This window comes from Hermetia illucens, chromosome 2 (assembly GCF_905115235.1).
Source record: "Hermetia illucens chromosome 2, iHerIll2.2.curated.20191125, whole genome shotgun sequence".
Taxonomy (NCBI): Eukaryota; Metazoa; Arthropoda; class Insecta; order Diptera; family Stratiomyidae; genus Hermetia; species Hermetia illucens.
Window position 1 is genome coordinate 148,529,225 of NC_051850.1, and position 288,358 is coordinate 148,817,582.

At 41.9% G+C, this 288,358-nt stretch overlaps 13 protein-coding genes and 1 pseudogene across 17 annotated transcripts; 7 read left to right on the plus strand and 7 right to left on the minus strand.

The window, feature by feature from the left end:
- Window positions 1–3,756: 3,756 nt before the first annotated feature.
- On the minus strand, window positions 3,757–13,265 carry LOC119648265 (ribosome biogenesis regulatory protein homolog). Its single transcript, XM_038049917.1, has 4 exons — window positions 13,043–13,265; window positions 12,727–12,979; window positions 4,026–4,519; window positions 3,757–3,962 (listed from the first exon to the last, which is right to left on the minus strand). Exons 1-4 carry the CDS (start codon window positions 13,189–13,191, stop codon window positions 3,806–3,808), a joined length of 1,053 nt encoding a protein of 350 aa, XP_037905845.1. The 5' UTR covers window positions 13,192–13,265; the 3' UTR covers window positions 3,757–3,805.
- A 2,630-nt stretch (window positions 13,266–15,895) lies between these two features.
- On the minus strand, window positions 15,896–17,500 carry LOC119649582 (peroxisome biogenesis factor 2). Its single transcript, XM_038051786.1, has 4 exons — window positions 17,126–17,500; window positions 16,990–17,067; window positions 16,362–16,790; window positions 15,896–16,306 (listed from the first exon to the last, which is right to left on the minus strand). The coding sequence occupies exons 1-4, from the start codon at window positions 17,162–17,164 to the stop codon at window positions 16,010–16,012; spliced, it is 843 nt and encodes a 280-aa protein (XP_037907714.1). The 5' UTR covers window positions 17,165–17,500; the 3' UTR covers window positions 15,896–16,009.
- Window positions 17,501–18,435, plus strand: LOC119649583 (chromatin modification-related protein MEAF6). The gene is made up of 4 exons (XM_038051787.1): window positions 17,501–17,650; window positions 17,750–17,963; window positions 18,046–18,186; window positions 18,252–18,435. Exons 1-4 carry the CDS (start codon window positions 17,501–17,503, stop codon window positions 18,380–18,382), a joined length of 636 nt encoding a protein of 211 aa, XP_037907715.1. The 3' UTR covers window positions 18,383–18,435.
- A 12,872-nt stretch (window positions 18,436–31,307) lies between these two features.
- LOC119647451 lies at window positions 31,308–56,366 on the minus strand. Of its 2 annotated transcripts, none has more exons than XM_038048380.1 (6): window positions 55,982–56,366; window positions 55,334–55,924; window positions 35,099–35,204; window positions 34,893–35,037; window positions 34,710–34,835; window positions 31,308–34,651 (listed from the first exon to the last, which is right to left on the minus strand). In XM_038048380.1, the coding sequence occupies exons 2-6, from the start codon at window positions 55,532–55,534 to the stop codon at window positions 32,431–32,433; spliced, it is 2,799 nt and encodes a 932-aa protein (XP_037904308.1). In that variant the 5' UTR covers window positions 55,535–55,924; window positions 55,982–56,366; the 3' UTR covers window positions 31,308–32,430. The 2 variants fall into 2 exon arrangements, with proteins under 2 accessions (XP_037904308.1, XP_037904307.1); XM_038048379.1 differs by lacking the exons at window positions 55,334–55,924; window positions 55,982–56,366 and adding exons at window positions 47,853–47,958; window positions 55,005–55,314.
- Window positions 56,367–64,495: 8,129 nt separating this feature from the next.
- On the plus strand, window positions 64,496–66,773 carry LOC119649568 (trafficking protein particle complex subunit 3-like). Of its 2 annotated transcripts, XM_038051770.1 has the most exons (3): window positions 64,535–64,725; window positions 66,147–66,557; window positions 66,619–66,773. In XM_038051770.1, exons 1-3 carry the CDS (start codon window positions 64,687–64,689, stop codon window positions 66,703–66,705), a joined length of 537 nt encoding a protein of 178 aa, XP_037907698.1. In that variant the 5' UTR covers window positions 64,535–64,686; the 3' UTR covers window positions 66,706–66,773. The 2 variants fall into 2 exon arrangements, with proteins under 2 accessions (XP_037907696.1, XP_037907698.1); XM_038051768.1 differs by lacking the exons at window positions 66,147–66,557; window positions 66,619–66,773 and adding an exon at window positions 64,903–66,057 and having other exon boundaries at window positions 64,496–64,725.
- Window positions 66,774–74,726: 7,953 nt separating this feature from the next.
- Window positions 74,727–87,698, plus strand: LOC119647630 (akirin). 3 transcript variants are annotated; one of them, XM_038048685.1, is made up of 5 exons: window positions 74,727–75,131; window positions 75,573–75,847; window positions 75,912–76,111; window positions 86,144–86,300; window positions 86,396–87,698. In XM_038048685.1, exons 2-5 carry the CDS (start codon window positions 75,622–75,624, stop codon window positions 86,404–86,406), a joined length of 594 nt encoding a protein of 197 aa, XP_037904613.1. In that variant the 5' UTR covers window positions 74,727–75,131; window positions 75,573–75,621; the 3' UTR covers window positions 86,407–87,698. The 3 variants fall into 3 exon arrangements, 2 of the variants coding, with proteins under 2 accessions (XP_037904613.1, XP_037904614.1); XM_038048686.1 differs by lacking the exon at window positions 74,727–75,131 and adding an exon at window positions 75,177–75,514; XR_005248912.1 differs by lacking the exon at window positions 74,727–75,131 and having other exon boundaries at window positions 75,622–75,847; window positions 86,396–86,859; window positions 86,917–87,698.
- Window positions 87,699–90,575: 2,877 nt separating this feature from the next.
- On the minus strand, window positions 90,576–92,511 carry LOC119648587 (annotated as a pseudogene).
- Window positions 92,512–97,201: 4,690 nt separating this feature from the next.
- Window positions 97,202–140,507, plus strand: LOC119648890 (spore wall protein 2). Its single transcript, XM_038050787.1, has 4 exons — window positions 97,202–97,515; window positions 117,604–117,972; window positions 125,381–126,811; window positions 139,513–140,507. Exons 1-4 carry the CDS (start codon window positions 97,471–97,473, stop codon window positions 139,597–139,599), a joined length of 1,932 nt encoding a protein of 643 aa, XP_037906715.1. The 5' UTR covers window positions 97,202–97,470; the 3' UTR covers window positions 139,600–140,507.
- LOC119648891 lies at window positions 111,920–112,876 on the minus strand. Its single transcript, XM_038050788.1, has 2 exons — window positions 112,444–112,876; window positions 111,920–112,383 (listed from the first exon to the last, which is right to left on the minus strand). Exons 1-2 carry the CDS (start codon window positions 112,560–112,562, stop codon window positions 112,104–112,106), a joined length of 399 nt encoding a protein of 132 aa, XP_037906716.1. The 5' UTR covers window positions 112,563–112,876; the 3' UTR covers window positions 111,920–112,103.
- A 3,366-nt stretch (window positions 140,508–143,873) lies between the features above and the next one.
- On the minus strand, window positions 143,874–153,954 carry LOC119648194 (translocation protein SEC63 homolog). The gene is made up of 7 exons (XM_038049785.1): window positions 153,831–153,954; window positions 152,783–153,492; window positions 152,493–152,721; window positions 152,141–152,431; window positions 146,036–146,162; window positions 145,294–145,910; window positions 143,874–145,164 (listed from the first exon to the last, which is right to left on the minus strand). The coding sequence occupies exons 1-7, from the start codon at window positions 153,952–153,954 to the stop codon at window positions 144,992–144,994; spliced, it is 2,271 nt and encodes a 756-aa protein (XP_037905713.1). The 3' UTR covers window positions 143,874–144,991.
- Window positions 153,955–160,178: 6,224 nt separating this feature from the next.
- Window positions 160,179–161,417, plus strand: LOC119648339 (ADP,ATP carrier protein 1-like). The gene is made up of 2 exons (XM_038050034.1): window positions 160,179–161,007; window positions 161,068–161,417. Exons 1-2 carry the CDS (start codon window positions 160,315–160,317, stop codon window positions 161,314–161,316), a joined length of 942 nt encoding a protein of 313 aa, XP_037905962.1. The 5' UTR covers window positions 160,179–160,314; the 3' UTR covers window positions 161,317–161,417.
- A 5,450-nt stretch (window positions 161,418–166,867) lies between these two features.
- LOC119648457 (uncharacterized protein CG1161) lies at window positions 166,868–175,264 on the minus strand. Its single transcript, XM_038050214.1, has 5 exons — window positions 175,105–175,264; window positions 174,917–175,041; window positions 167,709–167,823; window positions 167,524–167,649; window positions 166,868–167,209 (listed from the first exon to the last, which is right to left on the minus strand). Exons 1-5 carry the CDS (start codon window positions 175,159–175,161, stop codon window positions 167,045–167,047), a joined length of 588 nt encoding a protein of 195 aa, XP_037906142.1. The 5' UTR covers window positions 175,162–175,264; the 3' UTR covers window positions 166,868–167,044.
- Window positions 175,265–175,353: 89 nt separating this feature from the next.
- Window positions 175,354–191,674, plus strand: LOC119648456 (GDP-mannose 4,6 dehydratase). The gene is made up of 3 exons (XM_038050213.1): window positions 175,354–175,594; window positions 181,579–182,014; window positions 189,799–191,674. Exons 1-3 carry the CDS (start codon window positions 175,502–175,504, stop codon window positions 190,383–190,385), a joined length of 1,116 nt encoding a protein of 371 aa, XP_037906141.1. The 5' UTR covers window positions 175,354–175,501; the 3' UTR covers window positions 190,386–191,674.
- A 58,233-nt stretch (window positions 191,675–249,907) lies between these two features.
- LOC119649451 (fork head domain-containing protein FD2) lies at window positions 249,908–264,355 on the plus strand. Its single transcript, XM_038051606.1, has 3 exons — window positions 249,908–250,279; window positions 250,362–250,611; window positions 263,884–264,355. Exons 1-3 carry the CDS (start codon window positions 249,993–249,995, stop codon window positions 264,274–264,276), a joined length of 930 nt encoding a protein of 309 aa, XP_037907534.1. The 5' UTR covers window positions 249,908–249,992; the 3' UTR covers window positions 264,277–264,355.
- Window positions 264,356–288,358: the final 24,003 nt, after the last annotated feature.

Sequence of the window (288,358 nt, forward strand, 5' to 3'; positions counted from 1 at the left end):
CGGGCACATCCGACAGGTGGAACTGGTCCAAATGTAGGCAATGATTGTGGAAGTGAAAGATGAACAAATTCTTTAGTTGAAATCCTTCCTGATCTCTCTTGGCGACAGGGCCTGCGACAGACCAACCAAGAAAATGCATCCAATCTCTTTAGAAACAACATGATCGGATGAAGTAACAATCCTCGGGAAAATGACTCCGTCGACGCGGAAGGACGGGTCCCGGTCCTGTCGAGAAATGAGTAAGGGTTCTTGACGCATGGACGGCGTCAGGGCGTAAGTTAATCCGAGCATAACAAATACGTATCTGCACATTAAATATTGGCACCCTAACTGGAAACACCGAGGAACTCGCAAGGATTCTTCGGAAAAGGCGAAAGAAACCCGATGGTCTGTGATATGCTATAAACTATAAAATGAACAATATTTGGCAGGGTGACACATAAGATAACCCATTAAGAAAAATGGATGCAGCAGTAAAGTTTAATTAGAATCAGTACTCTCATGCTAGTCGACTTACGTGATGCAATCCAGTTCCCATTGCAATGAAAATTAAAGGATACTTTAAAGGCAACTGTGCTTAATATTTTATTATTAAGTCAGGTTTAAGTAACGTATGACATACGTAAAGTTGTAGAGCGAAATCAAAATCGGTAGTGTAGTCTTAAATCCCTAATGTTTTCTATAAAAAAAACGTGTATTAATAAAGAATCCAGTTACATGGGCCTAGGGTCAGGAGTACGATCAGACCCGAGTCTGCGAGGAACTCATCCCAAGTGACTCTTGTCGCGAAGATTCCCCCAGATGAGCTGGTATCATATTCCAGGAGAATTCCTGGAAATGGGCTCTCAGCTCGGTTATTTGCTGTTGGTCCCGCTCCTTGTAGGCTCAAGCATGGAGCTCCGCTGTAGTTAGTTGTTTGCCGCGTGTTAGGTAAGCCTCATATCTACTAGTATGAATGATGAGCCTGCACTCAGTGTAAGTCAGTACCACGATGCTAGCCACGTTGAGGCCCTGATGGTAGTCCCCAAATCAATCCGAGTCCGAAGAAGACTGGGGATTATACTTACACGTCAGGTACTCACATAAAACGCCACAAGACCTTCGTTCCAATTTACCCCACAAGCTCAATCGAGAAAGTAGTCTATATATGCCAGGTCTACCATCCTAAAATTGTAGATTCCATTGCATGAGCTCAAGGTTGATCCGAAGGGTGTTGATGTGGTCAGTGCAGGAAGATCCAGAACCGAGAACGGCCTCTTGTCGATCAAATTTTCGAAGTATTCTTTGATGTTTGAGTAACACAAATTAATAGATTATTGAAAGCGTCGGCAAATTTATAAGAATGCGGGCATTTCTTGACTTAGGGAAGTGCGACTTACATCATTTCGTCTTCACAACGCCTGAATAATGCAGGGACACTTCTCGATTGAAGACATTTGTTTCAATTCATAACGCAAATATGTATTTCAGGCACAAGATGCAACATAGCAAGTCGGAAACCGGAAACTTGTGGCGTTGACTATAAAAAATAATTTTGTTAATACTAAGATTTCGACCAAACTTTCCAGTATTGTCCTCAATATTCCTGCAAAATTTTGTACTCCTAGGATGAGAGAAAGTTCATAGTAAATTTGCAAAATATCGTGGTACACTGTTATTAACTTTATTTTGAGCAGATATCAGGATGGAGAGGGGACAAGCGTTTTGAGGTCTAGGGGTCATATAAGGAAATCACTGCGATTTTTGTTAGGTTTTTTCGGATGGGTACTTTTTGTGAGTAGATCTTTTTTAATTTTTTTTATTTTACACAAACCCTTGAGGGGGTCATCCCGTGTGAAGGCCGTTCTTTCGCTTCTTTCGGAATTTTTTTATGACGAACTGGATAAAGGTACAAATACGAATTTTCGACCATATATTTATTGATGTCTTGAGCATGCGTAGTAATTTTTGCAGCACGATAGTATGGTTCGTTATTGGAGCAATTTATACACCCATCTCCAAAAAAAAGATGTTTTTCCGCTATCGCGTTAGAGGGCGTTGTGATCATCTTAAAGAAAAAATGTACACGGCATTGTAGCGTGCGGACTTAACCACTGTCCGCAAACTAGGATTATTGAAAAATATTGAAAACTAAATTTTTGATGCCGTGTTAAACTTTTTTTTGTGAATTTTGGTGTTTTTTCATGACTTCTTTACTAAATAAAAAAAAAACTACTGAATGAATCGCAATTGTCCTAGTTTGCGGACCGTAGAAATATGTTCTGAATAAGTCCTGAAAATTTCAAAGAATTTCGTTGGAGAGATTTTGGGCTATGGTGGCAGCCGATTTTCAACATGCAGTTTCGAGAAAAAAGCATTTAAAAAGTAGAATGTGATTTTCAACGATAAAATCTTAACTGACCGTTCATTTGCTATACCTAGTCTGTAAACCTTAGGCTTCTTGAAGAACACATGTAAAGCCTTGGCTTCAATTCTTATGATTTTAGCGAAGTCATTCGAACGTCATTTGGACCGATAAATAGGCGCTTTATTACGGCAATCGACGTAAACCTGGCAAGCGACATTTTACTTGTTTAACATTGTAATTTCCGAACAACTCCGAATATCAAAAAATCACTGCCCATATTTTCTACACTATATCTAGATACAATTGATGTAAAAAAAGTCGATTCCTCGGATCCGACACATGGGATGACCCCCTTGGGCCCTTGGAACCTTCGAAATTATTCATTGAATGGTTAAAAACTGAATTTTGTGTATTTATCCTGAATTACTGGTCATGCTATAACGATTCTCATTGAATCTTGCTATTTCGTCTAAAATCTAAGATTTATTCCACAGCAACATCAAGTTTAAGTTGCTCTACGCTCTCCGTCGAATTAGGGCGCAGTTCATGAGGTTCAAACTATTTTTCAAAAATAACTGCCTCCGACGGGATGCAGAACACTTCGGCGTATAGCAGATATTGTTGAACAGGTTGACTACAGCAATGGTTACACTACACATATAAAGGGCGATAAGTCTAATATTGGCTGTGTCATATGTATACCATACCCCCTATAAAAGCAAAGTCGACAATTAAAGAGGATTGTAGGCATACTGAAGCGAGAAATAATGAAGGTAGGGATTTCGGGACGTGTAGAAACTAGTAACGAAAGAATTGGATTCTTTTACGTGTGAACATGTCACTTCTTATACATTAAACGAAAATATTCTAGAACTAATATAAAAAATTAAATGAAAAAAATATCTGTTCTAATTCAAACACGGTTTTCTCTAAGCGCCCAACTTTTTTATATGAATAATTCAACAATTTTTTTTCTGTTTAAACAATTGCAAATCTAGCCTCACTTGTTAAATAACGTTATTTGCACTAAACTTCCTTGAGAGTTCTCACACTTGTATTGTATTGTTTACTTTTGGAATGAAAAAAGAAATAATATTTATCTCTAATCGATTTTTTATGATAGAAACTGATCAGTTTCGAAGAGAAGGCAGTCTGGACTTAAATGCCCACATTTCTTACAAGCACTTCCAAGCTCAACAACAATTCAAATCAGATACCACACTTTAACCGATCAGTTCTTATATTACACTCTTTGAGATAAGATTTAGTATACTTTTCCCAAACTATCTCATAGCTAAACGGTGAAAGCAATCATTTGAACTCCTTTTGCAGTAATATACAACCTGCCCATAAATCAGTTACAAAACTAGCTCAAGAACAATAATACTTGACGAAAAGAAATGCAAGAATATTGTAACATAGAATTTATTAATTAAAACATAACTTAAACTAGTAAGGCTAACGTCTTTTCCTGCCAGATCCTCCCTTTTTAACAGCTCTTTGTCCCATTCCACCCTTAGGTTTTTTACCAGACTTCGGGGCTCCACCCCGCCCTTTTCTGCCACCTTTCTTGGACTTTTTCTTCCCGCCGCCACCAGCCTGTTCCTGATCCCGTCTGTAAAAGAAATGTTCACTTTTCTAGCAGCTGCCTAAATGTAAATCAGAAAATAGAACTTACTCTATCCTATCGTCACGTTTCTGTAGCGAAATAGCCCTCTCAACATCAATTTTAGGTTTTTTATTCAAAATGCTTTTGATTAATGCCAAATTTTCTTCCTTCTCGGACTCGCCGCCGATATGTGAAGCTTTCCGTTTGGTTCCGGGGATAAGTTCTTTGACACCTATTCCACGCGCCTGCTTTTCATTTGGAAGTTTTTCTTGGAATTTTCCAACTGATGCTGTGGAGGCTTTTGCTACCGTTGCAACTGTACGCAATGTTTTCGAGTCGGCCACTTCTGGGCCGAGGTAACCAGCACGTGGTGCGTCAATCTTTTTCGCGCGGACAATATTTTTCATTCGTTGTATTTCATTCTTAGCGACTTTCTCGTTACGTACATCGATCTTCTTCTGGAACATGTCTTCCATTGGATCAACATTTTTAGGTACTTCAAGCACCCATTCTTTCTGTTTTTCGGCATCTGCTTTTCGGTAGCCATATGTGGGGACCCATTTCTGTAAAAAAGGAATTTCACAATAAGTTTAAGAATGTGAAAATAGAAATGAAGTTTCTTTAAAGAAAATAAATTAAAATCTAAACTACATATTCAGGAAACTGTGACTAAATTCGAATGAAGAAGAATAAAATAACGCTAAGTTAGGAAAATTAGAATAACCGTAGTTCCAAGCATTCAATCCACAAAAAAAAACAGTTCTGATGCATCTTCTGGTGGATCTTGTTTGATTTTTCCACATCCGAGGGCGCCCCCTAAAAACAGAGATCGTACAGATTCTCCGTTGAAGAGAACCCTTTCCAGGTATTATCGTTTTTAAGGTTTTGTGTAAAACAAAGCCTTATTAAAATCGATTCACTGTCAATCGATCCGTCTGTCTGTCTGTCACACGCATTTCTTCTCCAAGACGGCTAAACTGATCCGAACGAAATTTAGTGGACAGATGGAAACTATGAAATCCCACGCATACAGCGTGATTAACATACATGCAAAGGGGGGATTTAAAATTTTCTTCACCCGATATAGTCGTCTAAAGTATCAAATGAAAGGCCTCGATTAGTACCTCCCGAAACTGATATTAGTTTTGGCGTGAATTGCAAAGTGCGCGAGTAATGGATTAAAATGTACGCATTTAAAGTGAGATAGGACTCATTTTCGGAAACTATCCAACCCAAAAATCCGCAAAAAATCAGGAAAGTGCGCTTAGATGAAATCTAGGTCTCACAATATGTCCCATTCCGATATCTGCTCAAATAAACTTACTAATAGTATAGTACCAACTTTTAGAAATTGACTGAAAAACTCCTCTTAATTTAATTCTAGCAGTACTTAATTCGCACCGACTTAGAGAACAGTATCGTGCATACACATGCCATCATTTCATGAACTATTAGTGTCAAAGTTTTATAACAATTCAAACTTATCAATTTCGTGCGAATTTACCTGAGCCATACAAATAAGCTGCTGACATCATAATTAACGAGAATAATTGATATACGAATAGAATATTAAAACTCCATTCATGAAGAATATATTTCTCCCCAGCCCTTTTTAAGGTTTTGTGTACACATGTGGGTCATGTGGGGTCATGTGGGATATCAAATGAAAGGTCTCGGTTAGTACTTTCCGGATCCGGTCTTAGTTTTGACATTCGTTAGAAAGGTGGGGAGTGCGGGGGGTTGAAATTATTTATCCCTTAAAGGGGCTATTCTCAGAAACTATCGAACCGAAAAATCTGAAAAATATCAGGATGCTGCCACTATATGGTGCCTGGGCTCCGAATGCCTTCCATACTGATATCTGTACAAATAAAGTTAATAATAGTATGTAATAGTACATTATTATAATTGTTAGTAATTGGCTGCAAAACCCCCCTTAAGTTCATGCTAGCATCACAATTTTGCAACAATATAGGGTATAACATAGAACATAATCTCACCAAGTTTGGTGGAAATCACACTATTACTAACAAAGTTATAATACGTAAAAGTTGTAGCTTCTTTGCAAATTCAAGACTATGAATGTCAATATCATCCGAAAGTGGATATGCTCACATAAAGTATGCATATATTACGTGCTACGTACTAAGAAATACACAAAACCGTTCGTACCTGAAGCGTCAAGCCTCCGGTTTCCCGACTTGTTATTATTAAAACGCAAGACGACTGCTTATAAAATAGCATTGGCTGCCAAATAGCTGTACCCTACGGACTCCAGGTGACAGTCTAAGGAGAGTTAGAATGTCATAGTAACGGCCACAGGAGTCTTACAAAGATTTTTGTCTTTCGACAGGAACGCAAATTGGCACATCCGGTAATATGAATCCTACTGGCCTCAAAACAGCCTTGGCAATGGATAGCATAACGCTCTGTTGAGCTAATTTGCCAGTCTCTTTATTTTCAATAATGATCGAGTGTACTGACACATCATGCATCTGCCCACAATAAACTATATTGTTTTGATATTTATATAAAGGCTACACATATTCCATGCAGTGCTGCAAAATTTATGAAAGAAAAGGAGTATATCATCGATACCAAAGTGAAGAATGGCTTTGCATCATCGATTATTGAAAGTCTCATGAGGGAAAAGCGAAATACGGGCTGACATACTGACATCCCTTGTCAATAACTCGGAAAGGAAAAGAAAAATAGGGGTCAGACTCTGCGGCTTCGTCGAAGATTAAAAAAAATCATAAAAGGATTGAACATCGACATGATCCCCCCCAAGGACCGCAAATTAAGGAACGAATCTAGCGGAATATATAAAGTGCAGTGTCCAGAGTGCCGGAAGAGCTATATAGGACAAACGAAAAGGCTGGTTTCGGTACGCTGGGGAGAGTACGAGAGAGAAGCGGAAACGGCCAGGAGGAAGAAAAGAAGAACGCAATCCTGATATCCATGACTGCACGGCATGTCATAGAGGAAGGGCACATCATCACATAGGATAGTGTATATGTCATCAAGGAATGCGCGAATAGTAGGAAGTTAGACGCGCTTAGCGATCTTACAGGAACATATAAAACCACGACAAGAGCAACGTGCAACCGAAACTGGTCGGGAATGGTTTCGACGATTCAAGGAGGGTGATTTTAGCGTGGATGACACGCCCCGTCCTGGACAACTGAAAAAATCGAAGACGAAGAACTGGATGCATTACTCGATGAAGATGCGAGTCAAACGCAAGATGAGCTTGCAAAATCATTGGGAGTGACACAGCAAGCAATTTCAGTAGAATTAGAATCCATGGGATTGATCCACAAGCAAGAAAACTGGGTACCTTTTCAACTTAAACCAACAGATGTGGAAAGACGAAATTGATATAGACTGCAGTTGATTTGTTTAAGCCGAGCGTTACGAGAAAAAATAGCCGGAATATGAGGAAAGACACGACAAAGTCATTCTTTTGCATGTTAACGCTCGGCCTCATGTCGCTAACGTCGTGAAAAAATATTTACAAACTCTTAAATATTCTACCGCACCCGCCGTATTCGCCAGACATTGCTCCTTCCGATTACTGGCGGACCGAATTAATTTGTACTCCCAATATATACAAAGGAAGGGCACAATTGTCGCCCAAAATACATATATACAAACAGATAACATATCCCGTTCTAGGAATAAATCAGCGGTTTTTATTTATTTTGATGTTAAATGCTTGGCACTTAGAGTTAGTATTAGGTAAACTCCGGCATCTACCGAGATTGTGATAACTCGGAAATAATAACGACAGCACAGTGCCAATAATTATGCATCATGCCGAGAAGTGACCTCAAATTGAGCAGATATTTATAATTGAAATGTTAAACGAAAATAACTTAAATAAACAATTAACACGCAAACAAATAATCCGCCCATCTGTACTCTAAGCTAGTAGCGCAAATATAAAAAAAAATCAGATATGCCAAAATATCGCTCTCAGAAAAATGTCGAGTCCTCTGGTATATAAGAAGTTCGAATATAGAAAAGAGCGAAATTTACCCAAGCTTAAGAGCCTAAACCTGAATAAATTGGGTGAAACGCCAAAGCCCACTTTGCGATATCCACTAATTGAGGTATAGCAGGTCAAACACGCCAAAGTACCATCGTTGTCGATTCCGGAAGACTTCCACTCATTGTCTGCTGTTCTGCGCCATGCGTTTCTGAGATAACCTGCTAGTCGGCCTTTCTGGGATAGTGGATTATTGCCGTCTCTTAATGCGTAATCTATCCAACGGCCCGTGTGCCGACGAAATGAATGATAATGGAGGTCACTTTATATGTTCTACTCCCATATAACAACAGTGGTTTGAAACAGTCTCAACTTGATGTTGATGTTGATATACATAGTTGCATTTCCGTATTTTAAACAAAGCAGTGAAAGCGGATCTAGATGCTGCTAATGAATCGAGTGGAATCAAATTGGGTGACACCGCCCAAGATCCACAAATCGGCGGAAAAGCAAACAGATGTCATCAGCGTACTCGATGTGTTTAAGCAAAAATGACACAGTAAACTGAAACCCTCCAAGATTTCCGGACAAGGCAGCACGGAGAATGTTACCGATAGCAAGGAGAAATCATATCAGCGACAGAATACAACCTTCCACTTTGGACTGAAAATTCCTCCAAAATTTAACAGTGCATCGAAAAAGTGGATAACGTGCCGGAATTGCGCATCTACAATTAATAAAATTGTATCCTATCGTAGACGACATTGTTTTAATCTGTAAGGGCAAATATGAAGATACCTTATGTGATAGAATCCAAACTGGACTAAGGGTTACTAGTGCCTGGTGCAGGAAGGTGGGACTGCGGATCAACACAGCCAAAGCCAGGAAAGAACCGAACTCAGCACACAAGCCAGGGAATTACATAAGCACCAACGGCTGCCTTGCGTATGTATCAGTGGGACAATGAGGACATGCCCAACGGCGTCTCTGGAGGTCCTTCTGGGATTAAACCCTCTCCATCTGCACATACAGATGCAGGCAAGAAGGGCAATATTCAGGATGGTCGGGAGTATCAGTGAGGCGGGGAGCTGCCTAAACTGAAGGAAGATTGATATTTATTCTAGGTGGTATCGCGAATTACTGATACCAAGGGATAACATGACAACGAGGTTTCACTTCGATAAGAAGTTTGAAACACGTTGGAGTAACAAGGCAAACTGGGAGAGCGTGGCTGCGACATACGGCTTAAACCAGTAACTGATTACTTGGTACACTGACGGATCCCTCACAGCAGAGTGAGCGGGTGCCGGTGTCATTGGTCCAAGGTAAATGTACTTCGAGCCAATGGACAGGTACGCTAACATATTCCAGGCGGAAATATACGTCATAAAGAGATGTGCCTCCTTTAATCTCCAAAGGAACTACAGGGGGCAGAACATAGCTATTCTCATCGATAGCCAAGCAGCGATCAAGGAAATTAGGTCCAACCAAGTGAACTCTAAACTGGTATGGGAATGCCTTGAGAAACTGAATACACTCGGCTCGTCCAACAAGGTCTGGATACTTTGGGTTCCAGGCCATGCTGGGTTGGAAAGCAACGAGGCAGCGGACGAACTAGCCAAGAAGGGAACAGGGATGCCTTTACACGAGCCAGAACCGTTCTGTGGAATCGGCAACGGTTTCATGGCTATGAATCTACGAAATAAAGAAGAACGGTTGAGGGAACTATACTATACAGGCCTACCAGTGATGGAACAGTACAGGGTGCTTATTGGGGGATACAAACCCATGAGCACAAAGGATTGCTTAAACCTCACCAAAAAGAACCTCCGAATCATAGCAGGAATTCTCACTGGTCACTGTCTGCTGAACTATCACACTGCCTGCAGGTTTTGTGAGAAGTGTGACGAAATCTCTATACACGTCCTGGGACAGTGGCCGGCACTTGTGCAAAATAGGTCGAGGCATTTGCGAGAATACTTAATGCCAGATGCAAAGTTGAAAGATCTGGAAGTAGGGGATATACTAAAGTTCCTCACGGTTATAGACTTACTTGAGATACTATGATCAATAGGTACACTATAACCAGTAAAAGGGGCACAATAGATCCTTAAGGACGCGGCGCGACTTTCCCTTAACAGAATAATTATAATAATCCTATCGTAGGAAAAAGGAACTATATATTCTTTATATCATAAATTTGAACACTATAAAGCACATCTTTCCCGCTATCGCAAAAATTCTCGAAATCGGTTAAGAACAGGTAAAGTAGGGACCTAAACTCCGCACCATATTCCAATATGATCCGAAGGATGATGTGATTTGTGCAGGATCCAGAGAGCAAACCAGCCTCTTCTCTATAGATCAAGCTTTCGAGGTGTTCCTTGATACATTCCCAGCTTTATTTTGGCTATTATCAGTAGTCTGGCAGGCTTGAGACGTTCCTTCGGAACGTAACCGACGAACTAAACAGCACTCGAGAAAGTAATATTTTTAGTGGCAGAGCAACGCTCAGGTCTAATATTCAAGACGTCTGTCGCCAGCTAGATAGCTTTCCCATTGTCGAACGACATCTAGATCATAGAAGCAATCAGTATTGAGCTTGGGGATGTAAATCTCTCCAGCCTTGTGAGAAGCAGCTGGCAAGCTCTGTACTTGACAATGTGCCGCCGATGATGAGGCGGCGGAAGCTGCAGAATTTCACAAATCTCTTACCATCATAGTTTCGGCCTTCAAGACCACATTTTTCCATCACCTTGCGAAGCATGATATCACTACATGGCATTTATAATAATAATAATCGTTGGCGCAATAATCCATATTGGATCAGGGCTTTAAAGTGTGTTAGAGCACTTCATTCAAGACCGTAACGGTACACTATAGTACACTGTAGGAGGCAATGTGGGCAGCATTTCGCTCGCCCGAGATTATTACCCTGATTTGACTCAGATACTCATTCACAGCTGAGTCGACTGGCATCCGACGTGAAATCACGATACAAATCCCACTGCCACCAGTGAGATTTGAACCGCGACCTTTCGTACGACCGTCTTGGGCTCTAACCACTCAGCTATCTGGACACTGAAAGGAAGGAAAAGGAAATATGTTGCATAAAAGCAAATAAATTTCTGGCGCGACCTTCTTGTCAGCCAAATTGGGATATGGATTATTACTCTTGCTTAAAGTAGAACCTATCCACTATCACTTCCGTCTTCTCATTAACACGTCCACTGGTCGCCGATGAAGTTCTTCGTTCGGAATTGTATCAGCCAGAGTATGTCAATTTCAGGGCTCAAATAAGTATTGGCGAAGAATTAGAGATTTCGAATAATAGTGGAAGTCACTTTCTGTGTCCTACTCCCATATAACAGCACAGAAAGGACATTAGCAAGAAACAGTCTCAACTTGATCTTGATGTTAATACAGTTGCAATTGCAGATTCTGCCAAAACCTAGCGCTGTTAATTAGTTGAGTGACATGAAATGCCACGACGCCGAAGAGCAAGCAGATGCCATTGGCGTAGTTGAGGTGTTTGAAGAAAAATGCCTGGAGAATATTACCGATAGCAAGAGGAAATGATATCAGCGACAGAATAAAGCCCCCCCCCTGTACCGAAAAGTGGATATCTTATGTCGCAGTTGCGCATCTATAATTAATAAAATTGTATCCTGTCGTTGGAAAAAACAACTAAAGATTTTTAATCCTTATACCGGAAATTTGACCACGATGCAGTACATTTTTTCCCGTTATAGGGAAGTGGGGACTCCAAAATGATGCGAAGGATGTTGATGTGATCCGTGCAGAAGAAAGGGAAAGAGAAAATCAGCATGCTCTCCATTGATCAAACTTTCAAGGTATTTCTTGCGTTATTTTAATTATTATCAGCAGTCAGACAGGGAGATTTTGTGACGCTCCTTGGGAACGTGGCGGACGAACTAAATAGCTCCCGAGAGAGGTGTATTTTTAAACGGCGGAACAATGCTCAGGTCGACTATTCAAAGCATCTGTCGTCCAATCAGCTAAATAACTTCTCCCATATTAAACTTAGAATGCGAACTTCTCCAGCCCTGCGGGAAGCAGCGGGCGTATCCGCAAGCGAAAGTAAGCCACCATTAGATGATGATCCCTTTCGAGGCTGATGCATGGCGCCTCTCTTATTATGCACATTCAAAAGATTGCTGCAAAGTCTACTACTGATCCCAAAGTGGTCAATTTGACGGCTCATAAGTCGCTGGTGACCTTATGGCAAACTCTGTGCTCGACAATGTGCCGCCAATGACCATGCGGTGGAACCTCTTACCATTATAGTTGCGGCCTTCAAGACCCCATTTTTCCATCACGTTTCTAAGCACGATATCACAACCTACATGGCATTTACCAAATCACCTATCAAGATCGCTATATCACCCTCTGCTGGACAACATTCTATGGCTCACAGAAAGCCTCCTCATCTGTATCAGGAGTCTCTGTTGGTGTGTAAAACTATTCTGTTGGAATGCCCCTCATCCTGGGCGCGGAACTCCGCAGTTAATATCTTGTCCAAAACCGGTTCCCAAGTAATAAGGCATGCCTTGCAATTGCCGTAGGTATTAATCCGACACCGAATTCGCGTCTACTTCCGCCTGCTTTTCCGGGTTACAATACTACAGTTCCTTTGATGGAACCGATCTCAGGCTGCAAGCGCAAGAAGTGCTCCTACTTTTGATTTACCGGCAAAAGTCATTAAATATACTGGCGATCGCCCAAGAAAATTGCGTCTAGTACTAATCAGTTACTTACATCCAGAACTTCATCAAACTTCTTCTTGTCCTTCTTCTTCTTCTTAATTCCCTTTTCCTTCGCAAACTTTTCCCACTTTGTCAGGGCTCGCGGACCGGGAACTTTTCTTATTCGAGGTAGAACTGTTGTCGGGGCAGGCAATTTCGCTACAATACATTCATCCACACGTTCCGTCGGCAATTCCCAGATTTCATTAATTAATAACTGTACATTATCACGTGTCAACTCGCGGAGGTAGTCTTCTTTATTTTCCCTTTGGAGTATACATAATAATAAGACAATAAACTTATGAAAAATCGTGTTTTACGGAACTTACTTTAGAACTTTTTCATCGAGATCGTTGGGATCCGAGCACAGCATCATACCTACATCATTGCGCACTTCAAGATGTTTTTCTACAATGATAGGTTTGTAACGCTCTAAATCACGTTTCTGTTTTTCCAAAACTTCTTGAACTACGTCCATTATTTATGTTAAACCCTCGCTAAAGCTGACTGAGTACACGACCATTCGGCAAATGAAAACACACGTGCAGTGGAATGTCAAAATCAGTTATGATATGAAGTTAGGGACACATTTGAGATTCCAATTGATAACAGTTTGAAAAGCACTGAAAAGGTACAAGCTGAAAAAAATATGAACCAAGGCATCATTTGCGAGCAAGATGCCAGCCAGACACTCGATCGGTTTTACTATTATTATTATTCTGTTAAGGGAAAGTCGCATCGCGTCCTTAAAAAACTATTGTGCCCCTTTTACTGGTTATAGTGTACCTAGTCATCATAGTATCTCAAGCAAGCCTATAACCGTCGAGAATTTCAGTATGTCCCCTACTTCCAGATCTTTCCACTTTGCATCTTGTATTAAGTGTTCCCCCAGATGCAGAAGTTCCGGACACTGTCCCACGGCGTGCGTAGAGGTTTCGTCACACTCCTCACAAAACCTGGAGGCAGTGCCCGTAGATGTCCCTAGCTTCCCTAGTTGATAGTTCAGCCGACAGTGACCACTGACAATTCCCATTATGATCGATGTATCAACGAACGTCTCAAATCGAAAATTTACCGCAATGTCGTCCCTCCTGTCGCTCTCTATTGTTCTGAGTGTTAGCCGACTATAAAAGACAATGAACGACGTCTTATGGTAATGGAGATGAGGATGTTAAGTTGGACTAGTGGCGTGACACGTTTTGATTACATCCGAAATGAGGATATCCGCGATCATTATGGGTTTGCACCGATCGTGCAAAAATTGCGAGAGAGGCGTCTTCAATGGTATGGCCACGCAATTCGTACTAACGAGAATTCACTTGCCAAGATTGGTCTGAACGTCGAGTTCGATGGTAAACGACCAAAAGGTAGGCCGAAACAACGATGGCTCGATACGCTGGATGGGGATTTGCACCCAGATCAGGCATTCGATAATGCCAAATGGCGAGGTTTGAGCAATCCTTTGTGCGCATGGGTTCGTATCCCCCAATAAGCACCCTGGACTGCTCCAGTATAGTTCTCTCAACCGTTCCTCTTCATTTCATAGATTCATAGCCATGAAACCTTTCCACAAAAAGCGTGTAAAGGCGTCCCTGCTCCCTTCTTGGCTATTTCGTCCGTTGCTTCGTTGCCTTCCAACCCAGCATGGCCTGGAACCCAAAGTATCGAGACTTTGTTGGATGAGCCGAGTGTATTCAGTCTCTCAAGGCATTTCCATACCAGTTTAGAGTTCACCTGGTTGGACCTAAGTGCCTTGATCGCTGCTTGGCTATCGGTGAGAATAACAATGTTCCGCCCTCTGTAGTTCCTTTAGAGATTAAAGGAGGCACATCTGCCTATGGCGTATATTTTTGCGTGGAATCTGCTTGTGTACCTGCCCATTTGCTCGAAGTACATTTTCATTGGGCCAATGACACCGGCACCCGCTCCCGCTGCTGTGAGGGATCCGTCAGTGTACCAAGTAATCCGTTGCTAGTTTAAGCCGTATGTCACAGTTTGCCTTGTTACTCCAACGTGGTTCAGTCTTCTTATCGAAGTGAAACCTCGTTGTCATGTTATCCCTTGGTATCAGTAATTCGGGATACCGCCTAAAAAGAATATCAATCTTCCTTCGGTTTAGACAGCTCCCCGCCTCCCTGATACTCCCTACCATCCTGAGTATTGCCCTCCTTACCTGCATCTGTATGTGCAGATGGAGAGGGGTTAATCCCAGAAGGACCTCCAGGGACGCCGTTGGGCAAGTCCTCATTGCCCCACTGATACACACGCAAGCCAGTCTTTGGAGCCTATGTAATTCCCTGGTTTGTGTGTTGAGTTGGGTTCTTTTTGCCCAGATAACCGCTCCGTAGGTAATCATTGGCCTTACTATTGCAGTATATAGCCAAAGTAGTATTTTCGGGTTGTAACCCCATGTTTTTCCTGCTATGGATCTACAAGTCATCAGAGCCCTCGTGGCTTTCCGACATGTGTCTTCGAGAGTAATTTTTGGTCTAGCGTAATTCCCAAATATTTGACCTCTGTTTCTCGCTTCACCTCCATATTATGTAATGTTATGGCTCTCAGTTGATCAAGCTTACGCCTCCTAGTGAATGGTACTATGGTGGTTTTGGCTGGATTGATCCGCAGTTCCACCTTCCTGCACCAGGCACTAGTAACCCTTAGTTCAGTTTGGATTCTATCACATAGGGTATCTTCATGTTTACCCCTACAGATTAAAACAATGTCGTCCGCGTAATCCTGGACTTGTAATCCAGTATTTGTTAGCACGTCCAGAAGTTCGTCCACTACCATACTCCACATAAGCGGCATAGTACCTCGCTCTGTGGACAACCTTGAGCAGTGTACATGATAATAGAATTTGTACATGTTTGTACTTCTATTTGCCTGCTTTCTAACATTTTGCCCAACCAGAATGCCAGGGTGTTTCCCACTCCCTTGCGGCTCAGGGCAACTTGTATCTCTGTGTGCGATGTGTTGTCGAATGCTCCTTCGATATCCAAAAACGCACGAGGTGCTATTCCTTTTGTTTCTATGGCATCCCGTAGTACCTCTGTCCACTGATACAGAGCAGTTTCAGTTGACCGCCCTGCCCGGGAAGCGTGTTGCCAGTGATGTAAGGGATTACGCTTTAAAACGTTTTTTTACCAAGGAATTCTCTTAAATTAAAACAACTGCAAAAACAATTTTTTTTTTCAAACATTTATTTTAAAATCGACCCTAACTCAGTTCCATGCACAATACACAGAATGTTATCTAAATCCTACACAAAATAAAGCTAAATGCTATTACATTTCTCCCTAATCCGCTACAGGAAGCCGCATAATTTTAACAGCCGATGCCCCACATAGTGGACATAAAAACCCTTGATCCGCCATAATATTACCCTCTAAACAGTAATAACAAAATATGTGTCCACATCCAATATGATGTGGAAGCGTTGGACGATCCTCGCAGTAAGCACAGACCGTGTGGACATCCATTACGGGTGCCACACTTTTCGAACTCACATGTTCTGCGTGCTTGCTGAAGAAACCTTTTACATTCCGTTGCACTTTTTTGTAATTAATGAGGGGCAACATAACCATAAGCAATTCCTGAAAGGATAAGCAGCTATAGCGACTGCGATGACTTTTTTATCTTAGAGATTACCATGAACCCGTTCCATATCAATTCCCTTGTGATGTGACTGTACCCGACGTCGCGCCTACGACTACTGTGCAATGTTATGTAGTCCAATCCTAGCAAGAAATCAATCAGTGTTGGTTTCTTCCCAGACTTTAGGAAACGGAAGAAATTTACGACCGACAAGATAAGCAAAGTATTTTCGGTCCATGACAAAATGGTATTGACCCATTCTTTTCCGGCCAGCCGTTGTTCCGCATTATCTTTTGCATATTTCGGAAGCACAGTCAAGAGAAAGTGAAGACAAAGCCGCGACCGTGTTAGTTCGTCTTTGTCGTAGCAAATTAGAAGAAGTTGTTGTCCAAATGATGCGAACTGCTTTCCGATGGATCCTAGCCAAACTGCCGACTGCAGAAGCAGCTCAAACTCGGGCTGGAATCGAGCTAGGATTGTAGGCTGCAAGAATTGATATGAATATTAGCCAACGCCGGAGTTTGCACTGACAAAAGAAATGCAGAGAATTAAAGACTATTCTCATCCTCTTATCTCTCCACATTCTATTATCTTTAAATATTGCTTGCCGGCTGAAATACCATCAAAGTGCAAGGCCGCTGCCTCCACCGGTCAAAGGTTACTTATTCAACTATATAATTACCGATAAACTTTGGATTGTTGAAAACAATTGTTCCCTAAGTATCTTAAGGATATCCTTATCAAACTGGATTGCATCGAACTGAAATTAAAAGGAATTTAATACTTCTTTACCGACTTGCATTCAGGATGGGATCAACCTGATTAACTCGAGCAACATAACTACTTTTGCTAGTCATTCTACAAAAACAATTTTTTGGAATGTTGTGTATGCGAATCTCTACTAAAGATCACTTTATTTGCTGAAACTTTCCAACTAGCAAGCCATATTTTTAGACGGAAAGAAAGCAAGTTCTAACTAAATAAAAATAAATAAATACCGAATGACATTTTCCCACTGTTGCCAATCGTTAAAATATCAATGCTTGTAGAAGTTTTGAGCGAAGTGGTGCTGTCCTTTGACATTTTTAAATTCACTCAAATCGCCTGGCGAACACAGAAAAGGCGATTTATAATTAAATGAATGTGAAACGACTAATGTTTAATACATAAAACTGTCAAGTAAACGCATCACAATGAGTTCCCCATCAGTAAAACAAACAAATGATAACACAACCATGAAGCAAAGAAAAACCAAAACAAACAACATGGCTGCGAAGTCGTCAAATTTAGATACAACTCGATCGGAATTGGCGGAACTTATTAAGCGAAAGGCGGAAATTTCAGTAAGTTTTCCCGTTTTCAACTGCTGCATTTCTATTTGTTTGTCAAGTATCAACATTATTTGATTTCGATGAAACGCGTTTATTCTCTTCCGACCACAGGAGCAACTGGCAAATTTAGAAAGGCAAATCTATGCATTCGAGGGCTCATATTTAGAAGACACCCAGCTCTACGGAAACATAATTCGGGGATGGGACCGATATTTGACATCAAACAAGAGCACAAACTCCAAGGCCGACAAAAGAAATCGAAAGTTCAAGGAGGCTGAGCGTTTGTTTTCCAAGTCGAGTATAACTTCGATGGCGATATGCAATCGTGAGTATGAAGACTTCCCGAAATGCTAACTCCAATTCGAACAGCTGCATCATGCAGTATTCAACTTCCGTATCATTTACAGCTGATCGTAACAGCGAATCAGAGTCCATAACTAACGAAGACTCCAGTGATAATCAGATTGGACCCCTATCGAACCACAACACAACGACAGCACACGATGGTGCGACGTCAATAAAAAGTGCGGGAAAAGATGACAAAGATGGTAAACGAATATTTTTGCATTTAAGAAGTGAAAGTATGTGCTGACTTTGCTTCCCATTATTTCAGACAGGCCAGGGACACCTGCGAATGATACGAACAAGAATTCAGCGACGCCCAGCAATAGTGCGAAACATAAGCTGAACAGCAGTTCGGCGAAGAAGGGTGGGAATATAAGCAAAAAGATAAGACATCGTTGAACATAATGTTGTATTTTGGTTTGTAGAATAAAAATGTGTTTTAGGAATTTGTAGTTAAACTTGAATTATTCGCTAGATGGGATGGAATGGGGGATTTTTCAATGCACTATGTGCGAAAGGGATGGGGAAGAGTTAGAAAGATTCACCTGTTTTCCCAATGCGGAGTAGAAATACTAGCATATAACTAATTTGCACTTGACATTCATGGATACAAGACCAATCGAGCCGTTTTTTTATGATTGAAGCTAGGTAGAAGAAAGGGACACTTGTGTTGAGCTGGTAAAATTCTTTCCCAAGGACGAAAGCTCGTATCTTCCTCCGTTCCTCTACATCCTCACGTCGGTTCCTGGTTGCATATAGAGTGCTGGAGAAAAAACGAGCTCAACATTTTTAAAGATGCTTTCAATTTTTGACGAAAGGTGTCATAAAGTAACTATTTTCATTATTGCCATTTTCAACAATTTTCCCAAAGTAATTAGCAAATTTATAGTTGATTTAGTGAAAAAAAATTGCTCAAATTTATTTTCTTGGTTATTTCCGGATTTTATCTAATACCAGCACTAAGTGCCAAGCATTTAGGCTTGCACGATACTACCTACTTAAAAACTAAAGGGGCGCTGGCTGGTAGGGTTGGCCGTTGGTAGGTTAATGGGAGAATTCGTCGAGAACTCCCCGCAACATCGAGCACGTTTGTAGAATGGTGTACTTCTGCATGGTTTGACCCAGACTGTGCTTAAGTCCCAGGACATCAAGGGAAGCCGTGAGGGATTTAGGTACAATACCTGTAGCTGACAATATTATGGGAACTACAACCACCCGCTCGAGACGCGCAAATTTCTTTGATTTCCGGAGCCAATGGCTCATAGTTCACCTTCTTTTCCACGTATTTTCGTTCAATGTTGCTATTATGGGGAATAGCAACATCAACAATATACGCGGAGCGACCCGTCTTGTCAACTGACAGTACGTCAGGCTTGTTGTGTGGAGTATGGCGATCAGTCAAAACTTGCCGGTCCCAATACATGCTGCAAGTAGAACTATCAAGTACTCACTACGGCTCATATCGGTAAACCGGACATGGTGATCAGCCCATGCTTGTATGCAAGGTTTTGATGGATAACCTTACATACAGCTTTATGCCTGGTGATGTATTGCACCGGTGCCATAACAGTACAGCCAGAAATGAGATGGTCCAACGTCTCTAACGCCGAACCACACATTCTGCACCGATCGTTCTCCACCCATTCCTTCATGATGAGCTTTTTATAAGCTCGGGTGGCGGCCACGCCGTCCTGAATGGCACACATGAACCCCTCCGTCTCAGCAAAAAACTCCCCAGCACACAGCCAGCTGTTCGACAAATGACTGCCAGAGAGAATTCACGTGTTGTTGTGCATTGCCTTCGACTTCCATTCATCGATCCACTCTTGGTCCGACTTCACCATACTCAGAGGATTGAAAGATCGATCCTTCAAGTTAACTGGAGTCAGGCCACAGTCTGCCTTATAGACAGCCGCATGCAAGGGACTCGCCTACTCTTTGCTGTAAAAATAAGCGCGTAGCGAGTCGACTTGGCGATGATGTTGTGCCGCCATGTGAACCACGCCCCTACCTCCGATGTCACGAGGCAGGTTCATCCGCTCCACGACAGACTTTGGATGATGCATTCGGAATTTGGACATAGTTGTCCATATCCGCCGCTGGACGTTTTCCAAATCGGTCTTCGTCCACGGCAATATTTCGAATGCATAAGCCAGTGAGGGGATAGCGAATACATTCAACGCGCTTATTTTGTTCTTCCCCGAGAGATGCGATTTCAGCACCAGCTTTACAGGTCGCAGTAATTCGGACAGCAGAGCATCCTTCAGATCACCAACTCGAGCATGGGTTCCTTGCTGAATTCCTAGGTACTTGTAGAAGTCTGTCTCGGTCATAGCTTCGATGTAGAGGTCACCAATGCTATGGCCGGCATGCGGCTCGTTATGACCTTTGCGGATGGCTTGGATTCGACACTTGTCTAATCCAAACTCCATTCGAATATCACAGCTGAACATGTCTATTATTCGCAACAGACTTCTAAGATGATTGTCAGTACCAGCATACAGCTTGATGTCGACAAAGTACATCAAGTGTGTCAGTTCGCACTTAGCACGTAGGCCATCATTTATTGCAAAACTATGCCCTCTAGCATCATTCAGTAGCCATAAAAGGGGGTTCAGTCCCATACAAAACCAAAGGGGACTCAACGAATCCTTCTGGAAGATGCCCCTCCGTATATGGATGGGCTCTGAGGTATTAGCACCTTCAGATGTACGCACCGATAAGCTGGTATCCCACCCTTCCATGACTGTTGCCAAAAACTTGATTAATTTCGGATCAATGCGATACAGATGTAGGATATCGATTTGCCAGGTATGCGGGACGCTATCAAAAGCCTTGGCATAATTGATATAGCAACTAAAGAGGTTTGTTTGGCCTCTAGTTGCTTGTCCTACAACTACCGAGTCGATAATGAGTTGCTCTTTGCAACCCCTTGACCCAACTGCTCCTCGGACAGAATGTTGTTGGTCTCGAGGTGGACGTGATGAATTTGTAGAGAGTTGGTAAACAAGTAATCGGTGTTTGCGGAGTCCTGCACCGTGTCCTTCTTAGGGATAAGGTAGGTAATCCCCGCAGTGAGAAAGGGTGGAAATTCCTCCGGCCGACTCATGATCTCATTTATACGTACGCTGGTAAATTTAGTTTTTTGTGGATGATTCATTGCGTTGTTAGAAAATAATTGCCCGAGAAGGTGAAGCCCTTTGTCATTATAGCAAGCAGAGAGTAGTTGCTAAGGAATTCAGCATCTCGAAGTCCGATTCCGTAACACGAACCCCCTTGCAAGAAAAAAGAGTACCGGGCATCCGAGAAAATCAACTAAGACCCATGTCCGTCTGCTTGTTCATATTGTGTGAAAAGATTCGTTTAAAAAGGCGTTCTCATGTCGTAAATTGGACCAATAACCCGTGGAAGTAGAAATATTTTGCGCTAGACAATCAAAATGTTTTTTTGTCTTATTTATGTTCCATGCAGCATGCAAAACCGATTGAGCTCGACCCACTCACAAGGCATTAACATCGCCAAGAAATCGTTACACATGATTATGATTCGCGAAAGAGTTTGTTGAATGGAATGCCAAAGGATGTACCGTCGTATCTTATGATTCATCTAATCAAAATTTATATTTTTTTCAACAGAAGGAATTCGTTCGACTACCTTCTGGAAAACGTTAAAACATCAAACACCAAGAACTCTCGGCCAAACATGATGGCGGATGATGGTACCGGCTTTTTTTTTTGTGTTGTGATACAGTTGGCCTAATTTTTAAGTTTGTAAGTCTAATTACTGGTGCCAAATACTGTAATTTATTATCAGGATCTATGCTATCTCATTCTCGTGACAAATTGGATGATTGGATTTTTATACATGACAATAATACAAGACTTTCAACTAAGATGACGAAAAGTTGGCTGTCCGACAACCATGTAAACACTCTTCAATGGCCCGCCCCTGACTTGAATCCCATCGAACATTTTTCGAAAATCGTTGACAAAAAGATTAGGGATCGTAATCTCGCAAAAACATCACCGTCGATGAGTAAAAGGAGGCAAGCCATAAAATGGTTCTGATGTTGTGGCTTGTTGACGCCAAGCTTCAGCACTGTCGCGCGGTTGTTACTGCGAAGCGCTATATGGCAATTTATTCAACGTTTAATTCACATACTTGCTTTTTTAAGCTTTTGTGTAAAACAAAATCTTATTGAAATCGGTATGTGCCTGTCCGTCTGTCTGTCACACACACTTTTTTCAGAAATTGCTGCTCCGATTGACACCATATTTGATGGGAACTGTGAACTCCCACGAGTACAGTCAGTTACATCGTTCCACTTGGAATTTAAGCAGGGCTCCATAGATGCAAAAGGGGGGTGTACATTTTTTTCACCGAAAAAAGTCATGTGGAGTATCAAATGAAAGGTCTCGACTAGTACTTTTCAAAGCTGGCTTCACCTCGTTTAATGCACAAGGAGGGACGCCGGTGGTTGAACGGTAATTTCTTTCACGGACCCATTCTTAGAACTTACACAACGGAAAAATCATTGCCACTTTACAGTGCTTAGGCTCCGAAATACCCTACATACCGATATCTGTTCAAATCAAATTAATAATACTACGTTACTATAATTTTTAGTAATTGATTGCAAATTCATAACATAAGTTCATCCTAGAATCATGGAATTTTGTAGTAATATAAGCTACACTATAAAGTATGATCCTACCAAGTGTGATGGAAATTGAACTAAGTACACAAAGCGTCCTGGTTTTCTGACGTATGACGTTGAAAAATCGTATTTTAGAAGCCGAGCAAGTTTTTTTCCGCTCAAAATATTAACGGCTAGAATGAAAGTGGGTGCTTTATGGCATTTTTATTTTAAAAATTGAAATTACACATCACAAAATCATGTATAAAACATGTATTATAAAAATTAAAATTACGTTGGTATTGAACGGAAAACATCATTAAAAAATTTGAGCATGTTTTCCGGCACTGTAAATGAGATTTCCTACCCAATTTTCTTTACGTACTTATTTAGAGAGCAGTGTTTAATAACAAACGCTACCGGAGCTCTTATGTCCTCCTTGTTAACCCCCAAAATACCAACTGCGTTTAGCGTAACCCTGCCGAATTTTGAAAGCAATATTTTCGAAAAAGTCATTACTGGGTTAATATGTAGGTAAAAAGGTGCTGACTTAACTGGGCTGGCGTCGACCAAGAGAAGAAAGTTATCTCGCAAACGTAAAATTTTGGCGAAATTAATCGTGAAGGTGCGCCTGCAAATATTGAAACTCCATTGAAGTATTCCGACGACATGTGATTGTTCGTTTCTTTGCTGGGGCCCTTTGACCACTTTAACCGACCCTGCGTTTGGAACCGTGAAACTTCCGCCCCGAGTGCCGCGATCGAGAGGGAAAATCCATGATGGATCACATCGTCAATCGATGCTTACACTGTCTCAAGAGGTACGGCCTTTGGGGCTCCCACGCTACCCTGGCATCCTCAGGTCATACATAACATTGGAGGATGCCCCTTTATGAATTTGTGAGTCTCGGGTATTTTTAAGGGGAAGAGGGAGTCATCAGACTAAAGTTTTTATATCGAATTTGCTCGAAAAAATATCATATAAAATAAAAATTGGATTGGACCAAATAGAAAAAATAAAATAACGAAAAGTCTCAGTAAAAGTTGTTTGCAGTTACAATAAGAACAATTCGGGAAACCAGAAGCTGGACGCTTCAGGTATGAAAAGTTTTGTGTACTTCTTTTATAAAAACATTTGTCGTATTAGTGCCTTGCACGTAATGTATATGCACCTGTTATATCAGAATATCCACTTTTGGGTGCTGCTGATATTCAAAATATTAGGATTTGTTAGTATATCATCGCCTATATTACTGTATTTCATGAGTCTAGGATGGATCTACGGGAGGTCTTGTCCAATACAAATTATTAGTGAAAAAATATCCTTTAATTAAATCAATCAATTATTTTCATTTTAAAAGAACATATTATCGAAAATAAGAAAATTGCACTAGTATCGTCAACGAGTGCATTTAAAAGAAATATTTGATCTCTGCCCGTAAGATACCGCTGGCGCCAAAGGCATATAATTGAAAATCAGACTATAAAAGCTGAACAAACCTGGAAAAATACGAATTCAGCGAGAAGTGGTTTGTTGTGTTTTCCGTGTTCTGACTACATGTCTTAAAACTAACCTCTAGCCTAATTGGTTCAATGGCAAGAAAATTAATTGCAATATTCATGTTCCATTTGATAGTAACATGGCTGAGCCTTAAACATATCAAGTTTATTGTTTAAGAGATGTAAGCAGAAGAATATGTTTTGGTTTTTTTTTATTTATTAAAATTAGAATAAAGATTATAAGTATACTACTACAAAAAAGAAGTTCACCACGGAAATTTTAGTCAAATTCGAGCCTATGCACTTACCTTACCTCTGAAAATCCTGGTATCAACAACAGTAAAGATATAATAAAAATAAATTAAATTTTATTGCATAACAAAGTAAATACATTCGTTACAAAAAAAATACAACAAAAAAATATCAACAAATATATAGATGAACAAAATTTATTTAGCTCTGAATACGATCGTAAACTCATTTTGTTCCTAAATCGGTCCATATTGCTTATTGGTGATCAAACGTTGTACTCAAAAACTTCTCAATTTTGTTGTGAGTTGCCCATTAAGGGGTGCGAATAATTCATCAAACGACCAACTTTTGTAAGCGGATACTTCCCCAAAATTATGACAATCGTTTTATCTAGTTGACCAAAGATTTAATATATCCTACGTTCAATCATAACAGCAATAGCATTTTAGTAGTAGTAAGGATATGGCTAAGTACAATGCGTTACGTACTCAAGTCGAAGTGGGTTATTTGCTTAAATGGTTGCTTTGTTTAAAATGACTAGGTCTGAAACATAAGGCAAACATTGACAAAGAATATCATTTACTTACATCTAAATAAAAATCTTTCGGTAAATTTATTCGTGCTTTGTTTTAGATTCATTTTATGTGAGCGGCAAGTCTCAGGGTAGTGGGAGCTTATTTTGTTCACCTCATTTCCGAAATTTTATTGAATATTGTATATGGGTAAATGTAGTGGGTAAGCTTAGTTTGTGCCTAAAGCTGTACAAAGTTACTAAGTCTATTCAAGAACACAGTACGAAGCTTGCTATGTTTATGCTTTATTCTAGATAAAAGTTATTATTATTAAACTTTCTATATTTTCTGCATAGGTATATTTATTTTCTTGATAGATGCAGTGATTTAGTCGGATGCATATGCATCGATTGAAAAGTACATTAAATTATCGATTTTTATAGATTTCAGCCCAGAACTGATGTGATACATAAATGGTGGCACCGGAGATAAGGATTTATGCTTGTTGCGATTCAGTCTGTTGTATACGAAGTCTGTCCGAAAAGTATTCTAGCTGCTTTTATATCTTTGTGCCAGAGTGTTCAACAGCCCCTTGACATGAGCGTTAAGAGCAAACCCTCGCGAACATATCGGTTGCCCGAAAATATCTACAGGACCTTTAGTGCATGCCCAGTGTAAAAGATCAGATCTACAAATTTGCACCAAGTTTGCTTCAAACTCGGAAAAATTATTTCGAAAACTATGCAAATATGAAATGAAGAAGGAATTGAGTAGCTCCCGGAAAATAGAAATTTTTATAAGAGGAGAAAAAATTATGTTTTTATTGTTAAAAATTACAAACACCAGGCGATAACTACTTTAATGGTATCGTATCCATTCAGGAATTTAATTTCAGCATTTTGTTGAGGCTAAAATAACGTCAAAATCACACCGAATTCATATGAAAACAACCTATGCGAACAACGACATTAGAAAACCAATGGAAATGCAATGAGAGACGCCGTATCACAGAAGAAAATAGCATTTTGAAGCATATGGAACGCATCTAGAACTGGCGAAAGAAGCGAAATTGAGTGCGCACCTTTAGAAAAATCCTAAAGAAGATACATAGGGCATTCACATATGAAATTACGGAAAGCATATAGAAGAAAATGAGTTCTTTTTAGATAGCACATTATCGAATTACATAGTAAATAAATCATCTGAGAATTCACTACCAAAGAATTGGTAGTTGTAACCAACGGCTTAGGGTATGCGCTGTTCTATACACCAACATCGAAGCAGGAGTAAAAAGATAAAATCCAAAGTGGTATATCGAGAAGTATTTGCAATACAAAAGAGCGGTGACCAAAATTCGATCAGGAAAAACTACAAATAGTCCGCCAATTTGGAGAAAAGCCAGTATATTATCTCAAATCTTACAAAGGAAATAAAGTCATTATAATGGATAAAATCGAATACGACGATGCCATATCTACGAATTTGATTAAAGGAGACTTTTTCGAAAAGCGAAAGGACCCCATGCTTCATTCTATAAAACGCATAGACCGAGCCCTAAAGAAGTGAATACTATCTACAAATGCATCAACAAATTAAAATCCCCGCTACGGAGGATTAGATATCGACCGAAGAGACACATGGGGAGTAGTGATGAGAGATAATCGCTGACGCTGATACGGAAGAAGAAATCATTTCCCCGGACAGGGGTCCCACGGATATTAGTTTTGGCATAATTCCAGATGAAGACATCCAAACTTGTTTTACAGCACTGTCCGTCAAGTCCATCAAGAGAACGAACAGGCGTGTCAGAAAGACAAAAGAATTCAACACTCCATATTTCCACATCCGCGACCCCCCAAACAATTGTCCACTAGGAACTCAAGCCCTCTCCTGCACAATTGAAAGTATATCCTCCCAAAAAACCTACAATACAGTTTAAGGATGTATTCTACGAAGCTTTTATGGAAAAAATTTCCCGGTCCTAGTGGACTGACTGGTTTTCATGGATTTGAAAAATGTATCTGGGCGGAATCAATTTCCTTTAACTGGAATTGAAAGTATAATCGGCGTTTAAATGGTTGCTTTCGCGCAACCGAAAGTTTTGGTTCTGCCGGAACTGCAAATCACTTCCTTTTGAATATTAAATCAATGCACTACTCCTTATGTTTTTTATTTCCCAACATTTTCTCCTATAGATTTGGCATCATCAAAGGCGTGTCTCTATCCTTCTCATAGGAGGAGATACGAAAAGATGCGAAATTGTCTATCCCAATGGGGAAGGTTATAAGATCGAAGCACCGAGACCCTGGAAAACCAAATAGTCAGATAAGGTGTTATGCAAGGGGTAACAACAAAATTAACGTTCATTGGCTCTGAGCTGCCAGCATTAATTGTGTATGTACCAAAAAGATTAAACACAGGCGGTGAAACTAGTATAAAAAGCAGAACAAAATATGAATCATCCGGTTTGAGGCCATGTTAAGATTTTAGTGCGTTCTACGCATCTGTTTATGTATTGTGTGTCGTATTCCCATAGCACTTCTATGTGTGCGAATCCATGTAACAAGGCAACCAGTTACAAACCTTGCCATATTATTCAGATCGCCGCCGTCTACGATTGATTTTGGCACCAAGCTGGAAAATTTGTATTACAAATGCAGCCACATGCACTAACACCATGACACAAATGAGAACTAATACCAATGAAGATGCAATTGCGAGCTTGACTGCCAACCGGGTGTTATTTTTTTTGTCCCGTAAAAATTCAAAGCTTGCTGCAGTTTCACCTCCTGCGTGTAGTCTTCTTGGTATGTACACACCAAAATAACCGTGGACTACTATCTCCCCAAGCCCAAGCAGTACCTTAATATAATATTGCGAAATGGTTAATCCGGGAACTTGTGGGACAAAGAGATTCACCCAGCACGCCGTTAGCGCCACGACCAAACTGACTACTAAGCTATTATACATCGTCATCATCAACGGCGCAACAATCGATCCGGTCTAGGCTTGCCTTAGTAAGAAACTCCAGACGTCCTAGTTTTGCATCGAAGTTCACCAATGTCCCCAAAAGCTGTCTGGCGTCCTGGTACCACGTCTTCTTGATCTACTATAGATAGACTTTCCAGCTTAAGTGCCCCGCCCACCATAACCTATTAATCGGTCAGAGGGTCGTGGTGTCGCTCATAAATTTAGTGGTTATATAGGATACCGAACTATTACTTAGTTATAGAATGCCATAAACAAGGAAGGAGATGTTAATATCTTTTGACGTTAAAGCACGATACACCGGTTGAACGTGTGATCTACCAACAAGTCTGGTTCAACAACAGAGCGTTAGACTGGAGTCACCACTCCTAACTGAAGTATTGATGACATATAATGGATAATCTGACAATAAGGTTGAGATATAGGGATTGGACAAAATAATATGAATACTATTCAATGGAGCACAGTCCATGTAAATACTGCGACCGGATGTCATGCGCGGCTGACGTAGATGACATCGTGGAGTTTATATTTCAGTATAGTAGACGGCTATATCACGCGAGCGATAAAATGCGCGATCTCTTGAAAGAGAGCGAATCATTGGCGCTCGATAGCGTGAGCGTATGTGATGGCATCCATGATAATGGCAGAATACTAAAACAAGAGGAAACATCATTAGCGAAGAGGACCAAAGCTAACATTAAAAAGGATTGTATCCAGACACAGAATACAAAACTACCATGGCAAAACATTAACCTGAGTAATATTGTGCCAGCAAAGTCTGCACGGCCGAAGATCCATAAAGCTGGGGGTTGAAATTGCACAACACAAAGGTGTGTACCTCGTACTTGAGGTAGCACATCGACACTAAAGGATTGGAAGAATGCGGTATGGTTCACATTGTTTCCGGCTAAAAGCGGGGGTTATATATGGAGAACTCCAAAGAAACTTGGGGTGCCCTTATGAATTGTAAAAATATCGAGATATTCCGCTGATCCTCTAGTTGTCATCATTGGCTGGATGATTGCGAATGAATATCTCGACATTCTGAATGATGGAGTCCTTACTAGCATATTGCTGCCAAACACCGCTGTCTCCCAAGATGATGAACCATCCATACACACAGCCAAAAAGATTCGGTCTTGGTTCGAGAAGCATCAGAACATCGTCAAACTTCTCCTCTGGCCAGCATAATCGCCAGACCTCAACATTATTGAAGTTTGGATTTCTAGAGTAGAGACTCAGGAGCAGGATTCCGAATATAATATCATTGAAACAATTGGAGTATGCTTTGGGACACCATTCCTTTGTAAATTATTCAGACAGTCTAGGAATCTACTCTGCGAAAAATTACAGCTGTTCTGCAAGCAAGTGGTGGTATAACTCTGCATTAGTAAATGAATGAATATGATTATCAGGTGTTTATATTATTTTGTTCAACCCCTGTCGATGACATATTTATAGTCTAGAAGGATAAGGTTCCGAACACTTTAACGGGGATCAATAATGAGCACCAAAAAATCCAAATTACTATGGAAACGAAAGGAAATGGTTCACTACCATTTTTGGACCTGCCCGCTGAATTCATCAAATCAGGCGGCGCATGGACCATGAAAGCCATCTATAGTTTGATTTCCTGAATCTTGGGTCAAGAACGTAAAAATATATGATATATCCACAAAAAAGTGACAAGTTGACATCCGGTTTCAGGTAGGTAGATTAACAATTGACCAGGTATTTGCGGTCAAACATGAGTTAGAAAAATGCTGGGAATTCCACATTGACGTCTATCAAATATTCGTTGACTTCAAGCAGGCATATCACAGTATTGACCGAAATGTATTGTACATAGTAATGATAAACAAAACGACAATATCCCACACAACAGCGCAGGTCAGATCAACAATACGCTGACAGATGTGTTTCAGACAATCGTGGGATTAAAACAAAGAAATATGCGTGCATCTTTACTGTTCAATTTGGCACTGGATCAGATTATATTAAGTCCTGCCAAATCGTCGCATATGCGGACAATATAGACTTCATAGCGATAATAAGAGACATGGACGCTAATACAAACTTCCGAAAAACTACTCAATTCTTCCGAGAGGAGAGTCCTGAGGAGAACAATGGGAGCTAAACAAGAGGACGACCAATGGCGAATCAGATACAACCATGAGTTTTGCCAAGTTTAACGACCCTGAAGTCTCCGATTTAATCAAACTTTGGAAGTAACAATGGGCTGGTCAAGTTCGGATACATAAAAGGGCATTCAAAAGTAGAAAACCCTCAAAGCGCTACGCAGATTCTGTTGATGAAGACAACGCATCCCTGCTCGGATTTTGACATGGGGGACCCTATCGATGGGATCAACATGGCTGGAGGAAGGAACGACGATTTTGGGCGCACTATAAATAACAACGGCAAATTTGAATCCGAAGTATACGGTAACCCAAAGAACAATAGCAGCGACTCAATAGTGCATAGGCTCTGCATATATCCTAATCAAAGCAGGTTTTTATAGGGGAAAGGTACATTATCGAGATATTTGGGAAGAATACATACAGGAGAAAACCAGAGCAAATATGGAGTCTGTAAACCGGAAGCTAGACGCTTCAGGTATGAAAGGTTTTGTGTATTTCTTTTATAAAGAGATTTGAGTGTGCATTTGTCCCATTATCATGTATCACGTAAAATATGCATATATTACGTGAAAATAGCCACTTTCAAGTGATATTGACATTCATAGTCTTGAATTTGCAGAGGAGCGACAGCTTTGACCTAGTATAACTTCGTTAGTAATAGTGCGATTTTCACTAAATTTGGCAGGATCTCTATATGTAGCCTACATTGCTGCAAAATTTTGTGATTCTAGGGTGAACCTAAGGGGGGTTTTCCTGTCAATTACTAAAAATTATAGTAATGTACTATTATTAACTTTATTTGAACAGGTATCTGTATGGAGGGTATTTTGGAGCCTAGGCACCATATAGTGGCAGCCCCCAGATTTTTTTCAGATTTTTCGGTTTGGTAGTTTCTGAGAATGGGTTCGTTAAAAAAATGACCACTTTAAACCCCCCCGCCCTCTCCACCTTTTCAATAAAAGTCAAAACTAAGATCGGCTTCGAAAAGTACTAATCGAGACCTTTAATTTGATATCCCACATGGCTATATTTGATGCAAAAAAAAAATTTACACCCCCCTTTTGCATGTATAAATGGATGTAACTCACTATATGCGTGAGCGTTCACAATTCCCACCTTTCTACCAAATTTGGTGTCAATCGCTATAACCATCTCCGAGAAAAATGCGTGTGACGGACAGACAGACAGACAGACAGTAAACCGATTTTAATAAGGTTTTGTGTTTACACAAAAACTTAAAAAGCAAGCATAAGAGATGAAACAAAATGGATAAGCATAGTCCAACAAGTTCCATGTTATTAAAAACATTTATGGAAAAATTTTACATAAAAATACTCAGTTGCAGATGATGCGTATGCAAACTAAGTTGCAGTAACTGCTAATTTATATAGGACAGACAAAACGACTCATTATGACGTTTCAAGAGTACCCAAAACAAGGATATGGTGAAAGACGACAGTCCAATACGGTTAGATCAGCAGTGACAGGTAGGTAGGTAGGTATCAGTGCCCGCTCTGAGGAGCCCAATTAGCGCTTTGGTTCGCCGTTATGATGCCACAAACTCCTAAGACCGTGTCTGTTGCTATGGAAGCAGGGAGGCAAAGTCCAGCCGGCTCGGATCTTCAGAGTCAGCCCGTAAAATTCATGAAAGAAAGCAGCTCTCCCACCCTGCAGCCCACGTTTCCCGGCCAATAATTTATTAGCTAAAGCACTGACGAATGGACTGCGAAGCTCCCGAAATACGTGTATATGAGCAAATAAAACAAATTGTAGGAGGGGAAAAAGTTACGTTTTTTATCATGAAGATATTAAAAGATTATTATTGGCAATGAATCCTGGGTTCAGCCTTTACAGTCGAACCTTCTGAAACACGACCGAAGAAAAACCACGGAACAATGCTGATTGTTTTTTTTTTTAAATATGAAGGCATTGTGCATCACAAATATGAACCGAGGGACCAGACTATTAATAAGGAATATTACATCGAAATTATAAAACAATTGGGTTCCCTTCCCTATTACTTTTAGTTAGTTCCAAATTTGAAAAAAAATACCGCTCAAAAGACACAGGTTCGATGGTAAATTCCAAAAACTCAATTTCAGGACTGCTTTAGGAAGTGGATACACCACCAGCCCGATGAGGTAGAATAATGCTAGCACGCTACGAGATATGCATGTTGGATACTTTTTGGACAGACCCCGTACTTTTGAATATTAAATAATTTTTAATTGGAGGTAAGCTTATCTTGTTTGTTGACTTGAAGGTTCTTTTCTATGTAGACCAAGGCACCATTTATGACGAATTATGCCTTCTGCTTCACACCAAAAAGCACACTATCTGAATAATACTAAATTGTGTGCATCCGAAGTTGAAAACATACAGCAAGAATTCCGGTATTCAGTTGCAACCTAAACAATCAAGCAACACCCCCGGCTCCGGAGCACCGAATCAAATTGATGCTTCTTCTGGTCAGCACATTTTTCAAAGCCTCTAACGTTTTTAAGCAAATCACAACGCAACAACCGTTTGCAACACCCTCCATGGGACTTTTGCACGTACACGCACCGCCACTTCGTTTTGTTGTTGATTTCGCTGAACTATTGCTAACTGCAGGACCGCAACTTCGATGTACATGAGGTTCCCTCTCTCTTTTAGGTGGTTCAGCTGGAGTTTTACAGCAAGGAGACTCTGTTGAGGATACTATGTTTTCTAACAAAGCGGCCACGTCATCGATTTTTCGTTCGGCTGAGCTTTTCGGAGGAATTTCTGCTTCCGAATTGCAACAGGTGACTTCCTCTATTTGACCGCAACATACAGGCGATGATACCCGCTCTTGCGTGGGCATATTACAAGAACAAGAGCTTGTGACTTTCTTTGGTGTTGGAGATGCCCTCTTTTTACAGCACGAAGAAGAAGTTGATCGTTGCACTTTCCGTGGAGGGACTTTGAATGGTTGATTCTTCTGTTGTTGGATTTTAGACTTTGTGCATGGATTACTTTGATTGCAGCCACCCACACAACCCATTTCCTTGTCGCACTTGCAATTCGTACATCGACATATGTCTGCTTCTGCTGTAATATCTTTTAATGTTTTAGGAGAATTTTGTTGTCCAGAAACAGCACTCGAGCTTCTCGCGGGTGTGCTTACATTCGGAACGATTTGCTTTTCAGCAAGGGGAGTGGGGCCTCTTGCAGTTGGTGTTTCGCTCTGTCCATTTTGTACAGTGTGTTGACAGTTTTTATGGGCATTATCGATTGTCAGAAGCAATTCATTCAGCAATGACTCTGTTTCTATGTCCTGTGATCCTGCGGTATATCCGGTTCCCTCGTTCAATAAATCATCAATGTTTGCATCGTCGTTGTTGAATACTTCATTCGTGCTAACTCCTTGCAAAATTGACTGCGAAGATGATGGACTGGACCCTAAGGAAGCAAATATATCGTAGTAACTTTGTCTAAATTCATTCTCAATTGATTCATTAGTTGTTTCTTGTACCGGGAAATTTTGAGTAACGTCTACATTTGCTGGAACGGGGTTAGGAGAAATATAGTCATTTTCAGGAGTGCCCGTATTCGCTTGTAAATTGACAAATGTTGTGATTTCAGTTGGAAGTGCAACACAGGCGGGGGTCACTGGAGCAGTGGGAATCAACGGCTTTGAAGCCAACACTGCTACATCGAACCATGGTGTTGGAATTTCAACTTCTGATGCCATAGCCAGTTGTAGTGCTTGCGAAGTTTCTGGCAATTGCGTTTGTCGTTCAACTATCATTGGCTCCAAAGGCATGATCGGAGGGTTGTAAGTCGCAGTGGGCGGCAGATGATTGGTTAATGGGTTTTCTACACATTCCGCGGATTGTTGCCCGTTGTTTACATTCATAATATTTGCGGCCGTGGCAGTTATGTTGCTAATATTGAGGTAGTTTACATTCTCTGCGTTGATGGCATTTAGAATCAAATTAGAAGGCACATTTGCAGCTTGATCAACGGAGGGAAGATTTGCCTGGAACGTGTGTGTTGTTTCGCTCAATTGAGTTTCAACGATCATTGGTTGTAAATTCATCGAAGTTTCGTAAGCAATATTATCTTCTGATTGAACAAAATCCATTGGTTCTTGCTTCATGTTAGTAACTTTTAGAGCTTCTGTTGTGGGCGATATCTCACTAGGATTCATAAAGCTTTCATCTGCCAAATGACTGTTTATGAAACTTTCTGTTCCTGTAATGTTATTCAAGCCTGCAAACGCGGACTTTCCATCCTCTTGTTTTATGATAACGGCAGAGTCGTTGTTTTCCGAAAAAATCAAGCTGCTAACGTCGATTTTTTCTGAGGATAGTTGGTCACTTTTGTATGAATCTTCTGTTTCTGTACTAATATCATCCGCTTTTAAATCTTTCGTATCATTGCTATTTTCACTTTCGCTTTGAGAGAAGCTTCCTTGGGCCGATTGTTTGTTCTTTCTGCTTGATTGTTTGAAGTGTGTTTTCGTGTGTGATTTTAAACTATGCGACGTGCTGAAAGCTTTAAGACAGCTGTTTTCCTGACACGGATAAGGACGTTCACCGGTATGAGTCCTTGTATGAGTTTTTAGATGATGTGATGCTGTAAATGCTTTTCCACAACCATCTTGGCGACACCTAAAGGTTAAACGTGATAAGACAAAAATTCTGGTAGAAAATATCTTCCTGATCTTACTTATAAGGACGCTCTTGAGTGTGGGTGCGCGTGTGCTTTTTCAAGTCGCTGAGGGTTGTGAAGAATTTTTGGCATTCACTGCAATTGAACGTTTCCCCATTATGGAGTCTCAAATGAGCACGCAATCTACAAAATGAGATTGTTAGATTAGCAATCAACTTTCAGTAGATATAAGATAAATACCTGTATCGCGTATTAAAAGCCTTTCCACATACGGCGCACTCATAGGGTTTCACTTTCGTATGTACCCGAATGTGTATTTTCAAACTGTAGGACGTTAGAAATGCTTTGCCACACCCGTCCTCCGTGCACTTAAATCGATATTCACCTGGAATATATTAAGTATTGTTTACGTCACCTGAATTCACTGATCAAACAAATTGTACTACCTCTGTGTGTCTTCAGATGCGTTCGCAGGTTCCCAATGGTACTGTAACTTCGTGTGCAATTTTCGTAATTGCATCTGTACCGCGCCAGTATCTGCGGCTCTCCACCCTATTGAAATTGTTTCGTGAACTATTGAGTTAATAATGCACACTTTTGGAATTGAAGCAATTCACTCTCATCAAAGTTACTCTAAATTTCACAAGTTTATGTTAAATTGCACACACTCATGCTCGCATCTCACAACGCCTACAAAAGTTTTTTTTGGTTTGCTGTGAATATGTTTGCTAGTGAAAATGTACAGATCAACAAATATTCCCGCGTCACATCTGTTAATCACGATGTTATCCCTCAATTAAAGGATATCGGGATACTTCGGCAGCCTCTTCTCGATGTTATTCTCTTTAAACCATCCTTATTCAAATATATTATTTGGTTTCTACACCAAGGACACGTTCGCAACTGATTTTATTATTCACTGCAGCTATTTATGGTTTGCAGTTGAATGTAATCTTATCAGTTCGAATTTGGACAGAATGTCTTTGTGAATTATCTGAGTCTAGATTTGATATGATTGTCTATTGATATTTCTTCATTGAGGAAGCTAAATTCATGTGTTTTTAAACATTTTTAGCGAGTTATTTTAATGTACTTAAATTGGTGTTAAGCCTGCTAATTGGCTACTAAACGATTTGTTTATTCTGTCGTAGTGTTGCGGCTAACTATGGAACCGAAATGGAATGGCAATTTATACCTAATTATCCTTCCATTAAATAGTATGATAAGTACAATGACACCTTAAACAAGCATCTTACTAAGTGCCTTGGGCTTTTCTAGCGGGCCCACCAGAGCTGCCTCGGAAATAACGAGAAATGGCAAAAATTCTTTTATGTAATGGCATAGGTGAACTTCACCTGACCAAAAGAGAAAGAAGAGTATGCTTAGTATTAGTACGCGGTAAAGCGGTGGAATTTGCAAGTCCTCTCCAGAAGGGGACACATCAACATCTGCAGTCTACAAGGAACTTGATGATTTAGAGCCAAGGGTTTCGAAGTAGGCCATTAACGCAGCAAAACAATACACTTTTCTACTTTGGAAGCTCACAAATTCAAAGTGGCGCGAAGACAGGACACCTAAAAGCCAGAAAGACGATTTCTGGCAAATCTTTGATATATAAATGTACAACATAGCTGTCGACGAGTATGTTTGCGACCTCAATGGTCATATCAAGGAATCCACAAAGGTAACGGCATCGGAATGAGGAATTCGACATCGCAAAAAATAAGATGAAGTGATCTTACTAACTCTTCACACACCACCTGAAAAACGTTATCATTGATTTGGTCACAAATATATTTGGTCCCTGTTACAATCGAAGTCGGAACGAAGCAATGCTGAATTCTCAAAGAATGAAGGCACGCGCATACACCTATGACGAATTCTATCGAGTGGAGAAGCGACTTTACAGACAGGAAAAAGAAGCCTGGGTGAACCAACAAGTCTGTGAACTCGAGAAATACAGGGTGTTACTCCACCAAATGTGGAAGTTTTGCCAACAAGTCAGCAGGATGAAGCCTTATGTTATACACGTCGATGCTCATTCTGTCCAGACAAAGAGGAACATTTGATTTTCGACCGTATGGATATATTGAAGCGATGAGTTGAGTTCCTTGATGAACTGTTCAACAACCAAAATGTCGATGAGTTAGAGGTCCAGTGAACTGAAGACGGCGGACAAATGCTATTATCATCAAGTGTGAAAGAAACAGTCCGTGCAATCGGTCGGCTTAAAAATCATGGATGGAATTGCAGCCGAACTGATTATATGGAGATGACCAACTACACCAAGTGGTTCATCAACTGATGCTCAAAGTTCAGGACAGCGAGTCAATACTTGATGGCTGGCAACGAGGGATTATCTGGCCTATACACAAAAAGGGGATATCATGCAGTGCACTAATTATAGAGACCATCTATTAGATATTCTCTGCCTCTTCTTGTTAGGCGGGATAGTCCCCATTCACTCAGAATGTCCTGGAAACGTTTCCCTGGAAAAACTGATCTGTGGTACGGATGTGAATGTGAGAGGCACCATCTTCTTCAACTCCACCCAACTACTCGCCTATGCTGACGATATTAACATTAATGGAAACCACAATCCGAAATTTACAAAATGCATTCATCCAGAACGAGCAGGCGGCGCGAGATTTTAGCCTGCTCATTAATGAGGGCAAAGCGAAGTACATGGTAGCAAAGTCAGCACTAGAAACCAAAGAAACAACAGCATCGAGGATTTGGATTCTTAGCAAGAAAAATTGCGAACTACTAGCCGCGTTCGTGAGAAGAATCCTTTGAACAATTTTTGGCCCCTGTACTCTGCGATCGAAACCGACCAAGCCAAAAAACAAACAACTTTTGAAAGTATTGGGCACATGCCAAATAAAAGAGGGATCCCTGCACTAAACAAAATAAGCGAATTGCTTCACAAAGTAGCGCAGCTCACCATGAAGTAAATCGTGTGTTCAGGACAACTCATTCCCAAACAAAAAATTTTATTTTCCGGCTCAATAGGTTGCAGTTGGTGAGCCACTAATTTCGTATTGATGGTAATGATCCGGTCCAGAAAATCTTTGAAGACAATATCTATGGTAAAAAAAGAAGACGTGGCAAGCCCGGTTACGACGCCAGGGTTTACAATGACGGTATCCAAATGAAGGCTCGCAAGAAATAATACCTGTATCACAAATTCCTCGATAAACGAACGTTGGCGTGATAAACTCATAAAAATGTTCAAACTATCTTTCGATTTAGCTATTATCTCGTACCAGGGAAATTTTAGAGCGTATCCTTGACATAGACATTCACAATTCTTTGAAACCTTAGTGAACCAAGTTTATTTATTTATTTGATTCAAATGTACAGTAAACAGAGAATCTTCAAACAAACCAAATTATGAAGGCAAAGAACAAAGTTGCAAGCGGTTATATCCACATAACATTCTTGACCCGGGAACGTAAAAGCAGGACAAGAGCTCCGCAGAAGGCATCTTGAAAACGTTAGCGGTGCGTATGCCATCTAAAAAGTCTCGGAAATGAATCTTGGAGATCAAACAACTGTTGATTAACGAAAGGCATTGTTTATAAAGGACGCATGCATTAGTTAGAGATCTGCGGTGTTGAAGAGACGACATATTGAGAAACGTAAGAGAGAGAATATAAGTCAAAAAGGAAAGATTCTGTTAAGGGATTCAATTCCATGATATTCGCAATAATGGTAAGGACATCATGCTACTGAGCATACTCGAGAGTATTGCGGACGAAGGAGTTATGCAGAATGACTGATGAATGTATAGCTCTTAACTGCGGGGTAGGGAGTAGAACTAGTTCTATCGATGGACCTGTTTAGAAAAAGCTCGATTCTTCGTAGATCCCCACGCTTACGAGCAGAAACGGAAACAGTGGAGAGTATAGCCTATCTACCTGAGCGACGTAAAATGCAGTGATCAATTGGGGCTGCCTTTATCGAACTGGGTAACAAAATCATGGAGCTTTGCGGATTTATCAAGGAACCCTCGAATGTTCATCAGAATATAAAAGCCCTAATAATTCGCATTAGGTTTCAAACACAAGTCCCACGATGAAAAAATGACGCCCATTCAAAACACGAGAGAGGAGCGGTTGAAGGATACAACAGAGCAGCAAACCCCCGAGGGAGAGAAGGGCTCAACTCCCAAAAAAGTGGGGCAAGTAAGGAGGATGACTGAAACTACCAGGGAAAATCACGTAGGCGCATTTCCCGGGAAAAGGAGTGGACCCCCACATCTTTTTTCTTCAGCCTTTGTCCCCTTCACAAGCGGGGTCGGCTCGTCGTGATCGGCTTCGCCATTTGGCTCTATCGAATGCCTGATCTGGGTGCAATCTCGAGGCTTTCAAATCCCCATCTAGTGTATCAAGCCACCGTTGCCTTTTCGTCGTTTACCATCGACTTCGATGTTCAGACCAATCTTGGCAAGTGAATTCTGGTTGGCACGAATTGCGTGACCATACTCTCGCAACTTTTCTACGATCGGTGCAACCCCATAACGATCATGGATATCCTCATTTCGGATATGATCTAAACGTGTGACGCAACTAGTCCAACGTAGCATCTTCGTCTCCATTACCGCAAGACGCCGTTCATTGTCTTTTATAGTCGGCCAACACTCAGAACCATAGAGAGCGACTGGACGGACGACATTGTGGTCAATTTTAAATTTGAGACGTTCTTTGATGTGGACCCCCACATAGAGGATATAAAAGCCTGGAGAAGATGGCGTGCGTATGACCAATCGAAACAATGCAGGAAATATGGAGCGGAGAACCATATCAACAAAGACCATGGCGCTAGCCGAAATTGTACACTGTGCATAGGTAGGGAGGGTTTGGACCATTTGCACATTGTAAGCAACAGTAGCTGCACGGATACAGGAAAAGATTCAACGCAAATCGAAAATTATATTGATACAAAACAAACTAAAATTGACAAATGGCACATGATTGAAATCACGGTTGTAGCATTTGGATCAAGGATAAAATGGGTCAAGTAGCGCTGTCGACTTGCATTGAATACGCCTTCCAAGGAATAATGGAGCACCCAGAGGTAGGATTCATCAGAGTGAAAATGGAAGGAATCCACCTATACAGCTGCTATGCTCGCCAGCGTTACACTTGCCAATTATAAGCAAATGTTGAGTTCTGGCATGGGACGCCAGAATACGTGGGCTGAAAGTCATAGCAGGAGATTTTAATACGTAGGCTCTTGAAACGGGCAGTCGGACAACGAATGTAAGAGGTCGTGTTCTGCTTGAAGCCTTCATGGAGCTAGACGTGGTACTCGAAAATCTTCGGACTTAACGCTTTCAGCGGAAAGACCTAAGATCTACAATTGACCCGACATATGTGAGAGCGGCTTTAGTCAGAGCAGTTGGTTGGCAAGTTATTGAGGACTATATCCGCAACAACCACCAATTAATTTGCATGGATTTCAATGGCGAATCGAACTCTTAAAAATGCCAGGTAGGTTGCATGGGTGGACGCTGAAATTTTTCGAATAGGTCACGATCTCTGGAGCACTCGAGCCCGACATATCCCTGAATGGTATGGCCATAGAAAAAAGTTTCGCAGACTAATGGGTGGTGGATGCATGCGATGATACTATACCCAGAGGGCGACTGCTCCTTACTAAGCAACCGAAATACTGGTCGAACAATGAATTCACAAATTTTTGAGACGCAGCGATACAGCACAGGCAACTGTAGGACCGCTTAAAAGACGCGAATCACAAAAGAAACTGGTTCAAACAGTTGTGCGAAGATGCGTGGGTGAAAAAAGTTATTGCCAATCTCTCCACCAACATAGCGGAAGGCAGACGTAGTCCAGGTAAACGAATGCGAGTTCCCTCGATTTACTGAGGTGGAGCTCCGGGAATACGTTGGAGGATCAGTGACAAAAGGACGCAAGTTTAGATAGCATCCTAATAGAACTTTGAAACTGACAGTGAATACGAGGCCCAATCTTTTCACTTACACTTTGGTGGCGTGCCCTGCCCAGTGGAAAAGCAAAAGTTTTAGTTGTTTCCCAAACCGATCTTCAGATGGCGAACCAGCATCATATCGGTCGACTTACCTGTTGGATACAATCAGAAAGATGATGCAGTCATCTACAACTGATTATTACCCATCGTCAAAAGCGGCAAAGGCTTGCCGGAACGCCAGCATGGGCAGGTAACTTCCGTTTACCGGCTGATGGTAGTAATGGCGGTGGCGGACATGATCTCAGTCAACATTCTAGCGAAAAAAGGAGTGTTTTGTATCATGCAAAACCTATAGAGTAGCACACAGAACAGGGAGATATGGCGTGGTCACATTCGCATAGTCTCTGACAATGCAGATAGCATGAGTCTTCGAAGAGCATTAGGGAGTGACTTGACTCACTGCTACCATGCGGTATCAGCACCGTTTCATACCGGAGGATGCAAAGCATATGATGTTTCACTGCCGAAGGTTTGCGATGTGAAGAAGAAACTTGAACCAAGCGCTGGGAAGGAGCGCAAACCCGGATAATATAGTTGCAGACCCACAACTGTAAAAATTCAAAATGAGCTACTGGAGAAAGTAAGGAGGGCAGTTCAAAGTAATACCTAAATGATAGTCCCGCAGAGCTAGGGCTGGAGAGACCGACGGAGGTTTTTGTTGGAAGAGAATCCCATACGCGCTTGCTGTAGCTCAGATGCTCGCGTGGCTGATCTGTACTTCTTCTTGCCGTGAATACTATTACACAAAACAATCAATGTGTAGTGCCCTGCACACTGTGGTAAGCAAATGATCCAAACAAGCCGACCTCACAACGAAACAGGGCAAGAATAAAATCAATGGTTACAGTTATAGTTTTGAAACCCAAATTTTGAGGCGTTGTGTTCCAGGGCAGTTCATTTCTAGGAGGTTACCCTGATTGCGACATAGGTGTTCTTTTCTAACTGAGTCGATGTTCAACATCCTACAATACAAACCTCTCTGCTCCCAGATAGTTTTGAACAGAAGCATTCTGTTGTGAAAGCCTGGTGTTGTAACCATTGAACCTTTTGGGAACAATTAAGCATCATTTCGGTATTTACAAATTTTATTGACAAAGGATTAAGAAAATATTTCTATTTGGAAATCAGATTTTTTTATAACGAAAGATTTTAGAGAATGCCCGTTGTTTTTGACTTATAGCTTTTCATTGGAGGGATAGCAATATACAAGAATACATATAAAGGTATAGCAAGTAAAAGCAAATAATTTCCTATTCCCATGGTTTATTAAATATGTTTGCTACCCTCCCCTCTTTCGGGTAATGAGTTTCATTACCACTGCTCAAAACGTGTTTAATGGTATCTATTATACTTGTATGTCTGTGGGTGATAACGCATATAGTTAGCACGATAGCATATTGAGCACAGTACATCCAATCTCCTACAGGCGCTTACGACAATGGTTATCAGTTTGATCCAGAAGGTAGCAGTATATACGATACTATCGACGGTTGAGGGGCCACACAATGCATACTTTAATATACCAATTAAACCTTGAAAATTACCAATGAGCGAGTATATATCCAATGAGAAATTAGTGATGGAAGATTATTTCGACCAATTTGATAATACTCTGATTTTTTTTTTAATTCTTAACGATGAAGATATTGCGTTTTAACAATTGAAAATCACGTACAAAATATTTATCACTCATCACAATCCTCCCTTCACGTGCTGAAGTAAAAATTGTTTCTGTTTTTCTCTGAACCGAAAATAAAGTGTTGAAGTAGAAATAAAATTTTGATTTCATACTAAATATCTCTTGATTTTGCAGGTACTTTATTTCAGAAATTAGATGTCTTATTTCTGAATTAAGGGGGAGTCGCGCTGAAAAAGGACATATCTGGCTTCCGGTATACTGTTTCTAAGAGATAAACGTTGGAAAAAGGATGGCCCGAAATAGAGGCACTTCAGCAGAAGTCTGTATATCAATCAAGTAATTTGAAGAGGGCCCGCATGATTTGCAAAGTTTGATGAAAGTTCCTACATAGAGTCCAATTTTACCAATTTCATGAATATTTCCAAAATTATGCAGCCCATAAACATCGATTGGTAATAAACACCGTACCGAGGGGCATAAAGAGCAATTCAGGCTTTAAAAAGTTCGTTCTTTACCGAGAACTATTCAGGATATCCCGTTGATGATGTTAGAAATTTTAATGATGGGTTGCACCACTTGGTATAGGAAAATTCTTCCATGAAACAGCCACTCTGTTTTTTACCGTTACAGAGTTGTAGCGTTTTTCGTGAATAGTGTCAAAAAACTTCCCCTAATCAACAAAATCGCAATTTTCAACTCCCCCATTTATTCAATCCCATATTTGATAACATTTTCGCAAATTACATAAAGTTTTGTATAAATGGATATTTTGATAACAGCAAAGATCATCGTCAAACTTGAAGAAGATTTGAAAATCGATTTTGCATCCAAATTTCAAAACGCTATATTATAAACGTTTGAAGATACAAACCAACAATGTTGGCAAAAGTTGCCCGGTTATGTTAGCTTTCAAATGACATATAAAAATGATGGGCTTATTTATGGGACATTTACGAATATTACGCAGTAAATGGGAGAAAGTATGGTGTTATAGTTGTAGAAAAAACTTAAAGGGGTCTGCCAAAGATTTCCAAAATGTGATAGACACTATATACAGCAACCATTTTTTTCAAATTTTTCGATAGACACGGACTCGTGGTAGACAATGGTTCCAACGTCAAATAAGACAATAAACATGAAACTCCGCCTTTTTGTCTCCGTAACGTTAAGATTAAGATCAATTTCACAAATTTCTTGGCACCGGCGCATTCGCATGCCCTGTTGCTCATCAATATTTTCAGGACCAATTTCATGAACACCTTTTCCATGTTCAAATTTTCGGTTGTAAAAGAATAAACGACTTTTTTCATTTCCTATCAGTCATGACTCCAGGAATGATTCGGAAAGTGAAGGCAAGAATTGAGGAAATTCACGTCAAAGTGGCGGGAAAATGATTGCCAAGATGAACATATCAGCACGAAGAGTGCAATGTATCTCACAAAAGTAGCTCAGATTCAAAACTTTCAAATTACAAAAAACCCACAATCTCACAAATCAACCTTTACGGTCGTAGACCAGAGACATTTGAAAAAGATTGAGCTTTGTCTGACAAAACGCGTTCTCAAGAAAAAATGAATGACAAATCGGGAAACCGGAAGCTAGACGCTTCAGGTATGAAAGGTTTTGTGTATATCTTTTATAAAGGGATTTCAGTGTCCATTTGCCCCATTAGTATGTAGCACGTAATATATGCATATATTATGTGAAAATATCCACTTTCAAGTGATATTGACATTCAAAGTCTTGAATTTGCAAAGAAGCGACAACTTTGACCTATTATAATTTTAGTAGTAATAGTGCGACTTTCACTAAATTTGGTAGGATCATGTTCTACGCTGTAGCCTATATTGCTGCAAAATTGTGATTCTAGGATGAACTTAAGGGGGGTTTTCCAGTCAATTGCTAAAAATTATAGTAATGTACTATTATTAACCTTATTTGAACAGGTGGCGGTATGAAGGATATTTCAAAGCCAAGGCACCATATAGTGGCACCCTCCTGATTTTTTTCAGATTTTTCGGTTGGATAGTTTCTGAGAATGGGTCCGTTAAAGAAATGATCACTTTCAGTCCCCCGCACTCCCCACCTTTCCAACAAATGTCAGCATCGAAAACTAGTAACCGAGACCTTTAATTTGATATGTGGGGTATTTGATAAAAAAAATTTACACCCCCCTTTTGCATAGATGGGGACTCCCCTTAAATTCGACGTAAAAGGATGTAACTCACTATATGCGTGAGGGTTCACAGTTAATACCTTTCTACCAAATTTCTACCACGATCCGAATAGTAGTTCGAAATGTGGCGGGTGTATCAAAACCACTTTGTGTCTCTGTTGTTGATCATCTGGGAAGTCTAATAGCAAAAATTATCGCTTCATGCACCACGGTTTCAGATTGAATCTGAATAAAACTGAGTTTTTGACGACCGATCCCATGGAACGGACACAATCACTGTCAGCGGCAACGACCTACCCAGAACTGAGCGATTTAAACATCCCGGGTCAATGCTAACAGCCAATGGAGAACTGCATTATGAAATAGCTTCACGCATTAACGCAACCTGGATAAAGTGGAGCTCCACAACTGGGGTTCTTTGTGATCGACGTATCAACGAACGTCTTAAATCTTAAATTTACCGCAATGTCGTCCGTCCTGTCGCTTTCTGTGGTTTTGAATGTTGGCCGACTATAAAAGACAATGATCAGCGTCTTGCGGTAATGGAGACGAAGGTGTTGCGTTGGACTAGTGACGTAACACGTTTTGATCACATCCAAAATGAGGATATCTACGATCAATATGGAGATGCAATGATCGTTGAAAAACTGCGAGAGAGGCGTCTTCGATGGTATGGTCACATAATTCGCGCTAACAGGAATCCACTCGCCAAGATTGGTCTGAACATCGAAGTCGATGGTAAGCGACCAAAAGGACGGCCGAAACAACGGTTGCCTCATACGCTGGATGGAGATTTAAAAACCTCGCGCTTGTACCCAGATTAGGCATTTGATAGAACAAAATGGCAAAACCGATCACGAGGAGCCGACCCCGGTTGTGAACGGGACAAAGGTTGAAGAAAAAAACGAAGAAACTACAATGAGGAACATGATATCCCATTATATTTTTACATGGTGCTTAAGCTGGGGCCTTATTCGTCCAATAATACAAAGATTTCCAATGCAGAAAATCTTGCTCCTAAGCCTTAAACATTTCCTAGAAACCTAGAGAAAGAATGCACAGGAAGCCGAAATGAAACCAGATTGGATTTTGTAATGACATGCTGAGATTGGTGATCTTGAGGGACCGGAGGGAAAGGGAAGAACTATTCCAAAAACCTAACAATTTGGCGAAATTTACCGTGAAGGGCAGCGCGCAAATATTGAAGTTTCCCCGAATTATTCCGTCGGCACGCATTTTTTTGCCTATTTATTTATTAAATTTAACGGACAACAAACAGCAAACTCCAATTACTTATTGTCCTCAGGAGGAGAAAGCAAAAATCTTATCCTACGCTTAAAGCTACTTAAAGTAGAGAAGTTAAAGGGACCAAGCTGTTGTGTGTTGTAATTTCGGCAAAGTCTAGAAATCAGGGAATAGAAGTAGACTTCGAGCTTTGCGAAAGGCACGTTGATAATGTATGCGCTACGTGTGTTATAAGACGCAGGACGGCAGGTGATGTCGTTAGCGGCAGAGCAGTCCATCAGACCCGAGGAAAGTTTAAAAAATGTGCATAGATCCAGATAGGATCTACCCTGTTGTAGGAAGAGAAGGTTCAGAAAGCGGAGGCGGGTGGGATAGTCCACACGAGCGAAGCTTTTCTAAAGAAAAGTGAACGGATGAATTTACGTTGCACATTTTCAAGGACAAGACAATAACAGTTACGGGAGGGTGACCAGATCACGGAGCAGTATTCGAGGGTATTCCTCACGAGGGAATTGAAGAAAGCTAAGGAGGATTGGATGGAAGCAAAATCACAGGAGGAGCGAAGTATAAAACCTGACAATTTTGCTGCTCGATTGGTGACTTCGAGGCAATGGGTGTCAAAGCGGAGCTTATTGCCGAAAGTAACTCCGAGGTCTTGAGTGGAATTTAAGCAGGATAAGGAATGTCTGTTAAAATAGTAGGAGAGAGAAATGGGTGAGGATTTTAAGGAGTAGCACATAGAGTGACACTTTCTGACGTTTAGGGTTAAACCATTAGTCGAGTACCAACGAACCAAAGTTTGTTTATTTGCTAGGAGGGAGGGGGGCTCCTTTGAACATTTCAGTTCGTCGCGTGTCATTTTACAAACCTGCACGTGCTCTTAAACCGATGCGTGGGTCCGCATTGCGACCTAAAACACGACCGTGCATGTGCAGCCTTGAAGCTCCGAGTGGTGCGAACTCCAATTAAATTCCACGACCAATCACATCCTCAATCAATGCTTCTCCTGCACCAGGAGTTCATGAGGCGCGGCCTTTGGGGTCGCCACCCCGTCTTGGCATCTTCAAGCCATTATATTGGAGGAGTCTTTACAGTTTATAGTCGAGAAAAAGTTTAATTTTAATACACTAGTTGGATGGAGTTATTATTCCCACAACTACTGACAGAAGAAAGTCAATGTACTGCACTTGATTCGTATTACTAACCGTGGGATTATACTTCAACTTGTATATGAAGTTATAATCACTTTCTGCTAATATTTCGACGTCCTCTCGATCTCAATATCCTAGCCTTTCAATTGTTACGCATGAACTTTGTCAATTGATTGTAGTTATCTTGACACCGCTGCTTGTATTCTGTCGTAGATATCCAATAAAATTGTCCAATCACGCAGAGAACTTTGTTGATTAATTTTTGTATACAAGCAAAATTATCGCATCTGCTAGAATTTATTTGAAGAAAAAAAAGTGGTAGATGTGTACCAACTTCATTTGAAGTTAAAATTAGATGATTTGAAATAAAAGATAAAAAGAAGGAAGACGCTGGTACAATCCACAGAGTGAATGACGAAATAACGTTATTGAAAGCAAAGCTTCCTGGCGCTATTCAAAAGAAGAGATGACATCAAATGTTCATCAAAATTTCTTATTTCATGAATTTCTAATCTAGACCAATAAATTGGACACATCTAATGACCTAGAAAACAAAATGCTAGAATCCAGCTCTTGATTTATATTGAAAAGCCATCCACATACGAGTAACTGCCAAATATTCAAATAGGAAGCAAAAACTCTTACATTTTCTAATAGACATTATTACCCTTTTTAGCATATTTACAGCACTTTTTGCTTGGCAATAAGCGTCTCAAGCCTCGGCAGAATCTAATGAACTTATTCTAGCAAATAGACTTAAACTAGGTTGAAATAAATTACAGATTCAATAATGCAATAAATCTATGCAAATACGTAGAGTTAATCAAGCGGCCAAGACAGAGCGATCTTGCAGCAAAATTCTATTCTTCTATTAATAGCGAAGAAAAATACATGAATCAAAATTTAGTTGCATTTATAAATGGAATCACAGTAAATTAATACAAATTGACAAAAATAAGATAAACAAACGGGAGTACCTCAACTGAGACGGTAGCATGTGAAGGTTCGCCTTCACTTTTTTGTAAGGCATCTGGTCGGATACATAGGGAAATCTCATCGGGCGTTTTCTTTAATTCGATGTAACTAGAAAAATTGTTTGTTGGAATCGTTTATGAATTATTTGAATAAAATATGTTCTTTTAGTGATACTGTTGTTTAGTTTGCGTTCGATCGGAGAATTCTAATTTTGCGCACTCTAAGCAGAAGCTGCTTAAATATGAAGCTATCATTCAGAGAAAAGGAAGTATTTGCCAACTATATCTAGGAGATTTGTAGGATATACTATAGAAGTGGACAATTGCAACGCAATAATTCCACATCTATTTTTTTAGCGAGAAAAGGAATATAGTACAATGTATAGTATTTATATAAAAGATAAAAACGTTTTTTCGAAGTTGACTTATACACGATTTCCATTAATTATGACTCCCACCTTCGAGTGCATACCATAAAATGTAGAGCTGATACTCTCTTATTCTATAAATAGGACACCTAGTAGCGCACAAATGATTAATATAAGTTTCCACAGAGTCAAGAAAGTTGCAGGAGGAAATTTCGACTAAATCTTGTATCAATATTGACGTTTTATCAACAATGCAACATGATATGGGGCTTTGTTAGCTTCGAATTCAATATAATTCTGGGTCTAGATCAGTTTTCGAAACGTCTTTGATAAATAGACGGGGACTAAGTGCCAAACTTTACTTTTCATGGCATGTTTTATATGGGTGGAGAAACATCACAGAAATATAGAAAAAACTTAACAAGACAGTTAATACCGACGACGAAGCAGATTGGGGACGAATGATAACGCATACAACATACCAGGAGAGATTGATCATCAAGTTGTTCTTGACAAATAACCTGATGACATTAAGGCGAGAAAACAAGGACGGACAAGAACGTCAGCTGCCGGGAGCCAGCGAAGTACCGGAAGTCCCTTGGAGTCCTGTTCAAGAACCAGTATCAGGCCGTCCATATTCTAAACAAAACTGCAAAGAATAAAGAGGATGGCACTGTTGACAACCGGGACTGAAAAGAAGTCGTTAAATACTAGGCGATTGTTAAGTAAGTACAGACTTCAAACGAAACCGATCTCAAAATGAGAGCGATTAGAGCATAAGGCCGTCATTTGGATCGTCGGGGTTCAAATCTCACTGGTAACAGTGGAATTTGTATCATGATTTGAAGTCGTATTCCAGTCGCCGCAGTTGTGAATGAGTACCTGAGTTAAATCAGAGTAATAATCTGACCACATTGCCTCCTATAGCGTCTTGTAATCCTGTAGGGTACCATTACGGTCTTGAATGAAGTGTTCTAACATACTTCAAGGCCCTGATCCAATTGGATTGTTGCGCCAACGATTATTATTGTTAAAAGAGCCAGAGCAGAGTTTGCACGGGCTCGGAAGCCAAGCAATTTTTGAAAAATAGCAGTAACGGCTGGCCGACGGAGCATGCAAGCCAGGCCAGGAGTCACATAGCGTGATAATGGCGAATGGTAACGGCCCTGGCGGCAAACTGGCGTCAGACATGTAAGTAGACCAACATTGAGGTCAGGTTGTTAAAAAGCGTCTCTTGAACGTCAAGGAGTAAAGGGAGATATGTCCCCTGTTTTCATTTCTGCCCGTGGGTATCACATAATGCTATCTCGTTTTCTGAATTTGTACGCCACAGCCTGGAGAGGCGTGAAAAGTTCTTGATTATCCCCTATGAAGAGATTCCCACGACACCCATAGCTGGTTGCCGTAGATCCGCATGGAAAAAAGAAGCTCATTATCAAGACCCCTGGATCGCCATGGACGACTGGGTTGTGATCATAGAGGAGGCACTGTAAGAGCCAAACTATAAAGTAACACAGGATGACAATTTGGACCCAGTCGTCGCCGCTAACGAGTAGGAAATGAAGATCGTCGATCTGACGGAAACTGACGGTCTCCCTGGGGTAACATCGACACGTTCCAGCACTCAGCACTGAATGTATGCATCCCTGGTTTGTCTTACTCTAACGTACAGTTCTATTGTGAAGTGGCCGATGTTGAGCAAAAAATATGACACAACCAAGCTTAATATGATTCAAAGAACCGCATGCGCAGGTGCTACTGGAGCTCTACAGTCCTGCCGGATTGATGCTCTCAATGTGCCATTACGCCTTCTTTCACTAGGCCTACATTTGACGTGTTGTCACATTCCGGATGCCGGGCAGTAAACAAACTACCTCTTGAATTCTAGGAATTTTCAATAGAATACGCCCGGCTTTCCAGCCGGGAAATACCGACGAAGTATTGCGAGATTATGTCACCATATCCCTTATGGATGGATCAAAGATGGTTTGTGAAGTTGAGAGGGAGTATTCTCGGATATGAGGAGCGTAGCCGAGTCGCATGGGCTTCCATAATGTGCCGAGAGTGAAAGCATGTCGATTCCTGGGACATGATCCAAGCCTCAAGCATAATATTGTCATTCTGACCAAGCGGCAATTAAGGCTTTGTACTCAGCAGCAACATTCTCCACGCTGGTGGGGCAATGCAGAGACATAATGAACAGTCTGGGCGACACGCTCAAAATCACCCTCCTCTTATTTCCCGATCATGGGAACATAAAGGGGAATGAGCGAGCCGACAGACTAACCAGACGAGACTCTACTCTTCAAAATTCCTCGGTGGGCGCAGCTGGTGACTGTCCTATCTTTCGTAAATCCCACGGGCTGGCTCTGAAGATCTGAGCCGACTAGAATCTGCTCCCGCTGTTGTCACCACAATAGTCACGGCCTTAGGAATTTATAGCACCAAAATGGCACACCACAGCGCCAATTAGGCTCCTCGAAGCGGTCACTGATACCTACTACTACTACTACTACCTACTACTGATACTACTGGGATACTCTGTTAGAATGTAATATTAGATTCCACGGTACGACTACGGAAGAATATATCCACACAACAAAATTCCATCATGGGAAAGTTCAATATTGAGCTAGTTATACTTGCTTCTACTTATGCTCCGAAAAATGTACTACGCTGAACCCGTTGAACATATATAAGATAAAGAATACCTAAGAGGTTGTCGAAAGAACAAGCGCAAGGTGGTTGTCCACCAAGAAGACCACGGATGTAATAGGAAAGCTTGATTAATGAATATACTCGAAGTGATGCATCAAAGACGTCTGGAGTCAAATTGGCTTGTAGCGTCATCGAAGAGCTATTTATGGCGTCAAATCAAAACAAAGTTGGTGGCGACCCTTATCAGGAAAAACAATATTGTTAACATGAAATCTCGCACATTGAATTGTCGAATGATAATCAATGTCAAGGTGAACACAAAAGGCCTAGACAACGGTTAGCACATTATTAACAACCCATCTAATCGCACTGTTTTTGTCGCTAGACTCTGTTCAGAGGTTCACAGAGAAGCAGCTCTAGAAACATTTTAAAGATAATATTAGATTCCACTATAGCCAAAAAATATTAGATCTCAAAATAAATTGCTCCGCAGTGCTACTCTCCACACAACATTTAACGATAACTTCACATAAAAAAGGGATACTAATGGAAACGATTTTAATATATGTGGGAATCACATCATACTGCCGCGGCGCCCTTTCAGATTCCTACCCCTATCAATGAAAAAAACCTTTTCCCATTGTTCTCCATTTGAAGAATATTTACTCGAGACTTCTTTGTATTGCCAAATGCCCAAGTGGTGTTTTAACACGATTTTGAAGCATTCAATGAGGAATCGTGATCGAATGGTATTTTTACCATAGCTCATAGCTTTCGTCTGCAACTCTGGTAGACATTCGCAAAGGCGATATGGAAGCTAGAGTGGTGCTCCCATCCGTAGCTCACGTCCGACCGGGACACAGGACCCACACGGTTTTATTGAATGTAGGGACGGAGGAGTGAGAGAAGAAGTATGATATATTTCTACCATACTCTTGAATCAACCCTGCCGTTGCTGGCAGTGAAGAATATTTCTGCTCTGTTATATATGTAGTTTGGCATAAACCCCTGTGCGGGGTTTAGCACGGCAACTACAAATTCCCCGACGACTGAGAAACGTGCACCCTCCCTCCACTGCACTTCACCACACCGTAAAGTAGTTCTAGGGTGATCTACTCGCCGGCCATCACAGGATAGTAAGTTTTATTGGAAGACGTAACTAGCAGTGGAACAATCATCTTGTCTCAATATGCAATTCATGCATTACCCCTTCCACCTCCTCATCAATAGGTCCATAGCAAAAAGATTTGAATTTGTATGGTGGAAGAAAAGAATTGCGCATGTTCGACCTTCTTCAATCACTTACACGTGCAGAATTTCGCGTATTTTTCTTCTGATGTAAGTGCCCTATATGTGATGCAGTGCATTGGTGCGCGAGCATGCGGCAATCATCTAAGCGCCATCAACACCCCGACACAACAATACATAAACCACAAGGGTCACACGCCAGTTAGCCTCGGAGGGCCTAGCGGGGAATAAATGCATGACATTCCGTGTCGCTAGAAATTCGATTTACTCCTCCTGAAGGTAGTTTTCTTGGTCTATAGGTATCTGTCTCGTACCTCAGCGAAGTTCTTCATTCGACATTGCGTCGGGCCAAAGTATACCGATGCTGCGACGGAAATAGTTGTTAAGGAAGATTTGGAGTTTCCGAGTGACAGTGGAGGAAGAGAACGTTGGTGCCGACCAGCCTCAACTTAATATGATGGTTGGGATAGTTTCATTTCAAAACTTCGGATAAAACAGCAAAGGCGGATTCAGGCTACCTACCTAACAGACTGAAAATCTTGCCATTTTTGTGTATTTTCGGTGCTTCTTCTGGTATAAAAAATAATTGCCTAGCGACGGAAAAGGTGTTTATAATTGTGAAAAACTTGGTCTTACTGATGTTTAGCTTCAATTTAATTCTGCTTGTCTCTTTTTCCAAATCCAATGCCATTTGTTTTACCAAGGTCCATGAGTGTAATATAATGGTCCAACACCAGATTCGCATCTACTACCAGTAGGATTTTTAGATTGCACGGTGCCGCAAGAGGGAGAGGAGTACTATCCAGAGCCCCACCATCTCACTTCGCTTAGACCCAGTATATCCAGCTTACATCGCCGGAATCTTGGAAGTTGGAGAAAGCGAGCAGACAAGAAGCAGTCAATACTGTTGTTGAGGAGAGTGTGCACATTCCAGAAGCTAATCATAAAGCAGTATACACCCGTGCACTGAAGAAGGGAACAAGTTGTTCCTGAAATATCGATATTTACTTAATAAAATAATCACTATTAGCGACGGAGACGATGTTACGTTTTAATTTCGTTAATCATAAAGCGTTTGTGTTAGCCTCGATAACAAGAAGATACGAACTTTGCAAATTGCTAGCCCATAAATTTATATCCCTTTACTTCGTTTTCAATTTCCTCACAGTTCTTTTATCCCGATGTATACAGCTTCACAACTGGAAGTAATTTGTTAAATTCTCTTCTGCCGATTCCATCTGTAATCCTAATATGCCACAGTATAGATTTTCCAACGCTTCTTCTTCATCCTAACCGAGTGGGAACCTTGGCTGAGATTCTTGGTGCATTTTATTTTCGCTTCTGGATAGGATGGTAAAAGGCACTTTTCAGATGTTAAGTACCGATTGTAGATTATCTGGTTGGCAAATACAGATTGCGCGATCCGTTAATATCTTGTCAAGCCCCTCTTTTGTCATCGAGACTGGAGGCCTTACTGAGACACTGGTCAATGTATGTTGGTGTTTTATATACTTTGTGCCCAATTCATTCGTTAACTTTTTTTTCCTGTATTAACAAATCCAGAAAGGCGATAAGGATGTTTGTTGCTATTTCCGTGATGAATTTATTGAATTTACACGGCTAAGAAATTTATTTAGTTCTTAGGGACCATAACTCCATACGGCAGGCGTGTGTTGCAGTCAACAGCGCAACCCAGCAGCTTCTTGGATGTATTTCCAACTGTTTTTGTTCTAATTTTCCCATGGAAAAATTCGCAATAGGCAATGCCGGAATAAAATTTCTTGACAAACTAATAGCTTAATGACTAATAAGGTCACAGGACTTTTGCGTTATTGATTTTGTATTCCGTTACTTAACCGAGGAGAGTTTCTAATATGGAAATAGAGTACCATGTGTTCACGATTCTCCCACGTGGTTGATTCTGTGGATTAGATTATCTACGAGGGTTGTGTTCGGACTGCCTACGATAGGAATGTGAGAAAATAGCGATTTAAACTCTTCTCTACCGCCATTACACTATCCTGAAGGTACGAAGTATAGCCGGCGTTTCGATATTTTCCCGAAATATAATACTGTACTATAAAAGCAGAATAAATTTCTCGCCAACCTGGAAGATAGACTACGACGTCTGCATCTATATAGGAGATGGTAGGATCCACCCGAAAATAGGTGACTGCATACACATTTCTGATTATATCCAGTATAATAATCTCCACCTACAGTCCTGGTACCACCTACAGATATAGAAACTCCTAGAATCAATCAATGGTCTACCTGCATCCCTTCTAAGTCATTTTACTGAACATATGGTCTAAATGCGAAAGACAACACGATTCTATTTTAAACTTCAACACTCATACGTTCATGACACATTTTGTTGGAAAGAAACATTACATGGTCCGCTAATGAGTACTATTCTCAATAATCAGTGAGATAATTGTAATAAATAGTGGCAAATACCTCTACCGCGATTAGTACAACCACTGCCTGTTATGATATTATTGCGAGAGTAAGGATAATCGGCGAAAAGCAAGCCAAAAATAGCCAAACTGAAAATCGCTCCAACATCTAGCATTGAGTTTTCTTCAAATATAAAAACATTTTATTAATTTCTATTAATAGCATGCGAGCACAAAACTAAGTGTAGAATGGGAAAAAACAAATGTTCTGAGTGGCAGTTCATGTACTGACTTTATGCACAATCAAAACACAGAATTAGAATAAATAGAGTTTGGTCATAAAAAGGGATAGCGATTAGAGAGCGCTTGGCTCGCAGCAAATGAAAAAGGAGTTCGGAATCAGGCGGCGCAATGCACAATTGAGAACTGTGGGTTAATTCTCTTATGTATGAGGGGGTGGAGAATCACACTTGATGAAATACCTGTACTGGTCGTCCGGAATCGGATCGAATTTCCCACTGAAATCGTCTGACAAAGTGTTACAGAAGGGCATGACCGGTTGCAGTGTAACGTAATTATTGTAAAACTCCTGGAAATTATCTTGTGGAGATGTTGCTGGTGGCGTTGTTTGTAATGATGGTAATGACGGTGATGATGATGATGATGAGGGTGGAGTTGATGTCGATGAGGGGTAGTGGAACGGAGACATGTCCGGCTCAATCACTCGCGCAAACGTGTAGTCGATCATCGGAGACGACGATGCACTTCCATTTGCACTTACATTCCCTATATAGCTCACAATTGCACTTACATTTGAACTGCTCGATGAATTGGTTAGCGCCAGGCCGGAATCACTTTCGGATGCAGTAGTCCCGACTACCTCACTGTCCGTTCCGCTGCAATTCGACGACTGCGATGGCGACAATATTGTACTTATCAGGGAAGTGATTCCATTTGCTTCATGTGCTCGTGCAAGTAATGGTTTGTTCAGAATTGAGTATTCCAGAGACATGGTAATTGTCGGGTTGCGAAAAATGTGAAATCGCTTCGCGGATTGGGTTCAATTGGAACGCGACTAGCGAACTTCCCGGATAAATTTTAACTTTTCGGTAAGATAAATTTTGGATGTGCCAATGTCACCGAAGTGGAAAAATAATACCGTCACGCATACACATCGGAATTTTCGACGTACAAATCAATCTCGGACACACCGACTGTGGCGGCGAGAGTCGAGCAAAAAACAGACACCCTCCAGCCGTGCGATTGCACCCCGTTTCCCATGTGATGAGAATGGAAGCAGCTCGAGAATCAGTTGTCTCTGCTTTACCGGAATACACTCTTTTCGCTGTTGGATGTGTTTCGGCGGACCAGTGAAGTTCTCTCAATCTAGCTCACAAAACCCCTACGAAATGGAAGATTTCAGCGTAGAAATGCTTGTTTATTTGTTATCTTATCTCACTTCGGTGCTCAGAGTCAGCATCTGAAGGGAATCCCACTGCGCATACTCCCACGACTCCGCCACTCACGAACAATGTAAGTGAGCCGAAAGACGTATCTGACGAATCTTCCTGGTGAATTAATGATGTGACCAAAAACGATTAAAGTCCGCTGTGCACGTAATAAATGCCGTTGCACTATATACACCTTTGCGTTGCACAGCCCCGAGGTTATGGTTAAGGGCACTGGATGCTAATGGAGTGGACGATGGGACCAAATTACACGATCAACTTGGGAAGCTCGAATAGGAGGCGTCGCGGTTATAGAAGGCATTCAGATATCTGTGTACTTTAGATAATTTCCGAGAATCTGACAGTAGTTCTACCCCACAATCATTTAGTCCATTGTTTTGATTAAGTGGCAGGGGTGCCAACGATTGCGAGCGAGAATCTACTATAATTATCTTATTTGAAATGGGAAATGCGGTTTATTGTCATTCACGTTTGTATTCTTTTACCGATGATTATGTGCACCAACGTTAAGGTTTCTGAAATGCCGATTGGGTATGCAAGTTCTTACTCCTCTCCTGCAGTTATATCGAAGCAAATTATTTTGTTTTATTGTTTGTACTGACCAAAATTATTGAGTTATCTGCATTTACCTGACTAGATCTTGAGAAAATGTATATTTTTGCCAAAACCAAACATTATTGCTATAAAATATTAATTAATTAAAAAATTTGTATGTTGTGCCAATACTATCACAACGTGCTTAAATATGGGAGCAAAAAAATGGGGTGTATTCTGTAGGAAATCTAACTCAACGTTTATGCATAAGTTATAAAAGTCTCATGAGAAAAGAGGTGGATTTTCACAAATGTTATTCGTAAAAATATTAAAGAAAATTTGTTGTTTTGCATCGAATTGACACTCAGACACTGAGAAATTCCAAAAATCTACATTTGGGTACCTCGCGGTTTCTATAATAAATAAGTTCAATAAAAAGATTATCTAGTTTGAACCGGGAACATTTTCAACCCCATGCTTGAGGAAAGTAAGGAGTTCATAGCAGGAGAGGGTCCTCTCGCATTAATCCCGATGAAAATTCATGGCAGTCACCCTACCCCCTCTTAAAAAGGTATGGCCCCTTAGCGGTTTTTAAGGTTTTGTGTAAACACAAAACCTTATTCAAATCGTTTTACTGTCTGTCTGTCTGTCCGTCACACGCTTTATTCTCTCTCTTTTATATCAAATTAACGGGTCTCGGTTAGTGCTTTCCGAAGCCGGTCTTAGTTTTGATATTTGTTGGAAAGGTGGGGATTGCGGGGAGTTGAAAGTGATCATTTCTTTAACAAACCCATTCTCAGAAACTACCCAACCGAAAAATCTAAAAAAAATCAAGAGGCTGCCACTATATGGTGCCTAAGCTCCGAAATACCCTCCATACCGATACCCGTTCAAATAAAGTTAATAATAGAGCATTACTATAATTTTTAGCAATTGACAGGAAAACCCCCATTAGGTTCACCCTAGAATCACGAAATTTTGCAGTAATGTAAGCTACAGCATAGAGCATGATGAGCTGCCAAATTTGGTAAAAATCGCACTATTACTAACTAATAACTAATTACTAAGTCAAAGCTGTCCCTTCTGTGAAAATTCAAGACTTTGAATGACAATATCACTTGAAAGTGGATATTTTCACATTATATATGCATATATTATGTTCTACATACTAATGGGACAAATGCACACTCAAATCTCTTTATAAAAGAAATATACAAAACCTTTCATACCTGAGGCGTCTAGCTTCCGTTGTGGTATGATGAATTAATATGTGATGATGACGGCATATAGGTTACAGAGTGCACGAAATTCACAAAAAATGGCAAAGTTTTACACCCTATAACTTTCTTAATAATAGTTTGATTTTCTTCAAACTTGACCAACTTGTGCATTATATTCTTCGTTACATCCATGCCAATTTTATGAATCTGAGAAGAAAATGTGGAAATATATGATACTATTATTAACTTTATTTGTGCAGATATCGGAACCGGATGTATTTTGAGGCCTAGATTTCGTAGAGATGTGATGATGTGACACTGTGATTTTTTTCGGTTGGATAGGACTCACTCCCCTACGTTTCACCCAATAGCAAATATGGAACCAGTTTCGAAAAGTATTAACTGAGCCCTTTAATTTGATACCCCACATGGCCACATTTTATGGAAAAAAATTTTGCACCCCTCCATTCACATGTATTGAGAGCCCTCCCTTAAACTTAACGCAAAATGGTGCTACTTGGTACATGTAAAGGGAACAACAGATCACACACTCTTACCAATTTTCGTGACAATCGGTCCAGCCTTTTCCGAATAAATCGGCTGTGACAGACAGACAGACATCGACTCGATTCTAATAAGGTTTTGTTTCACACAAAACCTTAAAAAGGATAGAGAGGGTATGTTAGAGGAGATAAAAGGTCCCCGTCTCTAATTCCGTTAAAAAATTGTGGCGTTCTCCACCTTTAAACTAGTTGGAAAACCGGAAGCTTTACGCTTCAGGTATAAAAGCTTTTGTGTTTGCCTATGTGAGGAGCATAACGCAGTTCTGCATTGACTGATAGCATTGATTCGAGATATTTAAATCTCTCAGTTCTGGGAATGGCAGCAACCTGCCCAGAACTGAGCGAGTTATGCTATCAGCCAATGGAGAACTGCGTTATGAAATTGCTTCACGCATTAACAGAACCTGGATGAAGTGGCATTCCACAACTAGTGTTTTTTTGTGATCGACGTATCAGCGCACGTCTCAAATCTAAAATTTACTGCAATGTCGTTCGTCTGCCGTTCTTTATAGTTCTGAGTGTTGGCCGACTATAGAAGACAATGAACGGCGTCTTGCGTGATCGACGTATCAACGAACGTCTCAAATCTTAAATTTACCGCAATGTCGTCCGTCCTGTCGCTCTCTGTGGTTTTGAGTGTTGGCCGACTATAAAAGACAGTGATCAGCGTCTTGCGATAATGGAGACGAAGGTGTTGCATTGAACTGGTGACGTGACACGTTTTGATCACGTCTGAAATGAGGATATCCGCGATCGATAGGGGGTTTCACCGATCGTGGAAAAACGGCGAGTGAGGCGTTTTCAATGGTGTGGTCACGTAATTCACGCTAACGAGAATTCACTTACCAATATTGGTCTGAACATCAAAGTCAATGGTAAGCAACCATAAAGCCGGCCTAAACAACGGTGGCTTGATACGCTGGATGGGGATTTAAAGGACTCGCGATTACATCCTGATCAGCCATTTGATAAAAGAAAATGACGAAACCGATCATGACGAGTTGACCCCTCTTGTGGCTGAAGAAAAAGAAAAAGATGTGACGAGCAACGAGTGTACGACAGCTCCGTGTCACATAGCCAAAAAATCCATTGCCCTCTATTTTTTAGAAAGATTTTTAGAAGATTTAAATAAATCATTTGATGGAAACCCCTGTATTGATAATAGTCAATCTCATACGTTTCACACTCTGAGTTTAATATTATTAGCAAATGCCAAGCATGTAACCTACATCAAATATAAAAAAAAGGCTGGGCAGAATTAGATTCTTCTTGAATGGAATTTTAATATTTCATTCGAATGTCAATTATTCTTGTTAATTATGACGTCATCATCTTATTTGTATGGCTTAGGATGCTGTCAATTCGCGCGAAATCGACAAGTTTGAACTGCTATAACTTTCACAGTAATAGTTGGATTTTCATGAAACTTGGTATGTGTATGCACGAGGCTGTCCTCCATGTCGGTGCAAAATTTAGTACACCTAGGAGGTGGAAGTTTTTCAGTTAATTTCCAAAAGTTGTTAATATATTATTAGTAAGTTTATTTGAGCAGATACCGGAATGGGACATCTCTCGAGGATTAGATTTCAAATAAGTGTCTTACACAAAACCTTAAAAAGGGCTGCAGGGAAGTAGATTCTTTATAAATACAACTTTAATATATCACGCGAATGTCAATTATTCCCGTTAATTATGACGCCAGCATCTTAATTGCATGGATTTGGAAGCAGTTAATTCGCGCGAAATTGCAAAGTTTGAACTGCTATAACTTTGGCCTTGATGGCCAGATTCCCATGAAATTTAGCATGTATATATGAAATATTGTCCTCTATGCTGATATAATTTGGAAGTCCTAGGATGAATTTAAGGGGTTTTTTCAGTAAATTTCTAAAAGTTGGTAATGTACTATTAGTAAGTTTATTTGAGCAGATATCGGAGTGGGGTATTTTTTGAGGCCTAGATTTCATCTAAACACATCATCCTGAGTTTTTTCGGATTTTTAGGTTGGGTAGTTTCCGAAAATGAGTCCTGTCTCACTTTAAGTGCGTACATTTTGACTCCTCACTCGTGCACTTTGCAATTCACGACTAAACTAATATCTGTTGCGGAAAGTACTAATCGAGACCTTTCATTTGATACCCTACACGACTATATCCGGTGAAAACAATTTTCGAATGCCCCTTTGCATGTATGGGGAGCCCCCCTTTAAACTTCATCTAAATTTATGCCACTCGCTGTATGCGTGTGATAGACAGACAGACAGTCAATCGATTTTAATAAGGTTTTGTTTTACACAAGTTACAATTAAAGTTAAATTAAGCATTTGTGCTTTTAAGCTGTCCCAATCGAAGAGTGGTGGTATTGGAGGATGTTTTCAAACAAATAGCCATATTTAATCAGCACTTTTTGAACACGGGAAACGTCCTAAACACGCACTACCAACTTCGAATTTTGAAGATAGCTGAAAACGGCTCTTCTCTAGACCATCCTTCTCTACTCCCCAAAAATTCTATCTTTAACGAATCTACGCTTTAAGGCTTGTCGTAAATAGGAATTATTCACAGAAAGCGGGGAAAATCAAATGCAATACCAGTCCATTACGCGGAAACGCAAGCTACAATATTAAATCTTCCGTTGACTACGTACGAGTATTTATAAATAAATACTTGAAATAGAATGTTTTTTGTGTATTTTGGCATTAAGATGGGATTTTGAATCTGCAAAAAGGATAGTAGAGGTGCTAAGAATGCTAGATAGGAGGAAAAGGAAAAATGTTGTATGCAAGCAAATCTCTTATCCTTTCGTTAGCTCGTCACGGATACTACAGTTGACGGAAATATTCCGTCTCTTGTGGATGAAATGCATGCGGATATGATCTGCACCTCCAAACAAAAGTGGGCCATCAATACATTCAGACGAGACAAAGCGGCTGGTCTTTGCGCCCTCCGTCGCAAAGATAGTAGCTAAAATAATCCTTTTCATTGATTTCAAAATAATAATTTCTCCTATCTAGGGTCGAAAATCACAACCGATAACAGCTATGATGATGATATCCGCGCATGGTTTTTGGCTGTCAACAGAGCCTATTTCAGCTTACAAAAACTGTTCCGCTCGAAACGACTCACCATACGGTCAAAGCTCTTACTCTACAAGACTATGATCTTGCCAGTCCTTACGTATTCCTCGAAGACCTGGGTTCTTAGCAAGAAAAATTGCGAACACTTAGCGGCATTCGAGAGAAAAATTCTCCGAAGAATTTTTGGTCCTCTACATAAAGATGGTAGCTTACATAACGACGAAATCTATGAGCGATACCATGGCCGTCAGGTTGTGGATAAAATCCGGCTCAATAGGTTACGGTGGGCGGGTCACTTAATCTGTATGGATGAAGATGATCTAGCCCGGAAAGTCTATAAGGGCAATATCTACGGTAGAAAAAGAAGACGAGGCAGACCCTGCCTAAGATGGAGCGATGGCGTAGGCCAGGACGCCAAACAGCTTTTAGGGATATCAAATTAGTGGACCTCGGCGCAAAAACGGGATGTCTGGAGTTCTTTATTAAGGCAGGCCCAGACCGGATACCGGTTGTTGCGCCGTTGATGACGATGATGATCGATTTCAAAAAGGCTTTCGACAGTGCGAAAAGGGGAGAAAGCTCTCAAATACAAATGAAAATTTTGTTTGGGATGAGGTTGTCCTGAGCCCACCATCTACTTAATGGCGGGCTGCACATATTTGAGAAGGAACTTACTTCTGCTATTCAGTGCACGGACTACTCTTTCGTGGGCAAGCGTCCAGTACTTTTAAAAATTTATAATATTGGCTATGCGATTTCGATCGCAGAGCAGAGGCGATCTCATCAGACGTTGCCTCAGCGCCTCTACCCTACGGAGCAGCGTGACCAAAAGCGGCAACAGGTGGCATTTGGCTCGTTTATATTCAATTCAAAACCCGCCAAGGGTATGAATTACAACGACCGAAATCCCCTTGTTAGAACCTAAACTGGTTTAAGCTAATAAAAATGAAAATTTTGTTTGGGATGAGGTTGTCCTGAGCCCACCATCTACTTGATGGTGGGCTGCACATATTTGAGAAACAACTTACTTCTGCTATTCAGTGCGCGGACTACACTTTCGTGGGCAAGCGCCCAGTACTTTTAAAAAATTATAATATTGGCTATGCGGTTTTGATCGGTCGTTGTAATTCATACCCTTGGCGGGTTTGGAATTGAATATAAACGAGCCAAATGCCACCTGTTGCCGCTTTCGGCCACGCTGCTCCGCAGGGTAGAGGCGCTGAGGCAACGTCTGATGAGATCGCCTCTGCCCTGCGATCGAAACCGCATAGCCAATATTATAAATCTCAAATACTCTACGCAGGAGTTCTTGTCTGAGGAATTTGAAGTTTTAAGTTGCATTCTGTGGCTGATGCTATTCCTTCTTGTTATCGGTGACCTTCTTCCTTGTTCTGCATATTGAGAGGGAAGCAGAGTCGGATTGATAAACAGAAACCGAACAAAGGTTCTGTCTGAGGGGTCGTCGAATTCCTCCACTCTGCATTGATTGGCAGAACATCGGGTGTGTCGATTCTCTCAACGGTGTCACCGACCTCCGCCTTTGGTATTTTGTTTGAAATCCGGAAATGCAGATACCTCAATAAAAACATCAAATTTATGTTGTTTCACGCTAATGTCTGTGTGCCGTTAAGGCAAGCAACACATGGAAAGTGACCACCACTGTTACTCAAAGGCCACAACCCTTCCTTTCCACACCCCACTTTTCATCGGTTTACTCTAGCCTGGCCGAACCTCGAACGAAGAGCTGCATTGGCGCACATGCCATGTACCGGCAAACGTGTTCATTAGAAAGCAGAAGAGGCAGTGAATAGTCAGACTTTAAAAAAAGGGCAGCATCTCCAATCTATGATACTATTTCAGACTGACCGGCGACTAGGACGTGCTAGAAGCGCTTGACGCAGACCGGTAGAAGAGGAATGTAAACTTCTCCGAACGACATGGACCGGAAACGATGGCGCGCAGATATAGTTGAAGCCCTATTTAGGACATTTTCGTAACCATATACATATATGTACTTTCTAATTCTTTGCCCCATAAACCGTATTTAAGAAGAGGTCAAAACTGTCATTGATTTTTTCTTCAGCTTCAATAACTTTACTTTTTTCATGGAAAAATTCGCTTAAATAATAAAAAAAAAACTTAGCTATTCGCCGAAATTTATTTTATTTTAAAATTAAATGTTAAAAACTTAAAATTATTTTCCGGTACTAAATACAATTCTTACTGATGTGTAATTTTTAAACTTGTTCAATTTTGGAAATCGCGGTTGATTTTGGTTTTGGATGGGTGAACTGGAACAATGGATTGGATTGTTTTTATAAGATTGATAATGCTTTAAAAAGAGGGCATATGGCTCCCGATATATCAACGGGTGCAGAAAAAAAAATAATTGCACCTGAGTAAATTGAAAGAAAAAAAAAACATTCTTTATTATTCTCTTTCTTGCTTTGTTTTTAATTTTGTTGTATCTCTTTACAGTAAAAAAAGCACATTATTAAATCAGTTTGACTAAATTGTTATTTATTTTTTGTTGCTATCTTAGCATTTTGTTCTTATGGTTCCCTTCCTTTATTTCAAAAGAATTGAGATATAAAATTTTGCATTTTTTAAATATACTCTTGGATGTGACAATGAACTTTTTAGCTGCTAATTTTAATTGTGCTTCTGACCCTCACTTAAAAAAATATTAGTCAATTGTAAACGGTTTTTCGGTTACACAGTTTAGATAAAGCAGTTATTATAAGGATATTTATTGATTCACTTGGATACGAATATATTATATGTTTTAAAATCGTAAATAATATATTGTATCAAAGTAAATCCATTCTTCTCATGGGAACTGTCACTTGTAGAATCCAACGCCCTTTACATTCCTCCACGCAGATAACGTTTTCTTAGCGTCTCACAACAATGTTGATCTCGTGCAACTCTTCTATAGGTGGAACGATAGTCTCATACAAAAGAATCTGCAGGTGATTTTGGCCAAACATGGTTGGGCAGTACGCGTTGTAGTTACTGTTATTAGTTTTTTAATAATCTTGGTTCTTAAAACGAGAATAAATTATGGATCCTTATCAGGAAAAACCTGTACTACCGGTGATTACACTTTCCACAATCAGATGTCGCCACAATCGCTTACAAGGAAATGTGACATCCAACCAGTCCAATAACCAGCCAATCGCGGACATCTTGCATAAATGTCAGCATCGGGATTGGTCAGATAAGTTTGCTATTCTGATTCAGGTGAAATACTATTGTTTACGTTTAGTTCTACAGCAATTTCCTGCTAAAGTTAAATAGAAATGTCGCGACAGACTACCCGCTTTGATGCTAAAAAAGTGGTAAGTTAGAGGAAATCGACGGGTGCAAAGTATTGATCGTAAAGTTTCAGAATAGAAGTACAACCAAAATGTTTCTATTTGCCGAGCGCACAGCTCGGGCTCTGTATATTTCATTTACTAGAAACATTGTTTACGTTTTTATCGGTCGCCTTCAATCGAAATCATTCGATTTTCTAGACAAACGACGAAAGGAAACGAGTATAAAGACAAACTGAACGCCTACCAAATATTTTGTGTGTTCACAATCGCAGACCGCGCGTGCCGATACAGGTACTGTCGGCGATTGTTGGGCAAGGAAAAAAGAGCGGTGCAGAATTGTATATAGCATAAATTCCTGCTGCTTGACGTGGAGGGACAAAAATATTGTGGAAAATTAGGATGGATGGTACGACGGATCAAGCGCATGTAGCCCAGGTAGCCGCGGGGCAGGGTCAGATTCAAGTCGTCCCTGTCCTGCAGAACAGCAACGGTCAGCTCATACTCGGCCAGCAGCCTCAACAGCAAGCCGTGCTCCCGCTCCAGACTTCGTCTCTGATGCTACAACCAACAGCAGCAGCCACACAGCCTGTACAACTAGTCCAACTTGCCGATGGCCAAACGTTCATCTACCAACCGATGGCAATGGCTGATCAGCTCACCAGTCAAACCCCGCAGATAATAAACATAAATGGGCAACTGCTGCAGATCAACGCGCAAGCCAACCAAGCGTTATCAGCTTCGGCACAACCCCAAATAATAGTCGTCCCACAAGCTCAACAGACTGCGACTGCCCCCAGCATAACTACAAGCACACCGACGGCGGCTCCAGTCGTAACCGAAAGTGATAATACAGCCAACTTGCAAGGGACAGTACCTGCCGGATCGGTTTCCCCGCAAGCTGAGCCCGAGGAAGAACCTTTGTATGTGAACGCGAAACAGTACAAAAGGATCCTGATACGGAGGCAGGCCCGTGCGAAACTGGAAAGTCGAATACCCAAGGAACGCTCGAAATACCTGCATGAGTCAAGGCACCGGCACGCAATGAACCGAGTACGAGGGGAAGGTGGACGCTTTCATTCTGCACCGACTACTAGCAAATCAGACAAACAAAAACAGCACGGCGGCCACCATTCGAGCTCGCAGACACAAACCCGGCAAATTATTCCACCCAAACCGATCGCCCCACATCAAGGGCCAAGCATCACGATAACGGCTATCAAATAGCGTACCAGGGCCCTTTGTCTATATATTTTAAATTTTGTAGCTGCTAAGTTTTATCGATATTTTGTAATGTTTTCTCATTGTACATGCGTAAGAGACCTAGATTAAACGATAGACGTTGAGAAGATCTAATTCACATCTGTTTTCACTCCTAAGCTTATTGTATCACATTCAGAAAACAAGGAAACCAAATATCCTCTGTCTTCTCGGACATTTTACAGAACTCAGAGCTGCTCACGCTCACTTACGGCTCGTTCGTAACGCAAATGCTGCGTGACTATGAAAATGTCGACGACGTCAACAAGCAATTGGAACGCATTGGCTATAACATGGGAATGCGACTGATTGAAGACTTCCTCGCCAGGACGTCAGCGACGCGGTGCCTTGAAATGCGCGAGACGGCCGATAAGATTCAGAATGCCTTTCGAATGTACTTGAACGTGCAGCCAACCATTGCTAATTGGTCGGCAGCCGGTGATGAGTTCTCGCTGATATTCGACAATAACCCGCTCACGGATTTCGTCGAGTTGCCGCAAGATTTGACAAATTTGCGGTATAGCGCGATTTTGTGTGGGTGCATTAGAGGCGCGCTGGAAATGGTCCAGTTGGAAGTCCAATGCTGGTTCGTTCAGGTACAAGTGACGATTTCAATTTATCCAACATTCCTTTACTGTGAACGCTTTTCTTTCCCAGGATCAGTTGAAGGGCGATAATAACACGGAGATCAGAGTGAAGTTCATACGACGACTGGAGGATGCGATACCCGCTGGCGAGGATTAGTTGATTTTTATATTTATTCGTGCATTACATAAAGTATAAAGAATAAAATCATTCCCTAAATTAGAACATATTGTGCTCTATCATTTTAGCTTCATTAAGCATGGGAACACCAAAATGGAAATCACTAAGATGGGACAACTCTAAATATAACACTTAGGATCTTGGCTTTGACCCCTTGGGATGAAAATTGATGAACTCATTAAATGGTTTAGGCACTCAGTCAATGGGAATGAACAAAATTTTTAGCTGCCCAAACTTTCCAGAAAAAATAGATGAAAATCAAGGACTTCATATAGTAAATCGACGGCCTAAATTCTGGGCCACATAAAACAGTCGAAATGAAATTCAATCTGATTGTAATTACGCGGTATTTCTAGCGATTAATTATTTGAAATAATAAAAACTTGTTTTTCCTGTTCGCTAGTGTTGATTTTTATTTGCAAATAGTTGTTAGCACTGATGAAGGGAACAAGTGGTTCCCGAAATATCGGTATTTGCAAATAAAAATCAACACTAGCGAATAGGAAAAACAAGTTTTATTATTTCAAATGAAATTCAATGGTAAATGATTAACGTCCAAAGACTCAAAATCGGAGAATTGAGTCTCTTCCTCTAGCCTCAGCGCGCTCGTCGTGAGTGCATTGGCGAATTGTATACGAATACCACTTGCGAAAAAAACATGTACTCTAAATTCAAGGAGCGATTACGCTATTTTACTGGATTGATATTGCATTTCTCCATTGTGTAGTTCGTTCCCTAATTTATCCATTCAGGCAATTTCATAATTTGTTTCGGAAATTTGGACGTGTAACGGGTCTTCGAAAAGTCGTTCTACCTTTACTCTCAGTGACGGTCTGATTCCATGTTTGCAGGGTCGTAGGGAGGAAAAACAGAGTCCAGGGTAAAAATACTTCAGGCCACTAGAAATTGCATAACTAGTCTAATGTTGTTAAAATCTTTCTATTCACGGCCCTTGAGAATACCTTCCTGCTTCCCCGTCGCCGTGAACTGAATGGTCAAAAAATATCTAGGCGTTATAAGAATTAGGTAGGGGAAACATGGCGGGCTATTAGTTTTGCAAGCGATTAACAAAATAAGACATCTGCCATGAAAGAAACCTCTGACTCAGCTAAAAATACGAGAGGCCAGACAAAAAAATAGGGTAAAGAATTTGCACATATTCTCATGGAACATTCGCTACACTGTACAAAGTGAAAGCTTCTCAATAGCTATTCAACACCCTGCCCTAAGGTTGGGCTGATATAACTGCGTTACAAGAAATATACTGAACAGGATTATGTTCCTTACAGAAGAGTGACTACACCATATATTTGAGCTGCCACCATATGCTTTGAGTAGCCTGCCTAGTCAGCCAAAATCTGAAACTTGCTACTATAGGTTTTAAAAATATAAGCGAAAACTGTAAACTTTGTACCTACGAGACAAATTTCGAAACCTTTGCTTTATAAACGTGCAGGCTCTTATAGCGAAGAAAAACTATAGAAGTATAACTGACACAAGGAAGTTGAATGAATCTTCGAAGCATGCCCCAAGTGTGCCATCAAAGTAATGAGTGAGCCGGTATTCAAGGACCCATGGTTTGCATCACTGTATCAATGAGAACGGATTGGAGTGCGCAGAAGGAAATCAAATAAACGTGAGTCTCTCCAAATGGGACCACTTTCAGTTAAATTGATCACGTGCTTTGAACATGTCACCTCTCGCTTTGAACAATGTCATAACATATGGGAAGGTCAATATAGGTGCTGTGTGTGCTCCAGAATCGGGTAACGAAACCACCTTTGACAATTAAATCAGAGGAAACACGATATAGTTCAGTCATTAAAGCTTTCAGCCTCCGAATTCTTTTAGTCAAGACCGATTGACATGACATTTGGGGTGGGGGTAGAGGATGACATAAGAAACAAAAGTTATATAGCACGAATGTGCACCTCCTCCCGGGTGGAAATTTTACAACCACATGATTTTTCGTACAAGTAGCTTTCGAGTTATTCATGTTCAAACATGTCGTTTTTTTTTCATCGAAAAAATGCATGTTTTTCAACGGTTTTTCGCAAATTATTCGAAAACCATGCATTTCATGTAGTAATGATATTAAGCAGAAACAAAGCATATTAAATAACAGAAAGAATGGATCCTTTCCTTTATTCTGTAGATATAACATGGGCAGAGTTATGGCTCGTCAAACGTAAATTCGCAATGTTTTAAAAAAAAATTAATATTTTCAATCAGTAACTTTTAGTGGAAATTGATCTAAAGCTCTTTTGAAGAGCTTGAAAAGGCCTTTAAAATGAGGTTGGATAGAAGTCAGTGAGGTAAATAATAAGCTAGCATTGGAACGAAAGAATACTGCGTATTGCAATGCGGGCACGAGCATGATCTTATCGCGAAGGCCGGACTCTGCGAGCCTGTGTCCATCTTGTGTGAGAAATTCCCTATTCACGTTTTCCAATTCCTTAATTCAAAGTATCCCCTAATATACATATGTATTTGCGAACTCCAACTCCGCCGTTCATATGAGTTCACTTTATATGATGATGACGTCATACACGTCTTAGAGCGCTATAAATTCACGTGAAATATATAATTTCGACCTTCTATAACTTTGTTAACAATAGTTAGATTTTTGTCAAACTTTCCAAAATTATGCGTTATGATATTATTTATAACCGTACTTTTGTACTTCTAGGATAAACTTAAGAGGGTTTTCATGTAAATTTCTAAAATATAGTAGTATACTATTATTAACTTCATTTAGACTGATATTGGAATCAAATGTATTTTGAGGCCTAGATTTCGTTTAGATACACTACTGTGATTTTTCAATTTTTTCCATTGAATTCTGAGGGGGGTTCTGAGAACGAGACCTGTTATACTTTTTGGGGCACACATTTTGAGTCCTCACTCCCCTATGTTTCACCCGCTATCAAAAATATCATTAGTTTTGAAAAGTACTAATTGAGCCTTTTCATTCGGAAACCCATATGATCATATTCTGCGAAAAAAATGTACACCCCCTTTCTCGGGTAATCCCCTTAAACCCAGTGCAAAATGATGCCATCCATTGTATTGAATGGGATTCATAGACTACACGTTCTCATCATATCTCTTGACAGTTGGTTCAGTCGTTTCGGAGTTAATCGAGTGTGACATCGAATTGATTCTAATAAGGTTTTGTTTTACACAAAACCTTAAAAAGAGTTGAGGAGAAGTCGATTTTTCATATAGGGACTTTAATATTTCACCGAATGTCAATTATTCAATAAATCAGACTTCATTTGCATGGCCTAAGATGCAGTAAATTGAAATTGATAAGCTTGAACTGCTGTAACTATAGTTGAATTTCCATGAAACTACAGAATTATGCGAGACACTATCTTCTATCCTAGTACAAAATTTAGTATTCCTAGGTTGAACTTAACTAGGGTTTACTGGTCAGTTCCAAACAAGTTGGTGATAAACTATTATTAAGTTTATTTAAGCAGATATCGGGATGGCAGATATTTTTAGGCCTAGATTTCTTATAAACGCATCGCCCAGAATTTTTCTAGATTTTTGGGTAGGGTAGTTTTTGAAAATGAGTCCTATCCCGCTTTAAATGTGCGCATTTTGACCCCTAACACATCCACTTTTCAATTTGCGTGAAAATTCTACTTATGAATTCATTGGGACCTTTCATTTGATAAACCCACTTTACATGTATGGGAAGCCTCCCTTTAAACACCACCTAAATTTATGTCATCACTGCTGTAGCGACTTTGGAGAAAAGTGCTGTAGCGACTTTGGAGAAAAGTGCGCGTGACAGTCCGATAGACAGTGAACTGATTTTAATACCGTTTTATTTTAAACAAAACCTTAAAAACGGATGGTACTTGGGCGCAAGCTTTTGGCGAAACTCTGGACCGCTAGTTCATATAAATCTCCTGGCCCAGACATTTAGCAGAATATGTACTTGGTCTCCATACCGATTTGCCAGATTTGGCCATGAATCTGCAAACTATTTTAGTCTAAACCTTCTTAACTACTTTGTGTTGAAAACTCTAGAAAGTGTCTTAGACATCTACTTAAGGACGATTGTGGAGATATTGTCTTTTTCCAATTCTAAATTCGGTTACCTCAAACGAAAATCTGCCAAAACCATTCTTTACAAGATAATGAATATGGTTGAGCGAACATTATACCATAAGGGATACAGCTACCTTCCATGATATAGAAGAAGCATTTAACAAACTCAGTACGAAAACCATCCAGGAAGTTTGAACCAAAATATGATTAGAGACATGCTTTACGTATTGGATGGTTTGTACGCTAGACATGCCGACGACGTGGAATTGGGATCTGCGATGTTCCTAAGATTTTGGAGGGAGTAGCGAATCAAATGAACCTGTGAGCCGTTGAACGTGGACTGGATTCACCACTAAGGGCTTGAATTTCACCTCCGGTTTTAAAATAGGCAAATACTGCCATTTTCTTCCAACATAAAATATCCTTGTATGATCCTGGATTTAGAATTAAATTGAAGATTAGATATAGAAGTCCTGGGTAAGAAAGGCGGCATAGCATTCTACGCCTACCAAAAGCGGTTTTTATGAAAAAGTGGGGTCCTCATCCTAAAGTGGTTTTTTGAATTTCCACAATTTTAATTCCGAATTTCAACAGTTGTATAGTGACCGGCGCAGGTGGCCGGAATCCAGGAAAATTAAATATTTCCACGCCGCCAGCTCGTAAGAATTGGCAAAAATGCAAAATCCCCGGATTGTGGTGGGTACCTTGTTCAAAAGGGGAAGCGGCCCAGCTTCAGGAAATTGAAGGATTTCCACGTTGCGATACCGGAAACACGCTATACCGCAGAAAATCCGTGGCCAGAGGACCCGGAAAATTGAAAATTTCCACGACCCCCGTGATGTAAAAATAGGCAAAAATCGGAATGCGTCGTACGAACGGGGAGGCCTCCCAAATTGCAGAAATCCAAGTATTTCCACGCTGCGATGCCAAGGACGTGAGCAATCGTTTGAAATCCGTGGCTGACATAGCTGAATCGAAATCGGGGAAAAATTGACTACTGATTGACTATTGGATTCTCAATTAAAGCGGGGTGGAAGACCGTCTATGTTGCAAGGTTATGTCACGGCATTTTCCAAAGGCAAATTAAAAATGTGCTTTAAAATTAGAACGAGAGTTTTCTCGGATACTTTCGGGGTATGTCAGCACCTTCCTAGCGGAGATACGTTGACGAGTGAGGTGTGATCCGACTCGTCGTCATCAAACTCTTGAGTCAGTGTAGGGTCGAACTGAATAGTATGTGCGGTTTGCTCAGTATCTTCTCTGAATTCTCTGGTACAGAATTTTGAGAGAAACGAGAGGACCGATGAGCTGATCAGAAGGAGTTATATTCTTGATTACCCGTGCCTTGACAAAGTCGGTGTCTCATTGGTTGCCGTGAGGAGTAGAATTTACTCGAATCGCTTGTCAATTGCTGACTCCAGACGGGCCACGCTGCCTGTACTAAGTTGAAACAGATTTGAACCGCCAACGAAGCATTTTCATCTGACACCGCGTACCTATACTCGTATATTCGTGGACACTTTGTATACTTGTAAAGGTTACAACTAACATCCTGCTTTTACATTTGCTCTTCAAAAACTGTCGGAATCATGCGCATGTCCTATTATTATGAAGGAAAATTTAGTCACACGATGGGAGCGATATTGTCTTCGTCACGATATTCAAATAATATATTGGTCCTAAGTTCAAATAAAGAGGCTATGAGGCAACGTACTTAGCACTATCCTTAAAATGCTGAGATCAGGTAAAGAAATAAACAAAGTATAGCTGGAATTACTCCACAATGCCATATCCTACCCAGTCTCTCTTGGTGACACAGCCCCCGACGGGCCGACCAAGAAAACATTTTAAAGTCGTTACAAAAAAATGATCATGCCACTTAGCAAGTCTCGGAAAAAAAACGTAAGTATTAACGTCGGAGCCTCACACATTCTTGTCTGGTATCTTCATTGGTAAGATGGGGGAACTTGGAAGAGCCTTTCAAAACAGTTGTATCGATATTTGCGTTTTGCAGAAGCGTAATGGTGTAGTGCCAAGAGTTGCAATATAGAACACTTACGCTCTAAAATAGCTATAAATTCATATAATTTGGTATCCTTCGTGCTCAATATGATGTTGGCGTTGCTATCTCTGAACCTATTGAAAAAGTCAAAATGTTTGATGACCGCTTAATAAAGCTCACCATTATCAATCCAGCTGACCGCATGATTCATTTTCTTACCGCCTACACACCGCAGACTGGTCAAGCTGATGCCGAGAAAAATTGTGATATCTAAATGAAGATTCGTGAGAAGAGATGCCTCTATCATAAGTTTTTCGTCGATAAAACTCTGGTCAATTGGCGAATTTGCACGAATGCCAACCAGTCGGGATAGTGAGAGAGATCTAATCGACTTGTCAAAAGAAGACATCAGCTTGAGTGGATTTCAATTGAAAAATTTGGCCATCCTCCAGCGTCACAAGGACTGCCGACATTTAGACCAATTTTACTTGTAGTTTCCATGCAAGTCTAAGAGCCAATCTAATGAAATCGGGGAAAGCAATAGCTCTTGAAAAGATAGAGGTACGAAAACTTTGGTTCAGTAACTGCTTCAATCTCGTTATGGAGGGGGTCACCGGCAAGAAAGCAATCTAGAAAAAGAAGGCAGTCCCCGCCGAATATTCGCATTACCGATTCGGTTGTCATCCCATTCCAAGATTTTTAAATGCTTTTTTGGCAGTCGCAATACACTCAGTTACTCATGGATAAACATCGTGAAAAGTATCGCCCTCTCTGTATTGAATGTCTGGATATAGAAAATGCATTTGACCGCGCGCCACACAAACTCATTTGGAATCATTGACATCGCTTACTGCTAGCGGAGCTGGTGTGCTGGATTAAATTGCTCTACCGGGATGCGAAAAGTAATGTGGTAGGTATATATATCGAAACTGCTCCATGTACCTATGTTCATCAAAGAAGCGCTCTCCCGTCCTTTGTTCTTGTCATGGACACAGTCACCCAGGACATTGAACACCCAGCAGATGTCACATTGTCTATGCAGATAATGTTCTTCTCTCTTTTCACAGCAAAGTTGATCTCGACCAGCTTGTCTTAAGTGGAATGATATAAAAGCAGGGGAGGTTGAATCTGTCTTGAAAATTTATATTTTTTTTTTATGAAATTCATGATTTTGATGGAGGCTGTGATTGGAGAAGGGATATCTCGTTCCCTCCTCATACACTCCCTTCGGGGATAGAGTTGAAAACCCAACTTTACAAGTATAATATAAAAATAGATCCACTTTCACATGCCATAACTTTTAAAGCGGGAAGGGGACGCGTTTTGTCGCCTTCGCCCCTTCCGGCGTTCGGACTGACAATTCAAACTCTACATGCTTGACACCAGACACCCACTTTAAGGCGCCATAACTTTCTAAGGGAGGCGACTGCCGCCAATTTCCAATCCTTTCTCCCTCAAACTGGTAGTTTCCAGGTATACTAAAAATGGTTCCAAACAGCGTTAAAGTACAAACCTAACTGTATGGCCTCTCAAAGAAACTTAAATAATAATAATAAAGCCCTTTGAAACTAAAAATTTGAAAGAGAATGATTCTTTGCTTAGGGCGGGATATTTTCTCAAATATTCGATTAAAAACTTATGATTAATTATATTTACTGGGCTTGCAAGATAGAGGTTGTTTTTTAGAACAATTCGGGGACCATTTATTCAGTTCAATACATACCCCAAAGGAATGTCTTTCAGCCATTGTTCCCCGTGAGGACACATCATACAAAAAAAACCATTTCTTTTCAAATCCAAATTTGTCCGATAATCAGTACTGCCAACATTCCACTACCAAATTAAAACTTCTGAAATTCGAGACGAATTTTCTTCGATTTCGAATGCTGTGTGCAGTCTCGCATCGACAAATTGCTATGTGTGTGTGCGTTTCGGAATTCCGACGAGGTTGGTCGCCCGTGCGAGTGCTCAGCCATTTTGAAAAGTTTGTGGACGGAGTCAAAAACGTCGCGAGCTACTCAGTGCGTTGAAGAATTTCTGACAAATTTTACCCTAAAAAACTGAGAAAATCGGTGGCCTTCTAATTTTTCCTATCATATGTGTTTTGTTCTATCGATTAAGCTGTGTGTGGATGCGCGCGTGGACCGCTTGTGGTTGAAAAGTAAATAATTATGAGATCATTGTGAAAAAGAACGCGTGAGTTGCCTGTTCGTCGCCACATTTTCCCCAAAATAGGCTGTGAAAAAACTGCAATATTTTTATCGCGTGTACATTATAGTGAAAGCGAAACTCGGGAATAAGAGCCAGGACAGCTATAACTGCGAGTTGGAGGAGTTTGGTGAGCTTTTCTGCTAGTTTTACGACTTTGTGGATGCGTGACGAATGTGATTTGAATAGAATACTCGCACAAAAGCCAGGCGACAGATTGGGATCGATAAGAGATTAAAAAAGTTGGATTGTAATTAAGTTTTTTGCTCGATTTTTGATTGAAGTTGAAGTTTTAATTCGATGCGCCAGCGTTTGGCGAGTGTGTGTGTGTTGCGTGAGTGAGTTCCCAATAGGCGATCCCGGTCGTTAGAGTGGGAGAGGCGGTTCTTTTTTGTTGTTTTCCTTTTGTCAGTTGGTAACTGGCTAGCTGTCTATTGAACTGTTTTGGCTACACAAGAGACCTCCGAAGAAAGTCAGAAACGGACAAAAAAGGATCGAGTCCCTTGTGTATACGTGCGAACAGCGTAGAGAGCGAGAAGGAGCAAAACCTGATTTCGGCCTTTTCTTCTAGTGTAGCGCAATTTCACAGAGGATAGCGTTGCTGGACGTGATACTTGACAATGGCGTGTGCAACTTTGAAACGGTCTTTGGATTGGGAGGCGATAAACCAGCGTCCGACCAAACGGCGCAGATGTAATCCATTTGGGAATTCAGGAAATACGTCGCCGGGGCCTTCGTCGGGCTCTAACCAGCCCGGATCGCCGTCACACAATAGCAACAGTCGCCTTATGGTGGAACCACACCAATCTCCCTTTGCGGACACATCAGTGGGCAAAATCTCCCCAGGTGAGTAAATCCTTGTTGACTTGGTTGTGTGGCTCCACGCGCTGACCAGATTTTCTCATTCAAGATAAAATGGCACAAAACATTCGGGAAGAAATCATCAGATTGCATAGACGTAAGCAACTTCCACTTTCCTCCTCGGCGTTGGAGCGTATGCAGGACTCAGAATCGAGCGGATCGGAAATGGGACCCGACAGCCCACGGCGTCCAGACAGTCCCCCAAGCTTAGTCAGACATCCCGAAAAAGCTTTATTTACATTTAAACAGGTTAGTGTCGAAAGAAAACGTTTATGTGATGACAATGATCTTGAAAATCTGCACGAATTGAGTAACTCTTCCGAAGCTGGCTGCTGACCATGATTGAAATGTTAATGCTTGCCTCTAGGCGAGTTTCATTGCTTTGTTTTGTGTATTGTGATAATTCGGGTGCGCGGATAATCTTTATTCAAACAGAAAACTTAGCCGATTTAACTTCTTTGTTGAAAAGCAGTTACTGAGCTAGGGAATTGGTAGTGATAATTGAGAATCTTGTTTCCGATGGTAGGAAATACAGTTTTAATGGGGTCGTGTTTGCAGAGCTCGACTAGAAAATTGAAATCACTCGTTATCATATTTGATTTTTAATTTTAATTTCAATCGCGAGGGTCGATTATAAATAAAGTACACTCGTTCGTTGGCAAAGGTTGTTATGATGTAAACCCAGTTGAAGGATGGTGGCATATCCTGTTTTTATGACTCCTGGGCTAGATACATTCTAAGTTTCATTGTCGGACACCGCAAATGAAAAATGTTCTTTGTTATTAAAAACCTAATATTTTACTACAACTTGCTCCGTTTTACGACTAGAGGTCATTTGATGGTATCAAGCTAGAGTTCAGTTGATAATATGCAAATTTAACGCTTCAGTATCCTTTCTCTTATAGGAGAATGTGCACAGATGCATATCTTGTCTTTGTCGTAATTTCCAATGTAGGGTAGTATGCATGGTTAGACACGATGATTTTCATATAATGAAGCATGTGCGGGGCGTGGTAGAGCCAAATCTTATTGAAATCTAGTGCAAAAACATTTTAGCACACTTGCATGCTTTAGTGGTGACTAATTAGCGTGGTCAATTTCCTTATCCTTTTGTATTAAAAAACCTTTATTCTCAAGAAAATTGAACGCGTCTAATACTTCTTTGCACATGACTAGCTAGCATACCCGCTAGATTAAGAAGCTTGTTTTAAGATACAACTGCGTTTATGCTACTCGACGCAGTTTTAAACTGCACCGTACGTCAATATATCCTTATATCGTTTTGTAGACAGCAATGCATACTTAAGCGACTCTGAGCGACGCAGCTGAGCTGCATAGCAGAGAATATTTTGCAGTGTCGCATGCCATTTCCATATAATACAGTCAGTGGATTGCTCTGATATTGTCAGTTTTGTTAAAATGCCAAAATAGGCAGTTAGCTATCGCGCTAGTGAAATAGGCGCATATCTCGTCGCGACAGTTGGGCAGAATGTAGTGCCGCGTAGCGTTGATGTGTACGTACGTTTAAGGTACGACCCCATTTACACTATGCTACGCGACACGACATTACATTCAGCACAATCGCCGCGGCATTGACATATTTCACTAGACAACTGCAAGCAACTACACATTTTGACATTTTAACAGGTGAACTCAAACCAAAACTGAAAAATTGTAACATTCAACTGAGTCCCTTATATGGAAATGACACATGACATTGCAAAATATTCTCTGTCAGGCAACTCGGCCGTGTCATGTCGCTTGGTTGAATGTCACCTCGCGCAGTATTGCTCAAGTGTGTTTTACGGTCTACAAAGTCATAAAGAAAATATTGCCACAGGCAGTGCAGTTGTGTGGCCGCGTCGCGTAGCGTAGATGGGGTCGTATCTTTACGCTACGCGACACGATACTGCATTCAGCACAACTGTCGCGACGCGATATGCCTATACTACACGGCAGCCGACTGCAAACAATTGCATGTTTTGACATTTCAACAGGTGGATTGAAACCAAAACTGAAAAATCGTAGAAGTCAGTGAATTCGTTATATGGAAATGACGCGCAACACTACAAAATATTCTGTTAGGCAACTTGGCCATCTGAGCACTCAGGCCGCGGTGGCTTATTGTACTTGACACCCCCATCTAACGGAATATCCCGGATTCGTTAACGTATCACAGGATTTATGTTAGTGGATGTGATGTTACCCGTCGTAACTGGAGAACATCGGGATCGAAGATCTGATGCGTCCATAGGCGGAGAATTCACATAGGAAATGCTCCGTGGATTCCGCTTTCTCACTGCAGGAGGGACATTTATCAATCTTGAATAATTCCTATTCTGAACATATGTCCAACTAGCGAATTATGGCCTGTGAGAATGCCTACAATACTCCTGCTTTTCGACAGGATTAACTTTGCGGTACACATGTTCGATTCTGACAGGAAAAGTTTGGTGTGTCTAGCAGCATTTAGGCTCTGGCATCTGCCATTGTGGGAGGCTTGTTCCCAGTTTTTGAAGACAACCTTAGCCAATGCTGCTACTGGTTCCAGTCCCATGGACGAGGTTGAACCCTCTTGCTAAAGCATCCGAGATTGCATTTTCCTCTACGCCACAGTGACCAGGTACCCAGAGTAGTTCCACCGTATTGAACCTAGAGATGGAGGTCAAATTGTTTCTGCATTCCTGATCAATTTTTGATGTGACCAAATGGCTACTCAACGCCCTCAATGCAGCCTGGCTATCATTGCAGATTGCGATCCGCCTGCCGTTCAACCATTCGTCAATCATCCACTTTGCCGCTCTTAGGAACGCATATACTTCGGCTTGAAAAACGGTTGCATATTGTCCTAAAGGAAAAGCCCACTTCTCGTTTTTATTCGAGGGGTAGACTGCGGCTCCAGAACCCTGTTCTGTTTTTGAGCCATCGATGTAGAAAACTTTCGTACATCCCGCCGCGCATTCTTTTGCGACTTCCCAGTTCTTTCTACGCTTCAGGATAACTTCATATCTTCTACCAAACAGATGTATGGGGACGCGAGAAACGAAAGCCAGTGTAAGAATGCCTAATGATAGCAACGTATATCACACGTATATTACCACATGACGGCTAACTCCCATATATCGAGGCAAAGGACCGTTCTCATAGTCTATAAGCTGTGTTGTTGGCTTCAACTTTACCTCAACATGCTTGTTCAACAGAAGCTTTTTATCTAGACTGACTCCCAGATATTTCCTTCTTCGGAAGCTTGGAAAGGTTGTACCCTTCATTTTTGGGAGGCAAAGTCCATCCAGTTTTCTTCTTTTTGTGAATAATACCATTGTGGTTTTATTTGGATTAACTGAAAGACAATGCCTGAGGCACCAACTGTCTTATCAGATCAGCGGCACGGACAGCCACCTCATCAGCATAAGCTTGAGCGTGTATTTGCAAATTTTGCAGTGCACATAGTAGTGAGTTGATCAGCATACTCCACAGAAGTGGCGACAGCACACCTCTTGGGCACACAGCAATCTCTCCGTTAGCATAGCATGGATCCACTTAAAGCATCATCATCACCATGCGCTCTGGCGGCATCACAATTTTTGAAAAGGCGCACAGTCAAACGCCCCTTCAATGTCCACGAACACCCCCATCTCGTATTCACCCTTCAGAGTTGCATCCTCTATTTTTGAAATCAAAGAATGAAGAGCAGATTCACAGGACTTCCCACGCTGCTAAGCATGTTGGTTTTCATTAAGTGGGTGCGACCTAAGTGCCTTTCAAACCTTTTAGCAAGAATGAAGTCAAGCTGATCTGTCTTGAAGTTCTTTGGATTAGAATAGTCATCTTTTCCAGGCTTCGGTATGAAGAGAATCTCTACCTGCTGCTAAGAGGTAGGCACATAGCCGAAAGCAAGACTTGCTGGAAAAAAAAAATCTCAGTAATGGGTCTAAGCGCAGCAGCATTGCTGGATAGTTGCCGTCCAGGTGATTTGAAATGTTCAAAGGACAGTATAGTAGCTCACACCTTTTCATAGGTGACAACCGCTTTCGCAGTGTTCCAGTTCACCTTGCAGCATTTGTGTGTTGAAGGGGTTGCGAGAACCGTCAATTTTCCCCCTACCACTTCTCTCACCTGTTTTTTCGGATGGTGTACTTCCAGGAGGGTCTGTACTGATTCCAGTCTGGAGCTCGTGATTTTCTAAGAGAGTCTAACTTGGCCGAGTCATCTTTTTTAAGGATTCTGCACAGCCTTATATTTACGCTGTGAGTTCCAGAAGTTTAACCAGTTTCGTTCTTATTGCTTTTGCAGTGTGTGTGCAGTTCAGAGTTTTCAATTCATCTTCAAGCGCCAAAGGAGTTCTTAGTCGTCTAGGGAGCTGTACTTTATTGCCAAGAAGTTCATTGAACTTTGTCCAATCCGTATTCCTAGGATTTCGTCTTTGTATTGCAGACTGTTCGCCCGTAATAGTCAGATTGAATTCTAAGTGTCAGTGATCTGACAGTGAGATCTCGTCTAGCACCCGCCGGTATGTAATCAACTCTTAACACTTTTGAAGTACAGAGTGTTAGGTCATTTACTTCGCTTCTTCTCGGTCCCACGAACGTAGGGGCACACCTTACGTTTGCAGTCATGGGACCAGGCAGGCAACCTATTAAGAGCCCGAGACCACTTGGTTCTGCATGTGCTACCAGAACCCTTAGTTCTTGCGTCGATGGAGAATGCAAACAATCATAGGGTGTTTTCCCTCTCGCCATTAACCTGATATTGTACGATGACTGTAACTAAGCCCTGGGAACAGAACTGTCTCAACATGGTTGCCTCTAACCGTTTTGACAGCAGTACACAGGCTTGCAATCCTACACAAATGAGAAAATTGGGAATGGATCTTGATGAAGATCTTCCAAAATACATGTGTGTGTGAAAACAGGTTTGGCTTGAAACCCTTCCACATGTGAATGGAGGGTGCAATTTTTTTTCACAGAATGTGGCCATGTGGAGTATCAAATGAAAGGGCTCAATTAGTACTTTCCGAAACTGGACACATATTTATATCTCACATAAATGTACGCTATATAACTTTTATTTCTTATGCCACCCTCTATCCCCACCCCAAATTTCATGTCAATCAATCTTGACTGAAAGAATTCGGAAGGCGCGCGGGATTTTCGGCTTTAATGACTGAAATAAATATCTAGTATGCGGATGGCTCGAGCGGTTATAGCGTCGGGCTGTCCCAGCGATAGGTCGCGGTTCAAATCTCACTAGTGGGAGAAAAATTTGTTATCGTGACTGGATATCGTGTGAATAAGTAACAAATCAGGCTAATAAGCTCGGACAAGTGCAATGCTGACCACATTTCCTCCTACAGTGTACTGTTACGGTCTTGGATGAAGTGCTTTAACACACTTCAAACCCCTGATCCAATTGGATCGTTGCAAGAACGATTATTATTATGATTATTATAATATTTAAGGTCACAAAGGGTTGTCTTTCTATGAATTCCAACTCTCCTTGAAGAACTTTATATTGCTTAGCCAGGCGGGTCTTTGAAATCGGGATAATTCCTCCCCTGCTTTACTATGACCATCATACTAAAATTTTATAGATAAACATTGCTCTTACCACAACCCTCTCAACACATTTAGTATAGTATTTATAATAAACGATCTTTTAATTTTCGAATTTTCCAACCCACTTCACCATTTTATTGCTAACAAAACGACGACTCCCAATCCCTATGTGTTCGGCAGGCTCCAGGAATTGTAATAATGACATTTCCAAAGTGAAGGAAGAATGAAAAGTATTGGGCCAGTAGTAGTACAAGGTAAAATCAAAACAGTTCAATAAAGGGGAAATGCGGCTGTTCAATTTTCGTTCGAGATTAGAGGACGAAGTCAGGGTGAACCACCGGAAAATGCACAACAATTGCTATCTCAATAATTCAGTAGCTCAAATCCATTTGCTTCGTCTTTCCCCATTGTAAGAGACTAAAGTATCCAAAGGACCACACTCATATTGCCGAGCCTGGTTAGCGCAGTAGGCACGTACCGGCAGGGGAACGTATGGTTAAATTTCGCTAGTTTCAGGGTTTTTGAAATGACTTTGCTTTGGTGGTTATCAATATTCAACTCGAATGGGTATTCTGGGCATCCTCAAATCTATAAGTTCTTATACATCTATCGTTTTAATCTTTTATCTAGAGTTCTTCTTCTGGTAAAAATGTTCATTTGCCTTTGGTTATCAACTTGAAGATTTGATCTGTGCCCGGTGTCACTCCTATATGTGTAGAGGTGTATGGAGAAAAAAACTGGACCGAGGTGAAAATTATCGCCCGCACTAGTTGATAGGCCAAACAGGGAAAAGCTTCAGTTTAACACGAAATTGCAGCGATTCTTTGATGTGTTTAATCTGTGGGACCAGCAGAATAGTTTTACTCTAAATTCATTGTAGCCGTCCGTTTTTTTCTAATATGCAAGGTGTGGTCATTAACTTGACGGATGTTGAGCTTAAACCTGGAACCCAATGTAGAAGTTCCCGTACACTTCCTCTTCCGCATAGAGGTCGCACGGTGACAAATGAACAGTCTTTTTCCGTTGCCAAATCCATAACCTTTTGATAAGTCCAATCCGAGGGGGTGTTCCTGGTTCCTATACAAATCCTAATTGAGGGACGTCTTCCCCTTGTCGGATTTGGTCCACGAGAGGATTGTTATCTCTCACTTACCCGTCCGTTCTGGCATGCAAAGTAGTATCAATGGAGCGAGTAAAATGGGCATTTAACTGGTTCCATAGATACAAGTCTGCAGGTCCGGACGGCATCATTCCTGCGCTAGTAATAGAGGGAATGGATGCCCTGGATCTACATATTCGGAATATATATCGCGCATGCCTAGCACATGCTTATATTCCAATTAAATGGCGTGATGTAAAGATGCTATTCATTCCCAAACCAGGGAAACCCACCTACATAGATGCGAAAGGTTTCTAACGTCCTTTCTACTAAAAGGGCTAGAAAGGCTAGTAGATCGGTTCATAAGGAATACATACATTCCTAAGTGGCCACTTCACCATAGACAAAATGCCTACCAAAAAGGCAAATCTGCGGATACAGCACCCCATGAGATTACGGCAAAAATTGAAAAAATGATGTTGCCTTGGCGAATTCATAGCCATTGAAGGTGCCTTCCATTATCTCTTATTCGCGGCAAGACAGCATGGAATCGAACCGCTGCTGATAAATTGGATCCTCACATGCTAGAGTGGAGAAAAATCCACATATCGGTCGACCAGAAGTCTATTGAAGCAGAATGTCTTAGGGGCTGCCCACTCGGAGGGGTTCTCTCCTCGCTGTTATGGCTCTTGGTAATGGATACCCTGCTGTGGCTTCTGGAGGACAAAAAAGTCTTCGTGCAAATATTTGCGGACGACCTAGTCGTAATAATTACCGGCAAGTTTGCTGACACAGTATGTGACTGCTTGAGTGCAACTCTGCATGAAATTCACAGTTGGTGCCTCCGCAATGGACTCACGGTGAATGCTAGGAAGACTGAACTAGTTATGTTCACTAGGAACGTCAGGTGAGGCAGCTATACGCTACCTACCATAGCAGGGGCGGAAATCCAGCTGGCACAAACAATCAAGTATTTAGGAGTACATTTCGACTCTTAAGTTAATGTGGAAGCAATATCAGAAATTTTGCAAATCTGCAATCGCTCTGGTGCTGTAGGAATGGGATAGCTAAGACTTGGGGATTTTCACCAAAACGGGTATACTGGATGTATACGTCCATAATAAAACCCATTTTGATGTATGCATACATCGTCTGCCAAGACTGAACTTTACTAACAGCAGGAAGCTGCTAACGCAGATTCAGAGACTTGGTTGCCCAAGTATTACTGGAGCAATGAGTACTACGCTGACTGCGGCACTTGAAGCTATCCTAAATTTACCCCCCATTGACTTGGAGGTGAAACGGAAAGCAGCCAATGACGTATAAAGGCTCGATAACATTGGGGCGTGGAAATGCGGCCAATCACACAGTCATGCGTCTATTTGGAAATTCCTTGACAAACATCAGGTAGCCCTGATGCCGACCGATCATATGGTTTCCAGATTCGTCTTTGAAAGGACATACACTGTCGTAATCACCGAAAGAGAAGAATGGTCGACAAATGGCCATGAGTTTTTTCAGATTACAGACTTAATAATCTCCACCGACGGATCAGTCATGGAGGGCGGATCGGGCGCAGGGGTGTTCTCGGAGAATCCGATTATAGAACTGGCCCGACCCCTCGGAAAAATGACTATATTTCAGGCGGAGATATATGCCATTTCAATGGCAGCAGAAGAATGTCTGCGACAAATATGGAGGGGTCGCACCATTCGAATCTGTTCCGACGGTCGGCATTATCAGCACTAAATAGCAACGACATATGAAGCCAGTTGGTGTGGAGTTGTCATCAGGTGCTGTTGAAATTTAGCTGACTGAACGAAATATTCCTGATGTGGGTGCCGGGACACTCTAACATCGCTGGTAATGAGGAGGCTGACAGACTGGCTCACCGAGGGTCTGGATCGACAATTATGGGGCCAGAATCAGCTCTTGGAATCCGACCATTTACTGTCAAGTCTAGTCTGAAGGGTGAAATTGCAAGGATTCAGGCAGCCGAGTGGAGAAATTTGGACTCTTGCCGGCAGGCGAAAACCCTTGTGAAAGAGGCCAGAGCCACTAAAGCATTTTTGTTGTGCCTTCAGAAGTGGGGCATGAAAGCCCTAGTAGGGCTTTTAACGGGGCACTGCTGTGGTTTCGGCTATGTGCAGCCAATGTGAGGAGGAGGAGGACGCGGCCCTGTACTTTTTATGCAGCTCTCCGGCCTGCTCAGATCTCGGAAGAAGACACCTTGTCAAGGTTTTCTTCAATGAAAAATATGCACACTCTCTGCCTTTGGAGGGAGAGAACGCCGTAGGCGGGAAGCCATTGAATAGGCGATTTACGAGGATAGTACAATGGGCCTAACAATGTCCTGAGTACCCGGAGCGGCAGCTTCCCCCAGTAAACTAAACTAAACTAAACTACCCCTCCGTTTCCCACTGGAGAAATTTCTTTGTTTCTAAAGATGCATCCGGTAGGAAACTGAATACTCCCGCGAAATACTACTTGGTCTTGTCGGTAACTGACTTTCGACAGTTGTGATCATAGCGAAAGACGAATTTGAAAAAAAATACATAGGGCATTAGATGATAGTATAGTGTCCTTGATATTGTGGTTAGTTACAGTCGGTCAAGTAAGAGCGTGGTCGTGTTAATTTATAAAAAAATTTATTTGATGAAACTTTCATATTCATTGTACACATTCCAAACAATGATGCAATTCGGTCAATAATGTGTCCAGTCACCACCGGCGTCGATAATTGCCTGGCATCTCCGAGGCATGCTTTCTACTAATTTGACGGCGTATTCTAGTGGCAAGAATCTCCAGATCCGACGAATTTCGTAAGACAACTGCTTGAAAGTGTATGTGCGTCTTCCGCGAAGCTTCCGTTTAATATATGCCCACACATTTTCAATAGGGTTTGCATCGGGCGACTGCGACGGCCAATCCAATGTAACGATGCCAGATTGAGTCTTCCACTAAGTACAGACCTTGCTGCGGTGTTTAGGATCGTTGTCCTCCTGCAGAATCCAATCTTCATTTCTTGTGATGAACCATCGTTTGGCAGATGGCAGTAAAGCCTTTTTGTAGATTTTTATTATTTTCTCGGCATTTAGGTTGCCAGTAAAGAGGTGCAAAGTGCCGAATCCCTGCTTTGAGAAGCAGCCCCAAAGATGCACCTTTATTCCATGTTTTACGGTCCGCTGAACAAGCCTATTGGTGGAAGTCGAGCCACGTTCTGGTAAATCATCGACATTTTTAGTCACTTCTGTACAAATGCCTTCGACTTTCTTATATATTTAGCAGCCGCTGATTGCGACATTTTGGGACCTTTCGGGTGGATGCAAAGGAACGCAGCCTCGTAGCGCGACGCGTACTTAGCACTCATGGCGTTTAACGTGATTCTCTTTCAAAAGATCAACGATAACTGAATCTTTGTTGACAATGCATCAAGCACAAAGCTTCCCTCTATCGGCTCGCGAAGGAATTAGAGCGAAATCTTCCATTACCTGTCGGTGAAGTTGACCACGCTCTTACTTGACAGACTGTAGATCTTCTGTTACCAGATCTGTAGTTGTAGACAAACCAATTAATACTGAAACAATCCACGTAAAAGATTATATCTTTATGTATTCTCTCCTTCAGGTGCAATTAATTTGCGAGCGAATGCTCAAAGAAAGAGAAGAAGCTCTGCGTGAACAATATGATGCTGTCCTAACAACAAAATTAGCGGAACAATACGATGCATTTGTGAAATTCACATACGATCAGATACAAAGGCGATACGAAGCCGCGCCGAGTTGTAAGTATAAATCTTGTTCGTTCTCTACGTTTTTGCTGAAAATTGTCAGAATTCGGTTGCGCTAATTTACTGTTTTTGCTTCTCCTTGCAATTAGATCTGTCGTAATTGGATCAGCAATGGCGTTACTGTTGCTAGTCGCGAATCATTTTGTCATCAGTATCGTCATTAAGGACAAATCATCAAACTATTAATACTTTACTACAACTATATCAAGAGAGGATATTTAATTCCAATAACAAACAACAAACGTACATCAATCAAATAACACTACAAATTTCGGTTTACTCTATTTCTTCGTATTTTTTTCTCCTTTTTGAATTTTCAAATAGCAAATATTTTACTTTTAGTTTATTATTATAATTATTACAAGAATATATTGAAAAAGATCATTTATAGAGCTAAGATTATATCGACTTAAAAGAAAACAAACAACCACAACAAGAAAGCGTATAGTTGAAAGCAACAACGTGAAACCATCCGAGAAGTAGCTGAAATCATTGTTCATGAAAGCCCGGTTTGTTGTCCAAACAATTTGTTGTCGAACGACTTAATTTAGGAGTATATACCGTTGTTTCTTGTTCTTTATCTCCATTTTATTTGACTTTTTATTTCTAGTGCATTATTTGTATGATTATATATAGTTTACGTGAAATAAACATTGATACGCTGATTGTAATTACCAATGTTATGTAAGGGACGTCGAAACATAACAGTTTTTCTTGGAATTGTATTATATTGTCTTGAAATCGGAGGACTATCAGTCGAGAGCGGGAGTTTCAATCCAAACTTGATAACTAGGAGCAGAATCCACAAAAGTCTGAAGAAAACTCATTTCACGAAATGGAGATAACTAACGTGGAATTTCATTTATGCGCTTGTAATAAAATTAGAGTTAAATTTACATGTGTTTATTTTCAATCCGCTTTCGTCCCTTTGTTTCCATCTAAATACACTTTTTTCATTTCGAATAGTGCGGATTCATATTTATAAGCAAAAGTGTAAAAAAAATATTGCGATAATTTATAGCTGAATAATGATACAGTAATACTAAGGTCGATATCCATTTCAAACTGATTAGATTTAATTGTATTTTGTTTTTCTACGTTCAGTCGCTCGCCATACGTTTTTGGTACGGTATCAAGTTTTCAATTGGCGACCAAGCACTGAGAGAAGTCGGCGATAGATGGTTAAGGAAATTACATACTTTAGATTATTTTTAATGTATACAATAGAGTCAACGTAATTTTAGAGTAGAATTTGTCACTATGTTCTCAATTTCAATCCTGATTGTTGTGCCACGAAACGGACATGCTGTTCTGTACGAAAACAACATCTTGACAGAACTGGCGGGTGAAGGAGAAAGCAATTGGAAATAAATTTATTTGGTTCAATCAAAATTGCGATTTTATATTGCTGGGGAAAGAGAGATGGAAAAGTTTTTCTACCTTAAAATTTTGTAAGTTGATAGTGATGAGCCGAAAAATTCCATTGGTGTTTTCCTCTACTTGGCTTCCATATTATCAAATGAACATTCACCCGTAAAGAGATTTTTGCATTCTCATGGCTGTGTCTGCATAATATTTATAAACGCATTTCCCTTCCACTTTCATTGCACTGTTAAGCCCCATTTAAATTTGTTTCATTGGAAAAAAGCTGCAACCATTTTACAAATCATCACTGGTGCTGATTCCCCCTTTCTCGTCATATATTCTTCTCCAGGAATTAACAATTAGTGAATCTTGAAGTACTCGTTACATTCCGATTCTTGTACAAAACCGAAGTTAGGGTGGAATACATTAACCGATCACAATTTATGCTATCTTCCAAAGGTTTCATTATCTTCAATTTGTGTTAATTTCTTCATATTAGATGGGAAGGTAACCTTAAAATTCCTGGAGGAGAGGGTCAGTCGTGAAGGGAAATGGCTAAAAATACGACCCGAAATTTAAAAAAAAAAGAAATATTGGCTGGGGGACAAGTAAGACTAGAACAGGCTTCAGTAGCTCTGGAAGATGGGAAGTGCTGATCCGTTTCATATGGATGCCTACTTTTTCATTAATTGTAACACTACCAATGGGGCTTGTCTGTCGCAGCTTTTCAACGCCGGGTGCAGACTGCAAAAACCATTAAATGATCTACAATTGTTTCCCTGTTATATGTAATTTCTGTTCTTAATAGTTGTTCGCCAAGCAATACACTGAAATATGTAGCTACCTCAGAATGAATGTTCTCCCCATTATTGAAGTAATCTCAAACAGCCAAAAGTTTCATAATGTTGCTCTGTAACCTGCAAAATATGTTAGGCGCCCATTGAACTGAGTCAAGAGCATTATGCATTATTTATTAAAGCATTTTAAGTCCCGCTAATATCAAAAGCTGCTTACGAGTAATACAAAAAGAAAAGCATTTTCCACTCTAATCTTCTGTTTACAAATCACTCCGGGATACATCGCCCTAAATACGCCTCATAACTCTTTCCAAATTGGTTTCGTGCCTACATAGAAACAAAGACAACTTGCACTATCGTTTATATATATATATACAAAGTACAGACAAATAATATAAAATGCAAAACAAATATATAAGTAAGTAAACAAAATACAACAGATCAAAATAAACAAAAAAAATATTTAAAACTAAGAAATGTTAAAGGAGGTTACAGCGTGTGTAACAGTTTGTTTGCTCTGTTCTAGTAACTTAAGTTTTTTTTGCATTTGCAGTTTGCTATTACATTTTTGTGCATAATAATGTTTAGTTATTTTCCACTATGTTACGGATATAAGTACATACATTATAATAAGACAATGAGACAAGTTTGAAACACGCGAATTAATTAGACAAAAAAAAATAATTACGGAACTATGAAAACTTATTAAATTTATACTCTTGTTTAAATAATAAAAAAAAAAAGAAAAATATACTCTTCGGAAAAAGAAACGAGAGGTAATGATATGATTACATTTAGAGTTCGAAATATGTTTAAAGAACGCAGTTTATAAATTATCAATGAGGAGATGACGAAGAATAAAGCATGAAAGTAACGACTTTGTTGTTTTATTTAAGCGCCTGCATTTGAGAATGTTCGGTGGGGTGGATTGGAGGCGATTTGGTTGAAAAATATGCAGAAACGTTTTCACTTTCGATCTATTTGATTTTTAGATGGCTTCTAAGCAGAGTTGGGCAAAATCATAATCATGATTACGTGATTATGATCGCGAATTTCATAATTACGTGATTGTAATTATAATCAAGTTCTTGTAATTGTGATTGCATTCATGTAATCATAATCTTCTTGCATTTTCAGATCCAATTACCTTATCCTGTTTTTTAATAAAGGGTATATTTACGTGGCGCAGCGGGGTTAACAGCATTCGAAATTTATTTTATTATTCTTTGAAATTTTCACGACTTATTCAGAACATATTTCTACGGTCCGCAAACTAGGATAATTGCGATTCATTCAGTAGTTTCTTTTATTCATTGAAGAAGCCGTGAAAAAACACCAAAAATTCACAAAAAAACTTTAGCACGGCATTAAAAATTTAGCTATTTTTTTATATTTTTTAATAATCCTAGTTTGCGGACTGTAGTTAAGTCTTTACATTAAAATGCCGTTTACTTTTTTTTCTTTAAAACGATCACAGCGCCTTCTAGCGTGGCAGCAGAAAAAACCTTTTTGGGAGATGGGTGTATAAATTGCTCTGTATTTCAATAACAAACCATGTGATCGGGCTGGAAAAATTACTATGTACGCTCAAGATATTAATAAATCTATGGTGAAAAATTCGTATCTTTATCCAATTCTTCACAAAAAAATTCTAAAAAAAGCCAAAAAAATGGCCTTCACAGGGGATGACTCCCTTTATTCGACTGACGGATGCCACCACCGGTGTTCTTCGTGGCGGAGTAGGCGTTGATTTTCAAAATGGAAAATAACAGAAGTTAGGAAATGATTATTGACGTTTTGCTTTTCGACCAAAAAAACTGCGAATTCTCCATTATAGCCAAAAGTGGAAATAAATTATCGTAATCCAGATGCCTCTTCAACTTCACTAGTAATCCATGCGTGTATACATACTGACATGCACAATAGATGATTTATTGGTCGGCAATAGTCTTGTGCTGAGTAGAGTAGACATATTTTTGGACATAGAGATCAAATAAAATATTATTATTACACTTATATAAAAGTCTATATAGCCGTTATCCTCGGATCCGATAGGTTGAACATAAACCTGCTTATAAATCTTTGCGCGTAAATTAGTTTTCCTTTTTCATTCCACTTCTATTGCAGCTCGACACACACGTGCACGCAGGAGATTGCGACAAGCCAAGCTTTCATCTTCCAAAAAGAAATATTTCCCAGCTCGCTTTTGTTCAATATCCTTCACGGATGAATTGTTATTGATTCGTGGACGGAAATTATTAGGATCTCGTCGGAAACTGATGCCCAGGAGCTCAAGGAAACGATTCATTCCGTTAAGAAGCGATTGGGAAGTATGTGCAGTGGTCTTAACAGACGGCTTTCCCTCCAGGACAATAACACGATCAGCCAAGTAAGTAGCCATGATGAAATCGTGCTCTACCATGAACCCGGTTTTCTTTGCATATAAAATGTACTGTTTGATAACTTTAGAGGCAACAAGACGCTGTTCGGAATCCAAGTAGGCCAAAGGCTCGTCAATCAAGCACATGTCGGCAGGTTTGCCCAAACAAAACACCAATGCAACTCTTTGCAATTCTCCTCCGGACAGATTTTGCACTTCTTGGTCCATAATTTCCTCAATCTTCATTGGTTTCATCACATCAGCAATAAACTGCGGATGTACATAAGCGTCACGAATCTTTTCGTGTAATAAATGCCTAACATTTCCTTGGGTTTTTGGTGAAATCTTCTGTGGTTTGTACGAAATGTGCAACATCGGGCGGTCACCGGGTGCCGCGTCGGTCTCTACATTACCGGCTAACATTCTAATGAACGTTGTTCTTTTGGTTCCGTTCTTTCCGAGCAGTACCAAAATTTCAGAATCACTGAAATGTCCTTCTTCAACGGTGAGCTGGAATGAACCTAACGTTTTCGACATTCTCGGAAAATCGTAGTGATTCATTCGTTTGACTTCTTCTTCAGTGGCAGATTCTGAGACCTTGAATGTTAAAGATTCTGTTCGGAACCTCATGTTTTCAGTTAGTACGAAACCGTCTAGGAAAATGTTGATACCTTCTCGAACAGAGAACGGCATAGTAACAACACTATAGCAACCAGGAAGACCGTACAAGCAACAAATAAAATCAGACAGATAATCCAGAACCGACAGATCGTGCTCGACTACGATAATGAACTTATCAGGATGAATTAAATGCCGAATAATCAAGGCAGCGTTCAATCGCTGTTTGACATCCAAATAAGACGGAAGGCTCCTCAAACATGAATATGTCGCCGTTTTGAATGCACACCATAGCATACGTGAAACGCTGTAATTCTCCACCAGACAATGCGCAACCTCTCTGTCGCATATATGCTTCAAATCCAGCATTTCACAGATTTCTTCCTGATTTTTTCGTTCATCTCGCTCGTCCAGTAAGGCACCAACAGAGCCCTTAACAGCTCTTGGAATCTGATCCATATACTGGGGTTTAATGAGCGCCCTCAAGTGATCCTCTAGGATTTTTGTGAAGTAGTTTTGCAGTTCGGACCCTCTGAAGTAGGCGAGGATTTCCGTCCAATCTGGCGGGTCAATGTAACGCCCCAAATTCGGTTTCTGCTTGCCAGCTAAAATTTTCAAGGCGGTCGATTTGCCAACACCGTTTTGACCTACAAGTCCTAGCACTTCTCCGGGACGCGGAATGGGTAGTCGATGCAACTTGAATGAATTCTTTGAGTAACGGTGCGTCGTGTGTTTATCCAGGTGGCTGGGGATGTTGATGATGGTAATAGCATCGAAGGGACATTTCTTCACACAAATACCGCACCCAAGGCAGAGTTCCTCAGACAACGACGCAATCTTCGAGTTGGGGGTGACTTCAATGCAGAGTTTTCTCATCCGGACGACGGGACAGGACTTCTTGCACTCCTGGCGACATCGCTTCGCCTTGCATTTGACGTCGTTGACGATAGAAATCCGAGTCCGCTTGCCAGACTCCTCGTTGCTGCGATCCTTCGACATTCTATCAAAAATTAGGAAATATCCCGAGTGAACAGGCGAACGCTCTCTGCGTTTCATTTGTATGACTTTCAGCTGAGATAAGTTTGAAGAAATGCTATTAAGGATGGCTTTCGATGATCGGTGATTTTGATGGTTTCTTTGAGTAGTGTGGAGTAAACAATATTTTTCATCAGCCATAAGGGATCGCTAGACAGGATAGGATATGTAATCGCATAACAGGTGTTAAATTTCTGAATAGGCTCTGATCACGTTTTGGTATTTTTACAGGGCTCGGGAGGGGCGGTGGCCAGTGCATAATCTTCTTGTAACTTAGAATTCTGATTGCAATTTCATTATTTGCAATAGTAGAAGGGAGTGAAGGTAATTACAGCAAATGCAGTTAGTGGGTCGTTTCTGAATTGGAGGGGGGGGGGGGGGGGTATTTATTGTTGGGTGAGGACACCTTTACAATCTAGTTATTACTGATGAAAAATTTGTACTTTTGGGATTGGTATGGAGCATTATTTTGGAGGTTGCTTTTGCTATGTTATTTAGATCTTTAGAATTTAATTTGGAACATTTTTGAGGCTAACACCCATTCGGCACAATACGACGGAATATTGGGTATTGTATTGGCAGGATACACGCATTAAAACACTATTGTACAAACGCCTGTGTCAGTTCTAGACAAATGTCGTTTCTGGTAAACCTCGGTAACAGACAAGCATATGTACTTGTGTCAGCCAAATGTCTGTTTTTGTCTCGAGACATCAGACAGACATATGAGTGTTTATGTTAAATAAATTTTCCCATATGAACCGTACATCACGACAATGGCTACTTACGAAATACACCATATATATATATATGTACGTTTATGAATTGGGAATATTGGTATTCTTGTGCGTATTCCAACTCACCAAATCGGCTTGCTACGCACCGGCTCGTAGATATTTTTGTATATATATGCCCATAAATTGAAAGCAATCGACCGCATCCCCATTTCGGGACCTCTATATGTGTAGCTTGACGGATTGTTTCCACTTTGTAGTTTGTAGGCATATACATATCTACGAATGTAATCACAGCAAGCCGAAATGATGAATTGAAATGTGCATTAATATATTTTTGTATTGCAACAATACCCGTAATTGCCGAATCTTGTTGTAATGATCACTACAATGTTAGTGATGTAATAATAATGAAGTCATTTTTGTTTTGCAAACAAAATCGATTCAATGTCTGTCTGCTTGGCACACGCACTTTTCTCAGACACGGCTATATCGATTGACACGAAATTTGGCGAGAAGGTGGGAATTGTGAAAGCTCAGACATGCAGTAAGCAACATCTTTCTACGTTGAGATTAAGAACAGGGTCCTCATACATGTAAAAGGGGGGTGTACAATTTTTTCTCACCGAATGTAGTCACGTTGGGTATCAAATAAAAGGTTTTGATTAGTACTTCTCGATGCCAGCCTTAGTTTCGACATTTGTTGGAGGGGCGAGGAGTGCGAGGGGTTTAACGGACTCATTCTCAGAAACTACCCAATCTAATTATGAAATCATGAAGCTGCCTCTATATGATGTCCACGCCTTAAAGTACTCTCCATATCGATATCTGCTCAAATTAAGTTAATAGTAGTATATTACTATATTTTTGATGAAATTGAGTAGAAACCCCATCGAGTTTATCCTAGAGTTATAGTAATATAGTTTTAGTAATATAGATTATAGTATGAAGCATGTTATTTCCAACTTTGAGCAAAATCATACTATTACTGACAAAGTTACAGTAGTTCAAAGTTGTCTTTACCGTGTAAATTTACTGTAACCCAAAATACTAAATATCAATATCACACTAAAGTGAGTAGTCTGACATGACAAATACATATATATATTACGAGCTACGTACAAATGGGATAGTTCTGCACTCAAATATACTCACAGAAGAAACAAACAAAACCTACCCTGACCTTTCCAGCTGTAAGCCTGTCACTGGGCACAACCGCTCCACCCAAAACAATATGATTGTTTTAAGACGGTAATCCTGTTCACGATATCCCTACAGAAACGAAGGCGGAAGCATTGCTCCAACATTCCTTCGTAAACATCTTCCAGATTTTTTAATATGCCCAGTCCAGAAACATCCATGTTATTTATACACAATTCATAAGGAAATTACAAAACCTTTCAAACCTACTTCAATATCTACATAGCTGTTACTTATCAGTCAAAACATATAAATTGAACCTTTACTGACGGAATGACCATATATGTAATAATATTTTTAGTTAAAATGTCTATAAACCAGTAAGCAATAATAGTAACTACGATTATTTTGTATGATCCCATGATTATGATTATGGTGATTACGATTTCATGATTATATGATTGCAATCGTAATTATGGCCTGTGATTATGATTACAATCGTGTAACCACAAAATCTCGCTCATTTTTGATTATAATCGCAATCATAATCATCATCATCATCATCAACGGCGCAACAACCGGTATCCGGTCTAGGCCTGCCTTAATAAGGAACTCCAGACATACCGGTTTTGCGTTGAGGTCCACCAATTCGATATCCCTAAAAGCTGTCTGGCGTCCTGACCTACGCCATCGCTCTATCTTAGGCAGGGTCTGCCTCGTCTTCTTAATCATAATTATGATTATGATTTCGCCCAACTCTAGTTCTAAGTATTTCCAGTAGCACAGCGAAATATGTCTCCTCTTTACTCCTCTTTCAAGTGTAGGGCAGTCACTCTTCTTTAACATTGCTATGGAAGGATAGATACCTAGAGTTTGGTTACGCTGTCTGGCTATTGTGAAAGAGGGGGATAAACAAGATATACTTGATCAAATCAACTACCTTCATGTTTTTTCGAGATGTGAAATCATTTAGCCACCCTGAGCAGCGCAATAATAAATTTACTCTGTCACGACACAGCCTAGTTTGGACTTCCCGAGATTTGTCATGGTGTCGGAGCTCGAGCGCGCCACTCTCGCTTCCACTCACAGCAATTAATGGGGCCTTCAATCCTCTACGTTCATTGATTCGTATCCACATTTTTTAAATCACCCAGATCCCGTAACACGTTTTTCAGAAGTAGCCAACTTCTTAAGCAGCACTGACTGTTTTTAATGGTAGTCCAATGCTCACCAGTATTCCCCGGTGGTCCATTTAAAATAACTGCTATTCGATCAGCAAAATAGTTATTACATGACAATTCCAAGTTGGGTGCAGAAATCCTCCAACTTTTGTGGCGTTCATAGGTGGAGTTGCTCGACATGCCGGCAATGCTTGTGGAAGCCATGGCTGAGCAAATTCTTGAGTTGAAATCTGCTCAAAGTATTTCCGGCTCTGTAAATAAAGTACCATTCTTGTTATTGGCACAATAGAAGTTTCTATGTTGGGTATTCGTCGGTGTTGACTTTTGATAAGTTCATACAGGCTTCTGTCACTGTCCTGATTGCCTAGTGTAACGTTAAGATGTTTGTAATGGCCTGCTCAAGAAACGTTTATCGTTTTCTTTATTTCCCAGTTGATATTCTTACGAATTTACGAACTAGCACGCGTTTTAATGGCAAGAACCTTATGGTAGAGGTGTTTTTTTTCACGGACCTTGATTTGACCATCGTGTATTAGAAAGCTAAGTATTTCGGTTGATGAATAATTTGGTATCAGAACACAGCAATGAATGGCCGATGTTGAGGTGCGATGATGTCATAGGGGACGGCATTGTTATCAGTGACGCTACAGGTCTTTGTATCAATAATAAATGAATTGTGCTGCCAGCTGAAATAATAGAAAGCGTCATCAACTGGTCATCAAATTGCTAGACTTTTTTAATGACTTCACGGAAGTTTACAGAGGTGGCGGTGTTTGAGTTCCAAAGTATAGAAGTTTATAGCCAGTTTTACCGCATTCGCGTTCTATGTTGCGTTCTTGCTACCATACCACCGAGTTTCCTGCAGAGCGCATATATCGATGCGATCCCAGAGGTCTCTTGCAAGTTGCCCCGTCTTGTTAGTGAGGGTACTAATATTTAGCGTGCAGAAACGGATTTGTGTGGCTTGTGCTAATTTGCGTACGTCCTGACGGCGTCCACATTTCAAGAATTCTTGCTTATTTCTCGACAAGACCGGGGCCCATTATGTTGCGTTGACTGAGGTTCGGTAAATGGCGTGATGATTTTTTGTAGGCACAGAGAAAGCGATTCCGCGGGAACTGTTTCCAAGGGCGATCAGGTAGGATTTAGCATAGTGGAGTAATTCCTGCTATACTTTATCCATCGCTTTCCCTGATCTCATAATTTGCTTTTTATTTCACTGAGGATAATATTAAGTACATTGCCTCAAATCAAATTCTCCTCCTTTGGCTGGGCTTGTAACCACCATATTATCTATATAACTTGGCGAAGTTAGTCTACTGATAACTATCTTGAAGTTTACAGTCAATTAGAGTATCAGTGGAATTCGCAATTCCATAGGGATGAGAAACCGAGACAAATGATCCCCCGGTCCTTTCGGAAATCGCAAACTGGTTCAGAGACTTGCAATTCATAATGGACAAAGACTGCATATCGTAAATCGGTCAAACTATATAGATTTTTCCCACTAAACACTTCTCGCCCCCTCTACCTTACGATTACTTCCATGAACTCAGTGTCTATGCTAAAGGCGTTTCCCATAGCAATTTCAACTTGACTGAATAGATGGCACCATGGGCACTCGAGAGAAATCGCGAGCCCACCCCTACGGTGCTTGTCGTCTTCGTCCGCCGCAGCCTACGTCCATCAAAAACACTCGAAATCGCAGGAGAAAGACCAAAGTGATTGCTAATTCGCATATCGTTTAGTGAAAATTAGTTGGTTCCGTGTCTTGTGCGCCGCGAGTTTACCACAGCTGTTCAGTTACTACCACGGGAGAAGTCGCGTAACCACCGCAGTCAGTCCTTAATCGAAGAACAACAAGTTTTATAGCTCGTTTCGTTTGCTACTTGAACAGCAAAAAAATCTTCAAAAATGGTGTTAAAAGTGTTTATCAGTGGAATGTCCGGCAATAAGGAGGTAAATTAAAGGTTTTCTGCCAGCTTTTCTGCGGCGCAAACATGCCGAAACCGTGTCAGCGTTGAATAATTGGACCAAAGTGGAATATTAGTCAGTGGCTGGATCATGATTCCAATAGGATTTAGCAGGTCTGGTAGAAATGAGTCGAATTGGAAATGAGACATTTTCAAATGACAGTGGCCGAAATTTTGACGTTTCTCGCTTGGAGGATGGCTATCCCCGGCTGTATTGATCCTTTTAGGGGACAATTAAATGGCTCTTGGCACAGCTTTTGTCTGATGCTTGGATTGTTTGGGTGCGATAAACAAAGCCCGGCCTATATGGGAGCGCCAAGAGTTAATTTATGCCGCCGGCTTAATTGTATGCGTCCTATTTGTCACGGTGTCGTGTGCGTGATCGGAATCTGGAAGCGATTTTTTGGGGTCCAAACCTGGTTTTTTAGTTCTGCAATTTTTCTCATCCGACTTATGTGGAAGTAATGGGTTTAGAATGGGATCGGAAATACTTGCATGCACCTCGTGTCTAAAACCGGTATGGGATAACTACCCGTACCGTTATGAACTCTATGGGATGCCGGCTTGCGGTGGTGCATTGGTAGACAATGTTGGGAGCCCGAGAGCGTTCTGTTTGTCGTGGAGTTATTCATTTCGATTTTTCATGCTTTGTGGAGATAAGTGGCTGTTGTTTCTCTTAACTGGTCTATACCGATATGGGAGTTGTAGAGACGAGACGAGACAAGAGCGAATGCATGATTTTGAAAAATTTGGACTTTTCTGGAAAATCTGCTTTTGCGGAATGGGGCACCATGTGGCGGAGTTGATGGTCAAGAATGCATTGGGAATATCTTCTTAGATAATGAAATGCAGCCTTAAAATTAGACGTAGTTGCAGGGCGTGGTCATTAATACTTTTCTTCATGAAGATTAAGAAACTGAATCATGGGTAATGCATTAGAAGAAAGTGTATGTGACTCAACTCTGGTAGCCGAAATCTACCTTACAGCGAGAGAGTTTTTATCTTAGTAGACTGCAAGTCAGGTTAATTAAACGGTAAGCCTACTCACATGCGGTGCGTATCATGAAAGAACAAGCAAAAGACCGGCAGTTTCGGCTTGGGATATGAAATATTTGAAGGTTCACTTTCCAATCGCCCACACTCAAAGAAATATTGTAATTACTATCGGAAAAGGGATAAAGGCATAATTTTCGCTCTAGACCCGTATAATTTCCACCACATGCCCTGTTTTTTCGCATACTTTCATTTTATAAAATTACCTCGTATATCAGTGTAACCTGGATGAAAACGTGTCGAGAAGTTGTAGTAAGGTTAAGTCAATAGAATCATACTGTTCACTACTATCTCCTATTTTTTTTATTGAAGTAGGGTAGGTGAATGCGTTTACGCACAGAGTGTTGGACTCAGGCAACAGTACGCTGTCGGACTACCAACTAAAACCCTCCCTGTCATCAGAGAATTACCCTGCAACCGTTTGAGACATTACTTCGGGCTGGCCCTCCCGCTCCCGGCTTTGGGAGCCTTCAAGTCAGGGAATCCCTTTCACCAACGGGAGATGAGGCGCGGAAGGGAGTTGTTAGTTCAGGGGCCCCCTTACACTTGGCAAGGAGGGCAACGGGGATCACTCCCGCGATCACCATCACCGCGTTCGGCAACAAGTGCCGCAACGTCGTCTGCATAACCGACCAGGCGCGACTCTTCGGGCATCTCGAGTCTCAGCAGACTATCGTAGGAAGCGTTCAAGAGGTCTGGTCCTAGGATGGATCCCTGTGCTACTCCCGACGTGATTTCTATCCTCCTCTGGTCCTCTAGCGTTTCATAGAGTAGGGAACGGTCTTTCAGATAATCCCTCAATATCCAGGGATAGCGTGACACGTGGAATGAGGTTTCTAATGTGCCTAGCATATTTGTCCATCTTAGGGAATTGGAGGCATTTCTGACATCAAGCGTTATGAGAAGCACTATCCGTCGAGATCGGCGGCTGGATGCATTGACTCTATGAATCGCATCTACGACCTCCATAATAGCGTCCACTGTGGATCTCCCTGTTCTCTCGAACTCCTTTGGGGATAAGTCCCCGGCAGCGCGGATTGCTTCAGCGAGTCTACTCTTGATGAGCTTCTCGAGCACTTTCCCGGCCGTGTCAACCATATACAGCGGTCGGTATGCAGACGGGAGCTTCGGGTCTCCTTGTACAATGCGGTCCATCTGGTCGGTACTTAGTATGCACGGCCTCCGCAGAAACCCGATCTTCCGGGTGATAAGCTTATAGCCAACTCCACGGGTCAGGAATGCTTCTTCCACTGGCATTAAAATCACTGCCTACCAGGATTCGTCCATTCGTGCTCGAAACGGCGTCCTCCAGAGCATCAAGCCGGCGGAAAAGGTCCGGCATCGTCTTGTTCGGCGTCAAGTAAACTCTAAAAAACGTTATCCCTAAACACCGGATCCAGACAAACCCGTTTCCTCGGTCTTCGGCAAGAAGACGAAGTCGAACGTGGTCTTGAAACCAGATGGCAGGCGTGCCCGATTAGTCGAGATACCATGAGGCCGGGTCCTTGTTTCGGTAATGCTCGCTAATTAGCAATAGGTCAGCATTTCCTTCCACAGCGAACTGTGCTAGCAACTGGTGAGCGGTTGCACTCCGGTGCATGCTAATTTGCAAAATGCAGATCATACCATTCGCACCCTTGCCCTTTCCAATTCCGCCCTGACGATTGGACACCGTCCCGAGCCCGCAGTGTGTGCGACGCTCTCACCAGGGGCGCCAACGATCCCTGCAGAGACCGCAACTCTCGCTTTCGTTTCAGGTATTCACTTGATGACCTACTTGGTCGCAATTTCCGGCATGTTGTCCTCTTGTTCGGTTCCTTGCAAGCTGCTGACGTGTGTCCATAGTCCACACACCTGTAGCACTTGGTGGGGACTATCCGCATTCGTACCCTGCATACTACCCATCCAATTTTGATTCTCCCGCTGCTAAGTAGCTTCCTCGCATATTGCTCGGGGACATCCACCACGGCGAGTTTTCGGCCTCCAGCATTTACAGAGGTGATACCTATCCGGGCATTGGTCACCTCTGGACATTCACGCTTTATCGCCTCCTCCACTTCGCCCTTTTCTGTGAGGTAGTCAAGATCCCGGATTTCTAGAGAGCACATGGGCTTTAGGCTGGAAACAAGAGCCTTCTCGCCCAGTAACCAGTTGACCGCTTCGCAGAACGTACCCTTACTAGTGGTCTTCGGTCCCAGTTCGACGAGGACTCCACCACTCCTCATTTTCGATATGGAAGACACCTCTGCTCCGTTGTCTTCGGGTAGCGGATTTCACTAAGGACTTCCGTAAATGTCTTGCCTTCCGTCGGCTTAATAAGCAGAGCTGACAGTCGAGAAGGACTACTTATTTTCCTCGTCTTTTCTGTTCCTGGCTTTTGGTTGGCAGCTTCTTTGTGTTTGGACAGACGTGTCTCTGGCGGCGTAGTCAGTTGTTTCCTTTTTTTCTTCTTCGCCTTCTTTTTCTGGGCCCTGGTAACTACCTCGATAAAGTCTCCTTCAGGAACATCGTCCTTTTTCCGCTTTTTCTCCATTTCGCTTTGCAGTGGGCTATCTGCAGTCCGTTTGACGCAAGCAGCGTTCTCAGTAAGGAGTAAGGCTGTTTATGCTCTCCAATCGTCTTCCGCTGCTCTCCACGTTCGCTTACAAAAGAAGATGCGGTCCAATGGTTCCTTCAGTTCCATCAGCCCCTTTTCGACGCCTTTGCTGACGTTCCTCTGGAGGAACGTTGCCGACCGCATACGCTTCACCAGTGCTGCTCATTTCCTGATAAGCCTTTCCTCTTCGGCACTAGCTATGACGGTCGAACGCACTCAGCTCTTCTTCCTTCTCTGTTGTTTCTGTTTATTTGATTAATTTATGTTAATTCTCCACTTACTACTATCTACTATGGTATCTATTGTTCTCCCGCATTGTTTACGTTCTACGCTCCGTTAAGAATAAGCGAGAATTTGGAATTTTAAAATTTTCTTCTTCAGAAAACTCAGTTAGATAGGGAATTCAATTCCGTTTCAGCAAAGAGCTCTCCAGCAAACAGCCATCTGTTCGACAAATGCAAATCGACAAATGGCTGCCAAAGACAATTCACGTGTTTACCGTGCATTGCCTTCGACTTCCATTCATCGATCCGCTCTTGATCCGACTTCACCCCACTCAGAGTATTGAAAGATCGTTCCTTCAAGTTAAGTGGAGTCAGTCCACAGTCTGCCTTACATACAGCCGTATGCAAGGGACTCGTCTGCTCTTTGCTGTCAAACTAAGCGCGCAGCGAGTCGACTTGGCGATGATGTTGTGCCGCCATCATGGATGGCGATGGACTCTGAGGTATTAGCACCCTTAGATGTACGCACTGATAAGGTGGTATGTCACCTTTCCATGACTGTCGCCAAAAACTTTATTAGTTTCGGATCAATGCGATACAGATATAGGATATCGATTAGCCAGGTATGCGGAATGCTATCAAAAGCCTTGGCATAATCGATATAGCAACTGAAGAGGTTTCTTTGGTCTCTAGTTGGTTGTCCTACAACTATCGAGTCGATAATGCGTTGCTCTTTGCAACCTCTTGACCCAACTCGGCAGCCCTTCTGCTCCTCGGACAGAGTGGTATTGGTTTCGAGGTGCGCATTGACCCTTCCACTAATAATGGACGTTATGAATTTGTAGGGGGTTGGTAAGCAAGTAATCGGTCTTGTGTCTGCGGGGTCCTGCACCGTGTCCTTCTTAGGGATAAGGTAGGTAATCTCTGTAGTGAGGAAGGGTGGAAATTTCTCCGGCTGACTCATGACCTGATTTATACTGTGTGCCAACCGACTGTGTACGCTGGTAAATTTCTTATACCAGAAATTCTGCACCCGATCTAGACCTGGGCTCCTCCAGTTCTTCGATCTGTTTATGGCTCGTCGAACTTCCTGTTCGGTAACGTCCGCAAAATTCATGCCAGGCGTATTGGCGCGGCGGCGATCCACTCAGCATGCTCAGTATGCTTGGCGGGTAACCCCCAAAGTCCACCCTAACACTCTTTTGCTTCCGTCACCGAAAACTGTACTGTCTGGACGCTCTGTTCGGATTCGTGGAGAGATCTGAAAAAGCTCTGCTGGTTGCACGCGTATGTTACATTCTGGACACGTCTGGAATGACGCCATACCGTCGTAACCGGCTGCATATGAGAGAAGTTTCTGCTTTAATGTGTCCAGAATTTCAACTACGGGCGTCTCACTGGGGATGGCATAGTTCCGGTAAACTCTCTGTACTTTATTTCTCACCCGTCTGCTGGCATTGCCAGTGCTGATTTGAATCAGTCTAGCAATGTCCTGCCTTAGTGAGTCCCGCCGAGGTTCCAGACGAATTTTCCATGGTGGATCTCTTTTGTCACTCAAACCAATAACACGAAAGCGAATATTCTGACCGTGCAATCTGCGAATATTCTGCCGCAACTGCACCACAATACATAAGTGATTGTAGTTGCAGCAGTGACATATCAGCACACAGCCGATATGCAATCTCATCATCGATTTGAGATAGAATTCCCGGAGTTGCTGGAGATGCATAGAGCCTGGGAATACCTGGTCTATGCAAAGGATCCATATCGGAGAATTCTATGCACGCTCTTTGGAATTCGTCCCGAACCTCAGCTGGACGATGGAGAAGAGTGCTTCGGCGAGTACTGAAACTGTTGCCTGCAGTACGGCGTGGTGTTGTTGATGCCGCCGCCTCTGCCTCCTCAGCTCTCGGTCACCAGTTCCCCCGATGACCTTAAGTGGAACACGCTCCCTGATGGTGGCCGGGATTGTGTCGCTGCGAGTAATAAAGCGGTACTGGTATGCGACTCGCTGCACAGTCACGTGTGCGAATCGTGGGAAACGCTCGACGAATCTCTGGTGCAACAAGGGGCGGTAAGATGTACCCGCCACCGCCGTTATTTCGTAGTAGGAGCAGATGATGAAGAGGTTCATTCGTACCGGAATTCCTGCACTTTCCTCACCTACCCCCTGAGATGCTGCGATGACGTACAGCCATTCAGACTGAAGCTATCCATCCCTCCTTCTTTCATAACCGGGCTTGGGATCGGCCACGGCAGAGTTATTATTATTACTAACATGAAGCACCATACTGGAAACTTTGGTGAAAATCGTACCATTATTAATGAAGAAATAATAAATAAAAGTGTCTTTTTTTGCGTGCAATTACTCAGACATTTTATGTCTTAGTATTACTGTGAACTACGTATAACTAGAAATATCGTGAACCTAAATATTACTTTCCATATTTTGTATACTCGAAGCGCCGAACTTCCGGTGTTCGACTAGTTTTAGATTTTTATGAGGATTGTAAATGTCGGTTACATAAAGTAATTCTGCTGCACCTCTACCTACCTAGCTAACATGACTTGAATCCAATTTCTCGCATTTGTTTTATTAATTGTGCTTCGCTTTCTTTGTGTCTCCTGATGTTTGAAAGTTAGTGAACAGATAATGCTAACACTTCCTCAGCCACGCTGAATAGTTAGCTGCACTCTTCCACAACCATTTGTGGGTTTTCTTAGTTCCACAGAGAGTCGAATAGATTCAAAAAATTGATTTCTTTAGAACATAGCTATCAATCTTAAACTGCACACAAGCGCAAACTCACAACTGTACAAGTTTCACCACTCCTTGTCTTGCGGCAAAGTTAGTTACTTTGATTCTTATTTTAAATCTTTACTTTCAAAATTGAACATGTCATCTCATCAATTATGTAGATTGCTTGCGGCTGGTGTGTCCAAAAAATCCTGCAATCATTTTCTTGGCTTTTGAGTTATGCATCCCATGCCTTTCAGAAATGCTACTCACGATTTCCGTTGCTATTCTGCCTGCACCATATTTTATGAATCCAATTATGAGGCTGATGACATCCCTGCTTTGAATTGAAAGTTAGCATTCCTGCCATGAAAGGCGTAACACCAGAGGCTGTTTTTTGTAGAAGTCAGCATAATCATATATGAAAAGCACTTTCGTGTTTGGGAGTATCATTTCTGTTCTATGGTCTTATTTAGTCATATGAGAATATAATAATTTTTCAACGGCTGCAATCTTATCTCCAATGCTTCAAAATTCAGTTGACGCTATATTTCCAATGCTAGCAGGAGAATATCCAATTCTTTGCATTGGCGATAGTTCCCCATATGGTGGAGTGGTTCCAAACCGTTTGTTTGACTGGAACTCTTGCCAATATGTATGAAATTGTATATATAGTATTATAAACACGAGGACAATCATATACAACCCATTTATTCCTGGAAGAGACTGTCCGGTCACATGTCAGTGACTTATATTAATTTATTTTTTGTTGCAATATAAAATCCTTAAATATCCTTGAAAAATGTAAATAGCAGTGACTTTCAGCTCACGTCCGCATAAAAATAGAATTATATGCTCGTATGCTGTTTCGCAATCGTCCTTAGAATGTGCAGTCAGCAGCACTGCAGATACTCACATGATGTGGTGCAACGTAGGCTTTCTTATTTGCCAATAGCGAAAAAATGTGTGACCATCGATTTCTTCTCGGTGGCATTGGGATAAGGTTAAAGAAGAATTTGGGAAGAGCATTTTAGTGCCAATGGAGGGTCATTAATAATTGGTGCTTGTGCTTGCATTCATCCAATTTTGGTTGCAAAATAAATGTAGGTCGGATGTCGGATGAGCATGTCATGACATATAATTACTTCCTCATAATTAGGGAACTGCATTGGAGTAGCATCTGCAAGGGTTTGAAACATCCAAAGAAACATGGTTGTAAAAACATTGAAAGTATGCTGGGGGCAGCTAAGCAGAAGACATACTTGTTGGGATCAGATAGGCTTTTATTGTAGTATTTGCAATATTTACCCCTTGAACGACATTTTTAAAGCCCTGAATAAGCCGATTACATAAAAGATAATAGGATTGTCATTCAAATGGCGATTACCATTCACGCATACACAAGTGATTGAACAAGAAACGTGTGTTTTCACAATATTGCACCTAAATCCATATTTGTATTGGGTTCGCAATATTTAGCGTGTCCGGTGCAACTCCTGGGGGTCAATGGTGATTGCGTTTCACATTTCATTATACTTTGCTTGGCAAAGGTTTATTTTGCGTTCTACTGGCGCTTTGAGAATTATGAACAAGCGACGGAACTACTAGAACAGCATTTTATGCCGAATGGCGCTTACTTGTTTGGTTCACCAATATATTAGTAGTTATTATTAGCTGACTACAAATTGGATTAGGAAAAATTAATGTAGCAAACAATTCGCATGGTAAATTTTGCGCAACAGATTGCAAAGGTACCAATCTGCAAACAAGGGGTTCCGGCCTGCACTTGTTTTTATCGATAAGTTACCTTATCTCTGTTTATTAACTCGATACGAGTCCTATTTTTAGATAAGCTTTATGGCTTGTGTGGAAGTTCTAATGAAAATATTGAATCATCATAGGCGAAATTGCAAAGCGAAAAATCAATTTCCGTCTTAGTGGTTGTACATACGTAGTTATCATTTTCAAGCGGAATGTGATTACGGGAAAATTATATTTTTATTATGACCGAAAATAGTACGTTTGTATTTTGTTCTAGAATTTCAACGCTTCTACCACCTTTCTACGGGTAAAGTTGTTACTTCCTGCTTAGTTTTTAATATTTTAGAAAAAGAGGGTGAATACTCTATACTTTGAAATACCGCGTTTCGTTTTTAGAGATTCACTTCACTGAGTCGTAAACCTTGTTCCGTTTCAGTTGGCCTCTTCGAAATTTACAATAAAAATCTATCACAAATCGATAGTAACGTTTCGGAACTTTAGCGAAGCCAATCCTTGCGTTAAATCAGTAGTCTAACACGTTATGATTACATTAGAAATGGGGACAACCGCAATTGATGCAGTATTACATCCATCGTGGAGAAATTAATGAAGAGGTGACTTCGATGGTATGGCGTGAATATCTAAATCGATGGGAAACGACCTAAAGGTCGACCGAACCAGCTTTAGTGACTTGGGAATGTAATGACTCTTCCAGAAGAAGCCTATGGCCGAGAAAAGTTGCGAACCCAATCTAGACGGGACGACCGCGCTACCAAACAGCCAGAGCTAAAGAAGGAAAATGAAGCCAATGAATCCGTCGTACCCCAAGTGGAAAATTTTCCTGCTAGTTAAAAATTATTTGGGGTTCTCCAAGATTATATTTAAGGTAAAGGTTGAGTTTCCAGCCCATCCCAAGTTTTTGGTGGGGGAGAGGGAGGTCCCCAATCTTCAAACCCGATGAAAACTTGTGGGCCTCAACCCCCTCCTCTCCCTCCCTCTCATAAAGTTATCGACCCTTAAAGTAGGGGTTTCTCCATATCATGGCAAAGTTTAAAAGTTTAACCCTACCCAGTGAGATGAAGAGGAGGAAGATGTAGGCATGTAGAAGAAAGGGGTTCTTCCTCCTCTCTAACCACGTTTAAAAATTTAGGGCGGCCATCCGTCATTAACAAGTTATGGCGCCCTAAATTGTGCCTATTTGATATCGCAAGGATAAAGGTGTGTATGAACCGCGTTGAGAAATCTAGGTGAGATATTTTAATATCCTCACGGCAAACTTTGATTTGCAAGCCCCGCCCTCAGAAGGAGAGGGGGTAAAGACGACGTGTAAAACGAAGGAAAGGTCCCAGCTTTCTACCCTCATAAAAAACCATCACGGTCACTACTTGTTACAAGGTTTATTGGTAAGGCGAGAGGGTTTTCAGAGGGGGGACGCTGCCTTGCCCCTAGTCTACAATCGAAGTCTCCCCTTCAATGTACCCCCCTGCCCTCGCTATACACAATTCCAATGGTTTCTTCCATTGATGAAAGCAATGCTGTAAGAGCATTTTGGAACTCCGCCGATTTTCGCTGCAGATTTGATCTTCGGAAACAGGAAAAAGTCATAGTTTTCTAAATCAGGCGAGTACGGCACGTTTTTGAGCACTGAAGTGCCTCTAGTGGCTAAATAACGCTTCAAAGATAGCTTGCTCTGGTCTTTTCATGGTGCAAAATCCACGATTTGTTATTCCACAATTGCGCCCATTTCCTAGGAATTCGTTATCGCGGTGTTGCCAAAATTTTCAAATAGCAGTTCAGCCATTACGATGCCGTTGGTATTTTGATTTTGATATACTTGCGTTTTTCATTTTTGGCGATGCAGCAGTTATCCACTGCCTGGATTGCCGCTCAGTTTCAACATCGCGCACAATTTCATTGATTTTAATCACTTTTTTCGAAGTTGAACCAGACAGGTCGACCAGGGCGTTAGTCATCTTTGGTGTTCTCTCGGCCTTGAGAAAACTGTTTTCGAATAGTATTGAAAATACGCGATCGAGATGAAGATTTCTCACTATTGACTTCTTTCAGCAAGCTATAGCCCTTAGTCGGAGTTTTTTTTTAAATTTAACACAGCCACATAATTTTTCAGTAGAACACGTTTTTTTTTCAAAATTCGACTTGATTCGTCAACGTAGTCTCCTTTAAGAGTAATACACTCATTACAATGCTTCTCCAGATTTTCTATACCAGAAGTGTAAAATGATTTATCTTTTGTCTTAAAATCGGCTTCAGTTTCGGCAATCACTACCCTGAAGCAAGTAGTCACTAGAGGCCAAGTCCGGTGAATACAATGGGTGCAGAAGCAATTTGAAGTTTAGTTCGTGCAATTTGGCCATCGCTTTTATGGACATGTGGCCTTGGAAGTTTTATGTAAAAAAAGCCTAATTAAAATTGATTCACTCTCTGTCTGTCTGTCACACGCATTTTTCTCCGAAACGGCTACACCGATTCAAAAGAAATTTGGTGGACATATGAGAACTGTGAAATCTCACGCATACAGTGAGTGACATAAATTTACTTCGAGTTTAGAAGAGGGCTCCCCATACATGCAAAGGGGGATGTACAATTTTTTTTCACCGTATATATGTAGTCATGAAAGATCTCGATAGTACTTTCCGGTACTGATATTAGTTTTAACGTAAATCTTAAATCATGCAAAGAAGATGTTGACGTCATAATTAACGAGAATAATTGACATTCGAGTAAAATATTAAAGTACCATTTATGAAGAATCTACTTCTGTCTAGGCTTTTTGAAGATTTCGTGTAAAACAAATTCTTATTAAAATCGGTTTACCATCTGTCTGTCTTTCCTGCTGTCACACGCACTTTTCTCAGAAACGGATGTACCGATTGACACCAAACTTGGTGGGAAGATGGAAACGCCCACGCATGCAGCGAGTAAGATCGTTCTATGTGGAACCTAAAGAAGGTTTCCACACATGCAAAGGGTGTAATTTTTATTCCACTAGAATCGTGAGGTATCATATGAAAGGTCTCAATTAGTACTTTCCAATGCTGGCCTCAGTTCTGACAGTTACTGCAACAGGGGGGGTGGGACCTGGAAAGTGGTCATTTTCTCATGGACCCATTCTCAGAATCTATCCGACTGGAACATCTGAAAAAATTACAAAGCTGTCACTATATGTTGCCTAGGCTTCGAAACACCTTCCATACCTATATCTGTTCAAATAAAGTTAATGATAGTACATTGCTATAATTTTTAGTAATTGACTGTGAAAACCCCCTAAAATTCATCTAGAATGTTGTAATATAGGCCATACTGTAAAGCAAGATCCTACCAAGTTTGGTGGGAATAACGCTATCACCAACAAAGTTATAGTAGGACAAAGTTGCCGGTTTAGTGCGAATTCTAATACTTTGAGCAAATTCTAATACTTCGAATGTCAGTATCACGCTAAAGTGAATACTTGCCGTGTAGTATATGCATATACATTACTTGCTGGTACAAAGCAAATGTCTAAATTAAAAAAAACCGAAAAATGACGGACGGTTCCGTCCAGGGCAGAGTCAACTCTTCAGACTTCACCTTTACCCTGGAAGCAGCGTGACCGAAAGTGCCAACAGGTGGAAAAACGCTCCCTTATATCATCGCAAAAACACGACAAGGTTGCGAATTATATTAGACTAAACTAGACTAAAGCTGGGTAGTTGTTTAGGTTATGCGGGATCCTAAGTCCACATCCACATGATGGTTGACTGGGCCAAATGAGGAGCAACTTACTCCCACGTTTTATGGTCCATGGATCCCTGGTTTTGGGCATAGCACCATTTAAGAGAAAGGAAGGAAGGATTTTGGCCCGGTCCACCATCATGTGGATGTGGACTTAGGATCCCGCATAACCTAAACAACTGAGTACCATCTATAAGATATTCTCCGCTATCTTGCTAGGCCGGATAGCCCTACACGCGCAGAACATCATTGGCCCATACCAAAGAGGCTTCACTCTAGGCAAATCAGCAACAGATCAGATTTTCTCTGTGCGGCAAGCGATGAAAAAATTGTTGGAATATCGACTTTAAAGCCTACGATAGCAAAGCCAGGGTAAAACTGTACACGGCCATGAGAGAAGTCGGTATCCCGACGAAATTAATAAGACCGACTAGGCTGACCCTGACCAATGTGCGAGGCCAGATAAAACCAGCAGGATCACTCTTAAGACTATTCGACATCAACCATGAGAAGAGCGACCCGACACGTACAAACTGCCTTCAGTCAGATCGAGCAGGCGGCGCGAGATCTTGGGCTGCACATCAATGCAGGCAAGACAAAGTATATGGTGACAACGTCAGCACTAAAAACCAACCAACCAACACCATCAAACCGCACTGGTCAAACGGGAAGAATAAAGATAGGAGACTACAACTTTGAGGCCGTTGATAATTTCTCCTATCTAGGGTCGAAAATCACAACCGATAACAGCTATGATGATGAAATCCGCGTACGGTTGTTGTCAGCCAACAGAGCCTATTTCAGCTTACAAAAACTGTTCCGCTTGAAACGTCTCATCATAGGGTCAAGCTCTTACTGTACAAGAAGATGATCTTGCCAGTCCTCATGCATTCCTCGGAGGCTTGGGTGCTTAACAAGGAGAATTGCAAACTCTTGGCCGCGTTCGAGAGAAGAATCCTCCGAAGAATTGTTGGCCCCCTACATGAGGATGGACGATTCCGTAGCTTATATAACGACGAAATCTATGAACGATACGATGTCCGTCCGGTTGTGGATAAAATCAGGCCCAATAGGTTACGGTGTGCGGGTCACTTAATCCGTATGGATGAGGATGATCCAGCCCGGAAAATCTATAAGGGCAATATCTATGGTAGAAAAAGAAGACGAGGCTGACCCTGCCTAAGATGGAGCGATGGCGTAGGTCAGGACGCCAGAGAGCTTTTAGGGATATCGAATTGGTGGATCGCGGCGCAAAATCGGGATGTCTGGAGTTCCTTAAGCATAGTACTAAGTTCGCTTTTTCGCGTGAAATCTCATATAAAAACTGTCAAAAATTTCGCATTTGTGAAATAATTTCGCACCGTGGTACTAAGTTTTTCGCACGAAAAAATTTCGACCAAATTAGCTAAGACACAATTATCCACAGAAATCTACACACAGTTGTCAAATTTCCGTGCGAAAACAATGCACCTACACATTATTTTCGCGCGAAAATATGACAGATAGGCAGATTATAAACTGATTGACCAACAGTCTATAAAATTCTATTGTGTTTGGCTATTGTAAGTGGACGGACCTAATTTATAGAATTTAAAATGAAAAAGTTGAGTGTAGATGAAAAGAAAAAATTTATTAAAATTTTAAAAGAAAATAGTGCTGTGTGGGATTTGTCCGAAGCAGGGCATCGAAAAAGTACGGCATTGGCTGCCGCTTGGGAGAAGATTTCCAAAGAAATGAAAAGACCGTTTGATGTGTTATTTTTTTTTGCCAGGGAACTGAACCCTCAGGCGAATTTACGAATTCCTTTAATGAATCTCTAGTAGTTTTTCCGATATCAGTTGGTCGTCCTTGTGTCGGATTTATTGTTGAACTAAATAGCGAGTTCGCTGGTATATTATTCCTCCACTCGCCCTCAATGAGATTACCGCTCGAATCAATGTAGTCTGCATAACGTGTGGGACAATAAACCCTTGGATTTAGACTAGTGAGAAAATTATGAAGATAACAGCAAGCGGCAACAATCTTCTGTGCACGATCCGGTGAACAAAACATTGTTCTAGCAAGGCAGTACCATCTGGAGCAAAGAATTCCAAATGCATTTTCAACGCAGCGTCTGGCACGGCTTACCCGATAATTAAAAATTGTTTTATCTGGTTCTAACATTTGATTGCGTTTCGGAACGTATGGTTTTATTAACCGCTTTCCAAGTGGGAATGCATCATCTCCGACGAAAAAGAACGGCAATCGTTTATCATGTATTTTAGCGTCTGGTGGAAATGGAAGTGATTCGTTTGCCATTGCTTTTCCCAATTTACTGCTCGAAAAAACACCTGCGTCTCCTTCGCTTCCATAAGCTCCGACATCAATGTACGAAAATTTATATTTGGCATCGGCGACAGCCAAAAGAACAATACTATGGTAACCCTACGAATAAAATTATAAATACAGTTTTTGATAATCTATAATTTATATCACTTTACCTTGTAATTGAAAAACATACTACCAGCTTTGGGAGGACATTTAATGGCAATATGTTTTCCATCAATTGATCCAACACAATTTGGAAAATTCCATTGGTAGTTGAAGTCATTTGCAGCATTAATCATGACGTTGGCATCATATGGTGGAATGTATTCATTTAATGCTGATATGAGGGCAATCGAAACCTCATCAATTATTTTACCAAAATGTTGCTTACTTATCCTATACACAGAAGCGATGTGCCTTTGCAGACTTCCGCAAGCGAAGTACCTTAAAATACAATAGTTGTTTTCGAACTATGTAAATAAGAAGAAACTACATATATATTACTCTAACACTGCCGCCAACTTTTGATTCGGAGATATTCCATCTGTTGGCCGAGTCATTTTCTTGGGCTTCAAATAAGGTGTCACCATCGATAGGATCCGCTGAAAAGTTATCACGTCCATGTGAAAATTTTCATAGAATCTTATGGGATCTTTAATTAAATCCTGAAACTATATTAGACAAATTAAAAAATACTAATTGAACGAATTTGCAGAATACAACTCACATCTCTTGCAAACCTGCCACTTTTTTGTCGCTTCTTCAAATAAATGCTTTTATTTTGCCTTTTCTTTTTTTGTTTTTTGATAGATTCGGCAAGCACTGCACTATATAACAAAATAGCATCTTCCAAATCAGAATCAGAGTCTGAATCGATAAACATTTTTTGTATTTTGTGGAACACTGCTATTTTCTTTAAAATTGAAAATCTCCACTGTCACTGTCCCAAATCTCCACTGTCAATTTTCCACAGCGAAAAAATTTCGTTCGAAAATATTTTTTCGTGCGAAAAACTTAGTACTACGCTTTATTAAGGCAGGCCTAGACCGGATACCGGTTGTTGCGTCGTTGATGATGACGATGATGATGATCAATTGAAAATTATGGGTTACATGATATTAGTCGAAAAGTCTATGATAACAGCTGCCTGGAATAGCCTACGACATAAGCCACTAAATATTAGATTTCCTCAATCATATTTTCTACCATATACTGAATAAGTCTAGCAAGACTAGGAACCGTACAGAGTTCAGGAAATAAATCTTCCATAATTGGTATGGGCAAGGGGCGCGGAACGACAAATCGTTTCAACACTTGGCGGGAAAGTCAAACTTGAAAGGAGCAGGTAACGAGAGCGTTGAGACATTTATGGATTTCACAAGCAAATCAAATTCAAGTCAAATCGCTATTTAAATTAATTCGGTTTCTTAAGTTCAGTTGCTTCGTTTCAACTAAGCTGACGGAATAAAAATGAAGATTCGAAATTAATTTGAATTTAAATTTTCGGCAATTGTTTCTTGGCAGAATTTTAATGTGATAATGTTTTGATATATGATAGTTTGCATCAGGTAGTCTTCTGTGTTTTAGAGCATACAAAATATGAAATTGCAAGAACTAATAAAGTACATGGTCCACTGAGCATGAATAAAAAAAATCATATTCTATTACAAGTCTATTTTGGTCTATGATTTAGTCACAAAGTAGGAGTGCAACTCTGATATTTGGATATATTTGTTACGTCTGATTGAGCAAGGAAACTTTGTTGGAATCAATGCCTACTGAATTTCTATTGTTCTGAAATGAGTTCACCAAGTGACCTAATTTTCGGCGTTTTGTAGTACTTTATCTTTCCATATTAAATCACAATCGATTGTTTCCTGACCAACGGATTCCATATTTAAACACTAAAGGAATATGATCGTATATGGTAGTTTTCAATTTAAGTTGCAAGACACATAGCTATGGACAGGTGATTTCTTAAAGGAAGAGGCTTTCCATTAGCATAAGCTGGAGGGTATGGAGTTTTATACAGTCTTTTTCCACTGAATATTGTTATGTGGTGAAATACAACATGAAAGATGAAAGTATGGGGCCCACCTTATTTTTGAACTTATTAAAAAATAAGGGAGAAGCGGTTTACATCCGCCAGCCATAAAGCGAAAATTATTCAATTGTATTGAAATGATTGAATCCATCCCTCTTCCCTTCTATATGGAGTTTTTCATTGGTACCGCAGGTATTATGTTTTGCACTTATTTTCATCGATCGAAGGTTTATGCTACGTGTTTTGTCTATTGCCCATGAACCATCATCATCATCAACGGCGCAACAACCGGTATCCGGTCTAGGCCTCCATGAACCATGCTAACATAAAATAACCGATGCAGTTTTCTTCCATTTTCTTCCAAACTGTAATCAATGTTGATGCCGGGGTGATAAGGATGATCATCCGGGTTAACTAAGGTTAACCAAAAGGTCAGAGCTATTCTAAAAACCTAAAAGAAAAGTGAAATTAACCGTGCAGGTCCGCAAGTACCTAAGTGAAGCTCCACAGTAGTCTCCCGTCGACATTCGCATTGCGACTGCATCCGAATCTGAAAATTTAAATAAAAATGGAAAAATAGCGACATGTTTCAAAACGACGTAATAACAACGGAGTTTTGAACACACAAGTGGAGCTGGAAAACTCGAGGACTCGGAGCCACAGTCAAGATAGGGAAATTCGTAGTTGGTTGTATCATCATCAACGGCGCAACAACCGGTATTCAGTCTTAGTAAAGAAAAGGGTAGTATAGGTCTCAGGGCGGAACGTGGATTGGTACCACGATGAAGCATGAAATCTGAGGAACATCTGCTGAACTAACACCAGCAGCTCTACTAGCAAACCCTATCTCTACGCCTCTAGTCCTTTCCATTCGAAAAATTGCGTACGGAGAAGAATGAATACTGGTCTGTCGCGCCTGAAAATCGGACAAATTCTAAAAGCTGGTCTTCTAGGTTAGGGGTAGGGGTAGTGCTGACAACAATACACCGAAAAGAACTTGTTACGTAGCTACAATGGCTTGCATCCTTCTCTTTCGGCCTCGGTTCTTATTGACGCGAGACTTTTCGGACTCTAGGCCGTTGTTTTAAGAGATGCCTCGAATTCAATTAGCTATTAACCATGTTCATAATTTATTCATAAGTTTGAAAGATAATCAAATCCACAAACCATGTAGCTTTATTTCGTTACATAATTTTCTACTTGAAAGTTCGGCCGGAGATCATTTCCGTAAATAGAAGATTACCCGAAACGCAACTGGCAATACACTTGCGGTCGTGAGACGACGTCGTCACCCTTTTTGTGTGGGGAGAAATTGTCACACAGAACAAAGGCTTGGAGCCTTTGAGTAACAGTGATGGTCACTTTCCATGTATTGCCACGATATAACGGCCAAAGAGAACATTTGCACGGAATAACCTCAACTTGATATCGGTATTGAGGTATATACATTTTTACAATTTTAGACAAAACAGCGAATGCAGCACTATTAATGTGTCGGGCGACATCCAGTTTGGTGTCATCGTCCGCAGAAGCAACGCCCTCAACATTGATCGATAAGCTCGATGTTCTGCCCGTTCAGGGGGAAACCACACTAGGAGTGCCAAGAAATTGATTTTTTTTGTATTGTGTTCATTAAGGACGCCCCCTCTCACTACTCCTCTTTTACTTGTTATGGACACTGTCCCACGGCGAATTCAACGTCCAGCGCCCTATACATTGCTTTACGCAGATGATGTTTTCCTAGCGTCTAATAGCAAAAATGATCTCGAGCAACTTGTCCAAAAGTGGAATGATCGCCTTGTGCAACATGGTCTCAGATTGAATCTGAATAAAGCTGAATTTTTGACGACCGATCTCAATGAAACGGACACAATCACTGTCAGTGGGAGTGACCTGCCTAGAACTGAGCGACTTAAATACCTCGGGTCAACGTTATCAGCTAATGGAGAACTACGTTATGAAATTGCTTCACGCATTAACGCAACCTGGATGAAGTAGCGTTCCACAACTGGTAGTCTTTGTGATCGACGTATTAATGAACGTTTCAAATCCAAAATTTACCGCCATGTCGTCCGTTCTGTCGCTCTCTATGGTTCTGAGTGTTGGTCGACTATAAAAGACAATGAACCGCGTCTTGCGGTAATGGAGACGGATATGTTGCGTTGGACCAGTGGCGTGATACGTTTTGATCACATTCGAAATGAGGATATCCGCGATCGATATGGGGTTGCACATGGTCCCATAATTCGCGCCAACGAGTATTCACTTGCCAAGATTGGTCTGAGCATCGAAGTCGATGGTGAACGACCAAAAGGCCGTCCGAAACAACGGTGGCTTGATACGCTGGATGGGGATTTGAAAGCCTCGAGACGGCATTCAGATCAGGCATTTGATAGGTGAAATGGCGAGGCCAATCACGACAAGCCGACCCCGGTTGTAAACGGGACAAAGGCTGAAGAAAAAGAAGAAGTGTAGATCGGTGACTTAACTATCTCAGAATACGTTCCGGACATTTGAAAGCAAAATTCGCATTCTCTTAGATTTTATAAACGTATAACCAAGCGCTTATCGAGTACAGATTCTTACTCGAGCACACAAGACATTATGTACTTATGTAGCGTAATATAGCGTACTTATAAATACTTGGCATCAGTCTTGACGTAGGTTGCTACGAGCGTATTTTTATTTATTGTTACTGTTTTTTGGTTGAATTTGAGAGGTAGTGCTGACCGGAAGCAACTCTACTTGACTTCGCTTTGAATCTCATTCAGTTCATCATTTGTTATTCTGATAATAACTATTCATGCTGTCGAAATCTTTTCCAAAATCGTTGAGTAAAGAGTAAATAAAGGGAGATTTAAACTTGACGCACTGTTCTAAAATGAAAAAAAAAACAAAATCTTGTTTGCAGAAGACCCCTCTTCTCAAAATGTTAAAATTGTAAATAATTCTCGAACGACGCTAAAAATAAAATAAATTCTAAAACGTTGACATTGGATGCCTAAATGGTGGCGCATCGGTAAAGAACACGTGAATTTTTGTATAATGATATGTGAGGGACCGAAGTGTTCAATGGACCCCTCCCCCCACATTCCCGAGCCTGGGTACCACAGAGGCGTGCTAGCACGTGTCGATGGAACACTTCAATGGAACTTCAATGTTTTCGGGCGGACCTTCAGGGTCAATTTCGCCATCTTTTTATGTTTTTGGGATAACTCTTTTCTCTAAGTCGTCTCCGGCCACTTAGGATGGTCATATAATCATCGCCAATCCCACATTTTGTCATTACAATCGCTTTTATGGAGAGAATAATTGCTAATTTTGGGTGTAGTTCTATCCACATTTCTTACTTTCGTAACTCCTTGATGTTGCGGGATACGTTCCGAATTTTAGCTTACAGAAGAAAGAATTTGTCTGTCAATGTTGTTTTAATCTCAAGTATCAAGCGCGATGCTGACTACATTGCCTCCTAGTGTACCGTTACGGTCTTGAATGAAGTGCTCTAACACACTTCAAGGCGCTGATCCAACATGGATTGTTGCACCAACGATTATTATTATTATCAAGCATAATTCAATTTTTCTCAAACATATAGTAATATTCTTTTTTCTCTTTTGCAGGTCAAAAAACGCCAGCAACGTGTTCTTATGATTTTGGACAGTAAAAATATCAAATACGAAACAATCGACATAACAGAACCAGGTAAAGAAGCCGAAAAGGATTTTATGCAAACAAATTCAACAAGTAATGGAGCGACAGTGGGCGATCAAAATCCCCGACATCCACTGCCACCACAAATCTTCCATGAAGATGAATATTGTGGCGACTATGACGCCTTCGATTTGGCCAACGAGACAGACGAATTGGAAAAATTCCTGAAATTAGCACCAGCCGAAGTGACCAGCGTTTCAAGTGCCGAAATTGAATTGAAGAGCAAAGAAAACGGGGAACCTGGAACTGAAGAGAACAAAGAGAACGAAGCAAAGGAGGTTTGAACAGATAAAAGAATTATTGAGTGTTTTCTTAATAATCTTAACATTTTAGTTTTCGTTTAATTTTATTTTTAAAACAAAATAACAGACTAAAAAAAATTACAAAAAAAAGACATTAGTCCTAGTAGCCTTGAAACTGATTCGATTTAATACATCAATACCAATCGAAAGTAAATGATTACGTTAATATATACATATATATCTATTTTTTGATCCATGATGCATGTTTTGTTTATTAGAATTGCCGCATAATACAACCATGTATTTGTTGCTCTTAGCCAAACTAAAAACCTGTAATTTTCGTATTGTTTGATACTTTACTTATGCTCTTATTGACATTATATTTGATCGCAATAATATCATGCTATAGTTCAAATCATCTTTGATTCGGCAATGTTTTATCCAAATCTGCAATCAGAAAACCCTGCATAGACTGTAGGCTGTTTGTATTTAACTATAGTTGAATAAGAAAGTTTTTAAATCCGAAAACTAAACAAGTCATCATTGCTATAATTCGGAAGTTTTGTTTAATTCCACAGAAACATATGTGAAATAATTTTGAAAAAAAAAAATCATACATTCCGTGTAGGACACTTTACATGACTGAAATTTTCATATATTATTGTCTGTTTATTCGTTTTTAACATTTTAGCTAGTTGAAGTAGTGTGCTTGGATGAATATTCAATAAATTTAATGAAGGAACATAATGCGATTGTAGCGAATTGAATAGGATGCGATGTTGTTAGGACGCGTGGAAATAAAATTAACTTTAATATAATTTGAGTAAAAACATTGGTTGGCAGATATGAGTGGAGTGATCGAGATTTCATTGTTATAATCGAGAAAAAGCATATCCTATTTGTACCCAAAACAAACTTGTTGTGTATGCACAATTGATGAATATACAAGAAAAATATGTGTAATTTCACCGCGTATAAGGCTTTGATTGTAAAGATGATGAAGCTGAAGTGGTTATAGTCTCATCAAGAAGTGGAGTTTATAAGCGGTACGGAATATGATTGCGTATCTGCGGGTTAGATACGAGTTTGTTTCTCATCCCATGCGCCATATACATAGCACCAACACCATCAAAACGATGCGTAGAACTTTTCACGCGCAAGTGATTGAAGAACGTCGAATATGTGCAATGTTTTTCTTTCATCATACAAATTTAAACAATGCGCCGTGAGACGAATCTCCTGTATGCCTTCCTGGTGTATAGGTTTGTCAGTAATGCTTTCCGGGGTCCTTGGGGATTGAATTTCGTTTGAGAAGCCTATTTTATTTAGAGGGTATTTTTTTTCTTCATTCAATTGATTCTGTTTTTATATAGAGATGTTTCCCTTTTGGACAAGCGAAAAAGAGATAGCCATTTTTCAATAATCATCACAGTTTATCTAATATAGTTAACACACCCAAAAGTACGGACTTGCCAATACACTTCCGGCACATTACAGCCTCTAAACACGGACAAGGCATAATCTTAATCAAATCCTATTTAGAAGACGAAGATGGAAACAACTGAAATTGGCGTAGCCAGTCATATAGCTCAAAGTACTTTCAAAAGCCCTTACGTATTCACTTATGCGTAAGCAAAAACGGTGTTGAATTCGTCACCAAATTGGCAAGTTTGTGAGGAAATTGCCAGGCCAGAGTAATTTAAAATCGTGTGTTCGCTTTGTTTGTAAGGGAAATGTGGTAATTAATTATTAGCTGAAGGTTGGCACTTTAGTTATGAAAAAAATCAAGCAAGTTTTTTTTTGCCTGATTTGGTTGAAGTCCTCTGCTATTCAATTTTTTGTTTAAGAATTGAGGGATTCCTAAGTCCGCTAGCCACTTAATGGCGGACCGGACCAGTTGGGAAGCAACATGCTTTCACAGTTGTGCTCCACGGCACCCTCATCCTTGGACAAGCATCCAAAATGCAAAATTTAAGACTTGCGGTTTCGTCCAGGGCTTTCTGCTATTCAGTTATAATAACGGAAAAGAAGCTTGAAGCAAACAGTCTTAAACCTATGCCTTGCCTTAATCATGTAAGGTTCTATTCTCCCATTTGACATTTTTTTCGATACATTATTTCGTTACTTGTTTTGAAGGCCCACACATATTAATTTCGGCGCTGGTAATGTGTTATGAGCAAATTAGGCACACATTTCATTGAAACCATCTTAGCAACCAATTGTGTGGATTCCACCCTAGGTCGTCAATGGGTTTAATTACACAACCCTAACTTAATCACTACTAACGAGGACCAAACCCTTCCTACATTAAACCTTGCCAAACTGAACACTTCACTGTCGTTTGCAAACATGACATTCTGAAACAGTCGGGAACCGGAAGTTCGTCGCTTCAAGTATGAAAGGTTTTGTGTATTTCTTCTGTAAGAATATTTTGCGTGGCTTGTATCTTTCATCTTACGTTTTTCCCACATTTGATGCCGTGCAAGCGATAAGCCTACACCATCAAATGGTATGTTAGATTGGGAGAACTGGTAGGCTATATGCCGGATGACAAGGATAATGGTAAGAGTTCTAAGCTTTTATAACGGAACGTCGCGGTCTCACTGGTAACAAAGGAATTCGTACCGTACCAATTTTTCAAGAGCATTCAACTTCGTAATTAAAATTTGGAATTGGATATCAGCTCCTCATTTGTATCCATTTCGATTCCCGCTGCTTTTACGCGAACTACTTCAGATGTGCGATTCAATTACTAAATCCGTATTGAGGTGCCCAATGTCGGATCTACACGATCGCCAAACCCTAATAATTCGTCGCAGGATCAAACGTGTGGATAGAGTATTTGGCTTATCATAATTTGTAGGTTGGCACCGCTGTCAACCGACCCAATCGAGTGTCAATTTTTTGGAGAAATCAAAGAGAGTTTGTTTGCCTGCTCAGAAAAGGTTAACGCCCTCGCAAACGTGTGGATGCAGCAATGCCAAACGTGTGGAGCCGGCATAATGGTCTTTAATGGACAATTGTCATCGTTGCTGTAGCATATCAATATTCCTAATCAAGTTGCAAACCAAGCTACAGACAGTGCAATATGATTCCCAATGCAATGGCGGTAGGAGTGTGTGTGGTAATATCGGATGATGGAAGTTGAAGGGTGTTATTTGGTGGAAGAAATTGTTGAAAAATATGAAAAAGATTTGCGCTGCAGACTGAGGAAAGAAGTCTAGATTATAGGAACTGTATAAAAATAAGTCGAAAGACTGGAAGCTAGACGCTTCAGATATAAAGGTTTTGTGTTCATTTTGTGTAAGAAATTTCTTGTATGTTTTCCATTTGTACATCGGTAAAAATTCCCAAATTCCAAGTCTGCCGTTCATATGTGTTCACTATTATTATGACGTCATACACGTTGTTAACTTTATTTGGGCAGATATCGGAATGAGATATATTTTGAGCCCTAGATTTCATATAGACGCACCATTATGAACTTTTTTCAGATTTTTCGGTTGGATAGCTTCTTAGACCTGTTTCACTTCCGGGACACACATTTTGACCCCGCACTTTCCTATGTTTTACCCAGTATCAGAAATAAGTTTTGAAAAGTACTAATCAAACCATTTTATTTGATATCCTTCATGAACACATTCTGTGAAGAAAAAAATACAGCCCCCTTTCGCATGTATCCCTCGTACACACTCTCCCCTTAAACCCATCATCACAGAACATATGTTCTCACCAGATTTCATGCCAATAGCTTCAGCCATTTCCGAATAAATCAGGTGTGGCAGATCGATTCTAGTAAGGTTTTGTTCCACGCAAAACCTTAAAATTTATACATTAGTGAATCGGTTGCGTAACAATCCACCATTTGTACATAGGGCATTGTGGCGTCTTAGAGTACTTCATTCAAGATCGTAACGGGATACTAGGAAGCAACAAGGTCAGGGGGGCAAAAATGCCTACATTTTTTGGACCTTTCCCGCTCCTGCAGGAATTACCCTTGTATAGCATTAAATGTGATGATAACGAAACGAAAGGGGCAGTATCTATGGTGGAAAATGTGGCAGATTCTGCTTCAGATGGGGGGATGGGGTTGGTCATTGCGCCAGACGGCTATTGGGGATATCGAATTGGTGGACCTCGGCACAGACCGGGATGACTGGAGTTCCTTATTAAGGCCTAAACCGAATACCGGCTGTCGTGACGATGCTGACCATGATGCGCTTTATATCCCTCCTTTGTAAAGTATAGGAAGAAATATTCTTCAAAAAAAATTACCGAAAAGCGTCAAATAATACATTTTTTATTTACTCATCAAAATTTATTGGGTCGCCTTCAAAATGGCCTCAATTTGAAGCACCGAAAATATGCCCATTTTTATTCTCCTTGGCTTTTGCCTTGTCTGCTAGCTGGGTTGGCTCTTCTAGATCGGTTTCACCACTTTTTTCGGTTATTGGTTTGATTGGGGTGAAGTAAAGAGGTCCTTAAATTGCCTTCTAGCCTATTAAACCACCGCGATTTCGATCGGTATTTGGGTTATGTTCAGGCCCCTGGTCTAATGCAACATCTTCGTCTTTATTACCGCGGGAATGCATTCATTGTTTTAGCGCTCGCAACCATAGAGGATAACAGAGCAAACGACGGTACGGCAAATTCTAGATTTGAGATGTTTATTGTTGCGAATGTGTCAAGTCTAAAATCTAGCGTATGCAATTTCGATAAGCTTGGAATCACTTTCGTTCAATCCGATCGAAGAGAGATCAGGTAGGATTTAGCATAGTGCAATGACTCCAACTATACTCTATTTATCTCTTTCCCTGATCTCGGCATTTTATTTTTGTTTTACTGAGGGTAGTACAGAGTACGTTGCCTCAAACCCTCCTCCTTTACCTGGGCTTGGGACCAGCATACTATGTTAATAGCATTCGGTAGAGCCAAATAGCGCAACCGATCACCACGAACCGACCCCGCTTGTGAGCTGGACAGAAGCTGAAGAAAAAGAAGAAGAAAAGGAATCACTTTCGCTCTTCGTGGTGATCTTCAGTTCACGTATGGATTTTTGTTTTATGGTTTCCATTGATTTAAAACCGATACCCCGGTGTAATTAAAACTTACTATTTTTCTATAAAATTGCCGTTTCGATCCAAATACTTTTGCATACGATGCTCTCGCTTTCGTCTGTAACCATATCATAAAATTCTAACCCCAACTCCCTTCATCGTCAATGTTTAGACACATTCCACCCAAATGTTTCTTTAATTTTGGGAAAAGTGCTTATCACTTGGTGCTAGGTCAGGATTGTAAAGAGGGTAGCCAGGACAGTCCAGTCGGAATTAGTAGCCAGTAGTTCCCGTGTTTGAACAGAAACGTGAGGATGAGGTTTGTCATGGGTTAGCCTTATACATTTGGAGAGTCTTCTTCGTCGGCGATTATGAATCGCCCGTTGGAGTTTTCTTTTTGTGTCAAAGTTGTCATGTCATGTTCGAAAAGGCAGTTTCATGAATTTTTTCGCCTAAATATTTTGGTTCCGACAAAGTAGAGTGTCTTCATTCGAATGATTGTTTTTTGGGTTCGGGATTGAAATGATATACTCACGTTTCACCGCTTATAGCGCTAGAAATCAAAAATCCCTTCTTGTTTCCTCACATTGTGGCGAAAACTAATGAATTCTGATGCTGGAAATCCCAGTATCCCAACCAGCGAGCTCGTTGATGGCAATCCATCGAACTTCAAGCAGTATGCGCTCAAATGTTTCAACAATCCAATGAATGTCTATAGACGAAACCCCTTTCCCTTTAAAAAAAAAGGCATAAGAGTGCGAATTGCGCATCCTGACCGTAATAGCAATGGCTGCTAGGTCGACACTGATCGGCGTAGCAAGTCGGAAGTGATGAAATATAGAAAGGGGGAAAGTTGCTGCGTGCACCAGTTTTACTGGATTTCGCCTAACACATGTCACTTTCAATCAGCAAAATTTCGAACCTTATTTTACGAACGAATCTCGTACCTTGGATTAGTGAAGCCAGCGACCATTCCCTATACCTTTAACAGAATGTATTTATATTTTAAATGTTATGTTCAATGGTCCTTGAGGAAATCTTGAATAAAAATAAATAGGGTCCGTCTTCTTTTTATTCTTCAGCCTTTGTCCCGTTCACAAACGGGGTCGGCTCGTCGTGAACGGCTTCGCCATTTGACTCTATCGAATGCCTGATCTGGGTAAATAAAATCCGTAATGTATATGTATTGAGTAGTAGGTACAATATAAAGTTTTTAGAAGCTTTTTTTGTGTGGAATGAGGAAAGCGGCGCAAAGATGTGTTTATAATTTGCAATGGCAGTTATTTTAGGGGTTCTTAGGGGGTATCACCATTTCAGAAGTTCACTGGACATTATTTTTGGCTAAATCGGATTCCAAAGTGGAATGTGGCCAAACAAATAGATGCCGGGATTTTCATTTTAAATCCTTTACATGTTTTTCTTTCAAATTTGTCAGCTGAACTAAGACAGATCAATCTATCTCTACTGAATTCTCTATACTTCTCGCCAAAAACTTTTTAAGGTACAAAATGGTGAAAACACAACTGATGGAATGCCAACCAATGTAAATAACAGTTCCAGCAATTTCACTGCCTATGATATGCTTACACCCAATAGTCTGAATCGAATGATTTTGGGTTAAACGCTGCATCGACAATAATTGTAAAATGAGGAAATTTAATTGAATCGACATACCTTGCTCTACTAGTTGAAATATATGCCGAACTATATAGTTCTCACTGAGTGAAATCGCATTATGAGATACGTTGCGTGTCAGTCATGTAATCTAGTTTTTATATTTAATAAGAGATTTCTTCATATAAGCATTTAATTTTGTTCATTTGCGAGAATATTGGTCAGTTATAGTTGGATAGAACTAAATCGAGCACAACTTCATCTTTTTGGAATGAAAGAACGCTAAAGTCATGAAACCAATACTTGGTCTACCTAGAACCGTTGCTTTCACATAGTTTAGTTGGTTTGTTTGTTTTTTAGTGGAATAACATTATGACGAAGACGAGAACCTGCAATGATTTTCGCAAATGAGCGATACTAACTGAAATTTGAGAATTTTAAATATTTATAATTAATAAATTTTATATATATGCAATTATATAGCTTTTATACATACATGAAAAATGAAATATATAACCGAAAAATTAATAAATTGGCGTAATTCGCTCATTTTCTTAACCCTGACTTTGTTGTGAAGTTTTATATTTTTTCTCAATTAACTAAGATTTGATAGCCAACCAAAATATTGTTCCAGAGTTTGATGATGAATTTTATTTTATTCCTTCCCGCATATTTTTATGCTTACGTGATTGATTGATTCCCCTTGTCCGTAACCAAACACAACATATTTCACACCTACACTCGATTCAATACTTTTCATCATGTATGAGAAGACCGCTGAAGGTGAGGAGAAGAAGGAGGAAGGTGAGGGAGAAAAGAAGGAGGAAGGTGAAGGCGAAAACAAGGAAGAAGGTGAAAAGAAGGAGGAAGGTGAAGGAGAAAAGAAGGAAGAAGTTGATGCAGAAAAGAAGGAAGAAGGTGAAGAAGGAAAGAAGGGAGAAGCCGAAGGTGTAAAGAAGGAGGATGGTGAAGGTGAAAAGAAAAAAGAAGGTGATGAAGAAAAGAAGGAAGAAGGTGAGGGAGAAAAGAAGGTAGAAGGTGATGCAGGTGAAAAGAAGGAGGAAGCTGAAGGTGAAAAGAAGGAGGAAGGTGAAGGCGAAAAGAAGGAAGAAGAGAAGAAAGAAGAAAGCGACGTGGAAAAGAAAGATGAAAAAGAAGACAAGAAGGAAGAAGTTGGCGACAAAGAAGGTGAATCAGCGGGTCAAGAAGATGAAAGTAAATCTGAGGAAAAGGAAAAGACAGATGCTGCCGATGAGAAGAAAGAAGAAGAAGCGGGCACTGAAGACGCAGACAAAGCCGAAGTAAAGGAAGAAAAGGAAAAGACTGAAGATTCCGAGAAGAAGGACGCAGAAGAACCGGACAAAGCAACAGAAAAAGATGAAGATAAAGCGAAAGAAGCCGAACCTGTACAAGATGATTCTAAAGTAAGTGAAACAAATGTAGAAGATAAAACAGAGTCTGAAGAAGGTAAGGAAAAAGCTGAAGATGTTAAGGCTGAAAGCGCGGAAGAGAAGCACGAAACCACGGAAGACAAAAAAGAAACGGAAGATGAAAAGAAAACGGAAGAAACTAAAGAAACAGATGAAAAAGGCGAAGAGAAAAAAGAGGAATCAGCAAGTGATGATGTAAAAAAAGAGTCAGATGAAAAAACTGAAGAGACAAAGGAAGAATCTGCGAGCGACGACGTGAAAAAGGATTCAGAACAAAAAGAAGATTCCGCCCAAGAAACCCCTGCCGAAGTCAAAGAAACCGAATCGACCAAAAAAGAAGTAGAAGAAGTTGCCAGCGAAGTAAAAGCAGAGCCAGAAGAAACAAAAGAATCTCCGAAACCTGACGACGAAGCCGACAAATCCACTAAACCTGAAAAAACAGATGAACCGTCCGAGAAAGAAGAAGATAAACAAAAAGATGAAGAAGCCTCTAAGGAATCAGAATCAAAACCAAGCGAAGAAACATCAGAGAAAAAAGATGATACATCTCCTGAAGCACCTTCTAAAGAGGATACAAAAGAACCAACGGCGGAGAAGAAAGATGAGGTCGAAGCTTCAGCAACGGATTCAACTCAACCTAAAGAGGGTGAAAAAGATGATAAGTCTGCCGATGAAGAAACCAAGCCTGAATCAAATGTAGAAAAACAAACAACAGATGAAAGTCCAAGTGAAACAACAAAAGATACAGAAACACCTAAACAGGATAACACTGAGGTTTGAACTACTAATATTTTTCATGAAATCAAAATTCAGAGATAAATTTATTCATGTTGTGTACTGCGCTGTTGAGCTCCTGAGCTAATTGCTTGCAATTTAAGCTCTAACAACATTTCGTGCTATTTTGGCTTTTGTTTATATTTTCATATTTCCTTTTTGTAATTTTATTGTATTCTTAAGTCGCCGTATCCACTGGAAAGGCTTCACTTGTTATATACACGCTATCTTGATTGTTGTTTTAAGGATTAGATTAAATTCATTTTAGAATGGAATCATGGAGGAAACCACGTTATCATGACACTTCCAGATATGATTATATCAGTAAAATTGAGTGGTACAGACAAATATCATTTTAATCTTTGCTACAAGTGAAATTCAGCGATTGTTGTGTTATACAGAAAAACATTTCCATATTTTACACATATCAAAGTTTTACAGAAAATTTTTCCCAAGAGCTTTTATTTTTTTCTAACTCGAGTTTTCAGTAAATCTAGATTTGTAACTACATATTTCTCTGTTTATGACACTTTTCCATGATTGTCGGCTAATTTGAACCATTCCCATTTAATTATAAAAGAATGAGAATATGATTAGTGATATTGGAGAAGAGTACGTGAATGTGGTTGATCCAGCAGCATCGTCCGAGAATTTTGAAATTGGCGAAGTCCTTAATAATGAAATTGGCGAAGTAAATAAGGAAGATCAAAATGAAATTGGCGAAGCAAACGATAATGAAGATCAAAATGAAATTGTTTCTGAATTAATGGAAAATACAAATGATGGGGAATCAGAAGATGCTGCTATGTCATCAGAGGAAGATGAAATCGTCCAGGAGGTTTGAATTTATTGATAAGGACGAAGAAAGATATGAAGGGATTTGCTTTATAGGAATGAATAATGCATCGAATTTACTGTAAATACGAATATTGTTGGAATTTCTGGGTTTTAAATTTAATGTATACGATTAGTTTTCGGCAATTTAAACCGTACAAATTTTAAGCGGTAAGACCTTTTCCTCATAAGCGAATTCAATAATATGAAGTACGGAGACAATTTTGGTTATAACCACAGACACTTTTCCCTGATTGATATTGTCGCCCGTATATTATCATAAAGATTTAATTTAAGAGGTAATTTTTCAACTGTTTATCTAAAAAGTTATTTGCTGTCAACCCCTTCATAGCTTTGATTTCAGTCCCTTATTTTTTCATTGTCACTAAGTAGTTAGATAGTGCGTAAATAGTTAATTTGTCTTGACTGTTTGCATGTAGAATTTTGCAGCTGCGAACAAAAATATTTTTTTTATTTGACTATATTATAAAATTTTAGGTTTACAATAAGGGAACATGAATTTAGGGAATAGGTTTCTTCCTTTCGTTGAGAATTTTGAACCTACAATTCATATCCCTTATATGGATTGTTTTAATGCTGTCTACCATATTTAATTATATGGAATAAGTTTTAGGTAAATCAGCATTCACGCTCTATCACGAAGTAATACTTGGCTAGTGTGGACTCCTTTGTTTTTTTTTTCATTTTGAAACTTGTCGATCAATCTACTAGTTGGTATTCTGTTTGACACATTCCCGTTCTCTGTGGTCTTCTGGTATTATGGTAATTTCAAGTCCTTTTTCCTCTACCGCATCGGGCTTGAACATTTTTCTGCGAAATGTTGTCAGAGATGTCTATGATTCGTATCGTCTGGAGACCATATTGATTCAAAAAGTTCTTGTGCTTTTAAACTACTCAGATTTAAAGTCTCTGGAATTTTCTATAAATTTCCTCTTCACTTTCATCATTATAAATATGCAATCCTTATTTAATTTTCTCCCGGAGTATTGGTTTAGTGAGTTTCAAAATTTGTTGGAGTAGGAAAGTGAAATGCAGACTACCGACTTAAACACCCTCTCGTGCGTCTAAGACATTAACCTGGACCAGTTTGACAGATTACCTCAGGCCCGGCCCATTCAATGTAGGAGCATAATTCCGTGATTCAAGGAATCTCAGCTAACCCGTTATCTCTCCTATCCATTTCCCTCTTTTTCGCCTTAAGAATTTCTTGAGTGTAACGTACTACTCTGTTCCACATGTCCTCGCTCTGCAGCATGGTCTCAATTATGGTGACCGGAAACACTTGACACCCTTCCATGGAAATGTTGTACCGATCCCAGCTTTTGCAGAAGAAAAAGATGTGAGAGACATCATCAGACACATCCTTGCAATAAATGCAAAGTAAGACTGAGCAGCTGGACTAAATATTAGTCTTCCTCATCCTGGTTTCGATTGAATAATAATAATAATCGTTGGCGCAACAATCCATATTGGATCAGGGCCTTGAAGTTTGTTAGAGCACTTCATTCAAGACCGAAACGGTACACTACAGTATACTGTAGGAGGCAATATGGCAAGCATTGCCCTCGCCCGAGATTATTACCCTGATTTGACTCAGGTACTCATTCACAGCTGAGTTGACTGGTATCCGACGTCAAGTCACGAAACAAATCCCACTGCCACCAGTGACATTTGAACCGCGACTTTTCGTACGACAGCCTTGTGCTCTAACCACTCAGCTATCCGGACATTTCGATTGAACCACGGACGAAATGCGCGCTCCATCTCGATTCTACTTGCCACGATAGTTACCATGCGTAGAGAGTTTCGGTTATTTCTTCACAAGTGACTGCTTGCTTATTTCCCTTGCCTTTTCTGAGGTATATAAACTTCTGTTGATGAGCGCATGAAGAGCGATCGAAATAACTTCTGCTATCACCATTACTGCTGTTTCCGGAAAGTTACGATAGGCGGACGAAACCCATAGAGCCCCTGTCATCGAATTTGCGCTAGGTGTTTGCGTTGCAAATGAGATAGTCAGCCCAGGGTGACTCAACCGCACTCATAAGTAAATTGCGCCTACTGGCTAGGTGACATCAGCCAGCAAATCGCAGACATTCTAGACGCAGCCCTGTCTGAAGAAGCTCATCTTGTTGTCTATCATGACGCCAAAATATTTTACCGCCGGCTTCGGCAAGACCGTAGCTGAGTGTGAGGTAATATGCTCCAAAAAAGGCACACACATGGTAACAAAGTCCAGAAAAGGCACACATGGCTGTCGTGTGCAATTAGAGGAAAACCAATTCAACAAAATCAAGGAAGTCGAAATGGTGAAAGCAACGCATGGAGATGAAAACGACCTTAGAATCTATTTTAATGCACCTTAGAATAGATATAATGAACGATGAGCCATGGAGAGCAATAGGCAACCCCACACTGGCGCAAACAAATTAAGTGTTTTGAGATTACAATGGGAGAAAATCAAGTGAAACGGCCGTAGCGTATGCTCGAAAATAAGCTAAAGTAAAACAAAGTGGCGAAAAACAGTTGCACTGTTAAAGAGCGAAGAATAATAATACAAATGCAGAATGTTGCCGTTTGCAGCACCTAAGTAAGTAGGAGAAAAATGGATACGATGAATAATGGATTGGAGGAACTAGTGAACAGGGGCAAGGTTCGATTATGCGGGAGGTAGAATGAATTGGCACGTTCATCGGTACTTATTCCCAAAGTGAAAAGAACAAGGCGAAGAGAAGTATCCAATTTTCCGAAAAAAAAACATTTTCTAGTTCAGGCAGCTTCGGTTTGAAATGACGAAACAATGCCCTATATTTCTGAAAGAAGTCATAAATTCAGGGTGGCCCAAATGGAGTCCCTATTTTCAAGCAGTTCGTAATGACGGAATAATTGAGATTCAAAAATAAACCAAAACCGAAAGAAAGGAAAAATTATAGCATTTTATGACAAATTTATTTTTTGAACAACATCCCCAACCGGTAATTGCCCGGACGTTTCTTTCCTTCGAGTATCCTTTGCTTCAAATTCGCAATTACATTTTGGATCGTAGATTTCAGAGCCTCGATATCTAGCATCGTAAGATTTGGACTGTGCGCGGCCAGAGAAATTCTGTGTTTCTAAAAATCACCAGATTCGGAAACTTCTCTTTCAGCAGGTTTGAAACTTCGGTAGTAATATGCGAAACCATTCCGTCTTGCTGGAACCATATTCTCGACAGAGATATTCGTCTGCGATGCAAAGAGGGCATAAAAAACTCATATCTAGGTAACGGCTATTGTCCAAACCCTACTCTTTGAAAAAGTAAGGCCCGATGATCACCTTGGCTGAGACGGCACACTACACAGGGACGTGAGGGGAATGTAAAGATGTTGCTTTCGTAATTGTCGGGTTCTTAGTAGCGTAGTATTATATGGTTTTTTTTTGTCGATATTCCTGTGTAAATCAGCTTCGTCACGGAAGAAATCGTTTTCCAAATAGGTCAAGTTTTCAACAATCATGTCTACAATTTTGTCAAAAAATTTCAGCCTTTTTTCCGATTAGCTAGCTCCGACTCTAGGGTCAACTGAATTTTATACGGATGTCTAGATCCTCTTTAATGATTTGTCGCAGGGAGGTACGGGGAATTTTTATGGCTAGAGGATGTTAACATACTGATCTACGCGGACTTCGTGTCAATGCAGCGCGTATGTTTTCGATAGTGCTTTCGGTCCTGGTAGACCTCAAAAGCCCGTAGCTCACAATTTTCGGTGGTCAACTTGTTTGGCGAAAACAAGAAGGCTAAAGCAATTCAAATCCCAGCACATTCTTTGAAATTTTATGGGGACGGAAAAGTTCTGCATACGTTCGACCGCGACGGGAGTTGTGCGAGCAAAATAATAATGGCTGGTGTGGGTGCCATGTATATGACGAAGTGCATTGGTGTGGTTGCGAACAATAGACATTGCACAGCTGTTTATGGCTTCGCACATACTAGCTGGAATTAAAGGCAGAGCTTCCTTAAACATTAATTTCGGATTAATGGTAATGGATCTTAATGGAATCGCTGAGCGAATGATGCTTCAAAATTCCTTCTCCTCTCTCGCTTGGTGGAAACAAACTGGCACAACATTTTCGGTAAACAATCCATATTTGCTGCATCCAAGATCAATCTTCCGGATGCATCCGCTTCATGAGGAAACACGCTAGAGAAAACCATCTAGGTGACATCAACACACCAATATCACTTACCTACCTCGTCCCTACCCGAAAGTGCAGAATGAAATTCCGTGCTCATTTACCGCTGAAGTTGCTCCTTCAGTGTATAGTCTTCTTGCTTTTACTCAATTCAACATGGTTAAATCAAATTCTCTCTTGAATACGCCCTACACAACAACTAAATTTTCATTACACCTGAATGCATTAAAAAGCACCGCCGAATAACCCTTATCATATGCGAACCATTCAAAAATAGGGAATCTGTTTTGGCCCACTATGTAGTATGGATCACAAGTATGTTAAAATGAGGCGCTCAATTTCCAAGACATTATATTTAAATGGAAAATCTGTATTGCAATGAAGGCATCGAATTATGGCTTGGGTGTGGTGGTATTCCAGCCAGAGGAAGAGGAATCAGTGATACATGGATGAAAGGATGCAGATATTCGTAAAGTAAGTTTTTAGATGAAAGAATGGAATGGTAGAAAGAAGACTGCCAGGACGGTAGACTCGGGGTGAAAATTATGCTGAAAAACTGGACCCGGAGGAGAAATTATACGAATCCTCCTATCATCCCTTTTTCCATTGGAATGTATATTCCGGGCTTGCTAGTAAACTTCTGGCAGCGACAGGCCGAAACGGAAGAATGGCCAATATTTCCATTCCAATCAAATGTGTAGCAAAGGCCTTGAAATCAGATAACATGCTGAAGAAAATGCTGAAGTTTATGGAGTACAAATGGCTTAAGAAACTATAATCAGAAGATGTGCTGACACCTTTTCTCAATCGAAAGATGGAATGAAATTGATAGCAAGGCAAAGAGTATGGTGATGAAAGATCAACGATGCTGTTGAGTCAATAAATCAAGAATGGGTGACATAAGACGAAGGGATAATGTGAGTATCTGCATAAGTTGCACCAAGGATTTTCCACATAATTTTCAACTCGGGCCCGGATTTGCTTTCTACGGCACTTCCTGAGTAAATTGTCATTGACAATGGAAGGCAGTTTATAGGACGGAAATTCGAAGTCTATTATGCTTCTCATATAATCATATGCACACTGGCGATGCACAAAATAATGGCGATACTTTCTCGATCGCGACGCCCAAGATTCAAAATTCCCATGGGCATGAATGTTTGTGTTCGTCTTGGTGGTATCCCGCTGCTGTAGGCTTATCATTTGCATAGCACTAAATGTGATGATAGTTAAACTGAAGCACAATTTCAGTGAAAGTCAAATAGGAAAGAAAGCGTGTAATATTCCAGAAAAACTGGAACCCAGTGAGATTTTCTTAAAAAATGTTAAAACGAAAAGTTCAGTTCTGTTATTCTCTAGGCGATTAGATGAACTTTAGAGATATTGTTGCTACTGTATAGTATATGAATATACACAACACTAAGTGAGTCTGGTCCCGCTTTCAGAACTTATACTACTACAATGCATGCCATTTCAATATTAGCTCACATTGTACGTATATGGAGGCATCTTGCGAAACAATTCCTAAATTTATTCTAGCTACATGAAATTCGACAACAACAAGTCATAATATAGGGAATAATACTGGAAAGTTTGGTGTAAACTTTTCTACTATTAATTATTATAAATGGCTTTCTAGTGCTCTAAAATATCATAAAAGAAGATAATGTCCAATTATTTTTGCAGAACAGTTTTCCTTCACACACATTCTGCATGAGCCTGCAATTGAAATGGAAATTGGGAGTTGCTTTTTTACCTTGTTCCTGAAAATCATTGTTACTACTTTGATATCCTGAGGGTTTCAGTTAACAAATCAATTAATGCTTTTCCACCTTGTTCAATCAAAAAATAATTATTTCCAGAAAAAAATTAAAATGAAGATTGCATTGAGCATTCGTATTATGTACTATAAAAATGTACGAGTAAGTGTAATAAATGCTTGGAAATTCTTCGTGTGCTTCTCTCTATACAATGCTTAATCTTTTGATATCGTCCTCAGTCAGAGTTTCAAATTGGAGGCTTTATTCGTTACTATCTTACTTTTTTCTTGACTTGTATAAATCGTCTTAACTTCTTATTTCAATTCTGTATACATATATCATCTTTCTCAATGAATTTCATGAATTTCATGTAAGCTGCCTTCTTATCTCTCTTGACTAGCTTTTGGTTTTCATTTAAGTTCTACCGACAGTTTCCCAATATACGGTATACCTTTTCTTTATTGGCCATATTGCTCATAAACAGATAAGGTATTGATCTGTTGTTCATTTTTAATTTGTCATTGAAGATAAAACTTTAACTTATTTCGATTTTTTTCAGTAATTTGCGGAATCGTCCCAAGGTTTATTATGCTTGTCAGTGATATTATCCTTTACTTTAAGAAAAATAGTGCCATGTATATTATCATATAATTATTTAGTTTCCACCGTTCGATCAATAGTTTCCATATTTCTTCAAGCTTCGTGATTACGGATTTACCTAAATTGAAATATGATAGCGGATAGAAAGGAAGATAATAAGACGTTGCTGAACTACAAATTTTTCTTTTGAAAATCTGATTTGCTCTTGACCAGTCTTATTGTCGATAGATTGCCTGTGTCTAGACCTCGGCGGTATCTGGTATTCTGATGTTAAAATTGTGCCTTTTGAAGTTCAAATTTTAAATCCTCTAGCTAACCGTGTAACAACGGTTTTTGGATAACATAGCAACCCAGTTTGACCATATGCAACCCCATAATCTGCTAGTGACCCGTGCAATTATCCTAGTTTGCGGACCGTAGAAATATGTATTAAAGAAGTCGCGAAAATTTCAAAGAATTTGGTTGGATAGATTTTGAGCTATGGTGGCAGCCGATTTTCAAGATGCAGTTTCGAGAAAAACGCATTTGAAAATTTAAATGTGATTATCAACAGCAAAATTTTAACTCACCATTAATTTGCTATACCTGGTCTCTCTCCGCACTCTCCGTTTCTTCAAAAAAGTCTTGTAAGGCCGATTGTTACTCTCTAGTTTCAATTCTGGCTCTTTTAGCGAGGTTGGTCGATCGTCGTTCGGACCGCCAAATTCACGCTTCATTACGGCGGTCGGCATAAACCTGACATATGTGACCAACTTGACATCCCATTGTCACTGGGATTTTGAGAATGCCATTGAATCTTTCACTGAAAACAATTACAGCCAGAAAAGTGGCTATTTCTACGACCTTGCCCCAGAATGAAGGTGTTTAGGAGCGAAAGTCCAGATCAATGCATTTAACGACTCATTGTTATTCTGTGTCTAGACTTCGGCGGTATCTGGTATTCTGATGTTAAAATTGTGCCTTTTGAAGTTCAAATTTTAAATCCTCTAGCTAACCGTGTAACAACGGTTTTGGGAAAACATAGTAACCCAGTTTGACTATATGCAACCCCATAATTTGGTAGCTTAAATGGCAGTTCTTTTGACCCTCCCCAATACAACTATTTCCAAATTATACGCAAAATCGACTATCTTAACTTTCAACGATCCGACTGTTTACGCGGTTACCCATTTTCTTGAATTTTCTAATTTCTTCAACAATTCACTGTGCTTCCCAGTTTCGTCCAAAATTTTTAAACACTGACCTGACGTTAATTCTCCATCTATTTCCTATAGACATCAAACACTGATTATGTAGTTTTCACTCCTATAAACAAGTCGGGAAACCGGAAGCTTGACGTTTCAGGTATCAAAGGTTTTGTGTTTCCCTAAGTTAGTTGCATAACGCAGTTCTCCCTTGGCTGACAACATTGACTCGAGATATTTAAATCACTCAGTTGAGCGATTTAAATATTTCGGATCAATGTTATTATTCAGTGGAGAACTGCGTAATGAAATTGTTTCACGCATTAATGCGACCAGGATGAAGTAGCATTCCACAACTGGTGTTCTTTGTGATCGACATATCAGCGAACGTCTCAAATCTAAAATTGAATCTCATCTACGTGAAAGCGTACGGTTGAGTGTTTGTTACTTTTTACTTTTTGAGTAATTAATCAGTTTATAACAGAAAAGTGGGAAATTGTTGCGTGAAAGGAAAATCCTTCAATTTACCTTACGTTTCGGCAGAATAGTAAGAAGCTGTATAGCAAATTCTGGTCGCTACAATGTCCCCACAAAGAAAGGAGAGTTCAACATGTTGTTTACCGCATATTAATTATACTAAGTAGAATAATAGGGCTCAAATATCGATTAATATCTGGCTCCACCGATTGCTTCAAACATATTTTGCATTTTAGAAATGTGAGAAATTAAATTGATGTAAATTTTCGCCATATTATTACATAGTTGATTTACATGTCCCAGCGTAAAAGTTATAGAGACATTGAAGGGGGGAGGGGGGTGCAGTTAATGCGCAAGGGCAATGTTTACATATATGCCTTTGGCGGAAATAATGCCCGAACGCAGGTGTAAAAGAAATTTCAACCGCATTTTACCTGCTTTTTTTGGGAAGTTAGGGTGGTCTGCAGGAAATTGTTTGCGTCCATGTAGATGAGTTTGCCCTCAACTTTATGTTGCTCATTCAATTCCATGACTTGCTGCATATTCCCGTGTTCGTAAAAGTTGTTGTTTTATTCGTTGAAAAATTGCTAGAGGAACGAGTTTACGTCATTATTTTTATCAAAAGTTTTAACACTCAAAAAATACTTAGTGTAGTAACGTCGGAAATTTTTGATCTGGATTGATGGAGCCCTGAGCCCACACCGATTTAATGACCAGTCAGATCAATTGAGGAGAAATGTTCACCACTTTTTTTATCCTTCGTTTTGGATAATTTACCCATTTTTTAAGGAAATGAGTGTAGATTTCGTTCAAAATAAGGTAAGGCACTTCTGCTCTGGAAGTAGCGTTATCAAGTGTGGGTTGCTGCATTATATATGTATGCACGAGTATATTTGCGAACATCTAGTAAATATAAATTATTTTGGGCGAAAACCGTCTAATTCAGGTATAAGATGGTCGAAGCTAAGATGAAAGTATCCTCGTATTCGTAACTCGAACAAAATGCACAAAGCGGCTCCATGTATCATCATTCCTTAGCATCAATCTCATAATGTTATCGAGACAAGTTCCCTGTATCTGCATTGAGTAGCTGACAAATCCCATCCCACCTTCCACAAGAAAAAATGGCATGGTGGGCGTCGTTCACAACTCCATTGCAAAACACACAATCAGAAGATTGTGCCTTCCCAATCTTATGCAGGTAAGAATGAAAACCTCCATGCTCAATTAGGAGTTGGGTAGGGAAATAGTCAGTATCACTATTTTTCCGATTCAGTCACGCCTCTAGTCTAATTTTTTCAAGGGAGTTGCCACTCATCTTGTGTACGTTGCCGTTCGTCACGAACTACCGTCTCCATTGAGTCTTCTCCCATGCGCTTGTATACGGCTTTACGCTCCTTAGCAAGGAAGGCAACATGGTAAGCAGAAGCCACCCGCAAAGCTTCTCATCTATGTATATATGCAAGACGCTTACGATACACCTCTTTGTCAAAGCGTCAGTCCATACCTCTGCGCCGTAGATCAGAACAGACTGTGATGAACATGTGGCGCGGCAGGATCCGCATTCGCAACATTCGAAATTTATTTCATCTGTTATCATCTGTATAACCGACCGGGCGCGACTCTTTTAGCATGTCGAAGCAGATTATCATATGAAGCGTTCCAGAGGTCAGGTCCTGTGATAGACCGCTGCGCCATCCCCGATGTGACCTCCATTCTCCTCTGACCCTCTGCCGTCTTATAGCGTAAGTAGCAGTTCCTCAATAGCCGCAAGAGATAGTACGGCACATGGAAAGTATTATCTAGAATGTCTTTCCATTTTAGGGAATTAAAGGCATTTCCAACGTCAAGTGGGGTGGGGTACCACCCGTCGAAATCGGCGACTTGCATGACAGCGTCAACTGTGAATCTGCCTGCTCTAGAGTCGAACTACCGTGCGGATATGTCTCCGGCAGCATGCCTCTTGTCCTTCTTACCCCTTCTTTTTTTAGCCCTGGAGAGTGCCTGTGTGAAATCTCCTTCAGATTCTCCTTCCCCATTTCGTTTTTTCCCCAGTTTGTTCTGCAACGGGCTGTCTGCAATATGTTTGGTGTGTACGGTGTTCTCATCGAGGGGCGTTGTTACTTCCTTCTTTTTACGCATCTTTTGTTACACTCCATGTCCGCCTGTAATACGAAATTCTGTCCAAGGGCTCTTCCAGTTCCATCAGTACATTTTCCACTCCCTTGCTGATGTTTTTCTTGAGGAACGTCGCAGACGGCACTCGCTTCCGCCTAAATAGTCGACAGCGCTCCTACTCGGCTTATATTCAAAGCCATTTGGTCAGATTCAGTAGTTGCTTCTTTCCGCGATAAGATAATTGTATGGTACAGCGAGCAGTTATCGACGGCTCTGGGAACTCCCAGGGTGTCCCGGCGTGTAACGGTCATTTGCAGTTCGCTCTTCACCGAGAAACTTTCTCGAGGCTACTGCCTAGGACGCAGATATTATGCCAACTAGGGGGTCAGAATTACTTGTTCGGGCACCTTGGGGACCCGTATCGTAAGCGACCCATTAAGAATCGCTGACGACCCCTGAGGCGGTGAACCATAGTGCGTCTATCACAACTATACATTTATTGCATGGTTCCAGGATGTTTATGGAGGTTTCACTGCTCTCCCCGTAAACTCTATACGTATGACCCTTCACTAATCCTTACTTTCTTAAATGGTAGATTATCTCACAGCGATTGTACTGTACCCATTATGATCTTAAGACAGTCCTTGCTTGGGTTTAAACAATTATGAGAGCACTTTGGTTGGTATGTTTCTTTAAGCGCCCTGTAACCTTGGCTAACATAATTCCCTCAACTTTTCTTCGTTCTTCTTGAGTGTGATGGCCGAGAAACCCTTCCCGATTCCATAGAAGGCTTTAGGTCTATAGAGAGGCGTTTCTGATCCTCTTATTTTTTATTGTCTTCTATGCTAATATGATTCTGAACTTGGGATCTTATTGTACAGATCTAGCGTATTCAGTTTATCAATTCTTTCTCATACGAGTTTGAGATTCACCTAGTAAGAGTACTTATAAAAATGCCGTTGGGCATTTGCCTGTATATATAGGGTCTAAGAAATTCAATTTGGAAGTAACTGGAACTACTTGGGCAACTATATATGTGTGTATTCATCTGGTCCTCGTATATTGTCATACACTACCCTTAGCTGGCACTCGTCTCCAACTCCTGAGGGGTGTCTTACGAAAATACCTAGTTTCCTACAGTAAAACAGTACCTGAGAACGATAAGTTTTTTGCGCTAGATAGGTGTCATATTTTCCCTTATTAAAGACTTACAATTTTTAGTTTTTTTTTTATTTAAATTTATTCTTTCTTTTATGTTATTCATATTTATTTATTGTAAATTCTTCAGTAGATATCCAAAGTTTACTGGTCTCTATGTATTATTTATTTTGTACTTACATTTACTGTAATTTATTTTCCTATTTTGTTAATTACATAAAAGAAAATGTGTATGTGCCTATCTTCTCAATATTCTCTATTCAATTTCTTTCGTGCGATTCTATTGCTCTGTCGCTGCTCAAATGCTTCTTGTTTAGCTACTTCGCATATTCCCATAAAATTAAATTAATTTGATTTTTCCTTTCAATTTTTCAAACAGGAAAATGCCAAAGCGAATGGAGTCAAATCGCGAGAGGGATCAACGGAAAAGACTGCAGAAACAGATAAAGCGGAAGATGGCCAATAAATATTTAATACTTGATCGCCCATTTTGCAAGAAAACAGTAAAGATTTTAACTAGGCTCTAACACAAAAACTACATGAAAGTCGATAGTAATTGCAAAAGTGCTTCCTCCCGCCCCGGGAGGACAGAAAGTTTGTTGAGATTTCGGTATATCAGAAAACCTTTGGAACGGCAGTTGTTGAAAATGCTTTATAGGAAAATTTTTGAGAAAAACTTATGAAAATCAAGCTTAAAAGTCCATAAAATATGTTCGAGTACAAGATGAATTATTGCATTAATTCCTCGTTCGAATTCTGTACCTTGTGGCGGTTACTAGACATATCAAGCAATAAATTTGAATTTGAACCATAAACGTTTGTTGTATTTCAATTTGGTACTTTGTCCGGTTTCCTTAGATGTGGTTTTAAATGTGTTCTAAATTCAAACAATAATTCACGATTGTACTTCATTTTGTACTCCTTAACATTTGTTTTCCATTAAAAAGCGTATTAAAAGTCATAGTTACGAGTTACACTCACTATAAATCGAATGCATTATATATATGAAAGGAACTGAGTAATTTTAAGGATTACAAATTCAGTTGATGCTTTTAAACGATATGAAAACCATACGAAGTTTTACATTCTTTCTCGTGTTAAGCCTACTTAAAAAAGGTTGCGTTGATTTAAATAATTTCTCTTGCATCATTTAAAGTTTTAAAAATGTTCTTTCAAAATATTTGTTTCATTCGTTAAATTTTTCGTTCATTTCTCTGTATGTATATACATTGTTTCTATATCCTTTTATTATTGTATATTTTAAATGTATTTTCTAATTACTTTATGCAGCGGAATTAATGATAAATTATTTTAAGTTAAATTAAAAAAAAAGAATAAAAACCAAGCATTATAAATAAATGGAAATCAAAAGAAAATTCATGATGTTGAGTTTCATGTGAATTGATGGTTTACATATGTATGTTTAAAAAACGGTTGAGGTAAGTATTGACTGTAAACTTGTTTCAGAAAGTACTGTTCGAGCCCATTCATTTGATACGCCACATGATCATATATAAGGGTTTGTTTCAAACAAAAACCTTAAGAACGGGGACTGGGGTGGAAATTATAGGAGCCTGGGGTGAAAATTAAGCAGGCTCTTTGATTACCTCTTCCCTTCATTGAAATTTATATTCCGGGCCTCCAAGAAAACCCAGCCCCCCCTTGCACCATCCTCCCGTCCGGCCTGGGTTTACTAATAGGAATCGCAGGCAGTACTGCTCGATTAGTGACTTTGAGGCAGTGGGTTTCGAAGAGGAGCTTATTGTCGAAACTGACTCCGAGGTCTTGTACGGAATTTAGGTATGATAAGGAATGTCCGTTAAGGAGAGAAGTAAATAAATGAGAATTCAAGAGAGTAGAACATAGAGTGACATTTTCTAAAGTTTAACGGTAAACTATTAGTAGAACACTAACGAACCAGTGTGTCTAGTTTAGATTGAAGGAAAGCACAGTCCACACAGGTGACGATATAGCTTAAGGTCGTCGGGAAAGAGTAAACAGGGACAAGTAAGGGGGGGCAAGTCGTTGATAAAACATAAAAATAATAAAGGACCCAGAATAGATCCCTATGGGACATCAGAGGAGGGGAGAATGTGCGGAATATGCAGCCATCAAAAGAGACGCAGCAGGATCGGTTGGAAAAATAAGAGGCGAGCCATAAAATAAGTGGTATGGGGACGATTAGACATGAGAGTTTGGATAGAAGTATCTTATGATTTACAGTGTCGAAATTTGTATTTTTTTTTCAATATAAAATAAGCCAAAGAAACGACACACATAACTGAAGAAATAACAGTATGGAAAGCAAAGTCTGTGTAAATAGTATGCACTTCCTGCCGTGAATTTTGACATTTTGGGACAAAGTTGGTAAAGTTAACCAAGTTGGAGGCATTGGAACTACCCTTAACAAGGGCGTGTTTCTCTTTCACTATGTGGTAACGAAAGTGGGTGGACAACCAATCGCTGAGATATCTTTCCAAGATTTGAGAACAGGATGAGAGGAAGGAAATGGGACGGTAATTCTCGGCAAGCGAACCATCGCCATTTTTGTGAATGGGGATGATGGAAGCTTCTTTCCACAAGTCTGGAAAATGATTCTCTTCGAGGTTTTTGTTAGGGATAGGGTAAGGGAGATGGAGTGACCAATTTTAAGCAAAAAGAGGTTTGGAAGACCGTCGTAGCTAGGGACGACATTGGCATCAAGTTTGAGAATATGGTACTCGACATGGAGAGGGGTAAGGAGGAGAATGGTGGGCAATTTGGGGCAGGAGAGGGAACATAGGCTGAGGAAGACTGGCGGCAAAGGAAATCACAAGGCAGTTGGGGGAGTTAGTTGAGAAGCCAGGGAATTTAATGGACGGAGGGGATAGCTAGGCAAGACCATGGGAGCTGCCAATGTGGGACCAGAAAAGTTTCCGAGTCTTCAATACTGGTCAGATATTCGTTTCTGGAGTTTTGAAAGAAAAACTAAGTCAGCATAGGTTCTAGAGGACAGGAACTCCTCGCGGTGTGTTTTTACGAAGTTTTTTTGCAGCGCAGTCTTCGTCATAACGAAAAAGAGTAACCTTCGAGGAGCTCGGAATCTAAAATCTTTTCATTCGACCAGATTTCAGAACCGCAGATGACATGATGTTGGAATGCTAAGGTAGACAGCTTGAAACCTGACAGCTGGATCCTTGGACCTTTTACCTTTCAGTAAAATAGTCTAAAGTTGTGAGAATCATTTAGTTCGGCGGGCCAGTATGTTGCCAGTATTGTTAGCAGCAGTCGCCGAAAGGGTATAGGTAGAGGCAGGCAGTGGCGTCTCAGAATCCGAGGCTACGTTTGACGTCCACTAATTCAATATCCCTAAAAATCATCTAGCCTACGTCATCGTTCCATTTCAAGCAGGATATGCCACGTATTCTTTTCCTACCATAGATATTGATTGTCCTTAGTGACTTTTCACGCTGGATCATCCTCGCCCATACGGATTAAGTGACCCGCCCATCGTAACCTATTGAGCTGGAATTTATCTACAATCCGATGGCCGTGGTATTGCTCATAAATTTCGTCATTGTATAGGGTTTGCCCTCCGTCTTGTGTAAGTGGGTCAAAAATAATGAAAATTTTACAATCTGGCGATCAATTTCTCTATGAAAAGTTTGTCGGGAAAATAACTTTCAAGTCGTGTTTCCCCAACATAAACCTCTTTTCTACTTCTCAAAAAAAAAAAATGCCCTCTCAGTCACCCAGCATATCAGCGGAACTTTCTTCGAACAATAGCCTGAAATTTTCATTGCACGACAATTTTAAGCGCAGCGTGTCATGGCATGTTCCGGAGCAACATCTAAATACATAAATGTTTCGCAATTGCTTGAGATAGTCATGCGTTTGCCCAGGCGACAAAATTTATAGAGAATACAAAAAAAGAAAAGATTAATGATGATTTCTGATATGATGATATGGAAATTTATAGGTTTTTAAAGTTTCTGGAGTTTTAAAGGTGAGAGAGTTTTGTGATAAAAATATCAAAAAAAGAAATGAGGAGTAAATGCTTTTGCATAACGTGAATTCGGGATGGTATAGGGAACTTGAAAAGGGGATAATGGAGGAGGTGAAAGGCATAAATAGAATGAAAAATGGAGCTAATGAATCTTGCAGCTCGATGCAAGACATAGTCGAAGCGAAATGGTCTGCAAGCTGCCAAACCGGAGGTAGTACAATGCATGATGCAGTTCTCCACACTGACCTGTCCACGCGTATTCAGACAGAACCATCAGACCCGAGTCTGCAAGGGGCTGCTACGATAAGAATCCAGCGTTGCATCACCTCGAAGAAAAATATTCTCTTTGCGATGATGGAATCACACCTAATCAGGCTCCAGATCGAAATACGTCTCCCTCCCACATCAAAATTGTTTCTCTCTTCTCCTCCTTCTTTTTTCCTGCCAGGCCCCAAATTCCCTAGCCATGTTGCGCGACAAAGCAGGACACGGCAGCCACCATGATAAATTTCATGTGGCCGAAGCTTGACGATTCGGTCGGCCTCTTGCGGGAATTTAACAATGGTTGTGGTTACGCTCACACCACGAGCAAAGCTCCTTGGCGTTGTGTGGCCCCACACTGCCGCCTCCACTCAGTATATCAATACCATTGTGTTACTCACGGCAGGGCTCTGATCATGGTTTCTAAATCAGTTTCCGAACGGGGACGCGGGATTATATCGACACGCTAGGGACTATGCAATAGATACACCAAATTTCGATTTTTCATAAATTTATTTATAAACAATTTGGTTTTTTTTCTCGCCTTTGTTTTGTTGTTTAAATTGACAAAAATACATGAATTTCTAATAAGTTTACATATAAAAACATCCGAGTTTTGTAGAAGACATTTCTCTCTTTCTCTTTTTAAATTATTGTGTTCAATACAGTTTACACCGTCCATTCTCATACTTTCATTGTAATTTATAAAGTTTCATTTCACGTGTATAATTTTTATGAATCCTTTTTAAGATCATGAAACAAAAAGTTGGAACAGAACAGGATAATATATGTAGCACAGACTTGTATTATATGATTTAGTATGGAAACTAGAACTTTACACGAAATCTGTGAAATCTACATTATACAATATTCAACACTTCTCTCTTTCTTGAATATTCCGATAGAATGATTATGAAATGCTTGTTCATATTATTCAGAGGTATCTTACTTATAAGAGACACAAATATTTTTGTTATATTTTGGATCGTTTTTCTATAAAAATCAGAATTTTGTAATTTAAATGCAAAAATTAAAGAAACTTTCTTTGTTCCAGAAAGAAAATCGCAATTCCTTGGGTACGATGTGTTTGCAACCACATCTAACATGCTTCGATGTGTGACGTGAGATGAATGTCTTTTTGTCGTTTTTCAAGAGGTCGATTCCGTTTTAAAGTAAAGTAATATAAATTCACCAAACCGCTAGGAACAAAAAATTACTGTTCAACAGGTTCGAGATTTAGAATCGATTGCGAAACGAAAATTAAAATTTAGCTAATTTAAACCTATTAAGGATTTTTTTTTGTTTATTTGTTCATAGTCACCGATCTAAGCTTTACTTAAAAGGTAAATATAAATCTACAGAAAATTTGAAAACGTACATGCATGTTGCCCTTGATTTAGACTATTTAGACTCCCCGATATTCACTTGATTTCTCTTCCTTGTTTCTTAAACCAGAATTAGTTCGCAGAACATAAATAGAAATCATTAAAAGTAATTAAACTTGCTTTTAACGATGATGTTATTAGCTCAATATAATATATTATATAAAAGGTGAAAAAATCAACAAAGAAACCTACATTGACATTTATATAAAAGAAGATAAAAAAATATGCTATTCTTCATCTTCCGATGTATCAGTCGCAAATTCACTTTCATTTTCTTGCTGGTCATTGTGTTCAGACTCTGACTCGCTAATATCCCATTGTGGATGATCTGTTGTGATTTCAGGTGCTTTCTGGACATCTAATTTAAGCTCTTGTTGCTGATCCATTCCAATATAAGAATCTGGGGAGAGGGAAGAGAAAAAAAAATAAATTATTTGATTGATCCTGAACGTCTTTGATGCGAGTGTGCACGAATGTTTGTCCACTCCTTGCACTTTATCAGATTCTGTCAAAATCTTGGGAACATTACCTGATCGCAGGCAAACTGTTAACGTGTAAACTCCAGGCCATCGTGGTGCTGTGAACTTCAATTGTACTTCCTCCCGATCAACCAAATTTGTTATATGATACGGCGCCGTAAGCAGAGTTCGAGACTTCCTATCACAAATATATGTCCACCAATATTCCTGTTTATCCTCCGGGAAATAAGGACTATGTACACTATGTGAAATTCTCGACTTTCCTTCTAGTTTTTCACGTTTGTTCAGTTTCTGTTGCAGTCTCTCCCATTCAACATCATCATCATCTTCCACTGATGATTTCTTCTCATTCTCATCGCTTGATGCACCCAAATCATCTTTATCTTCATTATCACTTTCGTCTGAGTCGATGTCTGATTCAGTAGCGGTAGCTGCTTTCGTTGGTTTCTCTTGTACAGGGCCATTGTCGGATTTCTTACTGTCTCCGGGAGCAGGGGACTTTGAAACATTTGAGGGTGCATGTTGTTTAGGTTTAACTGGGCCAGGCTTCTTGCCGCCCTTGCCTTTGTGCTGTTTCTTGTTGGGTTTAGCCCATGTGTTTGTCTTTTTTACAGTTTGTTGCTCTTCATTCTGTTCACCGTTAACGTCTGGTTGTTCGTCGTTTTCACTGTGAATTAGATAAAAGCATGATGAATAAAAACATCTAGTGTTTATCCCCCACTGTGGGTGAGGTAGATTCAAAAAATTGAACCGCCGGAACGTTTAGTTCAAGATATATGCAACACAACTCACGTTATTTCCTGCTTAGCTGGTCTTGTGGTATCTCCAAAGAGGTCCTTCATATTTTTTCTGACCAATGTAACTGTAACTGTCACTATGGCTCCAGCTGTCACTACATTTGTATTTTCATCATCAATAACTGAAATAGAAAAAAATATTTAGACCATGGCTCAAGGTTAAGGAAATCTGATGATGTCTATTCAGAACATTTCTACTTGTGCTTCTGACAAGTTTCGGCCAGACTAGACGCTAAAATATCTTGTTTCTTCGTTTTGAGAATGCCCAGGGCAGAGGTGAGGCAGCGTCTGACGATTTGCCTCTGCCCTGGTAAGAAACCGTAAAGCCGCCGTCGCTTGACTTTTTTTTTAAAAATCTTGTTTCTTGTTTTTTATATTGAAAACGTCCAGCGCCCCAATTTCCTGCAGAGATTCGTTCAAGGACCAGTGCTCGGTTAGTAGCCTTACTGGGCTTTCTATGTACTCTTTTTTGATGGATAATACGAATTACGCTCAAGCGGGACGAGATTTCTGCACAAAAATGTCCGTCCAATAAGGTTTTAAATGTGTGCATGGCTGCGACAGTGAATGGCTGACGTCAAAAGCCAGCTCTGATCCCACCATTAAGAAACCAAATCGCTGGCGAACTAATTCCCCAGCATCTTCTTTGTCAATGATGATCAAGGGCTTTGGCATTCAAATCGAGTTCCAACGGCAACTGATCTGATATGCTGTTTACATGTAACGCTAATAACGTTATTTGACTGTTAGGACTGTTAGAGCGGATTGCGACCTTGCGAGTTTGACACGCACATTTTTCTGCCACCAATAGACCATACCTCCGCTTGAAATAGGTTCGCCGATTTTTAAGATTAACCTTATTAAAATCGATTTACTGTCTGTCCGTCACACGCATTTTTCTTGGAGCCAGTTATAGTGATTGACACCAAACTTGGTAGAAAGGTGGGAATTGTGAACGCTCACGCATATAGTGAGTTACACCCTTTTGCGTCGAATTTAAGAGGGGGTTCCCATACATACAAAAGGGGGGTGTAAATTTTTGTTCGTCAATTATAGTCATGTGGGATACTAAAGGTCTCGGTCAGTACTTTTCGAAGCCGGTCTTAGTTTTGACATTTGTTGGAAAGGCGGGGAGTGTGGGGGGTTGAAAGTGATCATTTCTTTAACGGACCCATTCTCAGAAACCAACCAACTGAAAAATCCGAAGAAAATCAAGAGGCTATCACTGTATGGTGCCTAGGCTCCCAAATACCCTCCATATCGATACCTGTTCAAATAAAGTTAATAATAGTACATTACTATAATTTTTAGTAATTGGCAGGAAAGTTCCCCTTAAGTTCACCCTAGCATCACGAAATTTTGCACCAATGTAGGCTACATAATAGAGCATGCACCTTTGGTGAAAATCACACTATTATTAACAAAGTTATAATAGGTCAAAGCTGTCGCTTCTGTGCAAATTCAATACTTTGTCAATATCACTTGAAAGTGGATATTTTCAGATAATATATGCATAAGTTACGTGCTACATATTAATGGGACAAATGCACACTCAAATCGCTTTATAAAAGAAATACACAAAATCTTTCATACCTGAAGCGTCTAGCTTCCGGTTTCCCGACTTGTTTAAAAGCTGTATCAGTTCCATTTTAAGTGTTCCGATAAATATCCCCCAACATAATCCACTTCACATAACTGATCAACTAACTGGTGCGAAATATGAGGGTCTTAATTTGAAAGGACTCACGGCCGACTGACGATTATTTTTGCCCTGCGGTGATTCTTCTCAAAGCGATTGACCGCCTTGCCAGGATGGTTGTAGAATTTACCCTCTTGCTAAATGTAAATAATATTAAAGCTATGTTTTACTTACTCCAGTAATGCTTAGGAAAACAAATTTTTGGATTTTTACCGGCAGCTTCCTGTTTTTATTAAAGCAACTGACGGTGCACCAAATGAAATTTATTATGAATGTAGACGAGCAGCAAGTCCATCCAAACTTACAGATTTCAGCATATCAATTTGTATTAACTGCAAACGAAGCATAGTTGAGGCCACATTTTGATTTTATTCTTCATTGCCAAAGCGCAAAGATTTCATCCTGATTGAGAAGATTTTGTTTTTCGAATTTTGGTGAGCACCAACATTGCCATTAAAAAATGATTAATAATACTTTTGTAAGGTTTCTATTTAACCCTTCACGGGACATGGTGTGTGAATCACGCCCACGCGTCATCGTTCGCAGAAGGCGCTTGCATTCCTCCTTTCCTGTTCTGGGCTATGCGCCGCTGAGTCTACCCATTTATCGGCCATCTTAGGATAGTGGATTCCACTGCACGGCGTAGCTAGCAATATAATTGTTGTCACACATCACGTACATGTTCCAGGCCTGTACGCCAACCAAGTTCTTCGTTCGAAACTGCATCAGGCCAGCGTGACACGTTGCAAACAAGTGTTGACGAAGGTCATGTGCTACTTCCATATAGCAATATTAGCACAGAAAAATATCAATTTAATCTTGGCGCTGAGATAACTAGTTTCCCCAATTTTAGACAAGCCCACGAGGGCGGATCTAGTGCTATTAAGTGACATCAAATTCGGTGCCATCTTTGGCAGAAACGACGTTTCCTACTTATACAAATAGATGGATGGGGATTTAAAAGCCTCAAGATTGCACCCAGATAACTCCGCCATGCTATTAACATAGTATGCTGATCCCAAGCCCAGGTAAAGGAGGAGGGTTTGAGGCAACATACTCTGTACTATCCTCAGTAAAACAAAAATAAAATGCTGAGATCAGGGAAAGATATAAATAAAGTATAATTGGAGTTATTCCACTATGCTAAATCCTACCTGATCTCTCTTAGTGACAAGTCCCGCGACAGGCCGACCAAGAAAATGCATACAATGTCGTTAGAAAGAAGATGATTGGATTGAGCCACAAGCCTCGGAAAAATGGTAAGCCCTCCACTTCAGTCGACGCGGCAGGACGGGCCCCGGTCCTGTCGAGAAATGGGCAAGGATTCTTGACGCATGGTCGGCGTCAGGATGTGAGTTAGTACAAACAAAACAAATACGTGTCTGCACGCCAAATATTGGCACCATAACTGGAAAGACCGAGGAACTTGCGAGAGTCCTTCGGAAAAAGCGCATTGATATCTGTGCTCTGCAAGAAACCCGATGATCTGGTGCTAAAAGCTGCGACATTGAACGCGAACGCGGTAAAAATGGCTATAAACTTCTCTATTTTGGTAGCCCACACACTCAATACGGTGTTAGCATTGCCATCTCAGAGGGTTTCTGTGATGCCATTAAAGAAGTCGCACGATTCGATGATCGGTTGATGAAGTTCACCATTATATCAGCTGATCGCACTATTCACTTCTTCACCGCGTAGACACCACACACAGGCCGACCTGATGCCGAGAAGATGCATCCTGGTAACTCCTCGATGGAAAGACCTGTACCGTGCCCGTAATGTGGGTGAAAAGGTAGATGATAACAGATGCCACAGGTGAAAGGGGTTTGGAGCGCGCAATGAGAGTGGCGAGCGTATAGTTGATTTTGCGGACTCCCATAACCTTGTACTTATGAATACATGGTTCATTAAACGATTGTCTCATCTCTCTACATTTTATAGTGGGAACAGTAACCGACATTTTACCACGGTCACTGATTGCAAAGCCGTTCCCTATGAGACCATCGCACCTCAGCAACGGTCGTGCCGTCCTGCGAATTAAGCCACCGATAAAAAAAGTGAGCAACACACTTGCCCGCCGTGCATTAAATGGTGGCGATTTGGTGAGAAGAAAGAAGAAACAATCTCACTCATACGATTACCGACCATTACAAATGTGGAAGAATCGTGGAACCAAATGAAAGACACGATTCACAAAGCGGCCTCTGCAACCCTCGGGGTCACCAAGAGTGGTAAGCGGTACATCAATCGAAATACTTGGCTTTGGAGTGATGATGTCGAAATGAAGGTTCGTGGAAACAAACGCCTCTATGACAAGTTTCTCGACGATAAAACGCTAGCCAATTAGTAAATTTATAAGAATGCCAGAAGGGCACCCAACACTGTGGCTCAGTGAAGTCTTTAATCGGGCTATTCAGGAAGGTAGAACACCATGTGGCGGGTGTATCAAAACCGCTTCGTGTCTTTGTTGGTCTTTATTCTTGCCATGGACACCGTCATACGGGACATCCAACGTCCAGCGCCCTATACATTGCTTTATGCAGATGTTTTCCTAGCATCTAATAGCAAAAATGATTTCGAACAACTTGTCCAAAAATGGAATGATCGCCTCATGCAACACGATCTCAGATTGAATCTGAATTTTTGATGACCGATCCCCATGAAACAGGCACAATCACTGTCAGCGGCAGTGATCTGCCCAGAATTGAGCGATTTAAATACCTCGGGTCAATGCTATCAGCCAATGGAGAACTGCGTTATTAAATTGCTTCACCCATTAACGCACCCTGGATGAAGTGGCGTTCCACAACTGTTGTTCTTTGTGACCGACGTATTAACCAACTTCTCAAATTTAAAATTTACCACAATGTCGTCCGACCTGTCGCTCTCTATGCTCTGAATGTTGGCCGACTATAAAAGACAATGAACGGAGTCTTGTGGTAAAGAAGTTGTTGGGTTGGACTAATGGTGTGACATGTTTTGATTACATCCGAAATGAGGATATTCGCGATCGATATGGGGTTGCACCGACGTGGAAAAACTGCGAGAGAGGCGTCTTCGATATGCCACGTAATTCACCAATCACTCGCCAAGATTTGTCTGAATATCAAGGTAAACGGTCAGAAGGCCGGCGGAAACAACGGTGGCTTGATACGCGGGATTTGGATTTAAAAGCCTCTAGATTGCATCCAGATCAGGCATTTGATAGGGTCAAATGGCGAAACCGATCACGACGAGTCGACCCTGCTTGTGAACGGGACAAAGGCTGAAGAAAAAGGAGAGAAGCAGTCCGCATTCGCATGTTAAGGTGACTAGCCAGTTCATCGATAACAGGTAGAACTTCACCGAATATTATATTATACGATTGAGAACTGTGGTGAAGTGTCTTTGTCACCTTCTCAGCTGTTCGTCATCGTGGATGAGGAGCCGATCGTTGACGTGAATCACCGGACTGTGGAGAGATATTCAAGTTCTTTTGTGATGCGGTATGGGGACAATAATGAAAATTCTTTTGTCACGGCGCATATTACGCTGAACTTCGTGAGGTTTCGCACGATATTGAAACGCAACCGCGTCAATCTTTTACGGTCATCGATTCCGCAGTCAAACAGATCTTGTTACTCATTGGGACGAGACCGAAAACATGAGTAGTGTCTGAGAAAGGAACATTCTTAGTGGCGATCCCATGCTGCAAGCAACTATTAAATGACCCCTTTTGGCGTCAGCGCTTCTCTTCTCACAATGTTGTCGACTTGATTGCCCAGACGTTGCCGGTTAGTTGAAACCCAACTTATGGCAAGCTCTGTGCCTCGAACAATGTGCCGTCAATAACCACACATCACCTATCACGATCATGATTTTATTGACTGCAAGCAACTGAGCATAACTGAGCATCGAAAGCCTTCTTCTCCTTTGTATCACAAGTCTCCCCTGATGCATAGCATGTTCCTCATTCTGGATCGGAATCCGTAGTCAGTAACCTGTTCGAAATCGGCTCTCGAATAATGAGGGTACCCTTGCGGTAATTCGAGACCGGATTCATGTTTACTTCCATCAGGCATTTCAGAGCACAATACCACAAGAGTAAAATAAGTATTCCCCAGAATCCCCTTTCTATCTGTACTTAATCCCAGAATGTGCAGCTCGTGATGCTGGAACTCCCGCTAAAAATGGAGATCGATGTATTTTTCGAAAAGCATAGCTACATTCCTTAAACATACTCGGGTCCTAATACACTAACTAAAGGTTCTAAACCATGTCCATTCTGCTCCGAGATATGGATAACTTTTCGCCAGGATAGTATATAAATCGACAAATGGAATAGATGCTTAAGATATTCCCCCATATTCATTCTAATGCTAGTCCCCCATTGATAAAAATCTAAAATTATGTATCTCTTACCTTCACATCGAATACTGAAATCAATCAGAGGCATTTTTCCCAAAACTTTCATGATATTTTCATATTCAAAATCAGAGAAGTTCCTCAGCAATTGACGGCATTCTTCGGGTTTGAGCTGTGCAAATTGTTGTAAGTTTTTAATATGTTTCTTCTTCATAATAAAATGAACGTGATCCTCAGTTAGATATGGAAGCTGCAGCAGAGGATTCTTGAATTCCCACAGGCCTTGTATGATCATAGGAGACAACTTCATACAATTCTCAATTGTTTCAATATTTGGCAATCTGGAAACTGTGGAAAGAGCAAGTCGTTAAATTCATCAGTTGGAGCGAAAGTTACCATTTGTCCTTACTTCTTCTGGCATATGCGAGCACGACCAGATGATGAACGCAGGATATCATTTCCTGAATGAGGTACGGGCACTTCTTCACAATGAACTGCCTGTCTTTGTCCAAAGTGTCTGGATTGAGCATGATACGACTAAGATGAGCGTGGATGATGGCTCTGGCCTTGATCGAGTACATGCGACACAGCGGCTGCTCCTTGCACTTTTCATTCAGATTCGGCAAATGCCGGATTAGCTGTGAAATTGAGAAACTTTAGACAAATCAAATCAAATTAAGATAAGGTACTGATTCTTACAGCTGGCACTTCATCGTTATCCGATAAGCGTTCGACAACTTGAGAGTTGTGTCGCTTATCAAATTCCAAACTGGCCGCCAGTATCATAATGACACGTTTCAATGCCATATTGGGGGTTTTGTGGAAGAAAAAGAAATACATTTGTGCCGTGTCCAAAAGGACTTTGTCGCCGGAAAACCGAATTGATCGGTACCACCAGGTGCCAACGGCAATGGGCAGAGCTACCATGAACACCAAGGCGTACAGGCCTAGGACCCATACGGAGTTCTCCTTCTCAACAATCCACGACGGCAATGCAATGCCGAACGACATTGCTCCCGGTCCGTCGGGGTTTCCATATTTTTCCCAGTTTTTGCGTGCCTCATCGTCGGTCAACGCTTGATATGCTTTCGTGAGTTTCATGAACGCCTTTTCGTCACCAGTTTCTTTGTCCGGATGCAGAACCACGGACAGTTTGCGGTAGGCTTTCTTGATGTCAGCTTGGCTTGAATCAGGTGGAATTCCCAATATCTCGAACGGATCAAAGTTCACCATTTCATAGTCGAACTGCGAGACCCGGTACGCTAAGTAGGCGAGAAACACCCATCCGAGAACAAGGAGCAATTTTGTACAGAACGTCTTCAGGTTTTTGTACGGTTCTGAGGCCGCGATTATCGCTTTCTTCTTTATACATGGCGGGCACTGACACTCTTCTCTCAATTTCTCTGGATCTGAAACGATAAATGGAAGCGACGTTAGTAAGACACGACAGAGTTATCTCGTTAGTAATTCAATTAGCGTAGGCACCGGAGTGCGAAGTTCTAACTGTTTTCGATGGGCCTTTCAAGGCGGCCACGCACGTTGCACTTGGTTACTCACTGCTGCGATAAGACTTGCACATATCTCCAAGATCAGCGAATCTATTCACGGAAGCCGTAACGACATGGGGGATCCCAGACGCACGGGCCACCAAATCACAGATTTAAGCGTCGCCACCACATCACAGAAACGCAGTCATTTAACCTATAAACGGTGGATTCTGGATGCCCAGTTGCGAACCACGTCTTACCTTCTTTTTTCTTTCTCGGCCAAGCGTAGATTGTTGTCGGGATTAAGACAAGTGCTAAGAACGATAGCAAGAAATAATAGAAGGTTCCGCCACTTTCATCGTATTGGAATTTCTGGCCACCCATTATCAACGTTTAATTATATTAATATAAAAAGATCGCTAACACTAATTTAAACAAAATAATATTTTATTGTTAATTCTAAGTTACACGATTTTCTTGGGTACCGAAAGACTTTACTACACACATCATCACAAGCTCCTCAGATGGGCGAACATTTTTGACACGTATAGTAAGCTGTCGCTCTAAGCCGCTGCCCACGACATCTCGTTGTGAGTTCGGGAAGGAAACGGGATGGTTACTGTCTTATTTGATCGTTTTAGCTTGCAGCGTTTCAAATAAAAATGGACATAGCAATTATATCCATCTCTTGAGTAAACGCTTCAAAGATTGAATTGAAAGAAACATTTTTTATGATTATAAAGTTTGAATTGTGGCAAATCTTCATATTTCGCTCGTTGCATTTGCCAAAAATATTTTGTTTAATAATTTTTTTTTCGTAGTAAAAGCGATAGACTTCAAGCGTTGTAATTTAATATTTAAAGAATTGCAATATGGAATGCGAGGACCGAGAAACAACTACGGAAGAGCATAAAATTGTAAATAATTTATTGAAACAAGTTCACACATTTAAAATAATAATGAAAGTGCTGCTAGGTCAGTTACAACTATTAAAAGCATTGCTTACACGTATCTGAAAGAGGAACATGCGAAAATCGACGAAGATCTGGCCAACCAGGTATAAAAGGTTTTGTGTTTCCCTATGTGAGGAGTATAACACAATTCTCCATTGGCTGATACCATTCACGGGAGATATTTAAATCGCTCAGTGCTGTCAGCAACTGAGCGATTTAAATATCTCGGGTCAATGCTATCAGCCAATGGAGAACTGCGTAATGAAATTGCTTCATGCATTAACGCAACCTGAAGTAGTGTTCCAGTGTTCTTTATGATCGAATTTACCGCAATGTCATCCGTGCTGTCGCTCTCTATGGTTCTGAGTTTTGGTCGACTATAAAAGACACTGAACGGCGTCTTGCGGTAATGACCCCGACAGAGCCACCCGACCCTCTCCTACTTTGGCCCCCGACTTCCAGAAGACGAACTGGAAACTCAATAATAGTATACTTAAATCCAAACTTGAACCTCTCCTCCCTTCCAATGAAACAGTTTCCAACGATACTATACGATGCTTCCCTTGACAGGTCAATCCGCGACAGAATTTTAACTCTTTACACTAACCACCTCCACAAACGCCTCTCCAACATAGAACTGAACCCGGATACCTTCAGGGAATTCAGAAAAACTTGTCCTCGTCTAGGCAAGTCCACCCAACAAACTACCATCCTTCTGCAAAATATTTCAACTCCCGAAAAGGGGAACATCCTAGCCGATCACTTGTTTCAAAGCGCATCATTGCACCCTCCACATCCGTGATCAACACTTCGAAAGGGTTGTGAACGAAGCCATTGAACAGCTCCAATTCGCACCGACTTTTTGCCGCCCCAGTCCCAACCTAAACTTTTTCTCTCAACCCCTTAATCATCCCGATGAAGATGTTGATGTTTCTCCACTCCACTTTGTCAGCCAAGTTCAGTGGAAGCTGTAATTGCAGCCTGCAAGAATAAAAAATCGGTGGGGCTCGATAAAATCCTGCCTCCTCAACTCTCACTTCCCCACCGACTGGAAAAGTGCTCGCATTGTACCTATCACAAAAAAGAACCTTAATCCACTTAATCCTGATAGCTACAGGCCTATCTCTATCCTATCTTTCTCCACCAAAATTTTCGAGCGGGTCATCAAATCCCTCATAGACGAGCACTGTACTTCCAACAACACTTTACCCGAGTTCCAATTTGCCAACCGAACTAAACACTCGGTTGAGCATGCACTTCTTGTCCACAAGACTGATATTCTTCTAGGTATCAATCGGAAGCCACCCACCATAGCCTGTCTCCTTGACCTAAGGAAAGCTCTCGCTCCATATGGCAATATGGAGTCACGTATAAGCTTCCCGAAATCCTCAATTTCCATCCTCACCTCTATAAGCTAATTCTTAGCTTTCTAGACGGGCGGAAATCCACAGTCAACATCCAGCAGCACCTTTCCTCGTCCTATACTTGCCCCGCTGGCATTCCCCAGGGTTCAGTCCTTTCTGCAACCTTTTTCTCCCTGTTCACCGCAGACATCCCCAAGCCAATCCCTCACCGGTGTCCTATCCGGATCCTCCAATACGCGATTGACCTAATCCTGTATACCACCACCACCAAAGACATCTCCCGCGGTGAAGCGCGTCTGAATGCTTATTTAGACGAACTTTACTATTATTTCAACCGTTGGAAACTCTCCTTAAATCCCGACAAGTGTGAGACCATTGTCTTCCATATAAACATCAGAATGACGTCGAAAATGTGAAGCGACATTAGATCTTTGTCACTTACAATCCACGACGATCCCATTCCTACTGTGCAGGAAGTCACTTACCTCGGAGTGACAATGAACTCCCGCCTCTCCCACGTTCCTCATATAACGAAGGTACTAGGCCGTGCAACTGGTGCGTTCATGTCCTTGTATCCTATCCTTAAATACAATATCCCCACTTCAAAAAAGGTTAAGCTGTTTTGTTATAAACAGCTTATCCGCCCGCTCCTCATTTTCGGCTTCATTTTCTGCTTTGATTGCTCCCCATCCCAAATGGAATGACTCCGCCTCAAGGAGGGCAGGATCTTTGGCCACTGCGCCAACATTTTTAAAAACGAAGGCCGATCCAAGTACATTTCCAACCAGTCCTGCCAAGCCCTATGCATTGATGCTTTCATTGCCCGTCATGCCCCCAACTTTCTGGTCAAGTGTCGATCCCGTCCCAATCCTCTTGCCTCCAAAGCCATGCAGATCGAGATCGTCGGACTCATCTGTTTCCCCAGATCCTCTTATCCCTCCATTCACAGAACCGTCTTTTCGATCCCCAAGGTAGAGTAGTCTTCTACACAGGCAATTTCTGCGACTCCCAATTTTTCAAACCTACCCATCATTAGCGCCCCTCCTAGCTTTTAATTTCCATCCCTCTCCCGCATGTCACCCATCCTACCCTAGTCCTTTTTCCCTCCCAGTCCCACCCTGATTTTAAATATGCTCAACGAGTGGAGGTTTTTTTCGACTTTTCCTCCAAAATGATTTGTAAATATTTCCACACATTTATTTCTTTAGTGATAAGTTAGGTTAAGCTTCATGATGTACCTTAGATTAAGTTTAACTGATAAGGTAGTCCCTAAGTTAGTTATAAGTTTATTTTCATCCTTTCCTGTAAATAAAAAATTGTTGTTTTTCTTGCGGAAATGGAGACGAAGATGTTGTGTTGGACTAGTGGCGTGACACGTTTTGATCGCATCCGAAATGAGGATATCCGCAATCGATATGGGGTTTCACCGATCATGGAAAAACTGCGAGAGGGGCGTCTTTGATGGTATGGTCACGTAATTCGCGCAATCGAGAATTCACTTGCCAAGATTGGTCTGAACATTGCAGTCGATGGTAAACGACCAAAAGGCTGGCCGTAACAACGGTGGCTTGATACGCTGGATGGGGATTTAAAAGCTCGTGATTACATCCAGATCAGGCTTTTGATAAAATAAAATGGTGAAACCAATCAAGACGAACCGACCTCGCTTGTGAATGGGACAAAAACTGAAGAATAGGAGATGTGAGGAGCGACGAGTGCATGCCAGTTCCGTGTTACATAGTTAAAAATTCCATTGCACTCTATTTTTTAGAAATAGATTTAAATAAATCATTTGATGGAAAGCACAATATTGATAATAGTCAACCTCACACGGTTCAAATTCGGAGTTTAATATTATTAGCCATTGTGAAGAACTTAACCAACAACAGATACAAAGAAAGGGCTGGGGAGAAATAGATACCAATCGAAGAGGTGAGTACCTTTTTGAATTTATTCTTAGCAATAAGTTAGAAATACATAACTTAGGGAACACTCCAACATTTGTGACTAGCACTAAGCAGGAGGTACTAGACATAACTGTAGGAAATACTCTAATGAACGGGATGGTCAGGAATTGGAGGGTGTCGGATGAGTCCTCTATGTCTGATCACAGAAGAATCAGATTTGAAATTGAAGGTAACTCCGAAATAAAAAGAATAATAAGGAATACCTGAAGAATGGATTGGGAATCCTATACAACGCACTTGAGCAACAACATGACCCACCTTCAAGAGGGCGGTGACATGAGGAGCGAATTGGAACTAGAAATTGTGGTGGAAACCCTCAACACAATTGTCATTGACGCTTATGAGGCCAGCTGTCCGGCTAAGACAGTTAAGTCATCAAGGGATGCATCCTGATGGAACAGGAACTTGGCCAGAATAAGAAAGAGCATAGGCACGAAAATTCTTCAACCGGGCAAAACAAACCAGGGACTTGCACAGCTCCAAAAATGCACTGACTGCGTATAGCAACGCGATCAGGGAAGCAAAACGGAACAGCTTCAGGGAATTCTGTGAAGGGATCGAACAAATCACAGAAGCAACCAGGCTTTACAAGGTTGCAGCCAAAGACGGAATGCTAGGCTCTTTCACAAGGATTTTCGCTTGCCGACAAGAGTCCAAATTTCTCCACTCGGTTGCGTGAATCCTTGCAATTTCACCCTTCAGAGTAGACTTGACAGTAGATGGTCGAATTCCAAGAGCTGGTTCTGGTCTCACCATTGTGGATCCAGACCCTCGGCCAGCCAGTCTGTCAGCCTCCTCATTACCGGCGATGTTAGAATGGCCCGGCACCCACATCAGGAATGTTTCAGCAGTACCTGATGACAACTCCGCACCAACTGGCTTGATATGTCGTTGCCATTTAGCGCTGATAATGCCGCTCGACTGCCGAAACAGATTCGAATGGTGCGACCCCTCCATTTTTGTCGCAGATATTCTTCTGCTGCCAATGAAATGGCATATATCTCCGCCTGAAATATGGTCGTCATTTTTCCGAGGGGTTGGACCAGTTCTATAATCGGATTCTCCGAGAACACCCCTGCGCCCGATCCATCCTCCATGGCTGACCCGTTGGTGAAGATTATTAGGTCTGTAATCTGAAAAGACTCAAGGCCACTTGTCGTCATCTTGAGCGGACAACTTTCTTCGAAAGCTTCTCTCATGCTAGTTGTGATCATCTGAGTTGTCTTCTCAATTCCAGCAATGGATTTGATGCGCTTCCCAAGTATCGTGACTCGGGCGCTCAATTCTATTTGATACATCATCCAATCTGTCTTCCTCGGAATCCGAAATGGAGTGGGTGGAGGTGGATCCATGCCCATAACGAAATCGATGCGTTTGTGATTCGAGAGTGTGATATCGTTTGATACTCTCCACTTTCCGATCAGAGCCGCGATGTCAGGAGATGCCACCGTGATGTCGATGACCTCTCGCCTGACCACGTTGAAGAAAGTGGGTTCATTACCCACATTTAGGATCTGTAAATCGGTTCCTACTCGATATTCCAGTAGTCTCGATCCTCATGCATTGATGTTCGAACTTCCCCAGCATATGTGGTGAGCGTTGACATCACATCCTGCTATTACCCCCATGCCTCTACTTTTGGCATATTGGATAGCTCTGATGAATGTTCCACTGGGAACGTCTTCTGCATCGTAGGGAAAATATGCAGAGCACCATAGTATCTCTTTATGTCCCTGTTGGCTTTTTATGGTTAGCTTAGCTGATGTGGTGTCGCCATCACATAGGTCGTTAACCAAATTAGCCTGGAAGAAGAACCGCCCCATTCCATTTATGATTCCCCGCTGTCATAGACGGACTAAGATGAATTAATTCTCTTACTTTAATAACCTGACAAAAAATGGCCCCTCTCGTTCTTGTGTGCGTTTTTGGATATCGAAGGAGCATTCGGCAACTCATCGCACACAAAGATACAAGATGCCCTGAGCCACAAGGCAGTGGGAAACACCCTGGCATTCTGGATGGGCAAAATGCTAGAAAGCAGGCAAATGGAAGTACCGACAGGTACAAATTCTATTGGCATGGACACTACTCAAGGTTGTCCACAGGGCGGGGTGCTATCATCGCTTATATGAAGTATGGTAGCGGAAGAACTCCTGGACGTGCTAGCAAATACTGGCGGTGGTGCTAAGTCAGCGGTTTTTAATCAAACAATTTAGACAATAGTGGAATAAGCTAAAGCTATTTAGTTTTGGATTACTCATGAATGTTACATTTCCATTAAGATTTTTTAATTTAAGATAATTGAGTGTTTCTAAATCTAAATCCTAAATGCAAAAATTTATTTTGAATTTGAGTTTAATCGAACAATCCTAGAAAGCTACTAGTTATAAATCAAAATTTACGACGTAGCATTTTTAACAGTAGTAAATTTTATCGTCATCATAAAAATTTGAGGCGAAAATGGGAGATGAAGGAAGCAAGCCTGATGAATCTAAGAAGAAAGGGGGTGGTCAAGCCCAGAAGTTCCTTATTGATTTTTTGGCAGGCGGTGTATCTGCGGCGGTGGCGAAAACCGCTGTGGCTCCAATAGAACGTGTGAAGCTGCTTCTTCAAGTACAAGCTGCATCGACACAGATCACAGCGGATACTCAATACAAAGGGATTATAGATGCATTTATACGAATACCGCAGGAACAAGGATTTGCATCGTTTTGGCGGGGAAATCTTGCAAATGTAGTAAGGTACTTCCCGACACAGGCGCTTAACTTTGCTTTCAAGGATTATTACAAGCGGATTTTCATGGGCAAATTGAAAAAGGAAGAGCATTTTTGGAAATATTTTGCAGCCAGCATGGCGAGTGGTGGGGCAGCAGGAGCTACTTCACTTCTCGTTGTATACCCACTGGACTTTGCAAGAACGCGACTAGGAGCAGATATCGGGAAAGAGGGGCAACGTCAATATTCAGGACTTATAGATTGCATAGTCAAAACATTCAAAAGCGATGGTTATATTGGATTATATCGCGGGTTTTTTGTGTCAGTTCAGGGTATCATTATCTACCGCGCATGTTACTTCGGATTTTTCGACACTGCTAAGTCTCTTCTTCCTGATCCGAAGAATACCAACGTTTTGGTATCGTTTATTATTGCGCAGGTAATCCAAATTCGTACCTGTAAATGTAGGTATTACTGATGGGTGGATTTCCTGTTTTAGATAGTGACAAACGTCTCAGGAGTAATATCGTATCCTTTCGATACGGTACGGAGGAGAATGATGATGCAATCTGGTCTCAAGAAAGAGGAGGTGATGTATAAAAACACTCTGGACTGTTGGGTAAAAATTTTCCAGCATGAAGGTGGAAGGGCATTTTTCAAGGGAGCGCTGTCCAATATCATAAGAGGCACGGGGTCAGCACTTGTTTTAGTATTTTATGATGAAATAAAAAAGGTAATCGCAGTGTAAGTTTAATAAATCGTCATTTTGTGTATTTGGTTTCTGGATGACTTGCACCTTTTTGGTAAATTAATGACTTGGTAATTTTGTAATAAATAGATTTTCATAAGGATCGCCTTTTATTATATTTTACTTAACTAACTCTGTAATAAGACCGTCTTTAACTCGTTAACTTTGCGTTACGAAAAATAAGATATTTTACTCACTTTTATTTACTCTTCATGGACTTTAGCCAGATGGTTTTAGATTTGAAAAAGAGGTAAACGGATTCGAAAGAACACCAAAAGAACCAAGGTTTTCAATGAATACCAGTGTGGGCTCTGATAACATCTTGTTCGGACATATGAAGGGGGGGCATGTCATCGGCAGCAGATTGTTTGAGCGTAGAGCCTGCCACAAGGCAGTTATGTTTCGACTTGCTGGCAACGGTGATCAGATCGACAATATTGCGATTACCATAAATTGAGGAGTTGGTTTCTGAATGTGCGTAACAAAAGTGGTGCTGGCATCGATCTTGAGCCATCCCGACGCAAGGAGGTGTATATTGTGGCTTCTTTGCAATAAGTAAAACCCGAAAACTCCGCTGGCAAATGGAGTCGTGTTGCGCATTGACACGACTCCATTTGCTAGCGATGCTGAGGATCTCTTTGACAATGTTGTCTGGGGGGAGCCCTCCTGAGAGAGTGCGTAAAGCAGACGCCACATGCAATACTGCCTGCCATTGTACTCATCAGTGGTGATTTTTTAGTATCAAAGGTATAAAATTTGAAGCTTATCAGTTGTTCCAGAGTTTTTCTCATTTTTCAGTACTAGCGGTTTTGGTAAATGCAATCCACCGCATAAGTTGAGCAGAAAGTGAAACGACTCAGTGTGCAGTTTGAAAACAATGCGACGTCATTCGGAATTCACAGAAAAATTCATTTAAAAGCGTTGATATTCATTGGATGATGGAGTCACTTTTAGAACATACGCTGAGTATTGTGGATCTCAAAGTTTCATTGTCGTCCGGCTACGTGTCTAGAGTTGTGTTCTTTAACCTCTTCTCTCCAAGAACAAGTTTTCGAAATGTATCAATAATATTTGTAATCATATTACGCGATATACATGGGTATGATGCAAAGTACAACAACAGCAGAGGTAAAAATCTTTTCCTTCTTTTTATCACATTTTTCGAAACCATAATTTTTCGGTGCCTCCTACAGTGTACCGTTATGGTATTGAATAAAGTGCTATAACACACTTCAAGGCCCTAATCCAATTGAATTGTTGCGCCAACGATTATTTTTATAATTTTTCCGTTTTCGGGCATCAGTTCATACCTCCGCGGCATATAGCAGAATGGACTGCGTAGTTACCAGAAGAAGACTTGTTCGCCGTTGTTTTGATTTGCTCGAAGAAGCTCATCTTCGAGTCGAACATTAAACCATTGGTTTTGACTCGCCGATCGATATGAGACGCAGAGTTGGAATTCTATTTCTGGCCAAGATAACTACTTCCGTTTTTGCCAGTGCAAAGCTGAAACCATCAGCAGTCGTCCATCTGCTTGCCCGTCGCACCAATATGCCAAATCTGATTTTTGCCTGTTCAACAGTGTGTCACCGTGTTATCCCTGTTCTGAACGTGAGTTGCTTTGGAGATAAATCCCCGGCAGCACGGATCGCTTTAGCGTGGCTACTCCTGATGGGCTTTTGAAGCACTTGGCCGTGTCAAGCATACACAGCAGTAGTAGATTGCGGCTCAGCGGCTCCTTTTCCTTTGTTTCGATACCTGAGCGCTTCGAAAGAGCGCCTGGTGAAAAGGGGGAAGTCGTCGACGGCTTACGCGCTGTTGCCATCAATTCCCACCGGATGTCTGGGTAAATAATGCCCGTACAATGTGGTCCACCCCCATTGAGAAGGTTCTGCCACACCGCGAATTTGCTTTTATTTATCGCGCCTCAGAGTCTCCTTTTAGCTGATCTGTACTCTGCCTTTGTAGGGCATGCCTCCTCGGGAGCGTGTAAACGCTGTACCGAACAGCAGAACTTATAACACTCTTTCTATAGGTTGGCAAATTCCGCTGCTAGGTCTCTCCGGGGTATGGAAGCTTCATAGGCTGTCGTTATCAGGTTCATCATTGAATTTACGATATTGGCAGCTGCAATGCTGAAGTCGGAGCCTTGTTTCGATATTGTTCATTGATTGGCACTAGAACAGCTTTTACCTCCACAGCGAACTGCGCTAGCAAATCGTGAGCGGTTGTACTTACTTACAGAAAACGCAATTCTCTTTTTCACTTGGTGACCTAGTTTACCGCATTTATTTCTCCTGTCGGGTTCCTGGCAAGTTGTAGGCGTGTGTCCTTAGTCCATGCACCTGTAAAATTTGGTGCGGGTTATACGTTCCATATCCTTCGCACTATCCATCCCTCTGTTAAGGAGTTTCCCCACGTGTTGTTGGGCGACTTTCCCCACTGTCAGCTTTTGGCTTCGTACATTCGCAGAATTTAGTTAGCTCTGGATATTCACGCTTCACCCACCACTTCGACCTTTTCTGTGAGGCAGTCAAGATCTCGGATTTTTAGAGAGGCTCTAGATTAGAACCGAGAGCCTTCTCCCCCAGTAGCCACTTGACCGCTTCGCAGAACATACTTTTGCCTAATTCAACAAGGACACCGCCAATTTGAAGACCAGTGTTGGGTCTGACAGTGCCGTCCGTCCTCCTCGTCTTCGGTGATGAAGTTCAATGGATCATGGCATCTTTCCTCAAACACCTCGACTGCACTGACATCTGTTTACTTTTACGCCCAGTCATGGACCTTGGACAAAATGACTCTCGATTTAGAGGATGCAAGCAACTGAAGATAATAAAACTTAGGTTCTTAGTCTGATTATTCTATGCTAATGTTCTTTATGTGTCACTATATGGGAGTAAAAACTTCTCAAGACTCAGATTCTATTGGTCTATTATACTCCAGTCCCCCGTCTAACGGAATATCCCGGATTCGTTTATGTATCGCAGGATTCCCGTTAGTGGATGTGATACTACCCGCTACAAATGTAGCACATCAGCACCAAAACTCTGATGTCTGATGCGTCCACATGCGTGGCATTTATCATACATAGAAAATATTCCGTGGATTCCTCTTCCTCATTACAGGAAGGACAAGTACCATCTTGAAGAATTTCGATTCTAAACATATGTCCAGTTAGTGAATTATGGCCAGTCAGAATGCTGCAAATTCTGCAAATCTTCCTACTTTTCGACAGGATAAAATTTGTTGTATGTTTGGTTGGTTCTGACAGGAAATGTTTGGTGCGTTTAGTAGCATTAAGGCTCAGCCATGTCATTACAGGAAGCTTGTTCCCAGTTTTTGATAGCAGCATTAGCCAATGCTACTGACATTCCAATTGATGGTTCCGGTTCGGGCATGGGGAAAATTGAACCTTCTTTTGGTAAAGCATCCAAGATGTCATTTACCTTTACACCACAATGACCGGGTACCCAGAGAAGTTCCACCGCATCGAATCTAGAAAGAGAGTTTAATCGATTTCTACATTTCTGAACGATTTTTGACGTTAGCAAAGGGCTGCTCAACGCACTCAATGCAACTTGATTATTGCTACATATTGCGATACGCCTGCCCTTCAACCGCTCGTCAATCATCGAGGTTGCCGCCCTTAGGATTGCATATATTCCAGCCTGAAAGGCCGTTCCCAAGGGAAAAGCCAACTTTTCGTTTTTATTCGAGAGGTAGACTCCGGTTCCAGAGCCCTGTTCAGTTTTTGAGCCACCGGTATAGAAGACGTCAGTATATCCTGGTACGCATTCTTCTGGTTCATCGCAGTTTTCTTTTCGTTTGAAGATAACCTCATATCTTCCACCAAACACCAACTGGATTCAGTTCTTCTAATAACTCCTTAATGCTCTGTGCCCGCCCCGTCCATTCTTTCCCCATAGATCTAATCGAATTAGTCCCTGAGCTGCTTTCTTTGCTCTGAATAAACAAATCCAAGGGCTGCAAATTGAGTAATGCATTCAGAGCTGCGCCGGATGTCGTGCTCATGGCACCGGTGATAGACAGACACAGTTCTTTGTAGTGTGGCTAGTTTGCAGCGAAAACTCTTTTGTTTCATCTTAACCCACCACATTACGAATGCATAATCGAACATCGGCCTAATGATAACGACATATATCCATATTATTACCTGACGCCTAAGTCTCTGTGTCAAGGCGAAGGTCCGCCTACACAGCCCATAAGCTGTTAGAGCTCGTTTCATCTTTATCTCTACATGTTTTTTCCAAAGAAGTCTTTTAATTGAAGTGACTCCCAGATATTTCACTTCTTCAGAGAGTTGAAGGGTTGTACCCCTCATCTCTGGAAGGCAACGACCATTCAGTTTCTTCCTTTTTGTAAATAATACCATTGTGGTTTTATTTGGATTTACTAAAAGTCCAAGTCTGAGGCATCAACTGTCAATCAAATCAATGGCGCGCATTCTGTTTGTTACTAGTTTAAGTTTCCCTGGAACTTCTATGTGGAAACAGTGCACTTTCACGATCAAAAATGATATTTTCCTTCTAACATCTCGAGTTTTGACATGGTGTCAGAGTACAAACATTCCGGGCTTTCTTGAACCGATTTTAGGATGTGTTGTATTTAGAACAATGTGTCTCTAATATGATAGGACTGTGAATTTTGCAGAAATCAAAGCCGCCGACCATACTGTACATACTGATCTTATGGAGAATATAAGATTGTTTATGAAACGCTTGCCACAACCATAATAGGTTACATCATCTTACCTATCCCAATTCCCATCTTTATTACGTTCTGAAAAGAAGATATCGGTAAAATAAGTATTTTAATCGATTGTTAGCATTGAAGAAACGTAGCAGTAATTTTTCTTGTACGAAGGATGCAGACAATGTTTGTTTAGCAAAATTTTGAATTCTGGATGTTAAACATTGTTAGTCCTTGTTATCGTTCTCAATAGTAAACATAGAATCCTGTTGAAACAGTCCGTGCCTCTAATTTAGATAACAGCCAACATTTTTCTCTTTAAACTTATCTACAGTATATGTTTTGACCACAAAGGGTGACACAACGCAAGCAAAGAGATGTGCAAATGGAGAAAACTTGATTGTCATCCGCTTGGAAAAGTCCGAGCACCCAATTAGTACGGTTAGCACTCTATGATTGTTCGACATGGTGCGCGTGCGCTGAACTAGATATAACTAAATATATTTCCATTGTATAATTGGGCCTGTTATTCCCCCTACACATTAACGGAAAGGAATAGTACGTCAGATCCCTGAGAGATCCACTTAATGTTGCAAAGATTGCACGAAGTCTTCTAATTAAGAGCATCTCTCAAAGATTTCAGCTCATAAGTCGCTTTCAGAGTCTTGAACGATTCACCTACATATTTCCTGCCGGCGTAGCCTGATTTTATGAAATTCAGTTAGTTTGGGCCCTCATTTAATGCCCCTCCTCGCGGTTATTTTGCTAATTTTTCTTACAACAAACAACAAAGTAGCAATTATATGCAAAAAGAGTATTTTCCGTTAAAACAATACTATTTTATTAATATCTATTTATTACCCATATCGAACTGATCGTAAAACGCAAAAATAAATTTACCATAATATTAAATAAAGTGATAATAGTTTACTCAACAGTATAAATAATATATGTTTATCATTCTCATTCACTGATTGGTTAAATATTCGATATTTCGCTGTAGCTATGCCTGCAGCTAATTAAGCATAGTATGTCTATCGTAAATGTTACGTCTTTGTTCGCGGACTTGTTTTTTCCACTTATCTTGCTGATGGCCAACGCGGTTTAATACATTTCCACGCGAGCTCATTGCCTGAACAGACGACGATTGAGCTGGGGCGCCTACTGATGCGGTATCATCCTGTGAATAAGAGGAGGCAGGTTTTGGTTTGTTTCATAAATACAAGCAAGTTTTTGGTGCTATATGAAATTTACAGCAATGGTTGTTTTAAAAATGCTACAATGCAAAAACGCTAACAGAATGATAATTGTTAATCACAATGATAGAAACGCCACGCTAAAATTGTTGTGCCTGACAACGGAAAATTGCGAACGAAATGAAACTAGAAATTAGACACTAAAAAATAACAAAACCGAAAAAAATGTGTACTACACATCCGTGTCTTTATTATATTCTAAAAGTGAATATCGAACGTTGGGATAAGCAATAACTACATCTTCATTAGTGTGCTCCTGGTAGTTGGCCTTCACTCGCTTGTTCAGTAGTGGGTCGAGGCACATGAGGAACAGCATGTAGATGACCAGAATCGAAATGATCCAGATAACCATTATGACCACAACCTGCAAAAATTGAAATCGTGAAAATTGACGCAATCTTATCTATCCGACAGAAGTTGTACTTTGATAATTGCTGTATTTCGGTATTCGTAGTTGCATTCGCATCTTGGACAGAATTCGCGCTCTTTGCCAGCGATTTTCTCACGAAGTCTTGGAAGAATAACTCCATCGCAGTTGCTACGGCGGAAATATATCATTTTAATGTTTTGGAAGATGCAAGAAGAAATGTATATGTTTGATGTACTATATGTTTTATATAATGTTTCCATAACTATGTTGCGGGGGGTTAGAGGGAGGCAAATGACTTAGAGCAGAATATCACCGATTGCGCAGAAGCCCACTTAAATATATTTGATAACAATGCTTTTAAACTTATTCTATGATGCTGCCGAGCAATCTTTTAGTAACAAGTAAGAATGTATGTAGATTGACAGCTTGGTTGTTGAGAGGCTTTTCGTCAATGTATCCTTATAGATCAAATTAACTAACACGAAAACGAGAAATTAGCTTCCGATTGGATTCATTATCATCAACGGCGCAATAACCGGTCTCCGGTCTATGACTGCCTTAGTAAGGAACTCCAGACATCCCGGTTTTGTGCCGAGGTCCACCAATTCGATATCCCTAAAACCTGTCTGGCGTCCTGATCTACGCCATCGTTCCATCTGAGGCAGGGTCTGCCACGTCTTTTTTTTTCCACTATAGATATTGCCCTTATATATTTTCCGGGCAAAATCAACCTCACCCATAGGGATTAGATGATCCACCCACCGCAATTTGTTGAGCCGGATTTTATCCATAACCAGAGGGTCGTTCATAGATTTCGTCGTTATAGAGGCTGCGGAATCGTTCATCCTTAAATAGAGGGCCAATTCTTCGGAGGATACTTCTCTCGAACGCGGCCAATTTTCCTTGCTAAGAACCCAGGTGTTCGAGGAATACATAAGGACTGGCAAGATCATAGTCTTGTATAGTAAGAGCTTTGACCCTATGGTGAGACTTTTCGAGCGGAACAGTTTTTGTAAGCTGAATAGGCTCAGTTGGTTGCCAACAACCTTGCGCGGATTTCATCGTCATAGCTGTTATTGGTTGTGATTGTCGACCCTAGATAGGAGAAATTTTCAACGTTCTAAAGTTGTCGTCTCCTATCTTTATTGTTCTCGCTAACCAGTGCGACTCGGTTTTCGTTCTTCTTTGTTTTTTGGTACTGACGTTGCCACCATGTACTTCGTCTTGCCTTCATTAATGTGCATCCCAAGATTTCGTGCCAATCGCCGCCTGCTCGATCTGGATGAACGTAGTGTGGCGGAAAGAGCAACTTACGTGTCGGGCGCACGCGAGTGTGAATCGTGGCGGCCATGACATCGAAAAACAATTTTTGACAGCGAAAATTATTTTTCGGTGTTAGTTTGTATTCGAGTTGGAGTTCCGCTTACAGCATGTATTGGGACCGGTAAGTTCTAACTGATCGCCATATTTCACAAAACAAACCTGACGTGCTGTTAGTTGACAAGACGGTTCGCTCCGCGTATAGTATGGATGTTGCTATCCCCATAATAGCAACATGGAACGGAAATTCGTGCAGAAGAAGGTGAACTATAAGTCACTGTCTCGGGAAATGAAAGAAATTTGGCGTCTCGAGAAAGTGGTTGTAGTTCCCATACAGCTACAGGTATATTATTTAAATCCCTCACGGCTTCCCTTGATGTCCTGGGACTCTCACACATGCTGGTTCAAATCAGGCAGAAATATACTATGATGCTTACGTGCTTGATGTTGCGGAGAGTTCTCGACGGATTCTCCCATTAACCTACTACCGGCAATCATTACCAGCGCCTTTTTATAATTTAAGTAGGTAGGAACCTCCGAGCTGGCATGCTTGGCATTTAGTGCTAGTATTAGGTAAAACCCGGCATCTGCCGAGATTGCGACAACTCGGAAAATAAAATGACTTTAAGAGTAAAATATTATATTATTATAAAGGATAATCTTATTTATCCCATAATTGGTGACCCCCGTGTCAACGCACGTACGCAGTAAGATGTTGGTCAGAAGTTTTTGTAGCAACAAAGCAAGAATCATCCACATTGGAAACAAGCCGGCGGAAAACGGAATTCTTGGAACGATCGATCGTGCCGTGAATTGAAGAAAAGTACAAATGAATTTTCGCGACTGCTGCATTTCCCGAATATTTTGCAGGTTTCCAAAGTTCGCTACCCAAAAGGACAAATGCCAGAAAGAAGGGTGGAATAAAATGAATTTTTAAGTATGCCGATGAATTTTGCGATAGGAATTTTCAGAGAAAAATTCGCTCGTAAATAATTGAAGTTTTGAAGAAAGGTGCAGTTCTCACGCCTATATCTAATCAACAAGCTGCATCGCAGTCACAGTCAAATTTGGTTAAGCCAATGGCAACAGCTGCTAAGATTCCACCCAACTGCACAAGTACATCACCATTCTCAACAATAAAATCACAGCCTGCGAAGGTACAATCGCCCGGCAAGCAGCCGAAACAACCACAGGTGCAGCATTCAACGGACCCAATCTCCTCTGCAGCAATCACTGCTGTCCATAGGAAATGTAGTAGGGACACCGTTGACGACGCTGTCAAATGGTTTCTTTTCGTCAGTCCCCAAGACGATCAGGGTGCCCCCCTTTGACGGCGCAATCCAGCGGCGTGGTTTCGCCAATTGGTGGCACAATTTGCGCTGGCGTACGTCACAACAGACGCTACGCGTTCCAGGGGACCATTAGACTAGTTACGGACATGTTGGAGGACTGCTCCTATGTCAGGCTAAAGGAGCAGCTCAGTGAGTGACGAGCTGATGCTGGGCGACCGTTTCCCCAGCCAGCTGCTTCTAGAAATGGGGCAGCTGGTCGATTCAGAGCTATTGAAGTCTCTTTGGTTGGACCCGGAGAGCACCAGGCCAAAATGGTACCTGCGCGGACTCGGGGTCGCTGGAGGTATTGTCTGCCACGGCCGACAAAGTCCACGAGGTGTACGCACGCCCCGTGATTGCGGAAGTCTCTAGAGACACAAATCGGGAAATAGAAGAATTAAAGACAATGGTGACGACACTTACGGAAGCAGTCTTGAAGCTTACGATGACTGCAGGTACTTTGCGTCGGGGAGGTAGATCGCAGTCACGGTCGATATCTGCTTCCTGAAAAGGGCGTTCGGGTAGTCGCGCGCCGGAACCCTCATAGGCCCCGACGGTTTGCTGGTACCACCGTAAATCCGGAGCTCAAGCGACTGAATGTACCACCGGATGCAATTTCAATGTAACGTAAAAGTAGGCTCGCTGGCTGCCTCAGTGACGGTTACCCGAAGCGCAATTTTCGATCCTCGATCCGGGCGTTGCTTTCTGGTTGATACGGGCGTTGAGGTATTGGTTCTCCCCGTGCTCCGTCCAAACACGTTGATAGGGCGAAACATGCGACTGGCTGCCGCGAACTCCTCGCTGCACTTACGGCTATAGGCAGATAGACGTCTGCTGGGCAGACATTTTAGAAATTCATCCACCCTGTCCTACGAAATTTAAACTTGATGTTTGGTATTTGGTGTTTTGGTCGTCTTTTCGTCCGAATCTGAGCATTTGGAGCATCCCGAGGGCATTTTTCAACGTCTCTTTGAGGCCGGGCCCGTTCTAAACGTTGAAAAATCTTAATTCCTTGTCGGCCACATGATTACATCTGACGGAATTCAAACAGACACAGACAAGGTAGAAGCGATCAAAAACTTTCCCCTGCCAACCACGGTGAAGGATCTGCGAAGGTTCTTGGGCATTTTAAATTTCTATCGTCGTTTCTTGCCCAAGGCCGCTCATCACCAAGCGATCCTGAACGCTTACTTCTCTGGGTCTAAAACCAAAGACTCCAGCGAGGTTGCGTGGTCTACTGAGGCCGCTCAGGCGTTTGAAACGGTCAAACAAGCTTGTTGATGCTACACTACTGGCATTTCCTCAGCCAGATGTACCCCTAACTGTGTTCGTTGATGCCTTAGGCACAGCGATAGGCGCCGCTCTTCACCAACGGGCGGATCAAACCTGGCAACCGTTGAGCTTCTTTTCGAAACAACTCAACCCAGCTTAACGTAACTACAGCGCCTCCGATTGTGAGCTAATCGGCTTGTCTTATTTCCCGAGGCCAACGTGATAAAACGGTTCCATGGTGGGACTAGATCGTGCTTGCAAAAGCAATAAAGATGAAAAGATGATGGCTAAATTTCCAGAACTAACAGCATGAGTATAAGAGGTTTGTAAAACGTTCGAAACGAGACTCATTTAGAGTATACTGTGAGGAACTGGAAAGTGAAGGGGAAACTTTCAGGTTGTGCAGAGTTCTTAATAAGGATGAGTCGGTCAAGTTGGACTCTCTTAGAAAACCGCATGACACTTTCAGGAACTCCAGAGTCGAGTCTATATAGACTCTCTTGGAAGTACATCATCCGGGAGAATAGGTCTCAGAAGTGGAGAAGTGGGAACAAGTGAATTGGCGGTTTTTGCAAACCCTTCAACACGAAGGTGTTGCAAGAGGAATGGATGACCCAGCGATGCTAAAGAAGGGTATAGAGTACTTAGAGTAACATCTAAGAAATATTTTTCGAAGATTCTTGCTCTGGGCTATGTGTCTTTCTCTTGGCAGAAGGTGAAGGTAGTCTTCATACCAAAGCCTGGGAAAGATGACTATCCTAATTCAAAGAACTTCAGGCAAATCAGCTTAACATCATTTTCGCTTAAATGTCTGGAGAGACTGGTTGAGCGTCCCATTCGCGAGAAGGCGCTAAAGTCGCACCCCCTAAATGAAAACCAATATGCTTACCAACGTGGAAAGGCCTGTGAGTCTGCTCTTCATTCTTTGATTTCAAAGATAGAGGATGTCACTCTGAAGGGTGAGTACGCGATGGGGGTGTTCGTGTTCGTTCAAGCTTATGCGGATGATATGGCTGTGCTGGCTGTCGACCGAGATCTCGGAATGGTGTGTATTGATCACAACGCGCCGTTGATTTGATTGACAGTTGGTGTCTCAGGCAAAGACTTTCAGTAAATCCAAATAAAACCACAATGATATTATTAACAAAAAGGACGAAACTGAATGGTCTTTGCCTTTCAGAGATGAGAGGTACAACCCCTCAACTCTCCGAAGAAGTGAAATATCTGGGAGTCACTCCATTTAAAGAACTTCTTTGGAACAAACATGTAGAAGATGAAACGAGCTCTCACAGCTTATGGGCTGTGTAGGCGGACCTTTGCCTCGACAAGGGGGTTTAGGCCTCAGGTAGTAATGTGGATATATGTTGCTATTATTAGGCCGATGCTCGATTATGCATCCGTAGTGTGCTGGGTTAAGGTGAAACAGAAGCGTTTTCGCTGTAAACTTGCCACACTGCAAAGAACTGTGTGTCTGGGTATCAGCGGGACCGTGAGTACCACATCCGGTGCAGCTCTCAATTTGCAGCTCTTGGATTTGTTTATTCAGAGTACTGCAATGAGAGCAGCTCATAGACTATTTCGATTAGATCTATAGGGAAACAATGGACGTGGGGTCACAGAGCATTGGAAGAGTTACTGGGAGAACAGAATTAGTTTTCACAATGCCTTCTGATTCTCGGATCCCCATACATCTGTTTGGTAGAAGATATGATGTTATCTTGAAACGAAGAGAATACTGGTACGAACCAGAAGAATGCCTGTCAAGTTATACTGACGTCTTTTACACCGATGGCTCAAAGACAGAAAATGGTTCTGGAGCAGGAGTGTACCTCTCGAATAAAAACGAGAAGTGGGTTTTTCCTTTGGGACAATACGCAACGGTCTTTCAGGCTGAAGTGTATGCGACCCAAAGGGCGGCAACCTGGATGATTGGCGAGCGGTTGAAGGACAGGCGCATCGCAATCTGTAGCGATAATCAAGCTGCATTAAGGGCGTTGAGTAGCAATTTGATCACTTCAAAAATCGTTCAGGATTGTAGAAACCGATTGAATTCTATTTCTAGATTCAATACGGTGGATTTACTCTGGGCACCTGGTCATTGGGGTGTAGAGGGAAATAAAATCTCGGATGCCTTAGCAAAAGAGGGTTCAACTTTCCCCATGCCCGCACCGGAACCAGTAATTGGGGTGTCGATAGCATTGGCTGATGTTGCTGTCAAAAACTTCCCATAATGACAGGTGGCGAAGCCTTAATACTGCTAGACAGACCAAACTCTTCCTGTCAGAACCAAACAAACATACTGCAAAGTTTATCCTGTCGAAAAGCAGGAAGACTTGCAGAAGTATTGTGGGCATTTTGACTGGCCAACATTTTGCTAGCTGGGCATATGTTCAGAATAGAGAATTATCCAAGATGATACGTGTCCATCCTGTAATGAGGGAGCGGAATCCACGGAACCTCTTCTATGTGAGTTCCCCGCCTACGGACGCATCAGACATCAGATTTTTGGTGCTGGTGTGCTCAACTGCAGCGGCTAGCATCACATCCACTAACGAAAATCCTGCGATACATAAACAAATCCGGGATATTCCGTTAGACGGGTGAATTGAGTACAATGGACCACTAATGTCTGAGCGCTCAGAGGCTTTGCCTCTCCTCCACCTCAAACACACATCGATCCTTTTCAGATTTTGAACACTGAACAAAATTTACGAGTGATAATAAATTAGCAGATTTTTTCCGCAAAAATCGTATTTTCATTCAAAGTGTTGCCAAAAAGTAAAAAATTGAAATTTAGGAAAACCCTCTCAGCGTTACTTGGGATAAGCAATCTAATGAAAGAACTTGGATTTTTTGATTTCAGATGATCCAGCACCGAGTGGAGGGGCACCGCAATTCTACTTTTTTGGGAGACGTTCCCGAATAATTGTTGCCATCACCTTATTTTTCAGTATTTCTTCATAAAAATTTTACACGATATTCTTCGAGTATCATAGTTTAGTATACTGTTGGTTTTGATAAATAAATTTTAACTGTGTCATCGAAAAAATCGCAAAATAATGATTTTTTTTGCACGAATTAATGTTACGCCCCTCTTAATGGAATCTACCGGAAACTTTACTATGCAGCGCCTTTCAAATGGGTCTATATTATCAAGTGATGAGCGGAAAAGTTTTTGAAGTACGTCATAAAAAACTTTCATCTATAGCGAGTGACATTGTACGATCTGTGAAGCCAGAATCCAGGCCTGACACTAATCATCTTAGAAAGGCTGACTAATGTTTGCATAGATAAGACACGGTTCCGAAAATTAGTCGTCCAATATTGTGTTTACATACCACATCGAAGGCGGTACATTCTCGATGAAAAGCATTCGATCAGTATCTTGAGTGTTGTTTTGCACGGATGCGATGCTCGGGCAAATGCATTTACATCTTTTATCTTCGTACGACTGTGTCTGGGCCTGGAATTTCAAAGATGTTTGGATAGTCATTTGAGGCTCTAATTAGGATGCAAGTTTACTCACGCTGGCGAGACTTATAAAACTACACACTACGAAAAACCCTAATACTTTTATATACATCGTTGCGGCACAATTAAATCATTAAAGCGACACAAAAACCGAACCACAGAAATTAGTCGCATCCACCTTGTTTTTTTTCGTTTGACGTTTGTTTGTGACAACTCATACTAATACACTGCTAAATTCAAAAGAGAGGCTAATAAGAAAGTGACAATATTTGAGACTATAGTGGTTTTTGGGTTGGCAGTTCCGCAGTTGTTATTAGATCGGTTGTCAGTGCCGTGTCAATTTGACGTGTCTTGGGTTCTTATTGTGTTCGTCGGTTGTGTTCCTCTTACACCCTCGATTTATCACTTTGTGGTTCTTTTTCTGAATTGATTTCATCCAGTGATTAGTTAAAATGGCAAGTGCAGCGAGTTCATCGACAGAGATTCCCCCCAAACATCACGCCGACGGGCGTAAGGTCGCGCTGATAACCGGCATCACGGGACAGGTTAGTTGGATCTCTAATTAAGTGCAGGTGCTACGTGTTGGGCCGGGTGTCTCGCCACCCTCGCTCCGATACACCTGTGGCGACTCATACGTGCCGCCCGCTTGGACCAATGGGTGGCTGACACCCGGTGTTTACGTTTCGGATATCAGTTTTGCTTCCTGTCCTATTAGAGGGTTAAGTGAATCCTCTACAGAACAGTAGATGGCAGGATGCGGTGGTTTGAGGATGAAATTTGCAACGGATGATAGTCATGGCCGGATTGGAGATGGCTCAAAATTTCGTTGTTCTAGAAAAAGGTGTTATCGTGATACGAATCTAGGGCGCTGATTCGATTGGCTGATAAGTTATCAGAAATGAATCATTGAAGATGTGGCATGGCAACATTCTTAAGCCCATGTTTAGTTTTAAGGTTTTGTATAAAACAACGCATACAGCGAGTGACATAAATTTAGGTGGAGTTTAAAGGGGGGCTCCCCGTACATACAAAGGGGGATTTAAAAAAAAAATTGCACTGGATACAGTCGTGTAGGGTATCAAATGAAAGGTCTCGATTTGTACTTTCCGAAACATTAGTTATGGCGTCATTTGCAAAGTGCGTGAACCAGGGGTAAAAATGTATGCACTTAAAGTGAGACAGGACTCATTTTCGGAAACTACTTAACCCAAAAATCCGAAAAAAATCAGGAAAGTGCACTTAGATGAAATCTCGGCCTCAAAATATGTCCCATTCCGATATCTGCTCAAATAAACTTACTAATAGCAGAAATTGACTGAAAAACCTCCTTTAGTTTCATCCTAGGAGTAGCACCGGCATAGAGGGCAGTATCGTGCATACGCGTGCCAAGTTTCATGAAAACAGTTCAAACTTATCAATTTCGTGCGAATTAAGAGCATCCTAAGTCATACAAATAAGATGATGACGTCATAATTAACGAGAATAATAGACATTCGAATGAAATATTAAGAATCTATTTCTTCCCAGCCCTTATAGATTTAATGTCTGTCTGTCTTTTTTTTTTGAGGAGGTGGAAATCTTAAAGACACTGGCCTGGACACGCCAGCGTGTGGGATTCTTACCCACTAAAACCACCCCCGACTCCCCCAAGCCCCGTGGAGTCAGCTCATTTTAGCTTGTTTCCCTTTCGTCTCTACGCTGCGTACGTAACCGCGCTTTTCTAGTCTCCTCTGCCTTTCGCAGTTTGCTTTGGATAGATACGGCCATGGAGTTGATCGCAGTCTTCCTGACATGCTAACATTCTTCGCACCAAATTCTCTGGTATGAGCACCTCTCTTAGAGTCTTCTCTAGGGTCTTCCTTTCCTCCACAAACCTTGGACAGTAGAAGAATACATGCTCTGGGTCCTCTGGGACTCCATCGCAGTTTAGACAATCGGAAGAGGTATCTAGTTTAAACCTGAAGAGGTACTGACGATTATAATTAATCTCACCGTGCCGTCTATCCAACCACTCCTTGATGGCAGGGATGAGCCTGTGTGTCCACCGACGCTTTCCCGAGCGTTCCCAACGCTCTTGCCATCTTTTTAGAGATCTCCCCCTTTCGGCGTTCGTCGTCTGCGATAAAGGAGAGGTAGACTTCGCATTATATATATTCGTCATCTCATCTGCCAAGATGTCAATGGACATCATTCCAGAGATGACGAATGCTGCATCATCTGAGACAGTCCTGAATGCCGAGCATACCCTTAGGGCTGTTCTTCTGTAGACTGAACTCAGTTTGTTAGCGTTAAATGTAACCTGCGATGGTTTTCCCCAAACTGGAGCTGCATAGAGCAGGATCGAACACATTACCCTAGCTATAAGCAACCTGGAAGCATGCCGTGGCCCTCCCACGTTCCTCCCCATCATCCTTGCCAGGGTCATATTTACAGTGGATGCTTTGTCATAAACATACTGTACGTGTGGCTTATAGCTAAGCTTCCCGTCTATCATCACTCCCAAGTATTTGATGGCAGGCTTAGAAGTGATGATATGATTTCCAATTTGAATACGGGCAAAATTTCTTTTCTGGCGCTTGGTGATGAGGACCGCTTCCCTTTTTTCCTCTGCAAGTGTCAGACCAGAACTGTCTAGCCAACCCTTAACAGCACTGATTGCGTCGCATGAGTATAACTCAGCGTCTTCGAGGTGCTTTGCGACCACAACCAGCGCTATATCGTCGGCGTAGCCCTCCACCGCGGCTTCCTTCGGAAGAGGAAGATTAGGTACATCGCTGTACATGATGTTTCACAGCAGTGGACCCAGTACCGAGCTCTGTGGGACACTCGCGGAGACAACGTACTCCTGGGGTCCGTCATCGGTGCCATACCAAAGCCCCGTTCTTGTAAATATCTGTTAACAATAGCTGCAACATAAGCGGGAATACCAATCTTCGTCAGAGATTCCCGTATTAGTTTCCGATTGGCCGAATTGAATGCATTTCTCACATCCAGGGTCACTACTATGCAATATTTGCTAGTATCGTGTATTCGTGGATTGCATCTTCGGCCAAGCCAGTAACCATTTTGATGATTACGGAACCCATACTGCCGATCTGATAGACCTCCCTGGCTCTCAACAACCGGGAGTAATCTATTATAGATTACTCGCTCTAGCATTTTCCTCACAGTGTTCAAAAGACAAATAGGTCTGTAGGAGGTTGGCTCACCTGGAGGTTTTCCAGCCTTAGGCAGTAGCACCAACTTCTGTCGCTTCCATGATGCAGGAAATATCCCCTCAGACATGCACGCTTCGAACAACTCAGTGAACATGTCCGGTCTGGATTTCACGGGAAGCTTAAGGGCCTTATTCGGCACGGCATCCAGACCCGGAGCTTTGTTATCTCCTATCCTAGCGCAGATCTCCAGCAGCTCGTCACTGGTGACGAGCTTGAGGGTTTTGCAGGCTTCCTTATAGGCGCGCTCTTTTTGCCCTCGGTCGATTCTGCCTACCACTCTCTGAGCCGGTCTTCTGGCTCGGTGACAGGCTGATCGAAGGCTGGCCAATTCAACAATCCACCAGTAGTTTGGTCTTCTACTGGGGAATGAGCAGCAGGAATGAACGTCACATGCTTTGGCGATGCATTGGGCCACGTGGACAGCTCTTTCCGTAGAGGTGCCTGCTTTATTAGGTTGGTCTAACCACACCTCTATGAAGGTCTGCTCATCCGGAGCTTTAGCGGACCAGCCTGACATCTTTTCTGTCTGTCTGCCTGTCACACGCACTTTTCTCAGAAACGGCTACACCAATTGACACGAAATTTGGTTAGAAGGTGGTAGCTGTGAAGGCCCAGGCATACGGTGAGTGACATCCTTCTACGTTCAGATTTAGGGGGGGGTCCCCACACATGTAAAAGGGGGGTGTAAAACATTTTTTTATCATCGAATATAGTTATGTGGGGTATCAAATGAAAGGTCTCGATTACTTTTAGTACTTTTCGAAGCGGGTCTTAGTTTTGAGATTTGTTAAAAAGGCGGGGAGTGGGTGGGGTGGAAAGTGATGATTTCTTTAACGGACCCATTCTTAGAAACTACATAACCGAAAAATCTGAAAAAATTCATGAAGCTGCCTCTATATGGTGCCCAGGTCTCAAAATACTCTCCATATCGATATCCGTTCAAATTAAGTTAATAATAGTATTTTATATTATCATATTTTTGGGGAAATTGAGTAAAACCCCCCTAAAGTGTATCCCAGAGTTATAAAAGTTGGTGGTAGTATAAAATATAATAAGGATATTATCTCCAAGTTTGATCAAGATCATACTATTACTAACAAAGTTACAGTAGTTCAAATGTGACTTTACCGTGTAAATTTATTGCAACCAAATATCAATATCATACTAAAGTGGGTAGTCAGACATGCTAAATGCAAATACATAACGGGCTATGCACAAATGGGATAGTTCTACACTCAAATACACTCACAGAAGAAGCAAATAAAAACTTTCATACCTGAAGCGCCGAGCTTCCGGTGTCCCGACTTGTTTAAATTCTTCGCATTTGCTAATAATATTAAACTCAGGGTGTGAAGCGTATGAGGTTGACTATTATCAATACAGGGCTTTCCATCAAATGATTTATTTTCTAAAAAATAGAGATCAATGGAATTTTTAGCTATGTGACACGGAGCTGTCATGCACTCGTCGCTCCTCACATCTTCTTCTATTTCTTCAGCCTTTGTCCCGTTCACAAGCGGGGTCGACTCGTCGTGATCGGTTTCGCTATTTTATTTTATCAAATGCCTGATCTGGTTGTAATCGCGGGGCTATTAAATCCCCATCCAGCGTATCAAACCACCGTTGTTTCGGCCGGCCTTCGCTCGGTTGGTAAGTGAATTCTCGTTAGCGAGAATTACGTAACCACACCATCGAAAACGCAGTTTTTCCACGATCGATGCAATTCTATATCGATCGCAAATATCCTCATTTCGGATGTGATCAAAACGTGTCACGTCACTAGTCCAATGGAACATTTTAGTCCATCTTAGAGAGCGATAGGCGGACGACATTGCGGTAAATTTCAGATTCGAGACGTTTGCTGATACGTCGATGACAAAGAACACCGGTTTTGGAATGCCACCTCATTCAGATTGTGTAAAGCGTGAAGCAATTTCATTACGCAGTTTTCCATTGGCTGATAGCATTGACCCGAGATATTTAAATCGCTTAGTTCTGGGGAGGTCACCGTCGCTGACAGAACTGAGCGATTTAAATATCTCGAGTCAATGATATCAGCCAATGGAGAACTGCGTAATGAAATTTCTTCACGCATTAACGCAATCTGAATGAGGTGGCATTCCACAATCGGTGGCGCTTAGTGACGAGGACCACTTCCGTTTTTTCTTCCAAAATTGTCAGACCAGAGCCCTCTAGCCAACTTTTAACAGCACTGATTGCCTCGCCTGAGTATAACTTAGCATCTTTGAGATGCTTTGCGACAACAACCAGCGTTATATCGACAGCGAAGCCCGCCACCGTGGGCAAGATTAAGTACATCGTTGTACATGATGTTCCACAGTAGTGGGCCCAATACGGAGCCTTGCAGGACACCTGCGAAAACAACATACTCCTGGGGTCTGTCATAGGTGTCATACCAGAGTCTCCTTTCAGTTAATAACTATTGACGATAGTACCGAGATAGGCGGGAATACCAACCTTCGCTAGATTCCAATTGGCCGAATTGCATGCATTTTTCACGTCCAGGGTTACTACTACGAAATATTTGTTGGTAATATCCTTTCCGTGAATTACATCTTTGGCCAAGCCAGCAACCAATTTCAGTAGTTGATCTGGCTTTACGGAACCTGTACTAATAATAATAATCGTTGGCGCAACAATCCATATTGGATCAGGGCCTTGAAGTGTGTTAGAGTATTGCATTCAAAACCGTAACGGTACACTACAGTACACTCTAGGAGGCAATGTGGTCAGCATTGCGCTCGCTCGAGATTATTACCCTGATTTTACTCAGGTATTCATTCATAGCTGGGTCGACTGGTATCCGACGTCAAATGACGATACAAATCCCACTGCCACCAGTGGGATTTGAACCGTGACCTTAGGTCCTTTTGCATACTCTCTATCATTTGCGGTGTCAGAAATGATACGGAATCCTGAAAAGCCAAATTTCTTAACGTTTACTGCTTAGACTTTTGCTCGTTTCTTTCGGTCGGAAAACTTTATACACTTATATCGAGCAGGTGTTTATCATGTTTAACAATTTGGAGGGCTCTTGCAGTTCGGGTTGCCCGGGTAATAGGGATCAGCTATGGAGCTATGGATTTTGGAAATTTGGGCGCAGATCTTAAGGAGAGGGACATCGATGTAATGTTCACGAAACGTCAGTGACTAAGCCACATAACATGCGGTTGAGATTCGAAAAAAAAACTCCAAAATGATTAAAACTTACCGTGAAAGTCTCAAATTAATTTAATTTATATTATATTTTAAGGAATTTAACGACTTTACTTTCATTTCCCTCATTTCAGGACGGTTCCTATCTTTGCGAACTCTTGTTATCAAAAGATTATGAAGTTCACGGTATAATTAGGCGTTCCAGCTCATTCAGCACGTCAAGAATACACCATTTATATGCGGATCCGAAGTCCCATAAAGAAGGAAAGATGAAGTTACATTACGGCGACATGACCGACAGTAGTAGTTTAGTGAAGATCATAACCCTTGTTCGGCCGTCAGAAATCTACAATTTGGCTGCCCAGAGCCATGTCAAAATATCATTTGATTTGAGCGAATACACGGCTGAAGTTGACGCTGTAGGAACACTGCGTTTACTAGACGCTATCCGCACTTGTGGTCTCGAAAAACAAGTCCGATTCTATCAGGCATCTACGTCTGAATTGTATGGTAAAGTGGTTGAAACGCCACAAAATGAGAAGACTCCATTCTATCCAAGATCACCGTATGGTAAGTGTTGAAATGTGTTTGTTATCTAAATTAAGTTATTAACTGCACTGAGTTTATATATCGAAGATATATGTTGAACAATTGGAATTACTTAAGGGGTAACACCACGGTAAAAGCATAAAAAAGGGCAATTTTAACATAACCACAACGAAAAGGAGGTGGAATAAATTCTTAATGAATGACTTTTTTCTATGCAAACTTGTTGTATCACGACTGCAACGCGGAGCCATGCCTTAAGTAGCCTGATACTGCACGCTGTTCTAATTCAATCACCTTATAAACAAATTTGTTAGATCGGCTTAAATTTGGTCGGTTTCATCGCCTAATGGCCTCCTGCGGTTTTGGCGAATCTGAGAATATCCTCTAGAGGCAGATAGTGCCCAAAAACTTCGTTGAAGAAAAACTTACCGAGCTACAATAAGAATGCCGCTATAGCAACCCCGAGTATTTTTACAAAGATTTTCGCATCTTGTCCCGTTCACAAGCGGGGTTGCGTCGTCGTGATCGGTTTCCCCATTTGGCTCTATCAAATACCTGATTTGGATGCAATCTCGAGCGTATCAAGCCGCAGTTGTTTCAGTCTGTCCTTTGGTCGTTTACCATCAACTTCGATGTTCAGACCAATCTTGGTAAGTGAATTCTCGTTAGCGCGAATGATCATACCATCGAAGACGCCTCTCTCGCAATTTTTCCACGATTGGTGCAACCCCATAACGATCGCGGATATCCTCATTTCGGATGTGATCAAAACGTTTCACACCACTAGTCTAACGCAACATCTTCGTCTCATTACCGCAAGACGCCGTTCATTGTCTTTTATAGTCGGCCAACACTCAGAACCATGGAGGGCGACAGAACGGATGACATTGCGGTAAACTTTAGATTTGAGACGTTCGTTGATACGTTGATAACAAAGAACACCGGTTGTGGAACGCCACCTCATCCAGGTTGCGTGAAGCAATTTCATAACCCAGTTCTCCATTGGCTGATAGCGCTGACAGTGATTGTGCATGTTTCATGGGGATCGGTCGTCAAAAATTCAGTTTTGTTTAGATTCAATCTAGGACCGTGTTACATGAGGCGATCATTCCATTTTTAAATAAGTTGCTCGAGATAATTTTTGCTATCAGATGCTAGGAAAACATCATTTGCATAAAGCAGTGTGTAGGGCGCTGGACGTTGGATATCCCGTGTGACGGTGTCCATAACAAGAACAAAGAGGAGTGGTGAGAGGGCGCTTCCTTGAAGAACACCAACGGAGACACAAAGCGGTTTTGATACACCCGCCATACTTCGAACTTTACTTTTCGGATCGTGGTAGAGCAATTGTTCCTCTGGCTCTAAGTGTTGTTCTAAGGCATACCAGATGAGTTCCTGTGGCACACGGACAACCGCTTTCTCTCGATCCAGAAATGTAACGTAAAGAGGGCGATGCTTCTTACGGTGTTTCTCCATGAGTAGCCGCGTAGCGTGTATTGCGTCAGTAGTTCCGCAGTTTCTGACAAATTCGGCTTTATTCACGGCTATTTCAACGGTTTCGCGAATACGGTTGTCAAGAATGAGTTCAAAAATTTTCTTGGTATGGGAAAGTAACCGGATCGGACGGTAATTCGAACAGTCTGCTGGACTACTTTTCTTTTTCCATATTGGAACAGTGGTACTTTCTTGCCAGTCAGAAGGTGTTCTTCCTTTCTGAATAACCCTATTAAAGAATTCACTGAGCCACAGATTTGGGTCCCAGCTCTTCGCTTTCCAGAGCTCAGATGCGATGTCGTCAGGTCCTGTTGCTTTCCCCGATTTAATTCGTTTTATAGTTGCGTTGACGGGTGGAACTGCTCCAAATGTCGGCAATGATTGTGGAAGTGGAGGATGAGCAAATTTTTCAGTTAAAATCTGCTCGAAGTATTCTTGCCATCTATTCGTTGCGGCTCGACAGTTGGTAAGCAAAGTACCTTCCTTGTCATTAACACAACAGAACTGTACGATATCCTGTGTGAGTTCGTTACGGCTTTTGGCAAGTCGATACAGATCTCTCTCGCCATCCCGAGTGTCCAGTTTATCGTAAAGATTTTTATAATGGTCCGCACGCGTGACAGCGACTGCTTTCTTTGCTTCCCGGTTGGCATTCTTATATATTTGTCAATTGGTCAGTGTTTTATCGTCGGTAGAGGCGTTTGTTTTCACGGACCTTCATTTCAACATCGTCATTCCAAAGCCAAGTATCTCGATTGATGTACCGCTTACCCGGCTGTGAATCGTGTCTTTCATTTGGTTCCAGGATTCTTCCACATTCGTAATGGTTGGTAATCGCGTAAGTAAGATCATTTCTTCTTTTTTCTCACGAAATCGCCACATTTAATGCGCGGTGGGCCAGTGCGTTCCTCACGCTGTTTTATCGGTGGCTTAATTCGCAGGACGTCAATCAACGGCCGATGTTGAGGTGCGATGGTCTCATAGGGAACGGCTTTGCAATCAGTGGCAGTGGTAAAATGTCGGCGTCTTATGAGAATATAGTCGATTTGCGTTTCACTGTTCCCACTATAAAATGTAGGAAGATGAGACAATCGTTTGATGAACCATGTATTCATAAGTACAAGGTCATGGGTGTCCGTAAAATCGATTATACGCTTGCCACCCTCATTGCGGGTTCCAAACCCCTTTAGCCCATGGTATCTGTTACCGTCGACCTTTTCACCCACATGACCATTAAGGAGGCTGGCAATGATAGAAAGCATCTTTCTCGACATCAGGTCGACCTGTCTGTGGTGTGTACGCGGTGAAGAAGTGAATAGTGCGATCAGCTAATATAATGGTGAGCTTCATCAGCCGATCATTAAATCGTTCGACATCACGAAATCCCTCTGAGATGGCAATCCCAACACGATATTGAGTGTGTTGGTTACCAAAATAGATAAGTTTATAGCCATTTTTAATCATTTTCTTGGTCGGCTTGTCGCGGGACTTGTCACTAAGAGAGATCAGGTAGACTTTAGCATAGTGGAATAACTCCAACTATACTTTATTTATCTCTTTCCCTGATCTCAGCATTTTATTTTTGTTTTATTGAGGATAGTACAAAGTGCTTTGCCTGAAACCCTCCTCCTTTACCTGGGCTTGGGACCGGCATACCATGGTAATAGTATGGCGGAGTTTTATAAAGATTTTCGCATGTCGTAAGGAAGTCAAATTTCTCGGATGCCAAATGCTGGCTCTGGCCCCAGCATCGAGCCAGTCTGTCAGTTTTCTCATTACCAGCGATGTTCGAGTCTCCTGGCATTCACATCAGGAATGTTCCGTTCAGTTGGTCAAGTTTCAACAGCAACTGGGGGCAACTCCACACCTAGTGCTAATTATGCTGCCCGGCTGTGGGAACTGATTCGAATGGTGTGACCCTTACATTTTCGTCGTAAACATTCTTTTGTTGGCAATAATACAATATACACTTCCATTACCGACCCGTCGGCGAAGATTGTTATGTCTATAATCCCAAAAGATTTGTTGCCATTTATCGACTATTCTTCTCTTTTGGTGATTGCGATGGAGTATATCTTCTCAAAAACAAATCTGGCAATCATATGAACAGCAGGCATCAAAACCACCGGACGTTATCCTTCCGAGCGCCAATAGTATCAAGCCTATGTCCGTCGTTAGGGGGGTTCATTTAGGATAGCTTAGAGTGCCGCGGTAGTAGCGCGTAGTACTCGTTGTTCTAGTAATATTTAGGCAACCGAGCCTTTGAATTTGCACAAGCAGCTTCCTGCAGTTCAGTTTTAGTCACCAGATGATGCAAGCGTTCATCAAAATGTGCTTTTTTATGGATGTATATATCCAATGAATCTATTGTGGGGAAGGTCCCTAGACCTTACCTATTGCAGTCCTACAATCTCAGAGCATTCTGTTGGATTTCTGATATTGTTCCCGGACATGGTACTTCCACGTTAGCTAGGAGTGGAGGTGTACTTCTAAATACTTGACTGTTTGTACCAGCTGGATTTCCGTCCTTGGTAAGGTGGGTAACATGTAACTGCCCCAGTTAACGTTCCTAGTGAAGATAATATAATCTTCTTAGCGTCCACCGCGAGTCTATTACAGAGGCATCAACTGTGTCCGCAAATTTGCGGGCAATTATTACTGCTAGGTTGTTCGCAAATGTTTGTACAAAGACTTTTGTGTCCTCCAGGACTTCCATTCGACCAATATGTGGATTTTCACCCAGTCCAGCATGCGAAGGATCCAATTGATTAACAGTGGATCGATTCCATGCTATCTTGTCGCGTCACAAATCGTCATCGGCGTAATCGGAAGCATCTTCGATGTTATGAACGCGGCTAAGACGTATTCTTTTCCAGTGATACTACTTTTCGCGCCACTTACACACTTGTCGTTCTTGAGCAGAGGTTTTGGAAGCTACCTGGGAAATGCACTTGAAGCAAATGGTTTGTCGTTTCTTCGTGGCTTTCGGCGTACCTCCCGCTCTATAAATATAGATACCCAGGTGCTGGCTGCGTTATTTGACAAGGATCTGCTTCAGCTTTGAGGTGACCTCTTCGCAGAAGGTTTTCTAGGATAATCATTTAGCTAATGTTTGGCTCGTTTTTAGAGCTTTATGGGCCTCTTTGTATCGATTACAACCAATGGTAGAATTAGACTTTAGAGTTCGGTGGAGGAGTATCCTTGTCGTTCTCCTTCGTTTTGTGAAATTCAAGTTCCACCAAGGTGTTTTGCCCTTCTTTGGCGTCTGAGTGGAGAGCTCTCTTTGGAAGCTTTGAAATAGGTTGATTGGACGTGGATCCATGTCTTATGATATTCTCCGACACGAGGGGCAATGTCAGGGGATCATCATCAACGGCGCAACAACCGGTATCCGTTCTAGGTCTGCCTTAATAAGGAACTCCAGACATCCCGGTTTTGCGCCGAGGTCCACCAATTCGATATCCCTAAAAGCTGTCTGGCATCCTGACCTACGCCATCGCTCCATCTTAGGCAGGGCCTGCCTCGTCTTCTTTTTCTACCATAGATATTGCCCTTTTAGACTTTCCGGGTGGGATAATCCTCATCCATATGGATTAAGTGACCCGCCCACCGTAACCTATTGAGCCGGATATTATCCACAACCTGACGGTCATGAATTGTCCATCCTCATGTAGGGGGCGAAAAATTCTTCGGAGGATTCTTCTCTCGAACGGGGCCAAGAGTTCGCAATTCGTGTTTGACCAGTGCGGTTTGATGTTGTTGGTTGATTCGTCTTCGGGGCTGACGTTGGCACCATATATGTCAGGGGATGCCATCGTAATGTCGACAACCTCTCGCTTGACCGCGTAAAAGAAAGAAATGATCTGCAGTTCAGTTTCTATCAGATACTCTACTAGTCTCAATCCTTTCGCGTTGATGTAGGAATTTGCCTAGCGTATATGGTGGGCCTTAAAATCGCCCATGCCTTCATTTTTGGCATATTGGATAGTTTTGAGGAATGTTTCACTGGGAGCTTCGTCCACGTCATAGGAAAAATAAGTAGAACACCAAAGAATCTCTTAATCTCTCCGTTGACTTTTATGGTTAGTTTAGTCGATGGCCTCAAGGTATTTCGAAACTATTAAGCAGGAGCGGGGTCTAGCACTTCCATTAGTATACAACAGGTCAGCATGTCGGAAGTTTAAGCGCCTGATTTCTTAACCAAGAACCCATGGTTCTTGTATGAGGTATATAAATATCTTGCAGCTATTGATTCGAAGACTGATTAGTGCAATGGCCGCTTTACAAAGTTTGAATTTTATTTAGGAAATATGGCACCTCATTTACGCTTCAAATAAAGATGATCGATTGGCCTTAGGGGCCGCAACCTGTAACTTGATGGCCCCAAGCGCGTAGCAGAGCTGGCATCCCGTTTATTCTCGAAGCTTCTTAACCTTCTGTTGAGGAACTCCGATAGTAATGAAAATTTTCGGTCTATCGGCCCCGTTTCCTGCTTTGCTACCTTAAAACATCCAGGTGGAGGCGTTGAGGTTAGACTGGAGATCAAGTTGTTCCAGAACCTCATCCCCATTACGTTCATCTTCTGGAACTCAGGGAAAGTACTTTTTGAATGGTGGCAGCTCAGAAGCCCTCTTTGGTGCTGCTTCGGTTTGCTCTTAGCTGCAGATTTCTTATCTTTTCCCATCAATTTTGACACAGCCCGCGGATTGTGGTTTGGCTAGAGGCGGTTTGCCTGGAGGCTGTTTTCTGTCCGAAGAAAGACTTTAACTTGAGCAGCGGACGCCGTTTCTTGGTTGACTTTATTTACATATATCTTGCCAGTTATATCTTTGGTCCAGGCGCTTTCTGCGGTTGTTACAATAAGGCTCAATGATTATGGTCACTTCGTTGTCCTTCTGTTCGTGAGAGTATGTCCTACTTTATAATGCTTGTAGTTAATTTACATCAATCATCAATCTCATTTCGGCATGGCGTCTAAAGCTTTCTTAATTAATGGGCATTTGCTGCTGCTATTGCATACCGCCAGTCAACGTCCTCCTCCCTTGGCAAAGCATACACTCAAGGTCAGCTTGTAGCCCCTCAATATGTGGCCTTCTCTTTCTTCCACATTTTCTGTACCTTTTTGTATTTTGGCAATCGCCGATGCATATTGCCGCTATTGAGTCAAATTCAAACAATCTGAAATAGCACTGAAAGAACACCTGCTTTGCTAGGTGCAAACAATGCAGGCTATTTTTACTTTACCAATTGCAAATAGTTGGAATGCTTCTTTCGTCGGTAAATTCATAGTTTCTGCTAGTCCCTTGATTGCAGATTTTTGTAATCCGAATGGTTTGAATTGTGTTTAGAACCTCTCGGGTGCCTTTTTACGACGATCTTCTTGCTTTTAACCTTACTTGAACCTATTCTCTTAAGGGCTGTTTTTGGTTTTCGCCCACTTGCAAGGTGACTTCTTTAGCTTTTGCATTGAATTTGCCGAATTTCTCGCTGGGTGTAGGTCAAAAAGACTATATACACGAAGAGCAACTTCAGCGGCAAAGGGGCGCGAATTTCATTGTGTACCTTTCGGGTAGGGACGAGGTAGGTAAGGGGTATTGTTATGTCGGTGTGTCGATCTCCTCTAGATGGTTCTCTTGTGTGTGTTTCTTCATCTTATCCTAGTAGGAAACGGATGCATCCGAAATATTGGTCTTGGATGCATCTACTTGCTTGCTCGTTTTCTAGCAGAGCAAACATGAATTTATTGTCGAGAATGTTGCGCGTCTTTACTGAGGAGGAATTTTCAAGCTTGAAGGAAGCTTTACCTTTGGTTTCCGCATGTGGCAAGCAATAAACAGCTGTGTTATGAGAGGTGTTGCCACGTAGTCGCAGCAACTCGCAGCCTAACACCAGCTCTTATGCGCGGAATTTTGCTCGCGCAACTCCCGTCACGGTCCAACGTGTGCAAGACTTTTCCGTCTCCATAAAATTTTAAGGAATGTGCTGGAAGCCGAACCTCCTTTTTGTAGTCTTTTTGGTATAGGATTACTGCTTATACATTATCAAGTGTGATGACAATGAAACTAGGGCACAGTTTCATTGAAAAGGTAATGGCCAAGAGAACAATCATAAAGGAAAGACTATATTTTACTTCTGCAAGATTTTCTGGCTATATTATTTCTAATGGGATCCTTTTGTTTATCACAGACCCAACATGAACACAGAAATTTTAAGTCTATTCAAAGTTGATCTATTTAAGCTTAAAATATTCATCTTAGTTACACTATTCGATATTTAATCCTTTTTTAATTAATACATTTTCTCTTCAACAGCTTGCGCAAAAATGTATGGATTTTGGATATGCATAAACTACCGTGAGGCGTACAACATGTTTGCTTGCAATGGTATCCTCTTCAATCATGAATCACCCCGACGAGGCGAAAATTTTGTCACACGCAAGATTACACGATCAGTGGCCAAAATCGAACTAGGCCAACTTGAGTGCTTCGAGTTGGGCAACTTGTCTTCGAAACGTGATTGGGGTCACGCAAAGGACTATGTTGAAGCGATGTGGCTGATGCTTCAACAGGATAAACCCGAAGACTTTGTTATAGCAACTGGTGAAACTCACAGCGTTCGAGAGTTTGTGGAAGCTTCGTTTAAATACGTTGGGCGAAGTATAGAATGGCGCGGTGAAGGTATCAACGAGATCGGAGTAGAAACAGTGGATGGAAAGGAAATTGTTCGGGTTCGAGTGAATCCGAAGTATTTCCGCCCAACGGAAGTGGACTTTTTGCTGGGCGATGCAACGAAAGCGAAGACGGAATTGAATTGGAAGCCGAAGATATCTTTTGAAGAACTTGTTCGAGATATGATGGAAGCTGATCTGAAGTTGATGCGAAGCAATCCAATGGCCTAAATAATTGGAATGCTTGGTTTATTTCCAGCGGCGATTAGCTTTTGTAAAACGGAACCTAACGTCAATAGATTGCACAAAATGATGATCTAGATAGATTTTTACTTCACATATTGCATACATAGTTTGTTTTCTACTTTTAAAAATAATTTGACAGTGACAGTCTTGTATATAATATCCTATGTACGATTCTTGGAATTTTTATAATTAGTAGTATTTGAGGAAACTCCATAATCACGAGAATGACTGTATATAGCTCCTTATGAAGATTAGTGAAGTAGAAATCTTATGACTACCTGAGTTTGACTGGCTATAACAAACGCTGCCAATATGGATAAAAAGATAATCAGGGGAAATTAAAGATAATTGTCTAAAAAGCTTAAATTACTGAAATATTCATAAACATGACGAATCTGAACTTACGCGTAGATGATTAAGTGACTAAATTTTACATTGGACATTTGATTTGCAATTTCTCTATGAAAAATCGTTTCGGATTTTATCCTTTCTTGTTTAGTTTTATGCATGATAACGATTAAGTTTTTTTCTTTATTTTGAATGTTAAAATTATTCTTCCAAACCAAAGATTCATAATGGTTCATTCTAAAAGAAAGGCACCTCAGTAGTACGTAGATAGTGGTATTTGGTGGAATGTTTAGAAAAAAAATGCCTTGTGATGCGCAAAGTAGGCGAACTTATTTGCTTTCTAATTTCCCGCCCTCGGACTAGTAGAAATTACAGGTTTAAAGGTTTTTCAATTTTAAGCCACTTGCCACTGTTTTTAGTGGAATAAAACACTTATTTCGAGAGAAACGATAAAAAATAATGTCCTTCCGACTTGAAGCCCTAATATACTTAATATTACATTTTAAGGTGTGCTTGCCATAGCTTTGGGTATCTTTCAATAGAATAGTAATAATAATGGTTGATGCGTCAGTCCAATTCGATTTGGGCCTCGAAGCGTGTGAGAGTCTTCATTCAAAATCGTAACGATACACTATCGAACTATTAGTACTATGTGGTTAGTTTTGCGTTCGCCCATGATTATTACCTCGAGTTGACTGAGGTACTCACTCGCAGTTGAGTCAACTGGTATCCGATATCCAGTGACGATACAAATCCCTCTGTCAATAGAATGATCCAATTTATTTTGATGTTCTGATTAGAAACGATTTAGATGTAAGCTCAAAAGGAAATGGAAAGTGGTAACATTCCAGTAATGTTTAAAATGCAATATTGAATAGAATTTATTTTGAAAATAAACATAAAGAATCGATTAGTTGTATAGTGATTATTTTCGTTTTTTTTTGTTCATGGATTTACAGAAATCAGTTTAGAAGGTAAAAGCTGCTTCATCATCGACTGTTCTACTTCGAAATCCTACTTTTACCAGCGGTAACTGCCAGGTAATAAAAAGTAGTAGTTGAAAACAAAATAAGGAGATCTTTTAAATAGAGGGCTGTAAATAGGCTGACAATCTATTTATAGAAAATTGACTGTCGTGGTCCACGAGACTGAGCCTCGGATGGAATCTGAAAAACACAAGGCGACTACGGAAATAGAAAAGTGAATTGAGACAATCATCTCGGGAGACTTTGAAATATATTATAGAATCGATGTCGTCTAGGAATTATTTAGTATTCATCGACTCTAAAGCAGCCTTTATTAGCATAGCCAAGGTAAAATTGTACACAGCCATGAGAGAATTCGGAATCCCGACGAAATTGATAAGACTAGGCTGACCCTGACCAATGTGCGAGGCCAAATAAAAGCAGCCGGATCACTCTCAAGACCATTCGACATCAACAACGGTCTACGACAATTCTCTTTAAGTCCACCCAACTACTGGCCTATGCTGACGATGTCGACATCATGGGAAGAACCACCCGAGACGTACAAACTACCTTCATCCAGATCGAGCAGGCGGTCATTGGCGCGAGATCTTGGCCTTCACATCAACGAAGGCAAGACAAAATATATGGTGACAAAGTCAGCACCAAAAAACAATCAACCAACAACATTAAACCGCACTAGTCAAACGGGAAGAATAAAGATAGATGACTACAACTTTGAGACCGTTGATAATTTCTCCTATCTAGGGTCGAAAATTACAACCGATAACAGCTATGATGATGAAATCTGCGCAGCCAACGGAGCCCATTTCAGCTTACAAAAACTGTTCCGCTCGAAACGCCTCACCATAGGGTCAAAGCTCTTACTGTACAAGACTATGATCTTGCCAGTCCTCATGTATTCCTCGGAAAGTTCGGTTCTTAGCAAGAAAAATTGCGAACTCTTGGCCGCGTTCGATAGAAGAATCCTCGGAAGGATTTTTGGCCCCCTATATGAGGATGGACGATTCCGTAGCCTACATAACGACGAAATCTATGAGCGATACCATGACCGTCAGGTTGTGGATAAAATCCGGCTCAATAGGTTACGGTGGGCGGATCACTTAATCCGTATGGATGAGGATGATCCAGTCTGGAAAGTCTATAAGGGCAACATCTATGGTAGAAAAAGAAGACGAGGCAGACCCTGCATGAGATGGTGTAGGTCAGGACGTCAGACAGCTTTTAGGGATATCGTATTGGTGGACCTCGGCGCAAAATCGGGATGTCTAGTCCTTATTAAGGCAGGCCTAGACCGGATACCGATTGTTGCGCCGTTGATGATGATGATGATGAGTTCAAGAGAGGTTTCCGCGTTGTGATCGTGTTGGGTGATTTGAATGCCAAAGTGGGCTCCGAAAAACCTTGCTCGGACATATGATGAGGAAGGACCGTCTTCCCCCGTAACGATAATGTTTCGAGGTTGTGGATATTTGCAGCGTAATCCGCCTCGTCATTGCTGACATATTGCTCAATAACAGAGCCTCCCCCCATTCAGTCGGGTTGCAACTGACCGATACCGTACGAGCAGTCACATTGACTACATTGTGATCAGCAGTAGATTTAGGAGTTATCTCTTGGATGTGCGTAACAAGAAAGGCATTGACATTGGTCTCAAAAAGCGTCTCCATCTGATGGTCGCCTACGTACGCTTGCGTGTTGCGTGCGGCACTTGTGGAAACGGATCGATGAACGGAAGGGTTTGAGCTCCGATACAGCGCAAAACAAAAGGGAATTTGATATTCTGCTGGTCAGGGTAGCGGAAAATGCCGCAAAACGCAATGATTTTAGAAGTGTATATCGCACTACGAAAGAACTTGCATATGGTCACCAACCTTGCGATGGTATTGTGAAGGATGTTAAAAATCGACTCCTCATCAACGACGAAGAGCAGCTGAATAGGTGGAAGGAACACTTCACCACGATTCGTAACCGTGTTACATCCAGTGAAGTCCCATCTTTTACGGATGAAATGACTAGTCATCGTAACATGCGGATGTGGACTGTTCTTCGAAACAGAAGAGCAATCATCTCGGTTATCAATATACTCGAACGGATAAAGTCGCTGGGCCCGGCCGTTTTTCCGCAGAGTTACTTTTCGCTGCTCCTGCAGTTTCCGTAGATCTGCTACTCTTTTGTACCATCACCCAGGCTTTTCCAAGAGAGTGGAAGAAGGGGATGAACATTAAGGTTACAAAGAAGGCCATCTGTTTTGAGTGTGATAATTGGAGGGTAGTTAAAATAATCCTCGAACGCTTCAAAGAAAATCTCAAAAGCGTTATCGATAGAGAGCCTGCTGGGTTCCGCTCCGGCTTCTCCTGCATTGACCACATCAACATCCTACGGAAAATCTTGGAACAGGGCGCGGAGCTCAGATCTTTGTTCACCTACTCTTCATAGATTTCGAGGAAGCTTTCGTCGATGTCGTTTTTCCCCAAACAATTCCTCTCTCACCGGGTCACAAATCTTGTCCAGCCAAGGTTCTCAGTCTGACAGGTCGTCGTGCTCTCCCTATCTGCATTTATGGGCATAGAATCCAAGGCCTCGATGAGTTTGTATATCTAGAAAACGTGGTTTCTGCCGAAGCTGGAAACGAAATGGATGTCGCCGACGGAATAACAGCGCCGCCTTGTTTAAAATCTGGAGACGTAGTTACGTCAACACTAAGGTCAAATTCAGACTTTTCTATGTTAGTGTTTTTTCTGTGGTGCTACATGGGAGTAGCATATGGAAAGTGATTCCTACTGTCACTCAAAAGCTCCAATTCCTAGTATTAACTTGTTTGCGAGGTATTAGCTGGGTACACTGGCCTGATACTATCTTGAACAACAAACTTGGTCGGCGCACAGACCTGTCAGCAGTGGGCGATGTAATCGGAAGGTGGAAGCGGCAATGTATAGGTCAGGAAGTGAAGGGATGACAATTGCATTGGTGGCTACGTCATGCAGTAGGACCCACTGTCCCAAAATAGTCGACGAGTGGGTCTCCCCAAGAGAACTTGGCGCAGACCAGTAGAGAAGGATTGCGTGGGTTTAGGGAAGTCCTTGTTGGGGGTGTTGAAGCGCATTTCAGAGAACGTGAATGATGCGTACATGTGTGTTGACGAGTTATATTCCACAAGAGCAATCACATATCTGTACAAACATATATGTCTACAAAGATTTACTATAGCATCGCTTTTGAAGAACAAACTTAACGGTTTCTCCGTTTGGGTGTTGTTGTTTTTGTACAGCTTCGTTTCCTTCCACTGGAATCAAATTATCTGATTGATGTAAGGGGGGTAATTTTCATTAAAGTGCTAAAAGATGTTATGCATCAGCGTAGCGTTGAACACAAAACACTCAATCTCTGTACTTCAATTGATTTTGGCCAGTACCACATACGCAAAATCTAATAATGAGCTACTGCCTGTTGCCTATTGCCTTTCTCCAGTCCCTGTCTTTCCCCTCTTGCAACTAATGTCAACAATGAGGCCAACTTTGGAAAGCACTGATCGAGACCTTTCATTTGCTGTCTCACATGACTATTTTCGGTAAAGAAATAGTTTACACTCCCTTTTGCATGTTTTGCACCTTAAACTCAATGTAGAATGGTGTTACTCACTACATGCGAGGAGTTCCACAGTTCTCACTTTTCCGCCAAATTTCGTATCAATAGAAGTTACCGTTTCACGGAAAAAGGATGTGACAGATAGACAGATAGAGGGGGAGAGAGACACAGTAAACTAATTTTAATAAGACTTTATTCTACACAAAACCTTAAAAGTGGAGCCGTTTTTGCCAAAACCTCAAACGTGCATTCATCGCGGAGATAGATCTGTAAAAATACAAGTGTTGAAATATGGCATCAGTCCACTTCGGTCGACACGGCAGGGTGGTCCCTGGTCCTGTCGAGAAATGGGCAAGGGTTCTCGACGTATGGACGGCGTCAGGACGTAAGTAAGTTAGTCGGAGCAAAATAAATACGTGTCTGCACGATAAATGTTCGAACCGTAACCGGAAAGACAGAGGAGCCTTTCGGAAAAGGCGCATTGATATCTGCGCTCTACAAGAAATCCAATGGTCTGGTGCCAAAAGCAACGACATAGAACGCGAACGCGGCAAAAATGGCTATAAACTTCTCTATTTTGGTAGCCACATTCCATACGGTGTTGGCATTGCAATCTCAGAGGGTTTCCGTGACGTCATTAAAGAAGTGGAACGAAGGCGAGGAAGCAATAAAACGAATGAAATCGGGGAAAGTCACAGGACCTGACGACATCGCATCTAAGCTCTGGAAAGCGGAGAGCTGGGACCCAACACTGTGGCTCAGGGAATTCTTTAATCGGGTTATTGAGGAAGGTAGAACACCATCTGACTGGCAAGAAAGTACCACAGTTCCAATATGGAAAAAGAAAGATAATCCAGCAGAATGCTCAAATTACCGTCCGACCCGGTTACTTTTCCATACCATGAAGATTTTTGAACGCATTTTTGACAACCGTATTCGCAAAATCGTTGAAATAACCGTGAATTAAGCCGGGTTTGTCAAGAACTGCGAACTACTGATGCAATACACCCTGCGCGGTTACTCATGGAGAAACATCGTGAGAAACATCGCTTCTTTTTACATTGAATTTCTGAATCTGGACAAAGCGTTTGACCGTGTGAAAGTAAAGTTCGAAGTGTGGCGGGTGTATAAAAACCGCTTGGTGTCTCTGTTAGTGTTCATCAAGGAAGCATCCTCTCACCTCACTCCTTTTTGTTCTTATTATGGATACTGTGACACGGGACATTCAACGTTCAGCGGCCTATGCACTGCTTTATGCAGATGATGTTTTCTGAACATCTAATAGTAAAAATGACCTCGAACAAGTTGTCCCAAAATGGAATGATCGCCTCATGCAATACGGTCTCAGATTAAATCTGAATAGAACTGAGTTTTTGACGACCGATCCCCCACAATTACTATCATCAGCAGTAACCTGCCCAGAACTGAGCGATTTAAATATCTCGGGTCAATGCTATGAGCCAATGGAGAACTGCGTTATGTAATTTCTTCACGCATTAACGCAATCTGATTGGAGTGGCGTTCCACAACTGGTGTTCTTTGTGATCGACGTATCAACGAACGTCTCAAATCTAAAATTTACCACAATGTCGTAGGTTCTGTCCCTCTCTATGGTTCTGAGTGTTGGCCGCCTATAAAAAAAATAATGAACCGCTTCTTGCGGTAATGGAAACGAAGATGTTGCGTTGGATTAGTGGTATGACACGTTTTGATTACATCCGAAATGAGGATATTCGCAACCGATATGGGGTTGCACCGATCATGGAAAGACTGCGAGAGAGGCGTCTTCGATGGTATGTAGCCATACCATTCGCGTCAACGAGAATTCACTTGGCAAGATTGGTCTCAACATTGAAGTCAATGGTAAGTGACCATAAGAATGGCCGAAACAACGGTGGATTGATACGCTGAATGGGGATTTGAAAGCCTCGCGATTGCTACCAGATCATGCATTTGATAGAACCAAATGACGAGACCGATCACGACGAGCCGACCCCACTTATGAATGGGACAAAGGCTGAAGAAAAAGAAAGAAATATGATGTATTTGTTTTTTTTTAAGAAGTGAAGATACTGGTTTCTCACAATAAATTAAATGGGAAATCAGTGATCTCTAGAAGTCCACATCTCTATCAGAATACTACTTCACTTATTAGAGCTGCTTCGCTTCGCCCTTGTGGAGGGTATTTTGGGCTGTTCATGAGAATATGATCATAAAAAAATGATCACTTTATAGCCCCCGTACCCCCCACCTTTCCCACAAATCATGAAATTAGGACCAGCTTTGGAAAGCACTAATCCACCTTTCATTTGATATCCCTTAAGGCTACATTCGGCGAACAAAAATTGTACACATTCCTTTTGCATCTTTGGGAAGACAGCTGCACGGTATGAAAACAGGATATCCAAAGCCGAGAAAGACATCAGACTGGTCTACAAAAGCACTGGATGAGTAAACTTTTATGAAAGTGTGGCTAGACCAACCCACTAAGGCTAGTGTCCATGCCTAGGAGATGCATAGTCCTCAGTAGAAGACTTAACTACACGTGGAATAGTAAACTGGCCGGCCTTCGATCAGAGGAGAATGCTAAAAGAGTTGTGATGGGACGATTGAGAGGCCGGCCATCTCCGCAAATCATGTGCTCTATTTGAAAACCATATAGGGATTAATCCCTGAGAAAGAGACGAGCGCTGACACTCTTCAGAAATCTCTGAATGTGACGGTAATTCCGGAGTAACCACAGGTAAGTTGTTGGAGATTTGCTTCAGAATAGGTGAAAATAAAACTCGGAGCCTGGACGGAATACCGAAAAGGGCCCTTAAGCTTGCCGTGAAATCCAGACCGGAAATATTCCCTGAGCCACTCTAAGCGTGCATGCCCGAGGGGATATTCACTAGAGCATGAAAGCAGCAGAAGTTGATACAATTGCCTAAGGTTTTCAACCCTCCCGGTGAGTTATCCTCCCACTCTGGGTTTGAGACCATGTTGGATTAGAAGGCTTTGAGGCAGTAGGCAAACTGAGCAGAAAGAGAGCGGAGATAAGAGACGAAGCCCACAAAGGACTGTTTAAACTTCACTAAAAAGTGCCTTCTGATTATAATGGGAATACACATTGGCCACTGCCGACTAAACTAACAAATTTCGTTGATATTATTATGAGAGATGCAAAATTCAAATTTAAGCAGCACGTGAAGTATACTTGCGAAAAGGCACCCACTAAATGTAGGAGGTCGGCGACATACTTGCAGGCTGCTTGTAGCCAGGATGATGAGTTTCATTTTGCTTTATGCAGCCCTACTTTGGAATAAAGCGTGCGTACTTTATATAACGCACATAAACTGAGTGTGATTTACAGAAGAACAGCTCTAAGAGCGTGTTCTGCCTTCCGGACTGTCTAAGATGATGTAGCGTTGATTATCTCAGGAATGGTGCCAATTGACATCTTGGCAGGCGAGATGACGGGCACACATATTATCACATAATAGGTCCATTTCCCCTTTAACGAAGGCGAGAAAGCCGAATGGGAGAGTTCTGTAACAGTAGTGATAACACTAAAAAAAGGGAGTGGCTGGAGAGAAAACAGGTAGTTATCAATTATAATCTCAGCTAATTTCTCGCCGGTGATGGAGGATACCGTCAAAGAGTTCAATTGGACACCTCACGTGATTCTCCAAACTGCGATGGGGTCCTCCAATCTCCTAGGTTCGTAGAAGACTGAAGGAACTTAGAGGAAACTCTAGGTCAAAGGTTATCATCGGAAAATTGGGATCAACTCCATTATCACAACGATCTAAAGAAAAACTCTGAAAATCAGAAGAGCTTAGGAAAGCGGGGTTACGATCGCCATGGATAGAAGAAAAAAGATCTAGTTGAAGTAAGCCAGCTCTGCCGTAATCTAATACCTAGTGGGGGTTGCACGGGGTAGGAGGTTTCGGGGAGATTTTAGCTTGTCCACAAGAACCGATTCTACTTTCCTGCTTTTAAAAAGCACCAAGGGTTGAGGAGCGATTATAATGGTCCATTAAATCAAATCATGATTGAGAATTGAGGGGTCATTCAGACCTTTTTCAAAGAATCCCAGTTTCATCTTTATTCAGTCTTAAAAAGTCGGAATCATCACCGTCATCAGCGGTGCAACAACCAGTATCCTGTCTTGGCCTGCCTTAGTAAGGAACTCCAGACACCCCGGTTTTTCGCCTAGGTCCACCAATTCGATGTCTCTTAAAGCTGTCTGGCGTCTGACCTACGCTACCGCTCCATTTCAAGCAGGGTTTGCCTCGTCTTCTTTTTCTACCATAGATATTGCCCTTATAGACTTTTTGGGTTGGATCAACGTTGTAGTCTCCTATCTTTATTGTTTTCGTCGGTATACAACTGAAAAATGGATGAAATGAAAAATTCTGAAATTGGTTTGGGAAATTCTGAATTTGGTTTGGAAAATTTTAATTTACAAAACCATATTTCAGTTAGTGAATCGCTTACCAGGCTTGGTGACCCCGAGGGTTGCACAAATCGCGGATCATGTTTTTATTGTAGCTCGATTCCACGTTTTTTTCCACGTTGATAATGGTCGGCAGTTGAGTTAGTGAGATCATTTCTTCTTTTCTTGCGAAAACGTCACCATTCCATTCCATGTTTGTTTAATGTTCCTTGGATGAGTCTAAGATAACCTTCAGAGTGAAATGAGGGACGCACCTAAAGGAAACTTCTACTAATTTTGGAGCGAATGCAAATGTAATATTCGAGTAGTTCCTGAATCGTATGGAAAGTGTATAGAAACGGATAACGAATGGATGGAGTACTTAATAGCGTTATTTAAACACTTAATTCTTTCTACTTTTTCAATTTTCCCCAATAAATGTATGAGGTACTAACCATTCTCCGGAAGTTTTAATCCGCTGCAACTAAGAATATCCTAAGACCCAAAATTTTATGGATTCTAAGCACTTGAGAGAGTTTAACGATCCTCTTGAGACTTGGTGGTTAGACAATCTGTTGATATAAATTTTTCAATTAGTTCGCAGTAATGAAATTATAATTTGATGTAAACATAAAAGAGCACAGAAGCTGGTCACATATACCCAGAAATTTCCGCTTCGACTTCGAGTGCTGGATTTTATTGCGGGGGCTGAAATCTTGCATTACTTGCATAGTTCCAGGGCAGTTATAGGCTTGTTAGTATCCATTCTAGAATTCTCAGACGAGCGCTGGCATTGTTTTACTGCCTCTTTGAGGCCATGTTGAATTTGTTACTCATTCTTGCGTGGATATTTAAAAAGTCATAAAAATGTGGTATTTGCTCCGTATGAAGAGGAAAAATTGTTTTAAAATTCCGACGACGCAAGCGACAACTTTGAATGTTTATACACATACGAAATTGTTTTTATGTCGCTCTGTAATGTGCCATTTGGCATGTCCTGATGTCTACTGCATTCACTGATTTTGTCGGAGTCATTTGTGGTGATCGATTGCCTTTTATAGCCTTTTAAATTGCTCGTGTCGTGTACTTTATGAGGTTTAATGATATGTAGTTATTGATACATACACACGTTGCTTGCACGGTGGATGATATCAGATTGCAGACAAGGAGGAGGTCATGGTGGTAATGATGCTCGTGGTGCTTTTATTAATGAATTATTTTTCATACCCTAATAGCTTTTAAATCAGGTGAGAAGTTTCCCATTATGTTTCATTGGAACGTTGTTAAATTGTGCTGGGATTTTTTTGATGTTTCTTTTTGCACGAACGGCCAAATAGACTTTGCTAGTGCCTAACGAAAGTGTCCAAGTGCTTAGGCAGTCTCACTTGAGCTTTAAACGAAATAAAAGACTTGAGTGCTTGAACCAGTTACACCAAGGGGTTCATCAACTTGTGCTCAACGTGTGGGACAGCGAAGATTGGCAACGAGGCTTCTGTCCCATACATAAAAAGAGGGATATCACGCAGTGCAGCAATTATAGAGGAATTAAGACGTAACACCGTCTCCGTCACTAGTAGTGATTCTTTCATTAAGCAAATATTGATATTTCGGAAACAACTTGTTCCCTTCTTCAGTGCACGGGTGTATACTGTATACTGTAGCGATGGAGACGATGATTATTAATATAGAGGCATCACGTTACTGAGTACCATCTATAAAATATTCTCTCTATCTTGCTAGGTCGGATAGCCCCATACGGCCAGAATATAATCGGTCCATACCAAAGAGACTTCACTCCAGGCAAATCAGCAACAGATCAGATTTTCTCTCTGCGGCAAGCCATGGAAAAACTGCTGGAACATGGCCATCAGTTACACCATCTTTTGATCGACTTTAAAGCCACTTATGATATGATGTACACGGCGAAGAGAGAATTCGGTATCCCGACGAAATTGATAAGGCTGACCCTGATTAATGTGCGAGGCCAGATAAAAGCAGCAGGATTACTCTCAAGACCATTCGACATCAATAACGGGCTACGACAAGGGGATGCCCTATCATGCGTCTTCTTTAACCTGGTCCTGGAGAAAGTGATTCGTTATGCTGATGTAAATGGGAGGGGTACCATCCTCTTTAAGTCCACCCAACTACTGGCCTATGTGGACGATATCGACATCATGGGAAGAACAACCCGAGACGCACAAACTGCCTTCATTCAGATCGAGTAGGCGGCGCGAGATCATGCGCTGCACATCAAGTAAGGCACGGCAAAATATATGGTGGCAACGCCAGCACCAAAAACAAACCAACCAACAACATCAAACCGCACTAGTCGAACGGGAAGAATAAAGATAGGAGACTACAACTTTGAGGTCGTTGATAATTTCTTCTATTTAGGGTCGAAAATCACAACCGATAACAGCTACGACGATGAAATCCGCGCACAGTTGTTGGCAATTAACAGAGCCTATTTCAGCTTACAAAAACTGTTCCATTCGAAACGTCTCACCATAGGGTCAAAGCTCTTACTGTACAAGACAATGATCTTGCCAGTCTTTATTTATTCTTCGGAAACCTGGTTGGAAAAATTACGAACTCTTGGCTGCATTCGAGAGAAAAATCTTTCGAAGAATTTTTGGCCCCCTACATGAGGATGGACGACTCCGTAGCCTAGATAACGACGAAATCTATGACCAATACCATGACCGTCAGGTTGTGGATAAAATCCCGCTCAATAGGTTACGGTGGGCGGGTCACCTAATCCGTATGGATCAGGATACTCCACCCCAAAGGGTCTATAAGGGCAATATATAATATATGGCAGAAAAAGAAAACGAGGAGACCCTGCCTGAGATGGAGCGATGGCGTATGTCAGGACGCCAGACCTCTTTTAGTGATATCGAATTGGTGGACTTCGGCGCGAAACCGAGATGTCTGGAGTTCCTTATTAAGGGAGGCCTAGCCCGGATACCGGTTGTTGCGCCATTGATGATGATTGATTTTTTAACTTTCTTCTCAGGAAAATCATATATTTAACTCACATATCATAATTTGGTTAATAGGATTGTACCACACTTTTTACCATGCTTAGCATTCATAAATCTCCAGTCCCAGAATGAACTTAAGGAAAATTATTGCAGTACAGATTGCAGTAATATACTATAACGTTGTTAACCTTATTTGAGTAGATGTGGGATGGCTTGCATTCAGTATATATTTTCCACATTTTTTTGGGTGAGTAGTTTCTGAGAATAATATCAATCTGTCTTCAGTCTACACTTTTTGATTTCTTATTTCCTCGTTTCAGAAGCAACGCCGCAACTAAGGTTTGTTCCAGAAACTACTAGGACTTTTTATTTGATATCCCAAACGTCAATTTTTGAATGAAAAGTGTTTATACCGTGTTAGCTCGCAAAAAATGTTTTAATAGTTTATAGTGTTCAAACCTCTTATTTTGGGTAAAATGGGACTTTTTTTCAAGAGCTTGTTTCCTTATATTATTGCTGTAAGCTACTGGATAAATTCATTTAGTGTGCAATCACATGCATTTTTTCTAAGCATTTTCCTTCTAGCAATAAAGGCACATTTGTGTGAGCAGCGTTGCGAAATGGCGGAGTTGGTCATAGTGTTGAGAGTTAAATGCAATGTATGGTCGATTAGGAAGATATTTAGAATGCCGGAGTTGAAATTGTGATCTGAGTGTTATTTCCGCAGGGTTGAGTCTTAATCCTGATATTTTTTTTAAAGAAATTCTATATACATCCGAAGGTTTTCTACAGGCGATTGAATGGGGGGGTTGGCCCACTGTAGTTGAATTATAATGATTCTACACTAAATTGTTGTTTAATTTTTTGTAAGTTTAAAGTACCATTATAATAATGCATATTGAAATTTAGATAAAAAATCGATTTTGAAATTTCTTTAACAGTTAAACAGTTATATATATTTTCGAAATGGTGACGACCTTTCCATTGAAAAAATCTCTATTTAGAAGAGATTCTATTTAGTTTCCGAAAATGATATCAAATCTGGAATTAAGTAATTGATGGAGTGGAAAATTGTGATTTTTTTGCGAAGGTCGTGCTTTTGACACTATTCACGAAAAACGCTGGCTCTGTAAAGGTAAAAGATAGAGTGCCCATTCCATGGAACAACTTTCCTCAAACAAGTGGTATTATTCACCATTAAAATTTGTTTCACCATAAACGGGAGGCAGTGAGTATGCCATGTGCTGCAAACAGAGGTCCAACCCATTTTGCAATTACCAAGTACGTCCAGAAAAAAAGAGTCTTGAATTTGTGCTTCAAAAAAATTTTTTAAAAAAAAATACGTGCACACTTTAATTGCCATCCATTTAGATGCAAGTGGGAGGTACCTCCTCAAAACAGTCTGCCGTCAGCCTCTTCACCCACTTCTCCAACTCCCTCCTTATTTCTCCGTTCGAGAGAAGTGGACAGATGGTAATTTGAAGGGGTCAGACCAGGGGACTGGGAGGGGTGATTTGAAACGAATCACCCAAACAAGTTCAGGAATTGTTCCGCGGCGTTGGCAATGTAAGATCTACAATTGCTTCTTTTGTCAGTATACCCCGTCGCGCTTTTCAATTTTTTTGGCGTCACAGTTTCTTGCGGGGTCGATGGTCTCGTCCTGAGTCAGATATCCCAAAGTAATAATACCATGATTTTTTTAGCTAAAATTGTGGTTTTGAATTTTTTGGCATAGGTGTGATGCCACTGCTGAGACTGTTTTCTGGTTTCAGGCGTGTAGTGGGTAACCCCTTTAAACACTTTTAACCTCATTAAAAATATTAGCTGGAGTTTTTCCCTTCCCATTCTTTGAGGATTTCAGAGAGATTTCTAGCCGCGTGGGGCGGGGTGGCTCTGAAGATCTGAGCTGGATTCTGCCTTGGGGCTTTTCGGAGCGGCCTATCTACCCTTCTCCCTTCACAATGGGAGAGCGATTGACGACGAGGATTTCGTACTTGACGGAAGATTGAGTCGGCATCTCGATCCGAGGTTAACTGGTGGAGGTTGGGTGAAAATATTTTCGGATATTACGCGCCAGTAAAAGAGGTGAGGAAAAAAAGAATTGACATTAGCTTAGGAAATTGAGGGTGTCCTGATTCCGTCATTCTACTCAAGCGGAAAAAGCTCGGGAAGCAGAGAGTTTGACGGCCTTCATTGTCTACTATTCTTTTAAACATACGAGGGCGGTCCGATAAGTACTTAGCCTACCAAAAAAAAAACGAAAATTTTTGAAAAATGGCGATTTATTTCTCGACATAGTCTCCTTTTAACTCGATACACTTCTCCCAGCGATGCTCCAACTTCTTTAACCCGTCTGAAAAATACGTTTTCTCGAGGTCTGCAAAGTGGGCTTCCGTGGCGGCTATAACCTCCTCATTCGACTCAAATTTCTGCCCGGCGAGTGACTTTTTCAAGTTAGGAAATAAATAATAGTCGCACGGGGCCAAATCTAGGGAATACGGTGGATGGGGCAGCAGTTCGTAGCCCAATTCGACCAATTTGGCCGTGGCGACGGCGGAAGTGTGAGCCGGTGCGTTATCGTGGTGGAAGAGCACTTTCTTCTTCACCAAATGCGGCCGTTTTTTCCGCAATTCGGCGTCAAATCGGCTCAATAATTCGGCATAGTACAGCCCTGTGATCGTTTTGTCCTTCTCCAGGTAGTCGATGTAGATCACACCTTGTGAATCCCAGAAAACGGCGGCCATCACCTTTCCTGCCGATTGCACAGTCTTTGCCTTCTTGGGAGCACGTTTGCCGGGTAAAGTCCACTGTTTCGACTGTTCCTTGGTCTCTGGAGTGTACCAGTGGATCCATGTTTCGTCGACGGTCACGAAACGACGAAGAAACTCCTTCGAATTGCGCTTAAACAGCGTCAAACACTGCTCTGAAGTGGTTTCACGGTTGCGCTTGTTGTCCGGAGTGAGCAAACGCGGCAGCCATCTCGCCGACAGCTTTCTCATGCCCAAAATTTCGTGCAGGATATGACCCACGCGGTCTTTTGAGATGCCTACTGTCTAGGCTATCTCGCGTACCTTCAATCGACGGTCTGCCAATACAAGGTCATGGATTTTTGTAACGTTCTTCTCCGCAGTAGCCGTTTTCGGGGCACCGGGGCGTGCTCATCAAAAACTGACGTGCGACCACGTTGAAATTCATTAAACCAATTTTTGACGGTCGCCATCGAAGGAGAAGCGTCACCGTACACAGCATCCAAGCGTTCTTTGATTTCGCTGCGCGATTTCCCTTCCAAAAACAAGAATCGAATCACCGACCGATATTGTTCTTTTTCCATTTTTCTAAAATTCGCCCGCACGCCCGCTTCTACACGCGCTAAAAACAAAACTACAAGTCCTATTCGACTAAAATTTTGACAGTAGCCGTCTACGAGAATGTTCTACACGACAGTAAATACTTCTTGCGATAGTAGCGCCATCAGGCGGAGAGGCTAAGTACTTATCGGACCGCCCTCGTACTTCAAATTTCCGCGAGAGAGTATGTGCGATTCGTCTTAAGCTAAATTTCTTTAAAGTATGGCTGACTAATTGTATGTCGCCTGAAACCCTCCTCCTTTATGTGGGCTTGGGACAAATCGTCTTTTCTAGATTTGGAGCCTCCAGCAAAAAAAGTTGGATTGAAGGTAAAAAAAACAAAACAAACTTTATGACCTAAACGAAAAAATCATTTATGTTGAGATCATCCCATTTTCCTTGCTAGCCAAGCTGTTTATTCCCTCAAAATTATTCTACTATTTCCCTATTCTATTCAATATATCAAACTCTGTATGTGTTTGGTATCTGTTGCTTATTAAGGTTTTGTGTGAAACAAAACCTTATTAGAATGGTGACGGTGTCTGTCTGTCCGTCTGTCCGTCTGTCTGTCTGTCTGTCTGTCTTTTTTTTTTTTTTTTTTTTTTGTTGAGGAGGTGGAAATCTTCAAAAAGACACTGGTCTGGACACACCAGCGTGTGGGATTTTTACCCACTAAAACCACCCCCGACTCCCTCCCTGCCCCGCGGAACCACCATCAGGTATTACATCACGGGGCGGAGTCAGCTCACTCTAGCTTAATCCCATTTCTTCTATACGCGGCGCACGTGACCGCGTTTTTCTTCTTTCCTCTGCCTTTCGCAATTTATCTTGAATTGATGCGATCATGGAGTTGACCGCATCCCAATTCTTTTGATGTGCTAGCATTTTCGGCACCAGATTTTCTGGTACCAGCACCTCTCCTAGAGTCTCCTCTAGGTTCCTCCTTTCTTCCACAAATCTCGGACAGTGGAAGAATACATGCTCTGGGTCCTCTGGGACTCCATCGCAATTTGGACAGTCGGGTGAGGTCTCCAATTTAAACCTGTGAAGGTATTGGAGATATCCTCCATGTCCCGTGAGAAACTGGGTGAGATTATAATTAACCTCACCGTGTCGTCTCTCCAACCACTCCTTGATGGCAGGAATGAGCCTGTGAGTCCACCGACCCTTTCCCGAGCGTTCCCACCGCTCTTGCCATCTATTTATGGATCTCTCCCTCTCAGCGTTCTTCGTCCGTGATGAGGAAGAGGTTGGCTTTGCATTGTATATATTCGCCATCTCATCTGCCAAGATGTCAATCGGCATCATTCCAGAGATGACGAATGCTGCATCATCTGAGACAGTCCTGAAGGCAGAGCATACCCTCAGGGCTGTCCTCCTGTAGACTGAACTCAGTTTGGTAGCATTCCCTGACATCCACAACGCCTCCCTCCAAACTGGGGCCGCATAGAGCATGATCGAGGTCACCACCCTGGCTATAAGCAACCTAGAGGTATGCCGTGGCCCTCCCACGTTTGGCATCATCCTCGCCAGGGCCATACTAGCAGTGGATGACTTATCACAAACATACTGTAAGTGTTGCTTATAGCTGAGCTTCCTGTCTATCACCACCCCCAAGTATTTGATGGTCGGCTTGGAAGTGATGATATGATTCCCGATTCTAACACAGGCGTAATTTCTCTTCCGGCGCTTAGTGATGAGAACCGCTTCTGTTTTTTCCTCCGCAAGCGTCAAACCAGAGCTCTCCAACCAGCATTTGACAGCACTGATTGCCTCGCTTGAGTATAGCTCAGCATCTTCAAGATGCTTTGCGACAACAACCAGCGCTATGTCGTCAGCGTAACCCACCACTGTAGCTTCCTCCGGAAGGGGAAGATTAAGTACATCGTTGTACATTATGTTCCACAATAGTGGGCCCAATACGGAGCCCTGTGGGACACCCGCGGAAACAACGTACTCCTGCGGTCCGTCATCAGTGTCATACCATAGCCTCCTTTCAGTTAAGTAACTATCGACGATAGCAGCGAGATAGGGGGGAATACCAATCTTCGCTAGGGATTTGCGTATTAGATTCCAATTGGCCGAATTGAATGCATTTTTCACGTCCAGGGTTACTACCACGCAATATTTGCTGGTACTACCCTTTCCGTGAATTGCATCTTCGGCCAAGCCAGTAACCAATTTGATGGCATCAATGGTTGATCTGGCTTTTCGGAACCCAAACTGCCGATCTGAAAGGCCGCCTTGGCTCTCAACAACCGGGAGTAATCTATTATAGATTACCCGCTCTAAGATTTTCCCCACCGTGTCCAAAAGACATATGGGTCGGTATGACGATGGTTCACCTGGAGGTTTACCAGGCTTAGGCAGAAGTACCAACTTCTGCCGCTTCCAAGCCGCCGGAAATATTCCTTCGGACATGCACGCTTCAAACAGCTCAGCGAACATGTCCGGCCTGGATTTCACGGCAAGCTTAAGGGCCTTATTCGGCACTCCGTCCAAGCCCGGCGCTTTATTGTCTCCTATTCTGCTGCAGATCTCCAGCAGCTCGTCTCTGGTGACTGGAGGAATTGCCGTCACATTCAGAGGTGGTTGGAATATGTCGGTGCTCTCCTCTTGCTGGGGGAATAACCCCTGGATGATTTTCAGCAAGAGGGTGGGACACGTGATCTGCGGAGAGGAGCGGCCTCTGAATCGTCCCATCACTATTCTATAAGCACTCCCCCACGGGTTGATGTCCGCATCTGAGCAGAGCTCCTTAAAGCATTTTGTCTTACTTCGCTGGATGGCGAGCTTGAGGGTTTTGCGGGCTGCCTTATAGGCGCACTCTTTCTGCCCCTGATCGACTCTATCTACCGCCCTCTGAGCCGCTCTTCTGGCTCGGTGGCAGGCTGATCGAAGACCGGTCAGTTCATCATTCCACCAGTAGTTTGGTCTTCTACTGGGGAATGAGCACCTCCTAGGCATAGACGCGTCACATGCTTTGGCGATGCATTGAGCCAGATGGACGGCTCTTTCCGTAGAGGCGCCCGCTATGTCAGGTTGATCTAACCACACCTCTAAGAAGCTCTGCTCATCCAAAGATTTTGCAGACCAGCCTGAAACCTTTTTCGGTTTTGGGCATGATAGCTCTTTGCCCTGTGGCTCGACACATGTCTCAAAGAAGATTGCCTGGTGATCGCTGTGGGTGTAGCGTTCGCTGACGCACCAGGACATACCACGCGCCAGGGAAGGGCTGATAAAGGTCAGGTCTACAACCGACCCTGACCCCCCTTTCTGAAAGGTGTTTACGGCACCTTCGTTAGCCAAAACCATGTCCAGCTGCGCAAAAGCCTCTAATAGGCTGCTCCCCTTCTGTCTGTCTGTCTGTCTGTCTGTCACACCCGATTTATTCGGAAGCGGCTGGACCGATTGTCACGAAAATTGGTGAGAGTATGTAATCTGGTGATCCCTTTACATGCAGTAAGTGGCGCCATCTTGTGTTAAGCTTAAGAGGGGGCTCCCCATACATGTGAATGGAGGGTGCAAATTTTTTTTTCACAGAATGTAGCCATGTGGGGTATCAAATGAAAGGTCTCAATTAGTACTTTTTGAAACTGGTGCAATATTTGATATTGGGTGAAACATGGAGGAGTGAGCGCTCAAAATATGACCCCCAAAAAGTGTAACAGGTCTCGTTCTCAGAACCTCTCCAACCGAAAAATCTGGAAAAAATCACAGTGGTGCATCTCTACGAAATCTAGGCCTCAAAATATATCCGGTTCCGATATCTGCACAAATAAAGTTAATAATAGTATATTTCCACATTTTAGAAATTTACCCGGCACCCCCCCTTATGTTCATCCCAGAAATACAAAATTTGGCATGAGTGTAATGAAGAATATAATGCACAGTTTGGTCAAGTTTGAAGAAAATCCAACTATTATTAACAAAGTTATTGGGGGTGAAACTTTACAATTTTTTGTGAATTTCGTGGACTCTACAACCCGCATGACGTCATCATCACATATCAATTCGTCAATACCACAACGAAATGATTTCTTATGAATTGAGTCGCAGAGAATTATTTTGTTTTAGTTTTTTAGTTATTTGTCAGCCAGACATGTGTGTATGTAGGCACATTGTATATGCGTGCTAATGAACTTTGCGGGTAGTGCCTAATTCAGATAGATATAAGACGTAAATCGGAATTATGGGTACGATAAATTTAGATACGTGCATATATGTGTACAGCAGGTAATAGGCAGTTTGTTTGTTTAGGGTGAGCGTGATATCTATGGCTCTAATATGTACGTATGTCTCGTAGTTTGGAAAAATATGAAGGATTATGTTGGATTTGTAGCTATATACGGACAGAGAAATGTGCGTCTCTTACATAAGATGAACACAAAACCTTTATACCCGAAGCGCGAGCTTCCGGTATTCCGACTTGTTTTTTTTTACTTTAAGCTTCCGAATTTACGTAAGTTACTCATAAGTTATGCGTTTGGAAGAGCCTTAAAATATATAGGTAATTACGATATTTGTCGGTAACTTCTGCCTTGATTACGATATTTATTAATAAACCCCACATATAATACATAATATAAAAATCTCTTTTCCTCTTGACGCATTTAAAAATGCAGAAGCAATTTTTAGTCTAAGATTCAATTGCTGGAATTCTCAAAATCACTGTTTATATTGAAAAGGCAATATAATAATAATAAACAGGTGAACCGATATCGTGCTCATAAAACCAAATCTATTTTGGTTCCAGGGAGAAAGCTGAAAGCAACCCGGATCGCTTGATTGATTGAAAACATCAATCGAAAATGTTATTTTGGCATGTGTATAATATTGTCATAAAAATACTTCCTGCCGACATGCTTGAAAGAGCGTTGATTTGAAATTTTGAAGAATTACTGGTTCCGCTCAAAGGATAAGAGGCTACGGCAAAGAGATCAAATAGATCAGCGGGGATGCCGACAATGGAACTGTTTTCTAAACAAATCCCAGGGAAAATCGTATCATTTTCTAATATTTGGTTGGTCCAATGGGAGTTTTTACAACTTGTTACATAGGGTAGTGCCGTCGTTTTTGGGAAGTATACGGCATATATTTATCAATCCATTATTTGGTATGAATTTCATTTGAATTTATTCGTTCCCTTCAACCACGAAATACCTGAAGAGTGTCTGGATATATAAACGCGTCATATGTGAATCTGAATCAATCTGAGATGTTGATACTCAGATTGACTGCCACTGATTTCGTTCATGCTGCCGCTCTCTGTGGTTGAGAAAGCTGGCTAGCTACCACAGACAATGAATACCGCCTCGCGATGTGATCATGTCCAAATGAGGACATCCGCGATCAAAATTTATGGCCATCGTTTTCGAAGGCATGGTCATACAATCTGCATTGAGGATAATTTGTTAACTAAGATTGGCCTGAAGATCCTATCGATTGAGAATAATCTAAAGGTAGATCGAAATAGCCTGATTTGGCATACTAGGCTAGATATCTGAGAACCTCTCTACACTAAACAGATTACGCTTGCAGCGAAGAGAAGTGTCCATTTGTGAATAAGTTGGGCAATGACGAAACTTTTTAATAATACTAAATAAGACAAAAAGGTACAGGTAACGCAGCAATAGGCTAATCGGTTTTGACAAGGACGAATGAGTTTTTCAAATTTTAGTAAATTTAAACTCATCAGACGCTGTCTCACCTCTGCCCAGGAAGCAGCGTGACCAATGCGGGCCGCAGATGTTATAAGCTCCCTTCCATAATTCACAAAACACGACAAGGGTGTTAATTATATTCAACATAATCCGCAAATAGTTCAGACCATAGTTTGACTGGAGCTAGACACTTTTTTTTATAGGAATTTGGAAGTCCAAGTCCGCATCCACTTGATGCCGGACCGGACCAGAACGTCATGTCGAGTTTTGGGAATTATAAAAGGGAGCGTGTAACATCTGCGAGCCGCTTCGGTCACGTTGCTCCCAGGGTTGAGGTGAAACAGCGTCTGATGCCCTGGTACGAAACCGTAGCCGTCTTCGTCCCTCTTTTACTTTTTGAACCTTGGGTGTTAAACTCAAAAAGAGGAGTTCGTGGACAATAACGAGTGGGAGCAAGTTGCTATCCATTTGGTCCGGTCCGGCATCAAGTGGATGCGGACTTAGGGCTCCCTGATTCCTAAAAAAAAGAAGAAGCGTTTCAAAGCAATAAACACGACTTAGAAGCTTGAGACTGAAAGAGGTTGAACGGCTTTTTAACGTTTTGTGTAAAACAAGGAAGGGTTTCTATACGTCCCAAGGGGGATGTATTTTTTTTTCTTCTCTTCTCTTCTTCTTTCTTCTCAGCGAATCTAGAACACTGGAAGAAAACATGCTTCGGCTCCTCCGGAATACCGTCGCAGGTGGTATAGTTGGGTGAGCTGTGCAGTTTAAATCTATTGAGGTATTTACGGTAACCACCATGTCCCGTGAGAAACTGCGTGAGATCATAGTTTATCTTACCATGCGAGACTTTGGGAATCAATCTGTGGGTCCATCGACCCTTTTTTGCCAGTTCCCACCGTTGCTTCCCTTTCCGCTTTTTTCATTTGCCGATCAGAGGAAGAATCGGGTCCATCATAGATACGTGCCATCCCATCGGCCAAAATGTCGATTGGCATCATTCCGGTTACTGCATAGGCCGCTTCGTCCGAGATGGTTCTATAACTACAGCACACTCTTAGGGCGACCTTGCATGCGGTATACAATGCAGTTGACCCAATTGGCGCTGTGTAAAGCAGCATAGAGCTCATCGCTCTCGCTATAAGCAATCTACAAGTGTATCGCGGGCCCCCAAAATTTGGCATCATCCTTGCCAATGTCATGCTAACATTGGACGCCTTGGGGCAAACATTTTGTAAGTGCTGCTTGAAATTCAGTCGCGCATCTATCATCACTCTAAGGTATTTAATTGTTGGTTTTGAAGTGATGATGTTCTTCACCATTCTGATACGGGCAGTGGTTTCCTTACCCTCCTTCGTGATAAGCATCACCTCTGTTTTATCCTCCGCGAGTGCAAGATTTGCATCTTTCAGCTACTTCTTTATAGCAATGATTGCTTCGGATGAATATAATTCCACATCCGCCAGATCTTTTGCAATAAGAATCACCGCTATATCATCGGCGTAACCCATTATTGTGGCCCGCTCGTAGTTGGACATCATTATATATGATGTTCCACAATAGCGGTCCCAGCACAGAGCCTTGTGGAATACCCCCGGAGACAATGTGTTCGTTGGTCTCATTGTCTGTGTCGTACCAGAGCCTTCAATCTGTTAAGTAGCTGTCGACTAGTGCAGTTAAGTAACTGGGTACACCAATCGCCGCCAATGACCTCATTATAAGGTTCCAACTGGCAGCGTTGAATCCATTTTGCACGTCAAGGGTAATCACATCACAGTATTTGCTCGTGTCACTCCTTCCGTGCATCGCATTTCCAGCTAAACCAGCGGCCAGTTTGGTGTCGTCGACCGTTGATCTGGCCGTACGGAAGCCGAATTGCCGGCCTGATAAGCCTTCCAGTCTTTCTACAGCCGGGAGCAATCTGTCGTAGATTATTGTCTCCAACATTTCCCCCATAGTGCCCAATAGATATATAGGCCTGTAGGAAGGTGGTTCACCAAGAGGCTTACCAGGCAACAAGGCTAAACTTTGTTTTTTCTATGTCTCAGGAAAGATCCCATCTGCCAAGTATGCTTCAAACAATTCGAAAACGTCTGGCCTCGATTTAACGGCCAGCTTAAGGGCTTTGGTTGTTATGCCGTTGAGGCCGAGCGCTTTGTTGTCTCCTAGCCTACCGATAATCTCCAGTACTTCTTCCTTCGTTACTGGGGGTATTACAGCCACATCTATAGATGTCTGTAGATTGTAACCTCTGTGTTTTCCTGAGAGAATAAACCCTGAACGATTTTCAGTAGGAAATCGGGACATGTAATTTGTGATGCTGCCTGACCTTTAGATCTCAACATCACATCCCTGTAGGCGCTTCCCCATGGGTCTATATCCGCCTCTGCGCAGAGTTGCTTGAAGTAGTCCCTCTTGCTTCGCTCTATAGACAGCTTCAGGTTTCTTCGGACTTCGTTTTAAGCTCGCTATTTCACCTCCTAGTAAATACTACCCCTTGCTCTCTGAGCCTCTTGTCTGGTCCGGTGGCACGCCGACCGAAGATCTGACAATTCACTATTCCACCGGCAGGTGGGCCTTGTACTGGGGAAAGTATAACGTCTCGGCATCGATGAGTTGCATGTCATCGCGATGCACTCCGTGATATGGAGAGCTCTTTCCGATGGTGTGTGTGGTGGGGGAGAAGCTACAGCTTCTGAGCACTCAGGCCGTGTTGGCTCATTATACTCGATCCGATGGTGTACATTGTATAGTATTCTGGTCCAATCACACATCTATGAATGTTTGCTGGTGCTGGTCAATTGCTTTCGCAGATCAACCAGACGTTCTCCTAATTTTTGGACGAGCAAATTTCCAATTATAATTATACATGCAAAAGGGGGTGCACATTTTTTTTTTTCATCAAATATAATCATGTGAGGTATCAAATGAAAGGTCTCAGTTAGTACTTTCCGAAGCCGGTATTAGTTTTGACATTTGTTGGGAAGGTGGGGAGTTTGGTGGGTCGAAATTGATTATTTCTTCCACGGACCCATTCTCAGAAACTACCCAATCGAAAGATCTGAAAAGGTCGAAGTTGTTACTTCTGTGCAAACTCAAGACTTTGAATGTCAGTATCACGCGAAACTGGGTATTCTCACATAATATATTTTACGTGCTAGGTTTTAATGGGACAAATGTCCCCTCAAATGTTTTTTTTTGAAAGAAATACGCTGGAGCGTCCAGCTTCTGGTTTTCCGATTTGTTTCTTTATTAAAGCTGTGGTAGTACGCAGAATATTATTATTGTATTCCAAAATCTATTGCATTCTTAAAAAGAAAACCCTTTATCATTTGACATGGGTGTGAATGCATGTGCTTAGATATTTTTACGCAATTATATACAATATGAATAAAAGATTTTGATAAAAAAAACATTGCATCCGCTTTCTGCAAATCATCACATTTGCCGTATTTTCCCCTAAGTTCCAATATCCAAATTCGATCATGAACTAGATCAATTTAGAAAAAGAAAATTTTGTGGCTTACAAATACTGTAAACAAAAACAAACAATTTTAATTCGACTATTCAGGACTTTAGGTTTCTTTGAACTTTTGATAGCATCATTTCTCTGCGATTCGGGTGGTTTCCACAGTTTTGACCGGCCGAGCTGCATATGAGTATCTTAGTATCCACATGTAAACGTTAGATATTGGAGGAACGGGGCCACTTACTGAGAAACGATCTGAGGTTTCTAGCAAATGAAGTACGTAGTTGGTGGTCGGGGTTTATTAGATCCGAATCCATGAAACACTTGGAGTTTTTATTGATTTCGGTGGTGAAAAGACAGCAAACAAAAGTTAGAGGCTGTTTGAAATCTCAGACGTGAAAATAATCAATCACGTTTTATATTACCGATGTCATTTGGTATGAAGCTGGGATGGATGCAGATGGATATCTTGGATTGCATATCATCCTAAAAAGTACGAATTTCATGATTTTTTTTCAATGAGGCGGGTTTTCTGAAAGACTATGCAATGGCTTTCAGAAATTGGGATTTTTATTCAAGTAATTAATTAACTCTCATTATATTGTATACATATTGTAATTATGCTATTTGGTATTATCTGATCCGGAAAATCCCATTTTCTGAGGACAAAAATTGTAATAGTCCTATTTTAACATCTCACATTATATTCAGTACTAGTTCTCTCCGTAACTTCTGATCGTATTCGTGATCATCATCAACGTTGTAATAAGCGGGTGTCCCGTCTAGTCCTGCCTGAGGAACTCCAGACATGCTTAGTCCTAGTCCTGGTCCACGCCATCGTTCCACCTCAGAGCTCCCCCTATAGATTTTCCATGCTGAATCATCCTCACCCACAGATTAGATGATCCTACCACACAGTCAATTCAGTTGGAATTCGTCCATAACAAAACCTTGATAATGGGGTGGCACATGATTTGGATGCCGAAAGTTAGACGTTTGAGGCATAAACGGTTTTGTGTTTCCCTATGTGAGGAATGATGAGTGTTTAGAAAAGCATCATTTTCCACAGAAATCGAATGACATCGTCAGCAAATCGAAAATGACATTGCCCGTTGCGGAAATCGAGAGGCAATACCCGCTGCATTGGCTGGTGTGGAACAATGAACATGAAAAACTGCAGAAACTGCTCAAAACAGAAGAAACATTTTTTTATTAGTCAAGCAACCTTTCATTACTTAAAAATAACTAAACAATATTTTCTTATTCCACTGCACTCAAAAGTAATGTAAATATCTGAAACGGGCTCGTCTTAAAGTACGCGCGTGTCCTTGGTCAAGGCTGGAGACAGAAGAAAGTAATTCCTGTGCCGCCAACCAACGGCACTTTTTTTCATCGCCTGCTTCCCACTCTTGTGGCGAGTGGAGAGCGTGTCTAGCGTCATCTAACCGCTCGCATTCGCAACATTCGAAATAAATTTCGAATGCTGCGAATCCTGCTGCGTCACAAGTGCATGACAGTTCCGTACGTACATATGTATGTGGTTAAAAATCCGATTGTACTCTATTTTTTAAATTTGATCTGGAAAGCACTGCATTGATAATAGTCAACCTGATACGCTTCACGCTAGAACTTCAACATTATTAGCAAATGTGAAGAAGTTCACCTACAATAGATACAAAAAAGTTGGAAAACCGGGAACTAAACCCTTCCAGTATGAAATGTTTTCTGTATTTGTCCCATTTGTACCAAGTCCGTGGTGTTTATGCATTTAGTTTGTCAGACTATTCACTTTATTCTGATATTGATATTCAAAGGCTTGGAATGCAATAAATTGGCACAAAAGTAACAATTTTTGAATCATTTTAACTCTGTTAGTAATAGTGAGATTTCCACCAAACTTGGTAATATCGTGCTGTAAGTTCCCTGTCAATTTTTTACCTATACTTATAATGAATATGGTAATACACTATTCTTAATTTTATTTAAATAGGTATCGATATAGAGGTCTAGATACCATGTGCATTGACCACCATATCAATTTTCAGATATTTAGGTTTGGTTGTTTCTGTGAAGTTATTGACCTCTTTCGGATCACCGTACTCCTTCCAGTTGCAACGAATGTAAAAATTAATATCAGCCTCTGGAAGTACTAATCGAGACCTTTAATTTGATACCGTACATGGCTATATTCGGTGAAAGCAAATTAAAATTAAAATTTAAAATCCCCTTTGTATATATTGGGGCCCCCTTTAAACTACTTGTAAATTTGTTTTACACAAAACAAGGAACAAGGTCGGGAATGGTGAATATAACCGTTAAAGTAGATTTTATTTGTGTTACTTCCTTAAGGGACGCCACTCCCGTGGATCCTTTACGCATTTTCAAATTTGCTGCATACAAGCTGGGCCTGAAGCAATCAAGCTGACTGCTGGAAATCAAGCTAAGTTAGCTTCATAACCCTGGCATAGGATTTCGACCACGTCTTCCACAAAAAGAACTTACCTTTCTTATGACGTACGAATAGACCGCGGTACGGAGCAGTAGCCCCCGATTCCAGATAAAGTTCCTTAATTTGGTTTTGAATTGGGGAAAGCGCCCTTTGTAAGTTGCTCCGAGATATCTTCCTAGGTTTGCCTTTTACAAGTTTTGTTAACTTTTTCCATCTAGTGAGAGATTAGCCCCAAATCTCAAGTGAGGTTCAAAAACACAATAAGTGAGTTGTTTCTGCCTCTAATTCAGGATCGATCGACCAAGTGGTGAATGTAGAGTGCAGAAGTATCCCATGGTTACCTACGCCAGTAACCCGCCTTTAGCTTTACATTGGCCCGCGTACTGAGCTTAGCCTTCTGCTTCGATCGATCTGTGTTGGCAGAAGAGGTATGAGTTGGTGGACTGCTAGATGCATGCTATCTCTACTAATTTGTTTTGTTCCTAACTTGCTTCACAACCCCATGAGGATTGCGAACGTTTCAGTCACCCGCGTCGCCTTTCAATTCAATGGGCAATGATCCTTTTCGTTTATTAGGACAAAACTTGCTCGACCAATCTGACGTCTCGCAGTTTTACTGCTGCAGGTGGTCCACTTTCAAATTCTAGTTCGAACTTTTGTATTGTGTCCAAAGTCCTTATTTACTTGCTTTTTTTCAACGCCTTCACTGATCGACAGCCTACTTGGTAAAGATAATTTGCCCTTCTGCAATGTCTCCGAGACATTTTAGATGGTCTCTACAGTCTCTTCTACACTCGAAGTCCCATACGCAAACCATGCGCAAACCATTCATGGGGAAGACATTTTTTAGGATTTTTTCGTGGGGGACGTTATCCTCACAGGCGGCCTCTCGACAAAATGTGCAATTTCAATTGATCTTGTGGAAGCAACAAAATTGCGAAATATTGTCATTATATCACGGGAAAAAGGAATTAAAATTTGCATAAGTGGGTAACGAAATGGAAAATTTGAGTTTGGAGCTTTGGGTTAGGAAGAATTTTCCGGTTAAAGCTGTAACCATTGGAAGTTGGACTTGAGCGATTGAGTACATTCCTAATTTTATTGTAGTTATATCCTTTCGGATACCACTCAGGTAAGGTATGTAGTATATCCCCCGATGGTATCCCCCCTACATTCCTTAGGAACTGTCTCTATGTGGCCACCGTACGGATACTTCAACATGGATTCATCCAATTTGTTTTTGTGATCCGCAATACCATGGGCAAGGAATTCCCCACCTGGAGACTAGCTTTATACAAATGCTAGTACTTTTTTCGTCCATATTTATGTCCTGTTTTCTGCTGACCGGGATATCCCATAACTGAACTTCTGGTTGAACCCCTTCATTGATGCACGCGCCGCGGCAGCCTTGAAAGTGCATATCAGAGAAAGGTTAGACATCACTCAAAAAGGGCGTGAATTCTGTGCAAGAAATCGTTTACCGACAAAACTTGCAGTTTCACCAGGATGCCTCCCCTTCTGCGTAAAAGACCTCAGATATACCCCCAGGTGTCCCTGTTGTTGTTCTCGAAATCAATGAAAGCAGGTGTTGACGATGTAGTTGGTGCAGGATCTGACAACATATTTGACCCGAGTAACATCGGCACATGTGGAGCATTTTCCGCGGCCGGTTTCGTAAATTTCTTGGTTGCGAAAAGTTCATTGATCCACTGCGGTAAGCGAAAGTGCCTAAAAAGATTACACGCCTTTCGACAAAAGTCCTAATTTTAATTTTCGATCTGTTTTCCAGTTGATTCATTCGGACAACAATTAAGGACATTCGTTTTGAGAATGAAGGGGGTCCTAAGTCCGCATCAACTTAATGCAGGACCGGACCAATTGAGGAGCAACTTACTCCTTCTTTTCTGGTCCACGGACCCCTCGCTTAGGGCTTGCACCCAAACTTTTTAAAAAAAAGTCAAGCGACGACGGCTTTACGGTTTCTTACCAGGGCAGAGGCAAATCGTCAGACGCTGCCTCACCTCTGCCCTGGGAGCAGCGTGACCGTAGCGGCTCGCAGATGTTGAATGCTCCTTTATATAATTCGTAAAACACGACATGCCTACGAATTATATTGCGGTCACGCTGCTCCCAGGGCAGAGGTGAGGCAGCGTCTGACGATTTGCCTCTGCCCTGGTAAGAAACCGAAAAGCCGTCGTCGCTTGACTTTTTTTTAATTAAGGACAATTCTTTTGGGAATATTCCTTCTAACCTCTGACTAAAAAATTAATTCTTTTATTGTGAAAACGCAACTTTTGGACCAGGCCTTAGTTATAAAGCTATTTTGGTTTCTTTGGTCTACTAAGCAACGGACGGCAACTACCTGGTCCTACCGCGCCTTCACTTTGATCAAGGCTGTGGGCAGAATAGTTATAGAGTGTGACATATTGGCCCAATTTTCGGCGTGGTGTTATGTTCTCCTTTCCACATGACCCACCTTTTTCTGACTCTTCACAGAATAAACCATGATTTTTTGTTAACCATTACAAACCTCTCATTTACTTGGGACCTCCCTCCAGAGATAAAACTAATAATGCCTGGTATTTCGGATATTAAAATGCTCTCTTGTCCTTATTATTATGAATCGGTTTTATAGGAACTAATCCAAACCGTCTAATGCTATGGAAAACTTGAGGTTGTTCAAGGCTGAATTGCATTCAATATAGGATGTCCATTTTCCTGGCTAAGGGGAAAGGAACAAAAAGGGCACTTTCTTCGCAGTTGAATCCAAGCTTTCTAAGGCTTTGAACTATTATACATGGTGTCCAAAACCTTACTGATAGCACCGGGATCATTTTGCGCTATCTGAGGAAGGTCTATATATATGTATGTATAGCACGTTCCTTCCAAAACTACCTAGGAGTGGCCACCCTGAGGATGGATTGAAGGCAACAACGTAAAGTGTGTGCAACCATGCGATTGTTGCAAACACTTCAATCTGTGACGCGGCCGTTCTTCACGAATCAAGAAGACTGTGACCGGACAGGAATTTTCGGACTATAGCTCAGGTGGAAGGATGATGGATGTTGGCATTTGTTGGGGGCTTCAATGTGAACGCCTGGCAACAACAAATTCTTTATATGACCACCGTGAATGAGTTTCTCTTTCTACATGTCGATCTTCTTTTGGACTGAAGTTACATTCGACATGGGATCCAATTTTCTGTTTTTCGAGTTCAAAGGGGATAATTTAGTAGCTGCCACGATGCAGAGTAAAGTTTTTAAATCAAGCACTTCCTTGCAACCTGAGGTACATGCATACATGGTTGCTACTCACCCTTTGTGCGGTATAGCGCGACAACTACACCCACGTTCCATTGCTCGCGGTTCACTGAAATACGCTTCAACTCCCCTCAGAACTTCCATGATGCCCGCACTTATCCTCTACTGACTTGCATCAAGTGCGCTTGGGGTGACGCTCTCGTCGGCTATCTTGGGGGAGAGGTTACCACTACATGACGTGGCCAGCACATGACACTACGGGTCATAGGCCTATGCGCCGACCAAGTTCTTTGTTTGCAATTGTATTAAGCGAGTTACTTCGATGATACGTAGCAGACAGGAGTTCACGAAATCATTCAGTTAGGTACTACAGTCCGTTGGCAGTAACTACGCTTCCTAGATAGATAAATTTATAGACCTGCGATGTTCTGCCCTTCATTGTAGGTAGGACAGTGCGTTCACCCATCAGACCTTGGTTTTATTGGTATTTGACTTCAGTTCGAGTCTATACGCCTCTCTTTCCAAATCCAGAACCATTTGCCAAGGTCTACGACCCAGTGAGAGAGTAAACAGATGTCACTAACTTAGTCGAGCTGTTTGAGGAAATAGAATTCCTCCACTTCCTCCGGTCAGGGCAGAATGAAAAACGTCACCAATAACAAGAAGAACTAATATCGGTGGCAAGATGCAGCCCTGGTGGACTCCGCTTTGCACCTCAAATTCTTCTGAGGTTTTATTAGGTAGTTGCACATGAAATGGCCGATTTAGCAATCAAGTAAAGTTAGTTGCGATTTTGCTGTATCGAAGTTGGCGCTGTTGGTGTTGGATAATGAAGTATAAATACTCGTACATTTAATCAAGTAGTCACTTTAGTTTTGACTACCCCTGTGATAACAGTGAATAAAAAGTTAAAAAGGATTGAAAAGAGCTAAGTATGTATACTTTTTCTATATGAGCTCATACTCGGTCATAAAGCAGCGGAGGCGACCAGGAACATTTGGAGCTGATACGGTAAGCAAACGAACCACTCGGCGGTGGCTCGAAAAATTCCGGTCAGGCGACGTAAACCTTCAAAGTGAGCCACGTGGACCTCCTGGACCATCGATTGACATCGACGTGCTGCGTTTGCTGGTCGAATCCGACACACGTCAGTCTGTGAGAGACATTGCAGAGAAACTGGGCGTGCACCTTCCGACAGTTTCCCGGCACTTGCAACAACTTCGAAAGGTGGAAAAGCTCGACAAATGGGTCCTGATGCACTTACGGAGCAAAACATAGCGCTTCGAACTGAAATTTGCAGTTCTTTACTCTCCTCCAACAGAAGCGATCCTTTTTTGCACAAAATAGTGACAAGTGATGAAGTGAAAAGTGAAAAGATATTATACGACAATCGTCGCCAATCAGCACAATGGCTAGAGGCTTTTGAGTTACCGAAGTACATTTCCAAACCGAGTCTTCATCCGAAGAAGGTCCATCCATTATTCTTTTTTGGCACCTGGAGAATCAATAAATGCACAGAAATACTCTGCCCAACTCGAGGAAATGCACTAAAAAATGGTGTGATACTCCTTCACGACAATGCACGACCTCATGTATCCAGAACAACGGTTGAAAAGTTGAACGAATTGCAGTATGAGACTCTGCCTCATCCACCATATTCACCGGACCTTTCGCCAACTGTGTTCGGATAGCTGAGTGGTTGGAGCGCAAGGCTATCGTACGGAAGATCGCAGTTAAAATCTCACTGGTGGCAGTGGGATTTGTATTGCGATTTGACGTTGGATACCCGTCGACTCAGCTGTGAATGAGTACCTGAGTCAAATCAGTGTAATAATCTCGGACGAGCGCAATGCTGACCACATTCTTCTTACAGAGGAATGTAATCCTGAAGTGTACCGTTACGGTCTTGAATGAAGTGCTCTAACACACTTCAAGGCCCTGATCCAATATGTTGCGCCAACGATTATTATTTCGCCAACCGACTACCACTTTTTTAAGCATTTGGATCATTTTTTGGTGGAAAAACACTTTAGGAAAGAAGACGCCATCAAAATTGCCTTCGACGAGTTTATCAACACCCGAAAATTGGACTTTTACGAAACTGTTATACATGCTCTTGTATCTGTAGAAGTGTTTTTGGAATTGACAGGCACCTATTTTGATTAATTAAATAAATTTTTGTAAGCTTTACAGTCGTTTCAAATTTTAGTACCCAATCGGCCATTTCATGTGCAACAACATAATAGCTCGATTCAGCATGTGATATTTTCCACCATCATATGTCGCTCTGATAATAGCTATTAGTTTTTTTAGAATGCCTCTCCTGCGTAGAGCCCTCCAGATACACTCCCTCTTTACGCTGTTGAGTTTCTCGAGATCGATGAAGAGCAAGTGAAGTGAGGATCTGATCTTCGCCGTACTTTTGAAAATTGATCTGTTGGGTGTTGATGTGGAGAATACTTGAGGATGAAAATGGCGATCAAGCTTTCTAGATGCTTTTTGATGAGCTTTAGGACGAAATCTTTGCTACTTGTAGCATATTCCGTTCCCTTACTAGCGCAATAACAAATTTCCTTTTGTCACGGCGCACAATACTTTGAACTTTCTAGGATGGAGCACTCAATCCCTTTCTGCCACCGACTTCCTTTCAGCACATGCCGACGAGCTGCGTAGCGACCCTTCAGGAAGTCTATCCCGAACGGCGTGTAATTGTTTGTGATACTCTATAACCTGGACCGGAATCTTGAAGTGAGGGGCTGGTCAGAAACCGGCTCTTAGGTTAAGAGAGCCCATTTCGGTTACCATCAGAAACAATTCGATATCCGATTCACGTCTGTTACCATTTGGCTTTCCTAAGTACAAAAGCATAGTGTGGAAAGAGGCAGAGGAGTACTCTCCAGAGTCCCATCATCTTTCGCTTAGGCGCAGAATGTGTGAGAAAGCGATCTTCAATGGGAGGAGCGCGCGCATTCTAAAAACCATCCGTAGTCCGTTTTCGATAGCCACAGTTCTTCGGCGTGAGTTCCTTAGTTCGGTAGAGATTTAGGTAAGTCTTGCATCCACCAGTGTGAACGCTGAGCCATGTGCTCAGTATATGCTCTGATGTGGTCACAAATCAATTGTGTCTTAAGAAGGTCATGATGTTTGGTATAAACAACGGATAATCATGTTATACCAGCAGGACGTATACCTTTCAGTCGCCTTTTATGACAAACAATCCCAACTCACAGGGCAGGGTGTCCCCTGCTATGAGGTCTGTTATCAACTTTTCGATCAGTTCTCGACGATTACTATAACACCGGTCTAACAGTGCCCGAAGGTATTCTGATAGCTTTCCGTATTTACTTCCGAATGTTCCACGATTCGCTTTGAGTCTCTGATCAGTCTACTCTAAAGCACTATCAGTCATTCTGACCCTCCAATCTCAGATTCCAAGGTACAATGAAGGATTTGAACTGAAGCAGGTCATTGCTAAATGTAGAGGCATATGGCACCGGGGTAAAGATGAAGTTGAAATTCGCAATTCCAGGATGGCCACCGTTCAGCTGGGTATCAATTTCATCCGTAATCCCTTCCAAGATGCTGAAACTCGCTTGGCCCAATAGTGATCCAGTTCAGGGGATGGGATTTTCTGGATCGTCCTGATGTCATCTCGTCGCTAATGACGGCATAATCTCTTAAACTGTCCGGTTTTCTTTCGGATGTACCGTCCATCTAAAGGCGGTTCGTTTTCGAAACGCTTCCTTCAAGGACTAGGTCCTTTGCTTCTATGCCTTTGCGTCTATGCCTATCATTACGAAAATTTTATTTTCTCGGAAGTAAAGCAGATCTTAAGGTGGGTTTTTCGTAAGGACAGTGCCGCGCCGAAACTACTTTGTACTCATTTCTCCTGTCTGACTTTGACCAACATCTTCCATAGTCTTTCAAGGTTGTTCTTCCGTTCATGTTGGGTCTCAATCATTGCTCGAGCCCCACTTTGAACATCGGTTTCGGGGGTGTAAAGATTTATTAGTCCTTGACAATTTCCTCAATAAACCGAGATACTTGAATAGGGGTTGCACATATGTAAATTATGTGGTCGTCCATAGATATATATATCTAAATATGGCGTAGGAAGTGATGAAATGTATAAATAACATTAACATTAGAAGATTGATGGAAAGTGACTTTTATCAAAAACTTTGGAAAAAGGGAATCCGGATCAAAGGGATAAATAAAAGTTGACCAACCAGTGCTTTGGAGAAGTTGAGCAGAGACACGTTTCGGATCCTGAACAATGGTTAGTTCCAGAGCTGAAAAGCAACTATACAGCAAAATTATCTAAGTGACCCATGCAGAATTCTTGCTTATTTCAACAGCCCAGACAATGTGACTAAAGAAAGCTGGCAATGTGACAAACTCTCCCAAGGATACTTTACATGCACATGCACACACATTCGTTCGTCTGCCAGTCATCAAAAAGTTAAAATCAAAGTCGTATTCGTCCTGGAATTTGAGCTAAAGGAAAAGTTATGGAGGGAAATGAGAGGAAAGTATTAAAACAAGTTGAACAATGTTAAAATGTTTTCAATGTCCGCATTGCTCTTTAGGGTCGAATATGTGGTCCAGGGTGTTAAAATACTTTTGATAGCTTCAAAATGACCGTTTGGTGTGCTGTTAGATCGGAGTTTTGTGGCTCACACAATGCTACCGAATTGTTCTTTGGTTGGAAATAATTTTTCCTTTTGTTTCACAGAAGTTATTCCATTTATTCTCAATTGATTTGATTTCATGTGGAAAGTTCGTCATGAAAGGGAAGCATTTGTGCTTTGAAGTATGCAAATATCCTGGCTGGGGGCGAGAATGGTCAAACATTCACGCGAACAAACTGTTATCCATTGTACGTAGTTCGGGTGCAATTTTGTATTACCTTCAACATTTTTCAGGGACGTTTGAAATTTTTATCAACTCGTCCTTCCATATTTCGTCCTGGGCAACAATTACCCTTCTTAAACGAGGGAAGCAGTTACTAACTGAGGTCATCATGCTCCACGATACTAATCCTTGTGACTTCAAAAAGGATAGTCAGTATTGCGCCTAATTGCCTCACGACCACTACTGGTGCAGGCCTGCCTAGAAATAAGGAGATTCACAAGGAAAGAGGACACAAGTGGTTTTTGCTTTTTGAATATTTATCTAAACAATGCAAACAAAGCAAAAAACGTATTTATGAATAAAGGTCTTGCGGAAAAAAAGGTTTATCTTCCGGAAAAAATTCAAATTTCATGTAAATTAACAACAAAGGTATTGAGGGCTTTTGGTCAGTCAGAAGTTTGTCCAGACTCGGGTTGTCTGGTTGACGAGCCGAAGATGGTTTGCTTTTTGTTTAAAAATTAACAAACTTTAAAAGGAAAAAGGAAGGAAGGAAGGAAGAGGTTGACGGTAAAAATACTATAATGAATTACATTTCCTTTGAGTTTCACCTCGAGCAGTTCTGAAGAGTTTTTTTTTGTATTGCGGGAATTTAGTTTAGTGCTGAAAACTTAAAAGTTTCTTTTTCAAGACATGTTTCGATGGAAATTGTGAGCTTAGTGTTTTTTGGCACAAAAATATTATATGGCGATAGTTAGGTTTGTGTAGAGGACTTGCGGGCTTTTCATTTCGTGGTGCCATTTCTGGCATGACGGTGTTTGTTGTGGAGACATACCTTCAAAAGTGTATTGAAATTATGTGCCAAACCTATCATTTGTATATCTACATAAATACAATCACCCGCTCGAGACGCCAAATTTCTTTGATTTCCCGAGCCAATGGCTCATAGTTCATCTTTTTCTCCACGTATTTCCGTTCAATGTTGCTATTATGGGGGATAGCAACATCAATAATATACGCGGAGCGACCCGTCTTGTTCCAATACATGCTGTAAGCAGAACTATCAAGTACTTCTTGCGGCTCATATCGGTAAGCCGGGCGTGTTCCCGTGATCAGCCCATGCTTGTATGCAAGGTTTTGATGGATAACCTTACGTACAGCATTATGCCTAATGATGTATTGCACCGGTGCTATAACAGTACAGACAGAGATGAGATGGTCCAGAGTCTCTAACGCCGACCCACACATTCTGCACTGGTCGTTCTCCACCCGTTCTTTCATGATGAGCTTTTTATAAGCTCGGGTGGCGACCACGATGTCCTGAATTGCACACATGAATCCTTCCGTCTCAGCATGCAGCTCGTGATGACCTTTGCGGATGGCTTGGATTCGACACTTGTCTAATCCAAACTCCATCTGAATATCACGGCTGAACATGTCTATTATTCGCAACAGACTTCTAAGATGGTTGTCAATCCCAGCATACAGCTTGATGTCATCTAAGTACATCAAGTGTGTCAGTTCGCACTTAGCACGTAGGCCATACTTTATTGCAAAACCATGCCCTCTAGCATCATTCAGTAGCCATGAAAGAGGTTCAGTGCCATACAAAACCAAAGGGGACTCAACGAATCCCCCTGGAAGATGCCCCTCCGTATACGGATGGGCTCTGAGGTATTAGCACCCCCAGATGTACGCACCGATAAGAAGGTATGCCACTCTTCCATGACTGTCGCCAAAAACTTTATTAGTTTCGGATCAATGCGATACAGATGTAGGATGTCGATTAGCCAGGTATGCGGAACGCTATCAAAAGCCTTGGCATAATCGATATAACAACTGAAGAGGTTTCTTTGGCCACTAGTTGCTTGTCCTACAACTAACGAGTCGATAATGAGTTGCTCTTACCCCTTGACCTAACTCGGCAGCCCTTCTGCTCCTCGGACAGAAAGAATGTTGTTGGTCTCGAGGTGCGCATTGATCCTTCCACTAATAATGGACGTGATGAATTTGTAGAGGGTTGGTAAGCAAGTGATCGGTCTTGTGTCTGCGGGGTCCTGCACCGTGTCCTTCTTAGGGATAAGGTAGGTAATCCCCGCAGTGAGAAAGGGTGGAAATTCCTCCGGCCGACTCATGACCTCATTTATACTGCGTGCCAACCGACTGTGTACGCTGGTAAATTTCTTATACCAGAAATTCTGCACCCGATCCAGACCTGGGCCCCTCCAGTTCTTCGAGCTGTTTATGGCTCGTCGAACTTCCTCTTCGGTAACATCGTAAAATTCATGCCAGGCGTATTGGCATGGCGGGTGCCTTTGGCAGTGATCCACTCAGCATGCTCAGCATGCTGGGCGGGTAACCCCCAGAGTCCACCCCAATACTCTTTCGCTTCCGTCACCGAAAACTGCACTGTCTGGACGCTTTGTTGGGATTCGTTAAGAGATCTGAAAGAGCTCTGCTGGTTCTCCGCGTATGTTGCATTCTGGACATGTCTGGAATAACTTTCGCCATACCATCGTAACCGACTGCATATGACAGAAAGTTTCTGTTTTAGTGTGTCCAGAATTTCAACTACGGGTGTCTCACTGGGGGTGACATAGTTCCGGTAAACCCTTTGCACTTTATTTCTCACCCGTCTGCTGGCATTGCCAGTGCTGATCTGAATCAGTCTAGCAATGTCCTGCCTTAGTGAGTCCCGCCGACGTTCCAGACGAATTTTCCATTGTGGATCTCTTTGGTCACTCAAACTAATAACATGAAAGCGAATATTCTGACCGTGCAGTCTGACAGCTGCAGCTGCACCTCAATAAAGAAGTGATGGTATTTGCAGCAGCGACATGTCAGCACACAGCCGAGATGCAATCTCATCATTGATTTGAGATAGAATTCCCGGAGTTGCTGGAGATGCATACAGCCTGGGAATACCTGGTCTATGCAAAGGATCCATATCCGAGAATTCTATACACGCTCTTTGGAATTCGTCCCGAACCCCAGCGGAAACCTCAGCTGGACGGTGGAGAAGAGTGCTTCGGCGAGCCTGCAGTGCGGCGTGGTGTTGTTGATGCCGCCGCCTGTGCCTCCATCGACTCTCGGTCACCAGTTTCCCCGATGACCTCAAGTCGAACACGTTCCCTGATGGTGGCTGGGATTGTGTCGCTGCAAGTAATAAAGCCGTACCAGCCAGGTCGACGGTTGGCAAAAGACTATTCAATTATTTATACAATTTTTTTAAAATTTCAAATCAGTTGGCAAGGCCTACTTCACACGACAACTATTACACCGTGTGAAGTAGTCCTACTCTTTTGAATCGGCCTCGTAGCGAGTTCGAATACGCCACAGAGAGCGCCGGAGGTGGCAGTCCTCGCTATAGAAATAAATTTCGAATGTTGTCAACCCTGCTGCGCCACAAGATTGCATTTCTGGATTCTTCGGATCTTGTTGACATTTTTGCCCAAATCTTTTAAGTCACGGTCAGATTCGACGTTTTTCAGAATCACCGCGTACAACAAATTGCCTTTACTGGAGATAACAGTTGCCTCTAGGCGAATTCGCACATTTTGCTCTATTCTTCGTTATGTTGTAGACGACCTTCATCTATTTATCATTTTCGCTCCCCTTGAGTTTCCTTTCGATTGCTGACGCTCGTACTTAGGGCGTAGGGTTTCTATCTTCTGTCCTTTTAGTTTCGTTCTTCGGAACGGCTAATTTCCTTTCCGACTCGTTTCTTTGGAGGCAGGTCGCTAATACCACGGTTCGGTATCCCTTGGGTCGCCTGTGATACTCTTGGAATGGTAGGTTTCCCTTGTGATCTCTTTCTTCCTCCTGCTACCTATTGTAGAGAACAAGGCTAATGGCTCTCACCATGTTTTTGATGCCTTGGTTACGTTGTGCTTGTTTCTTGATAAACTCGTTTGTGTGTGGGCTCCTTAGGCGATAGACGATCGATTTAATTGCCCACTTTTAGAATGATTTGAAGAGACTCAGACTGGCTCAGGAAATCAACTAGGCGACTTCTAAATCCTCTTGCAAAAGTAATAACGATGACTGGCTAAACTTCTGGAAATCGCAGCGTAAATATAACAGGCTCTTAAAACGTTCGAAACGAGACTCCTCTAGGGCATACTGTGAGGAAGGTGAAAGAGAGACTTCTAGGTTGTGTCCTTAATAAGGAAGAGTCAGCCAAGTTGGACTCTCTTAGAAAACCGGATGGTACTTTCACGAACTCGATAGTTGAGTCTATGCACATTATCTTGGAAGAACACCACCCAGGAGAACAGGTCTCAGAAGTGGGAGGAAGAGAATTGACGGTTTCAACACGAAGGTTTTGCAAGGCGAATTGGGGCACTACGAGAGCGGTTGTTATCAATGAAAAGGTGTTCGTGGACATTGATGGGGCTTTTGACTGTGTGTGTATCAACTCACTAATATGCAAACTGCAAAACCTGCCAATACGCGTTCAAGCTTATGCGGATGACGTGGCTGCGCTGGCTGTTGGTGGAGATCTCGGAATGGTGTGTAGAAATACACAAAGCGCCGTAGATTTGATTGACAGTTGATGTCTCAGGCATAGGCTTTCAGTAAATCCAAATAAAACCACAATGGTATTATTTACAAAAAGGAGGAAACTGAATGGTCTTTGCCTTCCAGAGATGAGCCTTTCAACTCCCCGAAGAAGTGAAACATCTGGGAGTTATTCTAGACAAGAAGCTTCTTTGGAACAAACATGTAGAGATAAAGATGAAGCGAGATCTCACAGCTTATGGACTGTGTAGGTGGACCTTTGCCTCGACAAGGAGCCTCAGGTAATAATAGATACATGTCGCTATCATTATGCCAATGTTCGCTTATGCTTCCGTAGTGTCGTGTGTTCAGGTGAAAGAAAAGAGAATTCCCTGTAAACTATACACACTGCAAAGAACTGTATGTCAGAGTATGACCGGCGTCCGGCGCATCTTCGAATGCATTAATCAATTTGCAGCCCTTGGATTTGTTTATTCAGAGCACTGCAATGAGAGCAGTTCATAGACTAATTCGATTAAATCTATGGGGAAAGAATGGATGTGGGAAAAACAGAGCTTTGAAAGAGTTATAGGGAGAACTGAATCCAGTCTTGGCAATGCCTTCTGATTCTCGGATCCCCATACATTTGTTCGGTAGAAGGTAGGAAGTTATCTTGAAACGAAAAGAAGACTGGGACGAACCACAAGAATGCGTGCCCGGATATACTGACGTCTTGTACACCGATGGCTCAAAAACAGAACAGGGTTCTGGAGCCGGAGTTGTTTGTTTAATAAAAGCGAGACTTGAACTTTTTCCTTCGGACAATATTTAACGGTCTTTCAGGTTGAAGTGTATGCGGTCCTAAGGGCGGTAACCTGGATGATTGACAAGCGGTTGAAGGGCATCGCAATTTTTGGTGGTAGTCAAGCTGCGCTGAGGGCGTTGAGCAGTCCTTTGATTACTTCAAAAAGCGTTCAAGAATGTAAAAATCGATTGAATTGTGCTTCTAGATTCAATACGGTGGAAGTAGTCTGGGTATCCGGTCATTGTGGTGTAGAAGGAGATGAAATCTCGGATGCTTTAGCAAAAAAGTGTTCAATTTTCCCATGCCCGGACAGGAACCAGCAATTGGGATATCAATAGTATTGACTAATTCTGCTATCAAAAACAGGGCATAAGCTTCCTATAATGACAGGTGGCTGAGCCTTAATTTCATTGCATTGTGACTGGCCATAATTCACAAGCTGGACATATGTTCAGATTAGGAATTCATCAAGATGATACGTTTCCTTCTAGTAAGGAGGAAGCGGAATCCATGGAACATTTTCTATGTCAGTGCCCCACCTATGGATGCATGAGACATCAGATTTTTGGTGTTAATGTGCTATAACTGCAGCGGGTAACATCACATCCACTAAGGGAAATCCTGCGATACATAAACGAATCTGGTATATTCCGTTAGAAAGGGAAATTGAGTACAATGGACCACTAGAGTCTGACTGTCCAGAGACCTTGCTTCTTCCCCACCTTAAACACACACGCACGTCCTCTGGTAGATGTCAAAGTCTTGTTAATGGAAGGGGGTATTCTGGCACTGTGTCCGGATAGCTGAGTGGTTAGAGCGCAAGGCTGTCGTACGGAAGGTCGCGGTTCAAATCTCGCTGGTGGCAGTGGAATTTGTATCGTGATTTGAAGTCGGATACCAGTCGACTCAGCTGTGAATGAGTACCCGAGTCAAATCAGGGTAATAATCTCGGGCGAGCGCAATGCTGACCACATTGCTTCCTAGTGTATCGTTACGGTCTTGAATGAAGTGCTCTAACACACTTCAAGGCCCTGATCCGACATGGATTGTTGCGCCAACGATTATTAATTTTATTATCCTGGCACTGCAGAGGGTCCATTTGTGATTTAATTCACTTATCAATAGGGGTTCTATAATCCCTTGGGATGGCGGACATCGAATAGCTTCTAGGTTTTGGTGAACTACATTGGTTGATGTGTCCTACTTCCTTGGATCATCGGTTGCCATTCATCGTGAAAAATGTTTACACACCATGCTCTGGAGTATATGTTAAAGCCGATTGATGGAAGAGGACATATCTTTCAATAGTTGAAAGGATTCCCTTCTTCCATTCTCCTCGGCCTATTAAGTGGTCCAGGACTGATTTTCGTTCATTAGGGTGGTCGTGATGTTATTAAAAGACTAGAAAATTGTGCGAGCCCCTGCTTGTCGCCGAAGAAAATGACCAATGCGCAATTGACTTTCAAGCGTTGCATGGGGATAAGTCAAGATACGATCGTATTTATTTTGATTATAACTTACTTCAAAAGAAAATAATGAATCTACATGCAAATCTATGTACGGTGGTTTTGTCACTAAGGGATTATTATTATTCGGATAAGGGAAAGTCGCAACGAGTCCTTGAAGAATTACTGTGCCCCTTTTGCTGGTTATAGTATACCTATTAATAATAGTATCTCAAGCAAGCCTATAACCGTCAGGAACTTTAGTATGCTCCCTACTTCCAGATCTTTCGACTTTCCATCCGGTATTTAGTGTTCTCCCAGATGCGTCGACCTACTTTGCGCAAGTGCCCAACACTGTACCAGAACGTGTATAGAGGTTTCATCATACTCCGCACAAAACCTGCAGACAGTGTCCGTAGATATCCCTAGCTTCCCTAGCCGTATGTCCCAGCCACGATCTCCCAATGTGCCTTGTTACTCCAACGTGTTTTAAACTTCTTATCAAAGTGAAAACTCGTTGTTACGGTGTAGGACATCTTGTATCTCTGTGTGGGACGTGTTGCCGAATGCTCCTTTGATATCTAAAAATGCACACAGTGCTATTTCTTTCGTTTCTATGGCATCCCGTAGTATATCCGTCAGCAGATACAGAGCAGTTTCAGTTGACCGTCCTGCCCGGTAAGCGTGTTGACAGTAATGCAGGAGATTATTATTTAGAACGTTAATTCTAACGATGTTAGGCAAATTGGTCTGAAAGATTTAGGGTGAAAAGGATCCTTTTTATCGGCTTTCGGAATAAAGACCACTTTTGCCCCCTCTCCCATCTCCATGCCCTTGGTGTATATTCCAGTGTTTTGCTTCCACTTATCACCCTCAGAAGATACTCTCAGATGATTCCTAGGCCTCTCTGGATTAGCGATGGGAAAAAGGCCATCTACTCCGGGTGGTCTAAACGGTTTAAAAGTTCCCACTGTCCACCTTAGCCTAACTTCTGAGCATATCTCCTTTGCTAGTCTCCAGTTCTCCTTTCTTCCCCGTTTATTCGTTGTTTGAGTGTTAGGCAGAATGTTGTCGCCTGCCGCCGTGGGGGAGGACCCGGGGAAATGTGTTCTGAGAAGAAAGGGTCCTCCTCATTCTCGGTAAATGTCTCATCTTCCTTCTTCAAACAGACAGAGGATATTGCCCCGTTTTTGGCTACAACCTTGTAAAGCCTGGTTGCTTCTGTGATCTGTTCGATCTCTTCACAGAATTCCCTGAAGCTGTTCCGTTTTGCTTCCCTGATTGCGTTGCTATAAGCAGTCAGTATATTTTTGTACCTCTGCCAGTCCCTGGTTTGTTTTGCCCGGTTGAAGAGTTTCGCCTCTATTCTCATTCTGACTAGTTTCCTGTTCCATCATGGTACATCCCTTGATGACTTAACAGTCTTAGCCGGACAGCTGGCCACCACCACAGTTTCTAGTTCCAGTTCGCTCCTGATATTTTTGCTCAAGTGCGTTGCATAGGATACCAATCCGTTCTCCTGGAATTTCTTATTATTCTTTTTATTTCGGAGTTACATTCAATGTCGAATCTGATTATTCTGTGATTAGACATAGAGGGCGCATCCGACACCCTCCAATTCCTAACCATCCCGTTCATTACAGTATTTCCTAGAGTTATCTCTAATACGTTCTGTCTAGTGCTGGTCACAAATGTTGGAGTGTTGCCCAAGTTATATATTTCTAACTTATTGCTAAGAATAAATTCATTCATTCAATTCTTCGATTGGTGTTACTGCTTCCCCAAAGTTCGTGATGAGCGTTGGCATCGCAGCCGAGGAGAAGTGGTAACGCCCTCTTCTCACAGTACTTCACGAGTTTAGCGACTTGTTCCGGTGGAGCCTGGATTTCGTCTCCTGAGAAGTATCCCGATGCCACGAGTGCCTCTCGAGTGTTCCTCCCGGCCTCCAATGAGACTTAGATAGCTACAAAGTCTCCGGTCAGTAACTCTGAATATATATTTTAAATTATATATATATTTTAAATTACGCTTAAGGGTTATGCAAGCTCTTGATTTTTCACAAGAGGAGTCCCAAATTACCTGCATGCTTCTTCCTTGCAGACCGCGAATCTATCCCCGGTATACCCAGGGCTTCTGAGCCAGCACTATTCCAATGTTCTCCTTGGAACTTGCCCTTGCAATTATCGCAGTTACAGCTTTCGCATGGTGGAGGTTTATCTGGGCTATCTTAGTGCTGGCCATTGGCTCCGTTATTGTTTGGGGCTCTTCTCCACTGTCGGAGAATTGCCCTCCTCCTCCGACATGGTGCTTTCCTGCGCGTCGCTGTCCACCGTGAGTCCAAGAAATCCTAGGCATAGGTCGTTCAGCTTCTGCTCTTCACTGGGCAGTAGGTCTACTTCCCTGGTTGATCCAGTCCTTTCCGCCTCTATGGGCTTTCGAGACTTTTTCGGGGACCTCGATATGCTTTTGACCCGGTGTCTCCTCCTAGGTGTCTTTTTTAAGCTTTTCCCTGTGCATATGCACGGGTATGTTGCCAAATCGATAGTTGATATGGCAACTCAAGGGATCGGTTATCTACCCCGATCATGAGGGGCTTGCCCTTTCCCTCCACCTTGCTTCTGAAGACTCTCCATAATCGCGCATGGAGATCCCCATTCTGAGCGATTAGGGGGCCTCTGAGATCTTGCGTCTCTATTGTCGCTGCTTTCGGGAGAAAAACTGTCACCATCTATACTCCTGGTATATCATCCCTAGAACATGTTGCCAGTTCTGCTCCTTCCCAGCCTGGCAAATTAGGAACGATGGTCTTAATCCACTCTGCAGTGTCTTCCGTCGCGCAGTCCACCAGTATATGACCTGGTCGAAATCGTATCGCGGTGAACACAAGTTTCGCAGTCGATGGTTTCCTGTTCCTCACGAGTGAGTATTTGCTCGGGAAACATTTTTGGCAGTCTGGCTAATGGCGGGCTTCCTGAGTCCAGCCTTCACCCTTGAGCTGCCCGGGTCTTTTTTCCCCTTTGGGTTCAGGTTTGGATTTTTTTGGGAGCATTCCCTTCATGGGGCTTAATCTCTGCTGGTCCGACTCTGGTAAAAATGGCTTGGGTCTATCCTGAGGCTTCGTAAGAACCTCTTCTGATTTCAGGCCTTTCTTTAGGTAGCGCAGGTACCATTTAGCACCTGCGCCACTGAGATCTGCCCCCTTCCTGACGTCTGATATATTTATCTCAGACGTGCATTTGCTAGTCCCTGCAGCAGTGGGGTTTGTTGGTTGTTGTCCAGCCAGTATATCTTGGATCCATTGCTTGACGTCCCAACTTCTCCCTTCTTGGGTGTAATCACCTGGTTCTCAGTATTTTGGAGATGCGCCTCCGCCTGATTAACCAGTTTGGGTGCGGTACTGGGTCCCACTTTATTGGTAGTAGCTTTCTTATTTTTATTACTGGTACTCATTTGATTCCCACAAGTATGGGGGTTAGGAGGTCCGCCGTGTCGTGCGCTCTCGGTAGCACGGTAAGGTCTAACTTACTCACTGAGGCGAACAGGTATCAGTCAGGCGCTGTTCGAATAACGGCCTTGGTAGGCCCCTGAAAAGCCACACATCCCCCTAGAGGAGAGACAGCTCACCCTTAGAGAGAGAGAGAGGTTGGCCTCAGGGAGTTATATTCCGCGTCAGTCTATCCTGCAGTGCACTGCTTGATCACTATGGGATGATGATTTTACGGAAATATTCATTTCTCCTGGACAGCCAGTTCCAAGGGTGAAAATGTATCCATGTCCTGTATGTCTACGCGAATTTTACTGTATTCGATCATGTACTCAAGGAAGGAAAATGATCAAATTCAAATTAGTACAATGGAAAAACTTTATAGATATATTAACATGGATTAGCATCGCTAAAATGTTATTTGACTTGACGATGCTCTCCTTTTTGCCTTTTACATCTCCTAAAAAGTCAACTTTGAATTGATAAGGTGTATTACAATTTAAGTAGGTTCTCCCATGGAGAGTAAGAGTAAGAGAGTATCCCCATCCCCCATATCCCCATCGGGGTTTTTACTCCTTCAATTGCAGCATCCGGGTTAGCGAATTGTTCTCCTTTACGCACGTTGTTCCATTTACCATTGAGGTATATATCGGTTTTTGAGGTGATACTGGTTAGGTGGGGGACAATTTTCACCAACCTTACTGAACTAGCTAGTAAGGCGGTATGGTTTGGTGTATGTGGTTTGAGTCAAAAGTGGGATTTGAAATGAATTCTTAGCTGTTATGTCGACGTTATCGTCACCTGAACTAGCATCGTTTGAACTCCTTTAGTATTTTTCGAATAATATATTCAAAGGGGTTGCTCCTTATATTCAGTCTGAGCGAGCCCGATAGCAGCTAGTCAGCTCGAATTCCGACTAACGTCTATCCGCTTGATGATGAGGGACTCTAGGAATCTTTCACTTCCTCGATCTAGATACTATTACACATGCCGTCTTACACGGTGTAAATCATTTAATGGCTAATTGGAAAATCATTTACGCATGACATATTCTAAATGAAATCAGTCTGCACTGCTCGAAGGGAACTCGGAGAACTCCCAAAGTGTAAAAATTGTGACTTGCCTTCACCGTTCACACATGTTCTTTTCAATGTTTACAAACATGTTATGTAGTTTTATGTCGCGATTTCTTGAATGATTTTATGAGTTTTCATGTCTTTAAGTGGTTACCACTTCAAGCCAGCGGGCGGTCCGTTCTTGGTTTTCCTAGACGTCTGTCGTTACCCTGGAAAAGATATTTGAAAACGGATGAAAACCCGAGATGTAAAATAGGAATGAGTGATTGAATCTTTTGATGATCAAAGATTTGTATGATTTATTATTTGTTTATAGTTTATCTGGTTTGATCACAAGCAAACTGAAAGTTGCCTTTTTGATCCGGAAATTTTTGAGTGCTTTCTCGAATATGAGTTTTCAGCTTGCACGGTCGACAAGTGTGGTTTTTCCGAAAGTATCTTTGAATATTTTAAAGAGATTTGAAGATCGTTGTTCAAGTATGTCAAAAGGCATCACCCAGAAGTGATTATTAATCCACGGATGCTATATTCTTGCACTAATTCACGTTATCTTTCCTCCTTATAATGAAAAGCCATCAAATCCCAGAAAAAATCAACTCAAACTATTCCGAGACATCCACCAGCAGCAAATAGACTGAAATGTTTGTATTACAAGAAAATCTCTATTTACAATATGTCGCAGTAATTGTCGAGTTTTCGACTAGAATAATCTCAAAATATTTCCCTTCTGCTTGTTAAGAACTCGTAATGTTTTCTGGGAAAACAATGCCAGAAGGAAATTGTTGGTTTGCAGATTGGTGGCGTTCTTCCTCGTCGTGATTTCTGAGGAGGGTGATTCTCGTTTAAGTGAACACGGATATGGGGGAAGTCTCCTTCCACTGAATGCTTGAGGTATTTTCCTCGTGCCTCATGGCCTCATTTTCATTGATGGAATTGTCTTGAGTGTGATTTGTAACTATGAAAAACATGTGTATGCAAGTCCCATGTAAACATAAATACGAAATTGTGATAATTAAACATGAATAAAAATAAGAATGCAATGGAAGTCGGATAATGCAAATTTATGGCCTTAAAAATGAATTCATGCAATGTTCTCTTTGTACATGTGGAAAATTTGGATCCTACTTTAAATTGTGGAGATTTAAAGAATTCAGAATAGGTTATTTCCGAGAAGCCAAAATTCTTGTTTTTGTTTTGAAAATATCACTCTTTATGGATTTATGGTTGGGTAAATGTTTCTTTTCATTGTAATCAGATGTGAGCAGAATATTAAAGTCAAAACCGAAATGGAACATAACTTGCAGGAACCATTGTGCCCCTGATTTTACATTTTTTATTTCGTCAAATTTAAAATTATGTTCATTAGATTAGATGTTACAATACGACCCACAAACCCAAAAGTATTCGAACTTCATTCAACCCAAAAACCTAAGTACGGGTCATTACGCCCTCTTATCTTCTTCATAACTATCCTGTACGCTGTTCCCCAGGGGCTTTGGCCTGCCTCTGTGCAAAGTTCCTTGAAGCATTCTCGCTTGCTGGTCCGTATAGTCTGCTTAAACCTACCTCGAAGGTTCACATATACTAGCCGTTTATCGTCGAAGTTTGGCCTTCCTCTAGATCGTTGGCAGATCCTTCTAGCTCGAAAACATGCATCCCGTAACACCGTGATCTCTTCATTCCACCAATAGTTTGAGCGCCTTTTTGCGAGAACTCGTCGCCTCGGCATAGCAGCGTCGCATGTTCTCGTTATGCGTCCCATCATTTGCTCTACCTTTTCCGTAGCCGCACCACCGGGATGTTGGCCTCCCAATAGCATCTCTATGAATGCATCCTCCTCAAACCTTTTCACGGACCAGCCTCGGTTTCCAGCCTCACGGGAAAGCACATCTCCGCATGGCCCATATTCGATCTGGAGGAAAATTGCCTGGTGGCCCGATCTGGAGGAAAATCGCCTGGTGGAGTATAATGCTCACTGACAAGCCATGTCATTCTCCTCGCAAATGTGGTACTCACATATGTCAAATCGACCATTGAGCCCGACCCTGTTCCACGAAAAGTTCAAACGTTTCCCGTGTTGGCAAGCATCAAGTCTAGCTCCGCGAAAGCCTCAAGCAGGATATGGCCCCTGGTGTTCGTAGTGCAACTGCCCCAATCCACGGCCCACGCGTTGAAATCACCAGCTATGATCTTGGGATATCGACCTCTTGCATCCGAGACTAGCATACCTAGCATTCCTTCGAATTCTGCTATCGTCACGCTTGGTGGAGCATAGCAACTATATATAGCTATACATAGCTATTTTTGCCCTGACGAATCCAACTTCTGGAAACTCATCACTTCTTGAATGGCTTGATTTCCACACGCCCATATTGCCGCCTTGCCAGTTACATCTGCAGTACAGGCACCATTCTTATTGTTGCGATAAGGTTCGCTGATTATGGCGGCTTCGATTGCCTTCTCATAGATGGTCTGCGAGAAAAGGTCTTGCGCTGCCTCGCAGTGGTTGAGGTTGATTTGTATCAACCTCATTTCTTTATTGCATTTAAGGCACTCCTAAACACTGGGCATCTGCTGCTGCCTGCAATGTGCTGACAGTCGACGCCCTTTTTTTCCTTGCAAAGCATACATTCAGGCTTAGCCTTGCATTGCCTAAACATATGGCCTTCTCTCCCAGATTTTCTGCAACTTTTTGACCTGTCGCAGTCACCGGTGCATTTCGCCGCTATGTGGCCAAATTCCAGGCATCTAAAGCAGCGCTTAAGGGACACCTGCTCCCTGAGTCGACAGACGACCCAACTTATTTTTACTTTTCCAGCCGCCAGCAGTTTGAACGCTGCTTCAGCTGGTAAGCTTATGATTGCCGTTTGTGTGCTTCCGTATGCCTTCCTCAGTCCCCTGATTGCAGAATCTTGCAAGCCAAGTGGTCCGAACTGCTTTTCTAAGGCGTCGCGGATATCCTCCTTGGTCGTAATTTCGTCGATATCCTTACATTGTATGACAATCTCCTGCTTTTAGGCCCGTACTTGAGGTTCTTCTCCTAAGGACTTCTTCACCTTGCCGAGGAAATTTTCCACCGTTTTGCCCGGAGACTTTTTCAGCTCCAGCTTACCGCCCTTTGGATTGTGAGGGGGTGTCATTTGTGTTGCCTGGGTGACGTTTGATTTCTTCGAGGCATTTTTTTCTTCCTTTGCACCATTGTATAGTACACGAATGGTACGGACCATGTTTTTGATGGCCTGGTACACGTTGTCTTTGTCCTTAATAAATTCAGACAACTCTACTATTTTACCTCCGAGTAGAGCAAACGATGATTCGTCCGGACTCTGACATAGTTCCTCCGTTTGGTTTTCCCATTGGGCACTTACGTATTTATTAGCATTCCCGGAGCTTCCCTGATTTCCTTCCTTCATCAAGGTTAATTTCGGAGGAGATCGCACGATCTTCGAGCTTCTCTTAAATGGATCAAACACTAAGTCCTGCGGCATGTTCCGACCAGGTATGGTTACCCCACTATGGGCTAATAAATGACCAGTTTGTGGGGCATCTTTTCGTGTGTTTTGAACAGGCGTTCTCGGGAGTGACGTACTTCTTTTAAATGCCTCTTTCTCCGGGCTACTTGTAGTATTCGATGCAACGGTGGCCAAGTAATCCACCACCGAGGCGCTGCAGTCGAGCGATATCGACGGCCGGGAGCCTGCTTGCCCACTCCCAAAAGCCGCCGGTACTAGGTTTCCGATGCCCTTCACCGTAACTTTATTCTCCTTCTGTTCCTCCATGTTTGGTTTCATTTCTGGGTATCCTTCCCATAGCCAATTTTTATCCACGGGCGGGCGTTTACTTCCCACCTACCCGACCTGCGCATAAGCATGCCCATACACGCACCCCTCCAAATAAGTATATGTGCATATTCCTACGCATCCGCCGAGCATCCCCTTATCCGCACGAAAGGACGCGTCTGATGGGAGATTTGGCAACTCCGCACAATCTCTGTCTGTCTGTTTGTCTGTCCATCTGTCTGTCTGTCACAGCCGATTTATTCGGAAACGGCTGGACCGATTGCCACGAAAATTGGTGTGTGATCTGGTGTTCCCTTTACATGCAGCAAGTGACGCCATTTTGTGTTAGGTTCCATACATGTGAATGGAGGGTGCAACATTTTTTTTCATACAATGTGGCCATGTGGGGTATCAAATTGAAGGGCTCAATTAGTGCTTTTCGAAACTGGTTCCATGTTTGATATTGGGTGAAACATAGGGGAGTGAGGATTCAAAATATGACCCCCAAAAAGTATAAACCGAAAAATCAGAAAAAAAATCACAGTGGTGCATCTCTACGAAATCTAGGCCTCAAAATACATCCGGTTCCGATATCTGCACAAATAAAGTTAATCATAGTATATTTCCACATTTTAAAAATATACCCACGCCAAGTAGGCGTGGGTATAATGAAGAAATTAATGCCCAAGTTGGTCAAATTTGAAGAAAATCAAACTATGTGTGTGCACTAAAGCCACCTTTTATGATTCCATTTTTTAAGCTTTTGTGTAATGTGGTGGTGCTAATCACCTCGGTATCCCAACGAAATTGATAAGACTGATTAGGCTAACTCTGACCAATGTGCGAGGCCAGATAAAAGCAGCAGGGTCACTCTCGAGATCATTCGACATCAACAACGGTCTAAGACAATGCGTCCTCTTTAGCCTGGCTCTGGAGAAAGTGATTCGCGATGCCGATGTATGATAAATGCGAGAGGCACCATCCTTTTCAAGTCCATCCAACTACTGGCCTACGCTGACGATATCGACATCATGGGAAGAACAACCCGCGATGTACAGCCTACTTTTATCCAGATCGAGGAGGCGGCGCGAGATCTTTGGCTGCCTATTAATGAAGGCAAGACAAAGTACATGGTAGCAAGGTCATCGTCAGAACCAAAACCGAAAGAACGAACAATATCGAATCGCACTGGTCAAACGAAAACAATGAAGACAGAACAGTTGATAATTTCTCATATCTAGGGTCGAAAATCACAACCGATAACAGCGATAGAGACTTGGGTTCTTAGCAAGAAGAATTGCGAACTTTTGGCCGCGTTTGGGAGAAGAATCCTCCGCAGGATTTTTGGCCCCCTACATGAGGATGGACGATTCCGTAGCCTGCATAACGACGAAATATATGAACGATACCACGACCGTTTGGTTGTAGTTTAAATCCGGCTCAACAGGTGGGCGGGTCACTTAATCCGTATGGATAAGGATGATCCAGCCCGGAAAGTCTATAAGAGCAATATCTATGGTAGAAAAAGAAGACGAGGCAGACCCTGGCTGAGATGGAGCGATGGCGTAGGTCAGGACGCCAGATCGCTTTTAGGGATATCGAATTGGTGGATCTCGGCGCAAAATCGGGATGTCTGGAGTTCCTTATTAAGGCGGGCCGGATACCGTTTGTTGCCCCGTTGATGATAATGATAATCACTTCCAGACACTTATCTAGAGTAAGAAAGCTGCAAATTGCCTGGATTTATATGACTTGCGGTTTCGTCCAGGGCAGAGGTAACTCATCAGATATTGCCTCACCTCTGCCCTGAGAGCAGCGTCACCGAAGTGGTTACAAGGTGGTATTTGCTATTAATACAAAAACACGACATGTGTATGAATTATAATGAGGACAAAAATTTTAGGCCTAAGCTGGCTGAGGCTAAACTAAAATTTATTTGAGAATCCAGCGACTCCGACGTTGAATTAATTTGATTACCTTTCTTTTCCATCGAAGTGATCTACTCCGAAAAAAATTATTTAATTGCTAGGGGGTTAAGTAGACTAGTCACTCAGTTGAGTGTTAGTCTACTCACAGCTCTCACTTTATGAACACCATAACGAGAAGCAGGATCGATGTTGCATATAAATAAACAAATCCATTGAATTGGCTTCCATTGAATCAACCTGTCAAAGTAAAATCAAAACCTTATTAAAATCCGTTTACAGCCTCTCTTTCTGTCCATCTGTGACATAGAATTTCGGGATGAAGTTCGGTAGGCGTAAGAAAATTATATACATTTAAAGGCAGTATTTTGTGTTCAGTTGAAAGGAAAGGAAGGCTCCCATATAAGCGAAGAGGGGGTGGAAAATTATCGCCGAATAGATTAGCCATGAGGGATGCTAAGCAAGCGCGGATTATAACTCTGCAAGTGGTAAGAACCAAACCAGCTGTCCGTTACGGTTACCATCTATCCGTTACGGTTGGTAAGCAAAGTACCGTTCTTGTCATTAACGCAACAGAAGTTTTCAATATCCTGTGCACGTTCGTTACGGCTTTTAGCAAGTCGATACAGATCTCTCTCGACATCCCGAGTGTCTAGTTTATCGTAAAGATTTTTGTAATGGTTCCTTTTCACGACCTCCATTTCAACATCTTCATTCCAAAGCCAAATATCTCGGTTGATGTACCGCTTACCCGGCTTGGTGACCTCGAGGGTTGCAGAGGCCGCTTTGTGGATCGCTCGCTCCGAACCCTTTTCCCCCATGGCACCTGTTACCGTCTGCCTTTTCACCCACATGACCATTAAGGTCGCCAGCAATGATGATATAGTCGTCAGCAGGCAGGTGACAAGTCTTTTCATCGAGAAGTTGCCAGAAAACATCTTTCTCGGCATCAGGTCGACCTGCCTGTGGTGCATACGTGGTGAAGACGTGAATATTGCGATCAGCAAAATATAATGGTGAGTTTCATCAGCCGATCATCAAATCGTTCGACTTCTTTAATGGCATCACGGGAACCCTCTGAGATGCAATGCCAACACCATATTGAGTGTGTGGGCTATAAAAATAGAGAAGTTGATGGCCATTTCTCAGCTTTTGGCACCAGACCATCGGGTTTGTTGCAGAGAGCAGATATCAATGCGCGTTTCCCGAAGGGGTCTTACGAGTTCTTCGGTCTTTCCAGTTAGGGTAGCAACATTTACCGTGCAGACACGTGCTTGTTTTGTTCGTTTTGTTCGGACTAAGTTGTTTACGTCCTGACGCCGTCCATGCGTCAAGAACCTTTGCCCATTTCTCGACAGGACCGGGGCCCGTCCTGCCGCATCGACATTGTATGCATTTGCTTGGTCGGCCTATCGCCGGACCTGTCACGAAGAGAGATCAGGTAGGATATAGCATAGTGAAATAACTCCAACTATACTCTATTTATCTCTTTCCCTGATCTTAGCATTTTATTTTTGTTTTACTGAGTATAGTACAGAGTACGTTGCCTCAAACCCTCCTCTCTTACCTGGGCTTGAGACCAGCGTACTATGTTAATAGCATGGCGGAGTTGTGGCTATTACCACTTCTGCCCACAATATAGGCAAACATTGTTTCATACCCGTAAGAACTGGTTTTTGTATTGTTTTTAAGTTTAAAGGACGCTTGCAGAATGAGGATGGATATACCAAAGGTGCACAAAGACTGTAGGGATCTGGGGATATGCTTCGAATACTAATGTTGTTAATGCGGTGTCTTTAGAATCGCGGGGACTACATACCCTTAAGGAGTTGTCTATTTGGTATGGTGTGATAATCATCTAATAAAATCGGTCAAATGTATATCAAATAAAAATATCAATGAAAGGGAAGGATAAATAGTAATTTCTTTTTAAAAAATGTATACTGCAATTATCATCATCATCATCACCGGCGCAACAACCGGTATCCGGTCTAGGCCTGCCTTAATAAGGAACTCCAAACATCCCGGTTTTGCGCCGAGGTCCACCAATTCGATATCCCCTAAAGTTGTCTGGCGTCTTGACCTACACTATCGCTCCATCTCAGGCAGGGTTTGCCTCGTCTTCTTTTTCTGCCATGGATATTACCCTTATAGACTTTCCGGGTGGGATTATCCTCATCCATACGGATTAAGTGACCCGCCCACCGTAACCTATTGAGCGGGATTTTATCCACAACCGGATGGTCATGGTATCGCTCATAGATTTCGTCGTTATGTTGGCTACGGAATCGTCCATCCTCATGTAGGGGGCCAAAAATCTTCGGCGGATTCTTCTCTCGAACGCGGCCAAGAGTTCGCAATTTTTCTTGCTAAAAATTCAAGTTTCCGAGGAATACATGAGGACTAGCAAGATCATTGTCTTGTACAGTAAGAGCTTTGACTCTATGGTGAGACGTTTCGAGCGGAACAATTTTTGTAAGCTGAAATAGGCTCTGTTGGCTGACAACAACCGTGCGCGGATTTCATCATCGTAACTGTTATCGGTTGTGAATTTCGACCCTAGATAGGAGACATTATCAACGGTCTCAAAGTTGTATTCTCCTACTCTTATTCTTTCTGTTTGACCAGTGCGGTTTGATGTTGTGGGCTGGTTGGTTTTCGGTGCTGACGTTGCCACCATATACTTTGTCTTGCCTTCATTTGGATTAAGGTAGTTTGTAAGTCTCGGGTTGTTCTTCTCATGATGTCGATATCGTCAGCAGTTGGGTGGACTTAAAGAGGATCGTATTTCTTGCATTTACCTCAGCATCACGGATCACTTTCTCGAGGGCCAGATTAAAGAGGATGTATGATAGGCCATCCCCTTATCGTAGACCGTTGTTGATGTCGAATGGTCTTGAGAGTGATCCTGTTGCTTTTATCTGGCCTCGCACATTGGTCAAGGTCAGGCTAGTCAGTCTTATCAATTTCGTCGGGATACCGAATTCTCTCATGGCCGTGTACAGTTTTACCCTGGCTATGCTATCATAAGCGGCTTTGAAGTCGACGAATAGATGGTGCCACTGGTGTCCATATTCCAACCGTTTTTCCATTGCTTGCCGCAGAGAGAAAATCTGATCTGTTGCTGATTTGCCTGGAGTGAAGCCTCTTTGGTATGGGTCAATGATGTTCTGGGCGTATGGGGCTATCCGGCCTTGCAAGATAGCGAAGAATATCCTACACATGGTACTCAGCAACGTGATACCTCTATAATTGCTGCACTGCGTGATATCTCCCTTTTTATGTATGAGATAGATAATTCCTCGTTGCCTATCGTCAGGCATTGATCCGCTGGCCCATACCTTGAACACAAGTTGATGAACCACTTGGTGTAACTGGTCGCCTCCATATTTAACCAATTCGGCTGTAATTCCATTGGATCCTGGCGACTCATGATTTTTAAGTCGATGAATTGCACGCACTGTTTCTTCTATACTTGGTGGTGGCAGTATTTGTCCGTCGTCTTCAGTTGGCGCGACCTCCAACTCGCCGATGTTGTGGTTGTTCAGTAGCTCATCAAAGTACTCAACCCATTGCTCCAATATGCCCATTTGGTCGGAAATCAGATTTCCCCTCTTTGTCTCGACAGGATGAGCATCGAGGTGTATAAGGCTTCATCCTGTTGAGTTGTTGGTAAAACTTCCACGCCTGGTCCGGTTGCTCCCTGTTCTTTTCTAGTTCACAGACTTGTTGGTTCTCCCAGGCTTCTTTTTTCCGTCCATGAAGTCGCTTCTCCACTCGACAGAGTTGGTGATAAGTCTCTGCGCATTCCCGCGTCCTTTGAGAATGCAAGATTACTCGGTATGCAGCATTCTTCCGTTCTATTGCTACCTTACATTGATCGTCAAACCAGCCGTTTCGACTCCTTTTGTGACTGGGGCCAAGTATGTTTGTGGTCGTATCAATGATAACGTTCCTCAGGCGGTTGTGAAGATCATTTATTGATGCTTCATCTCCAGGATCTCTTTTGACTGCAGTTTTATAGGTGTGGCGGAGGGCTGTGTTGTGGATGGTCTCAGTGTTAACTCTCACCTGATTGTCAGAGGGGATTCTGGGTGGTGTTGTTATCTGAGTTCGTGAGTGATCTGCGTCTATATTGGCCCTTCTGTATGTTCTGAGATTCATCGAGACAGAGGTGGCGGCGTTCGATCAACACGTGGTCAATTTGGTTGAAAGTGGTCCCGTCTAGAGAGTGGTTACCAAAATTCTTTACATAATTCATCGATCAGAGGCTTTATGAATTGACTTTTGATTGCCCTAGGGTATCTTTAGGTGAATATATCAGATCAAACGAGATAGTCCAGGTTAAACTGATAGTCCTCTTCGCAAGGGAGTGGAGAGGAAGTCCGGGCTCAGGGTGAAAATTATGCGGAAAACAGTGCATGGAGTGAAAATTATATTTGTCAGGGGTAAAAATTAAATGGGCCTCCTATTACCTCCTTTTTTTTAAGAAGTCTATTTCGCTTCCCTGAGAAAACTTTGTTATTATTCGGTTGTAGTGACACTTCTAGAACGGTGACAGACGTATCAAAGGAAAGGAACCGGAGGACCCTATGAGGATCGTAATTACCATTGAAATTTAGATCTCCTTAATGTAAGAGGGCAGTGGCACTTGACTCATATTTCTTAAGTGAGTAATAAGTTCCTTGATGAAGCAAGTCAGCCATGGTGCGAGTATTCTTCGTCTTCAGTGTGGTGAACGTCTGGGGGTGGGCATTTTACACTCTTGGGAAGATCCTACGTTCAGTTTACCACACAAAGGTTAAATGTCATCTGTTTCGAAATCTTGGAGTTAGCATCCTGTCTGCTTTAGAACAAGTACCATAGCAGACGTGCGCCTCTTTTAAATATCGTCACTATGCAGTATTAACGTTTTTTGGGCAAGTTTGCCACGGTACGAGGGTGCAACAGTTCTTGAGAGATTCTGAATGTTCATTTGTTATTTTTGAACTTTGCCAATGAAAAGAAAATGTAAATTATAATTTGTTTAAAAAAATACATTGTAATTATACATACGTAGTAGCTTTCTTAGAATATGACCCATTTTTTTGATGAATTTTTCTCAAGTATATCTTCAAAATTGAATGGCCGCCAAGCGTAAGTTTCCATCTATGTATACCACGTATTTCTCTTGAAAATCATTCATTGCTTCATATGCGCCAAATGATGAAAGCAAATCAAAAAGTTGTATATTTTAGAGCAAACATAAAAGAATCACACAATAAACATAAATCCAATAAAATATATGATTTAAATGAATTCCAAAATCAAAAAGATTCCTTTTATCCTGCACAAAGCGCTCGCGAAATATACAAACAATAACAGAAGCACCAAAGTGAAAATAATTAAACAAATTGTTTATTCAATACTTCCCTGCCTGCTTTCTGGCCAATAAACATTAATCAATAGCGTCAATCCTCAATATGCAGGGGAGGCAAGCCGGATTCGCCGAGGCGGGACTTCAGCTGGGTGGATCTCCGTAGAATCTATTTTTGCAGAACAAGATTAGAAAATTTCGATGAAATTGATTGAGATGTGCACCCACACATCCGCAGATACTTTGAAATCGAAGGAAATGAGCTCGAAAATGGATTTTCATTTGCATGCACGATCGTTATTGGTCGGGGGCTGAAAAACTGGAAATTTCCATCGAATGATTTTCCAATTTACTGGAGTGTAAGAGAAAGGCATTTACTGGCACGCCTTTCGCGTGAGGAGTATATTGTAAGCTGCGAACAGAGGTGGATATGGGGCCAAAATATCTACGAAATTCTTATCTGAAGCTTTTAGCAAGTCAAATGTCGTTTGATAACTCCATGTCCCCTAGGACATGCTTAAATGCTCATAAAATATTAAGAACTTTACGATCACGTTGTTGAAGGGAGAAATGGCTCATAAACGTATTTGTTGACAGATACCTTTCCTGATGTTTTATCTTTTGTTTAGATGAAAAATAAAACAGATCCTGCCTTTGGCAGTCATTCGAAATAATAACTGTGGTGGGTGGAGTTATAAACAGCGATTTTCCTATAGCCAGGGAAGGAGTGGCGTGGATGCAGGCTCAGTACACTGTGCACAATGTTTGTGACTTTAATTTTATTACTTTTTTAGCTTATAATTAAACGGATGGTGGTCTAGCTGCGGAGGAGTTCAGATGCTGCAAACTGTTGGTCCACGGTGCTTTTACTGGGCTAGGAGGCTATGTGTATGTACAGGTACGAAGGGTTAGCAGGAATGACATCAGTACTATATGCACATAATTCATCCGAATACTTTAAATATCTAATCATTATTTCGAGGAAAAGAACTAATGCTGAAGGACACCAGTTGGAGTTTTGGAATATCCTTTAGATACTATTTTAAAGGAGCACAACTTCAGATAGGTTCAAAACTACAATGTTAGCATCTTCATTACACATTGCGTTTGCATATTTACAATGAAAGTTCACTGAACCGCTTTCCCTCTTTTTCGAAGGATATCAATGCTCTCTGGGCAGACACCATCCATTTTCGCCCACTTGACGCAGTATCGAGCAACTGTCCTATGCCTGCACTGGTGGATGATCACCATCAATGATCGTCAAAAGAGGTCTTTTCGGTGGTTTTGGTGGTGATTGAGGCGTTTATGGCGTTCCGGTACTACATTGAGTACTTGTTGAATAAATGGTCGATGAATAGATGAATAGATGGATGTGAAAGATGTATCTGTGGATATGGCTGCTGTTGATTTTTGTTTGACGATCGTGTTTCATAGTCATTCCTTGGTGTTTTACATGCGGATCATTAAAACAAATAGAAATTAGTTTTATGAGTGCGTTTCAGAAAACGCACTAAACTGTTGGAAAAACATCATCTTTGCGTTCGTTGTGGCTTTCATGCTGCCGAAATCTGTGCTGATGGAGGAGAATGTTGTGTTTTCTTTTGACTTTTCCAGGGTGGTTTTCTAGCGCTTTTCCGAAACGATCGTGTGTCTGAAGTTTAGATTTGTGTGTGTTTTTGTTGATGTTGGAAAACAATTCATCAGCAAAACATGTACTTTTGGATGATTCGTATTATTTTTGATAGTCAGTCTGTGGTTTGCGGTCTGCGAGTTTGGATTTTCGGATAGTTGGTTCCGTTACGGAAAAGGATATTGTCAGTTTGAACTCGTGCTTAAGAAGACTATCAAACAATGCTACCTAATATTCCTTCGAGTCTTGGAAACATGTCAGCTTTAGAACAATTAAATCGGATTAGTATTGATTACAGTGTTTTCGGTGAAGTGAATTATCCGTTCAATTTCAACCCTTATACGGCACTGCCGCCCAATCTTTGGCAATTTCCCTTTTCATTTTTGAAAAACTCCCATCGGGCGGAAAAGCCACCGTTTTCATATATCGCCCTGATTGCAATGGCAATCAGCAGTTCGCCTAAACAGCGCTTGACCCTGAGTGGAATTTACAAGTTCATCATGGACAAGTAATTTATCAGTGATTTTCACAATTAATTTTCTCCTGCAATTCTTGTGATGATGAAGTGCTAATGAAAATGGTTTTTGCAGTTTTCCATACTATCGTGATAACCGTCAAGGATGGCAGAATTCAATCAGGCATAATCTCAGTTTGAATGATTGTTTTGTAAAAGTGGCGCGGGATAAAAATTCCACAGAGGATGATGGAGATGGCGGTGGAAAAGGCAGTTACTGGATGCTGGATCCTTCGGCAAATGACATGTTTGAACAAGGGAATTACAGGCGAAGAAGGACAAGGAAGCAGAGACAGAATAAGCTACTTCTGGGAGGACAAACGAAGGTAGGTGAATATCCAGTATCTCACTGTGCGTTTTGCAGCTTTTGTGATGAGAAAAAGAATCGATCTTTTGTTATCGCTTGTCTATCTATTCAGAACCATCTGGCATACTCATTCAGCGAATGCTTTTGTAAGCAGTTGCTGCGATATTTTTATAAATCAAAACTATAACAAGTCGGGAAACTGGAAGCTGGACGCTTCAGGTATGAAAGCTTTTGTATATTTCTTGTATAAATATATTTGAGTGTGAATTTGTCCCATTAGTACATAGCACGTAATATATGCATATATTATGTGAGAATATCCACATTCGGGTAATATGGATACTAAAAGTCTTGAATTTGCAAGGAAGTGGTAAATTTGACCCATTATAATTTTGTTAGCAATAGTGCTATTTCCACCAAACATGTTGGACCAAGCTCTATATTATAGCCTACATTACTGCAAAATTTCGTGGTACTAGGATGAACTTGAGGGTAGGTCTGCAACCAATTACTGAAAATGATAGTAATATGCTATTATGAACTTTATTTGAAAGGATACCTGTATGAAGGGTATTGCGGGGCCTTGGAATTATATAGTGGCAGCTTCCAATTTTTTTTCAGATTTTGCGGTTGTGTAATTTCTGAGGATGGGTTCGTTAAAGAGATGATCACTTTCGGCTGCCCGCACTCCTCATCATTCCAACAAAAGTCAATACTGATACCGGCTTCGGAAAGTACTTATCGAGACCTTCGATTTGGTACCCCACATAATTATATTTGGTGAAGAAAATGTACACCTCCTTTTGCATGTAGGGGGACTCCCCCCTTAAATTCGTCGTAAAAGGATGTAACTCACTGTTTGCGTGAGTGTTTGCAGCTCCCAGCTTTCCACTAAATTTGGTGTCAATCGCTATAACTGTCTCCGAGAAAAATGCATGTGACGGACAGACAGACAGACAGACAGTAAACCGATTTAATAAGGTTTTGTTTTACACAAAACCTTAAAAATTAATAATAATAATAATAATCGTTGGCGCAACAATCTATATTGGATCAGGGTCTTCAAGTGTGTTAGAGCACTTCGTCCGGATAGCTGAGTGGTTACAGCACAAGGCTGTCGTACGGAAGGTCGCGGTGCAAATTTCACTAGTAGCAGTGGGATTTGTATCGTGATTTGACGTCGGATACCAGTCGATTCAGCTATGAATGAGTACTTGAATCAAATCAGGGTAATAATCTCGGGCGAGCGCAATGCTAACCACATTGTCTCCTACAATATACTGTAGTGTACCGTTACGGTCTTGAATGATGTGCTTAAAAATTGGTTCACTGTTTGTTGGTTTTGTGTCTGTTTACCCGTCTACCACACGTACTTCTTTCGGGTAGTCTTGAATTTGCAAAGCAGCGACAATTTGACCTGCTGTAACTTTGTTAGTAATAGTGCGATATCTACCAAACTTAGTTAGTTTAGTTAACTGGGAGGAGTCGCAGCTCTGAGCACTCAGGCCATTGTTAGGCCCATTATACTATCCCCATAAGTTGCCTATTCAATGGCTTCCCGCCTACGGTGTTCGCAGGCTTTAGCGAATCTCAGAACATTCTCCAGAGGCAGAGAGTGTGCAGATTCTACATTAAAGAAAACCTTGCCAAGGTGTCTTCGTCTGAGATCTGAGGATGCCGGGCAGCTGCATAAAAAGTGCAGGGCCGTCTCCTCCTCCTCCTCACATTGGCTGCACATAGCCGAAATCACTACCCCAATCTTTTCCATATAGTAGTTTAAGGGGCCAAAAGCCCTACTGGGGCCTACCAAACTTAGTAGAATTATGGCCTATATTATGGCCTATATTGCTGCAAAAGTTCGTGGTCCTAGGATGAATTTAAGGGGGTTTCGCAGGCAATTACTAAAAATTATAGTAATTTGCTATTATTAACTTTATTTGAAAGGATATCGGTACTGAGTGGCAGCCTCCTGATTTTTTTTCAGATTTTCCGGTTGAGTAATTTCTGAGAAAAGGTCCATTAAAGAAATGATCACTTTCGACCCCCAGCACTCCCTACCTCTCCAACAAATGTCAAAACTAAGACCAGCTTCGGAAAGCACTAATTGAGACCTTTCATTTGATATCCCAAGTGACTATATTTGGTGAAAAAAAATGTACACCCTCCTTTTCGATGTATGGGGGCTCCCCTTAAATTCGACGTAAAAGTATGTAATTCACTGTATGCGTGAGCGTTCACAGTTCCCACCTTCCCACCAAATTTAGTGTCATTCGCTATAGCCGTCTCCGAGAAAAATGCGTGTGACGGACAGACAGACAGACAGACAGTAAACCGATTTTAATAAGGTTTTGTTTTACACAAAACATCTCATTCCTGGTTCTATATATTGTCGTTCGCCTTAGCACTCTGCTAGGGTGAGGGCATTTTTTGCAGTACAGAAAAATATCTTCTTGCTTATGGCAGGATTTGAGCTTAGACTTTTCAACCACGAACTCGTTCCGGGGGTTGAAATCTACAGGCACTATGGCTATATTGATGCAGTCGAGAAGATCATATGTCTTCTTGCTGTTGATTTAGAAGAAGCTGGATATTATAAAGTGATTCTCTTCTCTCCATAAGGATATGCTTTTTGAAAGATCTGGAATATATCGTAGAAGAGTCAGATCTTGGACTACTCTTATTGACGGTCATGAACAGTACCACCACTCTTTACGAGGCTCGGAATACCTCCATGTCCATATAACGCAGCCATCAATTTACACTCTGCATTAGATGGCCATAAAAGTCTGCAATTGTCAAATATGTAAATACGCCCTGAACACCTACACTATCATGATCGACTCTTGAATACTACTAACCCATGTTATTCAACTGTTCTTTGCTATTTTTGGGGCTACTTACTCATCGACCATCCTGAGAGATTGGGTTCTATAGCATGGCATAACGCGTCATGGAGTTTCCCTTCCTTAATGTATGTTCTGTCTGTTGCCCCATTCGCGTTCTGATCAAAACATTTACGGCTCCTTAATCGAAGAACCCCGGGGTTCGGAATTGCATCAGGCCACAGTACCCCGATGGCATGACACAGACGAGTGTTAACGAAGGTTTGGCATATTCGAGTATCAGCGGCGGTCATTTCTCTTTTGCTACTCCTAAATAGCAACAAAGAAACAACAATAGCAATGAATAGTTTCAATTTGTTGTTAGTGTTGAGATAGTTACATTTTCGGATTTTGGTTAAAACGGCGACGGCTAATATTGCGCTGTTAACATATCGAGAACAAGTTCAGCGCTGCCTTCAGCAGAAGCAACGCTTCCGAGATGTACATGCTGATCAACACCTTCGATTTTTCGACCATTAATACAAATGATGAAGACATTTCATCACACAATATATTGACTGAGCGATGATGTGTTAATCTTGAATCCTCCAGGAACGAACACGGTGATTGTAGTCTTGCTATAATGAGGGATAATAACATCCTTGTCAAATATACACGTCAGGCATATTGTGCGGTATATGGCGATCAGTGAGAACCTGCCAGTCACAATACATATTGTAAGGAGGACTATTGACACCGCCTACAGTTAATATCAGTAAACTGGACATGTAAGGTTCATCGTAACAGTGCGGACAAAAATGATATGGTCCAACATCTCTAACGCTGAACCAAACATTCTGCACTGCTCGTTTTCCACCCGCCCTTTCATATGCACAGGAGCACACCACGCCGTCCTAACTGGTACACATCAATCCCTCAGTCTCAACAAAAAGGTTCCCAGCACACAGCCAGTTCGACAAATTGAGATCAACAATGAGCTGTCAGAAACAATTCAATTGGTTACCATGTATTGTCTTCAGCTTCCATTCATCGTTCAACTCTTGGTCTAACTTTACCTCACTCAGAGGATTCAAAAAGTAAGAGGTGTCAGCAATCACCCGCAAGAAAAGGACTCACCTGTTGTTTCACAACGTCAACGACGTCCGTTTCATAGCAGAATTTGGGTACTGCATTCAGAATTTGGACATAGTTGTCCGCATCTGCCACTGGACTTTTTCCAGATTGGATTACCCCCTCGCCAATATTTCAAATGCATATGCCAATGAGGGGATAGCGAACACATTCGGTTGGCTTATTTTATTCTTCTCCGAGAGATGCGGTTTCAGCACCAACTTCACACGTCTCAGCAATTCGGGCAAAATCCTTCAAATCGCGTGTGATAACCTATCATACTGAGAGCTTTGCGGCTTTTCTTGCTTTCTTTTCCAAATCCAGAGCCATTTACCCAAGGTCGATGACTTGGTGAGAAAGTAAGTTGACATTATAAGCGTATTCCATTTATTTGAGGAAAGATGTTATGGTCTATTGAAGCCCTCCGCCTCCTCGGGACAAGGCACCATGGTAAACGACAGCGATAACAAGCGGAAATAATATTGGTGACAACCCCAGCGGACCCCACTTTGGACTTAAAATTCCTTTGAGATTTTAGATCGGTGCAGCATGCGACATATTGCGCCATCATTTGACGTTCTAATAATATCATCATATGATGTTCTGATAGTTTAACGATGTCGAAAACCGCCTCGAAATCGATAAAGAGCAGGTGAAGCGAAGACCTAAACTCCGCGCACTGTTCCAAAATGATCCGCTGGGTGTTGGTGTGGTCAATGCAGGAGGATCCAGACCGGAAATCAGTCTGCTCTTTTTCGATCAGACTTTCGAGGTGCCCCTTGATGCGTTCCAGGATTATTTCAGCTATTATCTTATCTTTGTGACTGAAAGTACCATGCATATATCACTCCAACTGTCGTACTCAAGAACGGTACCCTTTTTTTGGAATCTTGACGTCCCCTCCCATTCTCTGGGAAAGAGCTTGGAATCCCTGGATTTCCGTACGAGTGGAACTAGAAGATCTGCAGAAACTGCAGGAGCAGCGTTGAATAGCTCTGCTGTGAGGGCGGCTTTACTCCGTTCGAGCGCATTGACAGCCGAGATTATTTCTCTTTTATTTGGGGGAGGGTTCCCTATTCGCACATTACAGTGACTAGCTACTTTGCAATGAAGTGTTCTGAACAATGTACATGTAAATTCGTACGTGATGTGATTTTGAAGTCACTGCTACAAGCGGTATTTTCAGCTTCTCTGATCAGGGCAATAAGAAATTCTCTGTTGTCACGGTGCATACTAGGTTGAACTTCCTACGATTTCGCATGGTGTTGGAGTTTGAATTCGTCTCGCCCATCAGGGATCAATAGTGTTTTCAGTCCCTTTCGTTCATTGATCCACTTCGATGATTCCACAGTCAGCCTGCATAGCGCTCGGGTTATTTAAGGTGTCTGCCATCCGTATTACGTTGAACTTCCTATTATAGACTTTCACACCTAGTTCGAGTGCAGAACTTGCCATAAGGTCAGTCGGTATTTAATTGACCTTATTGCATGTGCGATTGTGTTGTTTTCAGAGCCCATGTTGGTATTCAAATGATTCACCACAATCACTGTGTCACCTTTAGGAAGGCTCCCATGAACTGCGTTTTGTTCATAGAAAGTATCTTTCTCCACTATATCGGAATTCTCCGTCGGTGAATAGCAATGTAAAATTGTGATGCTCCTTAAAATTGATCGGAACCTATCAGTCAAGATTCTGTCAGAAATCGCCTCCCAGATCGAAGGAATTCGACACCGGATTCGCGTTTGCTACTACTTGACTTTCCAGAAGCCGCAAGGAGAGATCATTACTCTCTAGAGTTCTACTATCTCATTTGGTTAAGGCTCTGAATATGACGCTATATTATTGAAATTTTCGCTCTAGTTGGAAAAAGAGAGAAAGGACTGGGAGACCAAACAATTAGCCATCGCTGGGAAATAGGACGGGCAATAGGCAAAGCAATTTCATGCTTTAGCATGGACGACGATCAAAATGGCGGATATCCTGGAACTGAATAGAACCCAATTGAGACTGCGGTATATAAAACATTCTTCTTTCATTTTACTGCTGCTGCTTGATGCTTAAACTCGCCGAACTGGATTGGGTGGTTCTGCTTTCTTCTGTTCAGTTGACTTCTTTGTTTTCCGAAGCCGCCTTCATTAATTCTCACTGCTCTTCATCTGCTGCTGGATCTATAATTGTGCAACCCAGACTTGTGCTGCTACCATGGTACCTAATAAAGAAGCCTTTCATCTCTTCTCTTTTGGAATAAAGGAGATAATTTTTTATCTAAGTTTTTGGAATTGAACGGGTTTCGTGAACAATTCCAAAGGTGCCATTTGAATGCTTGGACTCACAATTCTGTTTTGAAGTTACATTACTGTCATAATTGATTATGCCCAGAGATCATTCCCCATTTGCTAATTTCCTCAAAATCCGATTCTTTCTCTCCATATGCTTTGTCAATGTCCAATGTTTTATGGCCGTTGGCTTTTTCTCAAAGTTCGTTATTATGCCTGGAACGCCGTTGCTTCAAGGCATATGGCTCCTGGAACTTATTCCTAAGAAAAAAGTTAGTTCCTCTGCACACGAACCTCTTAAATGTGCTATTAATGTCTCATAGTCTCTAGTTTTGAAATGTGGAGAATCTAAGAATCATTGCTGCATTAATCCTGAGCAGCCACATAGGTTGGTGAATGCAAACGGGAGAAAGAATCAGGCCCACAGTTTTTGATTGCCTTCCTGAATACATCAGGATATATAATCTTAATATTGAGTCCCTGCAGTTCTAAAGACCATCTGTTCAAATGACCATGCAGACTGGGTTGGTTTATTAGCTGTTTGAGCGGGACATAATCTGTCAAAGCCTCATGTTCGGCACCTTCGACAGGCACTCAGAGCTTCTTAACTCCTTCTATCGCTGCCTGATATTCCTGCTCGTTTATCAGTTCCATCGAGCCTGTATCAACTTCATCATCTGAGGAATTGGAACTTTCACTCCCTTCTCCATTTTCTTCCTCCAGTCCAGCAAAGCTGGGTTTTTTTTTGCAGCCAGTCTATAAGAGTGCATATTTCAAGACTGTTTGACTTTGTCTGTTGTGGGAGATCAGCTATAGCTATACTTTGTGCGGGTCCGTCTGAATGGTTCCATTTTGGCAATGATTTGACCTTAGTAAAGGATTTTCTTCATAACAAACTTGTTCTTCCGTACGATTCTTTTCAAACCGGGGCGTCTCATGCAGAATGCCACTCTACTCACTAATAGCAGATGCTGATCGAAAGTCTCTGTTGTGAGTGACAAGTCGTCAATGTAAATGAAAACTTGAAGTCGCAGGTAGCCAGGGGTGACCTTATCCATTAGCCGTTATATGATGCAATGCAGAGCCCAAACTTAATGGTCACAAACTGCTAGTACGGCGGTCCTAGAGCCGCAAAGGCAGTCTGTCCCTTGATGCCTGGTTCAAATCAATCTGCCAGAATATATCCTTTAGATCTAGACTCGTGATGAATCTAGCCTTTGAATTTTCCTTCCTTCCTAGTGATACTACCTATCTTCTATGCATCGCTGCAAAGAGGTACTTTACCAGGTTTTACCAGAAGACTGATCGGCGAAGACCACACGTTTGGAAATTCCTAGATAACTCCCGGCGACAGCATCCTATCAACCTTCGCATAGAAGAGCTTCTCGACGGTGGGAGAGACTGAGATGTGCTAAATCTCAACTGATGTTGACTGACGCCCGTATCTTTACCTGTTAGCGTAATTGAAGCTACAAATAAGTCAGGTACCAAAGTACAAGTTTTGGATGAACGACGAGTTGAGGAGCAAGGTCATAGTCTCAATTCTACCACAAAATGGGATCTTAGTTGACATGTGGCGTGGTGGTGGACTACGGTGGAATCGTTCGTTCTATTAACAGTCCTGCGCTCAACTCTTATTCGCCCCCATTCAAATCGACTGTTGCTGATGATTTTATTCGTGGAATCTGAGGCCAAGTTCAATCAGACTTGAGACCCTTTTACCCAAGCCTATTGCCTTCGTGTATGGACGGATATCATAGCTAGGATTACTATTGAGAAGGGCAAAGAAGAAACGGGTGGGCTTCATTCGTTGCCAAAATTATTGACACAGCTTGAAGTTTGTGGCTTATTAATTCGCACACTGCGGAGTTTATTTTATAGAGGCTTGGTATTGTCGCAACCTTAGGTGCAACGGTTTCAAGATCGAAAGTTTCAGTTCCTTTTGACACTAGTGATGGCGGTGTGATGTCAATTAACTGATGCGGCATCAATGGTGCAACTCTGTAGCCGAATGGTGTAGGTGTTCGTTACAGGGTAGGGCATGTGAAACGCCTTCCGCATTACTTGAACCAGAAAGGCTGTCAAGGATTTCATAACATTAATCCAGCCGTTGTAATTCTGGTGGAGACCACTGGGAAATAAAGTATGGCGCGTTGTGCATCTGGCAGTGAACCCCATCGAAGCGTCTTAACAAGATCCCACTTCCATTTTACTCGAACTAGTTGTTCAAAACACTGTTGGATACGTTCGAAGAATTTGTCGTACATTTCTAACAGTGAACTGAACCTCATGTTCGATAATTGATTACCGTATTGCGTCCGCAATGGTGTGGGCAGAGAAAGTATCCGCCATACGATACTATCGCCAGTGTCATTTCGGTGTATTTCCCAAGAACTGCATGTGTTGGCCGACTATAAAAGACAATGAACGGGGTCCTGTGGTAATGGCGACGAAAATGTTGCGTTGGACCAGTGGCATGACACGTTTTGATCACATACGAAATGAGGATATCCACGATCGATATGGAGTTGCACCTATCGTGGAAAAACTGCGAAAGAGAGGTGTCTTCGATGGTATGGTCACGTAATTCGTGCTATCAAGGATTCATTTGCCAAGATTGGTCTGAACATCGAGTCGATGGTAAACGACCCAAAAGGCCTTCCAAAACAACGGTGGCTTCATACGCTGGATGTGGATTTAAAGGCCTCGAGATTGCGTCCAGATCAGGCATTTGATAGGGCCAAATGGCGAGGCGATCACGACGAGCCGACCCCGCTTGTGAACGGGACAATGGCTGAAGAAAAAGAAGAAGAAGCATGTGCGCCTGCTACACGACGAGTTCCATGTTATCCTGCAATGTGGGCTGGGCTATTTGGAACAAAAAGTGTTCCACAGAGATATATTCTGGCTAACTCCCAAATTTAACACCTCACAATTACATTATGCGAACCACCTTTTCCGAAGAATAGAGTAAAGAGTAGTACGAATAGGGGGATGTGTGGTAACAAATGAGAAGTTACTTGGGATGGTTTGGAAGTAGGTTTCGTTCCACACTGTGTAGTAGCTTGTCATCGTGGATAAAGAAAGTTTTTCCTAATATTCCCAGGATTCCTCAAGCTAACGAGAGCCCACCGTACAAGAAACACTCACGTCACAGTGAGCCGGGGAAGATTTTGGGTGGCAGTTGTTTTGCCTAGCCAATCTCCTAGTTATCTGTCAAACATTTCGCCCAAGCCGTGGATCATTACACATTGCTTCGTAATAATCTGAAGGGTGTTAATGTGGTCAGTCCAGGAGAGTCGATAGTGAGAGCTAGTTTGCTCTCAGCCGATCAAGCTTTTGAGATGTTAATTAATGCCTTCAAGGATGATATGCGATTCCCAGTGGAAGTAACAACTTGACGGAGACTGCAGGAGCTGCAAGGAAAAGAAACGTCAAACTCTTCGACTTTGTTCCGTTTGGGTGGATTGATGATAAGGATATCCGTATTCCTATATTATGGTGACCAGATGCTATGTGACTCAGAATTGGAGTTAAGTGCTCCTTCTGCCTCTTCAGTTTCTTATTATCGTGGTAGAGAAGCCTCCTGTTAACATCCTCTATGGACCACCGAAAGACCAGTTGCAAATTCTTTTGTCTGCTCCCACATCAACACAATGGCGGAATTCGTTTTATCATGGTGCATACTATGCTCCACTTCTTGCATTTTTTCACGGTAAGAGAGCTCCTGTGCATAATACTCACTCCTACTAAAAAAAAAAACGTCTCCGATAACTTCATTAGGACTAGATATAATGACATTTTTTTGGCATTCCAATCGTCATCATTAACGGCCTTAATAAGGAACTTCAGACACCCTGGTTTTGCGATGAGGGCCACCAATTCGATATCCCTAAAAGCTGTATGGCGTCCTGACCTACGCAATCGCTCCATCTTAGGCAGGGTCTGCCTCGTCCTCATTTGGTACCATAGATATTGCCCTTATAGACTTTCCGACCTGGATCATCATCATCATCCATCCATACGGATTAAGTGACCCGCCCACCGCAACCTGTTGAGCCGGATGTTGTCCACAATCAGACACATCAATAGATTTCGTCGTTGTGCAGGTTACGGAATCGTCCATCCTCGTGTAGGGGTCAAAAATTGTTCGAAGGATTCTTCTCTCGAACGCGGCCAAGAGTTCGCAATTTTTTTTGCTAAGAACTCAAGTTTCCGAGGAATACATAAGGATTGGCAAGATCATAGTCTTGTGCAGCAACAGCTTTGATCCTTTGGTCAGACATTTGAAACGAAACAGTTTTTATAAGCTGAAATAGGTTCTGTTGGCTTCCAACAACCGTGCGCGGATTTCATCGTCACAGCTGTTGTTGGTTGTGATTTTCGACCCTAGATAGGAGAAATTTTCAATCGTCTCGAAGTTGTATAATAGTCTCCCATTCTTATTGCTCTCGTTTGACTAGTGTGATTTGATGTTGTTCGTTCTTTTGCTTTTGGCGTTGACGTTGCTACCATGTACTCCATCTTGCCTTCATTGATGTGCCGCCCAAGATCTCGCGCCTATTGACGCCTGCTGGATCTGGATGAAGGTAGACTATACAGCTCGGATTGCTCTTCCTATAATGTCAATATTGTCAGCGTATGCCAGTGGTTGGGTGGACTTGAACATACTTTCTCTAGGGCCAGGTTAAAGAGGACTCGTGATAGGACATCTTCGTATTTTAAACCATTGTTGATTTCGAATGGTCTTGAAAGTGATCCTGTTGATTTTATCTGGCCCCACACCTTGGTCAGGATCAGCCTAGTCAGTGTTATTAATTTCGTTGGGATACCGAATTCTCCCATGGCCGTTTACAGTTTTACCCTGCATATGCTGTCATAGGTGGCTTTAAAGTCAATGAAAAGATGGTGCAACTGATGTCCATATTACTACAGTTTTTCCATCGCTTGCGGAGAGAAAATCTGATCTGTTGTTGATTTGCCTCGAGAGAGAAGCCTCTTTGGTATGGGCCAATGATGTTCTGGGCGTATGGGGCTATCCAGCCTGGCAAGATAGAGGAGAATATCTTATACTCAGCAACATAATACCTCTATAATTGCTTTAACCAATTCGGCTGTAATTGCGTGGGTTCCTGGCTACTTATGGTTTTTATGCCAGTGGATCGCACGGACTGTTTCTTCTATGCTTGGAATATCTCAACAGTCAGTGTTACAATTGACGGAAGCTCTCTAATCTAATTATGGGTGATGTGAATGCGAAATTGAACTCAAATAACATCTCGCTCGATGGGAAAATACTAGCATGGCTACCTTAATAATTATAGTGAAAAGTTTGCGGGTTTCAGCAAAGAGGTGCAGTAGACTTGCAACGGTTCGCATTTACTCATACGTTCATCGCTTCGCTTTCATGATCTCGCTGTTGTTCGACAGTGCCGGCGAGTGAAGCTTTCAGGCACGTTGTGATGGGGTTCGGAACATCTGGCTGACTACGAAAACTAGGAAGCAGACGATTAGCCTAATGAAGTGATTGCGTTTATTTCCGCTGTGAGGGGGGGCGAAAGTGATGCGACTTAGCTTAGGCACCTTAGTAAATCTCAGGAAGGGTAGCGTGTTAAGAGAGATTTTATTACTGCGCCGGGGAAATCAACTCCTTGGGAGGGGTCGTACCCTAGCACTCGAGGAAGGCCTTCAAACTCGAGCAGGCAAGACACTCATCTGAAGTGGCTTTTGCCGGAAGTTATCTGCCACCATGGGTGACCCTCCGAGAGCATATGCTCCAGGACTCTTATTTACGGTTGGCCTTCTTGTGGCAATTTCATGGTGGATGTGCTCACATAGTAGACAGAGTTCCTCGTGGACTCAAGGGTGGGGTTGCGCTGTATAACTCGGGCGTCGTATCTCTTAGTTGCGACAGAAGTGTTAGATAGGCCTCGCCTACACTGGTATGAACGCTGAGGGTGCACTAAGTATAAACCAGCACCCCCGGTGTAGTCACTGCGGAGCTCTGATTGTGGTCGCTAAATCAATCTACTATATGTCCGCAGAGGACGCGTTAAAGAATATCTCGAAAACTTATTCAACAGGCAGCAGGCTAGTTACCGTTTTGAATGCTTCCATATTGACCACATCAACACCTTGGGTGTCATTTTGGAGCAGTGTACGGATTTCAAACTTCCGCTTTTACTTACTATTCATTGACTTCGAGAATACTTTCGACAGCGTGAACAAGGAGTGCATCTGGATTGTTCCGCATTAGAAAGGTATTCCGAAGAAACTATATGCATGTGCTGCAACGAAGTAAAATATCTGTGGAATTTGAGATCTAAAACAGAATTTGATAAAGTTGCGTCCTATCGCCGATAATAATCATTCCCGCTATCGGTGACGTTCGTCATCCTGCATTGTCCCGAAGACTTGATGAACCAGGACACCCCTCCTCAAACTCTTCGACTAGGTTGATGATATTTGTTTGCTCTTTCACCATACGAAGAACTACGTCGGAGTAGGGGATAGGTGTTGGTAGACGTGTTGATTAGAAGGCAGAAGTGGCAGTGGGTAGATCATACTATACGAAAGAGAGACGACTCCATTGTTGGCTAAGCTATGCATCGAAATCCACCATTAAAGGTGACTGACAAGTCGGTTACCTTAGCAAGATGTGCAACAGAACAGAAGAGGAAGAGTGGAGGCTTCTCAGGGTGATTGGTGCAAAGAAAGTTGTTCATACTGCGCGATAATCTAACATTATAATAAATTTCATGCATTAAACTTTTTTCGAAAGAAAACTTGATATTGTAATGTCAGATGAAATTAATTGGAAGACCTTTCTCAAGTAGGGGATTGGTTTCAAAGCCCCATGGTTTTCTTGGTATTTCTCAGGCTTAAAGTTTGGCTAATCCATGCTTTGTGAATCAAAGCGATTTGAGAGATTCATTTCCTAATTTAAATTTAAATTGAATTCAAGAGGAAATGGGGTACATATTTATAGTTCAAACACATTAAACATATCTTTCTCAATTTACATACATGCCAGATTCTATTAAATGTTAATTTCCATTTCAGACCTTCATCGATGCCTCACATCAGGACAACTCAAACGCTTCCAATTCAACAGATCCCACAACAATTGATGGCGATGCACTGGACTCCACATCCCCATCAATGGCAACATCATCTTTCCATCCCAGCACAATACAGCCGACCGACAGGATAACGGAGCTCCACAAACAATATTTGGCAACAATAGCACCTTTAAATTTCCTATTCAGAAATAATCTACCGAATTGCAGCAATTTACCAGATAATAATCGAAAACAAGCTCAAACTCAACCGTCTACAAGTGAAACAATTGAATTGAAAGATAATAGTTGCACCATTCCGAATGAAGATCGGGGGAGTAGCGCAATCAGTAAATCATCCCTGTTTACAATTGAGAATTTAATTAAAAAGGACTAGGTCTGCAGAGAAGGTGCGGCCGGGTCGAATCCGGGCTGTAGGTGGCTGGTATAAATGGTCTAATATTAATGATGCTTTGTTCTAGATTTGTAGGTATTTATTTGTATACGAATTTCGGTTCTAGGTTGATGTGCAAAGCAATAAAGTTGTATCAAAGATCTTTAAAGGATTTTCCAACAGTGCTCACTACACAGTTTTTCCTCAAATATTGCCAAACATTTTTTTTATTTCCCTCCCTCTTTCATTCGCGAATCTCCGACAATGGAACAGAACATGCTCCGGGTTCTCGGATGTAGCGGCACATCTGGGACAATCTGGGGACTCACCCAATCCAAAGCGATGCAATTACTTCCTATATCCCCCGTGTCCCGTAAGGAACTGTGTTAGGTGGTAGTTCAATTATCCATGCCTGCGCTCGACCCATCCCTCAATACACGTGTACTTCTTGTACCGCTCCTTCCTAGTGGCCTTACCGAAACTCGTAGTCACTTCGGCCAGATTCGCCTTCCTTCTCCAAAAGGAACAGTATGCCTCATTCCCTAGAAGATCCAAGGGAATCATCCTCGCGATGACACACACTGCCTCACCTTTGTCCTCCTATATACCTGTCCTACCCTTAGCGCGATTGGCCGGTATGCCGAACTTATCCTTCCCTGGTCCACTGTGTTATCCAGTGCGCACCCCCATGGATTTCACCACCCCTGCGATAAGCAGCTGGCGACTACATCTTTGGTAGCGATGAGCAAGCCTTTACTCCCTTTTCGCGCGCAGTCTAGGTAGTCTAGGTGCCCCTTGAAGCTCAACTTGGCATCGATCATTACCCCCAGGTATCTAATGATTGATTTTGAAACGACATCGTGATTACCAAGTGGGATTTTGACAGTGTCGTTTTTCCAGCGATTAGTAATAAGGACCGCTTCCAGTTTAGCTTCTACCAGGTCCAATTTTCTCTACGAAAGGTAACTTTCGATGATTCGAGCTAAGTAATCAGGGACACCCAGGTTAGCCAGGGTGCCCTAATCGTTGTCGTTTTTCCAGCGATTAGTAATAAGGACCGCTTCCAGTTTATCTTCTACTAGGACCAATTTTCTCTACGAAAGGTAACTCTCGATGATTCGAGCTAAGTAACCAGGGACACCCAGTTTAGCCAGGGTGCCCTTAATCCAACTCCAGTTGGCCAAGTTAAAGGCATTCCTAACATTCAACGGCACCACCGCGCAGCACTTACCAGCGGCCGATGCCTCCCGGGTCAGGTCTACGACCGTTGCAATGACATCGACTGTGGACCGCGCTCGGCGAAACCCGTACTGTCGCTCCGATAAACCATCCGTTAGCTCGATGAACGGAAGCAACTTGTTGTATATCCCTCTCTTCAGAACTTCCCCAAGGTTCCTGATGTCGGGAAACATGGCCTGGTGGTCAGTGTGGGTGTAGTGGTCACTCACCCGCCAGACCATCGCTTTCGCCAAAGCGGTACTGAGGTAGGTTAGATCAACGATTGAACTTAGCCCTCTGCCTCGGAAGGTGGGCACACATCCAATGTTGGCTAGTACGATGTCCAGCTCCGCGAAGGTTTCAAGCAAGATTTGGCGACTGGTGTTTGTTACTCGACTTCCCCAATCTAAGGCCCCACGCGATAAAATTACCGGCAATGATTTTGGGGATGTGGTCCCTAGCGTCCAACTCCAAACTATCTAGCATCTCCTCATATTGCGCTAATGTTACACTAAGAGGAGCATAATAGCTGTAGATATGGACGCCGTTGACTTTTACCCTTACAAAGTCGGCTCCTGTTTCTTGGATGGCTTGCCGTCCACATGCATATATCGTCGCGTTTCCCGATGAGTCTTTTACCCACGTAGTACTAATTTCGGTACGGTTCACATATCACCGCCCCGTCCACATTCGACTCTCGAATGGTTTGCAAAAGGAAGTCTTGAGCTGTCTCACAATGGTTGAGGTTGACTTGTATTAACCTCATTTGACTCTACGATTCAGCTCCTTCTTATATACCGAGCACCTGCCACCATCAGTAACGTGCCGGTCGCGTACTCCCTTTTTCTCTTTGCACAGCATGCACCGTGTATCTCCCGTGTAGTCTTTGATAAGGTGGTCCTTTTTTCCAAACTTCCTGCACCTTCTTGGCCCATCATGCTCACTGCAGATGATGCTGCAAAGTGACTGAAATCTGAAGCATCTCTTTAGAGATACTTGTTCTCTAAGTCAGCGTACGACCCAACCTATTATTACCTTGCCCGCAATAATCAGTTTAATCCCAGCTGTCTGTGTACCTCAATATGCCTTCTTTATCCTTTTGATGGCGCTTTCTTTTGGGTTGCTAAAGTTGAATTGTTCCCTTCGCTTGGTCGCTTGTTGGACACCAAGGTATTCACTTATTCCATCACTACTCTGTTTGCCCGCGTTCTCACCTACCTTAAGTTGGAGAGGCGTCACCTGCGTCTCCCGCGTGACTTTGCCACATGATGCTTGGATGAATATAGGACAACTTAATGCCATGTATCAGAGCCCTGATATTTTGGTGGATATTCCACCTCTCCTTAATGAACTCAGGGAGTTCCTTGATGCGTTCCCCCAATGAAATAAACGCTGTTGTAGTTTGTTGCCTTCCACGATCGTCTTTTATAGCATCGATAATTATGTCAGTCCGCGGGCTTTCCAAATTCCGTTCCGAGTTCCGCGACGAACCTCGAATACCTAGGGATAGTGTTGCCCTCAGTGGTCACCTCCCAAGTTTTGAGATTTTCCGAAAGCTGCGGTGCAACGATATCGAATCTGAGATGTTATAGGCTTCAACGCCGTCGTCATGCACTCTGTTATGGTAGGCTGTCTTGGAAGTTGTGTTTGGTATACTGCCCTGATCCAGCCTAATGTCCATAAATGTTTGCTCGTCAATTGCTATCGCAAATCTGTCTGTTATGCTGTTCATTCTTGGTTCATTCTACATGTCGAAGACGGTGATATTTGTGGGTATTGTAGTGCTTAATGATATTTCAGGATATATGGCGGGCGAGATGGTTTCCCGATAACCACGACTAGATCATCCACGGAACCGATTATCGTGGCCCCTTTTGGCACAGGAAGGACAGGGACCCCATTGTACATCACCAATAGTGAGCCCTGTTTTATTCCTGCTGCGATGGTGTACTGTTTAAGTCCATTATCCGTATCGTCCTTTCCCAGAGGTAACTTTTGAGCAGCTTAGCCACTAGGGACATGCATTTAAGCCAATTAGCCTCTGATCCACTCCCGGTTAACATAATTGAACGTATTTTTGATTTCCAAAGTATTGATTGGAGGACATAACGTTTCGAGCTAGCTTCGAAATTACGTCCATGGCGTCGATCGTTGAATGAGCTTAACGAAAACCGAACTGACGCTCCGATAGGACATTCCTATTATCTGTAATTATTATCTTTATGCGGGAAAAGACCATCATTACTTTATCGAGAGCAGGATGTGGCAGGTGAGTTGAAGTGTTCGCCCCCTCATACTGCATAACAACCAAGCACGCTGTTCTCCAAAGGTTTTGGTTTGTCTTCGTCCAAAGTGGCTTAAAGCTTTCTCACTTGCTGGTTCGCATATTCTGCATACGTCTTTAGATTCTTTTATTTAAACACTTAAGATTATAATGAACAACATGTTCACATTTTATTGTACCGTAATTATACTTTAGTTTGTGCAATTCTTTTCTTTCCGTTTTTCTCCGGTCAGCGGATGTGACTCTACTTTTTTCGAGACTTTTGACAAAAGTGTCATCCCTGACATTTGTCACCCGTTTTATGTCAGTCCGTCAGCCGTTTCTGCGATCATTAAGTGCAGCGGCGGAGTCGAATTCATATACGTGCCTAGGTTTGTGCCTCCCATGTGCCGCCACAAGCCTACCTCGAAGGTTCGCATATGCTTCCCGTTTCTCATCTAGATGGTTGGCAGATGCTTCGATTTCTTCGTTCACACCAAAAGTTTTAGTAGCTTTGGCAGGATCGCATATCCTCATTATGCGTTCCATCATTTGTGCTACCTTTTCTGAAGCTGCTCCATCGGAATACTGGCCACTCAATAGTATCTCTCTGAATGCATCGTATCCAAATGGTTTCATGTATCAGCCCCGTTTTCCAATTCCGCGGCAATGCATATTGGCGCACACCCGCTCTCTGAGCGGCACTGCGAGTGGTTTGAACGCTGCTTCAGGCGGTAAGCTGATAGTTGCTGTTTGTATGCCTCCATACGCTTTCCTGAGTCCTTTGATTGCGGACTCTTGCAAATTGAGTGATCCGAATTGATTTTCTAGAGTACCGCGGATATTCACCTTGGTCGAGACAATGTCAATGTCAATGTCTTTACATTGTATCACAATTTCCTGATTTTTGGTCAGTACTTGTGCCCCAAGGATTTCTCCACCATGCCGAAGAAATTTTCAGCCACCTTGTCAGGTGACTTCTTCAGCTTCAGCAACAAATTTCGTGTGTGAGATTGGCTGGTTCATCTGATGCTTTGTCCAGGGGCCATCAGTTCCGGATCGGATTTGACCTGGGGATATTAGCGTTTGTGTTTTTAGGGATAATGATCAATTCTGTTTGGTTTCATCCATCCTGGTTTATTGTTTTAGGTCACTTCCCCATAGTCCCTTTCGTTAAAGAATCTGAGTGTACAGGCTTATCCAACTGACGAAAATCCGTTTGTCTGCTGGTCATGTAATAGCGGCAAGTGAATCTCGTGGGGCCCCGGGCCAAGTTGGAACAGCAACCTTTGCAGTCCTGCTCAAGAGCCAGTACCAGAAGGTATATAAATGTTGAGCAAGATTGCAAAGAATAAGGAGGTCGGTATCGTTGACAGGTGGGATGAAAACGACCAGACTAAATATCAAGCGATTTTCTAAGAATATAACAGCAAACGCCGGGAACACCGCGAAGGTGAAACCCACCGTCTTCAACCGCAATCGATTTCAAAGCGAAGTTGCAGCATCACAAGTGGAGCAGAATGAGCAAGGACTCGTCGCCAGGCAACCTCTGCAAACAGGCAACCAGCAACAGCCGGCCAACAATGCACGAAATTCGAAACCCTTCACCGACGAGGAGTCACTTGCGTGTAGCTTTGGTCGATCGGAAGTATGCTACCGGCAAACTGGTGCCGGAAGTGTGAACCAATGTTGAGGCTAGGATATCGGAAATGGTCGTTGAACACCTCCTGGATGGCAAAGAGAAATGGGGGGTGGGGATTCATCTCCTGCTTCGATTTCTCTCAGGTGGTTCGTGAGTTCCATGTTATAGCAGATGGGCTTGTGATCAATCGCATCAATAAGGACATGCTCTGTGTCTTTAAGATTTTAGGAAAGACAGAATAGCCAACCTTTTCGGCTTCGTATGACTGTTGAGTGCGTGGAGGCGAACCGGACAATGACCTGGATCAAGTTGACGCCGCCAACAAGATGTTATAGGAGATGATGGTTGACTATCTGACAGACTGGCGAACACTCTACATGACCGTTCAGCTCCTCCAGAAGAACTGAAACATTAGACTCCACCATCGCAGAGAAGTGTATGTTTTGGGGCATTTCAAAAATCAACGAAAGAGGTGAGCCATTCTTTTGAGTTTATTATTAACACGAATTGATCTGTGTGTAGCAGGGGCAGTACACCATCTTCCATTTTGCCAGCTTGGAGAACTGCGACAATTGGGAGGAGGTCCTTGATATTACACTACTAGTCAACAATATGATTTTAAGGGTACAGTACTAGAGAGTGTTTAGCCAGAGATTCTTCTTATATTACCGTTGAATACTTTCCAGTCTAAATTTCGCTGCAGATGCTCTTTAATCCTCCCAGAGACCCCGGGGGGATCGACCAGATGAAATTTGATAAAATTATCAAGAACAAATTCTCCGCGCGCATATTGGTAAGACTGGTACGAGAGACGAACTGGAGTCAAAGGTCGGAGCTCTGGAAAAGGCATTCGAAACTGCCATCAAACTCTCGTGCCCTGTTATAGCAGCAAGAGGATATTGGCACTGTGGTGGAATGAAGATCTGTCTAGCCTCAGGAAGCTTACCAGGCAGATCTTCAACATCTGCTGCTGGGCCAGTATTAGCAGCCATACAAGAACTACCTGAATAAGGCGGCCCTGGTTGTATTATTTTTTGAGTACATTAAAAGTACCAGCGAATCTGCAAGACTCAGTAAGATTTTGTCTCTGGAACAAAGGAGCTCATCTTTCTTGAAAAGCCGGAAGGCTCCTGGATGGAATCTTGTCGTGAAACCCAGATGTGTGAGGTTATTGAATCGGTAATCCCGGTAGATAAAGTTGCCTTGGCAGATTCGTCGCATATAAATCTTCAGGCCCAGGTAGTAGCCATTGCTACAGAAGCAGGAAAATAAGGTTGTGTCATGGCTTGTCGAGATTTAGCGGAGCTATATCCCTTTGGGATGCGCACCACACTCTTGGAAACGTGCCCACGGTTTTCATACCGAAAGAGGGCAGGTGCGGCCATGAGTTCGCAAAGGACTTTTGACCAATTAACCTCACTTCCTTCGTATTGAAGATATCCACTTAAGAAGGATTATGGAGTGAACGTCTACCTCAGTGGCAAGCCCATAAAAACCACTCTTCACGAGGTAATTAGAACGATCTACTGGTCACAACATTACAAGGATTACACTCAAACTGTCTTTCTGGATATACCAAAATATATATACCAAAAAATGATCCAAATGCTTAAAGTGGTAGTCGGTTGGCGAAAGGTCCGGTGAATATGGTGGATGAGGCAGAGTCTCATACTGCAATTCGTTCAACTTTTGAATCGTTGTTCTGAGGTTGTGAATTGTCGTGAAGGAGTATCACACCATCTCTGTTGACCAATCTCGGCCGTTGAATACTCAATTTTTGGTGCATTTCCTCGAGTTGGGCACAGTATATCTGTGCATTTATCGTTTCTCTAGGTGCTAACAAAGAATAGTGGATAACTCCAGCTCTAGACCACCAAACACTCACCATTACCTTCTTCGGATGGAGGCTCGGTTTCGGCATGTGCTTCGGTGGCTCATCAGCATCTAGCCATTGTGCTGATTGGCGACGATTGTCATCATCACATGTCACTATTTTGTGCAAAAAGGGATCGGTTCCGTTGCGGGTGAGTAGAGATCTGCAAATTTCCATTCGAAGTGCCATGTTTTCTTCCATAAGGGCTTGCGGTACCCATTTGTCGAGCTTTTTCACTTTTTCGAGTAGTTGCAAGTGCCGGGAAAGTATCGAATAGTGTACGCCCAGTTTCTCTGCAATGTCCCTCACAGACTGACATGTGTCGGATTCGACTAGCAAACGCAGCTCGTCGTTGTCAATCGATGGTCCTGGATTCGAACCACCGTCGTGTGGTTCGTTCGCTTACCGTATCAGCTCCAAATGCGCTGTTAATGTTTTTGGTCGCCTCCGCCGCTTTATGACCGAGTTTGAACTCATACAGAAAAAGTATACGTTCTTGGCTCTTTTCTATCCTTTTTTTCCTTTCTATTCCCAGTATCCCAACGATGGTCAAAACTGACATGACTCTTTGATTAAATGTAGTAGTATTTATACTTCAATATTCAACACCAACAGCACCAACTGGTGGTGGTTTAATACACCGAAATCGCAACTAACTTCACTTGATTGCCAAAATCTCAAAATATACCTCCAACATTTACATTCAATTAGTTATAAATTCTGGAAAAAAAACATACTTTCAACGAGAATTTCCCTTTCTCATTTCGCCAGCGATCCCAATTAATTCCTCGCTAATATACGATACATCCTTGGAAATGATTAATCGACGCGTAATAGCCGTGTCACGTATTTTCGTCATTTGATCGGTGCCAGGTCATTTTATTCCCACTTTCATCGGGTCATTATGACCCGCTTCGTATTAATTTACCTCTGCGAGCGATAGACAGCATCGCCATTCATGCACACAGACGGAAGGGTTTTGCTTCCTAACTGGCATGACGCCACCCGTAAAAGAGCTTGATAGCTACCCCGTCGCCGTAGTTTGACAGTGCCATGTCCCGCTATAAATCTCCTAAGCACCATCTCGCCTAATTAAGTAATTGAACGAAACGGCAGGGATTCATGCCACCTCTCTTTTTTCCCCATCCCAGCTCCACGCCAGGAAAATGCTATTTAGATTGTAACATGTAAGGATCATAGGAGGGCGTACGTCGGGTTGTGTGAATATGGGAAATAAGGGAGAGATATCGGTTTATGGGGACGAATCGTTCAATGGTCGTTTGCCACGTCGTTTAAAGCTCATCCCTTATTTTTATGTTGGCATTGATTCCATTTTGGCTTCGATGAAACTCGATAGAGATACGGACAGGAGGCGTAGGTACTGTGCGGGTGGTGGCTGAGAGAATTTGCGGTGCAAAGGACGAAAATCCCTAAGGCAATCAACACATACTCAGAGCGACACGCAAGCATTCAAAATGGATTTGCTACCGCCATAAAACATGGCACCTAACAGGTGTTTGATTAAAGGCCTGCTTCGGATTAACCTCTTCCATGGACATTGTGATTGGGCATCGGCGGGTGGGAATTGTTGATTTCACACTTTTACCGGACACACGACGTTGATGATAGGGGTGACCTCATAGTGAGATACTCGCATCTATAATGGAGGAGTCATCGGTCTGGGCTGAATGTATAACTTTTACCGCTTCTAACACCTTTTCCAGGTTGATTTATGTGCCTCGGTGGATGGTTGGATGCGTAGCGAATAATTCATAAATGAAAGGTTCTCACTTTGGGCTCCTTCTAATCAATTCAATAGGAAAGGAGGAACGGGTGTGCCTATAGGGGCCGCCGTGAAAACTATGGCGCTAACTCTCACTTTTCTTGATATGAATCTTCGCCATCACTCACCTCCACTAAGGTTTAATGCTATTTTTGCTGGAAAAAACCGCCCCCATGGCTCATTGTATTATTGTTAAAATAACGAAAAGCCATCTCATTTGCCATTTTCCCGAGCTTCCGTAGCGTAACCTTGTTAGCCATTTAATTGAATTTCGTATTTTAAAACCGCCAGCCAAGTGAAGGCAAACTGGACTCAAGTTGCGAAACCTATGGTCAATGCTACAGTTGGTGAGCAGGCGACGACCGGGACGAAACAAACTCGAACAAATGCACAAGGATGGAGGCCGATGGTGGCAGTGTTTAGCGAAGCGATTCATCGCATCATTGTCGGCAAACTTTTTGCTTTTATCTCCGTCAAAAAAAAAAATATGAAAAATGGTTTGCCATGATTTTAATTAAATCATCATTTCAGGAATTACATTCTGGGGCGTAGTTCCAGTTAAATGTGCATGCACAAGATTCATCAATTATCGCATAGTGGACGAAATTAAAAGCAGGAAGTTGGGGCTGTATGGAAATGGGGGAGACTGGGACAGAGATGATAAATTGTTAGTATATTCCGTGAAAAGGACATTATCCCCTTGCAGTTTGGCTGAGAAATTGCATCGATATCAAAATTCAAACTAATTGTGTGAAGCTGTGAAAAGTGGAAGAGCATCTGCAACTGTTTCAATTAATGGGAAGCGGATTATCTGGTGAAGATAATTTGATTTCTTAAAGTGCTTGTTTGATATGTCTAGATGAGATCACAGAAAATTTCATCTTTTTGATAATTGTTCCCTAGTTATCACAGATTTTGTCAAAATTTCGTTATTTGGATGATCTCAGCCTATGCAAAAGAGCTTTATTGGTGTGTTTGATGGTAGCTTTGATAAGAAAAGTCACCATGATAAGGTCAAGCAAGGGTTTGCAGGATAGACTGACATGGAATATAGTTCTTTGGGAGCCAACCTACTTCTCTTTGAGGGTGATATGTGACTGGGAGCGAACCTGTTTTTGAGGGTGATATGTGGCTCTCCAGGAGCCAAGCCTCTCGCCTACCGGGACCGTTAGTGGCTGGTGATAACCCCATCCGGTACGGGGTAATCACACTAGTCGAAAAATACCTCTCTGAATCCAGAGTGTCATGCGAACCGTGCCCATTGGATAGTTTGCAGTCGGGAGTAACTGACTGCATTCGAACGGAGCCTTACTGATTAGTGGGTAAGTTTGACCTCACCGTTCTACGGCTATGGCATGGCGAAACTTCTAACCCTCATAGTGGTGGGAATCATATTAGTATGGCTACAAACAAACTAAAAAAACAACAATAGGCAATCTGGACCCTGTACCGCATACAAACTGGTCCACTAGGCGGACGCATTGCTGAGAGCCAGTTGATTACATTCAAAAAGGGGGAAGTCGGGAAGTCAAGAATGCAAGGTTAACATTGGCACTACTAAAGAAACATGGACAAGTAAAAGTACGTTTGAGATCAGTATACCAGACATCAGGAAGGAGCCAGGACTCAGTGGCGCAGGTGCTGAATGGTATTTGTGCTATCTAAATGAAAGCCTGAAACCAGAAGAAGTCCTTAAGAAGGCCCATGACAAACCTAAGCTTTCAACCTCGGACCCAAGAAAGCCGGGAGCAGGGGCCCCAAACCCGAACTCATGAGGGGAGGAATTCCGGTTAGGTCAGGGGCAAAGGCAGGAGTTAGGAAGTCTAACTCGTGAGGAGCAGGAAATTATCCCAGATCTTGCCGTCAGACAAATGTGCAAGGGATGGAGTGCGAAGTTCGTATTCAGCCGGATACGCTTTCGGTCACGTTATATAGTGGTGGACTGCGCGATGGAGGACACTGCGGAATGGCTCAGGATCATCATCATCATCATCAACGGCGCAACAACCTGTATCCGGTCTAGGCCTGCCTTAATAAGGAACTCCGGACATCCCGATTTTGTGCCGAGGTCCGCCAATTCGATATCCCTAAAAGCTGTCTGGCGTCCTGACCTACGCCATCGTTCCATCCCAGGCAGGGTTTGCCTCGTATTCTTTTTCTATCATAGATATTGCCCCTATAGAGTTTCCGGGCTGGATTATTCTCATCCATACGGATTAAGTGACCCGCTCACCGTAACCTATTGAGCCGGATTTTACGCACAACCTGACGGCGGTAGTATCGCTCATAGATTTCGTCGTTATGTAGGCTACGAAATCGTCCATCCTCATGAAGGGGGCCAAAAATTCTTCGGAGGATTCTTCTCTCGAACGCGGCCAAGAGTTCGCAATTTTTCTTGCTAAGAGCCCAAGTTTCCGAGCAATACCAATCCTCAGGGAAGATCATTGTCTTCTACAGTATGAGCTTTGACTCTATGGTGAGACGTTTCGAGCGGAACAGTTTTTTGTAAGCTAAAATAGGTTCTGTTGGCTGACAGCAACCGTTCGCGGATTTCATCATCGTAGTTGTTATCGGTTGTGATTTTCGACCCTAGATAGGAGACATTATCAAGGGTTTCAAAGTTGTATACTCCTATCCTTATTCTTCCCGTTTGACCAGTGTGGTTTGATGTTGTTGGTTGGTTGGTTTTCCGTGCTGACATTGCCACCATATATTTTGTCTTGTCTTCATTGATGTGCAGCCCTAGATCTTGCACCGCCCGCTCGATCTGGATGAAGGGAGTTTGTACGTCTCGGGTGGTTCTTCCCATGATGTCGATATCGTCAACATAGGTCAGTAGTTGGATGGACTTAAAGAGGATCGTATCTCTTGCATTTACCTCAGCATCACAGATCACTTTCTCGAGGGCCAGGTTAAAGAGGACGCATGATAGGGCATCCCCTTGTCGAATGGTCTTGAGAGTTATCTGGCCTCGTACATTGGTCAGGGTCAGTTTAGTCAGTGTTATCAATTTCGTCGGGGTACCGAATTCTCTCATGGCCATGTACAGTTTTACCCTGTCTATGTTATCATAGGCGGCTTTAAAGTCGATGAATATACGGTGCAACTGTTGTCCATATTCCAACAGTTTTTCCATCGCTTGCCACAAAGAGAACATCTGATCTGTTGCTGATTTGCCTGGAGTGAAGCCTCTGTGGTATGGGCGTATGGGGTTATCCGGCCTAGCAAGATAGAAGAGAATATCCTATAGATGGTACACAGCAACGTGATACCTCTATAATTGTTGCACTGTGTGATATCTCTCCTTTTATGTATGAGACAGATGATGCCTCTTTGCCAATCGTCAGGCATTGATTCGCTGACCCACACCTTGAGCATAAGTTGATGAACCACTTGGTGTAACTGGTCGCCTCCATATTTAACCAATTCGGCTGTAATTCTATCAGCTCCTGGTGATTTATGATTTTTTAGCTTTTTAGCTTCTCCGAAACTTGGTGGTGGCAGTATTCGCGTTCGCTTCTTTGAGAATGCAGCATTACTCGGTATGCAGCATTCCTCGGTTCCGTTGCTAGCTTACATTCATCGTCAAACCAGCCGTTCCGACTCCTTTTGCGGCTAGGGCCAAGTATGTTTGTGGCCGTATTTATGATAACGTTCTTCAGGTGGTTGTGAAGATCATTTGTTGATGCTTCATCTCCAGATCCTCTATTGACTGCAGTTATTGCGGCATCCATTTCCCTCTTATAGGTGTCGCGGAAGGCTGTGTTGTGGATGGCTTCAGTGTTAACTCTTACCTGATTGTCAGAGGGGTTTCTGAACGGTGTTGTTATTCGAGCTCGGAACACCATGCCAACGAGATAGTGATACGAGTCGATATTGGCCCCCCTATATTTTCTGACATTCATCAAGGCTGAGATTAGGTGGCATTCGATCAACATGTGGTCAATTTGGTTGAAAGTCGTGCTGTCTGGAGAGGCCGATGTATATTTGTGGACCGCTTTCCGCGCAAACCAGGTACTTTAAACAACCATTTCGTGTGACACTGCTAATTGAATAATCCGCAGTCCGTTATCATTTGTATTTTGGTGTAAGTTATGGGAGCCAGCGTATCGCCTGAATATGGTGTCCTTCCCAATTTGGCTGTTAAAATCCCCAAGAATGATTTTGATATCATATCTGGGACAGGCTTTGAGGGTTTGTTCTACTGCCTCGTAGAAGGTATCCTTCTCCGACTCTGCAGTTTCCTCTGTAGGGGCGCAAACGCTAGTGTGACTTATATTTCTAAATTTGCCCCGCAAGCGCAGAGTGCATAGCTGTTCGCTTATGTTTTCAAAGTCGATAACAGCAGCTTTCATTTTTTGGCTAACTAAGAAACCTACACCGAGCACATGGTTTACTGGATGGCCACTATAATATGTGGTGCAGAAGCTCTTCTCCAGGAAACCGGTCCCTGTCTAACGCATCTCCTGTGTACGCTGTTACATCAACCTTATATTCTGACAGGGTACCAGCTAGCTGCTCAGCAGCTTCATCTTTGTACAGGGGGCGCACGTTCCATGAGATAGTACGCAAATCGTTATTCCGTTGTGGTTGTCGGGTTCGTCGTTGTGTAATCCGTCTAGTCCGAGGCTCCTGTTGTGGCTTCGTAACAAATTGTTTTCCGTGTAGGGTTGTCAGTCCTACCCAACGCCCCACCTGGAGGACCAGTTGGTACCATTTGTCCCGTTTTTAGGCGCGGGAGACTTGCCTTCATCTATATCCGTCTACAGCTTTTCGTCAAGGAAGAGCTCCCAGCGGCCTCCACGTGGAGGTGGAGATAGGGTTTGGTAGTAGAACTGTTGGTGTTAGTTCAGCAGGCATTTCCCAGGTTTTATGCTCCATCGTGGGTACCAATCCACGTTTCGCCCTGAGACCTATACTACGCTTTGACCGCATATATTGAATTAGAAACTTCAATTCGACGTGGCACAACGGTTCACGCGCCGGTTATGTCAATAAACTAATAGTATCGGCAAAAGAGTCGATCCTTTAATAATTACTCTTATTCGTAGACACTCAGTGGTAACTTTGTTGAATTGTGGACCCAAAATCATTTTGTTCAGTGGAAATAGATTCAAAAGGAGAATCTCCTTCTTAGAACCGTTCCTATATTTTCAATTGAACGTTTGAGAGACTGTTTACCCAGTTTTACTCTTTCAACCCCTGAGGCAATTGCAAACATCTAAAGGCAAATTTTCATTCAATAAAATGCTATTTGAATAAATATCGTCTCCGGCAGGGTGAAAAAGTATAACTGATTTAGAACGCAAAGCAATGCGTAATGCTATGTTGGTATTACTCTAAACAGGGATGCCATGGAACGTGAAAAGGACCGCATTTGAGAAAAAGACCTACAGAAAAACCAGGAGAAAGGATATATGATTTTATTCCGGAAGAAATTTCTCTTTAACTCGTTCATTCTTCCCCATGAATTCGATTCGATTTGAGATCTCCTTCAAGGACGAGGTGTATCCTCTTCGGTTTTCCTTTCATATTTGCATTTCGAATTAAAGTACAAAACTTGATCTAAACTTTCTGTGATCAATCGGTTTGGAATATGTTTGCCAGATCCTGTGAATGTTTTTCTTTTGCCTCTGTTACTTCCTAAGGGTTTTTGCGACTATGTCCTCGTATGTTATTTTTGTTCGGCAAATAACTTCCAGACCGGTAAATGCAGAAAGCGAAACTTTACCTTTTATGAAAAATTGTCTTGTCCTGTTGGATAGGGGCACAGTGGAGGGAGCTTCATTTGTGCATTAAGGAATTTAGTTGTTCCAGCTATCATATTTTACCCTTTCAGCCAGAATTTTCAAATCCTGGTTTTTGGGACTTTAATCTCCCAACGAACAATATGATGGACATTGTTTAAGATGAATAAATATCTTTCGATTTCTTATGGAAAAGTATCTTTTATTTGAAATTATTTTCCATTGTGCGGATTAGAGTTTGTGACGAACAATAAGGACCCCTGGAGTATTGCTAGGTTATTGGGAAATAATTGAAAGTTACGCTTGAATTAACCAATTACTAAAACCTTTGACAAGATTTAACCCCCTCAGTTTACTTTCAGTTCAATAAAATTGAAGAATTTGCACGAAGCTTCTAGACTGTAACTTCATATCGATGTGAGCAATTCGAAAAACATTTTATTCGTATGAGAAAAAGACATTTGGTTATGTCCAGTTCAAATTCTTGTTATCTAAACTTTATGGAATCAAAAAACTTTTTTAATGTAAATGTATTTTTACAGTTTGCAGAACATCTTCACCGAGAGGGAGAAGGAGATGCATCTTTCAGATTGCATAATCTTATAAAAACGAGCTAGTAACTGTGGACAGGAAAAGTGGTCATATTTTCTATCCAGATATCTCAGGAAAAGTTAGATATTATTAAGTTTAGAATCAGATACTTTGTGTCGTTAGTTAAAATCAAACTGTTAGTAATCAACTTTAAAAGCAGAACTACCGAAGATACTGACAATTCAGTTCTGAAGATTGTCTCGATACACGAATCAGCTCCATTATCAGAAACCCAAAACCAAAGCAAAATGTAGGAAAAAACTTAGATGGCGGATAAATGCATGTATTTAAACCCAGGCTATAAGATAAAATTCCTTAAAGGAACCATTTATAGTGAGTTGAACGCAGGAGTTTGGGGAGGATATAGTGATGATCCTGAATTGCGACTGTCAATCATCATCAACCCTGCAATAAAAAAAAAATCCGTCATAGGCCAACAAGGAACCATGCACGCCCCTTATTTCTTCCATCCATATTGCCTTAAAGCTGTGCCGGGCCGGATCCTCATCACCAATCCCGACAAAGTGGTCAGTGGTTTCTTGCTAAGAACCTCTCCGTGAAGTACATACTGTCAGAAAACTGCCTTTGGTTCGACAGGCGAAAACAGGCTCCTTGCAAAAGCTGACGACAGTTAATCACTCACGACTTTGCAGAAGTGCAACATAAACAGAGGCGCTCGCGATACACCCTTCATGGTTGCAACAATAGTTAGTTCCCTAATGAGGGCAGGGAATACAGGGAATTGTTCTAAAAATTTTAAATAACTGTATACCGGTTAGTAGCTGCTGGCAAAATGGCCGGAAAGTGGAGGCGCCTTTTGAAAGATTTTTGAACGTTCGTATCTCTGTTAATATTGAGAATTTCGAGAAAAGGACCTTAACTCGAGACCAATAGTACAGAGGAGATTCAGACTTGGAAAATGGTGTATGGGTTGGGGGGTGTATATGATGGGAAAATGGCCGAAAAGTGGAGGAATCTTTCAAACAACCTTAAACGTGATCACTAGTATAGAGGAGATTTCATCATCATCAACGGCGCAACAACCGGTATCCGGTCTAGGCCTGCCTTAATAAGGAACTCCAGACATCCCGGTTTTGGACCGAGGTCAACCAATTCGATATCCCTAAAAGCTGTCTGGCGTCCTGCCCTACGCCATCGCTCCATCTTAGGCAGGGTCTGCCTCGTCTTCTTTTTCTACCATAGATATTGCCCTTATAGACTTTCCGGGTGGGATCATTCTCATTCATACGGATTAAGTGACCCGCCCACCGTAACCTATTGAGCCGGATTTTATCCACAACCGGACGGTCATGGTATCGCTCATTGATTTCGTCATTGTGTAGGCTACGGAATCGTCCATCGTCATGTAGGGTGCCAAAAATTCTTCGGAGGATTCTTCTCTCGAACGCGGCCAAAAGTTCGCAATTTTTCTTGCTAAGAACCCAAGTTTCCGAGGAATACATGAGGACTGGCAAGATCATAGTTTTGTACAGTAAGAGCTTTGAACCTATGGTGAGACGTTTCGAGCGGAACAGTTTTTGTAAGCTGAAATAGGCTCTATTGGCTGACAACAACCGTGCGCGGATTTCATCATCGTAGCTGTTTGACCAGTGCGGTTTGATGTTGTTGGTTGGTTCGTCTTCGGTGCTGCCGTTGAAACCATATATTTTGTCTTGCCTTCATTGATGTGCAGCCCACGATCTCTCCCCGATTGTCGCCCGCCCGATCTGGATGAAGGCAGTTTGTACGTCTCGGGTGGTTCTTACCATGATGTCGATATCATCAGCATAGGCCAGTAGTTGGGTGTACTTAAAGAGGATCGTACCTCTGGCATTTACCTCAGCATCACGGATCACTTTCTCGAGGGCCAGGTTAAAGAGGACGCATGGTAGGGCATCCCCTTATCGTATACCGTTGTTGATATCGAATGGTCTTGAGAGTGATCCTGCTGCTTTTATCTGGCCTCTTACTTTGGTCAGGATCAGCCTAGTCAGTATTATTAGTTTCGTCGGGATACCGAATTCTCTCATGGCCGTGTACAGTTTTACCCTGGCTATGCTATCATAGGCGGCTTAAAAGTCGATGAATATATGGTGCAACTGTTGTCCATATTCCAACAGTTTTTCCATCGCTTGCCGCAAAGAGATAATCTGATCTGTTGCTGATTTGCCGGGAGTGAAGCCTCTTTGGTATGGGCCAATGATGTTCTGAGCGTATGGGGCTATCCGGCCTCGCAAGATAGTGGAGAATATCTTATAGATGGTATTCAGCAACGTAATACCTCTATAATTGCTGCACTCTGTGATATCTCCCTTTTTATATATGAAACAGATAATGCTTCGTTGCCAATCGTCAGGAATTGATTCGCTGTCCCACACCTTGAGCACAAGTTGATGAACCACTTGGTGTAACTGGTCGCTTCCATATTTAACCAATTCGGCTGTAATTCCATCGGCTCCTGGCGACTTATGATTTTTTAGCCGATGGATTGCGCGGACTGTTTCTCCTAAACTTGGTGGTGGCAGTATTTGTCCGTCGTCTTCAGTTGGGGATCTCCAACTCGCCGATGTTCTGGTTGTTCAGTAGCTCATTAAAGTACGCAACCCGTCGCTCTAATATGCCCATTCTGTCGGAAATCAGATTTCCCTCTTTGTCTCGGCAGGATGAGCATCGAGGTGTATAAGGCTTCATCCTGCTGACTTGTTGGTAAAACTTGCGCGCCTGGTGCGGTTGCTCCCTGTACTTTTCTAGTTCACAGACTTGTTGGTTCTCCCAGGCTTCCTTTTTCCGTCTGTGAAGTCGCTTCTCCGCTCGACGGAGTTCGTGATAAGTCTCTGCGCGTGCCCGCGTTCTTTGAGAATGCAACATTACTCGGTATGCGGCATTCTTGCGTTCCGGTGCTAGCTTACATTCATCGTCAAACCAGCCGTTTCGACTCCTTTTGCGGTTGGAGTCAAGTATGTTTGTGGCCGTATCCATGATAACGTTCTTCTGGTGGTTGTGAAGATCATTTGTAGACACTTCATCCCCAGGTTCTCTGTTGACTGCGGTTATTGCGGCATCCATTTCCCTCTTATAGGTGTCGCGAAGGGCTGTGTCGTGGATGGCTTCATTGTTAACTCTCACCTGATTGTCAGAGGGGATTCTAGGTGGTATTGTTATTCGAGCTCGGAGCACGATGCCAACGAGATAGTGAACCGAGTCTATATTGGTCCTTCTATAATATATGTTCTGACATTCATCGGGGCTGAGAGGTGGCGGCGTTCAATCAACACGTGGTAAATTGGGTGAAAGGGGACCCGTCTAGAGAGGCCCACGTATATATCTGGACCGCTTTCCAAGCAAACCAGGTACTTCCAACTACCATTTCGTGTGGCCCTGCTAATTGAATAATCCGCAGTGCGTTACCATTTGTATTTTGGTGTAAGCTATGGTAGCCAACGTATAGCCTGAATACGGGCTCCTTCCCTGTGGTGATCTCCAATTAAGGTCCTTTTGCGAAATTCTCAATATTAAGGGAGATATGAGCATTTAAAGTTTCTCAAAAGATTCCTGCAATTTTCGGCCATTTCCCCACCACATAAACTCCCCAACCCACATACCATTTTGAAGGTCTAAATCTCCTCTATACTAGTGATCACGAATTAAGCTCCTTTTGTCGAAATTTTCAATATTAAGGGAGATACGAGCGTTTAAAGTTTTTTAAAAGATTCCTCTACTTTTCGGCCGTTTTCCCATTACATACACCCCCCAACCCATACACCCTTTTGCAGGTCTAAGTCTCCTCTATACTAGTGAACACGAATTAAGCTCCTTTTCTCGAAATAATCAATATTAACGGAGATACGAGCGTTTAAAGTTTCCCATCATTATTATTTCGCGAATTCGGGTGACAGTAATCGCTTTCTTTGCTTCCCGGTTGCCATTATAATAAATTTGCCAAATGGCGAGCGTTTTATCGTCGAGAAGTTTGTTGTAGAAGCCTTTCTTTTCATGGACCTTCATTTCAACATCGTCACTCCAGAGCCGAGTATCTCGGTTGGAGTACTGCTTACCTGGCTTGGTGACCCCGAGGGTTGCAGAGGCCGCTTTGTGGATCGTGTCTTTCATTTGGTCCACATTCGTAATGGTTGGTAATTCCGTAAGTGAGATCATTTATTCTTTCTTCTCACAAAACCGTCACTATTCAATGCGCGGCGGGTAAGTGTGTTCCTTACGCTGTTTTATCGGTGCTTAATCGGCAAATAGAGACGTGGCCATTTTTACCGCGTTCGCGTTCTAAGTCGCAGTTTTTGGCACCAGACCATAGAGTTTTTGTAGCGCGCAGATATCAATGCGCCTTTTCCAAAGGGCTCCTGCAAGTTCCTCGTTCCTTTCCAGTTAGGGAACCAATATTTAGTGTACAGACACGTATTTGTTTTGTCCAGTCTAATTTACTTACGCCCTGAACCTTTGCCCATTTCTCAACCGGACCGGGGCGCGTCCTGCCGCGTCGACTGAGGTGGGCGCTCAACCATTTTTCCGAGGCTTGTTACTTAATCCGATCATATTATTCCTAATAATATTCTATGCATTTTCTTGGTCGGCCTATCGTAGGACCTGTTACCAAGAGAGGTCAGGTAGGATTTACCGTTGTGAAATAACTCCAACTATACTGTATTTATCTCTTTCCCTCATGTCAGCATTTTATTTTTGTTTGCGATAGTGCAAAGTACGGTGCCAGAAAACCCTCCTCCTTTTGCTGAGCTTGGGTCCAGCATGCTTAATGCTTAATAGCATGCGGAGTTAAAAGTGAAAATATTCAATGTAGGTGCGTATAGATAACATCTACATATGTGCACACCAGTATGCGCAAAATATTTATGCCTTTAATATGTACATATTAGGTTGGGGGAAAAGTAATATCGTATTTTGTTAATAGATGGCGACACTTGAACATATCTTGTGTTGTACTTATCGCATCGGGTCATACTATAAGGCAATTTGAAGATGACAATCTGGGCTACAGGTTTCTCTTTAACAGTTTTATGATCGTATATTTCAGTCTCAAGTTATAGCGCGTCAAAGATGGAGTCCACCAAGGAAGAAATTCGTCATATTTTACATTTTTACTACCTGAGAGGTAAAAATGCAACGAAGGCGGCGAAAAAAATTTGTGAAGTTTATGGGTCCGATACTGTAACGATTCGCACTTCACAGCGTGGGTTCGATCGATTTGGTTCTAGTGTAGTGGATGTCAAAGATACACCCCATACTGGTAGGCCAATCGCCGTAGAAACCGATAAAATCGTCGAAATCATCGAAGTAGACCGGCATGTGAGCATTCGCTCGATTGGCCAGGAACTGGGCAAGGACCATAAAACCGTTTGGAACCATTTGCAGAAGATTGGATTCCAAAAAAAGCTAGATGTTTGGATGCCACACGAGCTGACGCAAAAAAATCTCTTGGACCGAATCAACCCCTGGGATGCACTGCTGAAACGGAACGAATTTGACCCATTTTTGAAGCAGATGGCGACTGATGATGAAAAGTGGATCACGTACGAAAATTTTAAGTGAAAAAGATCGTGGTCGAAGCGCGGCGAGCCGGCCCAAATCATCGCCAAGCCCGGATTGAAGGTCAGGAAGGTTTTACTCCTCAATTCGGTCCTCTACTCTGAGCAACTCAACCGACGCGGCCAGGATTGGTCAATAGGAATAGTGTTCTGTTCCACCAGGACACCGCTCGGCCTCACACATCTTTGATGACCCGCCAGAAGCTACGGGAGCTCGGTTGGGATCCACCGTACAGTCCGGACCTAGCAACAAGTAATTACCATCTCTTCCGGTCCATGCAAAAGAGGCTTGCGAAAACTGGCTGTCTGAGTTTTTTGCAAATAAGGGGGGGGGGGTTTATAAGAGGGGGATAATGGAATTGCCTTCTAAATGGTAACAAGTGTGTGAACAAAATAGCGCATATTTGACTTAAATCGGATAATTCTAAGTATGCTAAATAAAGCGTTAAAATTCGATCACAAATACGACATTAATTTTTTCTGAACTCAATATATCTGAAAGTCTGGAAATATGTACAGGGTGCGGCAGCATAACTTCCTTTTTTAAAATGCGCGCCACTCAGTTAGTTGATGTCATAGCGGAGCGCTAGTGGTCTCGTTCAAGAGGGGATACTGTAAAGTTTTGTCCCGATACGGTTCAGTCGCCATCATGCGTTGGAATAGTGAGGAGCGTGCCTTTGCCGTTGAGGTTTACTTTTCAAGCGGATGTTCGGTTATTGCAACACACCGTGCATTTCGGAATCGTTTTAATTTAGCCCCGTTGGCTCCCGTCCCAGACCGCAAATCAATTGTTACATGGGTCACTACATTCAGACAAACTGCAAGTGCGACAAAAGGAAGAACTGGAGTCCCTCGGCCCGTTAGATCACCTGAGAACATTGAAGCAGTGAGAGCGTCAATGTTACGATCGCCACGGCGTTCTGCGCGCAAACAAGCATCTGCCCTTGGACTATCCGATCGTTCTGTGAGAAGAATTCTTCGTGATGATCTTCATTTTCATCCCTATAAGATGGCGATAGTGCAGGAACTTTCAGAACGTGACTTCAATTCTCGGATGAACGCGTGTGAGCTTTTTTTTTTATGTCGTTCTCGAGGGTGCTATTGTTTTTTTTAGCGATGAAGCCCATTTCCATTTGTGTGGGTCGGTTAACAAACAAAACATGCGCTACTGGGCTGACACCAACCCTCGAGAATTGCATCAAAATCCTTTGCATTCACCCAAAGTCACAGTGTGGTGTACAATTTCCTCAGCTGGAATTATTGGTCCCTGGTTTTTGAGGAAAATGAGGTTACAATGACAGTGAATTCGGACCGGTATGTGAACATGCTACAGAATTTTTTTTTCCCACGGCTAGAAAATTTGGATTTGGGGGACACTTGGTTCCAACAAGACGGTGCAACAGCACACACTTCAAGAGCATCGATGGCTGTTTTGAGGGAACACTTTCCAGAGCGCCTTATCTCAATTACAGGCGATTTGGAATGGCCGGCACGCTCTCCCGATCTGTCCCCTTGTGATTTTTTTCTATGGGGTTTTTTGAAATCCCGTGTTTATGTGAACCGTCCAAGAACCCTACAAGATTTGAAGACCAGCATCCAAGAAGAAATTGCCAACATAACACCTGCTATGCTAACAAGAGTCATGACAAACACCAGAAATCGGTTTACACAATGTATGGAGAATGGGGACGTCACCTAACAGATTTGATCTTCAAAACAATGTAAATAAAAAATTTAGACATGTACCTACATTATAAAAAATAAATAAATATTTTCCGATGCATACAATAGTTTTTATTGAGTTTTGAAGAAAAGGAAGTTATGCTGCCGCACCCTGTATATGAATGAATATTTTGAATTAGTATTGTAGCTATCTGCCACAATATTAATTCTGCTATCTTCTACGTGCATAGAAAGTTCCTCACATAAGATGAACACAAAACCTTTATACCTGAAGCGCGGTATTCCGACTTGTTTATTTTTTTGAGTCCATGTCTTAGTCCCACTTTCAATCCAGGACAAATGCCCACCCTCGCTAGCCAGACACCAGGGTAAGAGACTTACTTACAAGTAAAGGAGCCAAAGGTATTCAGAGTCCACATACTAAACAACCAGCTTCCCATTGGCCATGAAGCCTTCGGCGTATCCCGTTCCGCCTTCTTTTGGAGTTCAACCAGAACTTTTTTCAGTGCAGTGGGGACATTTCTCAGTCTGTTGCATCGGTTCATCCTTCGCCAAATTTATTTACCCCTAATACATGACCAGCAAGCAAATGTACCCTCCCATACCCCTCCCCTCCAGGATGAGTCTACCCCAGCCTGGGCCTACAAACGCCTGACCCGTACGAAGGCGATTTCCAGCGGCCACGTACAAGGACTTGCCGAATTATGCAACCTTAACCTGAATCTTAATCAGACCAGGCCACCCGACCTGTACAGAATTTAGATAATTTTGCAAATGCGCATTTTTCAGGCAGAGTAGCTACTCATTACATACGCTTTAGATGGTTTTTAGATACTTTCTTGTCTTCCGATTCGTCCTTCTTGTTTTCCAGCCTAGAGGCTAATGCAAACATCCCTCAGTCGGACAATGCTTCCACCTGTTCGTTACATCTGGTTTCTCCCAATTATTACTGCTGGTGTTTTCGAGTCCCCAAAAGAAACTCCAAAAATCGCAATTTCCTATCATAATTTAAATTCGTCAAACGATACTTCTTTTTCGATCGCATTCGCTGATAAAATTCGGCAAGGGAAGATTAAACTCTCCGTGGAAATTAAAACACCATAAAAACGCGGACGAAGTATCTACGTACTATCGCTGAGAGACTGAGTTATACAAAAATACGGAGGACAAGGAATCCTCCGATAAGAACCGCCGAGCAGCTATGAACTATTCTTCATGAACTGAAAAAAGAAATCTGCAAAAATTAAATAAGTTGTCTTGTCTCCTGTGCATCCGCATCCTGAATTTCCCAGTCCTTCGTCGACTGTCCAACGTAATCGCAAGTGTTTCCAAGTCATTGAATCACTTTAACACCGCGCCATCTGAGCAGAAACGGCGCAACTTTTTGCTATACCAGCAACAGGACGATGAACGGCCAACGAACGGCGACTATAAGGAGACTATAAGGACCCGATTACATACGGAATGTCGTCATAGTGTTAGACAACGCCAACAAGGACATCGGTGGCAGGAAAATGTTTCGACGACGACAACGCTCGTGTACCGCTTGCTTTCAAAGACATTCGTCTGGAAGACATAAATAAGATGTTTTGACGCGATAAAAAGGACAGTGCGGAACTCTTTATACCTTGAATTGAAATATCGAAATTTATGGCGTAGTCGCCATCTTTGATGCCGCAGGCAGGAAGTTATTATCGCATACTGGGACGATGATGACTGTTTTAAGTTAT

Excerpts from the sequence above, each read along its gene's own strand:
- LOC119649583 (XM_038051787.1), top strand. The coding sequence starts at position 17,501 with ATGAGTTCCCCATCAGTAAAACAAACAAATGATAACACAACCATGAAG. Across the intron at positions 17,964-18,045 it reads TTCGATGGCGATATGCAATC|CTGATCGTAACAGCGAATCA; the intron begins GTGAGTATGAAG and ends TATCATTTACAG. Across the intron at positions 18,187-18,251 it reads GGGAAAAGATGACAAAGATG|ACAGGCCAGGGACACCTGCG; the intron begins GTAAACGAATAT and ends CCATTATTTCAG.
- LOC119648456 (XM_038050213.1), top strand. The coding sequence starts at position 175,502 with ATGGCAAGTGCAGCGAGTTCATCGACAGAGATTCCCCCCAAACATCAC. Across the intron at positions 175,595-181,578 it reads TAACCGGCATCACGGGACAG|GACGGTTCCTATCTTTGCGA; the intron begins GTTAGTTGGATC and ends CCCTCATTTCAG. Across the intron at positions 182,015-189,798 it reads CTATCCAAGATCACCGTATG|CTTGCGCAAAAATGTATGGA; the intron begins GTAAGTGTTGAA and ends TCTCTTCAACAG.
- LOC119649568 (XM_038051768.1), top strand. The coding sequence starts at position 65,104 with ATGGATGGTACGACGGATCAAGCGCATGTAGCCCAGGTAGCCGCGGGG.
- LOC119647451 (XM_038048379.1), bottom strand. The coding sequence starts at position 55,270 with ATGATCGACTACACGTTTGCGCGAGTGATTGAGCCGGACATGTCTCCG. Across the intron at positions 47,959-55,004 it reads ATTCCGGACGACCAGTACAG|TTACATCGAATTAAAGAAAA; the intron begins GTATTTCATCAA and ends CAATTTTTCTAG. Across the intron at positions 34,652-34,709 it reads ACTCAAGAGCGTCCTTATAA|GTGTCGCCAAGATGGTTGTG; the intron begins GTAAGATCAGGA and ends TTTAACCTTTAG.
- LOC119648457 (XM_038050214.1), bottom strand. The coding sequence starts at position 175,161 with ATGTATATAAAAGTATTAGGGTTTTTCGTAGTGTGTAGTTTTATAAGT. Across the intron at positions 167,650-167,708 it reads GAAATACAGCAATTATCAAA|GTTGTGGTCATAATGGTTAT; the intron begins GTACAACTTCTG and ends CAATTTTTGCAG. Across the intron at positions 167,210-167,523 it reads AGGAGCACACTAATGAAGAT|GATGATACCGCATCAGTAGG; the intron begins GTAGTTATTGCT and ends TCTTATTCACAG.
- LOC119649582 (XM_038051786.1), bottom strand. The coding sequence starts at position 17,164 with ATGACTAGCAAAAGTAGTTATGTTGCTCGAGTTAATCAG. Across the intron at positions 17,068-17,125 it reads ATGTTGCTCGAGTTAATCAG|TTCGATGCAATCCAGTTTGA; the intron begins GTTGATCCCATC and ends TTTTAATTTCAG. Across the intron at positions 16,307-16,361 it reads TGATATGGAACGGGTTCATG|GAATTGCTTATGGTTATGTT; the intron begins GTAATCTCTAAG and ends TTATCCTTTCAG.
- LOC119648890 (XM_038050787.1), top strand. The coding sequence starts at position 97,471 with ATGGTGTTAAAAGTGTTTATCAGTGGAATGTCCGGCAATAAGGAG. Across the intron at positions 97,516-117,603 it reads GAATGTCCGGCAATAAGGAG|GTCAAAAAACGCCAGCAACG; the intron begins GTAAATTAAAGG and ends TCTCTTTTGCAG. Across the intron at positions 126,812-139,512 it reads CTAAACAGGATAACACTGAG|GAAAATGCCAAAGCGAATGG; the intron begins GTTTGAACTACT and ends TTTTTCAAACAG.
- LOC119649451 (XM_038051606.1), top strand. The coding sequence starts at position 249,993 with ATGCTACCTAATATTCCTTCGAGTCTTGGAAACATGTCAGCTTTAGAA. Across the intron at positions 250,280-250,361 it reads TACAAGTTCATCATGGACAA|TTTTCCATACTATCGTGATA; the intron begins GTAATTTATCAG and ends TGGTTTTTGCAG. Across the intron at positions 250,612-263,883 it reads TTCTGGGAGGACAAACGAAG|ACCTTCATCGATGCCTCACA; the intron begins GTAGGTGAATAT and ends TTTCCATTTCAG.
- LOC119647630 (XM_038048685.1), top strand. The coding sequence starts at position 75,622 with ATGGCGTGTGCAACTTTGAAACGGTCTTTGGATTGGGAGGCGATAAAC. Across the intron at positions 75,848-75,911 it reads AGTGGGCAAAATCTCCCCAG|ATAAAATGGCACAAAACATT; the intron begins GTGAGTAAATCC and ends TTCTCATTCAAG. Across the intron at positions 76,112-86,143 it reads CTTTATTTACATTTAAACAG|GTGCAATTAATTTGCGAGCG; the intron begins GTTAGTGTCGAA and ends TCTCTCCTTCAG.
- LOC119648265 (XM_038049917.1), bottom strand. The coding sequence starts at position 13,191 with ATGGACGTAGTTCAAGAAGTTTTGGAAAAACAGAAACGTGATTTAGAG. Across the intron at positions 12,980-13,042 it reads CTCGATGAAAAAGTTCTAAA|GGAAAATAAAGAAGACTACC; the intron begins GTAAGTTCCGTA and ends TATACTCCAAAG. Across the intron at positions 4,520-12,726 it reads AGTTTGATGAAGTTCTGGAT|AAATGGGTCCCCACATATGG; the intron begins GTAAGTAACTGA and ends CCTTTTTTACAG.
- LOC119648339 (XM_038050034.1), top strand. The coding sequence starts at position 160,315 with ATGGGAGATGAAGGAAGCAAGCCTGATGAATCTAAGAAGAAAGGGGGT. Across the intron at positions 161,008-161,067 it reads TATCGTTTATTATTGCGCAG|ATAGTGACAAACGTCTCAGG; the intron begins GTAATCCAAATT and ends TTCCTGTTTTAG.
- LOC119648194 (XM_038049785.1), bottom strand. The coding sequence starts at position 153,954 with ATGGGTGGCCAGAAATTCCAATACGATGAAAGTGGCGGAACCTTCTAT. Across the intron at positions 152,432-152,492 it reads GCTCGCATATGCCAGAAGAA|TTTCCAGATTGCCAAATATT; the intron begins GTAAGGACAAAT and ends CTCTTTCCACAG. Across the intron at positions 146,163-152,140 it reads TTTCAGTATTCGATGTGAAG|TTATTGATGATGAAAATACA; the intron begins GTAAGAGATACA and ends TTTCTATTTCAG.
- LOC119648891 (XM_038050788.1), bottom strand. The coding sequence starts at position 112,562 with ATGGACGTGATAACTTTTCAGCGGATCCTATCGATGGTGACACCTTAT. Across the intron at positions 112,384-112,443 it reads AAGTTGGCGGCAGTGTTAGA|GTACTTCGCTTGCGGAAGTC; the intron begins GTAATATATATG and ends TTGTATTTTAAG.